Source organism: Vulpes vulpes, chromosome 6 (genome assembly GCF_048418805.1).
Source record: "Vulpes vulpes isolate BD-2025 chromosome 6, VulVul3, whole genome shotgun sequence".
NCBI classification, from domain to species: Eukaryota; Metazoa; Chordata; class Mammalia; order Carnivora; family Canidae; genus Vulpes; species Vulpes vulpes.
In genome coordinates this window covers 95,604,079-95,845,037 of record NC_132785.1, presented here as the reverse complement: position 1 = coordinate 95,845,037, position 240,959 = coordinate 95,604,079, and the positions used below count along the sequence as shown (strand labels likewise).

Genomic DNA, 240,959 nt, shown 5'->3' with positions numbered 1-240,959 from the left:
AATGAAAGGGGAAAGAGAGAACAGTGCCAATAAGGTACTAAAAGAAATTACAGTGTTGTTTATTTGTTTGTTTATTTGAAGCCATACAACTAGTCAGTGATAGAACTAGGCCACAGTCTATCCAGACTTGGGAGCCCTGTATTCTCTTCTCTGCCCTCTGTTACTCCCACAAATGTCAGTGGATAGGGAAACTAAGGATGGGAACTTGGGGTACTATTATCTTCAGCAGCAGCAACATCATCACCTTTATTACCATAACCATCATAACCAGCACCACCATCGTCTTCCTCTCCACCACCAACACCATCTATAATTTTGATTTCCTATTTTATATCAGGCAACTTTCCTGGGTGCTAAGGCTACTTGGAGGTAGAAATCACAGAACCTACTTTAAGAGGGCTTACCGTCTAACTGGGGACCTTGTGCTTTGTAGCATTGGCCCTAATCAAGGACTCTACCTGCAGAGAAGAAAAGGTGTAGCATTTTCAGAGATGGTTCTCAAGGGAGACAGATTTAGAAGTGAAAGATAGGTCAAAGCCAGCAGCCAATTTGGTCCCTTTGTAAATACTTAGAGATAGAAATTAATGCCTTGAATAAAAGATGGAGAAAGAATGACTCTCAAAAATGTTTTAAGAATTTATTTGTTTACTTTTTGACAGAGAGGGAGAGAGTATAAGTGGGGGGGGGCAACAGAGGGAGAGGGAGAAGCAGGCTCCCCACTGAGCAGGGAGCCCAATGTCGGGGGGGGGGGGGGGGGGGGGAGGGGGTGGTGGCTCCATCCCAGGACCCTGGGATCATGACCTGAACCAAAGTCAGACGTTTAACTGACTGAGCCACCCAAGATGCCCCATGACTCTCAAATTTAAGACTTAGACTTTTCCTCATGCTGACAAAGTGCACAATTACAGTGATTTTGTTCGAAAAGGAGAAGCTATATTAGGATGCATTAAATATTGCATAATACATCAAGGCCAGAATGTAATCCTTCCTGTCATATTCGGCTCCCAGTTTGAATGTTTCATTTGAATGACAATAACAGCAACAAGTCACACTCAGCCTAATACATACATTACCCTATCTGATCCTCAAAGCAACTCTTTAAGAAGGTGCTGTATTATCACTAGCCCCATTTTACAGATGAGAAAACTGAGGCACAGAGGTGCAATGTGATTTGCCTAAGGTTACACAGGAAGTGTGTGCCAGACATAAGATTTGTACCTCGCACCAATAAAAAATAAATTTATTTAAAAAAAAAAAGGGAAAAAAAGATTTGTACCTCGCAGACTGGCACCAGAAGTCCTGCCTTAACAACTGCACTGTGCTGTCTGTCTCTCTAATTTGCAAAAGAAAGTGGAAAACCTGGAAAAGAGCCAGAGAAGATAAAGACAATTATCAAAGGGATGGGGAAATAGATATAATAAAATGTAAAGGAAAGGATTTGATTTAGAGAACACTTGTATAAGAAATGTGATTTTAAATTATATGAAGAAATTCTGAGCAGTTATTTTCTGATATAATCCCAGCCCTGAATGACCCAATCATCTGTCTTCTCCATTCTTGTTCCGGAGTAGTTGAGCACAACTGGAGCAAAGTCATAGATCAGATCAATTAGTACCCTCTGCACCTAGAATCCATGGCCTCTTTCAGCCCCTCTACCCTCCCAGTAATTTGAAACTTTTTGCTCATCAGCTCACTCTTTTTGCTCACTTTAGTGACCTTTCAAACTTTCTCTGCTCAAACCATAACTGACCCCCCCAAAGATGATCTTTGCTCCTACTTCACCAGGAAAGTAGACACCATCATATTTTAGCCATAAAGCATTATAAACGACATTGCATTTATACCAGTCCTCAGCTCTGTCTTTCCAATAGTAAAGAAACGGGTGCTTTCTCCAGCCTCAGGAATCTCATGCTAGCCTCTCCTCAGTATCCTTCGTCTGGTACCCTTAGTCTTTCCCACCGAACCAATTCCTTCCCATGAGCCCATAAGCTCTCACTTAAAAGGAAAAACCCCCAAAGCCTCTCTTCTTCTTCCTTCCCTTTTCTCTCCCTCAGCTCGCTGTCTTCAGCTGAACTTGTCAAAAAAAAAAATTGCCTATACTTTATAGCTGATCTAAATCCTAGTCTATGATTTTAATGGTGCAATAAAGTTGTCATTTTTATGCAATTCAATTTTTTCCTAATTCTCTCTTCTGCTGCATAGCAAATAACTTAAGATGGTGGCACCTAGGTGCTAGAGGCTTATTTAGCACCAAGCATTGATAACCATCAATCCTCAGTGGTCATCCGTCTGCCCTGGCATCCGCCAATCAGTCTCCAGCCACATCCAAAGTTTGCTACATGATTATCCCCCACTAAGTCCAGGAGGCTCCAGCTCTAACTGTAGACCACTTTAGAGCTCTTCTTTGAACATGAAAAAATTATTACTCCATCTTGGCATCATGGAGGGCTGTGCCACATCCACAGTGCTATCTCTGGATCTTTTTTTTTTTAATCATTTTTAAATATTTTTGATTATTTGGTACTTTTTGGTGCTGTTGGGTCAATAAATCAAAGTGATACACGAAGTATACATTGGGAGTTCCATTTGTGGAATGGCAGTGAGGATCTCTGTGGACCCACACCAGTGAAACAAGTATAATTGGTCAAAATTATTTAAAAAGCAACCATTTGAAGTCCCTGGAAATTGTCGTAACAGCAGACAGCAAATGAAAAAACATTTATTCAAGAAAACCTACTGTAATTCAATAAGAAGACCAAGAGCCAGTGGCATCTGAATTATAAACCCACTCGCTCTCCTTGCTCCCAGCCCAGTGTGACAGAAACTCCACTTCAGGCCAGTACAACCAAGGACATGGGGCTCCCTCTTTCCCAGCTCCCCGTTGAGGACTGGTATCTCCCTGGGAGGAACAGGCCATGAGAACTTCTCATTTTTCAGCTACATGTTGCAGAGGCTCAATTCCAGGTGAGTGTAGCCAAGAGGTTATAAATTCTCTTCTTCCACTCAACCTCCACTCCTAGGACAGATGCTTGGTCTCAGGGAAAGCATGCTGGGGATACCGGGGTACTTTTGTCCTCAACTCAGCTCATTTGTAGGATGGAGATTCCATGCTGGGACAGACAAGAAGACCAGAGGCTCCTGCCCACATGCAGTACCTTGCTCCTAAAGCACGGTGTCACTCCAAAAACTGTAGGCCACTGTCCCTGCCCCCAGCCTCAGAGCTCTGGCTCAGATAATTTGGCCAGGGGTATAGACAGGACTTTAAACAGAGTGCTAAAGCTCTCCCCAAAGCAACTAAATTTATGTGAAACAGAGTATGGGGAAGTGTAAGTCTAAGGGCATTCCCGATACAATGGAGTTTTGGTGGCCTATATATATATATATATATATATATATATATATATATATAGAGGCTATTAGCTGCATCAGTGAGAGAAATGAGCTAAAACATTCTCCAGCTGGTTTACCAGAGAGAACCAGGGAAAGAAAGAGCTAAGAAAAGCCTTGAATTACAGTTGAGTTTTAAAAGTTCTTTGTTTTAGATAACAGTCTTTTATCTTTTGCAAGTATTTTTCCCCCAGTCTATGGCTTATCTTCTCATTATCTTGGCCTTTTCAGCATAAACAAACAAACCAACCAACAAACAAACAAAAAAAACATGAAATTTGACAATTAAGACCCTGACAAAAAGACAGAGTCATTCTTATCAATTAGAGTCTTCTCCTCCCCTAAGGGGAACTTTGGAAATTTGTGGGAGCATTTTTGGTGTCACAATGTAACTGGCACTTAGTGAGTGGTGTCTAGGAATGCTAGATGTCTGGCAAATAACATAATACTGTCCAGTGAAGAACCGTCCCTTCATTCCAGACAGATTTCAAATGTCCCACCAGATGCTGAAACAGCTGAAAATCTATGAATCATTATTTAATTCCATACATTTAATCTGTTCTGCATAGAAACACAATATTTTAACTGTGGTTTTAACAGACACCGAAAAGTTCCCTGAAGTGCAACTGTTTTGTAAATAGGAAATTTATTATATTTGTTCTTTTTTTTTTTATTTATGATAGTCACACACAGAGAGAGAGGCAGAGACACAGGTAGAGGGAGAAGCAGGCTCCATGCACTGGGAGCCCGACGTGGGATTCGATCCCGGGTCTCCAGGATCGCGCCCTGGGCCAAAGGCAGGCGCCAAACCACTGCGCCACCCAGGGATCCCTATTATATTTGTTCTATTTAAGTTTTTATGAAGCAATAGTCACCATTTTATTTTTTTTAAGATTTTATTTATTTATTCATGAGAGACACAGAGAGAGAGGAAGAGACATAGGCAGAGGGAGAAGGCTCCATGCAGGGAGCCCGATGTGGGATTTGATCCCAGGACTTCAGGATCACGCCCTGGCATTAAACCGCTGAGCCACACAGGGCTCCCAACAGTCACCATTTTAGAAAGCTATATCACAACTTGCCACACTTCTCCAGGTCATGGATTGTGAAGAAAACACTAGGATCTGTCTGCATCTGTAGCTCTTGCAAACACTGTGATTCTACATTGAGGTATAAACATCCAACTACTTCACTTTGTGTATTTTGCAGTAAAAAAAAGAACTACTGGTGACAATAACAGATGGATGCTAGACATTTGGCCAAGAAAAAAATCTGCCTAATATGATCTCAAGGGTCCCAGTACATGGGCCAGCATAGAGGAAACAATTGTCCCCTTGTTCTCTCTCAAGAAACCTAAAAGTGTCACTGAAAATATTTTTAACTCTGCCTTACTTGTGGCTGCAGGAACTAGAGACAAACTAAAGGAGAGATGCCAGAGTTCACCCCTCTCTGGTGGTCGTTAACCCCTGCCCATTTCTGGATGTCAAGGGCCTAAGCCAAGTATCTTAGTTTCTTGACAGCACAATGACACACGCTCCCATTGTGAAGCTGGCAGGGGTTCTTAAACAGCTTTTCACCTGTGATTACAAAGCCTGAAATACTCTTAATTCCCCACAAGGAGGCTCCATTATCAAGTATAACAGTTTTCAAAGGGGTGGGAGAGGTGAGGGGAATACAACCATTTCTCACGGTGTTTTAAACTCCCATAATCTTTAAATGCATTAACATTCTTACAGATTACAGTTCAGCTCTCATTCTCGTATAAAAAAGTCGTGTATCATCTTAGTGCTATGCAAAGCTAGGGAAAATGCATCACGTATTAAGTCCACAACTTAAGCTGAGTATACAGAGCAAGACAAAGGGGGAGAAGATGGAGATTGGTAATTATAGGAACAAAAATTTAAAAGAAATTTCCTTACCCTCAGTTATTACTTTGACCCAATAGTTGTCGCATAGGTCAAATTTTGGCTTTACAAGCCAAATAAGAAAAACTATGGCTAACATTATTTCCCTTAAGAAAGCAAACCATTCATTATTACCAGTTCAGCAGCTCTTTTCTTACTAACACATATGGCCATGGCATTGTTTTAATATCACTCTTTAAAATTAAAGTAGTGAATACTTCTTATTGGATGATGTAATATCTTAAAATATTGGTAGCAACATTTCTAAATGGCCGTAAGTTTGACTAAATACATAATAAATAATTTTGCAATTAAGATTTTTTTCAATGTACGGCATTAAAACTAGATGTAGCACTGTATGATGTTAAACTTTTCCTTTGCCTCCTTAAGTTTTCTGAAAAAAACTTAGAACATGATTAGTGCTATACACGTTTAATTAACTTTGTGTTTACATCATTTGTAACATATGATGTGTGAATAAAATATGTAAGAGCAACTGATAAATAAAGCAAACTTCCTTACACGGAAAATGGAAGTAGGTTTGTAATTTAGAAGTTTTCTAAGATTTTATTCTTCTTTAGAGAGTAGAATTGGGAGTCTGAGAGGAAGGAGGAAATAAGAGGAAATGCAAGGAGGGTAATCTTAACTGGGAGCTCATAAAAAGAATGATTTATATGCATTAGCATGTCTTCCTTGTCCTCATCAGCCCCTTTGCTGCCAGATGGGTCTCTATTTTTTGAGTCAATTGAATTTAAGCATCACTATTATGCTTGAAATATAAGAGTGAAATTGGCTTTCCGTGATAACTTTTTAAGGATCACTGGGTGCCCACGCAACCAGCTTCTCAATGTCTGGTCACTCTTCTTAAAGGTCATGACCACATCTAGCTGACCCTAGTAATAGAGTAGACCTACTGGCTTTCCTCAGGTCAGCCTGAGCCAAGTGGTCAGGAGCTCACTGAGACTCACAGATGCCCCCTGTGCACGCGGAGGAGCCTGGTTTCCTTGGGGATGCTCAGGCTTCTTATTAACGCCCCTTCCTTCCCTCTGCCAGCATATAGTGGTAAAAACCTGCAACTTCTATTCCCCTACATGGCTGGGGAGCCTCTCCTATCTTCCCCATAGAAGGGACAGGAAATTGCATTAAAGCTCGCCCTGATTGCTCTTAACTTGTATACGGACCCACCTTTTTAGAGGAAAGAAAAGAGTCTCCTGGTTTTGTCTTTGGAAATGGGATGTTAGTCTTATATATAGTCTTACATTAAGGCTCACACTAGATAGACTGTCCCACAAAGACCGTCTCTGGGAAGTGGGAATGGTCGGGTTCTTTTAGAAATTGGACACAAGGTAAAGGCTGGATGGGAATGTTTTTTCAGTAGTGGATTTCTTGTCTTAATTATGTGAGGCACACACACATCCCTTTTAAATGCTAATTAAAATTCCGTAAATTCAGGGTTCACAGAATTTGGTAAAAATGCAAAAACAGTGGAGGAGGAATCAATATAATCATATGTAAATTATTTTCTACTGAACATTCCCTAATGACTGTCTCCTAGATTTCTTCCTGTGACCTACTTTGAAGGGAGAAGAAGGGAGGGGAGGGGAAGAAATCCCTTGGTAGTGAGAGGAAAGGTAGAGAAGGGGACTAAGGAGGAGGGGGAGGGGTAAAGAATATTTTAAAAGGTAAAAAGAGGGGAAGAGAGAAGTTGGCTGCAATTATGTGGTGTCAGATGAGCAATAAAAACTTCCTGCATTTGTTAGTTTGACATATATTTATTGAGCATCTGCAATGTGCCAGGCTCTCACACCCTAATGGAAAGCAGGGAAATAGTTATGTTGTCTTGTAGAGCATAGAGACTAAGGGAAGCAAAATTTATTAAATAAATACATTTATTAAAGAAAGTAAATTAGATTGCTGACAGATTCTTAGCTCATTCTATTTTTATACTATTCCTCTCATCCTCTGTGTGTCCATAAACCCAAATGAATAGAAGTGAACTACTCGACTATTAAAATATCATGTTGGTTCAAAAAAAATCCTCCAATTTATTTTTTTTATTTTATTTATTTATTTATTTTTTCTTGAGAGACTTAGAGAGAGAGAGAAAGGCAGAGACACAGGCAGAGGGAGAAGCAGGCTCCCCACAAGGAGCTTGATGCGGGACTCGATCCAGGGACTCCAGGATCACACCCTGAGCAGAAGGCAGCCACTCAACTGCTGAGCCACCCAGGTGTCCCAACATCCTCCAATTTAACCTTATTTTTCCTTTTGCTTTCTTAATTGGGGTAATGTTTTTTTTTTATTACTGCATGTCTACATATTTTAAAGGAGCTGATAAAATATAGTTGTTCATTCCCATATTGTCTACTTTCTTAGCCTATTTGCAAAATTTTCCTGAGAAATGTGAGGAGGAAAAAAAGTCAGAGTCAGTAGTGGATTTTTAAAAAAATAATAATTGGGATAGAGGCAGGACAAATATAATTTGAAATTAAATGCAGAATGTTGGATTTAACATGAAGTGGATAACCTGACAGCCTATCAAAAAAAAAAAAAAATCAAACACTCTTGTGTACCCAAGCATTTAAGTTGATAGCAGAGGTGAACTTGAGGTCAATGCTGTCAAATAAGTTCTAAATAGATTCCAGACTGGCTCTTTGTCTTTGCTGCCAAAAAGACTAATCAACTTTAAGTATGTACATTTTACCTTTGAATGACCAAACTGCAGGTGTGATAGACAAAATATTTAAAAATCACTATATCCTTGACACAGACGATGTCCATATACCTGTACTTTTTAGATGCATCTTGTCTGAATAAATATCCACCTTGATTGTGGGGAAACTGTTAGATAGTTAACATGTGATGACATTTCCCCCCTGGTCTATTAAAAATTAGAAAGAGTTAATATAGCCAACTTCATCCTTAAACAGCATGGCTAACACAGGAAAGAGGGAGAGTACATTCCTCCTGAACAGATAGATTCGCCAGCGTTTTTTTTTTTTTTAAGATTTATTTACTTATTAGAGTAAGAGGGAGAGAGAGAGAGAGAGAAAGAGAGAGAGAGAGAGAGAGAGAGAGAGAGAGAATGGATCTCAAGCAGACTTCACAATGAGCACGGAACCTGATGCCAAGCTCGATCCCATGGGCCCCAAGATCATGCCCTGAGCTGCAACCAAGGGTTAGTTGCTCAATTGACTGAGCCACCCAAGTGCCCCAGATTCTCCACTTTTGGACAACTTCAGAAAGTTTCTACAATAACATGCTGGCATTCTGGTTGTCGACACTACATTAAAAACATATAGAGGGTGCAACTGGAAAATAGATGTTTGTTTAGTATACATTGAAATATCAATAACCTTACTGTGAGACACACAGAGGAAGAAGTCAGAGGCTGGAAACTCTAAATGCCCCTGGTGGGAGAACCTAGCTATGCTTTTGGACTGCATTGCAAACAACCACAAGTTCTGCAGGACGGAGCACTGCTATTAAGGACTGGGAAGGAAAGAATAGGTTTGGCTCATGTGATTCACTGGGCAATTTTTAGTATTCTCTTGCCTAATTTGACAGTAAAAGAACAAGTGCACAACTTGACCTTGGTGAGGGCAGAGTGAGCAGGAGTTTGGATCACATAGTAATAAGGATCTGGGTCACCTAAGCAGGTAAGCCAGTGAGGCTAGCAGAAGTTCTAGCCAAGGATGAGGAAAATTTAGGTTGGGTAAACAGGGAAGGGAAATGTTGAATGTTAGTTGCAGCCCTGAGATCAACTGCCATAGTGAGGATCACACTTCATCTCCTTAACTTTTCCTTTGAAAAGAAACCAACCAGAATCCTGAAGAAGCTGTACTCAGATGGAATGAATGGCTTCTACAGAACAAGTGAATCCAAGCAATGCAAGGGTTGAACTGTGGTATTTTGTCTGAATACCCCTTTCAGGAGCATGGAACTCATTTTCCCCAGCGTGCAGAAGTATTACCTGTTGATGGCTCATAGCTAATCCCTCCCCAAGAATTGCCCTCGGGGGAGAGAATTGCTTCACTTGAGGTAATTGCCATTCCCCAGGGGCAGCCCAGACCTGGTGACTGATCAGTGTGGGAGCACAAAAATCCAGTCCTCTACCCTAATTTGGGAAAACTCCAGAAAACTACCCTGGCTCCTGAGCTTCTATGGGATCTGCTGAAGCCTTTCTTGCAATTACATCATAGTTCAACTTCTCCTGCCAATCCTGCTTCCTTAACTCCTCACAATTTTTATTCCTGAGACCACTTTATGGTAAACTTCCTGAATGCAAATTTCTGCTACTGTATCTTTTTCCTGGGAAACACGATGTAAGAGAGGTATTTTAAACATATGTAGAAAAGTATATGTTTGTGGTGCATTTTGTCAAAAGTATGCTGGAAATATGCTGTGTTTGAGTTTAGGTTAACTAATTTAGCAAACCTCAGTAAAACAAATAGAAAGATTTAGCAACAGGATAATATTTGGTTATTCTAAATCACTGGGCAGGCATTCCAAACATGCTTATTTTAAAGGCTATGCTTTATTTTTAAGTAATTAATATATATTCAGCCAAATCAAACAAACTGCTTTAGTTCTTTTCATAGCATCTGAGGTTAATTAAATAAACATCAATGATGCTATGCTTGTACTTTTTCACATTTTTAATTTATCAAAAAAAATTTCATCTAAGCTTTGTAGTCATGACACATATTTTTAAGCCTAAAGTTTATTAATTTTCAACCTCATGCTTTCAGTAGTTTGATTTACTCTAATATGACAAATTTTAGAATTTATTAAAAATCATTTTGTTGAAATTTCATTTTTCTAAATGGGAGATGCTACATTCGAAGTCTTGAAAAGTTCATCTCAAAACTACATTGATGTCAGTGAGGCCTGAGAGATAGAAAATGATAAAGTAAACTTGCAAAAGCCATTCAGAATCTTTGCTTTTTACAACAGCTTAATTGAGATATCGTTCACATTCATATGATTCACCCTTAAAAAATGTAATTCAGCCGGTTTTAGTATATTTACAGACTTGTACAACAATTATCACATCTGACTTTAGAATTTTTCATCACCCGAAAAAGAATCCCCATACTCTCCAGCAGTTGTCTTTCATTCCTGGCTCCTCCCAGCCCTTGGCAACCACTAATCTACTTCTGTCTCTATGGATTGGGTTATTGGGGACATTCCCTATAAATGGAATTATACGATATACATTATTTGTGTGACGGGCTGCTTTCATGCATATTAATGAAACTTGTTTTCAAAGTTCATCCATGTTGTAGGATGTATCAGCATTTCATTCTTTTTATTGCTTTATTCTTTTATTGCTGAATAATATTCCATTGTATAGATATACTATATTTATTCATCAGTTAATGAATGGGTTGTTGTTTTTTAGCTACTATGCATAATGGATGCTGCTATGAACATACATAGCTGTTATGTATAAGTTTTATGTGGACATGTTTTCATTTCTCATGAGTACCTACCTCATAGTGAAATGTCAGGTTAAATGGTAAGTCTATGTTTAATATTTTTAGAAACTGCCAAACTTCTCCAAAGTTGGCTGCACCATTTTGCATTTCCATCAGCTGTATATGAGGGTTCTCTACATTCTCATCAATGTTTGTTATGGATTATTGGTTTGTTTGTTTTTAATATTAGCCTCTCTAGGGATGCCTGGGTGGCTCAGCAGTTGAGCATCTGCCTTTGGCTCAGGGCGTGATCCCGGGGTCCTGGGATCGAGTCCCACATCGGGCTTCCTGCATGGAGCCTGCTTCTTCCTCTGCCCAAGTTTCTGTCTCTCTTTATGTCTTTCATGAGTAAATAAATAAAATCTTAAAAAATACATATTAGCCTAATAGGTAAAAAGTGGCATTGATGGTGGTTTTGATTTGCATCTCCTTAATGACTTGAAACTGTCCTGTGAATAATAGTGAATAAAAAAATGGATATTTAATTTGGGATAAAGGAAGATTTAGGCAGGAGGAGGTGATAGTTATCTTTAAGTCTTAGAATCGAGAGACAGAATTTTGTCATTTACAGATGAATAAAGAGCTGATGTTAAACAGAGGCAGAATTTAGCTCTATGTAAATGAAATGTCTAATGAATAGGTTGAAGAGGGAGAGAGAGGGTTCCTTTCCCTACAAATGTCTAAGTAGATGCTTAGAAGGATTCCATATGGGCTACCCTTGGTATGGTATGGTTTGTAAACCAGTGTGGCAAATTTACAAAGTATACTGTGATTAATTTTTAAGCCATACATATATAAGCTTGGCAAGGACATTTTTCCTAAGCAAGGCGTTCACATATTACTAAGTCCTCTGTGGCAAACAGACTCTCAGTTGGAGCCTGCAGGGTGTGGAGTATATTGGGACAACAGCACTTTTCAGAAGCTCCTATATTAGGTGAATGCCTACTCCATCTGGATTAATCAGGCTAGAAGCCACCAGAAAAACATTTTGCTGACTCCTGGATTAGAGTCTTTTTTCTAAATGCTCTCAAATCACTGTTTAGCAATGTCCTAAAGAATTTTTCTAGGGCATGAGATTGTGTTCTGAGATTCACCGTTTTTTGAAAAACAGAATCTTCACTGTTTTAACATATCTACTAGAAAGAGAATAATATAATTCCACATATATATATGAATGATATGTATGTATACTTTTATAGATGTGTATGTATATATGCATACACATACATGCACGCACATATATATGTCAGTAATTACCCATTGAATGAATGAGTAAATGATGGTGATTTAATGGTAAAGGGAGTGAGGCTAGAGAATGTAAAGCTGCCTCCAAAATATGACACAGGGGAAGAATAGACAAATGTGTGGACAGTTCTAAATAATTTTACTGTAATTTATATGACTCCTGGTTTTCCAAATGGAAAAATAAAAAAGGGAGATTATTGAGATCAACTCTCACTGAGGCCAAGAAAAATGATAGAAACACCGAATACAATTTTTAAAATAATTCCTAATATGGGTTTGTTTACTAGCAGAGTTTGAAAAAGTTTATTATTAGAGATGATCCAATGTTTTGCTGTGGGAATTGACAGAGGTTTTGTTTTGTAAGTTTTTGAGTATAAAGTCTACATGCAGTTTATAAAAAGTAAATATTGCCTACAAATTAATATTTCAATAAAATTAAATAGAGAATAAGCTCTTGCTTTTTCTATTTTCTCCTCTCTCTCTTTTTAAAAGATTTATTATTTATAACTAATCTTTCTACCCAATGAGGGGCCCAATCTCACCACCCTGAGATCATGACTTGAGTAGAAATCAAGAGTCAAACACTAACCAACTGAACCTCCCAGGTTCCCCCACGTTGTCCTTCTATAGCTACATCCATTTCCCTTCCACATTCTTAACCTCTGCTAACTACAAATCTGTTCTCCATTTCCATAATTCTGTCATTTTAAGAATGTTATATGAATAGAATCATACAGTATGTAACCTTTTGAGATTGCCTTCTTCCACACAGCGTAATTTTCTGGAGACTGATCTATGTTGGTGCATATATGAATAATTGGTTCCTTTTTATTGATGAATAGTTTTATGCAGTAGGGATGTACACAGTTTGGTTAACCATGCATCTGTTAGAGACATCTAGATTGTTTCTATTTGGGGGCTGTTACAAATAGAGCTCATATGAACATTTGTGTGCAGACTTTGTGTGAACATAAGTTGCCATTTTCTCTGGGATAAATGCCAGGAGTGCAATTGTTGGGTTGTATAGTAGTTGTATATTCAGTTTTTTGGGTTTTTTTTTTTTTTTTTAAGAAACTGCCAAGTTACTTCCCAGAGTAGCTGTACCATTTCATATTCCCAGGAAGAAGGCATGAGTGATCTGGTTTCTTTTTACCCTTGCCAGCATGTGGTATTGTCACTCTTTTTATTTTAGTGATTCTGAAAGTGTACACTGATACCTCATTGTGGTATTAATTTGAATTTCCCTAATGGCTTAATAATGGTGAATATCTTCCCATATGCTCATTTGCTTATTTCAACTGCAATCTCCTGAGTGCCCCTGGTGTCACTGTGAGGTGGACAGGACAGCAAAGAGAGCCAGGCTGTGGCTGTAACCTCTGTTTTTAAACCTATTTCACATATTAGGCTTTTAAGCAAGATTTCATTTTATTTTTCAAGATTTATTTTAGAGACACAGAGAGAGTGAGCACAAGCAGCAAAGGGAAAGGGAGAGGGAGAAACAGACTCCCTGCTAAGCAGGGAGACTGACTTGCAGCTTGATTCTAGGCCCCTGGGATCATGACCTGGGCCAGAGGCAGACGCTTAACTGACTGAGCCACCCAGGAGCCCCACAAGATTTCATTTTCAAAAGTGTTCTTTTGCTTAAGAATATATGAAGTCAACTTCATATATTTGATGGGTAATTTTATATGGAAATGACTTGACTATCCAAGATCCTAGATATAGGATATAGATATAAAGTCAGAATTAGAAATAAAGAACTCAGCTATATCTGTATAAAAATGTATTGAAAAGCCAGCATGTGTTTTTTAACTTTGTTACTTCTTTACAATGAATGAATGCAAGCTGACTCTAATTTTTAAAAATGAAAATTATCTCCTACTAATTCAAAAATGGCTAATACAACTCTCAACTGCAGACTGGACCACAGTTTCCTTTCATATATGACCAGCATTTCAATTATGCTTCTACACATCAGGCAGGAGGAGCTCTGGTGTGGAAGAAAGAATAAGAAGCAGAAAGAAATAAAGGCTCTCATCATTTGGTTGCAATACCTAAAGTATAAATATAATATACTTGTAACATCTAACAGTGATGTTGAACATGTGCAAAATACTTACATACAGTCTGATTTTGTGATTCTATAGATTAATTATTAGAAAATAAGCTGTTCCCAGGGAGCAGGAGTCCCCCTCATCTTGTATTCCTCTGGAGGAAAGTTCTCCTGGAGACACTAGTCTTTTAGCCTTTTCTTCCCATACTCAGACTCTCTTGCTTTTTCATTAAGGAGAGACTTTTTGAGTGAAATCAAAAAAGTATCAGGAAAAAAAAAAGATTAAAAAAAAAGATATCTCTACTACACTTTTCCTAGTAATTTCCACAGCCCAAGGGTGGCAGTGTCAGAGTCAACGTCCCGGGAGGGGAGACACAAGAGGGCATTCTGTAGCCAGGCTGATGCAAACTTGCCAGTAACTCCAGCTTGCCTCAGTGAGGCCATCTGAGGTGACAGCCTGCAGCAGGACATGAGCCAGCATAAGCCGCATCCTCCCGGGGGATTGAAAGACAGAGGTCACTCCATCCCAGCTCCCAGGGAGCAGCATGACCTCCCCACCCACTGCGTGAGCCAACTGGGGCTCTATCCACTGCTGCCTATCCACGTGTATGCAAACAGCTCTCCAGAGGAACACATACTGGCCACAGTGGAAACATTTTTCTCCCATATTATCATCCATCTCAATTCTTCTGCTGGGAAATCTGTGAAAAGTCAAGGATAGATCTGGTGAAAAGAAAATCAAAACAAAACAGAATCATGTGTCTTTGTTCTGCACATGAACCTCCCCAAATACAGTGATCCCCACGGCTGCATTTGAGGGCTTCAAACATGGTGGTCAGAAGGCTCTCTGGAGAAGTTCCATGCTATTGGCTTGTGTGTGGTTTTCTTTCTCTCTGTGTGTGGTAGAAGGAATTAGTTGGGGGGTAATCTCTTTTAGAATAATATATTTTATGTTCCCATTGGACCTTGGGTTTGCAAACACAAGTGAATGTTTAGGAAAAGTGTTTGCATCAAGGTAGAGCAGAGGCCTGCTGGCTGACTGGACCCCAGGGAAGAACTTGTGCTGCCTTAATTCATGCTTCATTGGATTCCCCTTCCCAGGCCAGTCTGGACCCCAGCAAAGCTGGAAGGCAGAAACAGGGTGCCGGCCAATTCCATCGTTCCCATGAAAAAGTTAATGTCATTCCCACCAAACTCTAACACCAGCCAGAGGATCCGGGGCTAGCAAAGCGTTCACTCTTTTTCCTAGAGGAAGTAGAAGGCCCTAGTGCAAAAGAAAATGTGAGACTTGAGCCCATCCCCAAATAATTATGGAATCAAGGCAATTATAGTATCCATCTGGTGCTGGCTGTTCCAAAATAAATGTGGCTATGAGTTTTAGCAGAAGAGCAGTGTTGTTCTGAAGCAGCATACTCTCAATTTGTGTCCTGGTTTCAAAATAATCTACATGGACCAATAGCCGGAGAAACGAGAGAAACATCTTGAAAAGAATGATTAAAATTTTGGATTGGGGGCATCTGGGTGGCTCAGTGGTTGAGCCTCTGCCTTTGGCTCAGGTCATGATCCTGGGGTCCTAGAATCAAGTCCTATGTCAGGCTCCTGGTGGGAAGCCTGCTTCTCCTGCTGACTATGTCTCTGCCTCTCTCTCTCTCTGTGTCTCTCATGAATAAATAAATAAAATCTTTTTTAAAAATGTGGGGAATCCCTGGGTGGCGCAGCGGTTTGGCGCCTGCCTTTGGCCCAGGGCGCGATCCTGGAGACCCGGGATCGAATCCCACGTCGGGCTCCTGGTGCATGGAGCCTGCTTCTCCCTCTGCCTGTGTCTCTGCCTCTCTCTCTCTCTCTCTCTCTCTCTCTCTCTCTCTCTGTGACTATCATAAATAAATAAAAAATTTTTTTAAATGTGGATTGGGCATTTACAAATATTATCTCATTTAGTCTTCAGAATGACCTATTAGGAAAGTACTATTATGAGTCCCAATTTACATACTTGGAAACTGAGAGGTGGTAAGGTTAAATAACTTTCCCAAAGTCACACAGCAAGATGAAGTGCTAGGAATTGAACATAGGGTTTGGCTCCAGTGCTTTCGTGCTAAACGGCTCAGCAATACCGCCAAGAACTCCCAAAAGGGTTATGGGAGGTCATGGGAGAGACACTAATGGATGGGCTAGGTGTGGGGGCTGACAAGGGGGGAATTCTCATAAGAGTCAAAGCTTATGCTCAGTCCTGAAGGACAGGAAGGAGTCGGAAGGGGGAAGAAGAGTCCAGAGGTGGGAAATGGAAAGATCAACCCAGAATGGGACATGGGAGGTATGAATGTGTCGAGGTAAGAGAGAATATTGCAAGGTGGAGGAAAACTAAGTGGGGCAGTGTGCTCAGATCACTGAATTTTGGTTGAACTGACCCGGGGAGTGGAGGGTGGAAGCAGAAATAGGAATTAAGACTGGAGGGCTTTGGAAGGCATGCTGAAAAGAATTTAATTTTGATGGCAACACTAATTAAGAGATGATGCCTTAACTAGTCTTACTCCAGTAAGAAATGATGAAGGTATAGACTAAGAGAGTGGAAGGAAGGAATGGACCGGAGAGATGTTAAGGGAAGGGGGAGGACTGGTGACTAACTCGGTGTGGAAAGTAAAGGGCAGGGTGTCCACAGTGCAGTAGCAGTTAAATATTGCACATATACATAACAGCAGCGTCCATTCAGCTGGAGAAGGCAGGGTGAAGAAGGGGACAGGCCTGGGAAGAAGAAGGAGAATCAGAGCAATTTAGAGAATATTGAATTTGAAGTCATTATGGGGTATCCAAGTAAATGCTCCAACAGGGTGTTGGTTGAATGCGTCTGGGGCACGAGGGAGAGGCTTAGGCGAGGGAAACAGCTTTTTGAATCTTCCTGTAGTTTTTGAGGCTATGGGATTGTGCTGATTTCTATTGCTCTATTCAAATTTGCTCTCTGTGATCATGCTCAGATGCTGGAGCTGGGATTTGGAAAAGCACATTTCTGCTTTGCCTATTACCTCCTTCTTCATCTCTGACAACAGAGCGAGGCTCAGAACTGCAGGAGGGAGGGAATCTGAGTGCCTTGACCTCATTTCCTCACTCTAGCACCTGTTCATTTCAGGATCCAGTATACAGCTTGTCTAACGCTTGCAGAACCATCTTCTTATCCCCACTGAGAGATGCTCCAATGTCCAGTAACCGCCCAACCTTGGTGTGCTCCCCCCTGGTCTGGCTCCCACCCCATAGGAACTTTCTCTTAGTTTTAACAAATTCAACCTCTTCCTTTGTTCCTTCAGCACTAGAGGTGGAGGTGCTTCTTGTGGGTGTTGTATTTTAGGATTATCTTTTGACCCTTTCAGTTATCTAGTTAACGACTCTATGCCTAGTTAATTCATTTTTCTTTTAAATTTTATTTATTTATTAATAAGAGACACAGAGAGAGAGAGAGAGAGAGAGAGAGAGAGAGAGAGGCAGACACAGGCAGAGGGAGAAGCAGGCTCCATGCAGGAAGCCCTAGGTGGGACTTGATCCCGGGCCTCCAGGATCAGGCCCTGGGCTGAAGGTGGCACTAAACCACTGAGCCACCCTAGTTAATTCTTTATACTGATTTCTCATGGTTAAAATAACTGGCATGGTTCCATCTGTTGTAGGGTGAGTATGGATACCCAAGGAAAGTATAAAGAGTCACGAAGAAGAGGGCTTTGGAGCCACCTACATTTAAACCACCCCCTGGACCAGGGAGGTGCTGAGGAATCCAGAAGAGTCTGTGTCTGCTAAGGAAAAGACTCAACTAAGAGAGAGAGAAGTTCAGACCAAGACTATAGTAATGGAGCAAGATTCCCAAGAAAGTTGTTCCTTGAAAGGAAAGGAAAGGAATGAAGGTGGAAGGTGGGTGAGGAGTAGATAAGTTTTTGAGTCAGGAGGTGCTGAGAAGACAGGATGTGGGGAATATATGGGGTCTGAGAGAGCAGGAGAAGGAGGTTTGCAATGGTCTCTGAAGAGGATGAAAGAGAAGGCTGGCCAAGGGCATCCTGTGGGACAGACCTGAGGGGGAGGGGAGGGGTCACTTAGGGAACTAGAATTTGAAGAGGCTCCAATCCACAGACTGGATGTGTTCTTTGTTTTATAGTATTAGGGCATAGCAGCACTTTGTAAGGCATGTCAAGGTCAGACAGTGGAATTAATCCAAGGAGGAAGTTTGCCTAGAGCTCCTAGGGGATGTGGATATTAAACCCCTTGAGAGGATTTACTATGGAGGATCTTGGGCCTGAGCTGGTAAGAATAGAAGTGAAGCTCAGGCGGGGCTGATGTACCTTAACACACAACTGTGTGAGCTCATGTATGCGGTGCTCTGTTTAACTCTCTGTAACTAAAGCCATAAAAGGAAACATTTTCAAATGTGCTCTGGCCAGAGAGAAGAAAATCCCCCATGGGGACTGGACACTAGTTTTCATCTTAATGAAAGAAACATGGTGGTACCTCCTTAGGCCCAAACTCATTTACAAATTACCTTTGTCAAATGGCTTATGAATCTGTAGATTTTAATTTTTTATTTCAGGCAAGGAACTGTTTTTTGAGAAGTGTGATAAAGGGCTTAGAAAACTTTAGAACACCTCAGATATGAAGATCAGGAATACTGTTAATGAGGTGAGTCTGCTTTGAATGCCACTTTTTTTTTTTTTTAACTACTTCACCTTTTCTTAGGACTGAGATCAAGTCTGATAAGCACTTTAACTTAGGCAAATAATGATGGCAATAAAATATTATGCCACTGCAAAATACACTAAGTGCCCAGGCTTCTGAACCTTTCTTTCTTTTTTTCTTTTTTTTTTTTCTTGTAAATGCATTTGTATGGCAGTAGTTTTCCCGTAGGATAGACCATAATTTTAAAAACTTGTATTTACTGCAGCCCTATAAATTACTGTTTCCCCCTTAATGTTGGCAAGTAGTGATTTATTTTAGTAAAATTGCAGACCTCACTAGGCATGCTTTACTGTGTATGTACTTCCCTGGGGCAAGTGAGACTTTTTTAGCATATTGTTTGGGGGAAGTATAAAAGGTATTAAATTCCTAATTTAATTTACACATGAATTCTTAGTTTGCTCTGATCTGTCATATATTTTGTACAAAATGCCTCTGATATTTGCAGTATCTGTAAGAAACTAAAATATACAACTATCAGTAATTCCTCCATGTTTAGAATAGAGCTTTATTGCTGCTAAGCATTTTCAAATTTATCTTTTTCATTTCTGCAATCCTGATTATCAAAGGCATTTATAAAATAGGGCATATCTAAGACTCATTTTTCCATTGATGAGATTTATTGTAAGCCTTGTCTCATCACAGATCTATGTAAGAAAGGCACAGGAAATAAAATTAAACTGAACTAGGTATAGATTTAATTCAATTAAAGAGGCTTTTGAGAATAAAATGTATTCAGAAAAATAGACCAGTGAATGTAGCATAAAATGGTAAAATCCTAAATGATTTCAGGGGAAACAATTCAATGCCATAAATTGCAGCTACTCCATCACCTTTAGAACCTGAGTATTGCTGCATCCATCCAGGACTGTAATGAACTTTGTAGGGTTCTTCAACACGCCTGACAGTAGTTATCCAGTAGAGGGGACCCTGGGGGGCTCAGTGTTTGAGCGTCTGCCTTTGGGCCAGGGCATGATCCCAGGGTCCTGGGATCGAGTCTGACATTAGGCTCCCCACAGGGAGCCTGCTTCCCTGCTTATTCCTCTGCCTATGTCTCTGCCTTTCTCTGTGTCTCTCGTGAATAAATAAAATCTTTTTTTTTTTTTAAGAAGTTATCTAGTAGAAAAAATACTTGAGCTAGACGAACAGAAGTTCAACTTCCAGCTTGACCACATACTAGATTTTGACCTCAGTCAAACTTTAACTTATCTTCATCAGTTTCCTCGTTTGAAAATTAGAGATAGAGTAATTACCTCTCAAGGTCCTTGTGAGAAAGCATTGTGATTACAGGTGTTGAGTGCTTGACCTCCTGTCATGAGTGTCCCTGACTTCCTCCAGCCTCAGAGTCAGACCTCCCAAATGCACATCTGGGGAGACAGCAAGTAAGATTTCACTACAACCTAAATGACAGATGCCACCAATAAGCCATCATCCTTGGACTGATGAACTTTAAAAGGTGGGACTGTTTATACTTTGAAGACTTGATGCAAAATGTGTGATGGTGTTTATTCTAGAAACTGTCTCCATCAAAGAAAGGGACAGTGGATGGAACCACTGAATCGTATACCAATGCCTTGCCATAAAAGCCAGCAAGCATCATTGCTTAATTTGGAAACATGGCTAAAAGAGAAGACTCAAGAAGCAGTTAGAATGATCAACACAGTTATTTGAAGGATACAGAAGCAATTTTTTTTGTTAAAAAAGAAAAAAGCTTAGCTTAAGAAATCCTTTGCTATCACATCTGATCCAAGGACTAGCAGTGTGATTATTTCATTTGACACCAGAACTATCAAAAAAAAAAAAAAATCAGTTATACCATTGTTTCAGGAAAGGACTCCCATGACTTTCTCCACAGCAGCTATTCATTCCTCCACTTCTCATCAATTTGAGTCTTTGCAGTACTTGACAGTTTGTGAAGGACTTTCCTGTTGGTAGCCTCTTTAGGCATGCAGGACTGGTTTCATCTCTCTCTCCTCAGTTCTGGTTTCTCTTCTTTTTTTTATGGCAATCTTGGCTCTCCTGTGAAGATCTGTGTCACCCGCCTCCTCACTTCCATCAATAGTTCTTGGCAGGTAGCTCCAGCAGCTCTGACTTGGACTTCTCCTCCATGCTCTAGTCCCCATTCTACTCATCTGCTAGACACCTTCGTACTAGTGTCTCAGAGGTACCTTCAACTCCTCAGAGCTTTCCTCTGAACTCATTCTTCCTGATTAATGGCATTATTATTTACTCAGGAACACAGGTTCAAACATACTGGCTTCTCTTTTACCTCCAAAATATAAGCAGTTGCTATTTTCTGTATAGGCCTCCTTATAAAGCCTTTCTAATGAACTCATTCGAATTTCTATGACTCCTGCCTTATCTCGGGTCCTCATTACCTTTTCCTAGGACTACAGCAACAGCAATCTAAAGATAGCCCCAAAAGATAGCCCAATCTTATCCCATTCTACATGTTCCTCCCCAAGCCCATGTCCAATGATGGTGTTTCCTTACTGCAAATTCTTTGCAATTTCTTTTTGCTTAGGGATTTAAGTTCTAAGTTCTCATCCCACACCAAAGCTCACTGCATTATGGATCCAACCCACTTTCTGCTTCTTTGTACTTACTTATATTCCAACCAAAGCACTCAAAACCAACGTTTCATTGAACACTTTATTTTAGGCACTGTGATGAACATTTAAAATATATTGTGTTGTTTAATCCTTAAAACATATAATGGTAGGGGTGCCTGGGTGGCTCAGTCAGTTAGGCATCTGACTCTTGACTTCAGCTCAGGTCTTGATTTCAGGGTTGTGAGTTCAAGCTCTGCACTGAGCATGGAGCCTACTTAAAAAAAATCGTGGTGTCTGGGTAACTCAAGTGGTTAAGCGCCTAACACTTGATTTTGGCCCAGGTCATGATATCAGAGTGGTAAGATTGAGCTCCACATTAGGCTCCACCCTTAGCGGGGAGTCTGCTTGAGATTCTTTCTCTTTATCTCCCTCAGCCCCTTCCCCCCATTCTCTATCTTTCTAAAATAAATAAGTAAATAAATAAATCTTAAATAAATATATATGTATATATAAACATATATATATGTATACACACACATATATAATGCTATTATTTTGCCCATTTTGCAAATGAAGAAACCAAGTCTTGGGAGATTCAAGTAAATAGTCCAAAGCATTATGGTCAGTAGTGAGCAGTGAGAACATTTAAATCTGAACTCCCCAAATATACCTTGTATTTTTTTGCTTATTTGCTTCTATTCATGCATTTTCCTTCATGTGAATTTCTGCAGTGTCTTCTACACATAACATTTGTGTATCAAAAACTTAACTCATCCTACAACAGATGTCAAATGCCACGTCTTCCTTGAGGCCTCTCCTGATGTTCCAGCTGGTGATACTTTGTCCCTGCAAAGCCAGCAAGTAATACATACCTGGCATCAGTGATTGGTGAGCTTGTCTCTGGTGCTGTGGGCTTTATGAAGACAGTGGACACGTCTTGGTTATATTTTTACCCCCCTGCACTAAACACAAATCCTGGCACATTCCAGGTATTTAGTGTTGGAATGAATTGTCCCACAAAGACAGAAAAGATGCAACACTGGTGTTGGGAAAATAATGGAAAAACATCCCTAAATTATAGTCCCTGTGTCTTCTCTGGAAACCATTGTGTTCTATATAGTAACTAAGTAATTAAATGTGATGCAAAGGAGGAGAAGGTGTCTTACTGAAAGCTTGACTTTGACATTAAACATCTGGTTTGTGTGGTTTGTATGGCTGAATAACATAGATGCTTTCTTAATCAGTAGACATGGTTACTGACCAGCTGATTTGTCTTCTTTAAGTCAGAGCTGAGTTATTACCCAGCTCTTGTTTCGGCCAGAGAATTATGTAGTGATGTTGGCAACAAAATGGAGTCCTTCTATGTCAACAAGAACAACATTAACCGATATCTTCCCTCATGTTCATCAGTGATGAAATCTGGAGGTGTCCTCAAATAACATTGAAAAGCAGTCAAATTGATATGATCCTGCAATTCCACTTCATGTGAAATATATGAAAAAATATACCCACACAAAAACTTGTGCATTATCCATAGCAGCCAAAAACTGGAAACAACCCAATGTTCATCAACTTAGGAGTGGAAAAACAAAAGTGGTATGTCCATATAATTGAGTATTCAGCAATAAACTTAGTAATAAAAAGGAATGAAATACTGACACATTCTCCAACATGGACAAACCATGAAAACATGGTAAGTAAAGAAGCCAGATACAAAAGGCCATGTGTTATAAAATTCCATTTATATGAAATGTCCAGCATAGGCAAATTTATAGACACAGAAAGTAGTGGTGTCTGGGGCTGGAGGGAAGGAGTGATGAGAAATGAGGAGTGACTGCCAATGGGCACGGGGTTTCTTTCTGGAGTGATAAATATGTTTTAACGTTGATTGTGGTGATGACCGCACAATTTGGTGAATATACCGAAAGCCATTGAACATACTCTTCAAGCAAGTGAATTGTATGGTATGTGAATTATATCTCAATAAAGCTGTTATTTTAAGAAGTAGTCTAAATGATATCAAGGATTATTATGGGATGAGGAGATAGGTTAGTCAGTGGCTACGTAAGCTGCTAAAAATTCTGTTTGAAAGAAGAAATTCAACCTTTGAATAGACGCCTACCAAGCTTTTCTCTTTCTCGAAACAGATTACGAGGAAAAAGAAGAGATAAAAAAGGAAAAGGTATTTGGCTCAGCCCCCTAGTACAGCCCCCTAGTACATTTTACTTTCATCAAAGATTATGCTTTGGCTTAGCTCAGTCAGGAAATACTTTTTCGATAATTTTTTTTTTTACTCTTGTATATCTTAAAAAGGTAAAAATGAATAGTTTATCATTTGGATAATGGGGAATTTTTTATTTTTGGCTTTGATACTAATTTTGAAAGGCCCTTCACATAAATGAGCATGTTTAGCCAGCTGGATATATGTGTTTTAACACAAGCAGTTTGAAACTTATCTAAGAGCATTTAACAATGGGCTGTCCAGAGAGACACCATAAAATGAGCAGCTGTAGTGTTGATGACTATTACGCACTCCCAGCCAGCTGGGCCCGGACAGAACCTGGACCACAGGAACCCCAGAAGTGAATAACATGGGAAACAGTCTATAAATAGGAAGACTATCAGTTATTTGCCAAAACACACAGACTCTGGTATGACCACACAGAAAGGAGTAGGAACGCCATGGGGATCTCTGACAAGCTGAGTGATCCTTGGACACAAGGACAGCAATAAAGACATTATGTTCTCCTGAGCAGACTGAGCAGATGGTAGGGGCGAGCTTAAAGGTTCTCTCCGATGTGGGTTACTTTTCAGCTCGCCCAAAGGGGAAAGTGGGGCCCGGGAACACTGATTGCTGGACAGGGAGATGTGAGACTTTGCCTTTTTGCTGGGCTCCCCGTGTGCTTAGAAGCCAACGCACAGGAGCGGGGTTGGCTGGTTCTGGTTGGCCGGGGCGTCCACTCGCTCCGGGGGTGCCCAGAGAGTCTGAGGAGCCTGGACAACCCTGGTGACCAAGGCGTGCTGAGCAGCGCGGTGTTGTCCTGGTCCGCCGTCCCGGTGACTTTCTTCTGACAACCCTACCCTTGAGCCCCACCGGGTCCTCATCATTTCCAAACATATTTCATTGATCCTGCTGTGCTTTGGTGCCTATTATTCCTTTTAGGCAGAATTTCCCTCCTGTCTGGAAACCTGTCACTCATCCTTTCAATTTTACCTTTTCTGTGAAGCTTTTCTGAGAAGCTGCCCCCCCCCCCCCCAGCTGCCTCAGGCAAAACTAGTCATTTCCAGCTCCAGCCTCCTAAAGCATCTCGGTGACAGCCTGGAAACCGTGCACGGCCCCCCCCTCCCCACACACACACAGTCCCTCAGGTGTAAGGATTACATCGTGTATTTTTACATCGCTCTCGCTTAGTGTAGCTGGCGTATGTAAACAGTAAGTGTTGGTTGGATTCCACTAGATTGAGATTCTGACGTGTTGCCTGGCAATATGGAGATGAGTAAGCCAACTGCCTGGTCCCGAAGAAGCAACAAGTGTGTGTGTGTGTGTGTGTGAGGGAGAGAGAGATTAATACTAAGTAAGAAACTTTTTAAAAAAAAGATTGTATTTATTTACTCATGAGACACACAGAAGAGAGAGGCAGAGACACAGGCCGAGGGAGAAGCAGGCTCCATGCAGGAAGCCCGTCGTGGGACTCGATCCTGGCACCCCGGGATGAAGACCTGAGCCAAAGGCAGACGCTCGACCACTGAGACGCACAGGCATCCCTAAAAACTATAAAGCAGACCAATGAAAGCCAAAGGACCAATGGTCTCTGATGGACGTATTCCAGGCACCAAAGGGAGAAAAATTCGTTGAAATCATATTCTAGTGAGTGTATTAGTTTGCTCTGCTGCCATAACAAAGTACTTATTGAGTGTCTTAAACAGAATTTTCTCATGATTCTGGAGGCTAGAAATTTGCAATCCGGGTGTTTCTTCTGAGGTTTCTCTTCTTGGCTCCTTGTAGATGGCCACCTTCTCCATCCATCTTCACACGATCTTTCCTGTGTGTATCTGTGTTCTAATCTCTTCTTACAGGGACATCAGTCATGTTGGTTTAATATCCACCCTGGTGACCTCATTTAACCTTAATTTAACATCTTTAAAGACTCTATCTCCAAATACAGTCACTTTCTGAGATACTAGGGGTTAGACCTTCAACATCTGAATTTTGAGGAGATGCTGTTCAGCGCCTAACAGTGTGTAACTACCGACTTTGCCTGAGGTTCAGGCTTGTCTTATACACCAGTTCTGCGAACTTTTTAAATCCTCTTTGAACTGATCTCCAAACCTAAGCAATGTTGACAGAGCCCCTTTAAGCACACATTTTGATGGTAATTGAAACCGGCACATGTGTAGCGTGGATGCTAATGCAGATTGTCCTGCACGGGCTAGGGACACGTAGCCTGGGGGCCCTTTCATAGGATGTCCAAAGGTCCATGGTCCCTGACTCTACACCCTGCAGCCTACTTTCACAGGCTCCTTTTATATGGCAAATGAATGTGCCATTGGAAGTCTCTGCCAGCATTTGCTGGGGTGGCTCTCTGGTTAGTGCTCATCTAACACCAAACCAGGTTAGGTGAGGCTTGTGCGTGAGGCTCAGGAGGAAAAAAGACCAGCTAAGGCTTACAAACAAGAGCTGTGTACAGCTAAAGAAATCCGGCCCCAGTGCTGGCTTGAAAGCTCAGCTGATTACACAGTACATCGTCCAAGGAGTCCTGCTTTCCCGCGCAGGTGTCCATTTCAAAATAGTACAAAAGAGTCGCTACAACATTGTGAGACTGTTCCAGGAGGATTCCTCTTGGAAAGAGCAGTACTGGAGTAATTTCCTGAGATAATATAAGTTTAGGCTTATAGGGCTGGCACTCCAGAGATGTTCTTCTCCTTCAGTTTAATATTTCTTCAAGTGAGGTCCCAGGCTACCTCTGTTGGACTCACAAGGGTTTGTTTTTAAGATTTTATTTATTTATTTGAGATAGAGCAAGAGGGCAGGAGAAAGCACAAGCCAGAGGGAGGTGGAGGGAGGGCAGAGGGAGAAGCAGACTCTGCTGAGTGGGGAGCCCAAGGGCTCCATCCCAGGACCCTGGGATCATGACCTGAGCTGAAGGCAGATGCTTAACTGACCGAGCCACCCAGGCGTCCCTCACATAGGTTTCTTTAATCAAAATGTAACTTCCTGTGTGCTACCTCATGCTAACTGAGTCAGGATCTTTGGGTGGACCTAGGAATCTGTGTTTTAATATTGCCTCGTGTAATTTTTATCCAAATTGACACGTGCAAGCCACTGTTTAGTAACCCTGCCTGGAAATGTAGGAGGGGCACTGCCAGGTGTGTGCTTCTGCCTCGGCTGTGACTTCATGATCCACTCAGCCTTCCCATGGGCGTGGTTCGCTGAGGCTGACACACAGGTGTTGTGCCCAAGATTGCGAATCCAAGAAACCATCGAGGAGCCGACACCGATGCAAGCGCAGGAGGGTTTATTTGCAAGCTCGAGCTTGGGTCCAAGCGTACCCCCCGCAGCAGAGCAGGGGCTTGGACCCCGAGGCTAAGAGGCGCAGCAGTTTTATAGGGGCCCGTGGCCAATGGGATTGTAACACACACAGAAAGTTGCACAGTCATGTCGGTCCGCACACAGGTGGCCAACTGAATTACAGTTTACCCTGTAGTGACCGTTTGAACTGGCCTCTCGCTCTGGTCGGAATTGGGGCGCAGGTGTGGTGGGCACAAGGCGGGGTTTACATTCTGATGAGCCGGTGTCGGGGAAGGGTGTACCCAGCGGCTCCACTAGGGTGGGGGAGCGAGCGCCTTAAGAATAAGCAGGTCAGGGATCCCTGGGTGGCGCAACGGTTTGGCGCCTGCCTTTGGCCCAGGGCGCGATCCCGGAGACCCGGGATCGAATCCCACATAGGGCTCCCGGTGCATGGAGCCTGCTTCTCCCTCTGCCTGTGTCTCTGCCTCTCTCTCTCTCACTGTGTGCCTATCATAAATAAATAAAAATTTAAAAAAATTAAAGAAAAAGCAGGTCATGTGGGGGTCACAGAGGAGATGGGGGTGTAGCACAAAATGTAGTCCTGCTTGTCCAGGGGTAGGGGATTTTTGTTAAATTCTTTGAGTCCCACACAGGCAGTCACCAACTCCAGGTACCAGCATCCAACTCCTGATTCATCCATTCATCCTCTCCAGGTGTCTGCCCACAGCTCTCATTTACTCTCTTCCCTGTCCTTGTGTTCTTTGGAGTCACAGCTTGGATCACCCCTAACTAAAAACGAGAAAAAAAAGGCACCTGAAAGTTTTCTAATCCTGATAGTACTCTGATCAACATTGAGTAGTATCAAGATCACATCTCGCTGCTGATTGTGTAAACTGGTACGATCCTTTCCAGAGGGCATTTTGGCAATCTGTAGCCAGAAAACCACGAATTCCATTTCCAGAAATGAACCCCAAGAGAAAATTAGAGATTCTGGCAAACGCTTATACTGAAGAATATTCATCAGAGTTTATAATACTTGTTTATAATACTGATAAATGTTTAACAGATAGGGAACTTGTCAGATTCATAGAAGTAAAAAGGTAGTTATTGAAAGTTCTGCTGTCACAAAATACCTTCATGTTAAAAAGTACTTTTATTATTTTTTCAAAAGATGAAAATCTCTCTATAGAATAATTCCAATTTTCTCCCCACACATTTCTATCTGCAGAGAACTATATCTCGTACTTAAAAATGATCATCTTTATAGGTCAGGAGCTTCCACGGGCAGAGAAAAGAGCAGGAACCCTGAGGACAACATAACCTAAATCTTCAGCAAATTCCCGTTAATTTATTGCCTTCATCTTCACTCCACCTGGGATCAGACAGCTTGAGTGGATAGAAATTTGGCTTCACGGTGGAGGTAGAAGTCAGAAATTAGAAACTGAAACACTTATGACAGCGGCTCTCAAACCTCAGCATGTAAATGGATCATCTGAGGAGCTGGCTCAAATGCAGATTCCTTGATCCCACTTCTAGACATTTCTATGATGTAAGAGATGGAGCCTGATAACTTCATTTTAATAATCCCCTGATGTAGTTTTGTTGCAGGGGACCAGAGAGTAGTAACATCTGGGCGGCAGTGGGGAGGGGTAATACAAACTGGAGAGAACCCTAGTGGATACCGAAGCAGAGGGCAACCGGGAAGCTAGGGAGAAGGACAAAGAAGGAGGTGTCAAACTTTAACATTGTTCCTTTCTTTTCCATATAAGCCAGGACTATTTACTATCACACCAGGACTACTGAATCATCTGAAAGTCCTTTGTAAGCTAAACTTGAGAACATGGCTATCATTTTAAACATGACTTAAACATCTCCATGTTTAACATTTAACATGGAACATTTAAACATGATTCCACTGGAGTGGAAAATATGTTTCAAGTTTTAGTTTTAGGAAACTAAAACACGTGTCCAGTACAGTCCTTTGAGGTCCCCTCCAACTGCAGGATTCTACGACTACTGTTATTATTACCGTTGCCACTTGCTCTCAGCAGAATCCAGTTTGTTCCTATACAGGCAACTATCTGTCACAGCCTCCACACCATGAGGTTCCTGGCTAGGACTTGGAAAACCACCCCAACCCTGATGTAACAATTTAGAGGTCCTTCAATTTTTCACACTGACTTAGGCTCACTTATCAAAATAGGAAGAAAAAAGATAAAGCTAAGTTTGAGGAAGGAAGACAGATGGCCATGAATAAATAGAAGATTACACCCCATCTCAAGTCAAAAAACCTACAAATCAGATTTGAGCCTCTATGTATTTTACAAAGAACTTTGGATTCTTACCATTTTGGGAGAGGGATAGCATGAGGAATAGGGGTATAGCTTAAACCTTCTGGTTCAGCTTCCTTAGAGTTAGTTTTGAATTTGGAACGGTCCTTTAAAATTCTCTACATTTCAAATCCACCAACTCTAAAGAATAAATGGTTGAACAAATCTCTTTTGACAAGCACGAAGTAGGAAATAATGAAGAGTGCCAATGCTGAGTATGCACATAAATTGCCGTCGTGCATTGACAATTTGATGATGATAATACATTGTTTAAAAGGAAGTTCAGATGTGAGTTGGAACCATGTCTGAAAAAGTTGTCAACAGGAGGTGAGTTGGGGTGGCAGTTGTTTCCATGTCCGTGTGGATCAGGTACAAATAGTGGTGAGATTAAAGAGGCTCCAAAAAAAGAAATAGGCTCCTAAAGGGCCCCCCTCCGCTCACATTTTAATTCATTTGCAAAATAAATGAACATAAAAGTCAAAATCAAAGGCCCCAAGAGGTGAGCTAGATGGTTAGTTTGAGCTCCTGAGGACTGAGGGTGTTTGGACTAGCTTTATGATGTTTCTGATCTATTGAATAATAAAACCCTTGGTTCAAACAGAGTCCTTTGCTGAAGCAGACATGGAGGCCTGGTGCCTTGCTCGGCTGGGCCCTCAGTCTCTTGACTACAACACAGGATCCTTCAACTCCAAGCAACAGAGTCTGACTTTGGCCAGTTACCAGATTGCTGGGAAAACTAACGAACTAAGTCTCAGGAAAGACTGGAATCAGGGAAGCTCCTGAGTTGTGGGGAGCCTGAACTAAAGGGCAGTCTCTTCAGGGATTGTTCCTGGAACCAGAGTTGGTATTCCTCAGCTCTGAATGCCTTTCTTGGGTCACAGGTCCATCCCTTGCTCGAGAAGGGTGGGAGAGGATGGCTAGCAGAAGAAGGGGGGAGCTGATCATAGGAAACTAAAACATGTGTCCAGTGCAGTCCTTTGTGGTCCCCTCCAACCGCAGGGTTCTATGATTACTGTTATTATTATTGTTGCCACTTGCTCTCAGCACAAGCAAAAATTTGTATAACTATCTTCATGGTGGGCTTATTGCGGTGATCATTTTGCAATGCATACAAACATTGGATCACTATGCTATATACCTGAAGCTAATATAATGTTGCATGTCAAATATATCTTAGTAAATAATGAAAAAAAGAAAATTTTTTTAAAAATTAAAAATCTGTACTAAGATACTGATTACAGTGGACAAAATTTGGCCACTCTTTGCCCCTGCCACAGAAGAAAAGACAATTCCCACTTGCAACAGCAAACCGAAATGGCCCCCAGCGAGCTAGCCACAGGCTCTGTTCGAATTTCAAATTTTAATTTCAGGAAATAGCAGCACCAATACAGAAGTAAAAACAAAATTGGGGGGGGGGGATAATAGCAATGTATTTTGTGATTACTTGTTTACTGAATCCATGTTGAGGGCTCAGATTTTTTTGGTCAGATTATGTGTGAATTTATGTAACTCTGGGTAAATTTCTTAATCTTCTGAAGCCTCAGTTTCCTGATATGTATAATGGGAGTCATTGGGCTTTTATTGGTTGTTTCATGGGAAATGCTTTTTACAGTGCCTTGCCATAATAAATGGTAGTTATTGCTTTTATCCTAAAAGGGAGTCTATCTCAAATATTAATCATGAATACTTACAGTCATATTTTAATGAGTTCACTTTCATAAATTCATTGAAGCTTAGAGACAGAATGAACAGATAGATTCTCGGATTCTTAACAACCAAGCCCAGGGGACTAACGGAGTGAATGGTGGTAATTCACTGAAGCCGCAGATTTGTGTTCCATGAACACGAAGACAGATCAGAGGGATGGTGCCCCGGTACATAGCTGGTATTTATATTTGACAGCAGTTGGGCAACACCGTAGAAAGAATAATACAAATGCTCACTTCAAAGATTCACCCCGATTCTTCCTGAAACAGTTTCCTGCCTAGTGACTTCCTCATAATAGCATGGATTCCCTGTTTCTGTAGGATTGTGATGTAATCAAAGTCGGTACATCCTCTGTCCTTTGGCAAACTGGAGCAATTGCTCTGACTCTTTGCTTCATCATTGCGATGACTCAAGCACAGATGAGTTTCAGGCCAACAGTGTGGACTGGGAATTATGAAACACATGCTTCCGGAAGCAACTCCCTGAAGGATTTTAAAACAAAGAGGAACTGAAGTCTGGGGAGAGAATTCCACTCACTTAGTTCATCAGAAGCACCTTATTAGGAACGGGGAAAGGAACTGCTTCTAATGCAGATTTACAAATTATCCTGGTGTGACCAGAGTTATGTCTGAAAGGGAAAGATTCCATTGACAGAACCCACTTCCTTCCTCTGGAGATGGGGAGCTGCACATGCCTGTGTTCAAAAACTCAATGCCAATTCTCCAGAATACCCCCATCTTCTTATTTTTAAAACTGATGAATCCAAAGCATTTGTTTATCTTTTTATGGGTCACTATCCTGTGTGCTCTCAGAAGAAAAGGGTGATTCTAGACTCTACCTAGGGAGACACCTAAACACATGAAATATTAAGACTGAGCAGAAAGCAGGATGAAATGCACACTCATTTTTGTGGCTCACAGGCCTGGTGGGTCTGGACAGCTTTGTGAACTCTGCTGCCCACTTGCCAAAACCCCTTGCTCAGCTGGAGGAGATTTCAATCAGCAAGCTTATCTCTGCTTAACGAAGCCATATCCAAATTTGTCACCAGGTCATGTTTGAAGGAACAGGCAATTTGTTGAAGTCATTTCGGATGCAGGAAATCCTGTGTTTACTACCTAGGAAATACTACATAAAGATCTGGATTTTTTTCCCCCTTGTAATGCTCTTTCCAATTGAAATTTGCAACAGAGCCAGTGCTGATAAGAAGAATATTGGTCAGGAAATGACAATATGGTGATAGCCAATGGTACACAATAGGCCTTACCTCTTTGTTCCCAGCCTGATTCTCAAAATTGCTGGATAGAATCACTTCCTTCAGGGAGTCCCCGTTCCTTCACAGGTCCATGTCTCTTAAGTGCTGAGGCCTTTAGAGAGGCAGTGCAATCTCCCTGTAAATGTCAAAAAGGATGTAGGAGGGTAATGCCTGGAAAATTCTGGACTCATCCGTAAAGATGCTGGGGGATCATGTATAAGTGGGACAGGAAGCTTCTTTAGGTCTTGGTTAATCTAACTAAATCAACTATATGAGCATGAAGTAGGCCCCCTTTGAAGTCACCGGCTTAAACAATAATATCTATACATGACTAAAGAGCTCCCTCCAGTCAAAGGATCAGGGGACTACAAACAAGATTTGATGGACATTACACAACATGCTGAAGCTATGAAGTAATATATTTAAAGAAAAAAGGCGTCAATAGAAGAGCACCTAGAAGAAGGGTAAGCAGACAAAGAGTGTCATTAGAATGTATCCAACACCGTCCAAGAGTTACCAGTTTTGGAGTATTCTTGTCCTGTTGGCCAGGCTAGAATGTGCAAGATTCATCCTTCAATTCAACTTAGCTGTGAGATATTATTATCTGAAATTACAAGTTAACTGGGTGCCCTGTATTTTATCTGGGCAACCCTATTATAAATAGATCTTTGATGTAGTTTTGGTTAACTCTGATCCAATATTTTTGGGAAGATTTTCCTCTCAAATGATTATGATATTTTCTTTGCTAAAACCTTTATTGTTAAATTCTATTCTTTTTGTATGTGTGTGGCTCATGTTGGAGAATGTAACCATAGATGCATGCGTTCCAACCAGGGACAATTTTACTCCCCAGGGTTATAGCTGACAAGGTCTGGAGACATTTTTGGTTGTCATAACATGGGGAGGTGTGTTAATGGGTAGAGGACAGGAATGCTGTTTAACATCCTACAATGCACAGGACAGCCCTCAAAGAATTTTATCTTAGCATAGAATGTAACAGCTACTGTTGAGAAACACTACTGTAAACATTTGGGAAAAAGCTATGTATCATTTTAACCATATTTTTGTTTAAAGTATATCTATTGATCAACTTCATCAGTTGCATTATTCACATCATCTCTCTTTGGATATTTGATTTATCAAAGAAAAAGAGTGATATATTAAAGCGACTCATTCAATTTAACAGACATTTATTGAGATCTCCCAGTACGTTAGATCTTGTTCCTGGTGCTGCAAATCTTCAGCGAACACAGCAAACTTCTCTGACTTTATGGAACTTCTATTCTAATTGGTAAGGTAGGATTAGGTGACATAATAAATGATACACAAAATACATAAGTATTATGAAAAAAATTGAGCAGAGAATAGAGATAGTGCTGGGAAGCATGTGGGTTGTAGTTGTAACATGAGTGGCAAGGAAGTCATTACTGAGAAGGTTATGTTGGAAGAAAGGTGGGGAGGAGATGACAGAGAAAGCAATGTGACATCTAAGGGAAGAGTGGTTTAGGCAAAAGAAACAGAAATGCAATGGCTCTGCTGTAGGTTGCTGCTTGGACGACCAAGGAAGAAGAGGAAGCCAGTGTGGCTGGAGCAAAGGGAGGAAGAGGGAAAGTAGTGAGGATGAGGTCAGAGGGGTAGAGGTGCTGGCAAGTGTTCAGATCATTTAGGGTGTAGGAGGCCATTGTGAGAACTGTCGCACTGACTTCTAAGTGAGATAGAAAGCCTCTGGAGAGTTGAAGTAGAGTGATATGATTTTACATACATTTTGAAAGCATCACTGTCTCTTGTGTTGAAAATAGACTTTGGAAGGCAGGGAGGTGGGGAAAAGGCTGAAGCCAAGAGACCAGTTAGGAGACAGACCGTTGCCATACTTCAGAAGAGAGAGGATGGTGCTGTGTCTGGGATGGTAACAGTGGAGATGGTGAGAACTGATTGATTTCATCAGGCACATGTATGCACGACTGGTGATGCAGAATGGTACAGTCCCTATGAGGGGAATTTAGCAATCTCGAACAAAAAGAGCTGTGTGTCTATTCTTTAACCCAGCAATTCTACTTCTAGGATTTTATTTTCTTTATTTTTTAAAGATTTTATTTATTTATTCATGAGAGACACAGGGAGAGAGAGAAATGGGGTGGGGTGGGGTGGAGGGAGAGAGGCAGAGAGGCAGAGACATAGGCAGAGGGAGAAGCAGGCTCCATGCAGGGAGCCCGACGTGGGGGACTCCAGGATCAGGCCCTGGGCCGAAGGCAGATGCTAAACCACTGAGCCACCCAGGCATCCCCTCCACTTCTAGGATTTTAGACAAGAAACATACCCTCAATAATAACAAATAAAATGCACAAGGTTATTCGCTACAATGTCACATGTAATTGGAAAATATTGGATGTTGGTTGAATAACCAATGTTACCTGCACATGATGGAGTAAAAAAAGAGTGAGGTTGAAGATCTGTATGAATTGACACAGGGTCATTTCCAGCAGGTATTAAGTGTAAAAGACTCACTGTGAAAAAAACACATGTAGCATGCTGTCTTTTGCGCAAAAAAGGAAAAATAAGCAAACACACATGTATGTGTTTATCATTTCAAAAGAAACAAAGGAAGGATGAACCAGAAAATACTAAAGTTGGATTCCTACAAGGAACTGTGGGGATAGGGAGTGAGCAAAAGGATACAGGAGAGAGTGACACTTCTCGGCTTTCAAATTACGTTAGGAACCTATATGTTCAAGAATTAATAAAAATTAAATCAGTAAGAATGAGGAGACAAAAACCTAAGTAACCCTGAAAGAAAATGGACACAAATGAATCAGAGTGCATGTCAAATGATTACTATAACCATACCAAAGGGAGAGGAAAAAAGAACCAGTCCGTGTAATTTATGAACAGTTTTTGGTTATACAACCTCAGTCTGGAACAGACTAGGATGTGGGGAGGGGAAGCAGAAGAGGGAAGTAGTACAACTTTTGCACTCTCTGGTAGGTTAGTTTTTGTAGTGTGATGTTAGAAGCAATTTTGAAACAAACACTGCATGTCTCTGGATGGGAGTCTCTGGTACCACCTATGCTGCATTCCAGTCGAGAATGTAGAACCTCAACATAACAAAAAGAAACAACAGATCGACACAATACAAGGAAAATAATAGTTTAAAAAAGGTGGGGGGGAGGGAGCTTGTATTCCTTGTCTTGTGGTGCCCTTTCATCTTCAAAGCCAGCAGTCATGTTACTCCAACCTCTGTCTCTGGTCTTCCTGCCTCCCTCTTATAAGGATGCTTGTGATTATACTGAGCCTGCCCTGGATGATCCAGGATAATCTATCTCAAAATCCTTACCTAATCACACCTGCCAAGTTCTCTTTGCCCTGTAAAGGAACCTATGCACAGGCTGTGGGTATTAGGATATAGACAGTCTGCCTCCCAGAGGACTCCTGTTTAAAAATGTCAATATCCTAGCACACAAAGACCAGAGAGTAAGAGGCTGGAGAGATAGGGCAACGAAAACCCCATCTGATCTTGGACTAGATCCTCTTCCAGAGGGGAGAAATGCTATAAAGGATATTCGTTATCGTATCAACTGACAAAAGTGGGACTTGGGTGGTTAATTAGATGGAAGTATCAACATAGATTCATGAAGCTGGTAAATGTACTGAGGTTCTGTAAGAGCATATCCCTACTCTTCAGAAAGGCATACTGGAATAGTTGGGAATTAAGGGCCATGATTTAAGCCACTTGCTCTCAAATGGCTCAGAAAACATTATGCGTACACCAACACCCAAAGAAAGAACAAGAGAAATGAGGAAACAAACGGGGCAAAACATTAACAAGAAGTGTATCTGAAACAAGGGCACAACGTATTCCTTGCACTATTTGAATTTTTGCATTTTTTTTCTAAGTTTGAAATTATTTCCAAGTAAAAAGCTTTAAAAACAAAATCATCTATCCAACCTGTCACTTAGTCCCAAACTTTTGAGTTGACACGTTTGAATGTCTGTAAGGATGGGTGAACTCAGTATCTTAGGCAGTAGCTTGTCCACTGGCTGGTCAGTTCACTACAAAATGAATTCTTAGGGTCGCCTGGTGGCTCAGTCAGTTAAGCACCCGAGTCTTGATCACAGGTCAAATCTTGATCTCAGGGTTGTGGGTTCAAGCCCCGCACTGGGCTCCACGTTGGGCGTGAAGTCTACTTAAACAAACAAACATGAACTGAATCTGTTGGTGACTTTCCCCCATTGGCTGTAGCCCTGCCGTTTGGTGAAAAACAGACTAGGTCTTCTCCCTCTTCAAATCGGAGGCCAGCTCTCCTATCTCCTCAGTAATGTGTTTTGCAGGCTTAGAGTTTCTTGTCAGTGGATACTTCTGAGTCAGTTTTTAAACCTCCTCACTGGGATGCATTTTCTTTTGTCAGAGTTGCTCTTAAAAATGCAGCGTCTGTGAGAACACAGCACTCCAGCTGGGCCCATCCACTTAGTTTGATTTGTTTCTTCCTCCTCTTCCAACCACACTCATCCTAGGTTACCACAACCTCTGCAGGGAAAAGCCACGCTCATGATATACATTGATTTTATGACTAAATCAATGTACATGAGTGGTTTTGGTGAAGCCCCAGTGGAGCTCTGAGGATCAGTGTTACCACAGTTACCTGGTAAAACAAAAGGAAACCCTCAAGTGAGCGTCTTTGCTGCTGCCACGGAATCCACTCTAAAGCAGTCGCCTTTGCACTTTTCCCTTCCCAACAGGGCAGAGGCTGGGCTTCTTGGCTGTGGCTGGTAAACTGTGCAATTGGGAGAGTTTAATTTTAATTAGCGAATTGGCTGCAGTGAATCCCTAGCACCCAGGGTCTCGAAGCCTCAGAGGTAGGACTAATGGACATGCTGCAGTGGAGGTTTTGGAATCTTCCCAAAAAGGTAGCTAGGAGACTCACGTGGGGTTACAGCTGGCATCTGATGGCAAAGGACAAACTCTGGGACTGAGTTCCTAGGTTCTGGTGTTGCTCAGAAATCAGTGCAAGAGAACTTGGGAGTAGTCTTTGCGGGGAACACTCTAACGATTATAGGTAGTTTCAGGATTGATGAGGCAGGCTCACCTTCGCCACATTCTTGGTGGGGTGGGAGTCCGCAAGGAGGGTCACTTTTGCCACATTCTTCTGAGAGGTCAATGCTAATTGCCCTCCAAGCATCATTTCCCCAGATCATGTGAGAGAATCTTTCCTAAGAGCATTAATCCTTTAGCAGGGACCCCACTCCTAGCAGTGCCTCTAGCAGATGTTAGAAGTCCAAGCTTTTAGAGTGAACTCACCAGCCATAAAAATGTCAGGTCACTAAGCAGCTGTTGCTTTTCAGGGTCAAATATCTCACATTCAAGGCAGTAGGAAAGCTCTGTTTTCTGCAAAAGGCATTTTAGGAGAATTCTTAATAATGAAGCCTTTATTATGGTGGAGGTTTAAGGGGAGAGAGACAGGGAGGAAAAAAGGACAGGTTCTTCTTGGGAGCCTTCTGATGACAGTCACCTTGCAGAAACCATCTTAAACTGGAAATCCTAAAGGCTTATAATCTGAACTGCCTAAGCATGATCAGTTTACTAGTGATTTTCTGACCACCCCCATCTCCACTCCCCTGCTTCAAAAGTAAAGAGTTAAGGACTATAGGATGAATATTGTCCTTTGCATTCGAGTCATTTATAGAATGGATGGCAAGATCCTTTCCATCTGAAAGTCAATCAGGGGGTTTTGGAGACAGGGCTGAAGTCTAAAAGGCTAGTGGACTGAATGGAGGTCCAAAGAAGTCTAAGAGGCTACAGTGTTGGGCTTTGTACACGGGATGATACACACGGATGTAGATGAAGTCAAAGGGCAGGGTAAGTCATCAAAGGGAGTTTAGCTAAGGACGGGGTATGTAAAAGGGAGTAGGGCAATGTGACCTGATTTGGTAGGCAAGTGTCATGGTCATCCATACATGGGCTTTTCTCTTTTTAAGCAGCTGGTAGAGACACTTTCTTCCCTCCCCTGTGCCTGTCTTCCTGAATCGTTGCTCAGCACCACAATCACCTCCTCTCTGAGCACCTCTTCCCATTCCAGGAGAGTCAGGGTGGTTCTCAAATCTGATGGGACTCAGGAAAGTTCCTCTACACTGGAAGTGGAGTTAGGGGAATGGGGTGAGGACTCTAACAAGAGATGCTCACCGTCTCACGGGGGACTGCAGATTCCTTTGCCATAGTCATGTCCCCAATGACCGTAATGGGTATAAATGAAATGGGAGAAGGTACCAAAGATCAATACAGAACTGTTTCTTCTTCCTTCCAGTAAGAGAATCTGTACGCACAGAAGCATAAAAAACAAATACTTTATGTAAATGACATGAGAAACTTATACTTGGGAACCTCTCTTTTTCCCATGGCAGGAGGTGAGGGGTGGGAAACATATCAAGGTTTGATAAAAATAAGGATCTCCTTTGTCAAAAACCCCTAGTGTGCAATCCTGTGTTCATGTTGTTTGACACCATGGAAACATCGTTGATTGCAGTAGACAAAAGCATGTCAGGGAAAAGACCAAAGGTTAGATCTGAGGTTTTCCCCCCAAGACCAGTGAAAAATAATTCTGATTGGTCTTTGCTATGGAAAATATGAAAATCCTTATAAACAGGAAACTGCTTCCTCTAAGGGTTCCAAACTTTCTCCTGGATAAAGAAGTGTAGATTTTTTAAGCCATCTCTTAATTGCAGACTCACCAGGTTTTTAGATTTCAGTAGAGTTCATATTAATAGGGGCACAGAGATATAGAGGCAAACCAATATATACACCAGTTTGAGAAAATGGGCACGTAGCCCAACATAGGGATGGTCTATAAATGACTCGAATGCAAAAAAGCCTTAGAACCCTGACTTTAGTTACAGATAGTCTAATGGTTCTTTAAGTTAGTGTTTTTGAAACTGAATGGTATCCAGCAGCGATTAAACCTTGGGAGTTTTTTTTTTTTTTAAGATTTTTATTTATCCATTCATGAGAGACACACAGAGGCAGAGACACAGGCAGAGGGAGAAGCAGGCTCCATGCAAGGAGCCCGATGTGGGACTCGATCCCGGAACCCCAGGATCACCCTCCCCCTGAGCCGAAGGCAAATGCTCAACCAGTGAGTCACCCAGGCGTCCCAACCTTGGGAGATCTTATTTTAGATTTACTACTTGGTAGGAAACAGCTGATGTTATTTAAAAAAAAAAAAAAGTCAGAAAACTCTTTCTGAACTTGATCTTTTGAATAACTGTGTCTAAACTGGTTTAATAAAGATTATCCTTTTGCCTCACATAAACCCATGTTACAGAAAAGGCACAAAGTCCTGGAGGGTTCAAATAGCTTCATCCCTTTAACAGAAGCACATGTTCCCTCAGCAATGATCTTTTAGGGGAAATGGAAGACATAAAGGGAAATATAATGATCTGAAAGTTTCATATTTTTTTTCTACTTCTGTCAATACTCTGTGAGCAACTGAGGGTCTCGGTGGTCTTTGTACCTAGGTCCACACTCATGTACAAATTGGTAATTGTATGTTCAGTTTATGGGATGGGATAAGAAAGTTCTCTAACACACAGAAGGTTCTCTCTCATCTCAATGCCCAGTGTAAGACAAAAGTAGTAGTCTTTAGATGCCAAGCAGCTCCCACTGACTAGATGAAATAAAAGGTGACTGGCAATTTTAAGACCAACAGGAGTCCATTCCAAAGATCAGAAGTGTTTAGGTCCTCTATTAACCCTGAGGACAATTTGTTTTCAGCTTGACTTCAAATTGGGTTGAAGATAGCCAGGCAGCCAGAGCACTATAGGGCCAAGAGAAAGCCCCAATTTAATACACATTCCTTGTTCTGTACAGGTGACACTTCTCATGCTGACCTACATCATACATTAATTTTTAAAAGGGAAATGCTTTAAAATGAAAGACTTTGATTCTAGAGACATTCTTTTCTATACCACCAGTTGAATAATTTTACCAGTAGCGCTACTGAGAAACTGTGTAACTCTCTGGAGTCATACAAAGAGGTTATAGAAATGTTAGAAAAAGAGGTCGCATATATAGTAATCTGTGAACATACTGAACGCTACCATAGAAAACTCTATCCTTCTAGGTCCAGTATGTACAAGCTAAAAAATATGCATTTTTGACTTAGTAAGCAATTTGCAATATCTAAATAGTGCAAAGTACAAAAAAGTTTGATAATGTTGTTTTAATAACTCATAGAAAGCATATACACCCAATGAATTCATCTCTTTATTGCATATTGCTTTTTTAAAAAAAGATGTACAATCTCATAACACATACAACTTTTTTTTCTTGGTACTATAACAACAGTCTTGCACCTAAAGACTAAGTGGTTCCAACTACTAAGCTAGTAAGATACAAGACATATAATTAAGTTTACAAATTATAATGCTTTCTTTTTGGCATTAATTTAAAAAAACAAACAAAAAACTTTAAAATACACACCCAAGAGAGAAAAGTGGCTACTTACACCAGCACCAATCTAAAAAGTAGATTTTTTTTTTTTCAACAATGGCACATGGAATTACCTGCACAAAGCTTTTGGGGAAAAGAAACCAAAAATGGAAATGGTAAAGGCCTACCAGGATGGCCGTATCAAAATGAGAAGGATTACAAGGGCAAGAGGGACATGCTACACGAACTTGCTCCTTTATGTGACACTCCACCCACTTGTCCATTCCTTAAACTGTAAAACAAAGCCATTTTCAAAATACAGTTCCAAAACTGAGCCAGACCAAATTTCTCCTGCTATAAATAGAAAAAAAGATAGAGGCACTTTTGTTAAGGAATAGACACATCCATCAGCATCTCCCATTCCTCATCTCCAAGCCTTTTTGAGCAAAGTCTTTGCACCTTTAACTGGGTGTATTGGCAGACCTTGGTAACTAGGGGCTGGGGGCACAATCTCTGCTGGGAGTTTATGACCGTTTTATTTGCTAGAGTCATTTACTTCCATAAAATGGGTAGAAAGTCTCTAAGTTTGCAATGATGGGGGGGAAAATGTAAAACCACTGCTCTTGACAACTCTTAGAGCACTATTTCACAGCTTTAACATAGTGCAGAGACCTTGCCATCTGCACTAAGCATTACAGTTTATACAAATCATTTTTAAATAGCATGATTCCTGTACAGCGCATATCGGTATTCTATTCACCCCTTTATCCCCATTAGAACATAAGCTCTGTGGGGGTAGGGACTTTGTCTTGCTTATCACTGTAGCCCTACTAAGCCTGGCACATAGTAGGTGTTTAATAAATATTTGTTAATTGACTGAAAAACTCAATTTAGTGAGTAAATAATGTTCTAGTGCAACAGGACAAACTACTCTCTCCACAGGAAACCCAACCACAACAGGATTGATAGGAAAAAAAAAAAAAAAAGAGAGAGAGAGAATCTTAGCCCCCCTCCCCCACTACAAATAAATAAAGCAAAGCTAAAAAAAAAAAAGTAACAGTCCTCTTTATATATAATTTAAGGATATTAAGAGTTGGTAGGTTAATGGTAAGCATCTATATTTTATTTTCTAATGTTCATTGTTTTTATTCATTTCTCCCTGAGAGCTTTATCTTTTGGACTGAAATTTTACAGGTAGCTTTACTGACACACAATTTAAAATGACAACATATAAACAACAAATCACTTCAAACATACTTAGAGATAAATAGATCTTGGCATCTCTGTTGGTGTTGTTGACATTTCATGCATTCACTAAGTGTCCTTTAGTCCAGACCTATGCTGACAGAAAATGCAGCTTGTCTTACAAAACAGAAAGCGGGGGGGGGGGAAGGCACCCCATAAAGAAATTTAAATAATTTTTATCCTTTCAGAGAATTCCTCCTTTTAGGTCTTAGTGGGAAATTTTATTTTTAAAATTTATATATCTATATTGTTAGAACATTCTGAATCTTGTTCTTTAACAAGAGCATGAATTGCATTTAGATAAATAGTGTTCTTTTTTCAAAAGCAATGTAAAGAAATCTTCAAGAGTGCTTGGCAGAGAACTCGATGAAATTAGAGAAAAAAAAATTGATGCCCAAGTTCTAAATATATAAAAAAAAAGTCTGACTGACATTCTACGTAATTCAGATTGTGTGCAAGATGTTCTCAATAAACATTTATAGACTGTACCCCTACACCAACGTCAGAAATTCTAAGCTGGTCCTATCAATTACTGATGCAATACACCAGCATCGCATTGTCAACTATCAAAAACCATTTTAAATATATATTTTTCCAACACCAGTTTCACCAATGAAAATAATTTTAAATTATATCAAGCTTGGAAACCATAAAATATTTCTCAAGCCTTTTTTTTTTTTTTTGCTTTTGTTTTTCTTTTTTAGTGTAGGGAATGTCTCTGTCATCTCTTTCAGGAGATAGTATTGTGCTTCTGAACAGCCGTGGTGTTCAGGGGAAGAAAGTGAGCCATATCCAATACAAATGCATACACAAAAGGTTTCTGAGCACATACATTAACATAGATTTTTTTTTTTAACCATACATTTAGGTCTCTAGACAACACTCAGACTCCTATATACATTTTTTTAATATATATGTACACATACATTTACATACACACATTCGCGCACTCACTCACAGATGGAGGAAGAAATTGCCACTGTTTGGATTGCAAGGCAGTGTAATGAAAAGTTCTAGTCACTTCAAAGGGCTGCTAATGAGCTTTCTAAAAAAGTATCCAAGGAAAGTTAGAAATTAAGTTTTGTGACAGGTCTCTCTCGGCTGCTGTCCGTCATCTGGTTGGTAATACGCTTGCGGTTCCGTTTCAGTTTAGAAAGGTCTTTGTCAAACACTTCCCCTGAGCGTAGAGCTGAAACCAGGTCATCGAACTCTCCGCCTTCTTCACTATTCTCTTTTGCTTTCCTCATTTTACGTTCCCTTTCACGTTGTTCCTTGAGCTGCAAATAGAAAGCAACCTCTTAGAGAAGTGCCAAAGTGTTGTTTTGTTTTCAGGGGAGATGAAGTCCATGAGATATGACAATACTTCAGTCATAACTATCCACGTGCACCCATGCCCGCTAATCCCCTCAGATGTTACAAGAGAGAGGGAACTGGGACTTGAGGTCTCATTGTAGAAGAAATGAATAATGAAGAAAGATGGCCACTACTTTGTGATTAGACACTCACCATCTAGAATCTAGGTAAACCTCATGATACTCTAGTTAAAATAAGAGCAATTGAAGCCATTCATATTGTTATAATGGAACCAGAAAGTTATCACTTAGCAGTCCCCAGATACTGGTTTCTTTGATGGTACAGAGAAACCAAAGCAAATGCTCGTCGGGCCATGTTCCTCTTATCAAAGGCTTAGCTTGTATCTCCTGTGGCTACTTGGAGCCTGCTACACATGAATTAATATAATTAAAAGGCAAATTATACAGGTACATTATAGAAGATTTAGATAATTCATATAAACAGAAGGGTGAAGACCATCTCTAATTCTACTGTTAAGAGATAACCACTGTAAACCTGTCAGGGTATAGCCCAGCACTATCATTTTCCTTATTAACACTTACCTTATTTAAAAAAAGGGTTTCACATATAAATAATTTTGTAAGCTTTCTTCCACTAATAAATATTCTTTGAAAATGTGACTTTTAAGGACTGCATAAATATCCCATTATGTAGCTATTATCATCATTTAAAGCTAACAACTGGTCAGTAAACATTTAGGTTGTTTCCATGTTGAGGTATTGCAAAGACTGCTATTCCCTTTGTGTAAATTTTTGATTATTTCTTTAGAATAATTTCTAAGAAATGAAACCTCATATCAGAGGATATAGATGTATTTTTTCAGGCTTTGGATCTATATTGCCAGATTACGCTTATACCGATCTACACTCCCAGCAGCATTCTAGAGAGTAGATGCCCTTCTCCCTGCTGGCACACTGGAGTGCTGTCTACAAACCAAGGAGCTGCAGCGTTGGACTTTCTAGGAGGTGGAAATGGCCAATTTCACCATTTTCTTACCTGAGCTTCCATGCGAGCACGCCGTTCTTCCTCCTCCTTCTTCTTTCTCATATTTTCATTCTCTTGTTTGGCTTCTGACACAGCTTGAAGAAACTGATCAAAAATGCCAAAGAACTCATCCGGCTGGATTTTGCCAGCCTCTTCTCCAAAGTGTTTCACCGCTTTAGTAAACTGGAAAAAAGTAGGTTTTAAGAAGTTCAGGATTTCAAGAGAATTCAGTGATCAAATAGAAATCTCTCTAGAAGTACTAAAGCTCAAATAGAGTCAGATATAACTTGCTGGATTTTAGTGAGCCTGTATTTATCTTTGGCTGCTTAACAGGCCTGTCAATCATTTCTAAGGTAAAAAATTTAATACTCCTCGACTTTTGAAACCATTTATTCTTTTCCACCTCAATTCAGCTTAACACCAATGATTACCTGCTCTGACTTTTTATTAACTAAACAGTAGTAAAAACAAGAAAGCAAAATATCATAGGGCAGAGCACTCAAGACATAAAACTAATAGCAAACTCGGCAGGGGTAGGGAAACTTGTACTTTTAACTTTTCTTTGAAGTAGTTTAATATCATTTATTAGTGCCATATGGTTAATATCAAAAGCAAATGGGATCCAGTGCTTCTTAGCTGCTTTTCCTAATCCTAAGTAATGCCAGTATTGTGATATTTCCTGGGCCTCAGTTAGAAAACAGTCACGGACTAAGGAATCATTAATGCAACCCAAAATTTATGACTGAGAATATGATTTTATTCCAGATCCTTTGTTAGAGAGAACTCCTTTCAAAACAGCTAAAATGTAAAATATTAAGGGATAATTTAAAAAAATTAATACAAATATATGTATATAGTAACAAAATAGTATTTCCAGTCTCCAGTTTTTTTCCCCTTTGGACCAATGAATGTGCCATTTAATATTTTAATTATTTAAAATGAAGTATAATTAACATACTATGTTCTATTAGTTTCAGGCATACAACATAATGATTCAACAACTCTATTCAGTACTCGGTGCTCACCAGGAAAAGTGCAGTCTCCATCAGTCACTAAATGTTATTACAATATTCTTGACTATATTCCTTATGCTGTATTATTCTAGTTTTAGTTCTCTTGGTAGTTATCTTCATTGCTCAAGATTGCATACTTTTAAGGGGTCTTAGCGGTATCATGACTATCCAAATAATGTTCAATACCAGCCATAGTGTTTGTTAGAATTTTTTTTACTCTTTAAGAATCTAATGCTATTACTTCCAAGCTACTAAGGAAGGTGCTTCCAGCTTCAGAGTCAAATAAATTCTCATTCCTATGCCTAATCAACTATTTAACATTTTCCAGATCTTTTATTTTCTTATTTAAACTATGAAGTGTTTATGCAGTGCCCCCAACCCAAGACTTTCCAATTGCTTTTATTTTTCTTGCATTACTTGCCTTTATTATATTTTTTCTCATATTTCAGTAATACGAACTCCCTATAGGAAATGTTTTCAGTGTTTATTTTTTCCCCTAGTTTTACTGAAATTTAATTGACATATAGCACTGTATATAATTAAGGTATGCAGCATACTCTCTTGACTTCAATATATCATGAAATGATTACCACAAGAAGTTTAGTTAATATCCATCACCTCATACAGATACATACAAAAGGGTCTACTCTCCTAATAACTTTCTTTTTTTTTTTTTAAATAAAATCTTTTTTTTTTTTATTTTTTATTTATGATAGTCACAGAGAGAGAGAGAGAGAGAGAAAGGCAGAGACATAGGCAGAGGGAGAAGCAGGTTCCATGCACCGGGAGCCCGATGTGGGATTCGATCCCGGGTCTCCAGGATCGCACCCTGGGCCAAAGGCAGGCGCCAAACCGCTGCGCCACCCAGGGATCCCCCTAATAACTTTCAAACACAGTATGCAGCAGTGTTAACTACAATCATCACATTGTATATTACAACCCCTATACTTACCTATCATATAACTGTAAGTATGTACCTTTTGATCACCTTCCCCCAATTCTCCCTCAATATTTATTAGGAAATAAAACAATTACTAAGTCATAAATGTGTATGACATATTGTTATTTCATATCTTTAAGTTTATAAGAAAAGTGTTCTTTTGCCATTTCCTTCTTCACTGAGTTGTTCTCAATATTTTACTTATTTGGAAATATTCTATTAGAAATCAGAGTTCTTTAGGGAGAATACATTTTTCACATGCCACACACAAAGATCTAGCTCGCCTTCATGGCTTTATAAGCTAATTTCTAAAAGTTCTGGTATGAACAAAATGGCATTAGATGTCCTACAACTGAGTTTCTAAACATTCAAGTTCATGCACTTCAAGTCATCATGAATGATCTTTTTATCTAGGAATTCCAGTGATGATGAAGTCATGTATATTTTAGTCTTAGAAATATGAAGAAAACTAGTTCCAGACTAAAGTTCCCACACTAAAATCTTAAAAAAATAGTAGGTGGTGCATAATCATGTGTTTTTACATAAAAAATTAACTGTACAGTTGATTCTTATAAAAATGTTTGAGCCCTCAGGAAGTAGATTCTATATTGCCTGGTTTGGTTGGGGGAGGGGAGTGCTTTCCTTTACAGATCTGTATCATCCAGAGTAGGAGGGATGCATAAGACATGAGTGGGGTCTCTCACAGCAGAGGTTGGGGACATCAATCACGGGATAGCAGAAACTGGACTTTTAACAGCAGTCATCTGAACATGTATCATCTTTCCATTTATTTAATAATGTTGGAGGTGGGGTTTACTGTTGAGACTAGCTAATGTATCCTAATACCATCTTCTTCTGAACTTTCAGCAGTTATGTATGTACACTATAAATAATCATCTATATCTATTACTAAACAGAGGACTACTGGGAAATGACATCCATCACTAAGCTTCAAAGATCAAGTTAAAGCAAAAGACTACTGTGGCAACTGAGAGATGAGCAGTGTGGAAGAACTCGACAGGACGCATGGAGTAGAGGCTTAAGATCACTTGTTAACAATGAGAAGGAGGAGGGTGAGAGAAAAATGAGAGAATGTGTACATGTCTATGTATATAGATGTGTAGTTTTGGAAGAGGAAATAGCGAAAGGGGGAGGAGTTAAGGTCCTAGTTATTAGCCAATGAAAACATTTCCTTTAGAGAAAAACAAAATTTTGAAATAGAAAAAAGTCATAAAAGGTACTGTATTATTAAAACATATGCTTCTTGTTATGAGGCTGTGAATTAAACTGTATCTCCTTTAATAAGTTCTGCTGGAGATTTTAAGAGGGAATATCGTGCCCTAAGTCTCTATCTCAGGAGAGCATATAACATACAGGTAACTGAGACATGTGACCTTGGTCATATCTCATCTCACATTCTGTCCTGCCTCTGGTTTTCATGATCTACTCTTTTCTGGTTCCCAGAGATAAATACTTTAATCCAGTATCAATCAAGAGAAAATCAGAAAATATTTACTGGTTTTACACCATTTAGATACTCTGAGGTCTTGCTAACCTAAAGGCAACACAGGCCAGTTAGACAAAAAGAATGTGCTTCAATTGATCACAGTCCTAGTTATGAAAATGTAGAGTATCTGCAAGTATTAGCCCTGTTAAATAACAGTAAGTATGCATCAGCAAACTTACCAGGTCTTTAGCTTCTGCTAGGAGGTCTTCAACATCAGAGAAACTGAAGCTGGCTACTGTAATGAACTGGCTGACAACAGACACAAACTTATCTCCGGGCTGTGGGGGCTGAGACTTCTGATATTCCAGCTCCTTAAACACAGGAAGTAGATAGTGTGAAGGCAGGTTTCAAACGCTGATACATCATGTCTACTTTTCCATATTCCTCAAATTTAATAAGAATGGCAAGTACATCAAACCTACTCTGAACACTTTGCGATACCCTAGGTCCCACAGACCTTCTATCTACCACGAAAGAGCCATGCCCCTGTGCGTGCGCACCCATATTTGCAAACAGCAATTTAGTCAATCATCTGAGTACTTCATCAATGTGATTTCTTATACTGGCTTCAGGACGTAAGTAGATTAGCATTTGTAGAAAGTAAATAGAAGTTAAATAAGGAGAGCAAATTGGGTTCAAAAGACATGTGACTAAAAGCAAGACAAGTCAATTGTCGGTATTCTGTGCTCAGAATTCTGGTTCCTTGCTTTTTCTTTCTTTCCCTCTGGCCAAGTCTTCTGACTTTCTACATGAGGACATCTGGGTCAGTGGAATTTCAACAGTGTTTGGCACCATAATCATCTACCATTTTTCTTCCTGTCTATACCATTTTGTTTTTGTGAACAGGTTACCTACCTGTAAGAGTATTAGTCAGTGTCTTATTAAATTATCTGTATACTTCATTACCAGGGTGATGAACACACAAATTATTCAAATCTAATCTTAGTAATTAATTTCAACCATTGCCAGATGCACTTTCCTAATCCTACCCTTTGTGTGTGAGGGATTATTATCTTCATTGTATAGACACATAAATTGACGCTTAGAGGGATGAAATTCTTAGCTCAAAGTCAAGTAGCTGATATGTGATAGAGCTAGATTTTGAACTCAGGTCTGTCTGACTCCACAGTCTCAGCAATAACCGTGCTGGGCACCAACTGACTCAATCTAGATCTATTTTCTTCTGTAACTGTTTTGGCGGAGGTACTATGAGTAGGAGTAGAGAAGTCACAGGCTATGGGTTCTGATTCAGTTCTACCACTGATTTGGTTCTTATCCATGACAAGTGGCTTGGGCCTCAGTTTCTTCACTTGTAAAAAGCAGGCAATATCCACATCACCATGAGAATCAATGAAATAACAGATTGGAAAGTTATAAAATATGGAACTTGCTCTGATTGGAATAAATTGCCCCAATTCTACTACTTTGGCCTTGAAAGTGAGCATGTATGGATGTGAGGTATAGAGATATACAAGCAATTTTAAAGTATTTCATTAGTGTATAATTTCCTTTCAGACTGAATTTAGAAATCCATCTTTGATATCTTCAAACAATATAATCAATTCGTGTAAAGCATAATTAGGATACATGAATATTTAGACAGGCCAACGTCTACCTCTCAATATTTCCTTCTAGTGCTACAACTTAACATGTATGCTGCCAGGGGGAGGAGGAGGTTTCTGTAGCCCCTTTCCTATGAAAAGTGTTTTACAGTGTACATGACAAGTGCTGAAGTGATTTCAGCAAAACTACTTTTAACAAACCCAAAACTTCCTCCAAACTTCCTTTCCACCAGGGCCCCTCCCCATGCCTTGCTCTGAACTAGCTTAGATGCAAAGGTCAGAGCATCCATTATTAGGCTTTAGGACTGTCATAACTGTCATACTAGTCTCGAGAAAACCTTCCACTGGGAGGAAATGGGACCAAGTGAAGGCTATAAGATGAACCTCATCCCAAACTGCCCTTAACCAGTTTGGCTTCTGAAACCTGAGAAGGACCACCCTACTTGCTCACCAATGTTTAGGCCCATTGGGGTTGGTGGAACAAGATTTCATTCAGTTCATTTCCTTTACTTTTGAAAGATTATTCCCCACCCCCAAAAAGGGGGGAAAAAGCCTTACATGCTCCCTAATTTGTTAAAAACAAACAGAAAATGGTCAGACATGGTGACTTTAACTTTTGTTAATTATGTCTTTAATGAAGTCAACCGCTCTCTATGGTACAGTTGTAAAACTGTAATTTTTGTAATATTAATAGTAATATTAAAAAAAGAAAAGAAGGAGGGTCCTCATGTTATTATTACCGATAAATAATTTGAAAGGTACTTAAGAGAGGGGCACCCTTCCAAGCTGCCTGCAGAGCAGTCTCCTTTGTCAATGGCAGACTGGAGTGAGGACCACTCTCCTGAACAGGTTTCTCATCCTGACCTGCCTCCTCGCCCAAGGCAGCACTGCATGGTACCCATGTGGCACTCCACTGCCACAGTCATGTTTAAGCACATTGACTCCTCTGCCTCCAGCAGTGTGGCCTGCTTTCCTTCCACGGAGACCTAGCACATGGTGTTCTGCATACCAGGGACAACTTTTGCTCCTATGTACTTAAGTTCACTCCACCCTCCTAAGCCACAGCTCAAAGTTCATTTCGGTGAGAAGAGAAGCTTCCTCTAATAAATGCCCATCATTCCATAAGATTTGGACTAACCTAAATCCACTCTTCTTCCTTAAGGCACTTTTGTAATCACTGTGCTTATCTGGATGTGGCCAGGCTGAGTAAATGTGAACATTTGCTGGACCGGCTGCTCTTGGCTATTGCAATACCTGGAGGGCAAGGATTCTGAATCGTCATGACCTCTTGCCTTGAGAATGGACTGTGTATCCAAGGGTTTGTTCAATAAATACTCCCTAAAGGACCAACTCTGAGACAACAGAGGTATTCCACTGCTCTATTAAGAAAGAACATTACTTATTACTTATTAATAGAACATGGACACCGAGCAGATCCTTGAAGATTATCTTGCCCAAACCACTTTAATGAGTCCTACCTTACAGGTAGGAAATTGGTACAACCCTAGGTCTAGCTTCCCAGTTCCTGCTCCTGGGATACCCCCATGACATTGGCAGCTGAGTCACCGGAGGGACACAACCTGCCTTTATTTCTTTATTGCTGTTGTTTTCCTACTTATTTATTTTTTTAATCAATAAATGTTTTTCTCTGCGCATATTACCTTGTTGGACATCATCAGCCCCCTGAGGTAGTGAAGAGACTGGGAATTAGAAGAAATGCATACTCACCATCTCTACTGCTTTTAGGCCACTTCTCAAGGTATTTATTTCTTTGTCCAGCTCAGTCATGCTGTTGTAAACAGCAATATTTTAGTAAGCAACATGTGACTTACATGTATTAGATAGATGATGGTTTACATATCTCATGCTTGGAAGTCCCACTCTAGTTTATTTTAAATGCTTAAAATTCCCTTTATTGCTCAGATCTCACAGAATAACAAATTTTTAAACTTATGGAATTTAGATATGGAATTATGGCTTTTGTTTCCCACAAATAGCAGGTATATTTTATTAAAAATAAAATTAAAATAGAATACAAATGTCTCCCATCTCTACAAAAATACTTCATGTTTCAACCTAACACAAATCTCACTTAAGCAAATTATTATATGTGGAAATAAGCTTTTTGCCATTATGTGGCTCCCTTCGAACAAGTAAAAAAACTGTCTTATCCACAATCATGCTCATATTGTACTCTTTGTAATCAGTACATTTGCTTTTCTTCTTTTGTTTTTAAGATTTATTTATTTACTTATTTATTCGTGATAGACAGAGAGAGAGAGAGAGAGAGGCGGAGACACAGGCAGAGGGAGAAGCAGGCTCCACGCTGGGAACCCGACGCAGGACTCAATTCCAGGACTCCAGGATCGCGCCCTGGGCCAAAGGCAGGTGCTAAACTGCTGAGCCACCCAGGGATCCCCAGTACATTGCTTTTCACCAAAGCTCTGGTCATGTGAACATTACAAGGTGATGGCTTAGATTTCTTTTTTTTTAATAATTTTTTTTTTTAAGATTTTATTTATTTATTTGAGAGAGCATAAGAGAGAGAGAGCAGAGGGAGTGGGAGAAGCAGGATCCCGTCCAAGCAGGGAGCCCAATGCAGGGCTTGATCTCAGGACCCTGGGATTATGACCTGAGCTGAAGACTGAAGCAACCTGGGCACCCCTAAAAGGATGCCTAAAAATACCTAAAAGGATTATTTTTAAGTAATCTGTATACCCAACGTGAGGCTCAAACTCAACTCAATCAAGAGTGGCATGTTCTACTGACAGAGCCAGCCAGGTACCCTGGTAATGGCTTAAATTTCAATCATTAATGATATTTCTTAAAGTTGTACAAACTAGATTTCATGGTCTCTCCTTTTTTTTTTTTTTTTTGGTATAGAAAAATTTTCCTGGGTTTCTCCCATAAAACTTTCTATTTGATGGCTTTTAAACATCAGAGATTATAACCTGATTCTCTCAGATAATTCAGATGAATTTGCTTTAAATTCACCAATATTTTACTTACTTTAACCTTTTAATTTCATGTCTCGCATTTCTACCAAATTCTACAAAATGAGGGAAAACATTAGCCTGCTTATCATACTTTCCAAATTCACTGTAAAAAGATGCAGTTTTAAATACACACACACACACACACACACACACACACACACACATATTTTATTTTTAAAGGGCCAAGAGAAGGAGGGAAGACCAAAAAGAAAAACTGCCTGCTCTTCAGTCTCTGAAAAGTGGTGTGAAGTCTGTGGCAAAAGTTTGGCAACTTTCCATTTTATTTTTAGTTTCTTCATTTGCATAAAGACTGCTTTCCATGAAAAGGCTGCCTTGGTTTCTGAGAGTGTGTGCACATGTGAAAATTACTGGCAACATCCTGACACTTAAGTTCTATTTGCTTAGCTATGTATCCTCATTAACTATGGGTGCTCCTACCTGTATTTATTAATAGAACTACCTTTTCAAAGTACTAGTGAAACCACATTCCTTTCTTATACTCTTAACAATTCAGAAAATTAGGTTTTCTGAAAGTTAAAAAATACATGCAGGAGTAGTCCAAAGGAGCTAGGAAACATATATATTCAAAACCATGTAACGTATTTCAGTGACTTGGATGGGGTTCAAACTTTACTTCACATGCTATTCAGGGGAAAGCCAACAGAAGGGCCCTCTTCATGCAATGCCAGCTAACTACTTCAATGACTAAAGTACAGTCCAAGTGATTTTTAAAAAACGAAAACAATTCCCTATAAGTACTTACTTTACTTTTGCTGCTTGAGGAATGTCCCGCAGTTCTTCATTGAGATTGAGGACCTTGGGGTATTTATTTTCCACAATAGTTATGAGATAGTGCAAAAGTGTAATGTTCCTACAATTAAAAAAGGAAAAAGTATTAAACATGGTTAATATCTATATATGATTTGCATGTCCAAGCAGCTGAACCTGCAAGAACGCTATATTCTTGCATTCGTTTCAAAGTTTGGAGACCCCTTTAAGGCAGGGATTCTCAAGAGAAGGGAATAAGGGGAGAGCCTACATGAGATTTACATAACTATATGACGAAAGGAAGCATATACTTTCAAAAGGGAAGACTTACTACTGTGGCTCATAACAAGCATCCTTCAAAATCTGGATGATGGAAATGCACTGGAACCACAGTCAGTGGGAACATACCTAACAAAGACAAGGTGTATCCTGAGTTTCACACCAAGAAGGATGCAGTGAGGGGGGGACAGGGACTGAGGGATGTTTAGTTTGCTGCATAGGACAGCTATTTTTCAAATTTAAAAGTACACAGCAGCAACTCACTAATAAGAATTTATTGATCATTCTCATTTAAGTTTTTTCAACTCTATGAGGACTACTCCACCACTGCAACTATTTATTTTGCTAGCTTTTGTCCCCTCTGACTCATATGTTTTGCTGGTGTAGCAAAGGGTGGTCAGAGTTAGAAGGCGCCCTGGTTTAGGGCTGGGCCTGGGAGTGGACCAGGACTGTGCCATCAAGGCTAGGACATCCTTGAAGCCAAAAATCCATTTCCTAATTTTAGCAACACTTCAGCTCCTAACTATATAACCCAGCTCCGTCTTTGGTGGTGACAGGACTGAACCCTGACTGACCTGGGTTGAAAAAGTGGATGTCTGATAACACTCTCTGTTAGGCCAAGCTGTGGTGGTCTGGTCCTGTTGTCCCTGACTCCATGCACATTACAGTCCCCTGGACCCCATATGCCTGGGCCAACCTGAGATTTATTTCATTGGAATGAGGTGGGGCCAGGCTTGGGTATTTTTAAATCCCCCCCACAGTAACTCTAAGAGCCAGGATCAAGAACCACTAGTCTAATGAAAGTTACCATAATCAAGAGGACAGAAATGTATTTTTTAAAAACATATTCATCATTTTAAGGCAGTTACTTTGCTAATTTATGAGGCTAAGTCACAAGAGCCCTAAGCACCTCCAACTAAAGGGAAGCAGAGTTGTCGATTTCCTTTCCCATAATAATGAAATGGTTTTCATTTCTGGTTACCCCTACACCTTCATAAAAGTCAATGTAATCCCATTCCTCTGAGTCAACTGACCCACATGTGAAAAAACTTTTATTTTTCTTGCTTTAAGAAATAATTAGAAAACAATAGCTCAGCAAAGTAAAGCAGTAGCTAGTGATTCTGGCCATTTACTTTGCAGATATTGAGCTGTTACCCTTCTATTTCAGTTTTGCTGTTCACAGAACCTAAGTGTTGGCCCATGTGCTTGCTGCGTGAGGGAGCAAAATCCTGGCTACCATTACAAGAAAGAACAGAGCCATTTCTCTTCACTTGTTTCACAGAGATGCTTTGTTATTAAGAGAAACTTAATTTAATTAACTACATATACTTTTCATAGTGTAGAAAGATTTCGTACTAGATCAAACATTCACATTTGTTAGCTATACAAATAACACCTCATTTGACTGAATAGAAATTCTTGAAGAATGAAAAACCACACAACAGCCATACATCTGCTTATTCACTGGTATTACTGGAAACAAGCCTTTAAAGCAGAGTGAATGTACCCTTCATTGCTGACTGTTCCATCCTTATGCGGTCTTATCAGATTCAACTGAACATTCACTGAATAACTACTTATCACAAGGCAGTCTGCTGGGCACTATGGGTTTATAAACCCCTGGTACTATATTCCTAGGGACCAAATAGTCACAGGAAGAAGAGGAAAGAGATCAGAAATGTTTTTAATTTATTATTTTGAAAAAGCTCGCATATTAAATTCTATAGTAACTTCAGTAAGCAGATAATCACAAAGGAAGTGCCAGGTTATCAGTAATGATGGTGCAGAGGGTATCAAGGGACAGAGAGAGATGAACAAAAGAAGGGGCTAACAGAGAGGGAGGGAAGGCACTAACTGGTAGTGAAGGTGTTCTTCCTCTCCAACTTGCAAGTTCTCTCAAGTTGAAGAGAACACACTTCCTTAAAAAGGTGACTGCTCGTTATATGCAGGTAAGATGTTGCAGTTACCTACTACACCTTCCAAATAAGATCCATTTGTTGTTGAGTAGAGCTGAGGACAATAGAACAGGTATCATATACCTGCGAGGCCAAATACCTTGCCTTTGATCTTAGGCAAGCTAAATGAGCCACTTGACACTGCCTCAGTTTCTTTATCTGACAACAGGTGATATAGCACTCAGACTATGTACTCCACACAACCAAATATGAAACTGCTCTGGAAGGATCAAGTGCTTACATTAAAAATAAGGTGGTGACAGCACAGCTGTCCTTTGTTAATCTATCTCTACATGATGCAAAAAGAAAAAAAAAAAAAAAGCTTTAGCTCTACAACACATTGCTTCTTATAGGATGGATTCAGGGTTGCCATAATGCTATGTATCACTAATTATATAGAAAATATGGAGTAAAAAGCTTTGCTAGTGGCAATAATTATGGTGAACAGTCCATATTTCTAAAAAGAATTTGGATGCAGAGAAGTTCATCTTAGAAACAACTGTGCAAGTTGCTTTGAAGTCAGTAGGAACCTTAGAGAAACAGCTCACAGGGAAACTAGTGTTACTATGCCTAATGATCCTACCTGTTAATGACACCAGAGCATTTTCACCTCTTGGTGTTTCTAACAAGAATCCAATCACTTAAATATACTTTCTATGAAGCATTTTGAGGAGTCTTGAAAGGAGCAGCTTAACAGTAACAAGCCAAAGTATATTAATACCTCATAATTTTTTTTATAGCTGTTAGCTTCAATGTATAAAGGAAGGAAGACATACCCTAAAACTCCAACAAGCTTCACATTTTATCATCAACTGTCAGTTTTTTTCTTTTCCCTGGAACACAGTTCTCTGTGGAGGGGCCATGACTCAGGTCACGAGGAGACCAGTAGCACACAGGTCACATTGTGTTTCTTGATCTGGGCACCAGTTTAAACAGAGGTCCAACTTGTGAAAATTCATCCAGCTGTACATTTATGATTGGTGGACTTACCTTTAGTGTATTACACCATAATAAAAAGTTTATCCGGGATCCCTGGGTGGCGCAGCGGTTTAGCGCCTGCCTTTGGCCCAGGGCGCGATCCTGGAGACCCGGGATCGAATCCCACATCAGGCTCCCTATATGGAGCCTGCTTCTCCCTCTGCCTATGTCTCTGCCTCTCTCTCTCTCTCTGTGTGACTATCATGAAAAAATAAATAAAATTAAAAAAAAAAAAAAAAAGTTTATCCAAGAAAACCTGAAAACTTAGACAATAATATCCCTGGGGACTGAAAATGGATGAAGGATAATTGGCCTAATGGGTTATTTAGGAGATTAGGAGAAAATAAAGAAGTCAATGCTGGAGAAAGAATAAGCCTGAGCAAGAGACAAGCAAACCAGAGGCTGCAGTATTGGGGAGGCCCAGGAGGCCCACAGGGGCCCTGACCTAAGTAAGCTCCTGGATCCTCCAAGTGTTAGAAGGTACCATACTTACTTGTCAATACTAGATTTTGTGTCAGCAATCTTGTTTAGGCTGGATATCTTGAATCCATATGCATTTCCTCTTTGGCCTTTATTCATGTAATTTCCAAATGCCAAAACCACCTCTAGCAACTGCTTCAGCGCGCTGCTCTTAAATACCTCTTCTGAGCCAGAACGAATTGCTTCAAAAAAAAGCACACATAAACACAACTACTACAACCAAGACTTCTCAGTGATACCCATCCTTAATCCACACACCTGAGAGCAGATACTGAAGATGTAAGACCGGGTTATTAGACTAGCAGGGAGCACTTACAAAACACCCAAACCAGAAGCACAGAGCCAAGAGACAGGGAGAACCAGCTGATGTTGTTCAACAGACCCACAGACAGTTGCACAACCCTATCCTTTCTTAGTCCTGTTCCTGGGTGACTCATTAACTATAAGCAGTTAGGAATACAGAAAAAGTGATTGCATTTCCCACATTCCTATGCACACACTTTCTTGCCTGGTATGAGTCAGATCAACAGGATTGCTAATCAATTCTATGGACAGAAACACCAGCCCAAAGTGTTTCGTGTTAGAGCTTACAGGTGTCATCAGGGATTGGAGCTTGAGCAGGGTCCTGAGCCCAGCCTGCATTCTGTGGCTGTGCTCTTTAGCTTCCTATATTACAAACACTTACAAATTTAACAGCCTTAAATCTTCCCTTAGAAATATCTAGTAAAGCATCATTGTGATAAAGCTAGTTACAGATTTAACGCTAGCAGCAGTCAAATATATTTCTCACCAACACCCAGGATGTGAAAAGCCCACTTCTACAGAGGAGCCCAGGAGATGTGCTGTGAGGTCCAAAACCCAGGCTAGGCCAGAGGGCCAAGTATGGACCTAAGTACTTACTCATCGGAATTCCAAAGGATTTTAAGGAAAAAAATCACCCAAGGGATCCTGTTTACTATCTGCACTTGTATTGTACTTGCATATGGGCACTTATGATGAACATCATTATCAGTCTGGAGGCTTGACTTTACCTTCTACTTTCGGTTTCACTTCTGCCACACGCTCTGCAAACTTCTTTTTGAAGTACAGTGATTGTAGTCTTTGTTGATAATGATTAATTCTGTAAGAGCAAGCATGGACTGATGAACATTTATGTACTTAATATGTCTATGTTCACTCAACGGGTATGGAGGTGGAGGTACCTTAGAGCATATCCCCCAACACACACACACACACACACACACACACACACACACACACACACACACACACACACATCCTCTCCTGGACAGGAGCACAGGAAATGAGGCCACTTTGCTTGGAGAGCCCATTTCCCTCCAACCAACAGGCGTTATTCGGGCAATGGCAGCAGGGTCCTTAGCTCTAATCAGACTGGGCAAAAGAAAATGAGAGTTGCCTCTTTCCCTTCCTCAGAGTCCCAGGAGCTCCTGTGGACAGAGGATAAAAAGGAATGAAAATATAAAAGCCTCCCCATTTTGCAGCAAATAAGGAGCTGTTTCCTACATGTCTCCTATGCTTCTTAACTTTCCACAAAGTTTATTTGTCAAAGCTATAGGGTAAAACTTGTCTCCAGCATTCTCTCCTCATAGCATTCTCTTCCCACTCATGTCTCCAAACCATCCTCTTTCTTTACCATTAGCTCCCTATCTGCTCCCCTCAGGGATGGCAGGCTTCTGCCTTCCAAGATAGCAACTAGTGACTAAGAGATAGGAGGGTGCAAACTGGTCTCTGGTCACCACTAAGAGAAGTTGCTGCTGCTGAGAGGGTGAGGGCCGGTATTCTTGCCAAGGCCTTCTGAAATCAAATCACTGCCTTACCTGTTCTCTAGTGGAAACTTCAGTCCAGTAGCCCCATATAATCAGACAGACCTGGGTTTGCAGCCCAGGTTCTCCTCTTGTTAGGTGACCTTCAACAGGTAACTAAACTCCTCCATTAGATGGGAGAGAATACCTCCCTACCCAAAGTCCTCCTGGAAGGGCTGATAGGAGGATCAAGGAGGATCTTTGATGCATGCATGGATCAAGACAATTACAAATGGCAGCTACTGTGGGTGGTCATCTATTTATCCACACACAGGCTTGCTGAGCACACCTATCAAAATTCCAAAACCATCCTTCGTCCTATAGTAGTATATAAAATGGCAAGATGAGATGGAATAACAGAAATAAGTCCAAATGTGGCAGAAATGTAGAATGACAGATAAGTAAGTTCACCTTGGCTATACTCATAGGCCTTTGGAACTCAGGGAAAGAGCTCTGCCTGGGTTTGAATGAGAGTCTCAGGGCCATTGGTCCTTATCTAATGCAGAATCAATTTTCCAGGCCTGGGATGGCAAGTAGACTCCGCTTACATGCCAAACAAAATTATGAAGCAGTGGCTGCCTCTGGGTTTTCTGGAGAAGGGTTGAGAATGCTTGCCAAGCTCTGTGGGAAGTATGCCATGATTGATTAGAGATGTCTGCATGTGTCATGATTTGACATCCAGATCCTAGCTGTTCATTTATGTGGGCTCCAGGTCAACACTGCTGAGTCTGTCCAGTCTTTGAGATGCTGAGGTATAGGGAGAAGTGAGATACAATCCCAAAGCAGTCAAAGTGGTGGGGAGAATGACACTGACTGGAGCCAGGAAAAGTTATGACTTGTTTAGGTCCAGAACTAGAGGTAATTATGAAGAAATACTAAACCTGGCTCACCCACGGGCAAGAACTCACATAAACAAAACAAATTCCACACAGCTCAGACTTATGAAGATTTTGTAATTTAAAAAGGCTTCAAGTTAAGCCCGGTTATTGGCCCAAATAATTCAACGAGAATTGAAAGTTTAACTTCCTTAGAAAGGTAAGGGGCATGTTCACATTTTATGCATTTTCAAACTCACCGGCTCATTTCGAAAAGGAATCTATCCGCCTTGGCCATCCGATCCAGTTCATGTTTATGTTCCTCTAACAGGTCAATATCACTTTTTTCGGGAACAAATTTCAAGAGCTAAAATGTACATGCAGGTATTAAAACTGAGGTTTATAACTAGATTCTTGCAGTAATTTTTCATTCTTTCAGTTAATTTGCCCCAAGATGAGACGGTAACTTTTATTTACTTTATAAGTTCTGCATACAGGTCATTGTTAAGATACAGTACAAAATTTAAATCTTTCCAGTTAGGTGGTCAAAAAGTACCAACTCCCAGTTATTAGATAAATTAAGTTCTAGGGATGGTATGAGGACTATAGCTAACATTGCTATATAATGTATAGGATAAGGATAGTTGTTAAGAAGGTCACTTCTAAGTATTGTCATCACATGGAAGAATTTTTTCTTCTCCTCCTTTTTATTGAATCTATAGGACATGATGGATGCTACCAACTACACTTACTGCAGTAGTTATTTCATATTTGTAAGTTAAATTACTATGCTGCACACTTTAAATTTATAGTGATGTATGCTAATATTTCAATAAAGTTGAAAATTTTTTTTTACTTTTTTAAAAAATATTTTTAATCTTTTTTACTTTTAAGTAGTTAAATTGGTGTTAAGATGCATTCCTGGCACCGCTCTATTCTATACTGTCTCTCAAATCAGATTGTAGAAGCTCTTTACCAGGATCCATTTTGCATAGACCATTAGAGGGACTTTGGAGATTCAACACTCTCATTAGAAGATGATACAACTGAGGTCCAGAGAGACAAAGCCAGTCACCCAGGATTACAAAAAAACTTTACGTAATTGTCAGAAATAGAACTTAGGTCTCTGACTCCTAGTTCAATGCTTTTTTCTATTACATCATGCTGGAATGAATTCTATGTGTATTTTCCATTCAACTTGTTTATTTCTCTGGCTTATCTAATTCCATTTCATTTTTTTGCTCCACGTAGAGATGGATGAGAAGAACACAGTAGGATTTGAAGTTTTGGATTCCATATTTTATTTTGGTGGAATAAATGAGCATGCAATGTAGGAGAAATAACAATAATAAAGTTGAAAAGTACTCTGTGTCTGATTTCCTTTAAAGTTACACATGTGTGTATACATCCACAGTCTTGTCCATGTGTACTATTTTCCAGATCGAGTGCCCTTGGATATATACATTTTTTTAATGACATTGACCCTCTGGACCCCAAGATTCTCCCCATAACTTGAAGCTGGCATTTGGATGGTTCATTTAGTAGGCTTCCAAAATTTGTTGGATTTAAGGAAGGGACCTCAGAAAAGGCAGTCAGTCTGGGTGCCCACCAGCAGGGAAAGAGAATTAGAACTATAGGTGAATGGTATGTGATCAGAAATATATTCCAAGCAGAGTGCATATTATGTGCCAGGGTCTGGGATGCACAGCACAGCATCTGTGCAAGTAGAACAGCTGTAATGGCAGTGGGGAAGTGCAGCAGTGGTCAAAGTCAGGGAGCAGTAAGAACCTTATCAGAAATTCAGTCTTTATTTTTAAGGGTTCTGGGATATGACTTAAAACTTTAAGTAGGGGAATGAATTTACATTTTTAAAAAGACCACCATGCTCACAGAATGGAGAAATAATTAGAAAGGATCAAAAGTATTAAGGGGCTGTAATTAGACTGTTGGTACAGTAATCCAGGGGAGAGGATGGTGGCCTGGATTGGGTAGTGGGTAGATTCGAGAGCTATTTAGGGGGATTGAATGGAACTGGCCTGACTTATTGATGGGACGCATCACAGTAGAGAGTCAAAAGGATGAGGTCCAGGCTTTCTGGTTTAGGCAACAATGTATACAGAATATAACAGGAAACCCAGAAAGAAATGGCTGGGGGAGAATGGGTGGGGAGAAAGTGAGTTTAGTGCTTGAAATACTGGCAAGAGAGCCAAGTAGTGATTCCTAGTAGGCAGGTAGACAAATGGGTCTGACATCCTAGAGATCTGTTTGGAACAGAAAGCATTGACAGTGGTTGTAACATGCAAGGATGTAAGTGAGGTAACTAGGGGAACCATCAAGAGAAAGCAGGGCTGAAGGGAAGCCAGTGTTTTGTTTTGTTTTGTTTGGAAGCCAGTGTTTGAGGTATGAGGACAAGAGGAAGAATCTTCAGAGGAGACAATGAAATGCCAAAGAAACACATTTCACCATGGAACATGGCCTGTGGTATCACATACCAGCAGCAAATCAAGGAAGATAAAGTCTGCAAAGTGTCCCCTAGCTTTGGCAACAAGGAAGTGGTGAGTCCTTGGTGAAAACAGCTTTAGGGAGGTGAGGAAGAGTTAACAGGAGGTGAGTGTGGACAAGCTTTCAAGAACTTTGCTTGTATCACAAGAGAGAGCACAGTAGCTAGATGGGCATGTGTGTATTAAAAGGTGTTTTGTGAAAGGCTGAGACTTGAACAAGTTAAGAGTCAAGAGGGAAAGGTGTAAGATCTAGGAAAGGGGGACAAGGTCCTCTGATGTGGCCAGGTCTCTGAGCAGAAGGAACGCCTGGGCCAGAGCAGAGGCCAGAGAGACACCTTATTTCTAATGGGATGTAATGGATGTGGATGCCGGCAGGATCAGTGGTCTGGTGGCCTGATAGATTCTAGACATTTATGTTCCTGTGTTCAAGTGGTGCCAGTGGACAGGACAAGTATCTTCTTCCTCTTCCTCAGTGCAGGGAAGAAGGTAGTAAGGCAAGGGAGAAGGGAGACAGAGAAAAAGACTGTTTTTTTTCCCCTTAGTTTGGACTTTTATCTCCTGGGCAAGGAAATTCAGTTCCAGTCTCAGGGATTCCCCCTTCCCCCACAACACACACTGGTTTGTGTGTGCTAAGCCCATAGGCCCCTGTTCACCAGAGCACAATCACTTGCTCTCTTTTGTGAACGCTGCAAGAAGCACATGCTAAAGGTTCAGTCCTTCCCAAAGCAGAGGCAAGTGACAGACTATGTAAGGATAGCTTTAAGAGAGAAATGAAGAATTAGACCAACACCTGGGAATGAGGGGAAAGGTATGCATTCCGAGAAACAGCAGTGTATCAATCTTGCCTGAGTTCTGAGCTAAACACAGGAGAGGAGGGAATGAATGTGGCTCACATGCAAATCATAACTAGGAGTAAAGAGATGCTGGCTTCAAAGTTTGTCTGGGAGAAATGCTGTGTGAAGAAGAGGAAGCAGAGGAAGAATAGCAGAATAAGATAGGAAAAGGAAGAGTACGGTAATGACCAGAGAGTAAGACACAGAATTATCAGGGTAGACCAGGTCAAAAGTATCCCACTTGGCCAGATTCTTCTTCAGTAGATTGATTTTCTTACTTGTATTTATTTGAAGTAAATTCTATTTGCACTGCAAGCCCTTTTGGCAAGATTTTGAAATCCCTTCCCTCAAGGAGGAATTTTGCTGGATGCAATTTCACAGTAAACAGATCTTGTGGAATTTTAAACATATGACCTTGTCAATAGGGGCTGAAGGCCTAAGGACCAAAGTAGCTTTCCACATAGTTCTTCCCTTTGTGTGAGCAGCTTGTGATGTGGGCAACCAAAGTGCAGAGTCACCTGGGGGCCAGAGAGGGGGCAGCGGGGAACTGGGCTGCAATTTTGGGCAGAGACCCTTGTTGGGACTGGTATGCAGACGGAGAGGGAAGAGTGTGCAGAGTAAAATGCTCTAAACAGTTAATTCCTGATTTAGGAATTATGTATAAACTATTTGTACACAAAGTATCCTAATAGAATATACAGTCATTAACTATTAATAACTAGGTCAAACTTCAGAAAGGATAGCATAACAGCTTGGTCCATTGCTAGGTGTGAGGGCTTCCCCAGGATGATTCCAGCTGCATGTTTTAGGTGGGGCAGGTGCACTGGGGTATGATGATCCTGCACACACTGCTCCATCCTGCTCTATGTCTGAGGCCTTTTAGGACATTGGTGAGAACACTATAGAAAATGCATAAGCAGATAGGCACTCCCCCTGGAGCAGCCATGCCATCCAAGATAACTGTCAACACCACAAAATAGCCTTTTCCTCTGCTTCTGGGAGCTGAGCACACCTACTAATGAGACCTCAAGTTCAGTCTGGCTCAGGATCATGGGTGTCCACAGTTAACCATAAGTGGACCTGGCACTAACAAAGGTGGACCTGTAGACAAAAAAACACTCAAAATAGGATTTTGTACCAAGGACAATGAGACAAGCAGAACAGTCTCAGAGTGTGGAGACGTTATCCACATAGCACAGAAAAATTTAGGGCCAGACCAAGAGACAGGTAATAACCCCTGAAACATCTGCTAGTTCAACAACACTGTCATTTGGGGGACAAATGAACAAATCTGCTGAGAAATACCTAACAGAGTTGGAGCGGCGACACAGACTGTGTTATAGGAATACTGCACGAAGACAGGCGAAGTCACTATATTCAGCTTGCCTGGCCATGGTTAATATGAATAATTTCGATGCAGATGACAGAGCTAGGGGTTTAACAGTAACTTCTGTGGTGTCGGAATGGTGAATCAAGGCCAAGACACAAACTGTATTAAGAATTCAGTAATGAATCAGTTTACATAGTAGTCTGTGATCTCGTAAGCTAGTGAGGTTCTCCATATTCCTGTCAAACAGACTTCCCTAAAGCTAGTAGATTTGTATGGAGGCATAACAGGTTTTTTTGTTTTGTTTTGTTTTGTTTTTTGGAGGCATAATAGCTTAACTGCAGCATGAGGGACGGAATCTGGCTTTGTGGGTCCCAGGCATTTGACAAACTTGTGACCTTCCTTCTCATCCAACATTTTGAGGAGCAATGAGAGAATAAACTCTCTTAAGAGTGCCACATTCAACCTTGGTTCAGAGATGAGAAAATTATCCACCAGCAACAAGATTTTCTCAATATCCCACTCCCTGCTGAAAGCCAGTTGTCATTTATGCTCTGAGATATGTCTGGCAGCTCACCTGTTCCAACATGTCCTTGGGCAGATCCTCCTGCTCGTCCATTGTTAGAATTGCCCGTTTGATTTCATCATTGGACAGTTTCAACCTGGATAAAGAATATTTTATTCTGTTGTTAACATTATTGGGTGAGTATTAAATTTTAACACAAGATAATGCATTCTGCTACTCCAGCTGATTTTCAAGAACTGTTTTTTTCAAAATTTTTTAGTGAAAGCTTATTTCCTGACAATATTGCACCTAAAAATAGTATTTTGAAAGTGCTTTAACATTCTTTCAGGACTTTGTAATGTTCTGCTGACACAGGGAAGAAAGCTGTTATATCTTATTGTTTAGTTTCCTTAAGTAAGGGATTGGGGGATGAGAAATAGAGAAAACACCTATACATACTATTTTCTTTAATATGGTGTCCATGAATTGTAGATGAAAGGGAAAAATTAAATTCTTTTTTTAAGATTTATGTATTTGAGAGAAAAAGAGCATGCGCACATGCGTGCATGTACATGCAAGGGGAGGCACAGAGGCAAAAGGAGAGAATCTCAAGCAGGCTCCATGCCCAACACAGAGCCCAAACTCACAACCCTGAGATCATGACCTGAGCTGAAATCAAGAGTTGGATGCTTAGCCTACTGAGCTACCCAGGCGCCCTGAAAAACTTGATTATTTTTCAGGAATGTTTAAATTTTACTTTCAGAGTAAAAAATGGATTTTTAAAAGCTTGAAATCTGTTATTATTAAAAAGTTGAATAGTTAGTACACAGAATAAAATGCATAAGGCACTTCATGGTTGAGGAATTTTCACATATATGGATAGAGGTTTAAAATAACTGTGATGGTCTTTTTTTTTTTTTTTTTTTTTAATGGAGGGAGAAACTGAGGCTTAGGATGACCAAGTGATTTCCTCAAGATCAAACATATGGAAAGTGGCAATATCTTAACACAAACCTGAAACTCTTGATTCTTAATTCCAAATTCCTTTTACAAATCTGCTTATCTACTTACTGTCTTATAGGAAGAATTTAATCACAAATCTGTTTTCTGTTTACCATAACTTTATATGATTTACTAATTTAATTAAGGATTTATGTCTTGATTATGTCAGGACAACAAAGTTTGCGTGGACTATAAAGAAGAGTCATGAAATTAAAACATACTTGTAAAAATGTGTTTTTATTAGACACAAACAATAGTCTTAATGCGGGGGGGAGGGTGGGGATCTTAATCAGATCATTAGCTAGAACAGAGTCACTCTTTTGTTCTATTTGTAAGCATCAGATCCAGACTTACTTAGAAAAAAATCTTATTTCCTTATTAAACTTCCACTATCGTAGCATATTAACATTATTTGGTCTGTTCTAGTCTATGATCTTCCAAAAAATCACATTTAGGCATAGACATAAAAATATAAACACACAAACACAGAGCAAGACGTACAGCCTTCACAGGTAACATTTGAAGGCAGGGGCTTTGGCATCAGGTGGGGCCCCTGTCCTGTGTGATGGTGCTGGACCAATGTAACCTTGGATAAAGTCTTTAAGCCTTCATTTTTCTCATCTGCAGAGTGATACAATGCATGTGAAGCATTTAGCACAGATAAGGCTCACTAAACTATATGTATTACTCTACCACAGATTTTTCTACCCCAGGGACAAGAAGCAGCAGTACTCATGTAACCTAAACAGTCACACACAGCTACGTGATTGTTACATAGTGCTTAGGAGGTTTACCAGGAACACTTCCCAAAGCACTCTCACATTCATTATTTCACCAGAGTTTCCTCTCTGTACACAACATCCATCAAGACTGAGAGTATTAAACACAAATTAGAAGACAGGATTCTTATTTTAAAGGTGGTTATAATGTTTGGGAGAATCAAATGACAAGCAGAAACACTGGCTCTGTCACAGATAAATGAGGGCAGCAGGAGTATAGAGGTGGACGCAAAAGCCACAGAAGGAGGAAAGAACCCTGGACAACACGCACCCCACTCTGGACAGCTTTGGCTTGCCCTCGTCTCTAGATTTCAACATTATCTCAGTAAAACCACCCATTTTGCTATTTACACTGCAAGTTGTTTCACGTGCCAATAAGTAGGAAAGGGAAGGAACAAATTTGTGAATCATATACTAGTAGCATTCTCTTTTATCTCATGTTTTCAAATCCAAATATAGCATCCAGGCAATATGTGAAATTGCCTTTTTTTTTAGAGAGGGAAAAAGAAGGAGAATGTGTGTGTGCTTGTGCACAAGCAGGGAAGGTGCAGAGGGAGAGGGAGAGTGAGAATCTTAAGGAGGCTCCGTGTTGATCTCATGACCCTGAGATCAAGAGTTAGACGCTTAACTGACTGAGCCATCCAGGTACCCCCAAATTGCCCATGTTCTAAAATGAGACCCATTCTATCACTTAGTCTGAGGTGTGGTACCATCCTAATTCCCAGGAGCTGGAGAGACTTCTTCAGGTTGTTTTGGTCATTCTTGGGACAATCATTACCCCACACACATTTTCACCAGAACATCAGGATGGAAAACCCCCAGATTTAACTGGAACAATTTGGCCAAGTTGGCATGGGTAAAACATCTGATAGGGTAAACACTGTATCCTGGCATCACTGTACGGCTCTGGGTAGCTCTCAATTCCAGGACACTAAAGGCTTTGAGTCAGTTAAGAACAGACACCACAGTCCAGCCATACAAGGCCAAGGAACAGGAACATTAAGGAAGGTTGAAACTGCCACTAATGAAAACCAACTGGCTGTGGAAACCTCTATAGTCATCCTGAGAAAAGCTCCACTGGTAAGAAAAAAATAAATTAGTTCTCTGTCCTTTTCACACTGAGCTAAAGAAACTACTTTATGGTGTAGTTCTGCTGGGTCCTTCTGTTTTGCATTTAAAAGAAAAGGAGTTGAAAATCAGAGTGAGAACAATACTTGAAGTATCAGATTTGCATTTCATTAGCTCCCCATATGGAGTGCAGAACTTCTTGCTTTTGAAATTGTATATATTTATGCTTCTCAACCCCCAGAGGCTGTCTGGACTAAACACTAGCTCTAATTCATAACAATTTTGGTTTCTCTTTATGTGTCCCACAAAGAGACTCGAGACTTTAATGGATAGTACTTAAGAAAATCTACCTGTCAACATACTGCCTTGCACGTGGCCTGTTGGAGCAGACAAAGAAACTGTACCCTTGGGGAAAGAAGAGAAGGGTACTCCACCCCCTGGGACGGTTCTATAGGTTGCCGAGTTCTTAGTATCATCTGTCATCCACAGAATGAGTCGCTAATCTCTGTAATTTAAGGACCCTACCAATTCTAATGTTTTAATTGCTTTTAAGGCTTGGCAGTGTTCTGGTATGCTGGAGGGTGGCAACTTTAGAGACATCCACTTTAACTTTCTTTAAAAGGCAGGCAACAAACCAGCCATTTTAAACCAGTATTTAAGTCTACCTTGCTCCACTCAAGTATTTCAAAAATTTGCCAAGAGAACTGAAACATCCAGGCATAATTAAAATAAGTTAAGGATGGATGGCTAGATCAGCCTTAGCTCTGCTTCAGTGGATTTAAGCCAAATCCCCCTACTTTAAAGTAGCTTTTTGTGGTTTACTACACCCTGGCTGCCATGTTAAGTGAGCATCTGGAAAAAAAGAATGGCACAACACTTCATAAAAGTATATTTTAGGTGGGTTCATTTTGCAATATAAACCAGCTTCCAAATTTCTTTCTTTTTGGGGGGGAAGGGAGAGGTCTGTTTTAGGGAATAAAGCAGAGTAAATTTTAAATTGCTGCATGTCGCCTATATACACACCCAGTAAGTTGTCGCTCAATCTGCCTAGGGCCTGAGGTGGAGGTTCTTAGTTTAAGGAACATCACGTCCATTCTACTCTCATCTCCAGTCTGTGTAAGGCAGGGTCCTCTCATGGCCTGGAGCTTCTGCTTCAAACTCACACCTTCCAGGCAGTCTGCTTCTGGGAGATGCAAGTGATCCTGGCCACTAAGGCTGCGAGTTCCATGTATAGGGCCTACACTTTCCTCCCCTGCTTAGCTTATGGGATAGGAAGGACCTGCCTTCCGACTCCTTTCTCTGCTCAGGGCAGGACTGTGGCAGGTGCCCTGACCAAAGGGTCCACTAACTCCTTCAGTGTGGGGATAAGGAAGAGCTTTTAAGGATAACCAAACACTGCAGACATATGGGTTCATTAAAATATCCCCCGTGAAATACGCCACAGGCTTATACTGTGGTGGAATCTGGTGAGAACACCGTGTTGCTGGGAATTAAATCCCTAGTTAGCACGGTAAGAAACAGAGAGGGTTGGGTAGCCAGTCTTGGGGAATGAAATAAGTAAAAAAGAAAAAAGACGGTAAGTGTGGAAAGGAAGGAAATCTTGACATCTACTTGGAAATATTCCTATTCATTGTCCCCGTGCACAAAACCAGTGTCTGGGTCTTACTGAGGGTTGTGTCTCTCTCAATTCTGTCTCTGGTCAGGTTGTACCTGGGCATAAGGAAGAGCCTCCTATCTAATGGCTGCCCTCCCCGCCAGCTCTCAACCCGTTCTCCAACTTGTCCTGCAAACCCTAGAGAGCAGACTTAAAACCTTATTAAAACAAACAACTTGCACTAATTCTTGATCTCATGGGCACAAACACAGGCCACTAACTGAACAACGACTGCATGCAGGTACCCTGTGGCTGCTTCACACACACTGGGTCTAACTTCCACACTGAGAGAGCCCACTGCAAGGCCAGTCCTCTCCTTATCTCCATTTTACAGATGAGGAGGGTATGGCTTCGCCCCGGCTGACCACTGACCAATGTAAGGCACCAGGCATGGATCCCAGGCTGTTTTGCCCAGCCTCATTCATTACGATTGATAATTGCTACAATTGCAGGGCTCTCCTTATTAGCTGTGTGCCAACCTCTCGGGCACCTTGGCTTCTGTGCGCCTCCTCAGAACTCCTCCCATCCCCCTGCCACATAACTGTAATTGCTCTTTGAGGCCCTCTTTCTCTGGGGAGCCCCGCTGGTGTCCTCACTTGGCTGACTCCTGGCTCCTTCAGGTGGGATCAGTCTAGGCCTGAGCTGTTCACAAGCCACCTCGCCTAGGTCGTTTCTCTTCTTCAGTTAGCCACGAGTTTTCAAAGGCGGCAGTGCTACCTCAAGTCATGGTCCGTTCTGTGGCACCCCATATAGTGCCAGGCAGATAAATGCTCCAAAGTCGTAACTCTAAGAAAAAAGCATCACACACACTTTCATAGATTTCTTCCTTCCTTATAGCCCCTAGCTCCTCTCATGTGTGGTAATACACTGCCAACGAGGAGGGGAGAATGAAAGCAAGGTGAACTGCTGACTGGTTAAACAACTAAATACAACGCAAATTAACACTAAATTTGCTTCATTTCTGTTACCTTTACCAGATAGCACAATATAGATCAGTCCTGTGCTTTCCTGACAAGAGTAAAACTATTGATCATGGAGCAGAAAAGCATGTGGGGCTGAATCCTCTGTGGGAAAGAAGGTTTTGGAACCTCATCCATAAGGTCTAATTATCATAAGGTCAACTGGGAATCAAAATTACCTTGTTATGTACAATGCGCTTTTTAATTATGCTCGTTATAATGACACTCATCCATTAAATTGGATTTTAATAGATAATTTAATAGGCATAGGGCAATTTCTTAAAATTATCTTCTGTAGAGTTTAGATTCACTCAAGTTCTAAGTAACTTTAGGCTCTGACACTTTTGAGGTAACAAGAAAATTGTGTGCCACAAACATGAAATAATTCCTTCAATAATGGCATCGGAAATTTGCCAGAAAGACCTCTAACCTCATCTATAACCAGTGTTAGTGTTATTATCCTCATTGACATCTCATGATGAGAATAATCTGTCTATGAGGAACTAGGTCACAGATTTTAATCCTTTGAGCACTTAAGTACTATAGAAATTCACAGTGATAGCTTCCTTTGTCAAGTTGTCTAAAAGTGTTCCTCTAGATTGCAAAAGCACAAAATACAGGCAGAAATTCTAGGATCTAGGGGGGAAAAAACTTCCCCAAATTTTCATTTACTGTCACTATTAAGAATGTGACTTGTTGGGGTATCTGGGTGGCTCAGCTGGTTAAGTCTGCTTTCAGCTCAGTTTATGATCTGAAACTGGGAGGGAGCCCCACATTGGGCTCCCTGCTAGGTGGGGAGTCTACTTTTCCCTCTGCCATTCCCCCTGCTTATACTTTCTCTCTGTCAAATAAAGTCTTGAAAAAAAATGTGGCTTGTAAAAAGAAACTATAATAAAATGAATTATACATAGTATAGAAGAAAAGTAAGTAGTCCTTCAGATTATTTCATTGGTATCTTCCTGAGCATGTGTTCAGGAAGAAAAAGTGGGGCTAAGTACAGGGCCTGGCAATTTACACAGCTTCCAGCCAAAGGCAGAAATGAAATGCTAACAGGATGGTTCATGTTACCTTACTAGTTGTATTAAAATTCAGGGATCTCACTCAGCTTCAATTTCTCTTTGACTAAAAGGAACATTTGCTCTCTGAAGTAATATATATCTGACTAATAATCAAGTTCCATGCTGTAAACCAAGCAGCAGTCCTTTGTGTTAAAAGAAACTCACTGTAAGACCATCTAAAAAATAAAGACTGCTGGGACACTCGGGTAAGTGTCCGATTTCAGCTCAGATTCTGATCTCAGGGTCTTGAGATCGAGCCCCACACTGGGCTTGGTGCTCAGTGCAGAGTGTGCTTGAGATTCTCTCCCTCCTCCTCTGCCTCTGCCCCTCCCCTGGCTTGTACTCTCTAAATAAATAAAAAATAAAGAATGCCACTTTTACTCTTTACTTTCACTGAAAGCGAAGCTACCTTATACCAACTTTAATACATATACAACATTCTTTCTAGAATGGGATCAATGGGATTTCTACTTAATGCTCCCAAATTCTGGATCTTCATTTACCTCATAAGCATTAGGTATCTTTGCCTGACATAAAAGTCCGTTTTTGAGAAAAGAAGAAATTAGATACAGAAAAGCTACTTGAAATGCCCAGGATGACCTGACACAGTGCCTGAAGCTACAAGCAGATTCCACCCTCCCCAATTTCCTTTTTCCTTTCAAGTCTCAAGGCTGTGATGGTTCACTAATTATGAGAAAGATTTCTGAGCAGGGCTGAAATGGATAAATTAGCATTTCACTAAGGTTTGAGATTTACATATCTTTTTAGTCATAAAAATGTTCAAAAAGAGCATGAAATCATAAACCCGACACATAAAAAGGTGATTTAGAAAAGCAAAATAAAACAAAGAGCTTTCATTGTTGCTGCTGATTCTGTGACAGTGCTACTCAACAGTCAAAATATCTCTAAAGCCAGGAAATATGAATAAAGGTAAAGTCCAGTTTACAGGCTCTCTGGAAAAATAAACAAAACAAAACATTGATTTGGGATGTTCTGCTCTTTAACTTTAGGAGTCTGTAGAAGTTAAACTCCAAGAAAGCAAGCATCCAGCTCTGATACATTCCACCCAGGGAAAGTAGGGGCCATGAATTCTCCTCACCGTAGACAGAAGAGAGAATCCAAAGAACTGAATCTCAGCAGAGTCTGATGAAAAGAACAAGTATAAAACACGTGGTTTGGAGCCACAGGATAGAAAAGTTGGTCCTACCAGAAATATTTATTCAGCATCAACAATACCTCGATAGAAGGATGTTGCAATTCTGAGCTCTCCGACCATCAATCACCGAAAGCTCTTTGACTTTAAGTTTGGAACTCAGTGTGTCATCAATGGCATCTGCTTCTTTCTATAAAGAGCATGAAAGAAATCCATCAAAGTCAAATAGGGACATTCCGACTTCAGACACACACTCTTCCTTTATGTTTTTTGTTTACGTGTGTGCGCGCGCGTGCACACACACACACACACACACACACAGGCGAAGCTGAGATGACAAGGGAGGGAGGACAGGGAGGTGGTGGAATTGAAACGAAGGGCTAAAATCTAGTTGACAAAGGGAAATAGTAAGAAAAGCTGACCACCCACATTTGAAAAAGCATTTTTGGAAGAACAAAGCGCATCTAAGTTGAAGATGCTAAGTGTGCATAAATTATCAGTGAGTGGTGCTCTCCTTTTGTCCCCCAAATCCCTATGGACAGCAGACAGAAGAACTGTCACTATGAATCAAGCTCGGCCGAGGCTTGCCATTGCCAGTCTGGCCATTTGCAGGGCCCATTCACTCCAGAACCATTTGCATCCTGAGCACTCAAAAAGCTGAACAATAAATCCTCCCAAACATCCTCATGTGCAACAGGAAGCTCCCAAGTCCAGATGGTACCTTTCATTACCCTGGAGTCTGATGGATAACAGACAGGGCAGTTCAAGGCATTAGTTCAATTACTTGAATTAACAACAAAACACTATTTGCATACTCTGCTGCTGTACAAAAAGCTATAAGCAATGATGACCAGTCATAATTTATGGTGGAAGAGGCATAAAACAGTGATATATAAAATACTATTTGAGTAAACTGGGCATCAAGGTGAAAATACAAACTTGATAAATAGCAAGTTTAATTTTATTAAAGGTCAGAATCAATTTTAAAAATGGATCATGGAATTTTTAAAATATAAGAAAACCAAAGAGCTCTGGAACTGTGTAACAGCTTAGGAAAACAAAGACAATATGGAGTTTTTAGTAAGAGACATCATGTGATCAAACTTCACCTATCTCCTGTCATGCTGAGATTTCAGGCAGACCTCTAAATGTCAGCTAAGAGTTGAAACCCAACTCGGAGTTACCTAAGCACTACATTACACTATCTGAAAAAAAAAAATGGATCAGCAAGACATTTTGAGCTTGACAGTGAGCCAAGAAGTTATATTAAGCAAGGTTTAGGTAGTTGCTCACTTACCTGCTTGGAGTTACTGTTCACAAAGAAATCCTACAGCCATGGCAGAGGCATGGAAAAGGCAAATCAGACACATGCAGTTCAGAAATCACAGCAATAAGTGGGAGAAAGTCAAAGTAGTCAAGGAAATCAGTGACACAGGGTAAGAGAGGATTTATGTCCCAAGGATCAGCAATGAGAGTTGATGAAGATGGGAGAGGCTGGCTGAAGATACAAGAGCACAGAACTAAGCTTTCTGGGGAGAGAGAGATGACATGTGCTGTACACAATTTTCAATGGGGACAAATCAAATTCAGAGAAGAAAGGATTTAGAACACCCCACGAAAGACCCAAGTTGGGAACAGAAAAAATTCTCTTTGAAAGAGAAATGGGCTCCATTTATTCAACATGACAATTTTCACTTGAAGCAGAAAAATATCAATCAATTCCAACATCTTGAGGAAACTACTCCTACAGTCATGTTCTACCAGCAAAACGTGCTTTTGGGGAAGGAGGGAGAGGTTGAAATAAATTCCTGTCTTCTTGTGACATAAGGAAGGATTAAGAAAATACAAAAGACAAGTTCAACAATGTAGGTTGGTAATATTAACTCTCAGTATCCCTTGAGAGTCCAAACAATGCATGGCAGCACTATGGATAGGTATGAGGAGAAAGATAGAACATGCAATTAAGAGACAATAAGTGATCATGTTGTGTGCAGCCCCTTGGTGGCCCTGTCCCAACTGCCTCATAGCTGTTCAAGCATGTAAGGTCAGCAGCCTCTTCCTAAAATACTCCGAATAAGACTTGGAGTGAAGAAGAGAAAGAAGAAGAAGTAATTGGCATGTTAAGAGAAAGTTACAGTTTTCTTTACATATTTTTGTCATGCTGGAATGAGTAAAGCTTTGGTGTGCAAAATACACCCCAGCTTTCAGGCCAACTGCTTGTACAACCAGCAGTGGCTCAGCAGATTCCTTAAGGCCTCATTGGCCCTGGCAGCACTGCCAAAGCCAATTTTACACAGATGAGCTGTTTCACATCATTCTTCCAGTGAGAAACAAAACGTGTCCCTCTTTTGCTCTACCCATACAAGGAGGGATAGCTTTTCTAGAATGGCATTTCAAAATAAACTGATAACCACAGGAAATCTTTCTTCTTCTCTAATGCCAGTTTTCTTTCATCCTGGTTGTAATAACCACATTTTCTATTCTGAAACTCCTTAGGACACTTCCCTATAAATGCACTCTCTCCTTTAAAGGGCAGAAAAGGCTAAGATGATGTGAATTCCAGGAGGTCATCCTATCCTACTTTTCTCTCTTAAAAAGTTGCTAGTTGAATTTAGATCCAGCTCTTACTATCCGGCCTTCAAAGAAGAAACTTCTATGAAGTTCTCTAGCAACTTATTCTCCATAAGTTCCCACTGTCAGAAAATTAAGACTTCTGACCTTTACTATAGTGGACTATGGAATTAGGCAACTACCATTTATTAGATATGAGGCTTGGAGCTCAGTCTTACTATCTGCACAATGGAATCAACAACTGGATTATTATTATGACAATTAAACAAGATGATTCATGTAAAGCATTTTGTACAGTATCTGACACATATTTATGAGCTCAATACTTGGAAGCTATCATACAATATAATTATCTTTAAAACTGATGATCAAGTCCATTTTTCCTCCTTTTACTATCTTTTTCAGGGAGTTGAAGAAGAGCTGCTCAAGATCTCCCATTTGTTACCAGCAGCAGCAATGAGTCTAACAGTTAATAGCTAAGCAATGTATATTATCTTTCCAGAGGTGAGGATGAGGAATGCTATGGGAGAGTATGGTTGTTAGCCTTGTGATTTCCTTTAAGGGTCCTTTAACCAACACATTTTAAATAAAATCACAAAGCTTATTTAGATGGGGCATGTTAAAAACGATGATGCTCCCAGGCCTCTTTCAAATAAGTTATCATTCTTTTTGAAAATTTAAATTATTCACTAATTGGTTTGGACCAAACACCACAGGATCAGCTATATTTGGCTCCACCTAACAGTATGTCTGATTTTTCCAGGGGATTTTTGGTATAGAGCTTTGGTAAGGGGATCCCTGGGTGGCTCAAGGGCTTAGCGCCTGCCTTTGGCCCACAATGTGATCCTGGAGTCCCGGGATCAAGTCCCACATCGGACTCCCTGCATGGAGCCTGCTTCTCCCTCTGCCTATCTCTCTCCTCTCTCTCTCTCTCTGTGCGTCTCTCATGAATAAATAAAATCTCTCTCTCTCTCTAAAAAAAAAAAAAAAAAAAAAAAGAGCTTTGGTAAATAGAAAGTTGGGACTTGTATTTTTTAGGAGTCAATGATGATAGATTCTTAGAGATAAGGTTCTGCAATGACATGATGATTCAACATTTCACAGAAAATAATAATCCTTACCTGAACAGTTTTTAATCTTTATGAGGTTGAGGTCCCTTTGTAAATCTGATAAAAGCTAGGGATCCCTCTCCAAAAAAATGCATACTATTCTTACAGATACATACTGTTTATACAAAATCCTGCTTTTAATTAACTCTTAGCAATTACAGAATCTCTATCTCATACTTTGGTTTAAGAAAAACCTTCATTCATAATTTTCTCTTCTTTCTTCATGTGCCATAGCTAATGGCCAAGATTATTGAAATAAATATCCTAATTCATAATTTTTCAATGTGAAATCTAGATCAACAAAATAATGAAAATGTAAAAAAGAATAAGAAAGAAAAAATATTTGACCATTTATAAAGAAAAAATAATCAGAAGATAGCATTGAAGAGTTCCAAATGAGAGTCTAAGGATGTCTTGTTTATTACATATTAGCAGGAGAGGTCAGATTCCGGAGCCTGGGATAACAGTTATCCTTTGTTTCCTAAATCAGAGCAGAGAGGTTTTCAAATGTTATACTATATGCAGATAATAGGGACCTGTAAAGAAGGAGTGTCCTCAGACAAAGAACTGGGGGAAGGAATGGTGATACAACTGTTAATTTATTGGTACAAAGATATGACTCCCTCTAGGTAAAAGTAAAATTCATTTTCCTCTATCCAACTGCATGGGTAAGGAGAATGAATTTATAAAATCTCAACATGAAAATTTCCCACAAAACCAAAATGAATATTGTTTAGCTCTATCTGAAATACTACTACTACTATGCAATGCACATTATGCATTAAAACAAGTCTTTTGTGGTTGACCTGGAAATCACGCATAATATAGTTTCAACAAGAAAAAGACGTTCTGAGATTCAAGAAATTGACTTTCAAATGAACTTCTGGAGTGTAAGCAGGGGAATAACTGCACACTATTAAATTCCATTTCATGTGGCACATAAGCTTACATAATCAGCCCTGGAAACCTTTGATATCTACACCAAAAAAAAAAAAAATTCCTGAATAGAAATGGCCTTATTCTTAAAACTGTAGTATAGAAAATCCTTACAAAGCCTGACCTTCATAATGAACAAGACCATAACTCCTAAGAACAAAGTGAAACTGCGAATTTATGCCACTTGGTAACCTGTCTGTGCACCTGTTCAGACACTGAATATATACTAAGCCATATTTCTATTATTGATGAGATACGAATACCACCTCATAGAACTGGTATGAGGATTAAATTAAAAAATACAAGAGTGCCTTGAGAACTAAATTTTGGGGACACCTGGGTGGCTCAGGGGTTTAGCGCCTGCCTTCAGCCCAGGGCGTGATCCTGGAGTCCTGGAATCGAGTCCCATGTCTGGCTCCCTGCATGGAGCCTGCTTCTCCCTCTGCCTGTGTCTTCTCCCTCTGCCTGTGTCTCTGCCTCTCTCTCTCTCTCTTTCTCTGTGTCTCTCAAGAACAAATAAATAAAATCTTAAAAAGAGAAAAATTTTGGGGATGAGGATTGGGAGTGTGTATTTTGCACTCAGCACCAAAAATATAATGGTTACTTAATATTATCATTTTTAGTCTATATCATGGTTATTTGCAGATTGTCCTCTTTGCTTTTATACTGTAAATTGCATGTAAGCCTGTGTAACAGCTTAATACATTTGCAACCTCTAAAGTATTTCATAATCAAGGTGGACATTATAAATACATTTTGATTTTAATGATGAAATATTTCTCAGATCAACTGGGCATATTTTGTGTATGTGTACATATTTACATAAAATCTCTCCTGAATATCACTAATCAGTGTTCACCCTAAATTTTACTAATCTCATACCTGAGATTTTGCTCAACGTCTGACTCAGTGTAGTGTTCTTGTTACAGGCAGGTAATGGTATTCATGCGTCCTTTTGCCTCTCTGAGAAACTAACTTGTTCAAACAACTGGCTTAAGTTCAGCCAGTTTGACCAAGGTTTTATAACTGGAGGGAAGAAAGAGGAGATAACCATAGGGAAAAAAAAATAGGTTCTCAGTATTCATTTGGGAGTGGAAAAGAGAGCAGTTCAAGTGTGGTGATAATTAGGTAGTGCATTGCCAAGACTGAAATGAAAATGCACGGTCTTAGACGTTGCCATTAGATATGAGACTAGGCAGCATTCAATGACAGGCACTCCATTTTCTCTACTTTGTCCTACATATTCCTACTAGAATGTCTGCATCTTTATATTTTTTTTGCCTCTCAACATTCAATAAACTCAATAAGATGGCTCATATTACCTTCATTTGGGAAATATATCTATGGTTTAAAAACCTCATCTCAAATTCTTGCACCAAGAGGGGAAACATACTTCAATTAAGCTGAGCCAAGTGTGTTGAAATTCTTTTCCAGGAAGTGCTATTGAAAATGTCACAAATGATTCTACTGACCAGTCTACTTAGCGTTAAGTACAACTGAAACGTTCTGGTCTATCCTGCCTGGAATGACTACTGATTACTTAAACAGTGACTGGTTGCTAGGAGACAATTACCCAATTGCTAGGCTTTCCCTAACTGTCTCCTAGAGCTCTTGAGAACTGTCCACATACTTGTCCCAGAGCATTTTGGCAGCATCCTTCTGCACCTTCTGCTGAAGGCCAGTTAATTATGAGTCTTGTAAACTTGGGTCTTTTAACCACCTGCCTTCATAATAAATGTAGCCTACATGCTCAGACTTGAAAAGCATCATTTGGAATAACTGCTGTTTTCTCTTTCTTCAATATACTTTTCTGAGTTCCCAAACCTTCACCTTAGGTAACCAGAATGGACCAGTATTAGTGACCAAAATCGAAGTGGGAAATCAACTGATGTGTCATGAGGTCAGAAGATTATTTGCATCTACCAGGATATTTGCTAACATATCCTATGACTTCATGTCAAGACCCAGAGAACACCTTCCTGGGTCAGCAGAGAGAGAAGATCCATCGCAGCCAAGCAGGAAGTGTTTGAACCCAGCATCTGCCATATGAGACACCTAAAATATACCCTTTGTTTGTCCTTTGAAAGATAAAGTGTCTTGCTTTCTCCTGGGTGTGTCTTATCCTTTTTTTTCTTTGTTTTCCTTTATTTTGTATGTACAACACTGCTTCATACTTATGAGATGGGGGAGGTTCCAGCTGAGGGTCCCTGTTTTAGTGTCATGCTACCACAACAGACAACCACCTGCATTTTTGTACTTTACTAACATAGCGTAAAATGCACTGCAGAGAAGCTCTCCCTCATTCAGCGAAAATATTCTGGCTAAAAGACATACACTACCTTTTCTTTTCAATTTCGGATACATCGAAGGCTTTGAAAGAAAAACCCATCAGTTTTTGTTTCTCCCCAGACTCAGCCCATGTTCTCCTTGGTGCTTGCTCATTCAGTTCTAAGACATGATGGGAACCAGACCCAGTCTAAGCAGACTAAGAAGTGCAGCTTGTCTGAGGATGCTCTCTCTGGGCATGAGGATTCAGGCAGGTGTTAAAGACCTCTCAGTGAAGCCCAAGAAAAGCACCTGTGCAGATGCTTGGCATCCACGCATTCCTACTAAAATGTGCTGTGTTCTCAGCAGCATCTCTTCAGTCATCCTGAAGGATCTTCTTGCTCACACTCCAGGACATAATGTTGCTCTTTCCCAGGTGTCTGACTGACTGAGATCCTACCTCACCTTTTCTTGTTTTTCTGATATCCTTTGTACCCAGCCACCTTGCTGTGACCCTCTTCTGGTCCACTGTTAGAAGGATCTACTAAGATGGCCTCTTAAAGGAGTAAGAGGTACCACTCAGATGTGACCAGGGCTTACAGCATAATACTCACTACCTGGCCACATCAACATGAGTTGATTGAGTATCACTAGAGCAAGCATTGAGTATCACTAGAATTCTCACTAGTATCACAAACATTTTGTTCATATTTCAGAAGCTTCTCTGGTCCTATGTCTATTAGTTGCATCCCCAACTTACTCAGCCTTCCCAATCCCACTTCTGAGCCTATTGTGTTCATGACATACAGTAAAAACTCCTCTCTAAGGTTCCAGCTAGTTGACAAATTATAGTTATTTACAAATTTCTGTGCTTCTAAAGGTTCCATCTATTTCAAAAAGCAGTCTACTTCTGATAATAACCACTAGATTTATATAATATATATACAAGTACATATATACATATACATACATATATATATGTGTGTGTGTGCGCGCGCGCACGCGTGTGTGTATAGACAATCTAAAATGGCTTGAGAAACAAACCCTATGAGGAAACAACAGAAGTTAAGTGCCTCTCCAACTAATATTTTCTTCTGGTGACCCCTCTGGACTAAGCATAAGTGATAATAATATACAGAACCCCTTTCACTAATGGCAACAAGGTCTCAAACACACATCAGGGTATGTGGCTTAATACGTTCACACACATAACTGATGGGCATCTAGACACATATGTAAACACATACACAACACGCTGTTTTGCAGGAATATACCAGGGTAGACACAGATAGCCTAGAACTAAGATGCCGATCACATCATGGTGTGGCAGATAGCCCAGGGACTGTGCACAGGACATGATTTTTTTAATTTTTTTTTTTTTTTTAGCATCCTGGAGAGTACATATGGTTACCTGCTGTCTTTGGTAGGCAGAGAAAGTTCTTTCCAGGTCTTCAAGATCTAGAATTTTGAAGACCTTTGAATCATCAATTTCGGTCCATACTGTTCCTTCCAGTTTATTCTGCAAATATCAAGTTAATAAGTGCTAGAGTTTATAGTTATACATAAAAAGAACAGACGTGGTTATTTTTTTCAGAAGTGCTGCTCTCCCCAATTTTTCATTCTACCAGATGCTCAAAGTGGGCTGGCTTCAAACAACATGTCATTTATTTCAGCTTTGTCAAGTAAATATCTGAGCTAGTGAGAACCCAAGTCCATACTAGAAAATGAAATCATTTAACAGCCAGGGCTGTTTCCCTTTTCAGTGACAACATAGTGAGCTGCTAATGCTATCCATTAGAGGGAAAATTAGAACAAATGGCTTACCTCAGGCAGCTTGGACCAATTGAAGGATTTCAGGGCATTTGTGGGCTGAGGAATGTTTTTCTTCTTGAGTGCCAGACCCAGTGGAGCACCAGGAGGTGGCATGATCCCCCCTAATGGAGGAGGCCCCGGGGGAGGAGGAGGGCCACCTGGAGGAAGGGGAGGGGGCGGAGGAGGAAGCATTCCACCTGGCAGGGGTGGAGGTGGTGGGGGCGGAAGGAGGGACCCTGGTACAGAGGAAGGAAAGGGCCCCCCTGGGGCTCCAGGTGAGGGTCCACCTGGGACAGAAGCACAGACAGCTCTCTGAAAAGGTAAAAATAGGACAAGAGAAGGTCAGTGGAAGAAGTAAATTCACTGGATGATTCTGAGAGTCTGCAACTCTGCCTAAAATGTATGCTGCAGAGAAATCGACATTTCTGAGAAGATGGGTATAAAGGGGCAGTAAATCAATGGACTTTAGGGCCTTCATGAACTACTGAGTCAGTCCTTTGTATTTGGAAGCTCAGTGCTTGTTTGTAAAGCATTTATTCACATATCTCTTATTTCTTGTAACATCGTGGTTTGGTTTTCACAAGATCAGTTTTCATTTCAAGAAATCAATGTAATTCCCTTTGCTCCGATTAGAGGATCTGTACTAAAAATGCACACTCCCACATCGCCTCTGCTGCCTAACGTACATGACAGCAAAGGGAGCGAGTCTTATAACCACTGTGATAAATCACAAAGACTTATATCCCCAGGCAGAAGCTGTCTGCCTAAGGTGAGGGGCTCTAGGGTAAGTGAGGCCTCGGCAGCTGCCCAGAAATAGAAGACCCAGCCCGTGGCCCCAGCCCTCACCCTGCTGAGCTCGTGGAGCTGTGCTGTGAGATCCGCCACCTGCTGCTTGACTTGCTTATGCTCACTGGTCTCCTTTTCAAGTTTCTCTTTCATTTTATTTAAGGTCTGCATCATCTCTTCCTTCTCTTGGGTCTTGGCATCACATTCACGCTCTTTCTTTTCCAATTTCTGTTGTAACTCATTGTGCTCTACACAAGAAAACAATGGGACATGAAAATAGGGGACTCTTCAAAGCTGAAGTGCTTTCTCTAAACAGAAAATTGGCTGAGGATGATTGTGAGGCTCTTTATTAGGTAAATATTATTTCTCTGTTCCATCAAAGGGAAAGACTTGTGGGCTCAGGGGTGTTTGTGCTCGGAGGGGTCCTTAGATGAACAGCATTATTAGCTACATTTTGTAAAATACCGAAAAAGAGATCCTAAAGTCACAGTTCCAAAGATGCACACAGTGTGAGCACCTATTTGTGGAAGAAAATGGTGCCTATTTGGTACTTAGCTCAGGATCCTGTCATAAAAATGCCCCTTTAACCACTCTAGGGAAAACAAATATTAAAAGGGCCTCTTTTCACAAATTAGAAATGAGAACTAGAGAGGCCATTGTTTATTAGCTAGGTTTCTGGCTCGTGTCCAAAGAGCACAGGACTGAAAGGGAGGATCTTGCTCTGTGAGGAAATGCTGATGCCAGATCGCGTCTGTCCCAACATGGAGTCCTTTCTCCCATTCTACTCTCAGAAGGCTACTTGGGACTTGAACTATCTCATGCTTCTGGCAAATAACTCTTAAAACTTGTGAAAGCAAATGTTATCATCTCAGCATTAAAAACCTTAAGGGCAGAGCATAAGAATCACTATAATCTGGGGAGAAAATATTAGCTCTCAGCTGTAATTTTACTGACTTCCCAATCCTGCTCTAATGGAACAAGGCATCCAATTTAGCCTAATGCTTATTTACACTGCCAATATGCCTACTGACTCCAGCCCTCACAGGAGTGAGAGAGGCTTTGGGAAAGAGGACTAATGAATTTTAGGCTGCAGATTTTTATTTCAAATACTTGGCCCCAATTCCTACTCTTTTTATATAGTAAACCCACTAGAGATATAATCCACTGGGGCAGAGCTACACAGAATTATTAGTCTCTATTTCTGAATCTGATAACACATTTAGATTCTTGTTTTCTCCGTCTTTTACTTTCTCTCTTCTGAGTCCCCCCAAATCAGCTTACAGAAAAAAGTTCAAGCCATTAAAAGCCTTGAAGTTAAGATAACCATCAATACACTTCTGCTTTGCAAATGTGTCCCCAACTTCTTCAGAGATTTGTCTATAAAGTACCTTACTGCACCCCATTTTCCTTCTTTTATCTCCACTTCACTTCTCTTCCACAATTGTTAAGACTTGCCTCTTATGGTCATGAAGCTTTGACAAATCCAGCTGTGCCTCAGAACCACCTGAGAGATTTTAATATCTTGGGAGTCTGTTCTATGGGGGATGCAGGGGGCGGGGGGATGGGTTGGAGAACAGGGCTTAGGAATTTGTTTTCAGATGCTCCTTAGAAAATTCTGATGTAATACCAGGTCTGGGAAGCTGCTGTCAAAGGATTCTCTCCACAAAGGACATCCATTTATCTCTACCTTTCAGGGTCCAAAGAACTTCCTATCTCCTCATAGCCTTCACCCTCTAGTTCATCAACATGTGCCCTCTATAATAATACAGCCTTGCTACTTGAAGCTTTCAGAAAAGAATTTTTTTATAGATAATTAATTAATTATCTATAACACCCCCTCCTTTATACTCCCCCTGTGACCTCACTTTAAACAATCCTGTTTGGCCCTACTGACCTTGGCTATTGTCTCTTGTACCACCTCAGCCACCCGAATCCTACCATAGTCCCTATCATTTACTAGGCAACTGGTATGTGACAGGCACTGTGTTAGAGTCTTTATATTTGTTCTGTCATTTAATCTTTGCAATAACCTTGTGAGTTAGACGTGATCTTCATCTTAGGAGAAGAGTGGAGAAGAGAATGTGACTGCCTACGCATACACAAAGAGCCCAGCATAGTACCTAATGCATACAAGTATTTGACAAGCATCCACTGAACAAATGACTGAAGGACTCTGAAGCTTCTGTCCTGTGTACTCTACTCCACTTGCACATGTTAATCCTCATGCTCTAGACTATACTCCTTAAGTATCACCCGATCATTTTCTCTTTGTTATCATCTCTTCACCCCAAACTTTATAGTATTTCTCTTCTTTCTATAGCAGCTTCTGGAATCTATTAATAAAAATGTATGTGGCAACCTCACCAATGTGAGAACAATCTGAATTCACGTGAGGGACTTGTAAGTATACTTCATGTTTGGCAGTTTCCCTATCAGTGGCCTGGCTTTTCTGCTCAATGGAAAAGGACAAATACGACAAGGGAAAAGGAAATGCTCTGGCATCTCTTGGACCCTCTTTTCAACAAACTGACTATCGGGGTGAGTGCTATTGTGTTTCACTGGCTGTGGCTAAATAACTTGGACAAGGAAAAGGAAGTCAGTTAACCAGCAGAGAGAAAGAGCAGAGGCCAGGAATAGGACTGTTTTCACAAAAGGACCAACTTTAAGTTACTGTTATTTTGAAGGAAACATATCCACTCTCTGAGAGGCTGGCACAGTGATGGGCACAAATGACCCTCCTGTCATCTGATGCTGAGTCTTAATACCAAAGACATGTTCAAATACTCACCAAGAGCTGGTGTATGAATGCATCTATCTACAACAGTGAGTGATTTTCTAGATGATTTTTCTTTTTATAAGTGGTGCCAAATTAAGGTCACGTGGAGCATGGGGCTGCTGAATCAACTGGCCTGAGTTTTTCTTTTAAAATTCTGGTCATTCATGATGTTCTTTATTACATATCTTAAAACCTAGTGTGATTTAAAGAGCAGTTATGGGGTAGCGGGGAGGGCTGGAAGGAGTGGCAGTTAAGAAAATTTGAATTTATGAATACCAAAAAGCAAATGCTATAAGGTCTTCCAAAAAATTTACATAATTATAATAAAAGGATAAAATATTTGGCAGTCAGTATGACAACTAAAATAGCTTCATTTAAGAGAAAAGAGGGCAAAAATGCCTTTATGACATAGAAAAAACTAATGCACTAAAGTAAGAAGTATCAGCACAAATTTCTAAAATATGCAGAGCAGAGTTGCCCAATAACCAGTAACATGCCCCCTTGTCAGGGCCTCATTATTTACCTTTTCTCATCTTTTCTGCTTGTTCTTTCCACTGCTTAACTTCATTTTCATTAACCAACCTGTATAACAGTTAAAGGAGTATTCATTATAAAAAACATAAAAGGCCCATTGCCAAAATACACGCTCTCTAGGTACAAAAAATAGTCCAATGCGAAGAAAATCCTCAGCATGCTTGAAAACCATTTAAACTCAGAGGTCACTGAGATATATTACATATGTATATGGAGGAACTCATATTTGGCCTCTAGAACATTTCAGTTCTCTCAGGTGCTACTTTAAAGTAGGATACAATAAATGTCTTACATGGTGACTATTACCTCACAGACAGCGAAATAAGAAACTTACATCCGTACAACATTCTTTATGTTAAAGTTTTCCAAAGGTGTGGTGTCGGGGTCCTGTCCTTTGTCATTCTGAATAACTATTTGCTGTACGATTCTATCTAGTAGTAGCCAATACTGAACGGTGTTGCCACTTCTCTTGTCTAAAAAAGAAAAGAATTATAGAAAAACACTTCAAGTTGTTTCTAAACTAGGTTGAGTATTTTTCAATAGCAGTCATCCACCAGAGCCACAGACCCAGAGATGTTTACAACATTTGCACTAGCACTTCTCATAGCCTCTGGAATTCTGACATGCAATGATCATTTATGTGACTGAGAGGCACTTTCTACCCCTTTCGAAATGTGTTGCAAGGCATATATTTATTTTTAAAATCAAAGTAGGTGATAATTCATTTCTTTTTTGGAATGTCACAATACCCCCTGAGCTGTGTGGAAACACTTTGGACTGTCATAAAACCAAGGTCTGGAATCCCTGGTGTGCACCCAACCTAATCAGCACTATTCAGAAGACACAGCCCTTTGGATGATGTCCAAACATTCAAAAGCACACATGTAAGTCACAAACACACTCACAAGGCATTTGGAGGCAGTGGTGCAGGATGGACATGAAGTGAGGGTAAGCTTCACTATGGGTCAGCCTCTTCCTGGTCAGCTCAAACATCTGAGTCGCACTTTTTGTGTCTATGTGAACCTATTCCATATGAAAAAGAAATCTAAGTCAAACACCCAATATCCTCAATACCTGCAATGCAAAGCAAATCCAAGGCAAATAGAGCTAATCCTGCCACTTAGGTAGCAAAACAGAACTTTGATTTTGCTCTTTGGTTATACCCAGTCCATGTCAACTTAACATATGTTACACCAGGGAAATTCCATGAGTTGATGAGTTAAATCACAGTTAATTGTGAGCATACATACCAGTTCAAATCTTTTGGCAAATTCTAGCTCATCTTCATTTCGGAGCATTTCAAAAAAATCTAAATGCCTGAAATCCAATAAAAGAGAAGCTATTAAAAAAGTAGGACATACTCTAAACACAAGCACTTAGGAATCAGGACGTTAATACTAAGGCTTTTCCTAAATATTCAGAGATTTCTCTAAAAGAAATAAGACAAAATTTGAATGCCTTTGCTTAACTATGTTCTAAGGAAAAAGACATACTCTGACTGAAATAACAATAAGAGACAAACTTAAAAGCCTAGGATTCCTAGTACATAGTAGACAATTAATAAAGGTCTATCAAACTCAAAACCATCAAGTCCAGATTCTGCTCACAGACTCCATTTATGGAAAAACCTACCCAAATATCTACACTTGCCTGACTGATGAATTAAGACCACAAAATAAATATTCACGCCATTAACCTATTCATTTAAATATTTATTGAGCCCCTTCTATGTATTTTAGACACTAGGGATGATAAGTTCTATGAAGACAAATACATCAGGGTAAAGGCAAAAGAGAATGAGGGGAGGTGAGGTGAGTTGTGTATACACACTGGCTGGAAAAGGTCTGACAGGTATAAGGGAATAAGAAATTTGGACATCTGTAGGAAGATCTTTGAGTGCTGAGAAAAACGGCAAATGCAAAGGCCCTGGGGCAAGAGTATTTTAACATGTTCATACAATACTAAGGAGAAGAGCATGTTAGAGTATATGAATGAGGGAGAAGAATGGTAGAAGGAAAGATCTGAGAGCTAGTGAGATATCTTAGAAGTAGTAAAATGATTGCAAACAAGTGCAAATGAATAAGAGAGTGAAAATTCACATTCATAGAATGCCTATCAAAGGTGCCAAGTGATGCTGTGTTTTATAGTCAATCTTTCTAACCACTCATAAAAGATAGTTGTCATCATTATTATTATCACTACATCACTATTTCTCAAAAACAAAACAAAACAAAACAAAAGTTAAGATTCAGAAAAATTGAGTAACTCGACCAGAATTCATAGCAGGTTAAGATGCAGGACAAGGATGTGGATTCAGTATGATGCCAGAACCCACATTAAGTGCTCTGTACAATATGCTGCTTCTTTCACTGAGAAAGTCTTACATAAAAGCACCACTAGTTGAACTAGTATTCAGGGGCCAGTACCTTATGTTACAGAAAGTTCACAGGCACACACACATGGAAAAAGCATGAACTACCTCAGATGATAACAGTTTGACTTACCTATCTAATGTTGAATTTTCATGTTCCCTTAGTTTATCTATTACAGGTTGAATTCCTAACATCAGAAATTCATAGCGAAGATGAAGTCTAAAGTCCAAACTTTCCTGAAAGTGAGAGGGTAATAAAATACATATTTGTGCTTTTTGGACTACACCGAAATCTTTTTAAAAAAGATTATTCTTTAATACTACATGTTTTCAACAGCAGTACAGAAGGTCCTTACCACTCCCGCGCCTTGGCTTAGCACTGCATTGATGAAGGACATGATGGCAGTCTTGAGACTCACTTCATCTCGATACCGCCCTGTGCTTTTATCCAAGTCATTAATTAATGTCTACCAAGGATACAAATATAAAAACAAAGGATTGAATCATTAGCAATCTTAAAGTCATTTTATTAATTTTTATAACTCAGAAGTAAATTTTAAAAATTTTGTGTTTAGTCAGGATTACATGGATCCAAAGAAAGCCATCTTTTATTTTTCTTAAAATTAGTTCAAAAAACTCTACTTTCAAAATTCCTACCATTACATATGTTCATTTATACATGTATACAAATAACAAAAGACTGTGCTTTGTTGACTTGGCTTACTTTTTATATCTGAGTATAAATATGGTGACATAATCTCACTGTTTATATTGATAGTAAATTAAGAATGGTAACCTGTAAAATTTTCAGGGAATGCTACATTTAGTGGATTTGAAAGATATGTGCTATGTAATGTTTAGGAAGCAGAACCACATTTTCAAAATTCAGTAAATCTAAAATCCCAGATTGATAAACTATTGAAAACATATTCTAAAACCCAAGAGGAAGAAACTTGAAAAGTAATCACCACAGAGAGAAATCTTAAGTTATGTTCCCCCTTCAGGAAAACACCTGTTGGAAGGGGTGAATGACAAAGTGGCAAGGGAGCATGCCCACCTGAAAGCGGGTTCTTTCGCTGGCATACTTCTGGTAGTGCAGCATGGCCTGCAGAACCTTCTTGTGGCCCCCGGGAACCAGGCACACGGCGCCCAAGATTTCCAGCACGGCCACCTTTGTTTTAATGTTCTCTGTGCTCAGACTCTGAGCAATCACATTAATACTCTCAGAGTGAGCCAGGACATGAGCCCGACCTTGAGAGTTGTTCATTAGTGCCTTTATACATCCAATGAGAGAGGTATGTATTCGAGACTCTGAGGTCTCGTAGTCCATGGTCTTTAGAAAGTTGAGAATACATGACAGGCCATCCAAGTCGATGAATCTGGTTACAAACCTGGCAGGAGAAGAACATTAAAATGTATCAGACTTAGGTACCTTTGGAATTTTCTAATAGCCCTTGGAAAAGTTTTGCAATGGCAGGAGAAAGGAAGAGGTATGTAGTTCTTGTAGTACCAAAGAGCTACATTGATGAAGTCTTCTTAATTCCTGACCTCTTCCTCAGCACAAACCCAACGGTTAGGTCTACCAGAAATGTGAAATAATCTCTATTTGAAATAAACAGATCTCAACTGATACAAAGAACCAATGAATGATTATACAGCCACAGTAAATCAGGAACCAGAACACACTCAGAATATGTGTCTTAAGTTAAAGTCATCTGCTGATCCAGGGGCACCTGGGTGGCTCAGTCAGTTAAGCATCTGCCTTCAGTTCAGGTCATCATCTCTGGGTCCTGGTATCCAACTCTATGTCAGGCTCTCTGCTCAGTGGGGAGTCTGCTTCTCCTTCTCCCTCTGCCTCTCCCAACGACTTCCCTCCTGCTCATGCTCTCTCTCAAAAAATAAATAAAATCTTTAAATTAAAAAAAAAAAGGTTATCTGCTGATCCTGTGTCATTTTAACACCAGCCTCTAATCTCCTTTACGTTAACTGTTGACCCATATCAATGCAAGTCAAAGAGCATCCTAAAGCTCCAGGATATTTGTCTGTCAAACAAATGATAATCTATATTGCTAACATTTTGTAGCAAAACTCTTCTTTTGTATGATATGCTACTGGAATCCCTATATATAAAACAAATAAAGGGTACTGGCTGGATTAGTCCATAGAGAACATGACTCTTGATTTTAAGCCTCATGATGAGCCTGAAGCGTACTTAAAAAACTAAATAATAAACTGCTAAAACAAAACAAAAGCAAGCCTTTGTTACTGCACGTTAATTGATATCTAGGACACTTTATTTACTGTGAAGCTGACCAATGAGAATAATTCACAATGCACATATATATGTGAAGCTCTGAAAATTTCAGAAGTAACAGAACTTGTTTATATGACTATTCCAGAAATTTCCAAACCTACTTAGTCTTAGATACCTATCAACATCTGAGAATGCAAAACAACACAAATAGGGAAATACTGATGTAGTTAGGATTGGCTACAAAACCTGTCATACAACTGCATAGAAATTTTGATAAATCAATAGATTTTTCTTAGTTAGCATCTTATAGTCAAACAAAGAAAAGGAAATCTTTATTTTCCAGCCATTTCATGTAGTCACAGGACCCAGATATAGCCCCACTGGTGAAAACAGTTGGCTTCATTCATAGCTCCTATGTTAATGAAATATACCTATAAGCACCCCAACATCCCACCAAACCTTAAAGACTAATCAATGGGAAATGAAGGTGTAGGAGACACATGGTGGAGGCTGACTGCCCCCCCCTTTGAAGTAACAGTTTTATTGAGATATAATTCACATGCCATGAAACTCATACTTTCAAATGTACATTTCAGTGATATCCACAGAGCTGGGCAACCACGGACAGCATCTGATTTCAGAACACTCTAAAACATCCCAAAAGACTATTTCCCTCCTCTCCCCAACCATAAGCAACCACTAATCTTTCTGTCTGTACAGAGTGGCCTTCTCTGGATATTTCATATAAATGGAATCATGCCATATGTTGTCTTTCTTTAAACATTAAAATCTGGCTTCTTTCACTTTGCGTAAGTATTTTTCAGGCTCTTCCATGTTGCAGCATTTATCAACAGTCTATTCCTTTTTAGGGCTGAATAATAATTCATTGTATGGATATATCACATTCTGTTGATCCCTTCATCAGCTGACAGAATTTGGGTTGTTTCTACTTTTCAGCCATTATGGACACTGTTAACATGAACATTCCTGTTACCTTGGCTATATAGCAATGAGTAGAATTGTCAGGTGATATGCCAACACTATGTTCAACATTCTAAGGAACTGTCCAACTGTTTCCTGAAGTGGCTGCACCACTTTACATTATTTCCAGCAATGTATGAGGGTTGCAATTTCTCTACATCAGCACCAAAACTTTCTAGTCTGTTTTTTTTTTTTAATTTTAGCTATCTTAACAGCTGTGTGCATATCTTTTAATTGAAGAAAATCAATTTACTGAATGTTCAATGATTAAAGTATTCCATCCATGGTTCAATTGAATGCTTTTAATCTAAGACTTCCTATTGCAGAAAAAAAGAAGAAAGTAGGGTAAGAGAGAAGGGAGAAAGAAAGGACAGAAGAAGAAGAAGAAAAAAAAGACAAGTAGTATGTTACCCAAGAAAGAATTACCTCATTGGTTTTGTCCTTAGTGCTGTCTTCAAACTCTCTATAGTTTTACTTCTCTCTTCTTCCTCTTCCTTCTCTAAAGCCAGGAGAGATTTTCTCTATGCAAAGAAAACTGAAGTTACCTCTTCAAATTCTATGATTCAATTAGGGTATAAGCAAGACAAGTCCACAGATTACATGCTATTATTACTTTTAATATATAAAAAAAAACAATAAATCTATGACTAGGATTACTATAAAACCAAAATACAGAGCAAAAGTACTAAGAATTCCAGATTTGTAATCTCTACTAAAAGTTCTTTCAAATTTTAGATAAAGTTTTAAGAAATGTTTAGAAATCTTCAGTAGAGATTAACTTGTCCAACTATAGTTCTGGTGAAAATATTACTATCTATATTAGATAGAAAGAGGATTGGCTCTGCAGTTAAATACAGTATTCTGGCAACTAAAGCTAATAACATTAAGAACACTACCAAATCCAGGCGGTTTGTGTCATCCTCAAGCCGAAAAGTAGAATCTTTTACACTTTTTGTTCCATCAATTACTTAAGAGGAAGAATCAAATCAGACATGATACGAAGAAGGACAATTCCTTCAGAGTAAACACTTTTAGAAATGATTCAACATCATTTGGAAATTTGGCTACAGGTGTGTGTGAGGGAGGGAGTGGGGTGCTTACACCCTCCCCACCCAGGGATCTGTTGAGCAGCACTTCCCAAACTTTAATATGGACACGAATAAGCTGGGGATCTTGTTAAAATAAGAGTTCTGATTTGGTAGGTCCTGAGTAAAGCCCAAGATGCTGCATTTCTAGTTTCCATGCAGCCCTGATGCTGCAGGTCTATAGACCTCAATTTGAAGAACAAGGCTCTAAGGAAGTAGATCTCAGTTGACAGTACAGTCCTGGATGCTAGTAAAGTTTATATTTGTGAAAAGATCTTTCCCATTCCTTTGAGCCCAAGATCACCTAGTTGGATTAAAAGGATCCTTAAGTCTTAATGGCCTCAGGTGCCTCCACCCATGGAACCACTGGTCTCTTGCCTTCATCTTATTCTGAATGTGTGCTTTTCTAATTTCAGCCTTCTTACCTGTTAACAATTCTGTAAAAATGCATGGCTGGGAAACAGACTAGGGCATTGAGAGGGAAAAAAAGTTTGGCTCTTATCTATGTGTCTCAATGACCCAATCTCTCACTTCCTTTCAGGGCCACAAGTCATCAAAGGGTGATTTTATCTAATTTTTTCAAGTTAATAGTACCAGTATTAACTAACTAAATGTTAACTAAAACCTAAATTTGACTTCACAATTAGGAGGGTTAAAGCTCCAAAGAAATATATCAGTATCATTTAAGGCAACAGAAATAAAAATCAGTGAAGTCTCGTTTTTCAAATGTGTTACTGTTTCTGCTGACATTGTCCTCTTGCTGGTGATGAGCCTGGACAGCTGTGATGAGAGGATGGTAGGGGAAGAAGCTGTGTGCAGAAATAGCCAATAAATTTCTTCACGGCTCTGTGAGACCTATTGCCTGGAAAATTCAGCACGAATTCAGCCAAGTATGTTTAATCTCCTATGGCACAGCTGAACTCGTTTAGACTCTGAAGCAATCACTTTGAATCTGCAGCTCAGAATCACGATGATTACAAACATCATTGCCTATTTCTAAGCTTAATCACACAAAACTATACCCAAATTAAAGACACACATTTCTTATTATGGCTAATACTGAAGATATAGATATTTATTCTTTTAACACTGTTGGAGGGGGGAGTGTAGTGCGGTGCCGTGGAACATCTGAATAAAGACAGACTATATTATGTCTCTCCCTAGTAGAACTGGGAGATTTATGAAAAGTCAAGAAAATTAAATTAGTATTTCCTTTCCCAGTGTGAGGACCATTACCTTCCTTTCAAAATAGAGGCAACACACTCTTTTCTGTATGTGATACACTTAGATTTGAATCTAAGATTGTGTTCCTTAAACTTAGAAAAAAAATGAGGATAAGCAGACGAACATGATAATTCTAATGTGACTTTTCAAAATAAGTTATATGGAGTCTAAAGCTTTCAAGCTTCACATTTAGGAAGAACACCTGATTTGTAGCTTTTCGTAGAAAAAAGGAGACATGCCTACCTTTCTAGATAGATGCTAGGCCAAATATGTAGTGTGTACCTTGCCATATACAGGACAGGTTTGTGGTGGCCTCCGTGGGGTCTCTAGGCACTTACTAAATCCCTGTTCACCTGAGAAGCGGACAAAGGATAAAGTGCCTCTTGGTAGAGGATCTTCTGATAAAACCTACTAAGGTGTATGTACACTGGAACATGCAGGTCCAAGAGAGATACACAAACTACACATAGAAATCATTCCTGTCTGGGAGTCTGGAGCTAAGCTTCTGTTTGAAACATTCCCTGGTGTGAAATCAGTAAGCCAGGCTGCTAAACACACTGCACTTTACCTCACATCTGTCCTCCCAAGAGTGCACGCAGAAGCCACATACAAAGGAAGCCCAGGTCCTTCTTGAACCTGTTGGGCTGTACTTTTATTATACTGTTTTTCACTCTTTAAAAGCCAACAGATCACTCAGGGGTACTTTAAAGAACAAAGCATTCTTGTTAAGAAGCTGATGTAAAGGAACTGAACTTGTTCGGTGTTTCATAGACCAGTAAGTGCTGCAGTTCTCGACCCGGACTGTTCATCGACCCTGGACACATTAAAGAAAACAGATGCCTGCCCCACCTCAGACAAGTTGGGGGGGGTGGGGGATTACCCGGCCTCTTTTACTCACCAAAGGGTTTTAAAAACTGAGTGAGAGGCAAATTAGAAAGGAATCTTTGAGCTCGGACTGATAGGTTTAAATTCCAGTTCTACTGTTCCTAATTAGATGACCTTGGGCAAGGTAACCTTCTTCCAAGTCCCAGACTCCTTATCTATAAATAGCACTTATAGCACAGGGGGCTTGTAAGGATTTAAAACAACATGTAAAGTGCCTGTTAGACTGCCTGTCACATGGTGCACACTCAAAAGCAGTAGTAGCTAGTGATGCTGAAGACAATAGATGATAACAATGTGGATAAATCCCCTTCAACAAATCCCTAAGCTAAAGAGCTCAAGTTGAGCTGCTGAGCCATGAAAGGATTTGGAGACACTGTATAAGTCTTTCCAGTCCCCAGGGACAATGTCTCAGGATCTCTGCTGTGTGTCATTGGGAATTCTCCAATACAGTTAGCAGAGAGATCAGCCTGACTCTAGGAGGAGGAGGTGGCAGCAACACATTTGGTGAGAAAAGCAGAAAATTCAGCATAGGGTTTTTGGTCTCATCAGACTTCCTTGTTCTTTACATATGCAGGAGTTCTGAGGTCTCATTAACTCAGGATTTGTTACTGCTTTTTACCTTTAACCCTAGAAAGAGGCCAGCTCTGTCCTTAAAGGAACATTACAAAGCTTTGTTAGGTGTTAAACACATAAAAAATAGCAAAGTGACTGACAATTTAATTGCCTTGAGATACTCTTGGAAAGGATTTCGGACTTGGAAGCAAATATAATTAAAATGTAGATGACTCATGACTGCAGCACAGGGTTGTCCAAGGAGCTGGTCGAAGGAGAAAGGAGGCTCTTAAAGAAATGCCTCCTACTGGCACATCATAGACCTTCTAGTGCAGGAAATGGCCAGGTTGACTCTACACAAGGCATGGATTAAGTCACTAAATGACAAATTAACTTAATTGCCCCCCTCAAATTTGAAGAAAAGAAAATGCCAGAGTATTTAGTACTTCTCCCTTTATAGAAGTGAATTCATTAACGAAGAAGCAACTTCCCTTGTTACATCAAACAATGCTGGCTTAATTAGAAAGAAAGCCAGCCTGCCCCACAGCTCTTTTATCCCCCTAACAGCCAGGAACAAGAATTTAGAAACTAACCTTCACAAGCAGGAAATGTAAATGGCTCTAAATTATTACTGCTTGAGCTATGCATAGAAGATCCCTGATGGTCATCACAAGCCCCACACTTTGCTAACATATTCATACAAATGCTGAGATCACCCTTTTCTCATCTTTGCCATTGTGTAGGATGCCTTGTACTAGGAGGCTTTGGATACTCTTTTCTGCTGTCCTTTTAGACTAGAAATCCTCAGGGCAAAAGCTTATGCAGTTTCTTCTATAATTTATACAGCCCCATTCACATTTACTAGGCTGTTTATTATTCATTGTGCAACAGCAGACGAAGCATCTTCAAATAAAAGGCTAGAAAAGAGGAAGTTACTAAAAGTCAAGGTCTCTGAAAGTTTAGTAAAAGTGTGGTTCACATATTCTAATCAGTTAACTTTGCAGCAGCAGCAGCAAAATATTAGACATTTTTTTAAATGTTTGCCTTATGTGTTAAGCAGCTAATTTGAAAAGACTCTGGGAAGGGAAGAAAAGGAAGAGGTAGAAAGAGATAGAGAAAAGTATTTATTATGGAAGCTATCATCTTGCTTGGATATGATAAACTCAAAGTTGAATCTAACAGAGTGATCTTAAAATCATGAGTGTACCCACAGAGGCAGACTGTTCACCATAGGCAGTTGTCAATTTTTATTGACATGAACAGGATTTGAGTTACGAAGGCTCAAAGGTTGAGGACTTGTTTTCTGCTGTATATTTTAGCTGGGATCAATAGGTGCCCTTCAAGGTGCTCAAAATGCTGACATTACACAGACATATATGTGATCAGAATGCATATTTTAGACACTGAGATGCATTTTAGGCAATTACTTAACCAAAGGTTTCCCAAGGGCGTCTCAGAGTAATTATGCCCTTTATTCACCACTTACTCCATAAACTCCTTTTGTTATTTATAGGAGTAAAATAATCCAGGAACTAAGTCAGTCCTAGGTGAAAAAGAGCTGGAGGAGAACAGTGAAGGAATAGTTTCATTGTATTATTTTAAAATGGTATTAACTTGTAGAATAGTACTGCCATAACAATGCTCCAAATGACTGGTAAGAGCAATTGCAAGTTAAGCTGAACATAAGCCAGATTTAAGATTACATTTCCTCTTACAACATTAAACTCACTTATATTTTAGTGTGTGCTGATTTTATGTAAAACATACTGGAAAAAATCATTTTGCCAAGTACCACTCCTACCCTCCTTCCCTCCCTCCCTGCCCCCCAACACTGAGTGTTTGGAAGAGAGTTTGGAAGATAATGACATTTGATAGTTCTTACTCAAGTGAATTTATTGTGCAATTGTGTGCGAAACTTGCATTTTAAACTGTATGCCACTGAACAGAAAGTATACCTACCGCAGCCATGGAATTGAGCTGATCGATGTAGAATTCGGGCCAACTTGTTGCTCCCTTGTTTTCCTCCTGGTCCTAAATAAAAAGCAAAAAAAGTAATATACATCAGATATATACACACAAAGACCACAAGCACATCTGACTTTCAGAGCATCTAGATGATGGCCTATATAAGCTTTTAGGAGACAAGGAGATAGAAGATATTTGTCTTCATATGTTGGTTTTAATCATCAGACTGTCCTTTGGCCTAGGGACAAGACAGTACTAGAGAGTTAGGTATGACAAAGGGGACATTTTCTGAACCATGGATCAAAGGGAATTTATTTTATCATTTTTTTAATTTATATTTTTCAAAAATTGAAGAACAATGGACATAAAATATTGTATTAGTTTCAGATATACAACATGGTGATGAGACATTCATATGATATAAAATGGCAACCACAATAAATCTAGTTACACCGTTCACCATAAAAATTGTCACAGTAGGGGCGCCTAGGTAGCTCAGGTGGTTAAGTGTCTGACTCTTAATTTTAGCTCAGGTTATGAGATAAAGCCGCTGGGTGTGGAGCTTAAGATTCTCTCCTTCTCCCTTTCCCTCCACCCCTCCACCCCTCCACCCCCATTCTCTCTCTTTCTTTCAAAAAATATTTTTACAGTATTATTGATTATAAAGAGGAATTTTTTTTAAAGATTTATTTATTCATGATAGACATAGAGAGAGAGAGAGGCAGAGACACAGGCAGAGGAAGAAGCAGGCTCCATGCAGGGAGCCTGACGTGGGACTTGATCCTGGAACTCCAGGATCACACCCTGGGCCAAAGGCAGGCGCCAAACCACTGAGCCACCCAGGGATCCCCATAAAGAGGAATTTAAATGGGAATCTAGCCACAGCATAGTATGGTATTGTTTTCCTTCAGGGGCACAATAATATTGGAAAGGACACAATGTTTGTTGTGAGGACAAAGGATCTCTAGGTCCTGTGTCACAGTGAGGACAGTGTTGCTCAACCTATACGTCTGGATAAAATCCACAAAGGAAGGAAAATTGTCTCAAGAAATGACCACAGGGTTTGGCCAGTTGTTGGACATTTTTAGTTAGTTTATTCCAACTCCAGAAGACAATAAAAATTTTGAAGGGTTTCATTTGATGTAACTAAAACTAGGTACTGCTTCAGATGAAAAGGTAGAATAAAAAGCTTGACCTTGGATGGAAAATAGTAGAATGAACACACATTACCCACAGGCCCAGCCGTCATGCTGTGACAGCTTGTGAGTCTGAGAAAACGTAAGGTGTCTGAGCTGACGAGAACTGAAACCCAAAGAATTCAGGAACCCTTTCCTAAATCACTCTAGCCAGTCTTTTGTCTTAGCAGAACAGGATGACTTGAAGCCAGCACCATGGCCCTCTGGGCTTCTGTGCACAGAAGCCCCCCACCTGAAGCCTCATTCACCCCAAAATCAGGGGGCTGTAGCTTCTGCTCCATGCAAACACCGAGTCCATCAGAAGGTGGCATGGTAGCTGGAGCTTTCCATACGTGTTTGCAAACTTATGTGGCTATAAGTCATTTGTGTGATGCAACAGACTGGAAGAGCACAATTTCAGTCTTCTAGCTTCACATTCAGAGAGCTCCTCAGTACAACTGATATCCCCTGTCCCCTTGGACTGGGCCAGGTACCGGTAGCTGCTAGGAGACAGTGAAGTAGTTACTACCTATTTACTATTTTCAGAATCCCAATCTTTGGGATAGCACTTTCAAGGTGGGGCTTTTAATTTCAGTCCTATACTTTACCTCAAAAACACTTTTTCTAAGCAAATCTTTCTAGACAGGTCTACTGTGGTGAGTGAGATAAAAGAAATGTAATTTCAAAACTATTTGTTAAGTAGTCACATAAAAGCAGGGAGTAACAAATGCTTCCGGTGCCTTAAAAGCCGGCAGTAACAGATACCTGAACTTGAGCAGTTGCACGAATTGCATCTGGAGACTGAAAGAGCCAGATGATGTGGACAAAAGGCTATAGCAGCAGCTTTGAAGCTGGACCGCATTACACTTGCATGGCTTTAAAAAGCTTAGGAAATCTGATGAGTTTTTAGAACAGTCCTTGATTATTATTTAACATGTTAATAAAATAGCTACAATTGCAGCATAAGTGCTGAACCCTTCTCTCCCCCTAAAATGGAGTATTAATGTTAGCAAAACCCCATGTTAGCAACGTATTCAGCAAGCCAAAACCCACAGTGATAGTCAATGGTATTTGAACCTATAAAATGAAATATAAGGTGCCAGATCATTCTAGTCCCTCAAACCAGGGCAAATTTCCAAAATTACAACAAAGTCCTGTCCTGTGTCTGGGGTCCCCTGAGAGACTATCTATTGTAAGCTTAATAGTCATGGTTAACAGAACAGGAGATAATTTTAGAAGCTGAAGATTAGTATATAGAGAAAAATCTTAACACTTTGGAAATGTTTTAGTAATATAAACATATTAAGAGTAGACCTAGATACTGTAGTCAAAATAGGGAAAAGAAGGCTTCATTTTTATTTCACATGCCTCAGTGCTGAGAAAATCAAATGAGCTAACATACGTAAAAGCTTCTCATAAAAGTACTGTTATCACTATATTCCTGGGGGTGATCCTCAGAGTTCTTCATTTTGGCCATGTGTCTCCAGTTTCCTCTGTGCAATCTTGGTCCTTCTAAACAGATGTGTGCTCCAGTAGCCAAGTGAAACACATCTGTGAATCAACTCTCTGCTCCTACTTTGTGTGGCTGCTAGAGTCTGTAGTCATGTAGAGCCATAGGCCAGAAACAGATGAATGCAATTGTTTGGGGTGGGGATGGAGGGCTCCCCTAAAGAGCACTGAATACTGAGACATGCTGAGGGGAAGACTCTCTCCTAAGAAGTCCATGAAAGAAACTGCTGATGAAAGTCAACATGTCTGATATTCCTGAAAAGCAAACGGGTCCTATGTGTTGCCAGCCTCTAATATGTGTTATTCTTTGAGCCATGTGCCTCTCTTCTTTTCTTTCTGTTTTATTTGTTATAGAGAAAAAGTGGGAAAAGTTAAACAAGATTGTATAAGATTGCATTAGTTGTAATGGAAGAAACAGCAATATTCAACATATACATAGCTTACTTGTGTCAAACACTGTTCTAAGCACTGTGCTCTTCATGTAATCTATCCGATGAGGTAGCTGCTGTTATTTCACTCATTTTAGTGATGAGGAAACAGAGGCAAAGAGAAGACTGGTGAGTCTTCTCTCCAGAAGAACTGGAGAGTTCTTCTCTCCAGAAGAACTTCGGCTGGTGAGCCGAAGTTCATCCCGTTAGAAATTCAGAGGCAGTGGGAAAGAATCCAGGCAACCTCTTTCCTAAGATTAGACCTCAGATTAATCACAAGCAATTGGCACAGTGAGTGCAAAGCTGGCCTTTCACTCTTAGTCACCTTACTGTATAAGAAACTCAAACATAGTGGCCAAAAATGAGTTTGCTTTTTCCTAAACCTTTATTGCTATTTTTGCTATATTCAACATTTCTGAATATTATTCTAATTCTGAATATTATTCTAAGATCTGATGTCTTACTTGGATTACCTCTGATCCTTCTTCTCTAGACTTTCTCTCTAGGAACTCTTCTGACCCTCTACCAATGACTTATCTATCTATATGTGTGCATACAGATAGCATTTATGAAGCTTTTCCCTAACCTGTTCTCCTGTTCTGTTATATACCAGTCTAATAGCCATCTTCACATGTCTTTTTCAAGAGTGTTTGAAGACGAGCTGATAGCACCAAGTAGTTCTGGACACTGGAATTGCAAACAAATCTCTCCCTAAGCTATACACATCTAACTCTACTTTTGACTACTGCCTTGATCAATTCCATTAGAACTTTTTTCTAATAACCAAGACTATTGGTTTCTTTTAAGAAGTTGTTTTGCCTTCTTTTAAAACAGATTGTGGGTTAAGTGTTACCCACTTTATGGGTATAACATCTAGAGAAAGTTTTGCCCTATGAGAATACAAATTCTAGCAATCACATTAAACCCCTTTCCATTCCACCTCCAGAATGGTCAATTCATATTAAAATCTAGTTTTGATTACTTTTAAAAGTATTATAAACATTTATATTTATATGCCTATCTTTAGGTCTATTAAATAATTAGCACTGAATTGATATAAACATTTTATGTCATTAAATTTTCTGATGATTACTGTTTTTAGATAATATTTGCAAACACCATTTATTTTCAGGTTGATAGGATGGTGGAAATACGACCAGATTGGCCATCTGAAGATGAGATATCAGAATTTACTTTTTGGTTTACTCAATCGGCATTCCTTGGTAAGTCTGAGAATCTCTGGGCCTCATTTTTCTCTCAAATTGAGAGGCTAAAACCAGACTATTTTTTAAAGTCCCTAGAAGCTCTAAGATTCTATAGAACTCTAATGGTGAGTGAGGTGTCATGGAAAACCAGTATGTACTGCCTTTAGTTTAAGGGCCCAATTTCTAAAACTAATGTTGTTGTTTTTTTTAATTTATGTTGTTCAGTGACTCAATTACAAAACACTTAACTTTCAACAGCTACTTCTTTTACGAGGTAATTGGAGAAGGAAAAAACCCAACATTAATTTTACTATTTCTCTAATCCACTCATCATATTTCCTTGGTAGGTTGATGGTCGTGAATAAGAGAATATTGGTGGACAAAACTTCCTGCTGGATGGAGGCTGTGACACCTCACTTTACTTTCAACTTGCACTAACTAGTTTTAAACTCTTTTTCTTGTTATCTACTTTGCTCCCATTATCTCAAATTCTGAACAAACAAAACAAAACAAAAAACCTTTTGCTAGACAAGGAATCTGGTATAGTACAACGGACCTTCAAGAACATTCACTTTAAAAAAAAAAAATCAGCCTTTAATTAACTCATTTAGAAGATAAAGAAATACATAGTTTTTCTAACTTGGCCTCATTTTCAACTGGCACATTTTTCATTCCAAGTTTCAGGTCAGTAGCTAGTAAAAAAAATTCCAAGAGATCCTCCCTGATTTGCTTTAAATGCACAAGGGTGCATTTATTTTTCTCAACATCACTTTGCTCATAAGAATAAATTTTGCACTGGGGATCCCTGGGTGGCTCAGCAGTTTGGCGCCTGCCTTCGGCCGAGGGTGTGATCCTGGAGTCCCGGGATCCAGTCCCACGTCTGGCTTCCTGGATGGAGCCTGCTTCTCCTCTGGGTCTCTGACTCTGTCTCTCTCTGTGTTTCTCATGAATAAATAAATAAAATCTTAAAAAAAAAAAAAAGGAATAAATTTTTCACTAATTTGTTTGTACTCTTTCTCAGGTAAACATTCACAGCTATGTCCCAGACTTTTGTCTCTCACTTCATGATCATCGCTCTCTACCAATCCAAGCTGGCTGTGTTCCCCTTCTATCACCATCAGCAGACACATACTTCAATCTTCAGCCATTCACTATTTATGGTGACTTACAGGCAGGCAAGTTAAGTAACCTCTCTGTGTGACTCAGTTTTAGTTTCCTTATCTGTAAAATGGATGCCTACTTTACAGGGTCATTGTGAGGATTTAATAGGTTATTACAAGTAAAGAAAGCACTGAGAACAGTACACACAGAACATGCTTGATAAATGTTAGCTAGGATGATAACGATGCTATTCCAGAATCTCCAGCTATGGCCATTCTAAGGTCTTGTTATGCTAGGACTATAAAAATTTGGATGTGCATTTGGTGGTAATTGTTCAAATATAAAACACAAACACAGCCTTTGACCCCTCTTTAAGATTACTTTCAGAAAGTTAGCCCAAAATTATATGTTTACACTTTTTTCACTGCAGTGCTGTTTGAATCAGCAAATAACAAAGTGAACAAATATATGGCAAGGGAGATGGTTGTATAAATTACTTTGTAGCAGTTATACAGAATTAAATAGAATCATATAATCAAATTTAAAATGACCAAATATAGTACAGGGCAGGGACAGGGCAAAGAGTAATGCCTCTGAATATCATTTCTCATCTGTAGGGAAAAAATGTACACTTAACATACAAACATTTCTGGAAATAAACACAAGAAAATTGAACTATGTCTCTGGGTATCTCTTTTACTTATTAATTTCGTATAATTCAAACTTTCATTTTGCCAAAAATACGCACTATTTTCACAGTTAAAACAGAAATTCTAAAGGACTGTATATTCTGTTAGGACAAGTGCTTTACTTTTTCAAATGTTCCGTGTAACATGAAATGCATCAAGTCAACAAGGTCCTGCAATATTTGGGATGTCTCTGTTTTCTACGCCAGGGGGACCCTTCTGCTCCCTAAAGCAAAAATTTTAAAACACTTTGCTGTTGTCCTCTCAATGGATTTTCTATTTCTATTACACACTACAATCCTATTATCAAATGTTTACGTAAAGAAATTTTATGATTTATACTAACATTTATGTACCAAAAGGATGCTAAAATTTTCAAAATTTCCACTTACATATTTGTGACAAACAATTTCTTAGTAACAGCTAAAATCCTTCAGTAAGATGCAAAGCATAGTTTAAAAACTAACTCTTTAAGAGTAACTTCTTTTGAAATTACCACAGGGCAAATTTTTAATAGGATCATTTCCCAAGTAATAATATGTAAGAACTGGTAGTTTTTCTTCAGTTTCAGATGCTGTTGGTAAGACCTAAAATTGGCTGTACAAAGGTCAATTAATTGCAAAGGACATGTTCTGTGGTTGTTCACTAGACCACAAATCACAGGCTGAAGCAATATGCACTTGGCCAACTAAAGCCATAAATCTCCATGTTCACTGTTAAAAACCTATGAGGTTCTTAGATACTACTTATGAAAGACACATTCTTTCACTGCCTAGATTGGCTAAAAGTCCTCTAACGATGTATATAAGAGTACCATCAACTCAAAAACAGTAGAGAGCTATCAAGGTTTAACTAAATGAACTTCAACAGCGAAAAGATACTGTTTCAGTATAATAAAAAGTAAAATTCATTCTGATCATTTTTATTATAGGGCAAAGGCAACTAAATACTAATAAAAACCTGTTCCATTTATGAAGAAAATGTTATTAGAAAACATGTTAACTGTGATCACATATAGGATCAAGAAACCCTATCTCTTGTTAATTGTCAAAATAGTTACCTGTTGCATTAAATTGTCATTGCTATTTTGGTTTTCAAGGACATAGCCCCATATACTAATGAATGCAACAGACATGAAATAAATTTACTCTGTACCTAGAATTTTTACAGAATACTGAGGACAAAGGGGCAGACAGGCCAAAATATTTTATTCTATTAGTTTCAATTCCCTGATGTGTGTATCACCTAATAAACTCAAGTGAATGATAGGCCAAGGAACAGGTCCAAGGAACAGGGAAGGGAAGAGCAGGTAAGATGGAAGATGGGAAAATATCTTGTGGAAGGCCTTGCTAATAACTTCTGCCAACTTGCCCTTCTGGCCCAATAATAGGCTAATCAGCATCTTCTCAAAAGACAGTCATGGTGAAGTGGGTAGAATAGCCTGACAGACCAGGGGTCAGCAAACTTCTTCTGCCAAGGACCAGATAACAAATACCCTAGGCTTTGTGGACCACATAGTCCATTGCAATAACCCAACTCTGTCATCGTACAGTGTGAAAGTGGCTACAGCTAACACTTAAATGAAGGAACACTGCCATGTTTCAATAACATTTTATTTGCAAAAAATATTTACGTGGCTAGATTTGGTCCATGGGCCACAGTTTGTCATTCCCAGTGCTAGAAAGAGCTTGGCTCTCAAGAAGGTGGGAATGCATCAAAGCTCGAAGTTGGTCATCAATTATTTTCCAGGTTGTCTCCTCCCCTTGAAGCCACTCCCATCGCCAGTAAACCCCAGCCGTAAGTTAGGATCAGCTCACAAAGTATATAGAATTTGCCTAGTAACTTGCATTGTTTTCTAGAGAAGAAGCAGGACTTACCATGCCTGAGAAATCCAGCATCTTCCTAAATTCACTATTCCTTGAAGATAGTTTAATCCTACTTTGTAAAATAGCACAGGCATTCATGGATGGCTCTATTGGTTAAGTGTCTGACCCTTGCAGATCAGGTGATGATCTCAGCATCCTGAGATCAAGCCCCATGTCAGGCTTTGCACTTTAGCAAGGAGTCTGCTTGGCAGTGTTTCTCTCTCTCTCTCTCTCTCTCTCTCTCTCTCTCTCTCTCTTTTTCTCTTTCTCAGATACATACATACATACATACAATCTTTAAAATAGCATAGCATAGTTTGGTCTTTTAAATCCTAATTTTTGCCTCCAAATCTTTGTCCTGCTGTTCTTTCACTGGGAAGAGGAGCCACAGCAGATACACAGACCTGGATTCCTGAGACTGTTGTTTTGCTCATTCCTTCCAACAGCCTTCCCTCACAGTAGGCTAAAACTATACCCTACATTTGAAGCTTGCCAAAGGGAGGTGGTTGGTTTCAAAAAATAATTCCTATGTTGTCACATTTCAAGACAGTCATGTGGTCCCTGGGACTGCCAATCTGGTTACATTGTTTGGGCACTGCCACAATTACATATCAAGTGGATCTGCTGTCCAAATCTGGTTGGGCCCACACAAAAAATGATTACAGAACAGCAGCTTCTGCATCTGCCAGGAAACCCAACACCTCCTCCTAAGCCTCAGACTGTCAGTTAGTTTCCGGAAAGACTGGAAGTGAGGGTTTGCAGTGACAAAGGCTTTCATATTTAGCATTTAGAACCATGTCAGAGAAGTAAATCTCCTTCTCCATTTTTCTTGGTGCTGCAGTACATCTGTATGTTTTTAAGGAAAGCCATCACATAATTACATAGCAATGTCTTTGACCCAAGAGACACCCTAGTCCAAGTTTCCCCTCACAGGGGTCCCTCATATAAGGTCACCAGCAGGTGGTTGATCCTATGTTCCCTGAGAGAAGGTTTTGAGGAGTCCACAAATGTTTGGAACCAGAACCCTCATTGACTGTTAGAAAATTTACCTTAGACTGAACTGACAGATGTCTCCTTGTAACTTCAAGCACTTGCTGGCTTTAGTTTTGCCCTTGGGAGCTGCATGGAATAAGTCTAATTTCTCCTATGAATAATAACCCTGTAGATATTTAAACAATTTGAATAAAGCTATTATGTCCTCCCAAAGTCTTCTCTTTACCAAGCCAAAAATTCTCTACTGGATATAGCATAAGTTTATCTTCCTCAATTCATAAATAAATCTCAAATTTTCCATAAGCTTATCACACCCTCATGTCTACTTTTTGCAAAAATAACTCCAACAAATATATCTAAATTCCTCTGAAAGGGATATGCTCACATGTCAGTGATCATAATTCTAGACAGTCTCTACTAAGAGTGCATCTGGAAGATTTCTGACCAAAATAGCAACCCAAGAAAAAAAGAGAACAAGTTCTTGCTTTCTTGATGGTTCACAACAAATAACATTTATGATTTAGAATAAAAGAGACATTTCTCACAAAGCACTAAAATATTGTAGTTCATGTTTTATTAAGTACATATATTGTAACAACACTGGCCACAAACTCAACAATAAAATAGATCTTATTATTGTAAGAGTGAGGATGCTTTATCTCTAAAACACAAATACAAGTTTACAGAATTAAAAAAGTGTGAGTAGGACCTAAGCTCCCTAGCTGCCAAGAAACTTTGTGGGAAGTTTAAGCTGCATTTAGATTATTGCTTGTCAAGTCTTTGGATTCCACTTATATTGCCCCTGCTTCTTCCCTGTATATCATCCTTTCAAACATCACAGGAATTTCTTTCTTGTATGTGTGTGAACACCTCTTCTGACCCCCGAGCCGTGTCTGTCCAGATATAAAAAAGCTCACTAGAATTGATATACAATGCACATTTTCCCAGAGAATCTCCTGCTTTCCTACCATATACTCCAGTCTAAAATATTATTCAAGATCTCTGATCATTTAGAGTAAGTGAGCCCTTTCTCTATCAATTCTCGAAGTTTACAACTCTATACTGATAGAGGATAACTTTTAAAAGGTAAAGTCGTGGCATGAACTGATTTTGCTGAACTCATTAATAAACAAGAGAACTCCTAAGATGTTACAACAGGTTCAAAAAGAATCTACGGGCAAAGGCATATATAATTATGTATTTGTAAACAGATACAAAAATGGTCAGCAGGACTAATCAATTGTACTGCTACTAGTTTATTTAAAAAACAATTTTCAGATTTCTTAAATAAATCAAAGATGGTAAAAAGTTAAGATCACTCTGAGGAGTACTACAGACAACTTTTGGTACATCCCCCCCTCCCCCATTTCAATGTAACTACAGTTTAGCAGAGTAACAGATGCATGACTAGTACTTTCTGGTTGAAGAGGACACAATCTATAAAAGTGTAATGTGGAAGCCATGCTATATGACTAACACTCTGCTCCAGGCTCTTCACACCTAAACTACCCAGATGCTCAGGCTTGCCCAAAGCTCTTGCTCAAGAACACCTACTCTATCCTGACTACTTCACCTCAATCTGTTGGTTTCCATTATATTGCCTTGGCTGTGTGGCAAGCTAAGGTTTCTCAGTGGTTTCTATTTGTGTATCACTGAGTTTCTGACTTGAAACCACGGAGACCACTCTACCCTGTCCTCCTGATACCGCAGTTACACCCAGTCTTCTATCCTCCCCAGAAATTTGTTGGGGGAATAGTTAGGGGATATTTCTAAGAATTCTTGCACAGCTCATTTGAGGGGAAGAAAGAAAAAAAAAAAAAGCTGTGAGCTCAAGTGAGTTTAGATCTGGTCCTCATCCCTCCCATTCCCCAACCAGGAAAAAAAAAAAAAAAAAAAGCTATAATACTCGACCACTGTTCCCTAATAGTTTGGTCTGGATCCCAACACCATTTAGGAGTAACACATAGCCTAAATTGAGAGCAGTAGGAATACTGTACTGTTGTTGAATGCAGGACTTCTCAAGGGCTGGATAGGAGCAGAATCCCTCTGCTCATCATGCCCAAAACTGCAGTGCTGAACTGAATCTAAAGAGTCATTTGCTTTCTTTCTCGTTCATTTACTCACCCAATAAATATTGACTGAGTTTTATAATGGCCTGCATATTGTATTGGGTGTTAGAACACAGAAATAAAAGAACAAAGCTTTTGCTTTCCTTGTTAGTGATCCATGAATACAGGCCACATGAGACTGATGAGAATATGCTTCCAAATGTTAGCATTAAGAGTTTCTTACACTATCACAAACTTCTGACCATAGGTTTTCAGTTATTACAAATATAGTTACAAAGAACTGTACCCATTTGTAGATTTTACCCCCTTTTCTCATCATGATAAAAAGAAACAGCCAAGTATTATTAACTCTTCTGCATTTTTACTAATCTCCAGTTTTTATCAATTACCTTTTAACTTCAAAATAAAAATCAAATGTAAGCACTCCTGGGAAAAATGCTTGGAGACATTTTTTGACAGCACAAAATGTTAGATTAATATTTTTTCTATGTCACAAACTTTATTTACACTAGCAAAAATGATCAAATATTTCTGAATGAGCTGAAATGAAACACTCCAAATTAAAAATTAGGCTTGTGCTATTTTTCCACCATCTATCATTTTTGTTCTCCCCCAAATCACAAACCCCAGAAAACAAGAGTGCCACTTGAAAAAGATCTAGTCCTTCTATGAGGATGGCAGCTATGGAACAAGGAAGGAGAAGAGTAACAATATGACTTCAAGAGTAAAGAGACCAATGGCATTTCTGAAACGGCTCTGGGGTTCAGTCTGTTCCAACACCCTGTTCTTTCCTGAAAAAGCCTTGGCTGACTTTCCAGAACCAAAATCTTAAAAGTCATATGCTACAGGATCCTGGGGGAAAATGCATTTCATGTGCTGATGTATCTAAGAAAATAACCACAATCCTTACCTAGAACTAAAAGCAGAGACTTTACAGGCCACTTCCTAAACTATGAGGTATTTATTTTATTTATTTTAACAAGTCATATCTTTGGCAAAGCACTTCATAGCATGGAATATGACTAGACCCTAAAAATCTTAATCAGTATAACTTCAACATCTGAAGCCAATTTTAGATGACAATTCCCCCTCATTTTCATGGCAAAGAAAAAGAAACATTCTCCAATTATTATTTTCAGAAATGATACAAACCCACATTCCCCTGTTGCCTATGACACAAAGGTATACAATGACATAAAACAAATTACTTCTACATAACTTGTTAAGAGTCAAGTCTTGGACCACATGTCACCATGGAGAGCTACAGACCCAGGTACAATTCAGTCCAGCTGGTTGGTAAATTAACATGTTTGGACACACATCACTAAACCCGTATGCAGTGTGGAAATCCAATCAGTGGTGTCAATGGCCTTTGTTGCCTCACATCTTGCTACCAGATTTGTTGCTACCAGACCAGCCTTTCAGAATGTCGTAAAGCAGGTTTTGATGTTCTGTAACCTGCTCTTGGGAAAACAATCAAAGTGTGTTTATGATTTGCAATATAATGCTTAACACAAGGCTATAAAGAGAGGGTTTTGGAAAACAGTAATTAAACTAAGCAGAGAATCAAGGGAAATAGTAATCCTGTAAAGGCATATTTCATCCAGAGAGGAATTCACAGGATGACTGTGAAAAATGCTAAGACAGGATTAATCGTCCCCAAGAAGGGAAGTCATAACCACGTTTCTGATTTTAAGTTATCATTTACTCTACGGCATACTACTGAATTAATGACAGCATTGTTGGGAGAAGAAATAAAAAAGAAAAGCATCAGTTAGAAGATGTCACCATCTAAGAAATGCCTAAATGTGAGGACGCGGGGAAGTACACCTAGAAACTGAGGAAACAACGTGCCCTTACTTACATAGGACAGATAAAAGGATACTATCTTAAGACTGCTTAAGGCAAATGTTGTTCCCATACTGCATTGAAGAACAAGAGAATTTAAGACACTGTAATTTAAAGTTGGTATTCTTTGGTAGACTTTCTACTGTAACCCATTTCTAACTCCACAAATTACTAGGTTCCTGGAGTATAAGGAATTTGGAGAACCCCAAATTAGAAGTATTAGCACATTCTAAGTTAAACTGGAAGCTCAAAGTTTCTTCAACCACTTCACAAGGGAGTGAAGCTCCGAGATGCACCAAGTAGAATATAGATTCAAAAGTATTAGGTGTAGTAGTGCTATTAGTGAAAAGAATAAAATAAGCACTTGTATAGGAAAAACTCAGAGAAAGGGTCTTTTGTACTTCTTTGATCCCTCTCCTAAAGTGGATACTTCCTTCCATTGATGTCTTTCATAGACCTATCTCCAGGAGACAATGAAATCAGGCAGGCCTTGTGTATTTGTTCTACGAAACAAGGTGCCATAGCACTTAGAGAAGACCAGGGAGACACCCAGGGGGAAGGGGAAAGCATGGAATAGGATACTTATGTTCAACTATAACCTAGGAGCAAGAGGAGCCCTCAAGGGCAAGGATGGCAAAATTTGCTACATACGCCACATTCTCCCATCATGTGTCATGGTAGACCTTGCTAATTAATTACCGCACTAGTCTTATTGAATCCATTCATAACCTCTGAATGTTTCTCAAAGTGCTCCAGGCTTCAACCCCCAACTGTTCAGAGTTGGTAATCAAGATCAACCTTTTTGCCAACTGCTTGAGGTTATTCACAGTGCACTCAGTCAACCAGGGAAGGAAGCCACAGTCCTAAGGAATACTCAAACAAAGGACATGCATTGATCTGGAGTGTCTCCTGTGCCAGATGTCCCTCAGGGACCTACTGAGCTGGCAATAATGAGAATGGGCAGCTAGTTCTGGATTCTCAGATGTGAGATATAGTAATACCTCTTTCCATCAGAGATACAGCTGCCACTGAGACACTCAATGTGTATTTCTATACCTGTAGATTGCAGATTTTTTTTTTTTTTTTTTTTTTTTTTTTAGATTGCAGAATTTTGGAAGTGAAATAGAGCTGTGCCTATGTGCTTCAGAACACACAGGCAAGGGGCCCAAAGGGCCTCATGCCACATTTAGAGCCCCTGCACCACAATAGTACTGTTGACAAGTATTCTATAACCAAGACTGAGAGCTCCAAGGTAGTCGTGCACTCCTAACTCTGCAAATAACACATGATGGAATCTGTTCTGTACCGGAGCTTTCAAAAGGCATCTGCTTAAGAATTAAGATTTGGGAAGCTAGCTGCTCTATGGCAATTGAGAAGCACTGCCCTCCCAAGGAATCCATTCAAACCCAAAACTACAAGTCTTTTCCAGCAACTGGAGCTAAAATAGGAGGAGTGAAAAATAAATAAATAAATAAATAAATAAATAAATAAATAAATAAATAAAATAAAATAAAATAAAATAAAATAAAATAAAATAAAATAAAATAAAATAAAATAGGAGGAGTGTTCTCTCCTTAGCATAGCACCAAAGTAGGCATGAATGACAAGCACAGAATGAAATCTGGGGGAGTTGCTTGTCTAGCCCTCATTCCAGAGGGAAGATTAGGTCTCCCCAGGATACACTACATCCACTCTCCCCATTACTCCACATTCACTGATGTGTCCAACCAAGATAGCCTACTTCCCTCCAGCTCTATATTGCTACTTTTATTGTTGTTTGAATGATTATAAGTAAGTGCAATTACAGGATCATTCTCTCCCACCCTCTTTCAACTTGGTGTTCCCTATTCATAGGGAAAGCAAGGCCTTCGATAATGGGGTTATTACTCACTGCAGAAATGCACGTGTGAGGAAGCACACATGAGAGATGGTATATCCACAAAGCAGATACATAACTGTTTTTACAATGCTATCAAAAACCAAACGGAGTATTTATGAACTTAAGAGTTAACAACTTCCAAATCCAGGAAATGACTTGTACCCAGAAACTAGTTCAGAATTTAGGCAAGGAGGACAGACACACAGTAATCATAAACTCAATTCCTTAACATCCAAAGGAATTGAGGAGTATGAGAGTATAAGAAAGGAGAGAGGCTTTCATGATTTTTATAGATGCTCGAGATAAAGGTACTCTGATTAGAGGAAGAGAGAAACCAATTGTGGCATGTCTAGCCATAGCCAGTCAGCTTGCTTGTGCAGATGTGCTGGTTCTGCACCTGTACATTAGTTGCCCATCAGGGAAGTGGCCTGTGCCTCAGAGGGACTTCCTGTGTTGGGTGATGGCATAGATCAGTCAAGAGGTTGCTAAAGATGGAAACAATTTGTCGGAGTCTGGGACTGAGGGTGTAAAAAGGCATAGAGGAGAGGAAGAGTGAACCACACACAGAGCAGCTTCCTTTGTAGTCAAGCCAAATAAACATAATGCTGAGTGAATTGTCCACTTTTATATACTGCTAACATTTTGGCTTTTTTGGGTATTTGAATGGAATGCTTTTCCTTTTCCAAACCTTGGGGTTTTCTTCTTTAAATGAGCACTTTCTATTCCAGTAATTTTTACTTCAGTTTGATTTACTAAGACACACTGGAGAAAACTGAAGAACTTATTCGAATGACAGCTTCTTGTATCTGAAACATTCAAACTTAAGTAAAGTGATTGATCAGGGGAACAAAATACCAGTTCCCTCCCCTCAGAGGATATTAATCCTTCAGATGGTTGGCAACTAATTTGCTGCAGTATAAATTGCTACAACAACTTTGAGAGCAATTAAAGGTGAAAATGTTCATAGCAAACAACTCCGTAATTACATGACTTGGTGTTTATCCCTGAAAAATTCTTGAACACATGCACAAGGTTGTTCATTGCCATATTTTTTTAAATAATGAAAAACTGCAAATAAGCATTATCCAAAAGGGTATATAATAATTAAACTGTGGTATGGTCATAAAATGGAACATTATATTGCAGTTAAAATGAAGAAAGACTATATATTGTTTATGAATATATACATGCAGAATAAGGTTATAAATGCATGGGCAAGGAAAAGAAAACATAAAAGCCTCCAGAATAGGTCACCTTTGGGCTTCCACTGTTATTTATAATGTTTTATTTCTTTTTTTAAAACCCATAGTAATTATGATAAAATGTTAGCATTTGGTCAACATGGATGTTTGTTATATTTTGACAGCTTTAAAATTTCACAACAAAAATAAAATCACCAACCAGGAAATGGTAGTTTATCCTATGAGTGGAGGGGAAAGTTATCAGAAATTTTTTAGTTTTCTTCTTTAAAATTTTAGAGAACACCAATTTATCAGAACCCAGAATGTCTGCTCTGGGAATTAGGTTTAAGATTTCCATACCTGTACTAAAATATTCTTTATCTCCTCAACACTGAAGTTTTGTTAGCTTAATTTTGGATATCACACAGCTAGAATGCACTACTGAATTATAATGCTGCAACTCTGAACAAGTTTTGTTGCTCAACAGGGCACCAGTAATTCCAGCTTACTTCAACCTAATAAATTACTTATTTGTAAAGTTGACTTGTTTAGTGGAACCTCTTGGTGGTGTATCCTATGACGGATTTTTTTTCCTCATTGCATAAAGTAGCAGGAGCAATGTTCTCATCTAAAAATATTTTCAGTTCTTGTACTTTAAAAACTGAAGATATTTTTCAACCACTTGCCTCTTCTAGGCAGCAAAGACAGGATTTTCATTTTATTTAAAAACTGACTTGACCACACACATACTCATTTTCCAGAGTTCAGCCCATGTTCACAACTGCTTCCAGCCAAGCACAATGATGGGAGCAATTCCAGGGACTATACCTGGTCAGCAGGGACAGAAGCACTTGTGATGGGCATGTGAATGAGAAGAAGTGGAGCAGAGACTTTCTCAGGGTCTCAGTCTTTCTAAATGTAAATTAAGGGTGCTCCTGATACCAGATTAAGGGCTCCACTTAGGAGTTTAGGGACTACATGTTGATCACCACTGCTCAAGAACTTCTGACATAAAGGGGGCCTCCTTTTACCAATTTCTGGTGCTAAAAGCAAAGATTTGCTTGGTTTCTTCCCTTATCTACACTGTATACTTCTAACTTACTATTTCTGCCTCCAAAAGTTTCTGTGGTTACTAAGGCAGAGGGCTTTTGAAATCCTCACTACTGTTCTAAGAAAACTAGGTATCATTATTTAAGAATACGGAGATGAATTCCAGACTTGCATGAGTGTGAACAAGCAGAAAATGAGTTCACGCTACTATTTTGATCATAGTCGCCATCGCTGAAATTGACAGTGGCAACAGCTGTCACGACCATGCCTGAAGTGCTCTGATAACTCTGAAATCATATTATCTCAGTTTTCACAACTACCCTATGATGTTGATCTCATTTAAGAGAGGAAGAGAGAGATATCAGAGAGGTTCGGAAATATGCTAGGATACCTAGTAAACGGTGTCCTCCTTCTTCTGGTCACCCTTCGAATGGCCTTTCACCATGCAAAGTATTTTCTCATAGCTATTACTATTATAATCCAGTTTAGAACAATTATGGGGGCAAACATAATTCAGGGAGCTTGCAGGCAGACCTATTGGCTGAAAAGGCTTTTGGAGATAACCCACCCCAAGACAAGTCCTTTTACTTGCAACATCTCAAGACTGAAAAACAGAGGCCTGTACAGAACCAGAATGTAAAACCCCAATGGAAGCCTACAGAACTTGTCCACGATATTTTAGATTTGTTCACTTCTCTGAACACCAATGAAGATAGATATGTTTTGGTTCATCCTATAGGCAAGTCTACTTTCTTCATTAATGAAGCTGGGTGCCTACTGTCTATCAATATAAAACTATGAGCTCAGCACCATTCTGCACACTTCAGACAGGGGTTGTAGTAGGCACAGCTAAAATGACAGAACTGGTTATCATTGGGAGGGGGAAAAAATGCCCCAAATGGATGTCACTGAACAAAGGAATTATAGGAATTGAAGGCACATAAATATTCATGAACCGATCACCCTTTATTGGAATACGGCATTGGTTTAAAGCTGCCAGAAGCAGGGAACCTTGAATTTTTTACTTCAAATCTTAAACTGGGTGTTCATTTTGATAGCATTGGCTTTTGCAATAAAAAGAAAAGAAAGAGGGGCAGCCCGGGTGGTTCAGCGGTTTAGTGCTGCTTTGGGGACCCAGGATCGAATCCCACATCAGGCTCCCTGCATGGAGCCTGCTTCTCTCTCTGCCTGTGTCTCTGAGCCTCTCTCTTTCTGTGTGTGTCTCTCATGAATAAATAAAATCTTTTAAAAAATAAAAATAAAAGAAAGAAAGGAAATGGGTCACTAGCTTTGAGATCACATTACTAGGGGGGAAAGGGGAATAAGAGAAACATGGCTTCAGGGGGGTTCTTGGCAGAAAACTGTGGAAATCTCACTGGGGCCAAGATCCTCATGTTTTCACAGTTATTGCCTAAATAGATATATGGTACTGAAAAATTTTGGGTGGTTTACAGATTCACCTTTGTTTTAATGTCACCAGGGAAGAGTGAAAAAATAGAGAGGGGGGGAAAGGGGGGCAGGGTTGCCTTGACAACACAAACAGTGGTTACATTTTAAATAATATTTATTTTTCCTCCTAATTTCAGTATAAGTACGTGGTGGCTTTGTAATGTTCGAGTTGGCTAGGCTTGTAGGTTTCTGGATAGAGTGAGCCATAAGAGAGATTCTCACAGGAAATGTGAAGGGCAGAAACACAGCAGCAGCCATTTTATACCTCACACATGTTGTCCTTTATCTGCTGGCTCACCTTGTTGGTGTGGAACAGCAGGCGGGTCCACAACTGCTCCACCTTCCCCTGGATCCTCCTTCAGCTTCTCCTGAGCCAGGTGTGTGTGTGCAGAGCTCCATGACTAATGGCTCAGGTTTCTGCATGACACCCACATCAGAGTCAGAAAGTGAGAGAACTGACATGTGCTTCAGTCTGTCTTGTGGACTCCAGCCTATCCTTGCTCTCTCCCAGTTTATATCTACCTTCCTTCCCAACTGCCTGCTCCAAGGACATGAAGCTCCAGCAACAGAAATAAAGACAATAGCCTTATGGAGAGTGCTCAAACAGCTTCCATGATTATGTCAGGGTGAACATCTTTGCTCTGTGTGTCTCTATCAGTAGTCCTGATTCTCTGAAACCTAACTGATACAAATACATTATATGCACGTTTTTAAAAAGACCAATTTTATTTTTATAGCTGGGGGAAAATATTCCAAATTGAGGGGGAGAATGTACTGTAGGAAATTTGGGAAATATCTAGAAGGAAAAAATTTTAAGTAAATCACCCACAATCCCAACTGTCTGCCTTCCTCTACCTATTTTCTTTTGCAAACTTTTGATTGTACTGATTATAGTTTTATGCCTTTTTTTAACCTTATCATTACATTCTCAGCAGTTTCCCATGCCATTAAAATTTCTTTGAAAACATGACTTTTCAATGGCTACAAGATAGTCTGTTAGGATTGTGTATTATAATATAACCATCCTCTTTTAAGTTGGGTACAATCATGGGCTTTCAGGAACAACATTGCAAAGAATTGCCTCACCCACAGTTCTTGGCCTGCATTTCTCATCAATTCCATGAGATCAACTCCTAAAAGAGGAATGTTTCAGGCTCTGAATACATATTATCAAATGGTTTTGATCACCATCTTCAGGTCAATCAACATTTTATACTTAGGCCAATGTTCAAAATACTTATCAATCAGCATGGCATAGACATCAATGAATCAAAATCAATTATGTAATGTGGGAACAGGGACTTAGGGTCCCCTGTTCTGTCATGCCAGGAGTGAACGCTTAAATCGTGGGGGAACCTGGTAGACCCCTGGGGGAACAGTCAGAGTGTCATGGAGATTTTTACCAGGATGGCTTGAGGCAACCCTTTACCAACTGGAAGTTGGCAATATTTTGACATTTCCATAGTTTCACTGGGGTAATTACACCCAGTGAACATCAGTCTATGTTGGAGTTTCTTTTTCTTTTTTCTTTCTTTCTTTCTTTCTTTCTTTCTTTCTTTCTTTCTTTCTTTCTTTTTTTTTTTTTTTTAACTATGTAGGAGTTTCTGCCTTTCTCTTCTCCAGGCTGAATAAACTTCAGTTATTTCACTCTGCCTTGCCCTCATGTTTTGTTTTTTGTTTTTTTTTCAAAAGTTTAAGCCTCTTTACAAATTTCCTAACAAGTCCTACAAATTGTGTTTAGTGAAGATCAGATGAAGCCAACAGTCTACAGTTGACCTTTTCAGTTTCGGAAAAGGGACAAAGAACAAAGTATAAATCAAGAAGGAAAGTGTACAGTGCATGTGAACATAGTTCAACTGCTGCAAAAAGAGCCAGCAACTAGACTACATCAGGCCTCTCACTGGTGTAACTGTTAGATAGGGCTAAATGGTGAAGGAACTGTCTGAGTCACACATAGCTACCCCCAAAGATTGGTGGCTCCTTCCTCTGTGCATCAGAGTCTGTTTGCTTACCCTATTGTGGAGCTTATGACAAGACTTGGCAATTACTTGATCTTATCTGCTTCTCCTACCAGGATCATCCACTCCAGGAAATTTGATTTACTGGTTTAATCATACTCAGAATTTAGCCAGGAGTCTGCCCTAAAGGAATATACTTTAGTTGAAGTGCAAACCATCCTGCCCTTCATCAACTGCATGACTTCCTGCGTGAGGCCCCAGGTACTCTAGGCTAGTTGTTTCTTAATGGTTTGGTAAGGAGTTACATACAAATCCTCCTCTTTCAGAGTCAAGGAATATGCAGATAAGGCAGAGTCTCAGAGCTTACAGAGCCACTGCGCTCCAGCTACTGTGCTTCCCTCATCTATTCTTTAGAGAAGTAGAGAGCAAAAGACAGCCCAATCTGATTTCTGATCACTTCTACTTGTACCACTGTCTTCAACCCCTTAGCACTTAGGAGTACAAATGCCAACTGAAATCCATTATCAGGTGAAAACTCAATGGCAGGAAACCAACCCAACTACTTGTTGAAAGGTCTAGAAATATAATTACTGAAATCTAGTTGCTGCCCTTCTATTGACTTCCTCTCTGAAATCTTGATAGCTAACAAAGTGAATACTTGAAAACCCAAAGCTCACTTTACTGTATGTTTAAACAATTATAGTAAAGAAAGGATACCTAGCTTCTCTTCCTTCTCAGGTCTTCCAGGTCTAGTGCCCAACCACTGCTTCGCATTAGGATACTGGGAACAACTAGAGGATAAACGTATCATCTCACCTCCTTGTTCTACAGCTTGTTTCTTTGACAATTGTTTAGAAAGCTGATGGTTCCTTTTGTCTTAATTCTACCACTTTAGCATATGTTCCTTTAAATGCAGGAGGGTCTCAGCTCTCAAGGAACTGAAAGAACTGTATCCTGATGACTGTACACAATAGAATTTTAATCTTTGTGTGTGTGTGGTGAAAGGAGAATTGCTTTTTGTGGAGAAGAGTGGGGAAGTGGTCCAATTAGGATATGCAAAGCAAATGAAGGGAGTGAATGAAAAGTATCAACTGAATTTTCAGCCACTTTTCCTAGATGTCTTCAGAATGTACCTAGCACCAGATCAGCACGTTGCACAAATCACAACTCCACTGCAGCCAGATTAGGTAAGATTCTTAAAGGATTTAATTAAACTACAGTCAAACACATACTCAGCAGCAAGAGTAAAAATTCACCTTCTCCACAGATGACCTGAAAAGATGCAGAAATGCAATATGAAGAATCCAAAGCCATTTACTTAAAACTTGGCTTTTGAGATCAGAAACAAAAGGAAAGAAAATGGTGCACTCATCAAATTCTGATCTTTGCCTCAAATACCTGATGACACTACAGCTAATAGTGCATAAACACCATTCATCTACTCTTTAAACTTGGAAGCTCAAGGACGGGGAGCAAGTATTTTTTGGATATGTATAAGGGATGGGAGAGTGACAAACTAGTGCAATTGCTCCTGTGAAGAACTACAATTAAAGATTTCTGCCAGTGCTGATAAGATCGCTGTCGCCATGATACAGTGTACACACCATTTTATTCTCTCTCCAAAGCCCTCTCTTACTTTTCCCAGGGTTTAAAAATCATGTTAACAATAAGCAAATACAGCATGGCCAGATGCCTTTCGTGGTCAGATGGTTCATTGTTTAAAAAGTTTCAGTTTAAAATCCAAAAGATTGTTAACAGATGCAGTTTCTGGCTAGAGACTGGGAAAAACCTCACTTAAACAAAAGAGTATGTTGTGATTGGAACGAAAAAGGGAATTACCTTTAAAGATAAGAACCACAAACATTTCCTATTTGAAAATACCTCCAGCTCCACCAACAGGACCTTTCTGTGGTCCTTTCACGAAAGTTTAAAAAATTTGACAGTGAATTGCTACATGACAAACCATGACTGACCAACCAGTCCAGTTGTTTTTTATAGATTTGTTTGGACTTTCAACAAGGCTGCAACATCCATCTCTTACTCTCCCCCGGATTACTCAATTAGGCAAACCTCCAATTAATTTCTTTCCAATTCTTTTAGCCCCAGAAATACTTTTGCTGCTCTCATTTTGGCTCTGGAAATGGGTTTTCAGCTCGAGATGTAGATAGAGGCAAGTGTGAGAAACAAGCACAGAGCTTGATAAGCAGACAGCTGCTGCCGGGACTCAAGTCACCATTGGGTGGAAAACAGCCGCTTGGCAGAGGAAGGCCTGGCCCCATCAACAGTTCCCAGTCTCATTTGCCTCCACAACTGCTGTGCACTTTTATACACAAAGTCTGCTTTTCACCAACTCATGTGTCTGTTTCTGTTGGCTTTCATGAGCCCTTACTCTATGGCTTCACTATGTGTGAGAATGTCTGTAATGCCTTGGGTTCTAATCTTGAGAGATAGAAAAACCTAAGAAGCCATGAGTGTGTAACTTTCCCTTGGCCTGAGAAAGGGATGTGGTTTGGCTTGCTGATGACAAGCCTGATTTGAAAAGGCTACCTAAGATATAGTCCAAGGAAAACAATGTGTTCTTAGGCATAAAGATGGCCACCATGTGCTCCATTTTGAGAATGGGCAACCTTCCCTTCATGCACTTCATTGCATGAAGTGAGGTAAACATCATGCCCTTTTCACACTTAGGTTTTTGTTCTCTTATGCATTGTATTATTTCCCTATTACAGTACCCCAAAAGGTCAGTTTCCGACCAAACACATAGCAGACTTTTAACATTTTGAGAAGCTCTGATCAAGAAAATCCTTAATTTAGCAACATTATCATCCATTTTAAAGTGAAGCAGATCTATGACCCATGGGAATCCCTAGAGTTAAAATGGCTTTCCCACTCAGCCACGATTTGGCTGTCACATAAGGAGTCCAGGCTGAGGAACAAAGCTAGCGGGAAAACTGCATTTCCAAAGATCTGTGCAGTCTGGCCAGGTAATAGTAGGAAGGGCCCATCCGTCAAGAAATGGGATTCTGAGGCCAGTGGCCACATCCATATCTATCCTCCAACAAAAAGGCAACCTCACTGTGTGCACATGAGACAGGGTTTGTTAGGGGATTTGATAGGCCTGGAAACTGAAAAATGAGCAGCAGCTGCAAGTCCAAGGTCATTACTATCCTCCAGGGTTTGCCTTTTCTAATCTAAGGGACAGTAGTTTCCATGATTAACTTTCAATTGCTGTCAAGGGTGTAATAAAATCTGGGAAAGAAGAAAACTTTCCCCTCAGTAAGCTGCTCCCATTTTCCTGCCCTTTCCTTTCCTCCAGTGTATCGATTCTCAATCCTCACTTCATATTGTTTCCTAATTTTGAGAAAAAACTCAGCATTTGGATGAGCCAAAATAGGCAATGTCCTACGTACACACAGGCACTTGAAGATTTTTCCTGTTCAGTTCCAGGGGCTAAGTCTTTAAGATGGCCTCGTGAAAAGGTCCCTTGTTTTCAAAGAATATACAATATCATCACTTTCAGAACTGAACACTTCTTATTTTTAATTTACAATTCTTTCCCAGTGTGTAATATCTGTTTCCTGAGCCATGACAATCAGTTCAACAAAAGAGACACATGTACAAAAGGGAAAGAGGACATAGTCATTCACAAACACATTTTCCTGGTTACTATAGATTAGAAATCCTTAAGACTACAACTTGGTCTGACCTGGTAGCAACTCAGAAATCATAAGAGAAGTTACAGCTGGACACATCTCTCAGCAAAGGCCCCCAGAACCAAACCCCACACATAGTTTCATCAATTGTAACTGCTCAGGGGGAAAACTAATCGTGCTTTACATTTTTCTGACAGTTCAACATAACACTAATGACAACTTAGTCATTCACTCATCATACACTTATTTCAATGTGTCTGATGCTGGAGTTACAAAGATGAGTTAAGGCATGATGCCTCACCCACAGAGGCACAAAGTGTGGCTAGAGAGGGACATGTGGAGGCTCACTACTACAGAGATGTTCCTGCAAAGTATGGCACGGCAACCATACAAGGCAGCAAAGAGGCAGTGGTGCTGAGACAGTCACGTGGGCAACTGGCCTCAAAATGCATGCTAGTCACATAAAAAAAGATTTCTCCGATCGAAACTGTGTCTTGGAAAGAAATTGGATTGCTACAGTTTATTCTTATTTCCTTGGAGGCAAGAGTGTCTACTGCTTTAGAGAGAGGTAACATTTCCCTGGGGTGCATAGCCTGCCCTTCCTGCTTATCCCATCTTGATTCAAGTTTCTATTGGAACAGAAGAAAAAATGGCAAAAGATGGCCAAGAACTTGATTAGTTTCACAGTTTTAAAGATGGCAGAGGGAACTTTATTGCAGGAGATACAGTCCATGGGGTAATGCCTAGCACCATGAGTGCTGACATCCATTCTCCCTTCTCCAAAGGTAAGAGAACCAGAATAAAGACTGCTTTCCTTGCAGGTGAGGCCATGTAGCTAACAGTGAGATGTGAGGAGAGTTCAGGTGGACAACTCCCAGGACATGGCCCTACCAGGGGAGGTGGAGAAGTCTGTGCCTTCTTCCCCTTTCCTTAGTTTGGAATATGAAATGGCCAGAGAGATCCTTGGACCATGAAGACAAAGCCACGCCTTCAAGGCGCTGAAATAGAAAGGTGCTAGCAGGTGGGAAAGGAGTACTGGGACCTAGAATACTACTCAATCTACCAAGATAACAACTTTTATGTAAAGGATAGAGGGAGAACTTTGATTTTTGCGTACGCCACTATTATTTTGGGTCTTAGCTGCATAGGATTAGAAATAATGGTTACAGGTGTGGGGGATATGGTGTTGGCACGGTGCCATGTGTAGCTACCAGGCCACAATCTGGTTTGTATGTTACAAAGAGTGGTCTGAATTTCGGTAGTGAAATGGGAGCAAAGGGCATGAAAAATGATAATTTTCCAGTTTAACCATAAACATAATGAATTTCTTACCTTTTTCTTGCTACAGTATATTTGCCATTTTTTCTCAGCTGGAAGTGCAAACATGGCTTCCCTGTGTTTGTCTGTCAGGTCAAGTTCATCCTGAGAAGAAAAATAGTAATTAGTATTTCATAGATTCAATGCCATTCCTATAGGAGAGGTTATCAGCACCAATTAGGGAAAAGGGGATAAAAAAAAGCGCCAACATACATTTCAGTGAACTTGGAAAAGATTGAGAAGGTAAGGTGTATGTTGCCACCACTAAGAAAGCATATATCCCTGGCATGGGGCTGAGCATGGCAATAAGAACAAGGCTCGCCCCACACTTATTGAAGGATGTGGTAAAGTGGGCTGAGCACAGACAGAAGGCCCTGAGCCAGTGTGTGCTTCTGTAAAGGGCCCAGGGAACATTAAAGACCATCAGAGCTCCAGTGCTTGGAAGGCTTACTCATACTACAGGGGCAGGATTGTGGGAGGAGGCTCCACAAACACTGAGTATCAGGCTGGACCTGAAGAACATGGACACGACGAGAGGAGGACAGCAACAGAAAGGCAGAGATTGCGAGAACAGACTAGGTGTGTTTGGGGGACGGTGACCGGCTTAGCTGAGGTACTGGAATTTATGCAAAGAGAATCATCACTTAAAAGGTTTGGGAGGTGGAGAGTGACCAGTTTGTGAAAAGTCTTAAATGTTAGAATAAAGGAGCTATTCTCTCGACCAAGGAGAGCAAATGAAGGTTATGAGCAAGCACATGGCATCTTCATTGCTGCAAACCCTACTAAGATTTATTCACCACTTTATGGGCCAAGCATTGTGTAGGCATTGTCTTGGTTCCCACAACAAACCTGAGTTCCACTCATTATTACATTCTTGTGTAGTAACAATGCCTGTTGTAATATAGCTGGGGGAAGTTGAAGTGGGAGTTTGGGTAAGTAGCTTGCTCCAGACCACACACCTGGTAAAGATGGGGCTGGTTTTCAGCCTGCAGCTGTCAAACTCCAGAACCCAGACTCAGCCTCTCAGATCAGTGTCTGGGAACATTAATTTTACAGTGGAGTGCAGCTTAGATTGGACACTAAGGGAAGGCAATCTACAAACACCCATAACTAATGAATAACAACAAGAGGATAATGAATATAAAGTGCTTAGAGAAAAGTTCTTGGCATTTTATAACTCAATCATCCCTGGTCTGTGTTACTGGTATTGAGCATCTGGTACATTTCTATTACTATAGGGAAAGTTATCTAGTTGAGGGTGCAGACGGTTGGGTGTAAGATAATAAAAAGATGCTGTAAAATAAGGCCCAATGAGGTTGAGATCCTTGGGGAGCATAAACATGTCCCCCCTCTGAATGCTTTGGTATATACATGTAATTCTACCACTTAGACACGGGCTTCACATTTCATACTCCTACCTCCATTTATCAAGTCCTGTTATTTCTTTCTTGAAAAGTGTCACGATTTTTCCTTTTTCCTTTTTTTTTTTTTTTTTTTTTTTATTCCCAGTGAAACCACCCAAACTTTAAGCTCTCATAACCACTCCATGGTTCCTGGCAATAGCCTCCCCACTGTTCCTCCTTGCCTTTCCCATCCTTCCTATGGTACACTCAGAATTCATTAAAGCAGTGGGGATCCTCAGTTTGCCTTTGAGACTGTTGATTTAAAACTCCAACTCAGGGGCTCCTGGGTGGCTCAGTGGATGAGCCTTTGTTTCAGGTCATGACCCTGGATCCTGGGATCGAGTCCCACATTGGGCTCCCTGTGAGGAGCCTGCTTCTCCCTCTGCCTCTGCCTCTGTCTCTCTTTGTATGTCTCTCATGAATAAAAAAAATAAAATCTTTAAAATAAATAAAATCCCAACTTACTTTGCCAGGCTTGCTTCTGGTTATCCCTTCTGCTCTATTCTGTTAACACCTGTACCTCCCTCCAAGGCCCAGCCACTCAGGGCCTGATAAGGTGCAAGCTTCCTAGGGAAGTTCTTCATCTCATTAAGCCTCTACTTCCTCATCTCCCGGATGGACATATCATTTATTTTGCAAGGCTATTGTGAAGATTAGCAATGGACTAAGTATGGGGTAATGCTTGGCATAGGGCGGGTAGCTGGGTGGCCGCACTATTGTTATTTCTCTCGTCATTTAGACTTAAATCAGGTGATCTTTTAAGAGCAAGGTAAACAGTTAGGTCAATAAAATACACACTCACACACCCACACACTATTACACTCTTACCACAAGAAACTAGTTAAGAATTTTAACAATGAACAATCAGGGAAGGAATGTAAAATATTTACAGAAAATTCTATTATGAGGGAACATGCTAAAAATATTAAGATTTTTGGCATGCAACTATTATATATGTGAATTGATTATTTTTCTTTCTTCCCTTTTTAATTTCCTATAAATCATACTTGCTCTCACCTATTGATGAATGAGGAAAATAATGTGACATCAATCACTTCCCAACAATTAGGGGGGTTTTTTTGTGGGGGGTGGTAGTTAGGTCAGTTATTCAAACACCTCAATAATATGGTGCTTAGTTTGGGAGAAAAGTTTGTGATTTGCAAGAGAAAACAGCATTACTCACGTTGCATCTTTTACTACACTACAGCAGTATGCTTTTGCTGAGCAGAGGTATAAAGAAACAGGTGAATCCTAAAACCTAGATATTCATAGCAAAGATTATTAATGTTATGATGTTTTACTGTTAGAGGTAGAAAAATGCTTCCACAGTTGAACTAGGACTTAGAAGCAGATGGTTTTATGCAATAAAAGAATTTCCATAAAGTAAAAATTAAAAATTTCTATAGGGTCGTTGGATATAATTTTGTTTTTGTTTTTTTTTTTTAATTTTTATTTATTTATGATAGTCACACAGAGAGAGAGAGAGAGGCAGAGACACAGGCAGAGGGAGAAGCAGGCTCCATGCACCGGGAGCCCGATGTGGGATTCGATCCCGGGTCTCCAGGATCGCGCCCTGGGCCAAAGGCAGGCGCTAAACCGCTGCGCCACCCAGGGATCCCTAATTTTGAATTACAGTAAGAAAACAGAGTAGGGGGTCCTGGGTGGCTCAGTCAGTTAAGCATTGGACTCTTGATTTTGGCTCAGGTCATGCATGATCTCAGGGCCTTGAGATCCAGCTCCACATTGGGCTCCACACTCAGCATGGAGCCTGCTTAAGATCCTCCCCCTCTCCCCTTGCAGCACCCCATTCCCCCAGCACATGTTCTTTCTTTCTCTCTCCCCACCATCCCTATCATATAAATAAAATAAATAAAATAAATAAATCTCTTTAAAATAATAAAAAAATGTAAAGAAAAAGAAAATGGGGAAAAAATAAAAGAATATTGGTAATAGTTAACAAGTATTGAGCACTTCCTGTGTGCTCAGCAGTACTATTTTATATGAATTAATTTATTTTCATAATAATCCGATAAAATGAGTGTTGTTATCCCATCTTCCAGGAAACTGAATCATAGAAAGATGAAGTACCTTGATCAAGGTAATAAAGCTAGTAAATGGTGGAGGAGAACTTGAGTCTAGGCTGTTTACGGAGCCCACATCCTTAACCACTATGCTGTCCATTCTATTGATCATTCAACAGGTAGGCAGAATCACAGCACAGATGCAAATATGAAACTGTATCCATCCGCCGCATTCACAGCCTACAGAGTGTCTATTAGCAGAAAGAAGAGGATATTGTTGTCAGGCATTCCTGAGTTCCAGGTCTGGCTTTCACAGGTTATGCAAACTTGCACAAGTGACTTAAACCTCTGGACTTCAATTTCTTCACCTGAAAAATCTGATAGAATTCTCTCGAGGATTCATTCAGGCAACCAAAATTTTTTTGGAGTGTTTATTAAATGCCAGGCATTGTGCTAGGTGCAAGGGACAAAAAAGTATCACAGAGCTCATATTCTTGAGCAAGAAGAAAGGAAATCAAATAATCACATGAACCAAGATACGATCACACAGGAAGCTGAGCTCTGACAGTCCATCTGTTGTGGAGAAAGGTAGGGCAGTGAAGGTTGTCCCAAGGAAGTGAAGCGAAAGCTGAGAAATGAATGGGAACTAAATAGGTAAAAAGCAGCACAGTGAACAGTAGCTTTGAAGGATACTATGACCTTTGATCTTTCTCATAAGAGCAACCTGAGGTCACTGGCAGATTCTAAGTAAGAATGACATAGATTAAATTAGATAATGGCTGGGAATGCCTCGGCACAAGGCCCAGAGTGTAATAGACACCCCCCCCCTCCATTCCAAAAGTATCTCTGCTCTGACTCATTTCATTTTAATAATATGGCTGAATCAAGCATGCAAGACTCTAAGAGACTATCACAGCTTTAGCGATCAATCAGCACTTACTCGCTGTCCTACCCATTCCAGGACCATGGCCAGACATTATAAAGAATACAAAGATGAATAACAGACCTTGATTTTATGGAATTTAAGAATTTAGTTAGGAAGACAAAATGATAGCTTTAGTGATTCCTTTTCTTTTCAGGATAGGTCCAAAATTCCTTAGCAGGTAGGTAGAGGCACTTTGTGATATGCTTGCTAACTTGTTCCCTTTCCTCTTCTTCCGCCACCACCGCCACTACCACCACCACCACCAGCCACCTTTTGGCACTTCTAATCACAGTTACCTACTTCTGAAACTTTTGCACACACTGTTCCCCTTTTTTCAGAGAGCCCTTCCCACCGCACCTAAGGATCAGTCCTATTCATCAAAGCTTTTACAAGGTGTCACCTAGTCCCCTTCAGATAGCCTTTCCTGGAGTGAGCAGCTCCCCTATTCTCACCTCTCTTACAGCATTTATCACATTGCTACTGTCATGTTACTGGGATGTCTAACGCCTATCCTGGACTCATTCCCAGAGGGAAAAAACTAAATTTGTTCTATTATCTTTGCCATTAATTGACTAACTATTGTTCTGAAACAATACCTGACATAGCAGGAATGCCGCCCCCCCCCAAAAAAAAAGTAAGGGGAGGGAAGGTGGAGAAGCTGGGAGGAAGAAAAAGAGGGAGGAAGGGAGGGGATTATTGTAGGAACTAGTAATCATTAGTGTATTTGGAATATTAACACCCCTCCCCCTTTTCTGGTCAGTACAATGTACATACAGTGTAACATATGATCTTAAGAATACAATTTTCCGTTTGGCAAGGGTATACACTGAAGTGGTTGTAGCACTCTACATTTGAAGAAACTGACTGTATCATCTTATTCTCCATTAGCAATATATGGCAGTCCACGTTACTCCACCTATTCACTAAAAATTGGTGCTATGTCTTTTTAATTTTAACCATCTAGTTTAAGCAAAGAGTTATTTCAATGTAGTTTTAGTTTGCATTTCCCTGATAACTGATGCTGAATATAACCACTTCATGTGGTCACTCCCATGTGTTCTTTTGTGAACTATCCAAGCCCAATTTTATTGAGTTAAAAACATTACATATTTTGGAAACAGCTCCTTTGTCCTAGGTATATAGAGACTATTTCTCCTAGCCTACAGATTGCCTTTTTATTTTGTTAAGCTATTTTGATCACTGGGTGTTTTAATTTTAATAATGTCTAATTTGTTAATCTTTTCTTCTAGAGTTAGTGCTTTTTGTCTTCTCTGAGGGATCTTTGCAACTTGCAGGTTAAGAAGTATTGTACGGTTTCTCATGAACATTGTCTAGTTTTACTTTTAGCTCCTATGTTTGAACCTTACTGCATATCTCATAGACCTGACTCATGGGGTTCCTCTTTAAATATAAAATTGCTGGATGGCTTTTGCCTTCTCTCTTTACCACCTACTTGCACACTCATTCAGACACATTGCTGGACAAGGAGGGGAATAAAATCACAGTTGACAGAGGAAGAAAAAGAACGTAATACAAACTAACTTGAAAATCACCTTAATATATTAGGTTCTTCAAGTTCTGATATTACTTCAAAGTAATATTACAGATTACAGATATTTTTCTTTTTTTTTTATGTATGATAGTCACAGAGAGAGAGAGAGGCAGAGACACAGGCAGAGGGAGTAGCAGGCTCCATGCACCGGGAGCCCGACGTGGGATTCGATCCCGGGTCTCCAGGATCGCGCCCTGGGCCAAAGGCAGGCGCTAAACCGCTGCGCCACCCAGGGATCCCCAGATTTTTCATTTTGATACTTAATTCAAATATTGAAAAAGGCCACCATGGAAAACAAAACAGGATCACTATATGATTATTACATGAGATTTTTAGAAAAACTACATCTATGGGCAGAAAGCAGATCAATAGTTGTCTGGGGCTAGAGGCAGGCAGAGATGACTGCAAAAATGCACAAGGTGGTAGAAATGTTCTGGAGGAGGGCTGTGGCAACTGCTGCACAGTTGCACACATTTACTAAAACTCACTGAACTGTACACTTACAATAGGTGATTCTATAGCAAGTAAATTACATCTCAAAAAGCTGCTAAGGAAAAAGAATCAAGCTTGATTGTTGGAGCCCCAACGAAAACAAAAAATTCAGAGTAGAGATAACCTTGTGTACTCCATAAGGAAAGAAATTTCTGATTGAACATTAGATAAACCAAAAAGTTTAGAAGAGAAACTGACTTGAAAAAAAATGTAAAGAAAAGGAAAAATGTGGGCCCCTTTAAGATAAGTAGTTTGCTCTGGGAACTGTTAAAATTTCAGATACAACTTTTGTTTGAAACCAAAGATCACTTCTATGAAATACCCCTTCCTTGAAAATTAGATAGATTCTATTAATATGCATTCCACTTAGACTAAGAGATAGTATTTCCCCTAATTTAACATATCATATACTTTAATACCAAAGTAACATGATACATTAAATTAAATGATAAATCCTCAAGAACCTTTTCAGTGTTTTTGGTTTTGTTTTTCATTTTTCCCTACTGGTTGTGCTACAGAAGAGTACTGGCTCCTCTGTACCTCTGTGAATTAATAAGCAAGTTTTCCACAAAGGTTAACAAATGTAACGAGCTTAACCCCAGGAAGCATCCTGGATGCTCCTAGATCACCTTACTTTTTGTTTTGTTTTATAATCATGCTAAGTCAGATATTGTTTTGGAGACTGGCAATTAATGCCAAGACAAGCAAAACAAACTTAGTTCCTACTCCTATACCCTAGACTTGGGTGGCCCAGCTCCTTTCCCTGGCCACAGAATTTTCTTTCATATTATTCTTTGTTGGACAGAGTTTTAAGTTAATTAAAGGAAAATAATTTAGTCAGTAATAAAAGGAGAAACATTCGCACCAATTCCTCTCCCCTTAGAGCTCAAGCTTCTTGAAAACTAAAACCAGCAAACAAATCCTATAGGCTTTTCCTCTTAGAGAAGATATTATGTTTTTAATATCTTTATAAAATGTGTATTTGATACAGTATCTTGGAGAAAAGGAATAAATTATATAGTTTTTATTAAGAAGAAAGGATCTCTGAGGGAAGCCCAGCTGTGGGAACTAAAGTTCTAGGCTTCAATCTCTAACAAAGTATATTATTAAGACCTACTTCTAAAAGTTTCTGTACAAAGAAATCTCACCGGTCCTATACTCCATAGTAATCAGGCAGCGCTATATAGAAATCTACATAAATCATGAAACAATTGGCACAGTATAATAAATATAAGGAAATGGATTGATTTGCTAGATAAAGCAAGGGAAGGAATTTTGAAAAAAATATACAATAAAGGTCTTGAATAAGTTGAAAGAGCTCTTTTCAGAGATTTAGCTACATTGAAAGACAGAGTTATTTATAAAGCTTCTAAAACAGTATTGAAAGCATTTATTCTTTGAAAACCCACCAAATCAATAGATTTCAGTGAGCCAGCAAGTAAGTTTCCAGATAACAAGAAACCGCTAATAAAGGAATTCTGGATTTCTATTTCTAATGAGTTAAGCTAACTCTTTACATACATACTAATATAGATTCATGCAGAGGTAGAAGGATATGCAATTAATGCTGAGGGGAAGGGAGAATTTAAAAAATGAGAAGCTAAGATAGGTCCCAGGGGTCACCCTCCCAATTAACTTACTATTTTGTGTGTTTCATTTTTGCTTTTAGTGGTCCTTGACCAGGTAACCAGCCATCTGATTCAATGTACAGACCTCACAGAACTTCTAACCATATTATTACTCAGATAAAAGCTAACCTTCCTCCTTCAAATTACAAACTTCAGGTATTTGCCCACAGGATGGAGGCCCAATTCAGCCACTCTACCCCCACCCACCAAAGATTTCCCCACATGCCTGTAGGCAGCAATCCTTAGGTTCACCTCACTTATGCCCTATGTTAGCCTTTTCTGGATTTAACCTTCTGTCATTAACCCTTTCTTTCCATCCCATAATTCAACACTACTGACTGAAATAAGTCAGACGCTTAGAGGGACAAGTCACTAGGCCTTAAGTCATATGACATAGCGATAAGTACAATATCATGGGGGAAAAAGCCAAATTACACTTTTTACAAATGTAGACAGAAAATGTACTAGTAGACTGAGACATTTCATCGAATTTGCAAACATCTAGAGGCACCTGGGAGGCTCAGTCGGTTAGGCATCTGCCTTTGGCTCACCTGGGAAGAAGCCCTATGTCAGGCTCCCTGCTCAGCAGGGAGTCTGCTTCTCCCTCTCAGTCTGCCCCTGCTTGCACACTCACTCACTCTAAAATAAATAAAATCTTAAAAAAAAATGTATAAACATATATCACCACCAAACAAAAGGCCATCACATCCATAAGTCACAGGTTGCCACTTCAGCTCTTCAAATTTAACCACAGAGAAACAGTCTTTTACTTTCACAATAGTGATTTGAAATTTGAAGGTAAAATTCCATATTTATCCATTTAAATAGAAGTACATTCAGTGACTTATTACCTGTTCCTAACCAGTCGGGAAAATATAAATGGAAAACAACTGAGCGCTTTAAATCCCAAGATAGGTGTGTACACACAAGAGAACAAACCTTGAAGGTTTTCAGCCAGTAAGATTTCTGCCAACATTCTTAGTCATTACACGAAATACCACAATATGATTCACCACTACCTACACAGTAATGTTCTCTGTGTCTAATAAGCATGTTTTCATTTGATATATAAAAATAAGTGAGACCCCACAAGCAAAAACTGACTAATAGAAATAACTTTTAGTTTTTAACTACCGGTGGTTAAGTGTTTTATGCTATTTCCCTTCCTTTCATTAACAGTCGGCAACGCAAACTATAACCAGGTTTGCTAGACAAATTCTGCGGCTAAACCCATAGGCTTTTTATTTAGCTTCTTTGTGTTATTTCAACCAGAAACTCATTAGAGCAACTTTAACTTTTAATTAGTATACATCACCAGCAGTGTCTCAGAAATTTAAAATAAATAACTGTTCTAAATATATGTGAAACTCCTAATATTCATCCAGTCACCTAAATATCCAGTCTTAACATCTATGATTTGGTACAACTTCTGTTGACAAGGCTTAACTGAGAGAATTTCTAAGCAGTGTTTCCCTAATTGAATGAATGGAGGGATTTTGTCTCCTGGGAGAAAGAACCAATGTAAAGTGATGGGTGTAGAAAGGCACCCAAAGGCCTTGTGGGCAACTGTGAAAACAAGTTCCCCTTCCCTCAATGACACCTGTGCTGCTCTTGCCAGACCAGGCCCTTCCCACACCTGCTCAGCATTCTCTTGAGAGACTTTTTGGCAGCCCAGCTGACACTTAAGTTTTACCTGGGTCAAAAGATATTTTAGCACAATAGGTCTCTTCCCACATTGCCGCTATTTATTTTATCATGTCATATATAGTAGAGAGACTGTTAAGGACAGAAAATAATTCTCAAACATTATCAATCTTATCCTCTCAATCTGCCACCCCCAATGCCAGACACTTTGGTGCTCCCATATGAAGACTATGACTAAAGAGAATGGTAACAGGTAGATGGAGGTGGGGGGGCAGAATGGTATAGGGATCAGCCCAAATTCATCACTTCTACTTCAAGAATAATTCAGAATACATATGCAAGGGATCCCTGGGTGGCGCAGCGGTTTAGCGCCTGCCTTTGGCCCAGGGCGCGATTCTGGAGACCCGGGATCGAATCCCACGTCGGGCTCCCGGTGCATGGAGCCTGCTTCTCCCTCTGCCTGTGTCTCTGCCCCTCTCTCTCTTTCTCTCTCTCTCTCTCTCTCTCTCTGTGTGTGACTATCATAAATAAATAAAAATTAAAAAAAAAAAAGAATACATATGCAACTGCTGGAGGATTCAGCAGTCATTAATTCATGCACATATACATACAAACATGCATTCAAATAGTTACTGAGCATTTCACGTATTAACCTTTAGTAATTACTCATCCAAGCTACATACATTTACTGAGCACCCACTCTGGGCCACACCCTACTCTAACCCCTGGGGTTCCTGAGAATGAAAAAGCCCGAGTACAATGCCTGTGTGTCATTCTGCTCTCTGAAAATCCAAAGTGTCTATCCATAGGTAGATTTAACATAATGAGTGTTCATATGGGAATAAACTCAAACCATCTGATTGTTCAAAGGTGGTAAAAGACTTGATGATTTTTTCTTCTACATCTAAGAAATGCCCATCTTTCCTGAAAACAACCTGTACATACATTCTAAGTGAGCTTTTAGTCATTTGGTTTAGTTCTTAACTATTCCAATGTGTAATGAATAAACAGCAGTTGTAGGAGGTTTCCAGTGGATTCATTTAAAATTGGACAAGAGGGGAAAAATTGCTATATTTATTTATATTTTTAGGGATCTTACTTTCAAAAAAAATAGAGAGATATGGTTCTTCACGCATAAACCAAAAAATCATAACTACAAAATGTAACTGGTACTGAGCTCCTACAACACACATTAAGAAAAAGTCTGAAATTCCTGAGTAATTCTGGGTATTGTAGATGGGGGAGGGGAGGATTCCAAGTATAGCAGATCAAGATTATTGAGGACAGTTAGAACTGAAATACACCATCCACATATTGGGCATTTACCCCCCACAGGTCATGTGACATATGTTTTATGTGAGCAAATGATGTTTAGATGATTCCCAACGCATCAATATATATTCTCATGTGCAGTTATTTATACAAACTACCAGATTGTTCTAGCCATTACTGAAACATATTTCCAAAATTACACTTGAAAGCTTACTAAACCACATGACTTATGGAGATGAAATTATTTTCCCAGTCTTTTAAAACCTGAATTGATTTATATGGGGACATGTAGAGAGCTGGCAAGTCAGTACAGTATGTTGACTTTGTGTGATCTGCACATGGTAGCCTGAGGATTAAATAATCAGATTTTAAATTGTTGTCAAAAGCTAGCTAAGTAGGTATATACTGCTCAGTCTCTTTAGAATTTGTAGTAATGAAAATCATCAAGGCCAAGGAGATTCATAACCATTTTCTAACATCATTAATTCTGAGATGGTTTTGCAGCTATTTATATTAAATTTATATTAAAATTTAAAAGTTTTCATGTTTCTCTCTACACTCCCTCCTCCCATTTCAGTTTCTGTAATCTAAATTAGAAGCACCCAGAAATAAATGTATTGATTTATAACAAAGTATCTAACATGGAGTCAAGAATCTATACTTAACAGCCTATAGAAAAGGACATTTGGAATGATCTTGGCAAGATAAAATATAAATTTGGTACTAGAAGGAATAAAATGGTTTTGTGGTTTTACCTTAAGCTTTATTGGACTTGTTTAGTAAATCAGAAGACAGGTTGACCATCTTACGGTCTTTAAGCAGACAGGGCCTCCAACCAGTATAGAGAAATGTAGACTGTTCGTGGGATGAAGATATACTGCCAACCCACTTTGATTCTTAGAAGTAATGTAATGTTCTGTCCAGAAGTACAACAGATATACGCAAGCAAAACCACCTATATTAACACCACTTTGTATCACAAATCATCAGTTGTTCTGAGGGCCAGAATAATTTGTTTATAAAGTTCTGGGTTTGGGATCATCTTTAAATTGACCGTATACTGGCAGCAGTTTTTATCTTCTACATAGGAATGTTAGCACCGAACACATTTAAGCCCATATCTACATTCCCACTTCCCTCTGTGATGTATTGCATATTTTCACACTGTTCTGAACATTTTTCTATAAATTCATCAAGTTGATATATCCAAAAATGCCACAGTCAGAAGACGTACTCAATCTTTTTTTCATTATCAACTAATCATCATGTCCATTAGCTAAACAGAATTTTCTCTTTGATCTTTATAGGTTTGTCGAATGAAAAGAATTTTAACCTCATGGAAACAGTAATCTTTTTTTTTTTAAGATTCTACTTATTTATTCATGAGAGACACAGAGAGAGGCAAAGACATAGGCAGAGGGAGAAGCAGGTTCTCTGTGAGCCTGAGGAGGGACTCAATTCCAGGACCCCAGAATACAACCTGAGCCAAAAGGCAGATGTTCAACCACTGAGCCACCCAGGTGCCCCAAAACAGAACAATCTTAATATCAATTATTTCATTGGGTTCTGATTTTTGGCTTGCAGACAACTGAACACTTTGAGACTATTCCAAACATTTCTTTAAAGCCTTTATAGTCTGATTTCCTCTGCTTAACTACTGAGCAATCCTTTAGACTCTAAGGAACAATATATTAAAACTCTTGACTCCTTACAACCAGTTTTTTTTCCCTTCAATCAGGTTAAAATGAAATGGTCTTGCTACTCAATTTTTGCATCTTTTTTTGGAGACAGGGAACTGAATAGCTCCTGTAAGAAACTATTCTTAGTCCTGGCCTTAGTGTGAAAGCCGAGTTTTAAAAACAAAGAGATAAAAAGTGCTGAAACTTGTCATCAATTCTAGTGATAATGGAAGAATTTTTATTTAAAAGACCTTAAGATAGTCCTAGTAATAAAAGAACTTATGTTGGCAGCCTGAGAAGATGGGTAACAATTCACACAGCTAGGAAAAGAACAAAACTTGTACACTGGCAAATTCATAAGACAAATTTGGACTCCTGTAGCGCCTTTCATACCAAAGTGACTTCAGAATATATTGAAAAATGAAAAGATTACTGATGTAGATTCCCAAATGAACTCACTTGGCACAGCTTACCTTGACCGTGAATTCATCTGACTCTGTTACATCAACTACAGTCTCTCATTCCTGCTATCTTCGTTTCTCCAATTTTATGCTGGTTACTAATGTCCTCAGTAATTAGTAAAAATAAAACTCACTTATCATAAGTAATTATAGTTTGAATATATAAATCTTCCCATCAACCTATCCATCATTACCACCTTCCCTGTTAAGATTTAATTTTCACTGACAATCTTCAATAGTATAAATGGTAGCTTTGTGATTGTTAATGAATTTTTTAAATAAGTTTCTTTAAAATAGTTTACATTGCCTGGAAGGTACAGCATTCTATATTATCCTAAAACATTAGATCCACTGGCCAAATAAATGAAGATAAAGCAGTGGATTCAAAAGAAAACAGATTAACCAGAAAAGTGTAAAATGTAATTGGTCATATTTCAGATTTAGGAAAACTTGCGTCCATGATGTATATTTCCAATTAGCCATAAATTCATATCCATATTAGAAATGAAAGCTTTTCTCTATTACATCTATTAAATAAATTGATTCCAAATACACACAACAAATGTGTGTTCTAGAGGAGTGGAGATTTAGTGCTAAGCACATCAAAACCACAACCAGGTTACAAACCTGGTTTCTGACCTAAAATCTCAGCTGGGTGAAGCAGCTGGACATATTGCATGTTTTACAAGGCAAGGGAGCTGAGGGAACCCATTAGGAGATACCAATTGTAATATCACTGTTGCTGTGGAATATTCTGTAGGGAATCCTTAGCCTTCCAATTTCTGGTGTATGCAGGAGTCTGTGCACTGGTTGGAAGAACAGAAGGGGGTGCTCCTCATAATCTTCTCTTTCCTTTTCATTTCAAAATTAAAGTACCCTGAGGAAGTATATGCTGTAGCAAGAAAGTATCTCACCTCATCAATTGGACTCAAGTGAAAACATACTCAGAATCTATTCGAGAAGACATGACACCTTTTGCTAAACTTATCAACACCTCACAGAGTCTGCAAAGAGCAATGTCTATGTTTGTATAGGTAATCAATGAATATTCCACTGTACTTTCGAATATTTGGTTCGCTGAGAAAACCTATAAGGAAGGACACCTTCCTTTCATTCAAATAAGATTCTAAGATGTATAACTAAATCAATAATACACCATCCCCATCCCCTTTTCTCAAAGCCCCAGTCCTCTCAGCCTATTTCATGTTCCATCTATATTGAGCTTTCTGTTCCTTGAGCCTTCCATGCTTTCTCTCAACTCCCAGCCTTCTACACATCCTGCTCTCACAGCCTATAACACTCCTCTCTCCTCTTTGCCTGGATATCCCTATTTGATTTATACTTCCTACATTAAATGAAACTTGCTCCACCAAGCCTTCCAACACCCTTCCATACTAGGTTAAGAATCTGTGGGGTTTGGAAGTAGGTGTCAGCAAATGGCAAGCTTGGGATTAATGGACAGTTAAGCTAAGGACCCAAGCAAAAATGGAAATCAAAATACCTACTTTTTTACACATGGAAGTGGAGTCGGAGAACCCAACTTTCACCTGCAGACAAGTGGCCTTGCTGAGTTTCAATGCTGAATTAGACACTTACCCACCAGCTGGAAGACTGCGGAACTCCCCAAGGGGGCTCACTCCCAGGAAATTTATAGCACCAAGGGTCACAAAATGTGTTTCCAGAAAGCAAGTGGATTTGTAGAGAAATCGAGAAAGAAAGGACTAAGCTATGCAATTCCCAAGAGGAGCTGGAAGAGAAGCTAGGAGTTACTGGGCAAGAGAGCTAAGGTTATACACATGGAACCTGTGAGTGGGACTCCCTCCCTCGTGAAAAAGGAGGACTGAACATTCTTCTTCAATAATATATACTACTGGAGGAGCTCTCATAATCCTCAGGCACACTGGATAAGATTACGTATTTAATTGCCTGTTTCCCCCACTAGGCCTTCAGCACCACAGATTAATGAAGAACCATGACTGCTTTGCTTACCAGTTACTTCAGCGCATAGAGCAGGTACTTATCACACACATACACCCAAAAAATACTGACCAATTAATGACACATTCTTCTGTTCACCCCAAAGGAAATCTTCTAACATTGAGATGAAAAAGTTACTTGAATAAGGAGAACTTATAGAGTTATAATGCCTAGGAGTCTTCAAATAGGTTGGCAAAAATAATCTAAGAACTTTAAAAGGCTGTAGAAAGACCATAGCTAAATCTTATTTGATGCGAATAGTGTTGAGTCTCAGATTGGTTATGCTTAGAATTTGTGGCTAAAGCAAAAGACAAAGCAGAAAAAATGGGGCAAAAAAGTGGGAGAAGTAATACAGAAAAAAAAAAAAGGATTCATGCTTGAAAGACATAAAATACATAGTTAGCAGAGATTACACAAACCCTTAACTGAATATTTTTTAAAGTATATCAAATCAGTTAAAAATTGTTAGCATAGAGACTATTTCTATTTGACAAGTCACAAAAATAGTTTAAAAATTTCCAAATTACATATCCTCAGTTCTCCAGGAGCTACTGAACAGCTTTAAAATCAGCAGGTTAATCTGTAAGAGGTAATAACAACGTTGGCAAAGATGGGGTCAAACTGGAACAGTCAGTTTGGAAAACAGTCTGGCAATTCCTCAAAAGGTAAACATTATGTTACCATAGGGCCCAGAAATTTCACTCTTAGGTCTATACCCTGAGAACTGAAAATATATTTTCATACAAAAACTTATATATGAATATAGTTTACAGCATTATTCATAATAGCTGAAGACTGGCAAAAACCCAAACATCCATCAATGATGAATGGATAAACAAAATATGGTATGTTCCTACATGAAGTATTATCCAACCGTGAAAGGAAATGAAGTACTGACATACAACATGGATAAACTCAAAAGATTATGCTGAGTGAAAGAAGCCAGTCACAAAGGGCCACGTATAATATGATTCCATTTCTATGAAATGCCCAGAATAGGCAAATTCACAGAAACAGAAGTAGATTAGAGGTAGCCAGGGGATGGTTGAATTGGGGAGAAATGAGACTTAACAGTTAATAGGTAAGGGAGTCATGAAACCATTCTAAAATTTATTGTGATTATTACTGCACAACTTGTGAATATACTAAAAGCCACTGAGTTATATACTGTAAATAGGTGAATTATATAGTCTGTAAATTAGAACTCAATAAAGCTGTTTTTGAAAGAAAAGACAAGCAGGGTTTTGGACTGGGATCTCCAGGAACCAATACATCCTGAAACTGGAAGGAGTCTGATTCCACTGCCTGTGGGCAGGTGCTCCTCGCTAACCACCTTCTTTACAGATCCTCACAGCTGACCTCCCATTCAGGTTTGCTTTATTTATGAGATGATAAGGCTGCAGTAAGCAATTCTGCAAGCAACCTACTGAGTACCACTCTTAAAGTGGGAGGCCATTGTGTCATCAGAAAAGGCAAAGGAAACCAGCTTACAACAACCGGCTATGATAAGATGCTTTCCGACAGATAGAGGTAAAATGCCCTGCAAGTTAGGACTCACTCTGGCTCACTCACAGTAAGCAGATTATCTTTCAAGAAAAGGAAAAACCTGGGATATCTGCTTAGGGTGTTGTGCTCAGGAAATACCTGAATTACTTTCCATTCCTCTCATTGCATTAGGATGTAGGGTATAAAGCATTTAATAGGCACTAGGCTTTTTAAAGAAGTCATCTTCTTTACAGCAACCCTATCGGAGTGATGGTATTATCCCCATTTTATAGGCAAGGCAATAAACTTAAATTCCAACCTGTGGTGAAGGAAGTCACCACAGGTTGCAGAGTGATCTGAAGCCACAGGCCATGCCTCTTCATCTGACTCTCCTCTTCCCCACGTGGCCTCCCTTTCCTGTGCATAGGCAGAGGCAGAACTTCTTCTGTGAACACTCAAGAGAACCCAGAACAGAAATTTCTAGTGGCTTTGAACCCACCTCTCTTACCCCAGGACACCCCTGGCCATTGGATGGATTTGTGGTCTAAGTCCCCGAAGTCAGAAATAGACAGAAATCCATCCGTCACTCACCAGGACAGATACAAACCTCAACATAATTTGTTTTCCAATGGTTTCAGCTTAAAGTCCTGGTTTGGCATTGGCTTTTTAACAACTAACAGCTGTAGGCAATTTTCACACAGAATAAAGACATCAATAAGGCAGAGAATGGAATTTTCTCCCTTATGAATACAGAACAATGAGCCGTCTTCAAGATGAACATGGAGCTGCCACCACACAGGCTCTCTGGCTTAGGTCTCATTTTGAGAGTCTGATAGAATACAATTAAAAAGACAGTGGAAAAAAATAAAAAAAGCCAGTGAATATGGATGCTTTGAGTGTACTAGGCTCTGCCCACCAGCTCCACTACCACCAAGAAGTCCTTCATCTATCAACAACATCTATCTCCTTAGGTTGACTTTTGGTTTTAATATACTTTAAGTGGGAAATAAAACCAAGCCTGTGAATACATCATTTTTGCCCTTCTTGATAGCCATCATGGTAGATGATTCAGTGCCTGTCCCTGGAAGAGGGCTATGTGTCCTCCCTCCTCCTCCCCATCCCCACCTCCCATGACCTCAGGATTGGCCATGCAATTTGTGGTGCCAGCCTCTACAGAAGGATGATCTATCCTTACCCTATGAACTCAGGAGTGGCCTTGTAACTTTTATTGGCCAAAGAAATGGGGGCAGAAGTGACATTTCTAAGCATGAGGTTAGAGCCTGCTAGCAGTTCACCATGTCTCTACTCCCTCTTCCCTCAGGCCTGGGTCTTGGATGAAAGATGGTGAGGAATAGAACCACAGTAGCCCCACAGTGGACACGCAGCACTAGCAAGTGATAAACTACAGCAGTTTGTAACCACTAAGGCTTTGCTATCACGGAATGAACTAGGTTAAGATGCCTGAGACAGCCATTTACACTGATCCCCTCACTTCTTGTCTCACCTTCAATTGTTCCTCACAGCTTACCTCCTCCAGAAAGTCTTCCCTGACCACCTCCTCATCACTACGTCCTACACTCCACAACACATCTACCCACAATCACTGCAGAGGTAGGTTGTGCTTCTTCCTTTAGTGGTGTTATAAACCTGTATGGGTCTCCTTTTGCTACTGAAACTATCAGCTATTAAGGAGCAGGTTCTAGTTTTCCATGTTGAGCCTCCTGATTAACACCTAGAACAGAGTCCCTGCATGCAGGGGCAGGAGAGGAAAGAGATTCTTTAAACATTGACAGTATCCATCAACATCATAAAATACAAATATGCTGCCAAGAGCCCAACCAATTCTAGTTGGTAATAGGCCCATTAATCAACTCAGGAGACCAGAACTCAAATATCAGCTCCATAGTATTCTCTCATGGGCTTATGTCACACAATAAGCTTATGAGTACATTTTGGCCTAGAAGAGCTGAGTGACCCACTCCGTTCAGATATTAGCCCTGGAGGGCAGTAACAAAGCCTTCGTTACTTTGTTGACTCAAGAGTCATGCAAAATGATTGCACTCTCTAATATCTGTTGAATGATATAAATGGTCTGATTAGAACTAACTCCATTAAAAAATGACAATGGTGATAAAGGGAGGATGGAGTACTCATATTACATTTATTGAGCACCTAACAAGGGCCAGGCATTGGGCCATTCCCACTATTTATTATTCATAGATATTACATCAAACCAGGAAGAGGCATTATTTTTTTTTCTCACTTTCCAGAAAACAGGCTTATTTGCTTTTTCCATACTTACACAGATAATAAAGTCAGAACAGTAATTTGAACCAAGATCTTCCTAATCCCCATGCCAGTACCCCTTAAAGTATGCCATAATATCCCCTAAAACAGAATGGAAAGAAACACTACCTCAGAAGTGTTTCAGGCAGAAAGTACACAGGGAAAGGCTAAGCTACAGAGAGCATTTACATCTTTTGATGAATGGATCCTATACCAGATATATCTTTTTTTTTTTATTATTGGAGTTCAATTTACCAACATATAGCATAACACCCAGTGCTCATCCCATCAAGTGCCCCCCTCAGTGCCCGTCATCCAGTCACCCCAGATATATCTCTCACTTCAGTATAGTGCATTCTAAAATATGATAGGATCTACAAAAAGTTTCCCACAACAGTTATTACTGCAATCCTGTCATTAGGCTAAATAATTATACTGTACTTAAATAATAATGTCTTTCATCAAAGGACCCAGGACAGGAGGAGGAGTATGACTAATTTTTAAAAAGACATGAATACTATACACTGAGAATAGGGGTGGAGAAAGCATTAGGGAATTGTGGAAGGTGTGAAGCAGATGACGGAATTATTTATGCACACAATATAGACTCCGACTGGGATGGAGAGGAATAGAGCAACTTAGGATGTAGTTCTGCCACATATTTGAAGACCTAAAGCTCTAAATCCCTATACTTTAAAGCAAAGCCCTTTGATGTAGTAATGCTGCCCTCTTCTTTCTCTTCCTTCAGAGAGCACCTCTCAGTGCTCACAGTTGGGGTGCCAACATAAAGGGGTCATTTCACTGAAGAAGGGCAAGCCCATGGCTAACCAAACCAAATCAAGCACATCCTCTCCTCTTCCTGCTGGCTCCCACACACCTCAGGAAGGAAGGTGGGGACTCACCACGAGTTCACTGAACATGAGGTCCAGCTCCTCCACAGGGGGCATGGGTAATGCTGGCTCCATGGTCTGAAGAGCAAAGTTGCTATCGTTTCGCAGCCGATAGGTGATTTCTGGGTGATCATTATTTCGGAAACAGCAAAAGATGAATGAAATCCCCCGTCCACCTCTCTTCCTTGGGGCCATGGCTGAATTCTGTTCTATTTCTTGAAGTAACTAAACTCTGTAAAAAAGAGGACATGATACAGTTAAAGGTGAAAAAATGGATAAAACTTTTGTTTTAAGTCAGACCAATTCAAGAAAGAGACCTCTGTATTGGAAGCAGTTAATATACCCCTGTAGGGCACAAACAGGACAACTCTAAGAGGATTTGGAGCCCATTTGGGCAAAGAGCACATCCTTCTATTCACTTGTTGAATGTTTCCTGTGACCAACTGCTGAGCAAACAGTATATCCCTACCTCTCCATGCCACAGTGTATGTCCCAATCACATTGGTCATTCTTTGCCTAGCACATGCTCTTTCTTGCCAACCCATCTTGTTCTTTAACTCCCCTGCAAGAATGACCATCTTTTCCGTACTCGCTAGGAATCTAGGATCTCTTACCCTTTAAAGTTTGATAACAATTGCTTCTTTTTAACCTTCCCAAAATAGAATTAATGATATGTATGCTAAGGCATATCTATCCATTCCAGTTCATATCACATCCTAAGTTTCTTAAGAGAAATACCCTCCTGTTAGACCATGATTAACTCCAAGTCAAGGGAAGGAACTGTACATCAAGCAACTTGTTGGCACTCATGTCCTGCACAGTGCCAAGAAAGAAGGAGGCATTCAGTTACTGTTTATTATGTTGAATAATTTAAATTCATAACAAAGGAAGAGTGACTTCACATGAGCTAGAAGAGTCAGAGATTTTCCAACAAAAAGATCAAATGAGTTCACCAATAGGGAGATGGTTATATTTCACATAATAGAACACTGCACTCATTTTTAAAAAAGGCATCTGTATATATAGATATGGAAACATGTTCAAGATGCTGTATGATATATATATTCTACAAGATTACATGTTTAAAAGAATGTATATATGTACTTATGAATATATGTAAGAAAGAGCTAATAGCAGTAGCCTCTAAAACAAAAATAGGGGATTGGAGAACTATTCCTTTTCATTTTACACCCTTTTGAATTTGAATTTTCACCACAAAAATATATTTTTAATGATTATTTGGTTTTTTAAAAACTACAGTTATATGTATTGCCTTGGGAAAATTCCCAAGTTACACTGTCAGATGAAAAAAACAAAGAACGATGTGTACAACATGATGCCATATGGCTTTTTATTTTTTAACTTTTTAATTTTTATTTATTTATTTGAGATGGAGACAAAACAGAAGCAGTGGGGAGAGGGAGAAGCAGACTCCCTGCTCAGCAGGGAGCCCAACATGGGGCTCCATCCCAGGACCCTGAGATCATGACCTGAGCCAAAGGCAGATGCTTAACCAACTGAGCCATCCAGGTGCCCTAATATGACTTTTTAAAAACAATCTCATGCAATGATACAAACTCTGGTCAAAGTTTTCACAAATAATTATGATTTACAAATGCTTCTAGAGTCAAGATCTCTACTCACTCAAGGGATAATGGTCTCTGGAAGCTGGCAACTAGAAGTCTTTGGGATGGGAAAGGGAAGGAAATGTAAAGAGCAAAGTGTCCCTCATGTAGCCCTACTTGATGATCCAACTGGCTCTGGAATAAAGACTTAGCTAAGACATCCAATATCCCAATGTGTTGAAGCATGCATCTCCTGGCCGAAAGTGTACTTGTGCAAGGTCATAGGAGACAATATGCAGTACCTGGGGTTCCTTTGGTAAATGTGTGTTAACACCTATTTTATACCAGGCACTATAAGCACCTAAAGATACATAAATGAAATGGGTCACTAGGAGCTTATAATCTGGTGGGAGAGAACAGTGTACCAAAGAAGTATAACAAAGGTAATATGGCATATCATACCAGTAAGTGCTATGTAATCAAGCAGAAAGTACACAGGGAAGAATCTAGAAATGGTCCCTGACAGATGAGTGGAGCTTTGATAGACTATGGAAAGCAGAGCATTTTGGCAGAGGGAACAGTGTAAGCAAAGGCACAAGATGGGAAGAGGCATGGAGTATATAGGGAGTGAGTGGTGTTGTGACACAGGTTGTGCTATCTAACACCATCTTTCCACTGCAAAGCCCGGGGCTCTCATCTTCCCCATCAAAACCCACCAAAGTCTCCCTGATACCAATCTAATTGGCTTTCAGTGCTCCATCAAATCCAATCCAACTCAACTTCTGACTTTTCTATTTCCTTAAAAGTATCTTCCACTTTAGCCAACAGACCATTTCCTATGTCCCATAAACATCCTGCACTCCTCTTATCTTCCATCCAAGTGGTCTGCTCACTCCTTCTGCCTTTATCTTTGTCAGTATGCTCTCCATCCTGACAGTACCAATTCGGACAACCCTCAGTATGGTGAGCCCAGCCCATCCACTGCTGGTGATAAGAGAAATTTGGTTCAACATTTCTGAAGGGCTATTTTTCAAAGCCTTGAAATAGTCATACTGTTGACCTACTATTTCTAATTCTAGAAATATATCCCAATGAAATATTCAGAGATACTATCAAAGATGTTGTCACAAAAATTTTCAAAGTGTTAGCTATAGTAACAAATAAAAAAGGGCAAAAATGAGTGGTAGTAATAGAGGACTATGCGGAAAGGGTAATCATGGTACAACTAAATGACAGACCATCAAGTAGTCATCTGTAAAAGAATATTTAATGACATGTTATTTTTTATGATATGTAAAATAAAAAATAGGCATACAATGTCCCATTTATGTAAAATATACATCTAGGTGTAGAAAAAAAGGACCAGAGAACTGCACCAAAATGTGAGCCAACAGTTAGCTTGTATCAAATGAATGGCTTACTTTTTTAAAAAATGAAAAACTTTTCTGAACTTCCCAAGTTGTTGTCACAATGAAGACATACTACTTTTACAATAAGATGGATTAAAAAAAAAAAACACTCTGATTGTTTATATGACAGATGGAAGGAGGGAAATGTGTATGCAAAAATGTTCTTTTCAAAAATATCCAAGTTATGATGATCCATACTCCAGCTTTTCAAACTATCTGAGGTGAAGGACTAGTTGCTTTCCTTCCAATCTGTTAGAAACATTTTTTGTCAACTATAAGGCAAATAGCTCAGCAAATAGCTACAACATTTTCTCTCAGTGCACAATTCTTGTATTCTTTGTTAACCAGCAAGGGTAGGCAGCAATAGCACTGAGGTACACCAGAGGATGGGAGTTAAGACTTACTAGCTCATCAAAATAGAACTGTTAATGTTTGTCTCCAATGTACATTCTCAGGGCAGGAACCATATCCCCCTTGGCAGGCAGGCCAGAGTTCTGCACAGCTTGTCACTCAACTGTCAGTAAAATGAAGAGAGACTGCTCAGGAACTATTGTCAAGGTCCACGTGACTAAGTGCCTCTGTATGGGGGGAAGGAGGTAGTGTTTAGGTTGTTAGAAGATGCATGGGATGGGGAAGGGCCAGAGAAATTAGGTAAGAGCCAGCCCAAGGAGGGTCATATGGTCCATGCTCAACTTTCAAGTTCATTTCCAGGCAGTCTTGCTAACCTACCTAGTTGAATGTGGTCTAGGCCCTCTTAGCTTTTGTAAACCCTCTCAGGCATAACCAACAGTTCAAGTAATTTGTAGTGTGGGTCTTACTTTCTCTATTGATTCAACTCCATGAGAAAAAGCACCCACAACCTGTGTCAGCACCTCATACACATAAGAGTAGGACCAAAGTATGTGGGAAACAAACAGAGAGAAACTTTACTTTGCACTTTATAGGTTGTTTCACTTAAACCCAAGTTATATTACATTCTGGCCATACTGAGGTGGGGTGCATAGGAAACACTGAGATCAGTCTCCTCTTATCTCTCATCTGAATGACTACAACAGTTCTTCAATTCTTCTCCTTGGCCCATGATTCCCCAGTCTAGAGGTTGACAAACCTTTTCTGTAAAGGGCCAGATAGTAAATATTTTAGGGTTTGCAGGCCCTTAAGCCTCTGTCACAACTAGTTAACCCTGCCATTTTATTATGAAAGCAGCCACAAGACACCTCTAAAACATGGGCATGCCTGTGTGCCGATAAAACTTTATTGTGGATAGTGAAATCTGAATTTCATATAACTTTCTCAGGTCACAAAATATTTTTTAAAAAATTTTTATTACTTAAAAATGTGAAACATTCTTAGCTCATGGGTCATACAAAAATAGGTGGTGTGCCCATGAAAGCCCATGGGTTGAAAGTCACCAACAGCTGCTCTACTCCATTACATTCACCATTTAATTCATTAAGTCAAAAGTCTGTTGAGTAGTCAGGTGCCTGACTGGCTCAGTCATAGAGTATGAGAATCTTGATCTCAGGGCCATAAATTCAAGCACCATGTTGGGTGTTAGAGATTACTATAAATAAATAAATAAATAAACAAACAAACAAACAATTAAAAAAAAAGGCTTGTTCAATACTGATTATGTGTTATTTTTTAAGGAAAGGGGGCCGAAAATGAGATGATGTAGCCTTCAAAGAGTTTTGGAAAAGTTATTTGTTTTGGAAAAGGTATGAAAGAAAAAGAAAAACAAGCAAACTAAACTGTAACTATTAATTTTAGTTAGCATTACAGGGAATGCAAAAAATGAAAGAAAATAGTGCCGGGGGAGGGGGGGGTGTGGAGACAGTGACTTTTAATACTGTGATCACAGACAGCCTCTCCAGAGAGGGCATTTAAGCTGAGGCCTAATGGGTAAATGGAACTAGTCCTGCAAAGTACTGGGGGAAGAGGATTCCAGGCAGAAGGAGTATGAGCAGAAGTTCAGAGCAGGTGGGGAACTTGGCACATCTGAGTCAGAGAAAGAAGACCACTGTGGCTGGGGCATAGCAAATAATGAAGGTGTTAAGAGAGAAGCATCTAGGAAGGGGAGGGGTCCAGACCCCAAGGCCTTGTCCACTGGAGTGAGCAGTCTGGGACTTATTCTCGGCACATAATAAATCTGATTGTGTCACTCAGCTCTGCAGTGTCTTCTGGACACAGTCCAGCTTCCGGCATAGACTATAAGACCCTCCACGGCCTAGCCCTTGCCTACCTTATTTTCTACCCTCGTCTCCTGGCACCATGAACACTTCCCCCCGACCCCACTCCTGGCAGCATGTGCACATAGTATCCAACACTGACAGGAATCACACTTCTGAGCCCATACATTCACAGTTCCCTCGGCCTAGGAGGCTCTTTTTCTTCTGTACCTATCTTCCACTCACCATTCAAGACCCACTCAAATATTACTATCCTAATGGGCCTTTAGTTTCCCAGAGATGGTCAACATTTCTTTTTCAAGCACCATATACATGGTTGAGTGTTTTTGGGTTGTCTGGATTTTTTTTTTTTAATTCACGTGTTTTCCCCACTAGACTATGAGACAGAGACTAAGTTTCATTCACTCTCTGGCACATGGTATATTCTCAATAAATGTTTGTTAAATGCAAAAACAAATACCTAAGTGAACAGATGGTCTTGTCTCTGAACTTTAGGGTTGTGTGACTGGGTGTTCTTCCCACAGTTGCCAGCAGATCTGTTTTTCACAAATGCCAAGACATTTAAAGTCAATCACATCACCAAGTGCTCCTTAGCCACTTCTCAAGCTTTCAGATGCTGACAGTAGCTTCACAAACAGACTTCATCCTGCAGCTTCCCTCAGGCGAGGAGCTTCTTTCTAGCTGAACTAGCTGGTGCTTGGTTTTTCCACCCACCCTCAAAAAAGTAAGCTCCATGGGAAAGAGACCTGCTGATAGAATCTTTTCCCCATTCCTTACATTCAATAAACACTTTACCCCAAGAAAGTATTTACTTCCTCAGCTATCATAGCTGAACTTCAATAAGCCAGACACAGCATTAGGTGCTAGAGACACAGACAAAGAAAATTCAGATTCAGAGTGATCACAGCCTAGTTGAGAAATTTAGGGAGCAGCTAAGTTGCTAACTCTATCCAAAAAGAGGGAATGCAGTTACTGAAACCTGGGGCCTATGCTTCCACATCTTGGCCCCTTTTTAATCAGATCAGCCTGAGGGAAAGAACTAATTCCACCATGACAGCTGGGCCCTCAACCAGAACACATCTTCTAATCTCAGCTGCTGGCACCATTGCAGAGGGGAAGAAGTCACCTCTGGGACATCCAAAATGCAATCCATCTATAACATTACAGATGACTATTGCTATGCCATGCACAAGGAAGCAATTAAAAAGCTACTTAAGATTCTGGAGCAGGTGCATTTTGCTTAGCAAAGAATAAGAAATTTAATCCATCTGTGGCCTAGCTTGAAGTCAGAGTCATTTGTACTGCTCTTTAACAAAACAAACAAGACTTGCAATGTGCTAACAGTCAAAAAATGAGGGCCAAATTTTCGGGAATATAGATGATGATGATGATAACGATGATATAAAACATTGGAGAACTTACAGTCTCCAAGAAAACCTTCCTTAACAGTTTTCTTTGATAATGCCAACACATATGTGATATGTAAGGTTTGTTTTCCACCAAGCAACACAATATTGGTACCTAATGTATGGGGTAAACTTGAAAGTCACGTTGACAGAAAAAGACGCATACATCTTTCTAATTGCTTTATCAGGGACTTTTGCTACACATTGATAATGATGGCTGTCCACACTAAGGGATACTCTCATTGGCTAAGTCACCAAGGTTCTCCTCCAACCAAAGTGGTTACAGGGAAATAACTTAGATCCTGAAGAAGGGAGAAAGGAGAGACTGGGAGTTCCTGCCAGTCACCACCTTGGTCAGACAGTTGAGAGCTTCTGTATGCACCGGCCACATGTGGTAGGGGGACCATAGACACCATAATCCACTTCTATTTTTTTAATCAAGACAGTATTTCACATTTAATTCTCCAATTTTAATTGCAATATTAAAATACTGTCATCATTTCTTCATTGTAAATGATCTCTGGAATTTCTCAAACAATGTCACAGACATGAAAGGAAGGAAAAGCAAAAACAAACAAACAAACAAAAAAAAAAAAGTATGCCCTAAGATTAACTTTAAAGAGAATGGTTGGGGAATCCTCTGCTTTAATTGCCATACCTCTTGTTTTCAGAGCTGCAATTTGCCCCACATTTTGCAATTTTCCAAAAGGCCCTGACATGTACTTTTGTTTTCAACATGATAACATTAACCCAAATTCTCTTATCAAGAAGAATGTGAAAAGAAAAAAACCGCTTTGCTTCTTTCCTTGGCCATCTCTCTCCCCTCTCACATTCCTCATGTCTGGTTTCATTTCCCAAGCACACCAGATGCCAAATACTATTTGGAGCTTTAAAAAAAATCATGGGATACAGTCTAAAGGTTGTAGAAGTGTTTGAAAGGGGATGTGTTTTCCTTGCAAGTTTCAATATCTTCTCCACCAGGAAACGGAAAGGGCGTTTCTCAGTGTGTCCAGTGGAGGGCCAGCCCTTTTCACACACTTGGTCCCAGAAGGATGTTCTAACAGAACACTTCTGGAAGTGGCTTTTGGAAATACACCCTGCAGTCAATCCCCTCAGCCACTGGCTTTCCTGAGGAAAGAGGAAGACAATACAAGTATCCCACCACTGATGAGAACACCAAAACCCAAACATTCAAAAAAGCCACTGGTACGCTGAAAGCACTCTCTGCTCCACTGCCTTAACCAGGATAGTGAATGCAAAGCACTCTCCCTCCTCTATGTCCACTCCACGTTGGTGTAGGCAGGGGATGTGCACAAAGTAGAAGCCAGAACTTGTCCCATTCCTTCCCCATTTCCTCCCCAGATAAGGGATGAAGGAACCCAAGTGAAGTCCATGCACACCCTCAAGCCAGACCAAGCCTCAACCAGCACATAATTAAGTCTTCCTTACAAGCCCAAGTCAGACTCCTGCCAGAAAACATCCCCCCTCTTCATGTAAAGAGCAAAGGAGAGATGGACCTCCAGGTTTCACCCTAAAAAGCTGGCAATGACTGTTCTGTCGTGACTCAATACTTTAACCATGAGTTGAGGACATAAATCCCTAAAGCCAATACAACCCGGTTCATGAGTTAGCAAGCTTGTGTTGTTCACGTGACAGAAACCAGTCTGGAAGCCAGGACATCTCGTCTTGATCCTCTGGGAGAAGGGCCAAACCAAAAGTGTCATTGGAGCTCCCCACCAAAGAAAGCACAGCCTTGCCAGACAGCCTGTGCCCTTGGGCCTGCCAACCTGTTGGCTAGTCTGTGAGTTAGGTCAATAAACAAATTTACACGAAGCTGAAAAGAAATGCAAACTGTTTTCCACCTTTAGGTTTCTATCTTCAGTGCCTCTAAAGGATCCACTCATATTGTACAAAGACAAATTTAAAGGAAGGATTATACAAACATAGGAAGCTACAACTCAGTGGCCAGTTGTTTCACATCAAAGCTCTCACTCTTCCAAGAAGCCAAGTTTTGCTCTTTCACAGACAGGTAAAACAAGCAACTTTCCTGAATCACCTAGCAGTTCTTTCAGGAAGAACAGGAGGAGACATCACAGTCACCAGAGGAGAGTACTTATATATTGCAAGGCACCAACAACTGCCTGTACCATATGCGCTCTGGACCTCTGCTGACCCCATGGAAGTGGCCCCTGAAGTCAGAGTCTTCACTTCTATAGGCAAACGTCGTGTCTCTTAAAAAACGCCTCCCTGCCACCATGAGCACACTTCACGTACGTCAGGTTTCAGACCTTACCAAACAAATAGCTAAGGCTTTGGTGCTATCTACACAAAAAATCTAAGTGATGTTATAAACTCTTGCCTAAAAACAAGTAGATTATAACTCATTTGTTGGAATCTTCTCACAAGTGAAATAATTCTGGCAAATTCTAAGAAAGAAGAGGTTCAATAGGTATACACTTAGTTTTAACAACCATGTTTTCCAGATCTTCAAGTAAAGCTGAATATGAATTAGAGAAAATAAACCAGAGTTACTCTGGGCCCAGGACTCACAATGCCACCCTCATAGTAATATTAAGTTCCTCTCCCCACAAGGACCCTTGGAAAAGTGAGCACTGTTATGAACCCTCACAGCCCCCAAACCAGATGCTATCAATCTTATTCCCTCTCAAATACCGTAACTACGTTTTATCATCAAGGTATCTCATTGCCAAGTAGATATAATTTTTACTTGTACACAGGCCTTTACAGAGAATAATAATGTCCACTGGCATCCTAGGGAAACTACAGTTCTCTGAACTAAAAATAAAGAAATAAAAGCTTGCCTAGAGGGCTTTATATGTTCATGTTTACTGTAAAAAAACTTAAAACTCACTAATTACCCTCCTCTGTTCATGTTCTTCTGACTACTTTTATGCCAAGATTAATATAATTGCAACAAGAGAAAATGAAACACCATGTAGAACAAAAGTTCTTAGTTAAACTTAGCCTCATTCTCTGGTAACTATTAAGAAACCCCCATCTTTCTCATGGAAAATGTCTGTGCTTTTCAGTTAGGGAAAAACTAATGAACAGACAACATGACACAGGCAGCCGTGGAAACCTGACCCGGGTTCAAATAGCAGCTCACCCACTTCTTTCCTGGAGGAACTGTAGGAAAGACTTCAACATCCAAAAGTCCTCTATAAATGTCTGATGGATTTTGAGTGGACATTACAAAGGGAAGTGAGAACTACATTAAAAAGTTGGGAGGAGGGATCCCTGGGTGGCGCAGTGGTTTGGTGCCTGCCTTTGGCCCAGGGCGCGACCCTGGAGACCCGGGATCGAATCCCACATCAGGCTCCCGGTGCATGGAGCCTGCTTCTCCCTCCGCCTGTGTCTCTGCCTCTCTCTCTCTCTCTCTCTCTGTGACTATCATAAATAAATAAAAGAAATTTTAAAAAAAAAAAAAAAAAGTTGGGAGGAGGATTTATATTTGTTAACTACTGTTTGGTGGCAATGTGTTAACCAGATTCCTTTCTCAGACATTCCTGTGTGTATCAGCAGAACAAATTCCTGGAATGAGGCTGGTTTCATCTCTACAGGGCAGTTGTCATCACTAAATCAAGGACTCTGCAGGTTAGTCAGCTTATCTGCAAATTGTGGGAAATTCTCAGAGAGTTTTAGGGGCAACGTGAGAAAAGGCACTCAAAAAAGTCTTTGCTTTCCTGTAATATTTTGAGGCATTCGACAGATTAAGGATTTCAATCCAACCACTTACACAAGAATACCACATAGCACACCTAACTTAGTCACTGCAACAACGATGACCCTGGCAATACTGACCTGATTCTCCTTCACATTTTATGCAGGCACTAACCTCACCTACTTATTATTCTATTTTGTACATCTGAAGGCATCTTTCTATTTAGGGGAGTCATTGTGAATTGGTCACCACATTAGACACCCTACTGTAAAGCACCCAAGGGCCACAAGCTTTCACACTTTTGCTTCAGAAACGTCATTCTGAACATTCTTGGACACAGCCACCATCTGCCATTACAAATGTAAAAAAATGTTTATAGAAAGCTAAGGCCATGGTGATTCCTGGGTTTAAAATTAGTGTGGTGAGTTGTTTACTAGGATCCTGAGTCTCTCTACTTCTGCTACTCAGAGGCATTCATTTTGGGCTTGGGCTGTTACTGAGTCCTGCACATGACAGACAAGGAGAAGCCACCAAGAAACAGTTAAGGACAGGTGCTGGAGTCATATTATGAAAACTGCAACTCCCTTAGAAAGTACCATCCTACCCTTCATAAAAATCCTACTTACAAATTTTACGTAATAAATCTTTTTTGTTTGTTTTTTGTTTTTTTTTCTTTTTTTCTTTTTTTTTTTTTTCATAATAAATCTTCAAGAGAGGAGAGAGGCTCATGAAAAGATGATGGTAAAAGCTTCAATTGGATGCAAGTTCAGGTATAGAAATAAGGCAGTAAAGAGGCATTCTGGCCCTCACCTGTTTGAGATTTTGTATGGCTCTCGTAGGTACTGCTCTTCCATGCAAGCTGTCCCAACCCTTCTCGAAAGACGCACATACCCTCTAATGATGGAAGTGAAGGCATTACTTTGTTATGTCGGCCTGTAAAACCAACTTCCAAAACACACAGCACTAAAAAGACCAAGAGAAGTAACGCTTTGACATGGGATTTCCCCAATCTCTCTTCATGTTGGGAACCTTCAAAGACACTTAGTTAGATATACAACCCTCTGAAATCTTAGATATACAACCCTCTGAAATCAGAACAAACTTTTTCATAATGGAGGCTGGGATGGGGGAACTCAGTTCCACAATGGGCAATCTAATAAGCTGTGGATAGGAAAATCAATTGTATCACCTCAATGAAATGAAAAATAGCAATATCTATTGTTGTTTTTGATGTACTGACCCTCTGATCCACATCTAAGAATTCCTGGATTCCATATACAGGAATTAACCTACAGATATACTCACACACAAGCACAGAGATATACTAACAAGGATATTCACTACAACACTGTATCAGAAAACCCATTCATCATTTGTAATAGAGAATCATCTAAGTGACCCTTCAACAAGTGAATGTTTTATTAAATGTTGGTATGCCTGCAGTATAAAAACACTGCTTCTTGGGGTGCCTGGGTGGCTCAATGGGATAAGCGTCCAACTCTTACATTACTTGAAACCCATGCCCAAAAATGCATACAGCTTCATTGTCAATATTATGTTGATTTGCAGATCCACCAAAATGGCCCATTTCAAAGCTATTCTACATTGAAAGAAAGAGAGAGCAAGCATGAGCTGGAGGAAGGGGACAGAGAGAAGCAGATTCCCTGCTGAGCAGGTAGCCAGACACAGGGCTTGATCCCAAGACCCCAAGATCATGACCTGAGCCAAAGTTTTATGCTTAACTGACTGAGACACACGTACCCCTAGGGTCCTCTTTATCAATCATTAAAACGTCACTACAGTGCTTATAGAACCAAATGAAAACATGGTGATTATGTGAATTCATAAGAGGCAAGAGACGGTCTTTCCTAGACCAAGATTTTATCAAGGAATTTTATGAAATTGAGGTCTGAGTGCTGACAATAGTCCTACAAGATAAGACTCCAATTATTTCCTGGCTACACCTTCCAAAGTTTATGTAACTGAAATCTGACTCCTTCAAATATCAATAAATATTCATTACAAACAGCTGGAAAGGAAATCTATGATTCTGAGAACTGCAAAATGATTACCAGTATACTGGTATCAGTCCCTGTGAAACAAAGTTACCATTACTTTGGAAGCAATGAATTTGAAGCATACACTGGAAAAGGGAAAAGTAAAATGGATTTTTCCGAGATCATCACAAGATAATAGAAAATAAGTACACACAGCTCACAGGAAAATGACAATCAGGTCTGAACAAATGGTCCAGCATCAGTCAATGTGGTATGCCTATCAAACTTTGGGAAAATATCAAAGATGGAAGGAACTCGATTTGATACCTATTGAATTAATAAGCTCCTTTGGCAAGTGAGTTCCAAGTCACTTCCAGAAATTCCATACGACCTCGGAAGAACGAGACAATGGTGCCATTTCTGAAAGTTAAGTCATACAGAGATAGAGTCTTAAGGAAGTATAAAGTCAAGTCATATGTTCTCAGAAAAAGTGCTTTCCTTTTAACAGGAACTTCAAAACTGTCTAACTTGTACATGATAAATGCAATGCATAGACCTTGAGGATAAAGATGGGATGGGGAAAGTTGTGAGAGCTAGCAGGTGTTGCCACAGCCAAAAGAACACATATGCTGAGTGAGTGAACTAGTGAACATATATCATCTCTTTTCATAAACAAAGCTAACAATCCACCAAAATAGAAATAACCAGCAGCTACAATAAACACTGTATTCTCATTTGTGATGTCTCTCCATGTGACAAACATCCTTGGGAAGCTATTCACATAGCTGAACAAACAATTCTGAAACTGTATGAGCCAAACAAATGGCGAAGAAAGATCTTTACTGAATTTTAATTACTACACAAGGATTACTACACTCTTGATTCAAACCAGGCCAAAAAAAAAAAAAAAAAAGGCTGTTCCACAGTCATCAAGGGGGACGTGTGAAGGAAGCTGATACTAGCCAGTGTGCCTACTCCACCCTACTCTGTAATTTTCTATATAATTAGGTGAGAATAGTAATTGCTCTATTGCATAACTCAAAAAGACTAGACACAGAAGAGACCGTCTCTCTAGCAAAATTTGTTCTAAATGCCATAACAAGAAAAGCTGTTTTAAATAGTTACTTTGGAGGTACCTGGGTGGCTCCGTTGGTTAAGGGTCTGCCTTCTACTCAGGTCATGATCCCAGAGTCCTGGGATCAAGCCCATGTTGGTCTCCTTGCTTAGCAGGAAGCCTGCTTCTCCCACTGCCCCTCTCCCTCCTCATGCTCTCTCTCTTTCAATAAATAAATAAAACCTTTAAAAAAATTGTTACTTTGCTTCATGTACAAAACGTGGAGTAGCTGGACTGAGGATAATATGTGGACTTCATATTCTGAAAAATATTAAACAGCCAAGAGTGATCAAGTGGCTAAAGTCATCAAGAAGGTTTCGATATAAGACTGGTTTAATGATGTAGGGTATCTCTGTATAATGAAATACTATACAGCCATTAAAAAGAATGGGATGGGTGCCTGGGTGGCTCAGCTGACTGAGGGACCAACTCTTGATTTCAGCTCAGGTCATGATCTCAGGGTTGTGAGATTGAGCCCTGCATCAGGCTCGGTGCTCAGCAGGGAATCTGCTTGAGATTCTCTTACTCCCTCTCCTTCTCCCTCTGCCCCTCCCTCCACTCATGCACAAGCTCGCACTCTCTCTCTCTCAAAAATCTTTAAAAACAACAACAACAACAACAAAATCCACAGGACACCTTTTCTATCATTAAGAGAACTAAAGTATATTAAATTAGAAGTCCAAGTTGTGGAATCAACATGGTATATCATAAATGTAAAAAGAATATACTTATGTAAACATGCAAAGAAATTGCCTAGCCTGTGATAAAATAATAGCTACAAAAACCCATTAAGTTGCTCCTCCTAGAGAAGAGAACAGACATTGGAAAAGGAAGGAAACTTGTTTCATCTTAGTTTCTTCTAATTTAAAAAAAAAAAAAAAAACATGGGCTTGGATTACTTTTTTTTTTTTTTTTTTTGCCTTGATTATCAAGCTGTTTCCAAAAGTTTACAAAGTAATAAGTCCTTATAAAAATTAAGTGACTTTCTGGGGAGTCTGGATGTCTCAGTTAGTAGAGCATACAACTCGATCTCAGTGTCGTTGGGGTTAGTTTACTTAATTAAAAAAAAATTTTTTTAATGACTTTCATTTATCAGCCCTCTTCAATATGCCAGCCACTTTTAATGTGCTTTACATCCATTTGGTATCTCAATTAATAAAAGAGATAAGCAGTGAATCCTTAAGTGTCTCCCCGAGAACACAGTCCACTGTCAATGAATTTCTACACTCTGACCTAAGTTGCTTTAACTTCTGCACTTTTCCACTTCACCACACCCACCTCTACAATTGTTAGTTCTCAAAATGAAAACAATCTGTTCAACTGTAAAACCCCAATAATGAACAATGACTTTTTTTCCTTTACACTTATAATTTATAAAAGGAGGTGGAGGGAGAAAAGGAGAAGAAGCTACCAAACAATTTCCTAAAGACAATACTGCATATATCCATGCAATTCTAACTCATCACCATAGCAACAAATAAAGAGCTGCTCATTTTCACCAAAATAGTACAGTTCAGAATCCCCTTAAATCCATGGGATTCTTTGCTACAGAAGTAAATATTGCTATTCTTTATCTTCAGGTAATCCACTCTCTAGGTGGCAGCCTCAGGAGCATTACATAAAAGACCAGAAGTGTCTAATGATAGAATTTTTTGTTAGGTATTTATTAGGAAGTTTGATCTAGAAGGAATGAATTTGCTTGAAAATCTTAAAGTCCTGCTCCCTAAAGCCCAAATCCTAAAGCTACTGAAATAATAGTACAGTGTATCCTCTTACATTCATAGCTTCTGATCCAATCTTAAATAAGCAAGCAAACACAGTCATGGGGAGTATAAATTAAAAGGGACCCCAAATGGAAGCATAACAGCTGATCACAAAAGATGAGGGTAAATACTGGTAACTTGTTTTTTAAAGGACATGAAAATTAATGTCAAAATAAGAGATTGTATAACACTAGAAGAGGCCTCAAAGTAGCATCAAAAAAGTTAGGCTATGCATTTTAAGTGAACATTCAATCTACATGAAGATGATGATAAAATTGCTTAATTTTTATTTATTCATGATTTCTACATATATACCACCACCTTTCTGCTGTGTCCCATGTCTCCTTTTTTTCCCCTCCCCAAATCATCATTTACCTTACATACACCACTTTCCATTCCACGAAAATAAACATCCAGGACAATCCATCTTAGGTAGGTCTCCCTCCTATTCATCAGCTGTGGCAAATGTTCTCACTAACCTGGCTATTGGCTCCTCTGTGGTAACTCCTCTTATAAACAGCACCACCTCACTGGGTAGTGGCACGTAAAGGTAAAAGCCAGTCTCTTTGTGGAAAAACAAGCTAGTTAACAACTGTACTTGCTCAGACTGGAAAAGCAACCAGGACAGAGATGCTCAGAGATTTGTAGGTTGTAATCAACCTACAAATACACACACACACATGTGCACACACATGCATATACCCATGCAGGTGTCAAACTGGTTTTTCCTCATAGATACAATTTACAGGCAGTCAAGAATCACTCCCCTCCCCACATATATACACACAAATCCCAAGTTCATAATTCTGTGTGATAATTTACACATTTTATTCATTCATTCATTCATTCATTCATTCATGGACCTAGTGTGTGCCCACTCTCCTGTTTAGTTTTGGGATACAAGGATGAACGAAACAGATGTGGATCTTGCCCTAGCACAACTAGTTCACAGGCACAGGAGCCCATGGCTTCTTAAGCCATTTCAAGGTTCCAGACTCTGGCTCTGTGAGCAGACAGTGAATAAAAGGAGTAGTCAATTTCTGCCTCATCTTTGATGGGGAAGAGTAGATTCTACTTGCTTCAAATAATAATTCAGTTTGCCAGTAACTTCCATGTTCCCTTGAATATAGCTTAGGAGAGGAAGTAAAATGAAGTAAAGGGCCCTTAACAAACAAGGGACAGGGGATCCCTGGGTGGCTTAGTGGTTTGGCGCCTGCCTTTGGCCCAGGGCGTGATCCTGGAGTCCTGGGATCAAGTCCCACATTGGGCTCCCTGCATGAAGCCTGCTTCTCCCTCCTCCTGTGTCTCTGCCTCTCTCTCTCTCTCTCTCTCTCTGTCTATCATAAATAAATAAATAAATCTTTAAAAACAAACAAACAAACAAGGGACATATAGTACCCTGCTAAGGTTTAGAACCTCAAACAAGACACCAGCCTTCCATTTCCATCCATGAAGGATTAACTGCTACAAAAATTGCCCTCCCCCTATAAATAACCAGAAAAGTAGACAAAATACATGAAACAACTGTACTAATTACTAGACAAAGACAATGCAGGACAATGATCCCTGAGGGAAGGAAATTACAAGTGAAATGAGCTCTACTATCACTCCAACTTACTAGGCAGTAGTGCAGGAAGAGGAAACCCCAGTCAAGCCAAGCCAAGCTCAGAGGCCTTGCTAAGCTGAGGAGTCAGAGATAAAAGTTCAGGGAGAATGAGGCAGCAACTCTGGAAATCTATAAAGAGGTCCTCTCAAATCGTGGGCAAGTACTGCTCTGCACAAGGACCTAAGGTTCGCACAGGGCTGAGAATAACTGGCATTCCCACCAACTGAGTAGAAAGAGCTGGTTTACATAAAACATCAGGAAGTGTCCCAAAAGGGTCCTAGACACAGGCTGCTCTAGAAAGGGCTTAAAAGGGCAGCCCGGGTGGCTCAGTGGTTTAGTGCTGCCTTCAGTCCAGGGCCTGATCCTGGAGACCCAGGATCGAGTCCCACGTCGGGCTCCCTGGATGGAGCCTGCTTCTCCCTCTGCCTGTGTCTCTGCCCCTCTCTCTCTGTGTCTCTCATGAATAAATAAATAAAATCTTTAAAAAAAAAATAGAAAGGGCTTAAAAGCAGCCTCAAAAGTGTCTCACTGATCACAAATAACTCGACTGTGTGCCAGAACCAAGGCCAACACTCTTTCAAGGGAGTCCTTTAGGCAGAAAGAAATTGATACCAGATAGAAATTTGGATCTATATAAAGCAATGAAGAATGCTGGAAATGACCAACCTGTGAGTAAATATAAAACCAGATGCTGCCACTGACCTTCAGGATGTGCTTCTGTAGAAATCTAGTGAAGACCATAACAAGGTCAGAAGGTAAAGATCAAAGTAGGTTTTAGCTCTACCACTAACTATCCCTCTAACTTCAGTCTCTTAAGAGCCCTCTGGGCCACTATTTCCTCCAAGTAATGCCCTGCCTTGAAATGTCACTACACTACATAGTGACTAGTAAGGTGCTCTGTAAATTCTAAGGACTGAGCAAATTCTTACCAAGTGCCTTGTATGCATATTTCTAGGCCCTCTATGTCTGGAACTCAGTTTTCCTTATCCATAAAATGAAAGTAATAATAGTACTCTGCACATGTGGTTGTTGTTTAGATTAAATAAGTAAATATATGTAAAGTAAAAAGAATAATGCCTTGCCAGAGTAAGTTCTTATAGACATGATTATTATTACTATTTCTTCCATTACAACTACTATCATTATTGGGGCTGCTAATTAATGAAACTATAGGGCATATGATGATGAAAAAGACCAATTTGGTCCTTGTCCTCAGAGTCTACATTTTGAGTTCCCCCATAAGGAAGACAATGCTTTGAGGATAATTTGTCAAAATTTTGCCTGAGAAAAATATGGGATAGCTGGAAAAAATAACTAGTGTGAAGGGATCCCTAGACCTTAATTTCAGCTCTGTTCCTCAAGTAGCCCTGGGACCCTAATTACTAAGCCTGTTGGAGATTCAGTTTATCCTGAGAGAGGTTAAGTAAGAATCTTCAAAGATCCCTTCCAGTTCTAACATCTGATGAAGTGAACCAGAGGACCCATTTTAGAAGCATATCATTCCTGCCTTTATCTCAGCAATTTAATCCGCATAGCACCAAATCCCTGTATAGGAAACAATTAATCTTGAGGAAGGGAAATCTGTGATTTAAGAAACCCATAAGAAATAAGCTCTAGATCCAGGATCACTATAAAAGTCTATACATAATTCCCAAAACAAGAACCAAGGTCACCTGATTTCTCTCTCTAAAAATGGGACAGAGTGCAATAGCCCTCTTGTTTCCACCTATCGCTGGTAAACCACCGTTTTGATTTTGAGAAGCTAATATAATTAGAATAAGCTGGGAGGCTCTTCCTTTTGGCGACGTTTGAATTGGCTCCAATCAAACAGAATTCTCTCTCCTGTCTACAATTCTACAATTAAGGAGAAAAAATGGTAGTAAACTATTGAAGTTCTTTATGCCTAAGAAAAAAGAACTTTGTAAACAGCCAGCTTCTTTGACTGGTTGTTTATACCAGTATGAACCACAATTGATAATCTATCAATTATAAACACAAAAGCTTCCACAAAATTAACTGGTTCAAATCTTACAAAATAGTTAATTTTAGCAAAGTCTCAAAAAATTGTATCTTCTTTTTTGATAAACACCATTCAAGATAGAGTTTCCACTGGAGGAAATAGGAAGTGGTAGAACCCTAAGAGAATGAATCTATAGCTAATTTTCCAAAAATAATTGTGAAAGCAACTTTTCTAAAGTTTTCCCAACATGTTAAAGAAGATGAGCCAAATATTTTGCAGAATCTTATAAAGAGCCTCTATTAACTTTATTGGAGAGAACATGTCACACAACATGAACTTGGGGAAAAATATTTTTCTGTACATACATATAAAATGCTGTGTATCATTTCAGGCAATTCCCAGATTCCCTGTAGTTTACCATGGGCCTCAGCCCAAAAACTTTAAAGTAACACACAACCAAAATGCACCAAAGGAGTCCTTAAACCATACTGGCACAAGCATGTGCACACAAAGTAAAATGTGAGAGTATGCTATTATCTGTCTTGGGACCTGTGACTGCTATCTCTAATGGACACATTTCTTACCAATCTGTCTACTCACATCCTATGGGAACTACCTCACTCTTCCTCCATGTGTGATTCTAGAAAGGTGGTCAACCTCTCTATCAATAGAGGTGGGCACATGGCAATGGCTTGGCCAATCAAGGCACTCTGTCCCCTGGGCAGTGACTGATCGAGAGATGGGCACCCAAAGTAAAGAAAACCAGAGGCTTTTGTGTGCATCGATGCTGTAGATGAGAGGGTTGCTTTCTTTTTCTTGGAATCATGAGATACAAGGATCATAAATACCTGGAATTTACAACAGTTGCCTTTTCCACCATGCGTTGGAAACTGCCCAAAAATGAAGCCAGCATAGACAAAAGCAGAACTGAGAAATGGGACAAGAGGAATGAGGAGATGAGGTTTTAATGACATTGTTTAACTACTAGATCCAACTAAGCCTCAAGTCAGATATCCCTGCAACTTCCCAAAGCATATTTCAATGAATTTTTCTTCCCTTAGGCCAATTTAAGTGGGTTTTGTCCAACAATGCAAAACAAACAAATAAATAAACAAAAAACCCTGATTCATGCTCCATTTGACTAAATGAGATGGAAACTATTACTTGAGTGTCTCTCAAGTATCAGAGACCACGTGGAACACCAATATGCATCATTTTAGCTAATTTTTATTATCATGCTAGAAAGCAGATGTCAAATTTTACAATAAAGAAAGCTACCAAGAAAATCCATAGAACTAGGAGGTGTCTGCAAGGATTTAAACCCTGGCTGTCTCATTCCAAAGCCCATTCTCTTCCTACCAACTAACTACCCCCTGGAACCACAAACCTGTGTCTTTCAAGCTCCAGCATTATTTTCTAAGAATCAACCTAATAATCAAGCTGACAATCAAGCTATAATTCCAAACATAAATGTCTCATTTCAGAGGAGGCTCTAAAGACTTTGCTGCTCACAAATCAATATGAATAATGTAACACCTCTTTTCTCAAACGATTTCTATTTTTGGAAACAAATTTTGCCAGACTAACTTTCCAGGAATTTTAAATAAGCCTATGGGGGACTTATTCTTTGAGGTTTGGAAATAATAAGTTTTAGTGTGTATGGTGCTGAAAAGACAAAGTTAGAATATAGAATGTAAACATCATCAGCACGCCTAAGCAGGAAGCATTCAGAAATAACCACTCCACCTCGCTTTTTCAAAGACAGGCCACAATCCAAAATTTTAGTCATTCATCTCTAACTTTGTCCCCAGCAGTTGAGTTTGTGATAGATAGACTGTGTAGCAAGGAAAGGAATCTAACAAGGGTTGGGGGAAGAGGGGGGCACAAACAAGGCACAATTTAAGGAAAGTATCAAGAACCTAAAAATTCTACCATTAGGCCTTGCAAAAGAACGTATCACAGGTAAAGGTGTTAAAAGTTGGGGGAGGCAAGAAAGAAGGGAGATTGCATAGCAATAAAGAAATTATGTATATTTAACTGGGCATTACTATCCTTTTTTGCAGGACTTGGGTGTAACCAGTGGAACTGAGGCCCCTATTTGAGTAATAGACAACTGTCCTAATTATAAATTGGATTATTTATTTTATATAACCACAAGAAAAATGTAAATGTTAAAACCATAGGGTGTCACCCTATTTCATAACATGTAATAGTATATTCCCTAGTAAGGTAATTTAGTTTTCTAAGTACTTGTGTATGCATGGTGCCATTTGATTTTCCCAACAACCTTCAGAGGAAGAGAAGCACACGCAACCAGATACTGTTTTCACCTCTACTTTACACAAGATAAACTACTATTGAGCACTAAAGTGACCTCCACAAGGTCAAAGCACTCCTAAACAGCAGAGTAGGGACTTGAAGTTAGCTCATTCTTCTTCCAATATTCTGAACTGCCAGCCTGACTATCCTAGATTTATCTAACAAAGAGTAGCCTTGGGCTCTTCTGTTGAAAGCCTCTGATGAAAGAAACATTAAAATTAGATTTCAAAAAAAAAATAGATTTCAAATAGTTTATTATTATGTGTCATCAATACATGTAATGTTTTAGAGGGTAATACATTGTACTTCCAGGAGGTGTCTATAGTGGCAAAAATCATACAAATGTAGATAGTGCAGTGTTATATTGGGTCAACTACAGCTTTAGCGACTCTTCCATTCATCTAAACATTAATTAAGCGGCTATTTGTCAGGGGTTGTATATGAAGGATTAAGGAATATAAAATTGAACAAGCCATACTCTGTGCCTTTCAGAAATCAAACAGATAAGAGAGGCTGACTTGTAGATGCACTATGAGAACACAGAGGAAAGAGAAACTATTTCCAAAACTATCTCTACCAAGTGAGAAACTAGAGAAATCACACTTAGTTCCAGTCATTAAGGAACTTAAAATCTAACAGAGAAGAAACTCATGAACACAGCAAAATACAGAGCAATAGATACAAATGCACAAAAGAGGTATTAAGTACTCAGAGGACATAAAGGGCACTTCTAATTAGGATGACCTCAGAAATTTTTTGAAAAAGATGAAATATGAATAAGCCTTTAGAAAAGTGTTATATCTTAGTGGAGTCTAAGGAAAAGACTACAAAAGCCAGTTGCCTGCTCCCTGTAAAGACACATCCTGAGAAACTTCAGGTTCCATGTGGGTCTATGACAACCATCTAGCTGAGGACAATGGTGCTTTTGGACTCCCTGGAGTTTCCTCTTATTCATGAGGTCATAAAGACAACTCAACAAACAAACCAACCTGATGAGAAACATCCAAGACAGTCATCACTCATCTTTCTAGGACCTGAGCCATCATGTTAAGAAAATAAATCACTGGTGCCTACGCTATATCTCTCTAAATAGCCTTTGGACCAACTGATGGAAAGACTGCAATGTAAAGAACAAATATCTTACTCTTTAAGATTGTCAATTATATCCTCACAAAATATCCATACCAGAACATATAGTTCTGAAGGAGAAACAAGTTATGAATATATCACCTAAAAGCATGCTAATACCATGAAAAGGATACATGGGCTTCACTAATTTTCCTATTTCCAGCAAAACTGGAGCTCATACATTTGCTCAACTAAAAATCATTACAAAGTATAAGAGACTTGAGAGATCATCTTCATTTTATAGATACCCAAGCTATGGGAAATTAAATGACTTCCTCAAGCTTATACACTAATTTGAAGACACAGAAATTTAAATAAGACTAAGGAGTGATTTTAAACGGATTCTTAATAACTGAGAAGTCTGACCTAGCAAATTAACCTCAAAATCCCACGTTTTTTTTTTTTTTTTTTACAATTTAAAACAATTGATTGGTAAGTAAAAAACTACAACAAAAATCCTATACAAATGTTTTCCAGTTATTATTAACATGCTGTTTTAAGCACTATTTGGATTTCTATCAAGATTCTGTTAGTAGAATAAGTCAACATTCACTGCATTTTCTTTAACTCAGTCACAAAAGAAAAGTAGAAACCCAGTTCCAGAAGCAAACTATGCAGCTCTCATCTGTGAATCTGTAATCCTTCAAATAACATAAAGAGTTAGTTCAGAATGACTTCTTGTCAACCAGCTGGTTGCTGCTCTGGGCAGTAGGGTGGGAAGAAGGGGAAAAGATCCAGGACCAAGAGTTTCCTTAGGTATTAGAAAGTTCAGGCATGTGGGGGTAGTGTCTTACTAGAGACAACAGCCTGTATTGATCCTCATACAAAAACATTTTATAAATTCAAGTTTTCACAAGTATGCCCATTGATGTGATAAGTTAACTTGTGGTAAGTTATCCTTGACTTATTCTTCTTTCAGAAGAAAAGTACATAAAGAGCTCCACAATTTCAGATCATTCCATTTCCTAAATTTGCTGCAGTAGGGCTAAACTTAACCATCTATTAGCCTAAGGTGACCAGGAGTGGTCAAAATAAACATTTTTAATTTTCAATTCTCTTAAGTAATTCTCCTGGTATTTCCACTGCAACGCTAGGTCAGTACTCATTTTTTCTGTTACAACACTGTTAAATATGTATTTCACCCTCTGTGGGATATCTCTTTTGGAATGTTGTTGTCATGCTACAATAAGTTTTACTATATGTTCTCTTCTAGAAGAACAAGAACAGATGTGCTTTTTTTTTTTTTTTTTTAAATTCATGAGAGATACACAGAGAGAGAGGCAGAGACACAGGCAGAGGGAGAAGCAGGCTCCATGCAAGGAACCCAATGTGGGACTCGATCCTGGGACTCCAGGATCACGCCCTGGGCCAAAGGCAGGTGCCAAACCACTGAGCCACCCAGGGATCCCCAAGAACAGATGTTCATATTCTCCTAGTTGTAAACCAAATGAATCTACAGACTCTCCAATTAAGACAGCTAGTCTTTAAACCTCACTCTTTCACACATATTCCAGAATGTATAGGTTAAAATGGATGGACTCTACATATAAGGTGGGCAAACTACAGCCTAAAACCCAAATACAGCACCCCACCCCACACCAATAGTTTTTATAAATAAAGTTTTACTGGATCATAACCAAACCTAGGTTTACAGACTGCCTATACCTGCTTTCTGAATAGTTGCCACAGAGATATTTTGGCCCCCCAAACCTAAAACATTTACTGTGTAGCACCTCATAGAAAAGTCTGCTGACCTCTGGTCCATAGTAAGTACACAAAATAAGAGTTGGGGTTTTTTTCAAAAACATTTTTACTTATATTAAAAATAAATTCATTCATTCATTTAATAAGCATATATCAATTAATCTTTGGAAACTGTTCTAGGATCTAGAGACCCATTAATGTACTGGAAAAATGAGGCCCCTGTCTTCAAGAAGGTCATATCCTAGTGAGGGGAGACGGACAAACATGACTATTTTAATTCCACATATATAAAATAGGATATTTGGAGAGAGTAGTCAAGGATTCTGAAGGTGTAATTCTTCAGGAGATGCAAAGTCATGAGGATGACAGCTCAGGAGATGCCACTGGAATTGACATTTGAATGATGAGATGCCAGACATACAAAAATCTAAAGATCGTTTCAGGCAGAGGGAATAGCAAAGGCTCAAGGGGAAGAAATGCTAGGCCTGTTCAAGAAACAAAGGGGCAACTAATGTACCTGAAGCACTGGACAAGAGAAAGCAGCATAAGGTAATAAGGCCAAGAGGTAATAAGGGCCAGACCATGTGTGATGAATAATAAGCAAAATCATGATTCTAGTAAATGTCTGTCTTCAGCTCCTTAGCTATTAAAAAACACTACTAGATTTAAAACAAACAAAAACAAAAAACAAAAAAAACAACTAATCATAGCATAAGAATTGCTTTGGCAACTTCTTTTTGCCACAACTTCTTCCTTTTGATCTGCTGAAAATTACTTGAAGCTCAAATGCCTAATAGATCAAGAATGAACACTTTGTTACAGACAGTTTCTGCTAAGGAAGTAATTACCCCCCTCTCCCTGCATACCCTGCCTCCCAAAAAAGACTGACTGCTCTTCTCATTGGAAAGACATAAAGTGACCATTTCAAATGGGATTTTTTTTAAGAAAGAGAATTTCCCGTTATTAAGCATAATTAAGCCTATTTTCCTAAGTCTCCCAGGCTATTCATTCAATGAAATGAGGTCTGTCTCCTCATCACCTCTGAGTACCATCTGTGTGCATGTCCCATCAGAAACCTTTCAAAGCAGTTGGCTAATTTACACAAAATGTAATATTCCTTGAAAGCCTGGAAAGATACGGCTTGGTTTGCCCTCTCCAAAGTAAATGGAGGACTATTTCACTGCAGAGATTTCAACATGTTGCCGAATAACCACCAAAGCAATCTCCTCTGTTAATGCCCTTTCTTCCTCAATTTTTTTGGGGGGATTTATGAATCTGAAAAGACAACTTTCCATTTTTAGATAAAAAAATAAAAGAAGTCAAGGGCATTCAGAAGAAAGGCCAAGACAGAGGTGCTCTGATAAAACCATGACTCTCAGTGAACAACTAAATGCAGGGAGAATGAGTGGTTATGAGATGTTCTGGAGGTATGACAACCAACTAGCCTCCACTAAGACATGACAAGGCACAGATCTGCAGAACAAGGCCCGCTCATCAGCAAACACTGTGTGATGACAGGTATGATATGGATGTTTAGAAGCACACTTGAACTACTACAGAAGAGCAGTGTTGAAAAATATACTGAAGGATGAAACTTCAAGCACAGCAAAGCCAGAGAAAAGGTAGCACACAACATCCCAAGAGAGTAAGTTTCCTCCCCTGTAAAGCAGGCATAAAATAGTAGTAACTTTCAGGCTGGTGGACACTATACTAGGTGCTCAATAAATGATACTTATCAAATGCACCAATTACTTCACATGCTTTACCTCACTGAATCCTCATTAAACCCAGAAGAGGGTCCTATTTTGCCATACTTACAATTGATTAGAAACAAATGCCCAAAGGAGTTATATAATTTGCCCAAAAATATTCAGATAGTAAATGGCAACACCTAGATCAAAAGCTGGCCAGTTCCAAAGTCTATATGCACAGAAGATGTATACTGGTCATCCACCAACATGCTTTCTTAGACCTACTCAGTGTTGGCTAATACTATGGTAGCAGCTAATGTTTGTTAAGCACATACTATTTGCCAGACACTGAGTTCTTCTAATGGACTATCTCATCAAGTCCTATGGTGTGGTTTTTATTATTGGCACTGTTTTACAGCGAGGCTCTGAGATTCAAAGATTAAATATATTACCCAAGGTCACATAGCTGATAAATGGTGCAACTGAGATTTGAACTCTGGCTGTCTGGTTCCAGAGCCAAACTCTTAACCACTAGACCAAACAGTCTCCTTAAAAAATAATGTTTTAAAATGTAGTGTTATTAATTGCCAAATAGTTAGACATCCTATTAACACAGAACTTTCATTCCCGAGCAACGACAATCTAATACACAATTTGCCATGGTCCCAGTACTGCCTACTCTTTCTCCAACACCAAGGCTAGGAGTCAGCTGCCATTTTTTCATCATTATTGTTTTTGTTTTTTTTTTTTTCTCTCTCTCTCTCATGGAAGAATTAGGAGGAAGGTAAAATAATTCCCGGGCTTGCATTTCCAACAAAAGTGGGAAATAGAAGACAGTGAGCCACATGTCCAAAGAAAAATAGGAGAAAAATGGAAATGAATATTCTTGCACTTTAATAAGCAAAATGAATGACTGCTTTCCTTCCCATGCTCAGTTACATTACCTACCTGCTAGAAACATTTGAATTTGATCTGTCTTAACCTCTACATCATTATATGCAGCAAAAGACATGCTGACAGCAAGCATACAGCTGTTCAAGAGAGAAAACTTTTAATTCTGTCAACAGGATGATGGAAGGAGTCCCACATGCCATAGAATAATACTTCTTAAATTCAGATGACTCGGAAGTTCTCTGGTCAATTTAATATTTATTTTGTTTTTTAAGTGTATATTTGCCTGGATAGAAAGAAATCCATGCCCAGGAGGAGGCTCCATGTTACCCCGTGGAACACTACTACCTCCCTGGGTATTTGAAAAAAAAAAGTCCCGGGCACCTGGGTGGCTTAGTCAGTTAAGCATCTGCCTTCAGCTCAGGTCATATGAGTCCCAAGTCTAGCTTCTCCCTCTGCCCCTGCTCATGCTCTTGCTCTCTCTCAGTCTCTCTCTCTCTCTCTCTCAAGTAAATAAAAATTAAAAAAAAGAAAAGAAAAAAGTCCTCTCAATCTCCATGTCACCACCACCCTGCTTGCTGAGCTGCAATGTTTGCTTCCAGTTACACTAGTCGCCAAACTACCCCATCAGACTTCCAGCTGACAAAGGTTACCTAAGTCTAGTTCCACTATGGCCCCATTGGGGACCTATTTGTAAGGAAGTGGAAAGAGGCCCACCCAGATACCTGCTCTTCCACAGAGAAATAATGGATTTGTCATGTGGTTTGCCTCATCTACATCTCAGCTGAAATTCCATTTGCAAAGGAAAGAGAATTAATGATCAGACTTAAAGTTCTAAATCCACTAAGGTTTATTATGCCAGTAAACTGATAGCACTAAATTTACCCCATTGCTGTTCCATTATCTCACACATTCTACTATTAAAATGGGTAGGGGAGAAACTTAGTGAACTATTTATAGGAAGGAAAATAAATGGCCACCATGATGAAAACCACCATCCAGAGACATGGCTTTGCTGAAGGGTCTCTGAGAATTTTCTAAAAACAGCAGCTGACCGAAAAGGTGCAGTTAAGCCTCCTTCCTTTGAATTTCAACCAAGAAGTTTAATCTAGCAGGTTTTATACAAACTTACTTACTCTTACCAAGTTTCTAGAACCTATCACTAATACTATTGACACCTGTTACAAAGTAAAAAAGTGAAATCTTTCTATTTACTTCAAATTGAGAGCAGGATGAATATATAAAAAGCCAGGATAAGTCTTAAGTAAATGTGGGTCTTCCTTTTAATCTTATTTGTATGTTTTTTATTCTTGGTTTTAATTTCCTTTAAGAGCTATGTAAAGTGAATTTCGAAAAATCAAACTCACAAATATCAGATCTATAACTCATCAAAAATCAAAAGCTAAATGATACATTGGTATCAGGAAAATTTCCTCCAAATGTAATGGAAAACAAACTACAAAAAGCACCCTCAAAAAAAAAAAAAAAAAAAAAAAAAAAAAAAAGCACCCTCTGCTCAATGAACACCAAGAGTGTCATTAGTTAGCATGCTAAATCAGTAACCACTGCTGACAGGTCAGGTTGGGCAAAATGGCATAAATTAAAGAAACATCCTGTGAGGAATTTTTCAAATCAGCCCAATAAATGCTTCTTAGTTTCAATACTTACTGCTCATCACAGATATATTCATAATCTAATCTTAATATTAAAAAAATCTTATTAGATGACTTCTCTAACATTTTCTAAATGTAATATAACTTTAAAAAAAATCAATGAAAAAATTAAGGTGTTTTAGAATTCAGAGGAGAAAAACAGAGAGTATTCATTCCACCAATAGACTGCCACTTGTAATGAGGAGAAATAAATTGCTTAAAATCAGAGGTAAGTCTGAAACAAAGTCACCTTTTGATCTACAACACTTAGGGGAAGGGCAGAGGGAAAAGGCAGGCAAGGAAAATGGGATTTATTCTGATTACAAAATGACGTGTACGGAGTATGCTGGCCTCCAGGTGGTTCTTGAGTAAAGACAATAGTAAGGAAAAACCATCAAGCACAGTACACATAAATATGACCCTGGCCCTAGGGAGAAAAAAATCTGAGTAAAGCAGCCCAAATATAGGAGCACAATCTAAAAATAACTCCTCTGCTTCTACAGAGGTATTTTCCTGTTAGTATTCATTTGAAATGTGTGGGAAGACAAAACAGTTTGCATTAAGTGAATTTCCAGATATTATCAAGTGATGCTCTAAACCATATTCCACTAATAGTAAAAAAATCTCTTTCCTTTAGTTTTTTCTGTGGGGGCAGGCAAACACAAAGGAAAATAATGGGCAAGAATGCAATTTCTAAATTCTATGAGAAGCTGATACCATCTCTAGGCAAAACATCTTAGTATCTAACTTATATTATGGGAAACATTAGATCCTTGAAACTGTGTCCATGAGAACCACTGTAACTATTTTTTTTTCATAAAGAAAGATGAATAGAATATGACAGAATGTTGACACTGTGGTTACATTTTGCTATCATGCCACAAGTTTAAAAGATTTCAGTATCACTGCCTAGGGTGGTGCCCCTCTCAAAAAAATTTTTTTTAAAAAGTGGTGTAAAAAAAACCCCAAAACTTATAGGTTGACATATGTAATTACAGTACTTCTTCAAAAAATATGTAAGGGGTATCTACTATTAATCAGATTCTATGCTCCATGCTACCTCCAGCTGAGGTCAATCTTTTCCCCAATGGCAGGTAGAAAAAGACAGCCTTATTTCTTTTTTCCACATTTAAAAATTATAGAACTACAATGGTAGTACAAAAATGAAAGAAATGGAATATCAAAGGATCCCATTTCACTATATAAAAGCAGAGATAAGGCGTAAGAGTGTGTCCTTTCGGTCATGTGGGAACAACAGTCCTATCTCGACTATTTCAGTAGCAAAGATAGAGCTTGGTGGTAATGACTGGGTATAAGAAGTCACCAAGTCCCACTGTGGCAGCCTCCCTTTGGAGCAATGAGTACAGCCCATTTAATAGTCCTCGGTGTGCATATGGGAGCCCAGGAGCAATGGTAGGACAGAAAACAAGACCCCATCCCTGCTCTCAAGAAGAGTCCAGTTTTAATGGAAGAACTTAGAGTGTGAACAATTTTCCCTAATCACACTCAGGAGCACCAGATCTGGTCTGAGATGCCTGGAAATCTACAAAGTATGTGTTTATAAATAACCTGTCCCAAAAATCCACGCCCACATATGAATCGTCCCATTTTTTTTTTTTGCATACTTTATGCAGCATAGGATGAACACTTAGAGGGATGTTCAAAGTTGTGACAAATTAAACTTGCAAATCACATCTCTGATACCTGGCCATCCCAAACAGGTCCTTCAGGACCTTCACACAAATGTAGATCTCACAATCTCACAGCCAGTTGTCTCAGCTAAACAATGTAAGAAAACCAGGTGACCTACATAGGTGATCTATAATGGAGAGCCAGAGAATTCCCCCTCTTTCGGTGAAAGCACATTTTCTGGAGTGTGGGACAGAAGGAAAGAAATGAAAGGTACACCATACCTTTCCTGCTCATATGTAAACCCATTTCTGTATGGTGGTTCACTTTCTAAAGTACCACTGTATTTGCAATAGTCTGTATAAAGAATTAGAAGCTAAAATTAGAACATAAGAGTATTATTTTAAAGGTATACCATATATTAATTAAACTATGGAGAAATGAATAGTTTGACTCAAGAGCAGTTAGTTGTTTCACTGGAAATTCTACAGAAACTATGCTGACTGAACACCTTTATTAAAATACAAAAGTGAGAAAAGAATCTGTCAGAAAGATGACTGAAGACCACGACTTTGTGTAATTCTAGGGTACCATTCACACTGTACTTTCCATTAGTGGAGCTAGGTAGCATCATCCAATGCAGACACATGGTGCCCCTTAAAATGATATAGGGATGCTATTGTTACTGAGTACCATGGGCCATTCCTAGATTCCAGGGAAAGGCCCCTTGTATTGTATTTTCAGGACAATTGCCTCCCAATCTAATGATGATCCTTCCTTCTTTAATCTTTCTCAGCTTCTATTTTTCTTGTTAGTAAAAGGAGAGTTGAACCCATAGTGGCAGATACATGGACAAAAAACATGTTAAGTTGCCACCCAATTTCAGAGAACCGAGAATCCTGCTGAAATATAATGTTGTTTTTGCCTGTCTAGCATACAGATTTTATAGGGAATCACTTACCTCTATCCTTGCATTCTTGAGGTCACACTCCCTACTCTTCCAACCCTACCAAAAGTGTGCCAATGCTGAACACAGACCTAGGATAGGCAAAGTAGACTTTCTCCTCAGAATTCTAAATCTTTAGAGGTACTGGTGCTCTCCAGCTTTCTTATAGGTACAAGGGTATCTCACATTCCTCAGGCAACTTTTTTCCTTTTTTGGTTTAAGTTTACTTTCTCTTGCTTACAATCAAAATAATTCTGATGCACCAGCTAAAAGAAAAAAAAAAAAAAACAAAGAAGTAGTGCCTTCGGTGCTACTTGGTGGCTTCTATATGATCTCTCAGGGGTACAAACCAAGTCAGCTCAGAACAACACACCAAGGAAGTAGGCATTAGTTCAATACTGTTCTACCAAGTTGAGTGTTCACAGGGACAGTCTACCAAATGGACTCCACTGAAAAATGTTCCAAGCTCCATTCTCAAACTATTGGAAAATAATTAGAAGTACCATGTTGATCACACAAACGCAAAAATATCACCAAGCAACTAAAATACATTTTGGGCATACGTTCCATTGGGTTCCTTGCAGTTGTTTTTAGTTGCCCTGATGCCATAAGGCTTGGGTTTCTTAACACATTCATGAATAAGAGGGTTCAGTGAGTGTAAATATCAATCCATGGACATACACAGGCAATTTACTACTCTTTTCAGTAGTGCGATCTTACATTTTATAGTACTGTGCAAAATGATTCCATGTACTATTTCTTCACTGGTCTTCACAAGTCCCCTCTAAGTAGGCAGGGAAGCCAGGCATCATAATACTCCTTTTATAAAAGAAGTAGTTAATAAAACCTTGCCCAGAATCACAGAGCAAATAGTGGCAAAGCTGGCCCAATGATGGGCTCAAATCAAGACTTCTGCCCACCAAATACAGCACTCTACTGCACACCCTGAAAATCCAGAGTCCTAAAGCCACACTGTATTTAGTCCCAGGGGTTCTCACTGGTAATGGAAGAAATGGTGCTAAAGAAATCTATGGAGTAAAATGCAGAGGGGAAGCAATGGCAAAGAAAGAGCCCAAATTCTACATTGTGTTAGAGAAAAAAAACAGTTTCACTACTTCACAGTACTGCTTCACTAACCGCATTCAATTTTTGGCTTCATCATGAAAGCTATTAATTATCATTAATAGATTCATAGTAAGTATTGTTGGAAATAATGAGTATGCCTAATAAAGAAGCCATGTAATAAGACAGATCATTGTTCAAAACTAAGCAAACATCTTTAATATAAATGTTCAATTTTAGCACCTTAAATGATAATGAAAAAAAAACATACACTGAGCAAGTTTGCTCTAATTAATCAGCCAATTATAGGTTAAGTACTATACATTAAATACTCATAGATTAAGTATAGGTAGTAAATATATCGTCCTTGCCTTTCAGGAGCTTAAAATTTAATTAAGTTCCATGATGTCCAGAAAATAGAGCCATTAATTCTCTGACTTCAATGGATCTTTTCCCTAGATCATTCTATCTTCTGCCAGAAGCTTCTGGTAGAACAAAATCACAGAAGGAGAGACCTTAAAATGTGGATCAAATGCTTAAGATCAAGAACTAAATCCAAGACAATACTTTTCAATGTGGCTTAGTGATGAGTAATATTGATGCCATTCTGGAAAAATATGTGTTTTCAAAAAACAGATAGTTACATCCATAACAGGAATCACTCTGGGGTCCAAACACAATCTACGGCTAGCACTCAGCCAAGGTAAATGTATGCATATGGAGCAAGATGTTAGACCAGAGTTAGAAATGAATAAAAGCACAGCTAGATGTAGTAGTTCAGTCCCTGAGGCAAAGGAGCAGGCACCTAAAGAATACTAGAAAAGCAGGACTCTGAGAACAAGAAGCCAGAGTAAGCACTCAATGAATCAGAACACATGACAGCCAAGTTCATGTTCAAACCAAATATTATGTGTTTATATGTTCACGAACATATGAAAGACATCGACACTAATTTTTTACTAGATCTAAGATCTAGTTTTGAAGAGCAAAAATTCGAATTTTCTAGACTTTATCCCAGGTTTTACTTTTGGAGGAAAGAGTATTCTATCATAGTTTAACATATACATTTACCATGGACTTAAAAATAAAAAAAAGGTGCTACCAACTTAAGCAGGCATGAAACATAATCAAAGAATAAAGAAAATGAGTGATTCTTCATGAAAGAGAGATTAAGTGCTGAGTAAGAATAAAAAGTGTTCTTGCTTGTCTCAGAAGACAGCAGAGAATAAGAACCATGACACTCATACCACAGTATGGCAATGGTTTCCCCAGGCGGTTATCCCAATAACTGGCTAATTGCTATAGGGTTTTTTCCAGCCCTCAAGAAAATATTACTTACAGAAAAGAAAAAAAAATTCATACAACCTCACTTACAAGGTAGGCTACTGATGGTGTTGGAGAGGGGGTGGGTGGGTGCTCGTGATAGAGGGTGTTAAATTCCTCTTCAGTATCACACCCTCAGCCTAAAAGGAATTTAGATACCATCTTGATGTACACACCAGCACTACCAAACGCCCACACTAGAAAGAACACAGTTATATATTCTTAAGCCACTGGGAACTATTCAAGGTAATGAAGCTAAAGAAAGAATGCTTACATTGGCTAGAAAAGGTCTTTCAGTTAATTGCCACTCCTCTGTCCATTTACCAGAACCCTCCTAGAGAGCTAACACGTTGTGTGCCTATTTTCTATGGCTTATATGTAGTCTCAATCCCTGGATATCGGATACACAAAAGCATTAACAACTTAATAGTCTCTTGTGGTAGGGCGAGGGAGTGGAAGTCTTGTGCCCAATTCTTCTGTTCATAAGCTTACAACTTGTGAATATAAATTTCAAGGTAGATAAACATAGTTAACAAATATCCAGTATTAAAAATATCTCCAAAGTACTAAAAGTCAATAGACATAAATTTAAACCAAAATGAAACCTAACCCCCAAAAGACAAAGCCTGCCTAAGATGAAACTCATACATTCATATGTGTGTCATTAGGAAACAGGCCAATAATGAGAATTATTCCTTGGTAAAATTTTATTTTTTTTAAAGATCCGGGTCCCCAGGATCACACCCCAGGCTGAAGGTGGCGCTAAACCGCCAGACCACCAGGGCTGCCCCCTTGGTAAAATTTTAATTTATCCTCATCTCATTCCTGGACATAGAATTAGGGGTGTCAGGGTTTTTTCTTTAAGATGTTATTTAAATTAATTAATTAGGGATGTCTGGGTGGCTCAGCAGTTGGGAGTCTGCCTTCAGCTAAGGATGTGATCCCAGGATTTGGGGTTGAGTCCCACATCGGGCTCCCCGCAGGGAGCCTGCTTCTCCCTCTGCCTGTGTCTCTGCCTCTCTCTCTGGGTCTCTCATGAATAAATAAATAAAATATATTTTAAGTAAATAATTAATTAAATATGTTATTTTAAAGTAATTTCTACACCCAATATAGAGCTCAAACTTACAACCTGGAGATCAAGGGTCCCATGCTCTATAGACTGAGTCAGCCAGATGCCCCTAGAAGTATCAGTTCTAATGGAAGGAATGGTAGATAGTCACTTATTTATAATGTTTCAGAATGTCTAACATGAGCAAGTCTGATTCCTGGACATTCACAGGCCTTTGGAAACCAAACCACAGCAAGGAAACACTGCCCAGAAACAAGTGAAGCATGAATGACACATCCTGTTACTCCTCTCATTTTAGGCTAGGAATAGGCAGCAGCTATTTGCATTTGCCAGCACCTGAATTGACCTAAGCAAAGATTTTTCTTTGCTGTGATTAATGTCTTGCTTGGACCTTGTGGGATAGAGAAAAGTCTATAGTCAGCCAATTTCTTTGATGATGGACATGCTCCATCTCTGCAATGTCCAGTAGAGTAGCCACCAGCCACATGTGGCTAATGAAGGTCTGAAATGTGGCTAGTATGAATAACGAGCTCAATTTTTAACTTAATTTTAACTAATTATAATTTTAATAGCCCCAGATGGCTAGTTGCTACCATTCTAGACAGCATAGGACATGTTTTATTTAGAAGAATCAAATCTCAGACTTCTCACAACTTCAATTACAAACCACACTGATATAATTAGAAGCCCATTAAAGGTTAAACTATCACAGATGAAAGGACAATTCTCCTTTATCAAATAATACTGGACTTATATTGGATAAACTGTAATGTAGAGAAATCCACTCACAGTACTCAAGTGGAAGGTAGCTATATGAAGTGTTACAGTGACTGGTGTCTTAGAAATCAGTCGCAGGCACTCAAAGGAAGCTAGACCTCAGACCTGGCAGGTCGGACAGGCTAACTCTTTGAGTTCACCGTGGCCAGTAACAAAAAAGGCACATATACAGATTAGGAAGAACTAATTTCTACCCCCACCCACATGAGAACCAGCCTTTTCCAGACAGTTCTCTTTCTCCCAAAATCAGGTCACACACAATGCCAGATGAACAAAGATCTGTTTAAAAATTTTTTAAACTTGCAGGAAACTCCTATTTGGGGGGAGTATGGGAAGGTATTATGAACTCTCAATCCAGTCAAAGCATGCCTGGACCATAATAAGTCAAAAGATAGATATACATATACATATATGTATATATACACACACACATATATTTAGAGTTCTTTATAGTTCCAATTGAAGTAATTAAGCCAAACACAAAGGTTATTAGAGAAATTACATAAAGGCATAGCTAACAGAAAACACATCAAATGTTACTCTAATCTTAAAGTATACCAAAACTTCATGGTGAAAGGAAATTGACCCTTGAAATACTTGTACTTAAAATCTTTTTTTTGGGGGGGGGGTGCTAATCTATGAAATATAAAATGCATAGACAATCTGCATGGGTGTAATAGGCAGCTGCCCAAAAATCACCACCCCAGCCCCCAAACACACACATGCACACCACTAACCTCATTTTAATGAAAGCAAGATATTGACATGACAGAGATAACACAAGATCTTGAATGCATGTGCCTGAGATGGGCAGTTTTTAATGGAGAGCAGATAGGAACAGGAGGTCCTGTCCTGATTTGAGTAGGTCATGTCAGGGAGGTATTCTGACAAATCAGAGGAGGTAGGACTTGACAGTGTTTGCTCAGAGGAACAGACCAGCTAAAACAGGGCTAGAGAGGACCTAGGGACCAATACTCACCCTTTTCAGACCCTCCCTGCATCACAAGGAGAGTGACAGAGGCTCACACTGGATATATGAAGGAAAATCTATAGAGGGAATCTACACTTGCAAACATCATTCATAAAGTTCTATCTGCAAGAATAAAAATGAGGGAATGTGAGAAAGGCAGTCATCAGAGGCCTTCTCTGCTACAGTAATCTGACTGCTTACTGACAATACAGAACCCAAAGTAACCAATAGTGGCCAGAAGATGATGGGAGTTACATCTAGGTACTAGAACTAAGAAATGACATTTCATTTCTCCATTTTTTGTTGTTCCCTTCCCTACATACTCCCCAAGTCCTACACAGAGCAAAGGATCTGGGATCTTGTCTTTGGCTCTTATACTGGGCCATTTCCAGGATCCCTGAACTTGCCTGTTCATGGCCACGGTGGATTATGAAAGGTCTTCTCATCCTGAGCTCAGACATGGCAAATGCAACCACCGCCTGGTGCAAGCCTGTAACAAGCCTGAGAGGCTGCAGCCTGCAGAAAGCATGGTCCTGCCAGCGGCCCCAAGCCAGCTGACCAGCATCCAGTCACCGTTTCTTTTCCAAACACTGACTGAACAAACCTTGATTCAGCTCTTATGTTACGCTCTGGTGGAGAACAGCACAGAGGAAGCACCAAGAGAATGATTTGAGAGAAACTATTCTGGGCATAAACCAAGTACATGTTCCCGTGGAATTGTTAATAACTCAGGGGTCTTTTATGTTTGTTTGAACCCTCCATGTCTAGCTGAGGAAAAGACATATTTCTTTTTTCTCCTCAGGGAAAATAAAAGCAGGAAAGTAAAATTCCTGGTAATGTCATATGCAGTCAAACAGGAAGGTTTGTAGGCTCAGGGCTGAAAGGTTTCCAGAACTACACTGAGCCAATCCGAAAATAATTTATTTGATTTTCATTTGTTTCATTTCCTCCAAAATTATCATTCAGCTCCCTGTTCCCATATCCACCAAGACGAGGGGAAGCATTCCATAAACACAACAAAAATACAGTATTTAAGAAACACCTGAGATGTAAGAAACTGGAACCCTCATTCACTGCTGGTAGAAATATAAAATAGTACAGCCACTATGGAAAACAATTTGGCAGTTCCTCAAAATGTTAAACACAGTCTCCATATGACCCAGCAATTCTATACTTAGGTATTTACCCAAGAAAACTGAAAACATATGCTCATGCAAAAACTTGTTCACAAATAGTAATGGCAGCATTATTATTAATAACCAAAGAATGGAAGTAACCAAAATGTCCAGAAATAAACAAGATGTGGTATATCCATAAAATGAATATTTGACAATAAAAAAGAAGTGTTATACTGATACATGCTCTGACACAGATGAACTTTTAAAAACATTACTCTAAATGAAAGAAGTCAGTCACAGAAGGGCACATTTTGTAGGACTCCACTTATATTAAATGTCCAGAATAGGCTAAGCCATAGAGACAGAAAACGGATTAATGATTGCCTGGGATGGAGATAGGGATGGGGGTGGGGATGGGAGTAGGAGGAGGATGACTGCAGTCACAGAAGGCTGCCAATGCCTATGAAGTTCCTTTCTGGAGAGTCGAAAATGCTCTAGGATTAGGGGCACCTGGCTGGCTCAGGCAGGAGAGCATGCAACTCTTAACTTCAGGGTGAGTTCAAGTCCCATGTTGGTTAAGAGATTACTTAAATAAATACAAAACTTTTTAAAAAAATTTTTAAAAGAAAGAAAATGCTCAAGGATGAGACAGTGGTGAGGGTTATACAACTCTGAATAAGCCAATGAACTGAGAAAAAAAGCAAATTTTACTCTAAAATACATGCCTTATATACATGAAATATGTCTCAATATAGGAAAGAAGGAAGGGAAGAAGCAAGGATGGGAAGCAAGAAACAAAGGCAAAGGAAGCCAGACTTGAAATGTCTTACCTTAAAAAAATAAAAAATAAAAAATAAATAAATAAATAAATAAAAAATAAAAAGAAATGTCTTACCTGGAAGGATAATTATTCTTCTCAGGGTGTTGTTGTGTTTTGTTTTGTTTTTAAGTCATCTTGACATAACCACAGACTTTAAGAAATTGCAAAAAAAAAAAAAAAAAAAAAAAAAAAAGGGATCCCTGGGTGGTGCAGCGCTTTGGTGCCTGCCTTTGACCCAGGGCGCGATCCTGGAGACCCGGGATCAAATCCCACGTCGGGCTACTGGTGCATGGAGCCTGCTTCTCCCTCTGCCTATGTCTCTGCCTCTCTCTCTCTGTATGTGTGACTATCATAAATAAATAAAAAATTTAAAAAAAAAAGAAATTGCAAAAAAACACAAAACAAAATCCAAAAAAGGTAAAGAAAAATTCCCTGCTTCTGCCATCGGTAATATCTTACACAACTATGATACATTATCAATATTGGGAAATTGATATTGACATATTGCAGTTAACTAGACTACAGATCTTAATCAGATTTCTAGAAATGCCTTTTACTTAGTACTATTATTATTATTATTTTTTATAGACAGGGTACAGGTGCTGGGGGGGGGGAGGGCGAGTGGAGCAGAGAGAACAGAGGGAGAGAGAGAATCTTAAACAGGCTCCATGCCCACCATAAGCCCCAGGCCTGGATCCCACAACCCTGAGATCAGACCCAGCCAAAATCAAGAGTCTCACGATTAATCAACCAAGCCACCTAGGCACCCCTCTAGGGATGCCTTTTAAAAACAGCTTCTGGGGAATAATCCTTTCAGTTATACTCCTACTCTTTCTAAGTCACTCTGGTTGGATTACAGCAAACTAATCAATGATTCCAGGGACAAAGAGATGAGTGGTGCACATTTTATAGTGAAATATTCTCAGTACTAGAAGTCCATATATACTTGAAGGCCCTTCAAACTTCAAACTTGTGTGACTCGCCAAGCTTTCATGCTGGAAGGGAACGCGGTGAGTCTTTCTTAAGGGGCACTCAGAGTGAAGTGCTGAAGTAACTAAAGCTCTCTTAGAGTCTTTCCTTAGTGGACAAAGAACTTGCAATTTGCCATCCTAATTCATTCTGAAAGAAAATAGACTGTTGGAGAACTGACAGACAAGAGGAAAAGACAGCAGATAGTTATTTTAATTGCCATGTGGAAAACAGCAAGAAGAAATTCCTGCTTGAATGAAGTCTTCCACTAAGTTCCCCAAACTTCCCTTACAACTTTTACAATTTAGGAGCAAAAATCACTCCTTAATTATCTAATAATCAGTCTTCCGATGTAACATTCTCTTATGTTCCTCTTCTTTCTTCCTTTTGATTTCCTAACTTTTCGTTCCACTGCTTCGGTAAAAAGTGAGCCAGGTCAGAGAAAAGTCCTTTCCCGTTCTCATCATGCAGTCTGTTAAAACATATGGGAAAGGAAGAAGTTGAAACTATTGGCTGAAGTGAGGCATTTGGTTTTGTCACAGTGAAAAGTGTCTCCACGAGACAGGTGAGGACCTTCCCAAGAGGGTGAGGAACCAAGTGGCCTGTCAGGGGTCAAGGGAACAGTCAGCACCATCTCAGCCCTGCCCACCACAAAGATGGGCAATGAGAAGCACTGAACACTCCACACCCAGGTATAGAGCAACAACACACAGCACCTCCACCACCTGTCACCAGACTCTCATTCCAGTTATCCTGGATCACCTACAGCTTCAAACGGCCAAGAGCAACAAGGAAAGCAACTCCTAGAAATCACAGCAGCCTTCAAAGGGACGGATATTTGGCTTTGTGCTAATGCTCCAGCCAGAATAGCGTAACCTGGGCCAAGTATGTTAAGTATCATATTTGGCTGGTATCTGGATGGCCATGTTGATTTGATAATGGCAACAGAAGACCACTGCAGAGAAACAAGCCCTGAAATGAGGTTGTCCTTTGACAGATGGCAAAATCTAGGGAAGATACTGAAGACTCTGCTTGGACAGTGCTTAAAATCAGGACGAGGTAAAGCATACCACAAACACAGCAAGGATGGAACACAGCATTGGGAGAAAAGAGAAGGGAAGCAGTCTGCTTGCTACCCATGTCCTCACTCTTTACTCTTTTAAAATAATGTTTAAAAAAAAAAAAAAAAGCTTAACCATCCTTCCACCCACCCCAAATAGAAGCCCACACCCAGACAAACATTTACAAATATGTATACCACATAACCTTTTATTCAAGGGTGGAAACAGATTTGGGTCCCTCCCCTGGTATTACAACATAAACAATTTTTCTTTCCGTATAAGTATGTGCTCTACTCCCAGCTGGCAGTGGTGTCAGCTTACATCCTCCACTGCTCCTATGAATAGCAGTTGGGGAAGGGGAATGAAGAGTGGCCTCCAAGAAGACAATTGGGGTCCTCACCCAGGCTCCAGTGTTAATAGGGTAACTCCAAAACACTTGGTGTAAAATGGGAAGGTGAGATTATGGGTGTTTTTCAATTTTTTTTTAAGCTGTGAAACCCTTTACCCAAATGAAATCTTGTGGAGAACCCCAATATAAAGAAGAGTTTGAAGCAAATAGGCTGGTTAGAGCTGGAAGGGGTGTGGAGAAAGGAGAACTCTCCCCAAGGCACCTCTCAGAATTGGGACTCCACAGTACATAGTATGAAAACCACTGATGAGATAGATCTCTTAAAAACAAAAACTCAATCCTACTTTAAAAATTTTAACTGAGGGGCCTCTGGGTGGCTCAGTCAGTTAAGCATCTGCCTTTGGCTCAGGTCATGATCCCAGGTCATGATCCTCTCGGATCCAATCCCCTCTTAGGGGGTCCCTGCTAGGCAGGGAGCCTGCTTCTCCTTCCTCTGCCCCTCCCCACTGACTGTGCTCCCCCTCTCTAATGAATAAAATCTTTTAAAAAATTAAAATTAAACTGAAGCCAAGGGAAAAAGACAAAGTGGTAGAGAGTAACAGTTTCAAATGCCTGACTCTTGGAGGATGGTGATGGAGTGGAGGATGCACAAAGGTAATAATTCATAAGCATGTAAATGTCTCATGCCGATACACATGCTCATTTTCCCAAGTGAATCTAAATGTTGGGATTAACGAAACAAATTCATTTAAAGTGTTGCTAAATTCATGGTCATGTGGGAACCCAGAATTTTTTTTTAATTAAAAAGGAATCATCATATTGGGAACCTATACTAAAGAGAAAGCCGTAACATTCCACTTGAATCCATTCCACTTGAATCCAGAATCTCAAAAAAAACCTTCAATGACCTTCTTTTATATTAAAGATTCTACTATCTACAATGTCAAACTATTTAATTTCCTTGTCTTTTAGCTGTGGCTATTAGAATATTGCTTCAAGGGGAACCTGGGTGGCTCAGTGGTTGAGCATCTGGCTTTGGCTCAGGTCGTGATCCCAGGGTCCTGGGATGGAGTCCCATAGACTCCCGCAGGGAGCCTGCTTCTCCCTCTGCCTGTGTCTCTGCCTCTCTCTGTGTCTCTCATGAATTTAAAAACAAAAACAAAACAAAAGAATATTGCTTCAAGGACTCTGAGGCCATGTCCAGGCTGAGTAGGAAAGAAATATCATGTTGGACAACCATTAGATAAACACTGTCTGCCATGGCTGCACAGGAAACAGGAAGTGGAGGGAAGGACATGTGTATGTGACAACCAAACTGTGTCAGATAGGCATCTAAGAGGTTAGTGGACACCTGAGCTCTCTGATTCCATCATTACACTAAATTTATTACTAGGCAAATCACTTATTCCAGATTTCAATTCTTAGCTCGAAAGAGGAGTCATCCTGACTTCTGATGCAGAACTCTCAGGGTCAGAAGACAGTGAATGCTACACTCCTTTAAAAACCACCGGAGACAACAAAACTGTCACAGAACTGGTAAGCTATTCAAGCCTCTCCATTTTACATCTGAAGAAATTGAAGCCCAAGAGATTGCTGGCCAAAGTCACACAAGGAGGTAACAGGCTAAAGATTTTTGCATTCCCCCACTGAAGAGTTTTCTACAACATGAGCAATCATAATGTGTGGTTTGAAATCTTGACTTAAATACTTATATTAAAAAATACATACATACATACATACTTATATTAGTTCTCCTAATACAGTATAAGGACTTTCTATTCGATACTATAAAAAAAAAAATTCTCATTTCAAAAAAGTTCATGCCTCACAACTAGATAATTGTACTAAATAAACTATAGTATTGTTGCCATAATATGAACTTACACTTTGTCCTTTTTAAGCCAAGGTAATTAAAAGGTTTCTTGAAGAGGAACCTGGCTGGCTCAGTCAGTACAGCATGCAATTCTTAATCTCAGGATTGTGAGTTCAAGCCCCATATTGGGTGTAGAGGCTATGTTAAAGAATAAGATCTTTGGGATCCCTGGGTGGCGCAGCGGTTTGGCGCCTGCCTTTGGCCCAGGGCGCGATCCTGGAGACCCGGAATCGAATCCCACGTCAGGCTCCCAGTGCATGGAGCCTGCTTCTCCCTCTGCCTGTGTCTCTGCCTCTCTCTCTCTCTCTCTCTCTCTGTGTGACTATCATAAATAAATAAATAAATAAATAAATAAAAAATTAAAAAAAAAAAAAAAAAGAATAAGATCTTTAGGGCAGCCTGGGTGGCTTAGCAGTTTAGTGTCACCTTCGGCCCAGGGCGTAATCCTGGAGACCCGGGATGGAGTACCCCCGTCGGGCAATCCTGGAGACCCGGGATGGAGTCCCCCATCGGGCTCCCTGCATGGAGCCTGCTCCTCCCTCTGCCTCTCTCTCTCTCTCTGTGTGACTATCATAAATTAAAATAATAATAATAATAGTAATAAAATAAAATTAAAATGTTTCCTCACTAGGAGATAAATTATACATTTGAGAATCACAGTAAACACAAACCAAATAATGGTTGCCAATCTCAGTAGAAAACTAATGATGCAAAAAAAAAAAAATTAATGATGCTATATCTTACAAACTGTCAAAGCTTGACATACTCAAGACCAACCCCTTTAAATAATGAAACCTACATAAAGTTACAAAATGTGACTCCATCAGTCATAAGTTCTACCTAAAGCTTTTATAGTAAGAGTTATAAGGGACTGGCTACATCAAAAAATGACAGAGCACCACTGTATTTCTAAAATCAATTTTTTGGCAAATTCATAAAATAGTACGGAACTCTTCACCATTAACAAGAAAATATGTTTGAATATTTTTATTTTTTTAAGATTTTTTTAAATTTATTTATTCATGAGAGACAGAGAGAGAGAGAGAGAGAGAGAGAGAGGGGCAGAGACACAGGCAGAGGGAGAAGCAGGCTCCATGCAGGGAGCCTGACATGGGACTCGATCCTGGGTCTCTAGGATCAGGCCCTGGGGCGAAGGCAGCGCTAAACCACCGAGCCACCAGGCTGCCCTGTTTGAATACTTTTAATTCAGAACTTTATCAGCCACAGAATAAAAGACTTTATAATCTTTATCATTTCCTACCAGGTTTTACCATTGCAAATCAAGAAAGCATTATAGAAAATTAAGATAAAATATTTCATGGTCCATTTTGCATTGGAGATGTCTTGTCCACAGAACGTGAATACAGTGTCTGATTCTCTACTTACAAAGGTATTTGGTACTCTTGGAAATTCTGGCCCATCAGTCAATTTTACAATGAATCAAACCACTTGTGATACAAATGGTGCCTAGGAAATAAGGAAACAGGTGGAGAGAAAGAGCCACTCTTGTTGTTTGAATCATTGTTTCAGAGAGAACTGTGAAAGAAGCCTTCTCCTCAGGATCTTGGCCTCTTACTCCAGAGAATCCTCTCAAAAGCCTCTACATCACTGGGTCAGATCATGTCTTTCAAACAAATGCACAGGACTAACCTGCCAATACTTGCTTTACTAGAACGCTCGGTGGGATATGTTCTGTGTTTTGTTATTTCTTAAAGGAAGACAGCCATGGTGCTTCAAAATAGAGTCCCAGGGGAAAAAAACAAAACAAAACAAAACGTGAACAGAGCCATGATAACACTAAGTTGTCCTCTCTAAAGTATGCTGGTAAACACTGCATTATATCCTATTACTGGGTTACCATAATCTAAAATTAGTTTTAAAACATGAAACTCTCTCTTTGCTTGGGAGAGGATTATTTTCTGTTTAAATTAGAACAAACCTAGAGCACTTAAGGTAGGAGAAAATCCATTTCCCCTATAATATGGCCTTATGACACACTGACATGAAGACAATCTGTGATAAATACAGCATTTTTGTAATGTTGAGTGCTGTATAGGCAAAATGCTTTAAATATTTTAGGTAAGCTTTCAAATATCTGTTTTACAATACCATTTATAAACAAAAAGTACTTGGTATAACATTTCTTTTATCATATAAACCACTCTAATATAAACTTCAACCTCCCTCCTCATAATATTTGGATTATTTCATTGTTCTACCTCCTATTCTTCTAAACATGTTCAGTCCAATGGAAAAACTACATATCATCTCCCTGCCCTCTCAGTCTTTAAAAGTGCCTTCTACGTAGCAGTGTCTCACTGTCAGCAGAAAAAGCACAGATAGTAAGAAACAACTGAGGCAAACTCCAGGAAATGCAAATTGACCATAAAACGACAGGAGGGGGGGGTGCAAAAACAAAAGACAAAAACAACAGGAGATGACCTAAGGTCTCCCTTCACATGAGGAAAGGGCTTGTTAAGATAACTAATTATGCAAATCTGCAGCCAGAGACCCTTAATCACAGAGAAATATTTTAGGTCATTTTAAATGTACTTGAAGCTCTCATATGTTTCCTTCTAATGGGTTCCATGATTGTTTATTGCATTAATGAAAAGTTCTGGTAGCTTCATATTTGCATTGCTAATTAATTTTGTATGATCCATTTAAATCATTGAGATAAATGGGCAAGCAAGCAGGCCATTTGAGAAAGAAAAAATACAAATAGCCTGGAGAAAAAAAGTTCTATTGAACAAATTTCTAAAATGCAAATTAAAATATAATGTGATAGCATTTGCCAGTTGTTCAGGCACAGATGATTGTAAGATAATAATACTCAGCATAAACATGAGTGAAATGAAAGATGCTTTAATACACTGATTCAGTGTCAACTTGCAAAACCTTTCTTGAGGACAATTTGGCAGTATTTACAAAAAACTTTAAAATTATATACTTTTTGACCCATTTATTTCATATCTAAGAATGTATCCTAAAAAAACCTGAAACATGAGAAAGATGTTCAAATGGTTTTTAATGGAAAAACATTGGGAAGACAGAGCGCCTGGTGGCTCAGTTGTTAAGCGTCTGCCTCGGGCTTTGGTCATGATCCTAGGGTGCTGGGATCCGGCCCCACCTGGGGCTCTCTGCTCAGCAGAGTCTGCTTCTCCCTCTCCCTCTGCTGCTCCTCCTGCTTGTGCTCTCTCGCTCTCTGTCAAATAAATTTTAAAAATCTTTTTAAAAAATGGGAAAATGATTACACTATACAGCACAAAAAAGGAAATAAATGCTGCTACAAAGTTTATGGAGTTGTAATAAACCTCATACTCATTAAGGTGGCTACCATTAAAAAAAAAAAAAAAAACCACAAAAACTCCAAGATGTTGATGAGAATGTAAAACGGAACAAATGCTATAAAAAAAAAAATAGTATGGCAGCTTCTCAAAATATTTAAAAAAGAACTACCATATTCCAGGCTCTGGGTATATCCCAAAAAATTAAAAGCTTAGTCTCAAAGACATATTTGCATACTCATGTTCACAGGAGCACTATTCACAATAGCCAAGAGATGGAAGCAACCCAAATGTCCATCAATGATTGAATGAATAAACAAAATGTGGTATATACAAATGAATGAAATACTATGCAGCTTTTAAAAGAAAAAGGAAAAAAATAAAAATAAAAAAAAATAAATAAATAAAAGAAAAAGGAAATCTTATCACATGCTACAATGAGGATCTTATTATGCTAAGTAAAAGCCAGCCACAAAAGAACAAATACTGTATGATTCCACTTACATAAAATATCTAACAGAGTTACATTAATAGAATGGTGGTTATCAGTGGCTGGGGTGGTGGAGATGGGGAGGCAAAAGGGAGTTGTTTAAGCGGTAGTGTTTTACTTCTGCAAGATAAAAGGTTCTAGATATCTGTATCACAACAATGTAAATATACTTTATACTATGGCACTATATATTTAATAAGAGTTATGAGGATGATAAATTCTATGATGTAATTTTTACCACAATAAGAGTTTTAGTTCAACTATACTTCAATTTTTAAGAAAATTTTAGTAATATAAAATATACTTATGACCACATTTAGTGGGGGAAAGGAAGCAAAAAAGTACAGATAATATACAATCAAAAAAAATATTTAAATTTCATAAAGATGTATTCCCATAATGTTAACATTATTTGCCTCCTCAGTAAGATTTCTCTTTACACTTCCTATTTTTTCATTTTTTCATTTTTTCATATAATAACCTGTATTAATTTTATAATCAAAAAATAAAATAAGTTTTGGACTTATAGTTTCAAAACAGCCTTGATTATGCCCCAGGCTGGGGAGGATGACATTTGTCAAGGAGGGACTACCGTTGAGAAAAAAAAACAAGATTCAGAAAGAGACAAAACAGATTACTGGGTATCTTTTCAGTAGAATGCTATTTGTGGTCTAGCAGGTCCTCCAGGGATTATCTTTGACCCTTTTTTTTTTTTTCTTTTAAATAGACCAGTGGTTCTCAAAATGTGGTTTGGGGATGCCTAGAGAGCCTCAGGTCTTGTCAGGGTGTTTATGAGTTCAAAACTATTTTTTTCTAATAAAATATCAAGATGTTATTTGCCATTTCTCATTCTCTCAACAAGTACACAGTGGGATTTTCCAAAACATTCAATACCCATGATGAAGTCATCACTCAGATGACAACATAAAATAGAATTCATTATTTGTTTAATGAAAGAATAGTTTTATAGTTTCTCAATTCTGATTCTAATCTAACTAATACATTACACAAACAAATTTCTTTGGGGTCTTCAATACTTAATAGGATCAAAACATACTGAAACAAAAAAGTTTGAGAACCCACTGGGCCAGACTATTTCATAGCTCTGTAGAGATAGGAAATTAACTCGTAAAAAACATACAGCAATGTAATGGCCCTTTATCTATAGCAAAGCAACAGATTTTGCCTGGTAGAGATACAACTAATTTACATACATGTAGAAAAGAAAACATTAATTTTTATAGTCCTTTAGGATATTAACTAGTTTTGTATCTACTATAAATTTATTTCAGTATTTCTGACTGTGGATCAATGGATGTACATTTACCTTTTTTTTCAAATTATCTTTTCAACTGGTCCTAACTTCTTTTCTAACTTGATTTTACTGATATTTGTAGAACATTCCATTCCACACCAGAATATTTTCAAGTATACATTCACCAACTAGGGATCCCTGGATGGCGCAGCGGTTTGGCGCCTGCCTTTGGCCCAGGGCGTGATACTGGAGACCCAGGATCGAATCCCACATCAGGCTCCCGGTGCATGGAGCCTGCTTCTCCCTCTGCCTGTGTCTTTGCCTCTCTCTCTCTCTGTGACTATCATAAATTTAAAAAAAAAAAAAAAATTACATTCACCAACTACATTATATTTTGAGCCATTAAATAAGGTTATTTTGTTTGTTTTTGTTTTGGCTACAAAAATTTTAAATTAAAAATGAATTTTTAAAGTTTAAATTCAGGGGCAGCCCCGGTGGTGCAGCGGGTTAGCGCTGCCTGCAGCCCAGGGTGTATCCTGGAGACGGGGGATCAAGTCCCACATCGGTCTCCCTGCATGGAACCTGCTTCTCCCTCTGCCTGTGTCTCTGCCTCTCTCTCTCTCTCTCTCTCTCTCTCTCTCTGTTACTCATGAATAAATAAATAAAATATTTAAAAAACAAAAAAATAATAATAAAGTTTAAATTCAATTAATTAACATATAATATATTATTAGTTTCAGAGCTCAGTGATTCATCAGTCTTATGAACTGGTCCTAACATCTTACTGGTTCCTTCACTAATAAGTTAAATAAAATTGTTGATGTATTTATAATTTTGAGAATCTTATTTTTTAACTCTTTGAAAATTATTCTTTAGCATCAACTATCCAGAAACAGATCAGTTTCTGCATGCAGGCCTTAACACTAATAAAAACAGAGAATTTAATAATTAATAACCTTCTAAAATAGAAAGCACCAGGCCCTGATGAGTTCATTGATTAATTCTACAAAATATTTAAGAGAAAAATTATGCCAATTCTCTATAATCTCTTTCAGAGAATGTAAGTAGAGGGAATATTTCCTAACTCATTCTATTAAGCCAGCCAAAACCAGACAAATACATTACATGAAAACCAGACAAATACATTACATGAAAAAATAGGGCAGTATCTTATGAACACAGATATAAACCTCAAAAAAAATTAGCAAATTGAATCCAACAACATATAAGATGAATTATACACTACAGTCAAGTGGGATTTATCCCAGGTAAGCAAATCACATGATCACATAGATGCAAAAAACTATTTGACAAAATCCAACACCCACTCATGATAAGGAAAAAAACTAGTCATAAAAAAGAATCCCTCCTCAATTTGATAGACTATCTACAAAAAAACATAAAAACAAAAACAAAAACCAAACACACACACACACACACACACAAAACCCAGTCCCAGTTGCAGGATACATGGTTAATAATACAAGCCAACTGCTTTCTGATATAACCAACAATGAAAGAGTGAAAAGTCACAATGAACAATACCATTGACATTAAGCATCCCACAAAATTAGTTAGATATAAGTCTAATAAAATATGTACAAGATCTATATGAAGAAAATACAAAACTCTAATGAATGAAATCAAAGAAGAACAAAATAAATGGAGTGATATTTCATATGTATGGATAAGAAGACTCAACATTGTCAAGATATCAGTTCTTCCCAACTTACCACACCAATTTTTTGATAGTTTACATACTGTCTACAGCTATTTTTCCTACAATAATGGGAGAATTGAGTAGTTGATAGGAACAACATGGCCTACAAAGTTGAGAATATTATCTGTCTCTTTATAGAAAAAGTTCTGTATCCCCTTTTCTAAGTAACTATGCTCTAATTAAATGGTTTCTCATCTCAACCCAATGCTATTTTTTCCTCCAAAACAAAATTTAAATTAGATAACATCTTTTTTCCATAGCAGTCATATATAATTGTTCTCCTAAAATAATATTGTTACCTTTTTTTAAAATAGAATTTTTCAATAGTAAGAATTTTAAATATACATCACGGTCTTTGAGGACAAAGGAGAGGTAGGTCATTTGAGAACCTACAGGTAAGAAATAATTAGCAAAGCCCTATTACAAAAAAAGCAATTCTTTTATGATATTTCACAATTTTAAAATCTAGCTATTTTCTAAAACTCAAAAATGAAATACCTTTCTTCCTAAGAATTTTTCTTTTCCCTTGTGGAGCTAAAACCCAGTTTAACAAAAAACTAGGCCAAAAAAACTAAACAAATCTAAATATCACTTAATGAATCTATATGTTGTATATTTCCTATAAGAATTTAACCTGTACTAATTCATGTACTGTAAGTATACAACAGATAGACTGCTCTCAGTAATAAGAGTCTGAAAAGCCTAACATACTTGCTCCACTCCCAAATACTTCTCTAAATATCTATACAAACATAAATCTATACATTCCTTTCACCAAATAAGTTTTTCAACTGCTACTAACCAGACAGGTCCACAGCATCAATTATTTTCATCTTAACTAATTTACAGGAAATAGAGCAAACAGAGATGTTGTACCAGGAGATCTAGACTGTGGGAAATTCTATAGGACAAATAACCCAGTTCTTTTCACAAGTATGTTGCAAAGAAAAATGCTGCACAGGATTTAGAGAGGCTTAGAGATATTAAACGTAAACAAATAAAAACCTGCAATGTATGAACCTTGTTGGAATCTTGAGTTAAACTTTTTAAAAACTGTAAATTTGAAAACTGATGAGATGTTTGGTAATATTTTAAAAATAAATTATTTTAGGAATGATAATAGTATTTTAGTTACATTTTTAAAGAGAGTGCTGATATTTTTGGACATAAATACTAAAATATTTACAGATGAAATTCTAAGATGTCTGCAATTTGCTTTAAAATAATCTGAGTTGGGGCATCCAAGTGACTTAATCAGCTGAGTGTCCAACTCTTGATTTCACCTTAGATCATGATCTCAAAGTCATGAGATTGACCACCACATATGGTTCCACACTGGGCCTGAAGCCTATTTGAAATATTCTTTCTTTCTCTCTCCAAAATAAATAAATCTTTAAAAAAAAAAAATCCTAGAGTTGATGTAAAATAGTTGAAGGTAAAAATGAAAGATTCACCATGAATTGAGCATTGATGAAGCTATGAATATATGTAAAATTCTCATATTAGCTATATTAGTCATTCTACATGGGTATATTTGTATAGGAAACTTTCAATAAATAACTTTTAAAAAATATCTTCATTTTCACTCTACTTTGAACAAGAATTAACTAGGAATGGAAAGCCACAAATCTGAGAGGGAGGAATTTTAGGAAGACAGAGGGGGTCCAAAAGCATATTTGTCAGGTGTCATTTTTTCCTAGATTTTTGGATGTTCATCTTAGTAATCACCAAGAGTATACTGGCCTAATCCCTGCTATCTGGCATGATAGGCAGAACCTTAAATGACACTCCCCACTAGCCTTTGAGAGTGGACCTGAAGAATATGATGAGACAGACATCATTCTGTGTGGTTAAAGGGAGATTTGTCCTGGGTGGGTCTGGCCTAATCAGGTGAGGCCTTAAACTTAGCCTTTTTTCTCTGGCTGATGGCAAAAAAGGAAATCACAGAGATGTGCTCCAGCTAGCGTGGAAGAAAGGAAACATCTATGTGTGAGCTGCCAATGTGGGCGGCCTCTAGGAGCAAAAAGTAGTCCCTGGTCAACAGCTAGCAATTGTCAGTCCCATAGTCACAAAGAAATAAATTCATTCTGCCAACAACTATGAAGCATGGAAGAATCCCTGAGCCCCAAATGAGAACTGCAGCCTTAGTGGACCCATGAATGTTAGCCTGCTGAGACCCTAGGCAGAAAATCTAGCCACATGCCCAAACTTCTGACATGGTGGGGTTTTAAACCACTACATTTCTGGAAATAGCAGAATAAAATTAATATGCCTAGATAAGCATCTTAACCCAAAGAATATACCACAGTACCTCAAAGCCCACCTTCTGCACATGACTTTATGATCCCATTGGCACCAAGTGAGTACCTAAACATTCAGCAATTTAACTTTTAATGCAGTATTGCTCAAAGGATCATGCATCCAAATTTGAGAAACCTTGAGCTACATAATCCCTCATAAATGAAATATTCCTTATCCAACACACACAGTTAGCTTTACAGGCAAGATTACATACTTGAGTGCTTTTTACAGTGTGAAGACTTCCACAGCTGAAATATACTGCAAAATAATATGGAACAAGTTTAAAGCAAATTGTGACTAAGCCAAATGGATCACCAAAACCTTTAGCTTTTCATCACAGTAGGTATAAAACAGTACAAAGCTATCTACCCTTTCATGCATGCCCTAGCTCATGATCAGGAGGCATGAAAAAATATGAGTCAGAGTCCATTTCTTTAGAACAAAGTTTCCAATGTCTCACGTGGTCCATAAATATTAAGAAATTATCACAACTATCCTTTGTCCATTTTATATATGTTATTTAGAGGAAAAAAATTGAAATGCACATGAAGAAAAGAAATGACAAAGTATGTCATAGGTATTATCCCTAAGGTCTAAAATTCTGTTTCTAAGGTTGCACTTAGTAGGATTCTTTTTAGCTTTTTTTAAATTAACATCTTTATTGAGATACAAATTCATACACCGTATAATTCTTCCTTTTAAAATGTACAGTATAGTGGTTTTTAGTATATTTACAAACTGTTAACTGTCACCATGATTTTTAGAACATTTTCATCAACCCTAAAAAGAAACCCTGTATTCTGTCTTTTTAACTGTCATTCCTTCTTTAATACCACATAATTTTTCTCTGGTACCAGAAAACACTGGTCACCTGAAACACAAAATCAGCACTTGAGGAAAAACTGAGGGTAGAAGATTTAATCTACAGGCATCACAAATACTGGGAAAACTGTGATTGGGGATTGTGGAGTATTGCTTCCTATAACTGATGCTATGAACATTCCTCTGAAAACACGGACATGATCCAAATACACAAAACATGAAACTACTTGCCAGTGAAAGCAAAAAATCTTTCACTGGAGAGATTCTTCTCCTATTGCACAATGTAATTTGCTTATTTCAGAAGTCGAAGATGGAGGGTGATTTGAACTTTAAGTAAAACAAGTATTCTGTATCCCAAAGGAACAAATCTGGAATTTAAAATAGCATTCTTACATGTTCACACCCAATATTAAAACATATTTTACAAGCCAAATGAATGAATCAATGAATGAATGAATGGATATTTTAAGGTGTTGCTTCTATGGCTATGAGATGGTTCATAAAATGCCCAGTATATTTCCCCCTGAAACTTAGTTATTTCCTTGCCTCTGCTATGCTTGATAGAAATCTGGATCTGAAATTCTAAGTAGAATCCAAGTAAAAGGAGCCATTTTATTCTACTTCCCACCTCTGGTAGTTATAACTCTGGACTTTGTAGTTGGAGCTGCATGGTGGCATATGGCATAGGCTAAGGAATGACTTGCAACAAACAAATCTACCCCATGTTAGTGAAGCCAGAAGAATCTCAAGAGAAACTCACTGAGTGAAACATAGCTGTGAAATATCTACATACTTTCTAGGATATGGATTTTTCTAGAACAGAAGCTAGTAAGAACATTTACTACTACTAAAACTACTCTTCCACCCACTTTATCTCAAAGGCACTCCTGGTGTTGACCTCCTGGTGCTGACCATTCCGTTTCCTTTCCCTTTGAATAACAGGTGAATGTGCAAATTGAATCTCCTAGGGTATCATCTTGAAAAGGAGAAGAGAAGATCTCAAATTTTTCAGATCTTTTGCTCATCCACTTGTTTTCAGTCCTGGCTAAATATCAGAATTACCTGGGGAGCTTGAAGAACCCTGGAGATAGAGCCCAAACTTGGACACTTGACTAAATCAGAATCCTGACACAACCCCCGCAGAGGATGTTCTGACTCCCCTCCAGGGCAGAGAACCAATACACAACCTTAAGTAAGAGGCATGGACCCCTTCAGAAGTCCCACTTAAATCTCTGAGAAGGGACTTTGGCTTCTGTTTTAACTGAAACTGTGTACTTCCCTAAGCTTTATTTTTGCACTAGTTGCTCAAGAACTGAGTTTGGGTTGGTTAATCAGAACTTCATCACATTCCCCTTACGTACACTGAAGATCTTACCAGTGTTTTTCTCAGAGCCAAGTTTGAGTGTTGACAAAGCCCAAGTTTTAAACTCAAGTTATAAAGACATTCTTGTTTGAGGGAGAGGGGGGAAAAAAATGAAACATCACTCAATCTTTTTCAGAGCTCTTCCCACATTGCTAATGTGAGATAAGCTGTCATTTTAAAAGGCTGAAAATCCCCTCCCCTTTTCTAAGCATTCTGGCCTTTAACAATAGTGACAGAGCCAACCTCTTCTTTCCCCAAAGCCTTATATTCCTTATCCACAGATAACATTACTGACCTACCAACACAGGCCATGGGCTTCAAAGTTGTTTATCTGCTAACTCTGGTGGGTTTGTCCTGACCCAGCATCAGTGTCTCAAGAGAGTCCCCTGTGGTGACCAAGAATATGTTCTTAAAATGTGGCTGGCCTCCCAGGCAGTGGTCATGGAAGAATGGAGAAATGACCTCATAGGGTCTAATCCACTGACCTTTGTTTTGTTCTCACCAACTGCCCAAATAAATAAAAACAGCAAGGTAGCTCGGTTCCCCAGATGAATTCCAATTTATCCCAAAATATCCAAACCTTATCCAATGTTTAAAGTTCTCAGGCCATCCAAAATCTGTCAACTGGCTCTCAACCAAGGCCAATTTTGCCCCCCCCCCTCCCCACCCAGGGACATTTGGCAATGTCTGGAGATGGTTTTGGTTGTTAAAAGGGTGGTAAGGTTGCTACTGGTATTGAATGGGTAGAGGCCAAGGATGCTGCTAAATATCCTACCATACAAAGTACAGCCCCCTACACCAAAGAATTATTCTGTCCAAAATGCCAATAACGCTGAAGTGGAGGAACCCTGGATTAGGTCATTTGCCAGCCCACTGGTTTGAAGAGACTCTCATTACAATTTTAATTTTGGGGGATCCCTGGGTGGCTCAGCGGTTTAGCGCCTGCCTTTGGCCCAAGGTGCAATCCTGGATTCTCGGGATCGAGTCCCACGTCGGGCTCCCAGCATGGAGTCTGCTTCTCCCTCCTCCTGTGTCTCTGCCTCCCTCTCTCTCTCTCTCTCTCTGTCTATCATAAATAAATAAATAAATCTTAAAAAAAAACAATTTTAATTTCGTTTAAAATAGGGATAGCAAACTCAAATGCCTTCAAGGTCCAAGGAGATAAAGAAATATCACGTAAACAAAGTGGCTCTGTATGAGGCACTAGACTGTAGTGTACCAAATCAGAATGAAATGCTCACTAAAATCATTCCATTTTTTAAAACAACATTGTATTAGCCAAACAAAACATGACAGTTGGCTACATCCATTCTGTGTACCACTGGTAGTCAAACTCTGGTATAAAGAGTTTATCAATATAAGTAGAATTGGAGGATCACCCAAGACACTGCCTAACCTCATCCCTTATATCCTATGGAACTTTCAGATGCCCTAGGAGTGGAGAACATAACTAGAAGCTGTTCAGGTAAGAACAGACAAGCGATCAGATTTTAAGGGTTTAGATTCAGCATCTCAGTTTTATAGTGCTAAGAGCAGGAACCAACGTTGGAAACTCTGAAGGTGAAAAAATTGAGTTGTCCTCTCATTCTCATTCTCACCCTAGCTCCATTCTAGGGACACCCAGTGGTATTACACAATGGCATACAAGTGCAGTCATTATTGTAGGACAGCATTCTCATAAAATTTTAGAAAATTCGTATCGTTTCACAGATGAAGAAACAGAGGCCCAAGAGTTTTAAGTGAATTGCTAAGATTACCCACATCTGAACCTAAAATGAACTGGTGACTCTTTTTTCTCTATGCAATTACATCAGAGTGACCAAAAGGTGAAAAAACTTCATTTCAAGGTGCCAAACATTCATGACTAAACTCTCTACCAAAATAAACAAGTCATACATAAACGTTAAACTTAAACCTACTGATCTTTTTCCATCAGAAACCTCTTCTTCCATCAGAAAAACATGAACATGGTTGCCCCAAGTCTCTGTTTTAAGATCTCTTTTCCACATAACAGAAGAATTAAAAACAGATTAGGTATATCCAGCCCTCCTTGCAGATCAGGCTGTCGAGAAGACAGCCAAGTCAGCAAATGGAGCACAAGAAGAAGGAAGCCCGGATCAGATCTGAATATCCCCGTGTGTATGCATGCTTTCTGCTGAAGGAATTCCTGGCCTGAGGAGACAGTGTAAACAAATGCAATCCAGAGGGAAACAAATGATAAGATAAGTGAGACCCAGTCACCCCCTCTGTCCTCCTCTCCACCTACTTCCCCCAATTTATTTCACCAGAAAAACAATCTGAGCTTGAGAGGATTAAAATGAAAGCAGCCCCCTCTCTGCTCCACACAGCTACCTATTCTTAATTAGGAAGTTAAGGGGGAAGACATACTCATTTGTGACGTCAGTGATTGTGGCTCCCCTCACATGAAACCTGTCAGACTGGGACAATCTTCTTTGCCCACAGGGAGGTTATGAGTGCAGAACTGACAAGGGGCCCTTTAGACTCAAAGAACAATTCCAAGAGTATAGTAAGACAGACAAAGTATGTTAGAAAGGTAGCTTCAATCACAGCCTGAAAAGAAACTAGGTCAAACTAAAAATAGTATATATATTCTTTAAAATTTTAAACCAATCCCTTAGCAGAAAATGTCATACGCAAGGCAGTTTCTTGCCACAGTTCCTGGAACTTCTGTTGTTGGAACTGTCATCTACACAGACTGTCAAGCTCTAAATGGGTCGTGGAGGTTTTCTAGTCCAATCCAATCTCCATTCTTGATTTTTAAAATGCGAAAATAACAGGCCTTTCATTTAATGTTCTGAGAACATGATGCAGTCTCAGACACTGCCTTCAATTCCAGCCCAATTCATTCCATACTGTCTCTGACTTTTGCTCAAATTACCGAGTGCTGAGTAATTGCAGGGAGGAGGGGCACCTCTCATTGCAAACAAGATTGCTACATACAGAATGGGAAATAAATGGAAATGTTTTCGTTTGCCACCATTATCCTAAATCAAATAACCACTGATATGGGGTTCATTTAAAAAAATAAGTCCTATGTCACTTACCTGAGATAAAACCATATGACATTTCTTATATTCACAATTTCACCAACTTTCGAGAGTAGGAGATGCAGCAAGGGCTTTCAAATGATTTGTCTGCTACATTTCCTTTTTTATAATATTTTTGGTAATAAATTCTCAGTTTTTAGAAGGGCCCTTACTCTAATCTCCTTGTCCCAGAAAAGAAGATGTGGTATATATACATATACATATAATGGAATATTACTCAGTCATCAAAAAGAATGAAATCTTGCTATTTGCGACAACATGGATGGAACCAGAAGATACTATGCCAAGCAAAATAAGTCAAAGAAACAATATCATATGATATCACTTACATGTCAAATTTAAGAAACAAAACAGATGAACATAAGGGAAGGAAAGGAAAAACAAAATAAAAACAGAGAGGCACCTGGATGGCCTGTCTACCTTTGGCTCAGGTCATGATCATGGGTCCCAGAATGGAGTCCCACATTGGGCTCCCCACAGGAAACCTGCTTCTCCCTCTGCCTATGTCTCTGCCTCTATGTCTCTCATGAATAAATCAATAAAATCTTTAAAAAACAAAACAGGCAAACCATGGGAGACTCTTACCTATAGATAATCAACTGAGAGTTGCTGAGGGGAAGAGGGTGGGAAGATGTGGTAACTGGGTGATGAGCATTAAAGAGGTCACTTGTTGGGATGAGCACTGGCTATTATACGTAATGATGAATCACTAAATTCTACTCCTGAAACAAATACTACACTATAATGATGAATCACTAAATTCTACTCCTGAAACAAATACTACACTATGTTAACAACCTGAATTTAAATTAAAAAAAAAAAAAAAAAGAATAACTACAGTTTCTAACTTAACTCATCTCTAGACATTTCACTGCTTGGTTTTACCAAATCTCTGTGAAACAAATAAAATTTAGATACATTTGAACAATCTAACTGACCTGGTGAATGGTTTTGACCACCATCCCTCACTCTTCTAGGATGCAAATCTGTGAAAGTTTTATGGAAGAATAGCAAAGCCAAGAAACGGCACCGAAATATTCACTAATGACTTGTCACAGCTCCAAAAACCAGAAAAGACCAAGGCTTTGGCAAAGTTTTAGGAAGCTGCTCTTAGTTCTGATCCACTCTTCATAGGACACCTGTCAGGACACATAGTTCCTTCGCGAATTGCTGGCAAAGCCTGGCCTCTAACTTATGGGGTCTGAAAAAAAACAGATCCCCATCAGTTCATATTATAATATGAAATATTTTGCCCATTGTGGTTATGGCCATGCATTAATATATCCACAGTGTACGGTCTAGTCTCCTCTGTTGCCAAGAGCATGATGAATTTTTTTAAAGCGGGGAGGGACACCTGGCTGACTTAGTAGAACATGCAACTTTTTTTTAAGATTATCTATTCAAGAGAGTGAGAAAGAAAGCGAGCGCAAATTGGGGGTGCAGAGAGAGAGAGAATCTGACACAGAGCTCAATGCAGTACGATCTCAGGCCCCTGAGATCATGACTTGAGTCAAAATCAAGAGCCCCACACTTGACTAAGCCATTCAGGGTCCCCTGAACATGGGACTCTTAATCTCAGGGCCATGAGTTCAAGTGCCTCCTTAAGAATGGAGCCTCCCTAAACACACACAAAACCAACCAACAAACAAAAAACCACCACACACGCATTAATTCAAATTTAAAAAACATCTTTTTTTCCTAAAGTTGACTAAAATTTCAGGTAGAGTCTGTGGCTCCAAAAGAAGGCAAACCGTACAGCCTTGACCCAATTTGTACATCACCAACAAAGTGAGCTTAGCTAAAAAAGCAAGAATATAGGAACTCATTTAGAAAGCAAAAGAGGGCATCTTTATTGCCCAGACAATGCCCAAAGCTCGGATCTGGGCTGTCTACTCTTGGAAGCCTGAATTCAGAAAGCCCATCAGATGGGCAATGTTTGCCGATCACACAGATTCTTTTTTTTTTTTCCAGAAATGAAAAGTACAAAGACCAGTTTAATAGTTGACCCTAATTATGTACCTGGCAAAATACAAGGTACCTTCAATTCCAATTCCTGGTGCAATTTATAGAACAGAAGGAACTCAGGTTATTACTAAAGGTGACTGACATACTTAGGGAGTGTTAACAAGATGAATAAAAGAAAAAGCTCCTGGAGTCAATGTGCGTTGGATAAATGAATATTGGCCAGATAATTCCTCACGGCCATTAAGCCTTTTGTTTTCGTTTTCTTTTCCTAGCAATATTTTGTAAGGGCATAGTTGTCCTATTATTTCCCTAAATGACACAGTTTGAGTTTGACTCAATTGTCTTCATTAAATATTGTCAAAGTGGCACAATACCCAGTTTTAAGCCAAAAGGAAAAGATCTATTGTAAGTCAGGAAATTGTACCAAAGACATTGGAAACTGAACCTGCTTTTCCTCGCTTTCCACATTTAATTCACAATAGTGGCTATAGTTTAGAAGAACTGAAATTGTATATTTGACACTAAATTTGCTTCACTGTAAAGATAAGTAAAGTCTCCCTTCTGAGGTGGGAAATAAAAAAGCTTATTTTAATATCTAAGGATTAGCCAATATTAGATTACATGTTTGACTACTACTCAAGTCTTCATTATTTCCCTTTCAAAAGAGCTTTCACGATTTATGTTAAAAGACAACGGGGAGGCGGGGAAGCTCAGAAGTTATGGGAGTCTTAACTCAGAAGTCAGGCTTCTGAGGCTCCGTTCTGGGTGAGAAGGGTTTTTTTTTTTCAGATAAGAGATTCAACCTATTGAAAAGTTATCTCAGTTAACAAATACAGTGAATGCTGGACAGGCTCCAAATGGATTTAGAGATGGTATATAAGAGCATTTCTCTTTTCGAATAATTTGCCTATCACAGACATAGTAAAGAAGAGTGAATTCAAAAGTTTTATCATCCAAAGACCCAAATGTTACATTTTTAATCTCATGAAACATTTGCTGCTCCAGGGAGTCAGACTTTAAGAAACCATTAACTGAAGGATTTTTACTCTCAACAGGCCCAGCTCTTATTGACACAGCACTGTTTCAGAATTAAGAGATACAAAGAAAGTTGTGATTCCCCCTAACTCGTTGGAAAGAAAAAACTATAACACCTAGGTAAACCAGAGGCAAAGCAATAGTATGGGGTGTAAATAACCAGGCTGCCTGGGTCCCTAATCTACTCTGCCAGTGTCCAGTTGTATGACCTAGGCAAGTTCCTTAACTTACTCATGCCTCAGTTTCTTCATTTGTAAAATGATGATGATAGTACGTATCTCACAGAGCTGCTGAGAGGAGTAAATGGTATTTAAGCCCATGTAAAGTATCAGGAAGGGCCTAGCACAAGGTAAGCACCTTATATACCTTAATTAACTATTAGCATCATGTTAGCTATGGTAAGTTCTATGGTCAGGTTAAGGGCTCTAAGAGAAAGGAGCAGAAGAGATCAATAAAAGCTGAAGCAGGGAAGGCTTCCTGGAATCTGTGGCACTCAAAATGGATCTGAGGGCATGAGGAGAATTTAGACACTCAGAGGAGCACACATTCCAAATAAGAGTAGCCATTACTACAGAAAGTCACAAAAGGGGTAAACACCAGGAGTGCTTTGGGACACCTGGGTAGCTCAGAGGTTGAGCATCTGCCTTTGGCTCAGGTGGTGATCCTGGGATCCAGTCCCACAATCAGGCTCCCCACAGGAAGCCTGCTTCTTCTCTCTCTGCCTATGTCTCTGCTTTTCTCTGTGTCTCTCATGAATAAATAAAATCTTTAAAAACAAACAAACAAATAAGAGTGCTTTAAACCTCAAGAAGGAAAATAAAGCTCACCAAAGCTGAGTATGGATTTGGTAACCTCAGATTAATTGCAGGAACAGGAGGATATAGGGAACGGGAGATGCAAGGAGAGGCCTCCATATACTTGATGCAGTCCTCCTGGACTAATTAGCATTTAACTAATTTTTGGCCTGTGTACTATGAATGCAAACTCACTTTGAAATACTCAGTTCTCTCCTCCTGGAACAGTGGAAAGGATGCCAGAAAATGAAAAGGTAAACTTTCTTTTTTCCTGCAAAAATAGCCTGCTAGAGTGGAATACAGGTAATCAAAATCAACTTGCATCTCATCTACAACTGTCCCTCTTTCAGTGGGGGTACTAAGTGGTGGCTTGGAGGAACCAGAGGGGCAGGGAGACACTTCAGATCCATCCTTCAATTCTAATTTCTATCAGCTGCTCTCAGACACTCTAGATACAATCTACAGAAACAGTACACTTGCTAAGCGAGTGTAACCTCAAAAGAGGTATCCCCCACCCCAGCCTGCCCCACCAACCAGATGCTACCCCCAAGCCACATAGAGAAACTGCCCTCCTTACTGATTTCTTAAATAGTACCTGTGAAATCAGTTGCCTCTAAACTGAGCTCTGGGGAAACCACTAAGGACAGATTCTGTGAGTGTTTAGGATACATATTCACTTGGAAGATTTCCTCCTTTACCAAGTTAGAAATTGTAATGCCAAAATCACTAACAGCAGTCCACATCTCTTATTCAAAGAAGAAAAATCACAAAACAGAATAGAAGAATTTTCATTTTGACCATGCCCTCTAGAGTTTGAACGAGTTTGCTAACCTAAATTGGCAAAGTTGCTTTGTTTCCTTCAATAGAAGGATAGACGTAAAACTCAGAAACACCAGGAGCATGACATGAAGCCAGGGAGGGCCCCACAGAAGTTACAAGCTCTGTGATTATTTCCTGAACCAAACACCTAAGGCTTACAGTGGTACCAAGCTTTGTTGGAAGAGCTTGTTTCCCCTGATCCAACAGCTGTAACTTTTTAAGTGATTTCACAGAAGACCTCAAGATTCTCAAGCCAAAGCCACTCTTTATAACATCCCCAAAATATTTACACAATGAAACACTTTCAATCTTAACCATGTTTTGTTTGTAAACACCTTATTTGTTCTGAAGACCACAGTACCAACACTAAAAGCAGCCTTTTAAACAAAGTAGCTCAAATAAAACCACACACAGACACACAGGCATTCTTAACACCCAGAGCCTATCCACAGAGCAAGAAAGCCAGGATTCAAATTCTTTGGCACCTACTCACTAAGCTCCTGTAAGCACCACCCAAGGACATGACCCACTGCACCCTCGCTACTATCACGCCTCCTCACTAATTTATACTTCTGAAAACCTACAAAATCTGACTGTTGGATGATAAACAAAATGTTACAAATATTGGACAAATGTTCCCTACCCCATTCTTCTCTCACAGTAGCCAGCATGGGACAACTGATCCTGTTTATGGGGAAACTACCATCCACCCACCCCCACCCTCAGTCCCAGGAAAGAGCCATTTTCCAGCTCCTCTACCCAAATGGTGCCTCGGTTGCCAGAAGTGGCCTGGCAAAACCTATAATTATCTTTGCCTTGATGTCTGTCTGTCCGTCTGTCTGCCTCTCTCTCTCTCTATTTTGTTGTATACCTCCTGGGAAAGTTATCTGGGTCAAGGATAGTACAAGAGAAATCTAGAAATATAGAAATATCTGCTTTGGTGTAATAACTGTATGAAGAGCTATAACAAGAACTTTAAGGAAAAAAAAAAAGTCTGTGAGTGTATGTATTCCAAAAGCAAATAATTACAAAATACATCCATTTCAAACACATGGGAGGCCTTTTATACTTCAAGTTATGCGCTACATGGGAGTTTTCATTTATGCTGAGATGAAGCTACTTCACAGAAAGCTACAGGAATATTACAATTGATGCCAGAACTATCAATGGAAAGGATGAAATCTTGAATCTCCAATCATGCTTCTACTACTAACTCAACAAATACTTAATAAATACCTACCAATGGTCAAACACTAACTGCTAGAGAGATAGAGAAGGACAAGACAAGGACTCTGCCCTCAAAGACCTTAGGGGAGTGGGAAAAAAAGCCACACATTAGAACTGCTGTCAGAATTACAGGGACACAGGAAATAAAACAAGTAACAATGATAAGTTCTAGGACAAAACTAAAAACTGAGTGACAATTTCTGACTCTGTTTCCTCCTGAAGATGTAACCACCTACTCAAAACAAGATGATGAATGTCAACCACCTGGCACTCAGCATCCCCAAGCATTTACCTGCACATAAATGCACATGCATACACACACTCACAGATAAAGCCTTTTCCCCCTTTATCTGCAGTATCTGTGATAATCCACCTTGGTATGTAATAAAAGCAGAAAGGAAGCAAAGTATTTGTGTAATTCCATTACACTTAGTGCAATTAAATTACAAATAATCACATTCAACAAGAATCTGTAAAAAGGCAAAACCTAAGCAATTAATTCCAAGCTAAAAGGATAACTAGAAGTCCAGATACAGGGATAATACTAGTAATATTAGAAATATTATTACAAATAGTAACGTGACTGCCTTGCCCCGTTTGAAGGACTGCCATGAAGAGCCAGGTTCCTTTGCCAGTCAAGTCATACAAGTAAGGCTCAGAAATATTAACTCAAAGCCACAGTGTCAGAAGCTGAATTTAACTCATCTTCAGATTATTTTGAGAAAAGACAATGACCAGGTCCCTTTGTAGAGTCGCCAAGATTTTATACCTAGGATCAACTTTGGGAAACCCTATCTATCCCTCCCCCACATTAGTACTGCCCAAGGTCCCCTGAGGTACAGGGTTAACCCCAGGGTGGGGCAGCCAGCAATGGCACAGGCAGAGCAAGATTCAGGCCTCCTAGATCTCTGCCCAGTCTGCCTCATTTTCAAGGACCTGCATCCTTTAGGCAGGCGGCAGGCTTTTAGATTTTATGAGAACCACAAGGGATGATACTGACTTCCAGAATTCAATTTCAGTCATTAGTTGTCCCTATAAATTTCCAGAGAGCTGCACCCAGAGCAAATTGAGGCCCATCACTGGTGGCCTGACTCTCTTCATGCAAAACAGAGGACACGCCCTCCTTGAGAAAGCTGCCTCTAACCCAGTCAGGTACATTATTAGGAAAAGTATGCATCTAGCCTGTAAGGCAAAAGAGGTCATTCCATTGTAGTTTTCAGAGCTTGCCTCAAGAAACAGGCTCCGAACTCTGACTTCTACAGAGGGGAGAGTCCAGGTACGGGCACACAGAATGGGGTAAGGGGTTTTGAGCTGCGTCCAAGCTACTTGGAAGAGAGCGGCGAGAGGCCTGGACTGTGAAATGCGTGAAGAAGGGAGAGCAGCTGGGCCCGGAACGAGCATTTGAACACACCCACTGGCCACGCCCTCCCAGCTGCCCGCAGAGCCACATCGAATTGAAACAGCAGTGGGAGCAGTTAAGATTCCGACGGCAGGAGTCGCCATGGCAACGGGATTCATCTTGCAGACAAACTCCGCTTCAATTCACTCGGTCCTTCCCCAGTCCAGTCGCAGGCAACTACCAACTCAAGGAGACCAAAAACGGTCACGGGTAGCATTTGCTCTTGACGCTCTCTGGCGGGTGGAGATGGGGGACGGGGGACCGAGGCGGAGGAAATAAAGCGTAGGTATCTATTCCTGGGCCCACTAAAATGTTTTAGAAGGGGGCCGGGGGCGGGGGAGCAGAACACCCCAACGCCAGGCTGAGAACAACTTAAGAGCCATTCGCAGGGTTTGATGAATGAATATGATGAAAAGAATGAGGGTGCTAGGGAAAGGAAATCCAGAGGACTCTATTTATGTAGAGCTCTCGGGCCTCGTGCGCGTCTCAAGTAGGAGGGCAAGCCCATTCCAAGCAGTTGGATTTTCGACACCAGCTGGTTCCTATTGCCCAGCCCTCCTGCCCCACAGCGAGCCTCATCACTGGATTATTCGACACCCCGCACCGCCTCACCGCCTCCCAGCCCAGGGTTTGGGGCAGATGCTCCCCCCTCGCTCAGGTGCTCTTTGTGGCGGGCGCGATCGGAGCCGGGGGAGCCGCGATGCGCCCTTCCCCGGGCGGAGAGGCGGGAGCGCCCCGCGACGCCACGAACCCGATCCGCAGGCGGCGCAGCCTCCGCTCCCCGCCGGCCGCCAACACCCCCCGGCTCCTTCCGCAGCGCGAGGAGTTCCCTCCTCTCCAGGGAGACCTTTGGCTTCCAACTTTTTGGGAATTAGTCACCCCGTCCCTTGCGAATAAACCTTGGAGTGAGGCTGCAGCGATGTTTGGGGGTCTGCTCGGACGCGGGCCGGCGGGTAAACGAGTCCCTCCTTCCCTGTCGCCACCTCCGAGTCCACCGCGCCTGCCTCGGAGCCTCCCCGGCGCGCAGCTCCCGACCGCCGCAGGGCCCGCAGCCCCCGGCCGAGGCCGCGCCCCCCCGGCGCCCCAACGCCGCGGCAGGGCGGCGAGTGGTACCCTGCCTGCCCTCTCGGCATCCCAGCGACTCAGAAAGAAAGGAGGGAGGGACCCCTGCCTCCGGGGGCGCCTTCCTCCGGGCTCGCCTAGCTTTTCGCCGCGCTTGCAGCCATTTTCCCAAACCCAGCTTGGCAGCTGGGAGCTGTCTAGGTCCCGTTCCCACCCAGACCCAACCTGAAGGACGGGTTTAATATTTACCTACTGGCCCTGGGGCTCCGGAGAGGCAGCGGGAGGGCGCGCCGCGAACCCAGCGCTCGGCCGGAGGAAGCGCGCCCACCCCCGCGCCACCGCGCGGTGCTGCTTAATGAATGAGTGCGGCGGGCGAGGCGGCACGTCCCCCTTACCTGAGCAGCCCCTGCATGCTGGAAAGGCGGCTCTGCGCTCCGGGTACAATGGGATCCGGTTAAACAGTTTCCTTCACAGCCGCCCGTAGGTTACCAACTCGCAGGTGACATCACCCTCTCCTCGCCTGATAGGATACAATGTGGCGCCCACTGCGCATGGACTCCCCAGCTGGGCCCGCATCCCCCTGGGAGTTGTAGTCTCGCTCTCGCAAGCACAGCCTGGGCGGCTACGCTAAATGGGGCTGGCAGAACTACACTTCCCGACGTATCCCTCGGCCGCTTCGTCCCCACCCCCTGGTCCCGCCCCCACCGGGACCCGCCCCCCCTCCCCGCCCTCCAGCCTTGCAGCGCTAGCGGTGGTCGTTCGCGAAGCCGACCTGCGGACAGCGCCTGCGAGGGCGGGTAGGGGGAGGGCACCCAGCGGTCGTGCCCTTTGACTTGACCTCCACTCCGCCCGCTGCCGGCTCGGAGGGCCGCCAGGGGTCCGGCGCTGGTGCGCACGGGCCGGGCAGCTCTGACCAACCCGGCTCTTGGCCCCTGCTGGAAAGAGAAGATGAAGCCTTTCACCGCCTTCCCTGCGCGTAGAAACTAATTAATAGGACGCACTGGTTTCTGGGTTAAAAGCGGTCCCGGAATTCCCCCGCGTCCCCGACGATGAGGCGGTGCCGGCCCCGAAGACGGGAAATCGCCGTGTGCCCCACTTAAGTACAATTCACCTTTCCGTCCTCTCTCCTTCCCCCATTTAACGGAGTCCGGTGACCAACCGGAACGCAGGGACCAGCTTAGCTGGCTGAGCTGACGGGATAACGGAGGCTGTCACTGATAAAAATGCGGTGTGATCGACAGTCGCTGCAGCCCTCGGCCGGGGAGCCTGCTGCGGCGGCAGAGATAGTCCTATCGCGCAGCCAGGCTTTTGTTCTTCCCTGCAGCTGACTTCCCGCTCCGACGTCCTTGTTAAAGTTTTAATAGACAACACATATGTACACACGGGCTTTTAGATCCGCAACACCCTCCCCTCATTGCCCATACCTTTCTCTACAATATTTTTTTTTAATGACCTAAGCCAAACAACATCGTGCTGTTCATGAATGCCAAGATCTTAATACAGGCAAAGGTTTAGTTAAAGGTAAGCGAAAGGTGTTGTAGCAGAGTTCTGACCTTTCAGGAAGATCTTATTTCGCATTCAATATGCGAAATTTTTCCGTGACCTTTTTCATTATTCAATGAATGTCAAGTATTATCAAAAATTAACACCGAGAGCAAATCTCCAGGTGTCTTTTTAAGTGAATAGAAGAAATCAATTCATCTAGTTAATCCAGTTGTAAAGGTAAATTATAATGGCACTTGATGTGTCTCAATCACAAATAAGGATCAGCTCAAATCCTTATTTCCACTAGCAAAATCTCTAGAAGACTGTAAATCTTGTGGGGAAAAAAAAAATTCACGATAAGGATTTCAAACAACTCCACCTAATTATTGGTGGAAAGCTCATCACTCTTATTTTCTCATTTCATTATGCAACACTAACTTGGGTTCAAGAGAAAAATATTCATGGAAGTGGTTGAGGATCTCAGGGGAGAGAGAGGGATGCTTTGTTTTGCTGAGAGAGGAGTTTTAGTGCTGAATTCTGAGTTTCTCTTAACAAGCCTATTTCTTACAGACGAGACACATTTTTCTCTACTGAAGGAAGATAACTTTGAATGTTCTGAGCTATTCTGTCCATTTCAAATATTGTGTTAAATGGAACCCAGACAATGCAAATGTTCCCTTGGCCATCAGATCAAGAGTATAATCAGTGATATTCTAGTTAATGGGTAGGCTCAATGTGTTACAGCTCATTGTGGAAAAATATTCAGAAAGAAACTTGACCTGAAATGATTCTAAAGGCTCTCCAGTTTTATAACTGTGTAAAGCTTTTAGATGGAAACATAATCAGTGAGCCTGAAATTTATCGAGTCCATAAATTGGATGTGGAGACTCTCTGTAAGGCAGGGCTTATCCTTATAGATAAAAGTATATTATTGAGGTATACTCTGAGGAGTAACTTTATAGGACAAATCACTTTACACCAATTTCTCTTGGGTCTTCAGCAATGAAGGAGAAGGTGGAGCCTGCCTGCAGAAAAAAAAAAATTCCATTTTCTATAGCAGTTAATATAGGGATGTGCCATGTTACACAGCTCCTTTCTAAGTATAAAGGACGTCATATACAGTAGACTCAAAGCACAGAAATGTGTGAATGCACACGTGTGAGCTGTCCTTCCTATTCAATAGAAATAAATATAGGTCACAAATACAGAAAGTAAGGTATTATATTTGGAAGCATTTTTCTGTAAGTGGTGACGGATTTGAACTGATCCCTGCATGCTGTTTCATTGGTAACCAGGGGAAACAAAGATGGCTCTTCAGCATCAGAAATGCAGTCTGTGGATGTGGGACCAGAGGAGGATTAACAACTTCTATCTAGACAGAAGGGAACTACTGTCTCTACCTCTCTATGAGATGCTTGCACATACATTCACATACTCTCATTGTATGTGTTTGTATTTAATTCTAAGTGACTAAGTAGTCTCCTGAGACATCAAACACACCCACTCTGTCTAGCTTAATTTATATGCTCAAAGGGTTTCTTTGCTTTTTTTTTTCTTTTCTTTTTAAATGATTGCTGTTGTTCTAGAATGATCTTATGAAAGACCCTGTCTTGCCCCCATGATCATTGCCTATTAATTAGGAAGCTGTGGGACTATGGAGAATAGATTTAATTGACCATCTACAGGTGGAGGAGGGGGAAGATAGTGCCTTGGGGTATTTTGCTGATCTTTCGAAATAACCTCTCTCAGTTCTGGTTACAAGGTTTTACTCTACACTTTGGGTTTTAGATAAGGGAGGAAATGGGAGATATAAACAGAGAAAAAATTTTAAGTTTGTAGCTTTGCATGTGTTTTCACACAATAGCTTGGTGTTTGCAACAATTGAAGTTATGTGCTGAGCCCGGGTTTGGGATCATGCCATTTCACCACTTTTGAGCGACATGACTTTGCTTATTCTGTGTTGCTTATTCTCCTCTGCGCCTCGATTTCCTTATTCTTAAAATGGAGTAAACAGTTAAACCTACTTCACAAGATTTTTGAGCACTAAATTAGATGAGACATATAAAAACACTTCTGACATTGAAAATTCAGATACTAGTTCTTGTTATCATTTGCAGTTTTCCCCTGAAGATTATCTCAAACCACCGCCCTTAATTATGAAATTATAAAGAGCTACTTACATTTTTAAAAATGTGTTAACAAGAAACTATTAGAAATTATATAGCGAGCACATATTATATCACTAATTTGTAAGTAAACAAAATGTACTTTGAAGAACAAAACATGAGAAATCCACATTGAACAGTGCTAGTCCTTGGCTTGTTTTCAGATCCATGCCTTGTCCTTCCTCACTACCCCAAGCTGTCCTCACTATCACAGATCATCTTCCCCAGGCTCCTGAGCAGAGAGAGGCACTGCTGAGAGATTAGAAGCAATAGAAAGCATGAGGCCAGGGTACTTCTCCACTTCCACAGAGTAACATTGGATGATGTTTCTGGCAAGGGCAGCAGCATTTCCCATGTTTCCCATGTTTCCCATCAAGGTTGGACCTTCTTCCACTTCACCCCAGCCTCTGTTAATGCCACTTTCTCCCCTTGTCCTTCCAGCGTAGGGGTAGAGGTAGCTTCCTGCTGTTGCTAATCTCTTATTGCACATTTGGCTTCTCAGACTTTCTAACACCCCATGACCAATTCCCTGTACTGTATTATATCTATTTTAAATACTTCGAATGTTTTTTGTTTTTCTGGTGGGACCCGTAACTGATATACTTGTGTCTTAGTTCTAGTTCTTTTAGGAGCAGGCAACAGAAACTTTTCTGTGGCCAATTTATGGAAAATAAAGTAATAGGATTAAGTGACAGGATTAAGTAACCAAGGTTCCACCTACAAGCAGGAACTGACCAGCTCAGAGAACTGAAACACTGGTAGTTTTTGGAACTTCTCTTCAGAGGGCTGCTTTAACAGCCCTCAGTCTCCACATCTCTTTGTTCCAAGTCACAAATTCCTGAGACAAGCTGATAGCCCTATCTCAGGGTGACTATCCCTGAGTTAATTATCTACAGCAGTGGTTCCCAAAGTGTGGGGCCCCAGATCCAAAACATCAGTATCACCTGAGAACTTGTTACAAATGCAAATGCCGGGGCCCTATCCACAGATCCACTGGCAAAGAAACTGTAGAGATGGATCCCACAAACTGTGTTGTTAGAAGTCCTCCAGCTGATTCAGACCTGCATGAAGGTTTTGGAACCACTCCTCTAGAGAGACGATGATCTTGTCATCTTAGATGTGGTCACTCAGGACCTATTCCTGTGTGTCTGGGAGTCTTCCCAGAGAGGGAAAGGTGTTATGAATTTTGCAGCCACCTCAAGAGGTACTAGTAAAGCTGGCAAGTCTGGTCAAGGTCTTAATGGTAAAATTTGGTTCTTCCTGAGGGAGAGGACTTTGTAGTATTCTGAGCTAACTAGTCAATTTAGTCACAGCAAAGTCACTTGGAAAAGATTCATTTCATTGTGTTTACTTAAGAACACAGAAAAGCTGAAAAACCAGCATTGGGACAGTACAAGGGAGATGCAATCTTACAGAAATCTAAGAACAGGAACAATAATAAAATCAGACCACTGTAAGAAGGGACATGAAAACAGCTCCAGCCACTCAAAACTCTTCAGACCAGTCTCATCTCAACAGCTCCTGGGAATTTAGAAACAGAAACTCTCCTTTGAGAGGCACCTGGTTGACTCAGTTACTAGAGCAGGTGACTCTTGATCTCAGTGTCATGAGTTCTAGCCCCACGTTGGGTATAGAGATTACTTTAAAAAAAATTAAAACTTTAATAAAAAAAAGAAGAAACTCTCCTTTGACTATCTTAGCTAGGATCCCTACACTAGCTTATTCATAACTGGCTTATGCTTGGCCCATCTATGAGATCTTTACTATTCAATTCTGTAGCCCCTGGCCCCATGTATCTATTTAAACTTGAATTAATTAAAATTAACTAAAATGTAACTATCACTTCCCAGTCACAACTGCCACCTTTCAAATAATGAGGCTACATGAGGCTAGTGAGGATCTCAGATACAGAGCATTCCTGTCATTTGAGAAAGTTCTGTTGGCCGGTGATGCTCTGTCACCTTATGAATTTTCAGATCCTGTCATGCCGAAACCCATCTTGTTTTTTTCCACATCTTTTTCAGGTCATATTCCAGAGAAAGAGAGAATGAAAGAGGAAAAAAGAGAAAAAAAATCTGATTGTTCCACTTCACCATTTTATGCCAAATCGTGCCATAAATCATTGACTAGCATGGAAAAGGCAGATAACCCAACAACTACAAAAAATGGCCAAAAGTCTTAAATAGGCAATACGCATACACGCACACAAATCCCATATCCAAATGGTCAATGAGCATGTGCGCATGTGTCAAATTGAGCACATGAAAAGATGCTCAGACCAATTAGTCATCTGGGAAATGCAAATAAAGACCACAGTGGGATACTACTACACACCTATCAGACTGGTTAAAATTAAAAGGACTAACTATATTAATTATTGACAACAAATCATACACTGCCAATGAAAGTATCAATTTGAATAACTGCTTTAGAAAACTCTTTATTAGTATCTGCTGAATGTGAACATACACAATTCACTCCAGAAATATACCCAAAAGAACTGTGTATATGTTTTCACCAAAAGACACATATTTGAATGTTAGTGGCCATGCTGTTCTTATAGCCCAGGGTGGCCACGCCATATTTGGGATCTACTAAAAATATTGTTGGTTTGTCTAAAATTCCAATTTAACTGGGAATTCTGTATTTTTACTTGCTGAATATGGTAATGCCCCAAACTAGAAACAACACGGTTGTTTATGCAAAGTAGAATGGATATGTAGATTGTGGCATAGGCATATCATTAATACTATATAGCAGAAGTTGGCAAACTTTTTCTGTAATGGACTAGATAGTAAGGTCTTATGGGCCATGTGATCTCTGTTTTAACTACTCAACTCTGCCATTGTAGTATGAAAGCAGCCAAGATGTAAAGAAATGGGCATGGCTGTGTTCTAATAAAACTTTATTTACAAAACCATCAGCTGGCCCATGAGCCCTAATTTGACAATTCCTGCTATCCAGCAATGAGAATGAATGAATGATGTCTACTTGTAAAAATATGGATGAATCTCCACAAAAATAACATTAAGTAAAAGAGTATATGTATTTACATAAAACTAAAAAATAGGGAAAACTAATAATGGTATTAGAAGATAGAAGAGTAGTTACCTTTAGGGGATAGTTACAGGAGGGAGCATGAAGGAAATCTCTAGGTTACTAATGTTGCTCAAATTTTTTATCTGGGAGCTGGTTACATGGGTATTTGACTTTGAAAATTCATCATGCTATACATTTATGATTTGTATGCTTTTATGTATGTGCATTATGTGAAAACAAAAGTTACATAAATTCAAAAGTAGGCCAAATTATCTCAAGATCATTCCTATAAGAATTTTTTTATGAATTCTTATACCCAAGGGTTTTTTCTAATTATAACAGGAATTCATGTTTTTTTGTAGAGAATTTAGAAAATACTGCTACTTAAGACAATAAAATCACCCATGAGTCTACAAAGCAAAGAAAAGTAGTAACATTTCTTCCCCTGCCCTCCCCTTTCAAACATGGGATCATTTTATTTCATAGTTGGCTTATTTTATTTGAAATATATTTTGGGAATTTTCTATGTCAGTACATATTTTTTAATCTGCATTTTAATGGCTACACGGTATTTTATTATGTCAAGATAACTCTTTTATTTAATGAATCGTCTATTGTGCAATAAGTCCCTTTCCATTTTTTGGCATTTTTTTCAATTTTTTTGTATTAATAATAACTCTGATATACCTCCTACCTCAATTTTTGTGTCCACCCATGAATATGTCTTTGGAACTAGATAGTACAGGAGGACATAAAGGCTTTTCATGCTTTTGATCTATATTGCCAAATTTCCCAGATACTTGTTTATATTTGTAGGTGTTAAAGGTTGATGTTTCCTATTAGCCCACATAGGTCTTGTATTTGCTGAGAAGACTGAATCATGTCCTGAAAGGAACTTAAATTGGTAGAGATGAATTCTAATAATGCCAGTGGGGTAGTTGAAGGTACTGTCAGATAGGAATAAATGTCTGAGGAAAGAGGAAGTACCTTCTATTGTCCATAGTCATCTGGCCCTCTAGGATATCCTAGGTATATTCATCTGCTAGGGATGCATAACAAAGTACCATGGACTGGGTGGCTTCAATAACAGTTCTGGAGGCTAGAAGTCCAAAATCAAGGTGTGGTCAGGGTTGGTTCCTTCTAAGGGCTATGAGGGAAGGTCTATTCCAGACCTCTCTCCTTGGCTTGCAGTTGGTCATTCGTCCCATACCCTATGTCTCTTCACTTAGTCTTTCCTTCATGTATGTCTGTCTCTGTGTCCAAATTCCCCTTTTTTATAAAAACACCAGTCATACTGGATCAGGGCCCACCTTAATGACCTCTCTTTAGCTTGATTATCTCTGTAAAGACCCTATTTCTCAATAAGGTCACACCCTACAGTACTGGGGGTTAGAATTTCAGCATAAGACTTTGGGAGTGTGGTGGGGGTTGGGGAGTGGGGCAAAATTCAACCCAGAATACAGGGGAACCCAAACAAGAGAAAGTTGGCTATGTTGATCTCAGCACCAGGGTTACACACTAGCATGTTATAGTCACAAAAATTTAAAGCAGTTTGATTTGGAAAAGCATTTGATTAGGAAATGAAGATAGGACCAAAAAAACTGAAGATTGCAACCTGAAATTTATCAAGAATAACAAACAGAAAATGCCAAGTACTTCCAGTATCATGTGGCAGTCTTAATGCTGACCGGTTCTGGTTTTGAAGGCTGAAGTCTTGCCTCCAGGTACACAGTCCTGTCACTCTGGATCAGGAATTCTCATGTGAAGACTCTACTGACCTTCTATTGGTAGAAATTCCCTGGCCATGCATTTTAGATAAACCATCCCAAGTTAGCTCTCAAAATATCCCCTACAGAGTGTGTCACATAATTTTCATTTTCTTTTTCTCTTTAAACATTAAATCTCTGCATGGGCTCTTTAACCCAAAAATGGTCAGTCTACATGTGGCAAAACCTTATCTACATGTAAGAGATGGGCTGGGTGTTCTGTGGAGGGAGAAAATTCTATTTACTTTTTCTGTAACTTTCCTTGTTGGGAATTATCCTGGCAGATATAATCTCCTTTGTAGCTGAAATATGACAGCATGCAGGATTTATGTAAGAGCCTTGTTTCACAGCAGGTTATGCTAGCACTTAGACACTGGATTTGGAGATTAGGGGAGACTTTAGTCCTGTATTACATGAGAACCTTGTGATGTGGAATTTCTCATGGAAAGCCACACTTCAATACAATATGTCATGGCATATTATCTTTGTGAGAGTGTTTTCTCTTCACCAAACTGTGATTGTAACCTTTTCTCTTGGGTTGTCTATGCCCTCTCCCTGTGTCTCAAGCTCTTAAAATAATATTTTGGGTTGTCAGAAGACTAACCACCCAGCTAAAGTAGAAAAAGAGATATTGAAAGGAGATATTGAAATGCTTTATTCTGGCTTTGCATTCCTGCAAGTGGCAGGTTTTCTTCTCTGGGATTTATGTTATTGTTTTAGGAAATTATACTCATTTAAATCTAAATGTAGTTAAAGCAAGTAAAATATAACCCCATTACTTTTCACGCACGTGTAACAGTGCTTCTGAATAACAGGGTCATCCCCCTCTTGACTTAAGTATGAAAGTGAACTATGCTGGAAGCTATACCACCTCTGGCTACAAGCCCACTAGAATTTGCAAGTTGAGTAGCTTTGAGTAAGGTCAACATCAGGATGGGAGCCTCCAAAGAAAACTCAGATGTCTCAGAAGAAAATATGATTTTAAATATGTTTGATTGTATCCCTAAAACTCTAGTGGCAGATCCCTACAGCCATCACCTTAGGAAGTTTTTTCATGTTACATATTCCTACTTAAAATGTATAGGTGAACAGTCTCCTGCTCAATGTATGTCTACATCAGTGGTGCACTAAAGCCCCATGGCACTGCCTCACAAAAACCCATTGTTAGATTTCAGGGATTTTGTGAGCCAGTTGGTTTTGTTTTGTTTTATTTTGTTTTCTTAAGAGAGAGAGAACACAGAATGGGCTGGGGAGAAAGAGAGAATCTCAAGCAGAATCTAAGTATGGAGTCCAAACCTGGGACTGGATCTCATGACCTGAGCTGAAATCAAGAGTCTGATGCTTACTGGACTGAGCCATCCAGGTGCCCCTGTGAGCCAGTTGCTAAACACAGTTAATATTAAAGACTAAATCATATAAACTTATAGTTAAATAAATTATATTTAAAACAAAGGTAAATACTCAAAATTCATCACATATTAATTGTTACTACATTTTACTATTATCTCTGATCTTGAGATTCCACCTGAATCTGAATGATGCAAATCCTATGTCATGGTATACCACTGCATATCTCTACCCAATTGCACTCTGGTCAATCCAGTCAGTGACATCACACTGGTAGCTAGAAAGCAGTCATGGTGGGAATAGTTACATCATAGAAATCGGCTTCCCCTGCAGATCCAGTTGTTAGCCATTTACTGGCACCCTCCATCCCCTGTATTTCTAACAAGATAACACCCCTCCTCAGAATGCTATGCAATGCTCTGTATTTTTCTTCTGTGGCTTCAATTAGCTTTGAGTTCCAGAAATAAAGTACATATGTCATTTTACTCAAATTGGGCAGAAGTGTGGCAGAGAAAAGACCAGTTCCTTACTGGGTGCAGGGAACTGAGCATTTTACCTCCAACAGGAAAGAGAAACATGGTGATAGGTTTAGCAGAGGGGAGTGGTTTTGAACCAGGAAAAGATGTCAGCTTGACTTTGTGGATTTCATCAGAGGGAATGCAGAGAGAATTCTAGAAGAACCGCACTAGTACTGAGGCTATAGCAGCTCAGAACAGGCCCCCATTAAAAATGTTTTTACCAGCCTACAGAATAATGATAAAAATTATCTTAAAAAGATAATGTGGTTCTTTATGAAATGAATTTTTTCATTAAAAAAGACTTTTATTAAGGGATCATAGATTAATCATCTCAAGAGTATAAAGATGACTTTATTAAAAGCATAAGGCTAGGAAAAAAAAAATAGAAGCTTGAGGCTAGGGACGCCTGGGTGGCTCAGTGGTTGAGTGTCTGCATTCCACTCAGGGCATGATCCCTGAGTCCCAGGATCAAGTCCGGCATCAGGTTCCCCACAGGGAGCCAGCCTGCTTCTCCCTCAACCTGTGTCTCTGCCTCACTCTCTGTATCTCTCACAAATAAATAAATAAAATCTTAAAAAAAAAAAAAAAGAAGCATGAGGCTATTATCCAAACTATATATATCTTAAGAATTATTTTGTCCCAAAAGTCCATTTGTGCCCATTTCACCTGCTTGTGATAGAGAATACTTGTTTTTTTCTTTAAAAAAAAATAGTTTTAAATGGTGATCGTGTTCCCAAGCTAGACCAAAAAAGCAAACACACCACAGAATACAGTTAGTCACAGCATTAATTTTAGTAGCCTAAAGTCTGAATGGTGGGGCAAGGAGACAGTCTTTGCGGGAATAAAGAGGGTGGAAGAGAGGAAAAAGCATTCCTTTTCCTTCTCCCGAGCCAGTGGATGTTGCCTTAGGAAAATCTGAACCAGGTGAAGCATGTCCTCATCCATTTCGTCACCTCGCTTTGCACCTTGCTCTCTCCATAGTAGCTGGTGTCCCTTCTCACCAGATTTGCATTTCCTCGTGGCACTCAGTGTTCTCTACCACAGTACCTTCCAAGGTCTGTCTGTATTCTAAAAGTGCTCCAAGTTCCACGGATTGCTTGCACTCTCCTCCCGTCAGTCAAAACCCCTCCATCCATTCTTCCAACACAGCTGGTCTCAGGTGTCATTGAACAAATTCACACAAATGTATGAATGGCTGATAGCTCCTAATTTTCTAGAATCATTTTATTTTTTTATTTTTTATTTTTAGAATCATTTTAAGTTTTAGAAATGAATCTTGCCAACACAGGTTATCTCTAGTTGGCACTAGGTTGCGACATTTAAGACAAACAATACGAAAACCAAGGCAGAGTAAGAGTTGGTGGAGTATTAGAACAGGAGGGGATGGGCAGGTCCCACAGAAACACTGCAAGTGGGTTGCTTAATCCTTTAAAACATGTTTGTGATTTTCACAAACTCCTCCCTTTGACCCACAGATTTTCCTGAACTGACCAAAGTCGGATTTTAGTTAATCCTTGTTTTGGTAATTGCCCACTGGTACAAGCAGCCGCAGAATAACAAATGTTTTAAGATTAAACATTATAATCCTCTACATTTTTTCAGATTCATGTTTGAAAAGCTTCTTGTTTCCCATGAGGGGTTTTTAATGGGAACTGTGGAGCTTTTAGCTCTAGAAGGGAGATGGTGCAAGGCAAAGTGTGTGAGCAAATGTGTGTGCATGTGTGTGTGTGCCTGTGCACACACATGTGTGCTGGAGCAGACATATATACACTTGTACAAGCTATTTATCATTTCGTGAGAAGAGCTCAATATGTAATTAAACACACAAACTGCTGCAACAGACTCTGGCTTTGCCCAGCTTAGGAGACATATCTTAATCAGCTCTAAAATCTAAACTCATGTCTAAAATTCCTTCTACCCAGCTATTCCCTTCTCAGACCAAAGTCTTCCTGCTGTGGTTACTGAATGCATACTTTATGTACAATTCTAATCTCATTGCTTCTTTTTTTCCCTGGTTAAACGTATACTTACTTACTCCCCCATGCTTTGCACCAAGCAGGTGTTTTCTGGTTCATGAATTAACTTTTGATCTTTTGTTCAGAGTTAACTAAAACTCTTTCAGCCTTTACTCCATCAGCCTTTACTCATTAGCAATAAATGCTCATCAATTTGCTATAGTTCATCTATAAACCTGAACACTAATGAACCACCACAAATGTTGATGAACATCCATCAGGTGTGAACAATAGAAGAGAGTTTGCCCAGATGGGTCATTGTGGGCCAAATTGGTATCTTGCATTCACAGTGGGTGAAGAGAGACACAAAACACAGAAAGACAACATGGCCTCTAACTTTGAGGAACTGAGAGATCAAAAAAGTGAAAGTAAGAGTGCATCTCTCATTTCACCACAAGGAACATCACTGAAGAAAAGGAAAGAAATCTCAGCAATTTGAGAGAGTTTCAGTAAAAGACGTTTTTAAAATGGAAGTTGTGCTTCTGTTTGGGCTAGGTTGAAAAGCAATAGAGTACCCACCTCCCACTTACATTTTGCTAGGCAGCATCTGCTCACTTTTTCGTTCTCAGGCACTGCTGTCTGGTAGAAATACAAGTCACATATATAATTTAAAGTGTTCTAGTAGACACATTTTTAAAAAGTACAGAGAAACAGGTGAAAGTAATTGTAACAATATATTTAACCACGTATCTTTTCAACATGTAATTAAATAAAAATTAAGTAATTAACATTCTTTTTTTTTACAGTCTTCGAAATCCGTGTATTTTACACTTATAGCACATCCCAATTCATACTGGCCACACTGCAAGTGCTCGATAGCCACCTGTGGCCAGTGGTCACTTAGCAAACAGTGTAGTTCCAGAACATTCCACCCTGGAGAGTGTTCCATGTGTATTAAAACCCAAATTTATTGAAGAGGAGACATTTTGCTTTCCTGTTCTGTCTCTACATCTTACAGAAGAAATTGGTTGGAGCAGGAAAGAGATAGGGCAAATCATTTTTAGGGCTTTCTAAGGAATATTAAGCAAGGCTGGTTACCATCCTGAGGTACTTAGGGACTGAAGAGGGTCCTTTGTCAAAAGCAGACTTTCTTTGTGTTGCATCAGAAGAATTCCTCGCATTCTAGGAAGTTTGATTGATGTCCTTGCATGCTCATCACCTATGTGATAGGCCTGGCCCTCTGTGCTTTGGATTGAGAGGAATTCCCTGACTCATACTATCTTTCTTATCTGGGACTACCTAAAGATAATTCATTCTGAAAGCATTTCCTTCTGTGTCTGGTCATCTGTAAAATGCCAAGGCTCTGCCGCTCAGGGAGCGTGACTGGTAACAATAGCTTCTTCCTCTTTGGTGTTGGAACTCTTCAAAGCAAGCTCAAAGACACTTCTGTGTGTTATCCTCACCTCAATTGTTAGAACTGGAACTTAAATGAAGAATCCAGGTTTCTGAAAAATCCTAATGATTCGGTATTAGTCTCTGGCAAAGGTTTTTGAATTTGAGAGCACATAGGAAATCTTCCGGAGTGTTTATTTCTGCTGATGCCAGGGCCTCTTGTGCCACATGTCAGGCCTTTTACGGAGCTTCCTTCTCAAGAAGCACTCCAGGTAAATCTGAGTCAGGTGTCTTGGCTCTCTACAGTGTAGAAATACTGTTAGATACTGGAATCCAGGTTCCTATACATGGAACGAATTGCTATGTCCTCAGCTGTCTCACATTAGGGGGTAATGCAATAAATCACTTGCATTTTCTTTTCAAGATTTTATTTATCTATTTGAGAGAGAGAGAGATAAAGACAGAGCAGGGGGAGCAGCAGAGGGAGAGGGAGAAGCAGGCTTTCCACTGAACAGGGAACACAATGTGGGGCTCCATCCCAAGACCCTGGGATCATGACCTGAGCCGAAGGCAGATGTTTTACCAACTGAACCACCCAGATGCCCTAATCACTTGCATTTTCATTTGAAATTATGTTTCAAATCCTTTTTGCCCATCAGAGGGTTTCCTTTGGCAGCATGAAATTCTGAGTGTCTTTTTGGGAAAAGGAGCTGCTGGATGGTTGTGTGTGTGTGTGTGTGTGTGTGTACATGTGTTTAAGATAACAAAAGGGATGAATAAAAGACAAATAAAAACCATATATTACCTAGGGCAATACTAGATATGCCAATGATTTATCTTTCTTCCCTATACCTGCTAGATTCTTTTTCTTTTGTCAGCTTTATTTTTTAATTAATAAAGGCCCTCTTCAGATAAGTGAGAAAATACAGATAAAGTATAAGACACTTAGCCATAGATCCATCTTTCAGAAATGCTCATTTCTTTTTCACAAAATAGATTCCTAACATTAATTCTGTTTGCACCTGCCTTTCTTAAAACTTTAATCTTATACTTCTTGTAAGCTTAAAAATGTCTACATATTATTGTTATTTTTAACAATAGTTTCTTCTACCAAAGGAAAAGGTATACCATACCTTCCTTCTACAGTATACCATTATTTTATCAACTGTCTACGTTGGAACTTTTAAATTGTCTTTTTTTAAAAATGGATTTTATGTTTTTAGGGCAGTTTTAGGTTCACAGCAAAACTGACAGGAAGGTACAGAGATATCCCATAAACCCCCTGTCCCTACACATGCACAGCCTCCTCATTATCCACATCCTTCACCAGAGTGGTACATTTGTTACAATTGGGGAACCTACACTCACATATCATTATCACCCAAAGTCCCTAGACATTAGGATTCACACTTGGTGTTATACATGCTATGCCTTTGAACACATGTAAAATGACATATATCTGTTATTATAATACCATACAGCTTGGTTTCACTGCCCTAAAAATTCTCTGCACTTCTCCTATTCATCCCTCCTTTCCCCAACCCCTAGCAGCCAGTCATATACTATATAGCCTTTCAGATTTTTTCTTTCCTTTTTCCTTTTCTTCCTTCCTTCCATCTTTCTTCTTTCTTCTTCTCCTCCTCCCTTCCTCCTCCTCTTTCCCCCTCCTTCCTCTTCTCCTTCAACAAAGCAATGGTAAAGATTCTTTATATACATCTCTTTGGGAGAAGAGTTTGAATCTTTAATAAGTAAAAACATAGAAAGCAGAAACAAATACTCATTTCCCACTACCCAAAATTAACTGCTATTAATGTTGCAACACATTATTTCCCAACTTTTCCATGTATATAAGTATTTTTAAAGTATGTTAACATTCTTTCTTCTTTTAAAAAAGAGATGAGACTGTTCCAAGTAAAATGAAAACTCCCTTTGGTGACTGTCTACTCATTTGGTCCTCTCCTTTCTCTGCAGAGGAAATAACTATGATGAGTTTGGTGCATATTATAATCCATTTTTATACATACATAATATATGTATCAAAAAACATTTAGTAAAGCCTTATGTTTTTTACACCAACAGTATTGTTCTGCGTATATAATTCTGTGGTTTGCCTTTTCATTCAGCAATGTTTTGATAATCTGTTCCTACGTAGTTTTACAGAAATCTAAATTCATACCTTCATATTATGACTTTACTATCTCCCATGTGTCTGTTCTTTATGTATGGAAATTTAGGCTGTTCTTTTTTGGTGAGGTTCTATTATAAATAGTATATGAACATGTACTTATTTCTCTCTTCATAGATGTGTATCTTTTTCTCTGGTTAGGCACCAAAAGGTAGAGTCATTGGGTCAGAGTAAGCATAGTATTTTTTTTAATAGAGAGTGTCAAATTTGTCTTCCAAAGTGAATATACCTAGTTAGCTTCCTATCAGCAATACATATCCATATTTTCAGAACCTTGACAACAGTTGACATTGGAAAAAATGTTTTGTTTTTTTTTTTTGGAAAAAATGTTAAGCTTTGACAGTGCAGTGCTGTGGATGAAATATAGTTTATTGTTTTCACTTCTTAGATTAGTTGTGAGGTTAATCATCTTTTTAATGTTCATTAGCTAACCATACACTTATGGACAATTAACCAATTATATTCTCAGGAAAAATTCCTATCTGATCAAAGACTGTATTTTAAGGCTTTCAAAACATATTTTGAAATTTCCATCTAAAAATTTTGTAACTCTTTATATTCTTATCAAAACCATGATAAAATATTCATTTTCCACACTCTCACAAAACTCTGGATTACTCAATCTTTGCCAATCAAATAAGCAAAAAGTGTGCCTATGTTAATTTTTCATTTCTTTGATTATTGGCAACATTAATTTTTCTAAAATTCATATTCACATTTTAAAAACTCACATTCTTATTCATATTTCTTCTTTTTTAGACTAGACTATGGCTTACAATAGCTGAACTTATACTGGGATATTCTTTTCCTTATTAACCCACTGTCATATAATTTACAAATTCTTCTCAGCTTGACATCTCTTTCATCTTTGTTTATGGTAATTTAGTGATATACCCATATTTTAAAATTTTTAAGTGTTTAAATGTTAACATATTTCCATTTTATTTTCTGCGTTCTCTTTTATTTTATTATCTTATTAAATATATGGAACATTTGATGAATTTGCATGTCATCCTTGTGCAAGGGCCATGCTAATCTTCTCTGTATTGTTCCAAATCTAGTATATATGCTGCTGAAGTGAGCACTACCTTCTCTTTTAAATAACTTTTGTTTCTTATCTCAAAATGCATGCGCATTATGAAAAGTTGTTAAAATACAAATAAAAGAAGAAAGTAGCGGTACCTGGGTGGCTCAGTGGTTGAGCATCTACCTTTGCCTCAGGGCATGATCCCAGAGTCCCAGGATCGAGTCCCACATCGGGCTCCCTGCATGGAGCCTGCTTCTCCCTCTGCCTGTGTCTCTGCCTCTCTCTCTCTGTGTCTTTCATGAATAAATAAATAAAACTTAAAAAAAAGAAGAAGAAGTAAAACCCATGTAATTTTACCACCTGGAGATAAGAATTACTAATATTTTGAAGTGTATCCCTCCAGACTATTTCTATGCAAATATACTACACATACATATTTTCCAGTAATTCTGCTAGCATGTGACTTGGGAGTAATGTTCTAAGCCAGTGGTTCTCCAACTTTAGCACACACCAGAATCACCTGAAAATACTTGTAAAAATACATCTTGCTGGGTCCCACTCCCATAATTTAGTGAGAGGACCCAAGAATGTGCTTTTCTGACAAGTTCCCAGGTGATGCAGATGCTTGCTGGTCTGGGTACCACACTTTGAGAACCAGTTTTAGGTTCACCCTGTCTAAACTCTCACATTGCAGTCACTTCCCTACTTAAACCCTTTTTATGGTTTCCTCCTGTCTGCAGGACAAAGTCCAGACTGCTTGGCAAGGCACACAAGTCTTTTATGATCTGGCCCTGGGCTGCTTACTCTCCAGACTCACTCTTCACACTTGGCCCCACTCTCTGCCCCAGGAGGCTGACCTGTGTAGGCTATATCAACAGGTTCTGTCCTCTGCCTTGTGGCTCAGCTGACAGTAGTCTAGAGGGTGGGAAAGACAGCAATCCCAGTATTCCATCCCCAGCCCCATCTTTGGGCTTCTTTCCCAGAAGGTTTGGCAGTGGCTACATTCCTCTACCTAACGTCCAAATCAATCTGATTCTCTCCTCTAGTTATGGCTCTTACCACGTTCCAGTCATTTCCCCCTCCATTGGGCCCTTAGGCTTAGAAACCGTAACAACTTCCTGCTGTTTTTGGTGTGAGGAGAGCTTCATCATCCTTTTTGGATTCTTTTACCTCTGTCCACACCTCTGTGGTCAATCTCTTCATCACATTCTCTTGAATTACCCCTTTTTGGTCACTCCTTCTCTTTCCTACTGAGACTGGCTGATCTAGGTCCTCCTTTCCATTCTATTTTTTTTAAAGATGTATTTATTTATTTGAGAGAGAGAGAGTACGAGCTTGAGGGGCAGAGAGAGAGGGAGAGAGAATCTAAAGCAGACTCCTCAGTGTGGAGCCAGTCACAGGCTCAAACTCATGATCCTGAGATCATGACCTGAGCCAAAACCAAGAGTCAGAGGCTTAATTACTGACTGAGTCACCCAGGCACAACCCCTCCTTTCCATTCTTATTTCCCACAAATCTTTTTCTAGGCATGACTTGGTCACACATATCCCAAATACAGTTGACCCTTGCACAGTTAGGGTTTGGGGCGCTGACCCCTGAGTTATTGAAAATCTATATATAACTTTTGACTCCTCTAAAACTTAGCTATTAATAGCCTACTGAAACCTTACAGATAACAGGTGATAAACACCTTTTATTTATATCTATTATATACTTTATTCTTACAGTAAAGGCAGATAAAAGAAAATGTTATTAAGAACATCATAAGGAAGAGAATGTACATTTACAGTTCTGTACTGTACTCATTGGAAAAATCCAGGAAAAAGTGGTATTCAAACCACCAGTTCAAACCAGTGTTGTTCAAGGGTCAACTGTACCACGTAGTTCACAATCCCTTACTTTTCTCTTTGGCTAAAAAGTCCTTTTACTTTATGTAGAAAACTACTCCTCAGCCTTTAATCTATAGGCCAAATGTCACTGTTTTCATAAAGATTTCCCTTCTCTTCAAATTTACTCCACGTTTCTGGGACTTTCTCATATACAGATTTATTGAGATATAATTCACAAACCATCACCATAATATGATTTCTGAACATTTCATCATCCCTAAAAGAAACCTTGTCTCTATGAATGGTCACTCTCTCACTCCTTACAGCCCCTTGGCAAATCATTCACATACTTTTTTCTCTATGGTTTTGCCTATTCTGGATATTTCACATAAACAAAATCATACACTATGCTTTTATAGCTTTTTTCACTTAGTATAATATTTTTAAGATTTATTCATGTTGCAGCATGCATCAGTATGTTATTCCTTTTTATGGCCAAATAATATTCCACTATATGGACACACAACATTTTGTTTATCCATTCACCAGTTATAGACATGTGGGTCGTTTCCACTTTTTGGCTATTATGAACAATGCTGGTATGAACATTAATTTACACGTGTTTGTGTGAATATGTTTTCAGTTCTCTTGGGTATACACCTAGGAGTGGAATATCTGGGTCCTATAGTAACTCTATGTTCAACATTTTAAGGAACTACCAAAGTGTTTTTCAAAGTGCCTATACCATTTTACATTCTCACTAGCAGTGTATGAAGGTTCCAATTTTTCTACATTCTTCTCAACAGTTGTTATTGTCTGTCTTTTTAATTATACCATCCTAATTTGCATGATGAAGTGTCTCATTTTGATTTTGATTTGCATTTCTCTAATGATTAGGGGGTTGAACATCTTTTTATATGCTTATTAGCTATTTGCATGTCTTCTTAGGAAAAAATGTCTATTCAGGAATCTTTTACACATTCTGGATACTAGTCTCTTGTCATATATTTGATTTGTAAATATTTGCTTCTATTCTATGTGTTGTCCTTTCATTTTCTTGGTGGTGTCCTTTGAAGCAGAAAAGTTTTTAATAATTTTGATGAAGATCAACTTATTTTTAATTTGGTTGCTTGTGCTTGGGGTATTATATCTAGGAAACCATTGCTTAACCCAGGTAATGGAGGCTTATTCTAATGTTTTCTTCTGAGTTTTATAGTTTACTCTTACATTTAGATCTTTGATACATTCTTAGTTAATTTTTGCATATCATGTGTGAGAGAGGCCCAACTTTTTTTTTAACATGTAAATATATTCAGTTGTCCCAGTACCATTTATTGAAAAAACTTCTTTTTCCCATTCAGTCAACTTGGAACCCTTCTTAAAAATCATTTGAACTTAAACATGAGGGCTTTGGGGACTTTTTATATACAACTTTACTTAAAACATTAACTTAACTTAATAGAATGTAAGCTTTTTGAGTCTAGGAATTGACCATGTCTGCTGATGTAGGTACAGCATAATGCCCAACATACAACAGTACTCAATATGCACTTCACTATTTAAATACATCTTAATGTTTTCTTCTGCTAAAATGCAAATTATATCTGGAAAAGGACACTATTAATTCCTCACCATAGAATAGTTCATCATATTAAGAGATAACAGGAATTCTAGGGAAGGAAGCACAGGACAAGTGGGTTATGGTAGGAGTTAGGGGAAGGGAAATTTTCAGCCTCAGTCTTGCTTGGTTAAGGGAGTATGTTGGGCAATTGGAAACATACTTCCTGGTGTTGCTTCCTTGAAAGGAGCTGTGCGGAACCAGAAAAAAGTAGAAATTAGAATGTAAAAAGAAGTTGCTGAAGCAGAATTCATTTAATTAATTAACAATTTTGTCAAAAAAAAAAAAAACCACAATTTTGTCAAGGGCCAGTCCACTTTCTGGGAAGCCAAAAGTCAAAAAAGTTATCAGAAAAGCTCTGGATATTCAGTTAAGATGAGCTGGTGGGTGATTGTGATATAGCACTTGGATTACCTATTTAGTCAATGTGACAATAAAGCATTTAAAAATAAACATTGAAACTAACACATTTAAAAAGAACCATAGCTCTATTGTAAGTGAGGAATCATTGAGGGGGCATTTAGCTAATAAAGGACACAATAAAATCAATGCGGGGCACAGAACATTTTTCTAGGACACAGAATTTTTGCTTTCCAGGTAGATTACACATAAAGTAGAGAATAATAACCCTTCATGTTGTAGGCAAAGGAATTAATCAGTAAACAAACAAAAAACCAAATTTAAAAAGCTCAAGCCTCAGCAAATATTACTAAAATTTTTAAGATACTTCATAGCTTCTTTTCACACTTGGGTATTAAAAACTAAGGCAAATAAAATTCACTTTGAGTTTTGTCCTTCAAATTTATTTTGGCTTTCCTTTTCTCACTGCAAAGTGTAGGGTACTTTGAATTCTCTTCTCATTCAATTATAATATCTGGCTGGTTCTCTCATTATTAGAAAAAAATACTTTTCACATGTATATTTTATATTTGTATGAGAGTCATTATTTTATCCTTGTGTAAAAATTATTCTTTAACAGATGACACAGAGAGTCCTACTACCTTTTGCCACATGATTTTGTGACCAAGAACTCATAGGATGGGAGACAGCAATTTTCCTCTCTAGACTGAGAAATAGAAATAAAATCTTTTACTTTTCCTCAGCACTCCTTAATACTTGGGGGGTCATCAGTTCTCTCATAGTTCTTTGGGGTAGAAGTAATTCTAGGGGCACCTGGGTGGCTCAGTGGTTGAGCATCTGCCTTTGGCTCAGGTCATTGTCCCAAGGTCCTGGAATCATGCCCTGCATCAGGGTCCCCGCAAGGAGGCTGCTTCTCCCTCTGCCTATGTCTTTGTCTGTGTCCCTCATGAATAAATAAAATCTTTTAAAAAATAATTCTAGTGTGTAGACTTTTATGAAGAAAAAATCTATAATATAGAGACAGGCTTCAGTTTTGTCCATCTTAAAAGTCAGATTACTTTATTTCCTTAGCTTTTCTTCTATATCTCAACTACCTTGATGTTGTTTTAAAGATTTTTATTTCTAAAAGCTTTTTGTCTGTTTGTTCTTCAATTTTTATAGCATTCTGTTGTTGTTTCACGGGTATGATATCTTCCCTAATTTCAATGAAGTTATTAATAAGGCTTTCTTTAGAAGGGTTGTTCTTACATTATTTTTATTTCCTCAAAGTACTGTCTTTAGATTATTTATTTATTTATTTTAGTTTGCAGTTCAATCATTCATTTTCATGTTAGGAGTTTTCCTCATAGAGTGGCAATCTCTGGCTGTTCATGTTTAAGAGTGGGCAACTGAAAAGTGCCTTGAAAGCTCTAGGTGTGTTGTGGTTATTAGGTACTACTTCCCTCCCTACACTCTTCTTTCTAACCCACTCTCCCCTACAACAACTGATAAAATGTTGAGCAAATGGGGGCACCTGGGTGGCTCAGTTGGTTGAGTGACTCTTGGTTTCAGCTCAGGTCATGATCTCAGGGTCCTGGGTTTGTTTGTTTGTTTTTTTTTTTTTAATTTTTTTAAATTTTTATTTATTTATGATAGTCACAGAGAGAGAGAGAGAGAGAGAGAGGCAGAGACACAGGCGGAGGGAGAAGCAGGCTCCATGCACCGGGAGCCCGACGTGGGATTCGATACCCGGTCTCCAGGATCACGCCCTGGGCCAAAGGCAGGCGCCAAACCGCTGCGCCACCCAGGGATCCCAGGGTCCTGGGTTTGATCTTCCTCTGCTCCTTCCCTGGCTCGTGCTCTCTCTCTCTCTCTCACACACACAAATAAAAAGTAAATAAATAAAACCTTTTTAAAAAAAATACTGAGCAAATAAATGTATCTGTAAGCAAAAAAATAGCCTTCAAATTACCCTGCAGGTCTCAAGAAATGGAAGGGGAGTGGAACTGAAAAGGGAAAGGGAAGGCCTCACACCTGGCACTGTGATAAGTAAGCACTTTGTGTACTTTGTTACAACAATCCATTGGTTTATGGACAAGAAGTTGAGATTCAGAGAGATTAAGTGATTTGCCATAGATTACACATGGATGATCTGGAATCAAGTCTCTCTGGTACCTCTAAACCTGTGCTCTGGGATGGCTCTGGGGGATCAAGACAGGTAGGGTGTTGGCTTTGGCGGGACTTTTGGTACCCTGATGGAATGCTCCCCTCCTCAGCCACTTGAGTACCTAAGCCTGTCTTTAGTGCATTTATACACTTTTTTTTTGTTAAGTTTTTATTCAAATTCCAGTTAGTTGATAGAGTGTGATATTAGATCAAGGTGTATAATATAGTGATTCAACACTTCCATAGATCACCCTGTGCTCATCACAACAGATGCACTCCTTAATCCCCATCATCTATTTCATCCATCCCTCCACCCACCTTCCCTCTGGTCACCCATCAGTTTGTTCTCTCTAGTTAAGAGTCTGTTTCTTGGTTTGCCTCCCTGCCTCTTCTTGTTTCCCTTTGCTCATTTGTTTTGTTTCTTAAATTCCACATATTAGTGAAATCATATATTATTTGACTTCTTTCACAGCATAATACAGTCTAGCTCCATCCACATCATTGTAAATGACAAGATTTCATTCCTTTTTATGTTGAGTAATATTCCATTGTGTGTATACACACACACACACACACACACACACTGTATATATACATCTTCTTCTTTTAAGATTTTTATTTATTTATTCATGAGAGACACAGAGAGAAAGGCAGAGACATAGGCAGAGGGAGAAGCAGGCTCCATGCAGGGAGCCTGATGTGGGACTCCATCCTGGGACTCCAGGATCACACCCTGAGCGAAAGGCAGACACTCAACTGCTGAGCCACCTAGGCATCCCCACACCACATCTTTTTTATCCACTCATCAGTCAATGGACACTTAGGCTGTTTCCATAATTTGGCTATTGTAGATAATGCTGCTACAAATATTGGGGTGCTTGTATCCCTTCAAATTGGTATTTTTGTATTCATTGGGTAAACACCTAGTAGTGCAATTGCTGGGTCATAGGATAATTCTATTTTTGACTTTCTGAGGAAACCCCATACTATTTTCCAGAGTGGCTGCACCAGCTTGCATTCCCACCAGCAGTGTATGAGGGTTCCCCTTTCTCTGCATCCTTGCCAACATCTGTCATTTCCTGACTTGTTAATTTTAGCCATTCTGACGGGTATGATATGATATTCATTGTAGTTTTGATTAGTATTTTCCTGATGATCAGTGATGTGGAGCATTTTTTCATGTATCTGTTAGCCATCTGTATGTCTTCTTTGCAAAAATGCCTATTTATGTCTTCTGCTAGTTTTCTAATTGTATTATTCATTTTTGAGTTTGATAAGTTCTTTATAGATTTTGGGTTTTATTCTTTTAAATATTTTATTTATTTATTTGACAGAGAGAGAAAGCATAAGCAGGGGGAAGGACAAAGGGAGAAGCAGGCTTCCCGCTGAGTGGGAGCCTGATATGGGGCTTGATCCCAGAACCCTGAGATCATGACCTGAGCTGAAGGCAGACTCTTAACTGACTGAGCCACCCAGGTGCCCCTCTTTATATATTTTGGTTACTAGCCCTTTATCAGCTATGTCATTTGCAAATATCTTCTCCCATTCCACAAGTTGTCTTTTAGTTTTGTTGATTGTTTCCTTTGTGTGCAGAAGTTTTTATTTTGATGTAATCCCAATAGTTTATTTTTGGTTTTGTTTCCCTTGCCTCAGGAGACAGATCTAGAAAGGAATTGCTATGGCTGATGTCAAAGAGATTACTACCTGTGCTCTCCTCTAGGATTTTTATGGTTTCCTGTCTCACATTTAGGTCTTTAATCCATTTTGAATTTATTTTCGTGTATGGTGAAAGAAAGTGGAAGTCCTAACCTCAGCAATCAGACAACAAAAAGGAATAAAAAGCATCCAAACCAGCATGGAAGAACTCAAACTTTCACTACTTGCAGATGATATTCTATACAGAAAATCCAAAAGACTCCACCAAAAAATTGCTAGAACTGATACACAAATTCAGTGAAGTAGTAGATACAAAATCAACATACAGAAATCTGTCGCATTTCTATACACCAATAATGAAGCAGCAGAAAGAGAAATTAAGAAAGTAATCTCATTTACAATTGCACCCCAAACAATAAGAAATCTAGGAATAAACCTAACCAAAGAGGTAAAAGACCTATACTCTGAAAACGATAAAACACTAATGAAAGAAATTGGAGAAGACACAAAGAAATGGGAAGACATTCCATACTTATAGATTGGAAGAACAAGAAGTGTTAAAACATGTATACTACCCAAAGCAATCTGCACATTCAGTGCAATCCCTAACAAAATACCAATAGCATTTTTCACAGAACTAGAACAAACAATCCTCTAACATTTCTACAGAAGCACAAAAAACCCTGACTAGCCAAAGCAACCTTGAAAAAGAACAGCAAAGCTGGAGGTATTACAATTCTGGACTTCAGGTTATATTACAAAACTGTAGTGATCAAAATAGTATGGTACTGGCACAAAAATACAGACACACATAGATCAATAGAACAGAATAGAAAACCCAGAAATGAACCCACAGCTATATGATCAATTAATCTTCGACAAAGCCGGAGAGAATATCCAATGGGAAAAAGACCATCTCTTCAACAAATGGTATTGAGAAAACTGGACAGAAACATGCAGAAGAGGGCACCAGGGTGGCTCAGTGGTTGAGCATCTGCCTTTGGCTTGGGTCATGATCCTGGGGTCCTGGGATCGAATCCCACGTTGGGCTCCCCGTGGGTAGCCTGCTTCTCCCTCTGCCTGTGTCTCTGCCTCTGTGTCTCTCATAAATAAATAAATAAAATCTTAAAAAAAAAACATGCAGGAAAATGAAACTGGACCACTTTCTTACACCATACTTTTATTGAGAAGGTTGCTGTGCTTTTGGACTGAGGCTTTCAAAAAGCCAGGCAAGCAGCCTTATTAAGGCACTTGTAACTGAAACATGAGATTTGGTTCCCTGGGTCCCTCGTAGTGAATGTCTGGACTGCTCAGGGCATAATGCCTTATAAATGTCAACATTGTATTTATCAGCATGACTCTTAGCTGTAACAATCAATAAGACGTATCCTTCTTTTGCTAATGGCTGCAATAAATGGCATCTGTCCCTTTGCATTAGGAAATCACATTATACTTGTCTGCCAACTGACTGAAATGAAAAAGCATTTCTAACAGCTGTACTTCTTTCAGTGCTGCTGCTTTTTCTTTTAGGCTCAGCACTAAAAAGGCAGATAAGATAAACAGGATGGGACTCCTGGTTCCCTTGCCTTGCTTCTTCCTTACATGGGCCCTGACCATGGAACTAAATGAATAAATAAATGAGCTTTCCAAGCCTGTCATATGCAGCACTTCAAACAAACAGGAAAGTTCTAGAACTCTTTTCCACAAGCCATCTCTTCACTTAGCAGGGTCAGAGAACTCACCCTCCAGATGCAATTGAGTCTGGGGGCCTTGAGGAAATGGGGCATTTGTGTTGTAGGCTATACTTTTTTTTAATTTGTTATCCCCAGGTTATTGGATGTAGGTCCAACCTGATTTGGTAGGTCCAAGGCCCGATTACACAATTATCATCTTCATTAACAAAGAATATCACATATTTTTCCCATATCTGATTAATGGATTGTTACCTTACATATATTACAACTTTCTCTATGTTGCTCAAGCCATTCATAATTTAGCCTTTCCCTCAGGCATGAGTCAGGGGTTGACTTTTGCACTTCTTTAGAGTATTCTTTTGGCAGAGTAAGTCATAAAAGCTCATGTGTATTCATTCCCTTTTCAGTTTGTGAATCTGATCCATCATAAAGCATTCTGACTACATGAAGAAAGAGCTTTGTAAAAAGAAGTATTATTAATGTAATACTTCCCCAGGCACATTTGCCAACCAAAATATTAGGCTCCCTTTAAAGAAATGCTTAGGAGTTACTAGTTTAATTGCTCAGTTAAGGGCTTATGTGGGTGAAACTATTCTTCCAACCAAGGCTAATGTCCTTGCAATGTAATGTCATATAGAGCCTCCCAAAAGGGATACTTTGAGGTCTGCAATTTCCCCTGTTTGGGAGGTACCCTAACTTTTCGTAATTACTGGCATGCCAGAAAGGTGTCCTTTTAGCATACTAGTCCAGTCTTGGATACAGTTTGTCGGCCATCTCTTTATGCTGAAAATGTAAATACCCAAATGGAAGGTTTTCTATTTACCACTTTCCCATTTAAACACATCGTCCATATCTGCTACAAAAATAGAGGATATAAACCAAAATGCACATTTAAATCCAAATAAGAATTATAGGCCCAATTTGTTTTCCAGAAAAGCTTTGAGTATTAGTTCTAGCTTAGCTTACCTCTCCCACTCTGCTCCCTTCCTCTTTCTTTGCTTTGAATTCGACACTTGAAAAATCATCTGTCTTTTTTTGGTCTAGAATTGGAACCAACCCCTTCCCCCAACTCCCGTTCTCAAGCAAGGTTACCGTGAGTTTGTGGCTGGGCAATGCAGAGCTGATTGCATCCACGCTCCTGGAGGGGGCTGGACAGGCACTGCTCGCAACAATACAACAGCTGTCACAGACAAGCCTCTTTCTTTTCCAGCAGAACACGAAGGGGGCTGAGTCTCACTAACCACACTGGGCATCTGTATTGTTGTTTCCTCTGAAAGGGCAGGTGGTCCTAATGCAGCCTGTCTCTGGCCTACTCTTTCCCCCTTCGCCTGCACATCCCCAGGCGGTAAGTTAGTCACTCGAGGCTTTGGACATGAAATATGATGCAAGAGCAGGCAGGGAAATCTTAGACATGGAACAAAGCCATCTGAGAGCCATTGCATCAGCCTAGGACTTTGATTTTTGTGTTTGTGTCTTAAATGCTAGTTACTATAGCTACCTTGAGCAAGAGATACAAAGGTGATAATGGAACCCGGCAGTGGCTTTTCAGGATTGTATATCACATTTTCTTTTTTGAGTTTTTTTTGCACTGAATGTTAAGTCAAGAGTACCTACTTTAATTAATGGTTAAATTGGAATTGAAAAGGAAACATATATAATTAGCCACTTGATGTTGGTTATCGGGACCTCAGAATTCCGGTATCCCAGTTTTCTGCCAAAGGTAGAAGTGTGTGAGTTATAGAGCTAGCCAGAAAGACGATCTCAGAAATCCACTTTAAGACTTACCAACATTGTTATTTATTCTGATTTACATACTCAAGGTCAGATTTATCCCACTAAGTTTAATTTGAAGAAACAATTGGTAGCAATCTCCCTGCTCTCCGCTCTTCCTAAATAATTAGATTAGCATTTTTCCGTTTCATTAGACATTGCAAATATTCAAGCCAATGAATCGTGGAGTCTCACGTAAAAGTTATAAAGACTCTTCATAAAAGCTGAAAACCAACCTACTATACAATTGTGTGGAATTTCTCTGTTTTGTAATCTCTTTTCTCTTTATTGGCCTGCATATTGTCTAAACAGCCGTTAAAAACTCTTTAACTTCCCTTTCCTTGAATTAGCCAGTTCTATTGTCAGAGGCCATGCTAATGGGGAAATTTCGCTGTAGTGAAGCCTGCACTGCAAAACCAAACAATATAGAGACTTATAAAAGAGCTCCTCAAACTTAACAGAGAAGCAAAAAGCAAAACAGCTTCTCTGCCCCTGATGGAAATGATTACCAATTCATGATTACCCACAGAGAAGCCTCTCTCCATGATGCATGGAAAAGTTTCCAGAGCATAATCTAATAATAGCAAAAATAAATAGAAATACTAAATAAATACTCCAACAAGCCCATAGCTCACATCACAAATGGAAACCCAGAGCTCTGACAGTGTGTGGGTTTTTCCTGTGACCCAGAGTGAGCAAGAGTTAAGCACCCAATCTCAGTGATATCATATCAAGGTGTGGGGTGTCATTGTGCTTTTCCATGTGGAAAAAGTGATGTACAGAAAATGGATATGGCTTGCCCAGGGTTACCTCACGCAGAGGCGAGTTTGTGATGGACACAAGCATCCTGATGCTCAGCGGAGGCTTGCTCTTCTGTTACACTGCCTCTTCTAGCACATAAATTCTCTTTTCACCATGAAACCTTATTACGCTTTCCTTCCATCTCACTGAACCTAATCTGGTGGCCAGAAAATTATTATTTTAACAATAGCTGTAAAAAAGTATGCCAGCAGTGGGGCTCCTGACTGGCTTGGTCGGTGGAGCATGTGACTGTTTTTATTTTGGACTTTTAAGTTCAAGCCCCATGTTGGGCACAGAGATTAGTTAAAAAATAAAATCTTAAAAAAAATGTATGCCAGTCATATATGTTCATTATAGAAAGACTGAAACTGTACTAAAAAAAAAAAGAAAGAAAGAAAGAAAGAAAGAAAGAAAGAAAGAAAGAAAGAAAGAAAGAAAATAGGGACGCCTGGGTGGCTTAGCGGTTGATCATCTGCCTTTGGCTCAGGGCCTCATCTTGGGATCTGGGATCGAGTCCCACATCGGCGGGGAGCCTGCTTCTCCCTCTGCCTATGCCTCTGCCTCTCTCTCTGTGTGTCTCTCATGAATAAATAAAATAAAATCTTAAAAAAAAAAAAGGAAAAGAAAAATCAACTGTAGTTCTCTCATTTGCATTTCAGTGCATGCCCTTTAAGAAATTTTTCCTTGGAATTTTCATCACATACAAATAATACACAAATGTGTAATTTTATTTTTTACCAAAATGGGATTGTGTAATACATAATTTTATTATTTTGCACATTTAGTTTACCAATATGCAAATGTGTTAATAAATATACTTCTATAACTTCATTTTTAATGGCTAAATAATATTCTATTGTACTGAATTCTATAATTCTTAACTAGTTTTTTATGAATTATTATTTTATGAGGTAGAAACAGAAATGCTGGGGTGAAAGTTTTTATAATTAATGTTTGCATACATCCTTAATAACAAATAATTATTCATTGATTAGTATCAGTCTAATGATGGTTTTAAGCCTAGCACCTTATAAACCATGTGCACCAGAAAAGTACGTTTCTTCTGAAGAGGATCCAAATCCTGCCTCCCTCGGGTACCATGTACACAGTTATCTGTTGAAAGCGACCTCGAGGGGATCCCTGGGTGGCTAGGAGGTTTGGCACCTGCCTTTGGTCAAGGGTATGATCCTGGGGTCCCAGGAATCAAGTCCCACATTGGGCTCCCTGTGTGGAACCTGCTTGCTCTGCTTCTCTCTCTCTTTCATGAGTGAATAAATAAAATCTTAAAAAAAGAAGAAGAAGAAAGTGACCTTGAACTTTGCAGCCATTTCTGTTTTGGCAATACAGGCAGGCAGGATTTTCGTATCACGGAGACAGGAGAGATGAAGAGTTGAAAGGCCTGGTGAAACAAGGAGATCCTTACTGGAGGAGTTCAGTTCCATCCCATACGCAAATTCTGAACGGGAATGTTCTCTAAATGCCAAAGTGATCAAAAACACTCCCCTTGCAAAGGGGCAAATTGTGGGGAATAAACTGTGAAGGTCAGATTATCTTCTGAGAAGCCACACGGAGAAAGAAACTTCCTGATGACGGAATCCCATCCACGAGCAGATCTACCCTGAAATACGAACCGTGGAACCGTCGTGGGATATCATGCATCCTTCTAGGAACTGCAAATCTCCTTGATCTTTCTGCCTGCAGTGTTTTGGAGATGTTTACAGTAAAACTGTAACCTAAGACTTTCCTTTCAGGAAAAGAATAACTGGTAATCCGATCCTAGAAAGCTTTCTGCACCAGGCTTTTTAAAGAGTAAGCAAGTGGAAGGGTTTCTCTCCTCCCATGCCCTTGGAAAAAAAGGGGAAGGGAAGTCACAGGTGCCCAGCGGCTTCCCCAAGCTGGGGGCTGTGGCAGGTACTCTACATGCATCATCTCCCTGCTTCCCAGCTACCTCCTAAGTGACCTGTTTTTGTTTGCTTGTTTGTTTTTAATTTTATTTATTCACGAGAGACACAGAGAAAGAGAGAGGCAGAGACACAGGCAGAGGGAGAAGCAGGCTCCCTGCAGGGAGCCTGACATAGGACTCGATCCTGGAACTCCAGGATCACGCCCTGGGCCGAAGGCAGATGCTCAACCACTGAGCCACCCGGGTGTCCCTAAGTGACTCATTTTTATTACATTTTATTTAGGGGAGAAACTGAGATTCAGGGGTACTAAAACATTTATCTCCAACCATAGAGTTAAGTAGTTGCAAAGACTAGGTTTGAACACAGTGCTACCAACTGCATATCACATGTTTTTTTCTACCACCCTCATGTGTTTAAACAATATTCCCCACATCTTATCCCATCTTAGTAGTTCCTCTTTGCTTCAGGCTTCAGGCATTTGGGTGTTGTGAGTTGGGATTCCCCTTCCACATGGTGGCAGCCCTCAGAATACAGACATGAGGTGACCTCTAGTTTGCCTAAAACTTACCTCCCTCAGGTGACTCTGAATTCTGAGGGCCTCACAAACCTACGTGCTTTGTAAGTGGCACTCATGTAGGAGCCTTTAAACTGGGTGCTATTGACTTGGTAGGGATACAAAGCCCTCATTTCAGCTTTCTTTCTTTTTCTTCTTTTTTTTTTTTAACTTAAAGATTTCATCTATTTATTTGAGAGAGAGAATGAGTGAGTGAGAGGGAGAGAGAGAGAGAGAAACAGAGCATGAGCAGGAGGAGGGGCAGAGGGACAAGGAGAAGCAGACTCCTTGCTGTGTAGGGAGCCCATTGCGGGGCTCAATTCCAGGACCCCGGGATGATGAGCTGAGCCCAAGGCAGATGCTTTACTGACTGAGCCACCCAGGCGCCCCTCATTTCAGCTTTCTATTCATAGAAGGCTTGGAGCCAGTCACATGTTGAAGAAAACATTTATGAAACTCTGATGGGAAGGACTACAGAATGATAGTTAAATATTATTTCAACATCACTAGAATCCAGTAATCCAATCCACTAAGGATAACTTTAATAATAATAATAATTAAAAGCAATAATAGCACTTAGCCTTTATTAAGCTCTCACAAGTTCCAGTTATTGTCTAAGCATTTTATACATATTCTGACCTCAAATGGTATCTCATAATTCGGTTCTGGCTCTAACCACCCAAAGTGAGCACAGATGCCCCCAAGGGCCAGATCCTCCACAAGCCTGCCCTCACTGCAGAGGTCAGCCACACTTTAAGGGTCCCCAGGCCACCTGTAATGCTCACTGACTGGCTACAAACTTGGGGGTTCCCACAACCCTTGCAGGTTTGATAATTCACTAAAACAATGCACAGAATTCAGAAAAACGCTATGCTTATCATTAAAGTTTTATAAAGGACACAAATCAGGACCAGTCAAATGAAGAGACACATGAAATGAGGAATGGGAGGGTCCCAAACACAGAACTTCTTTGTCTTCTCTTTGTAGAATTGAAGTGTGTCACTCTCTGGGCATCAGTTGTGTTCCTCAACCAGGAAGCTCCACTAAGCTTTGGTGTTCAGAGTTTTTATTGAGATTTCATAGCATATTAAATCATTGGCCACATGAATGAACTCAATCTCCAGCCCACCCCTTGCCCTCCAGAAAAGTCAGGAGTTTTGGCTGATACCACATGGCCCAAAGCCCCAACCCTCTAATTACATGGTTGGTCTTTTGGGTAACAGTCCCTATCTTGACCCATCTCCATCTTGATAGCAGGCACTCAGGGGCTACCCAAGAGGTTCATAAATAACAAAGACATTTGGGAAATTCCAAGGGTTTTAGAAGTTGTTTGCCAGGAATCCAGGACAAAGACCAGAAAAAATTCTTTATTATCCAACAGTACACATCATTTAGTTTGGCCCTTATAACATTCTACGAGGTAAGAATTATCTGTATTTACAGGTAAGAAAATTAATGTTTAGAAGAGCTATACATCTAGTCAATGAGAGCCAAGATTCAAACTCAAGTCTCCCTGGCCTCAATGTCTACCCTTGATCTATCTTAATCACTGAGTAATATTGCCTTCTATGTAAACCCCTAATTACTCTTAAGAATACTTGTGTATGAGAGTGTGTGTACATACAACGCAGGCACACATATTTTGAAGCTTGTCATTTAACTACTATGGAAATGTTCTAATTGAACTCCAGTAAGTATGCCCTTTGAGCAAGAAATGCTCTTGAGTTTTAAATTTTTCCAGACATCTTTGCATCTAGCTGTGTGTATACATGATGTATGTAATTTCTGGGGCATGCTTTTGAAAAAGAGGTTGGTTGTCCTCTACTTTCTCATTTCTTGCTTTTGATAGCTGGCACATGATCTAGTACTCATGAGCCACCATCGATCAGGAGGATGAGAGCAACTCCTTAACAGGAAGCAAGGCAACAAAATCAAAGCGACCTGCCTCCCTGTCTGACCTTGAACCAGAGCCACCTACTTGCCCTGGAATGCTCAACTGCCTCTGGCCAATACTGTGTGAAAGAAATTAACCTCTGATTTACTTAAAGCACTGTAGTGTTGGGTTATAATATCTGGATCTGTATTCTAACCATCACAACTACAATAGAAAGGTTTTTCTCCAGGCTTCTAGTATTGCATCATGACAGGAAGAGCGTCACCAGTTAGCATGCCTTCATATGTTACTTGTATACAGCATTACATCAGGCTCTATCCCTACTTGTGGTCTCCTGAGGGCTTTCGGGGTGGATTCACCTTGATCTACCCTCCTTTTGTCAGCTTGAAATGCTTATGTATTGAATCAGTTGTCCACATGATGAAGCCCACAGTTCCTTATGTGCAAATGCATTCTGCTTTAATATAATAGTCACATTTTTCTTCTATTATGAATCACTGTTGATAAATCTCACAACAGAGAGGGGGAAATGCCATAAACTTTCCTTCCTACAGCAATTCAGACTTGCACTCAAAATGCTGCTTGGCAAAACGTGATTTGTGCAGCTATTGCTCTGTGTCATGGCACTGTCCCCAAGCTGAGCGTGTTCCAATGCTAAGCTCAGCCAGTTTTGGTGGATTTTGGTCTTGGAGATTAAAGTTTGGCTGGAACCAGTATCCTGGGCCTTTGTTTAAATTTCTTCTCAGATACATTTAAAAATAGAACTTAACCCAATGTGTCTTACTAGAAAAGAAGAAGACTAGTTCACAATTTTTAAACTCAGAAAATCTGCAACTACTAAAAACCCCACTACCTTGGCCTTTTAAAACTCAACCTAATGTTTGTCTCAGTGAATTCTTTGATAGCTTCTCCTTAAAAACAAATACTAACAACATTCTATAGGGCTGTTTCTAAATTGTGTTCAGTGAAAAACTGACACACATTTTCGAAGCTGGCCACTGTTTTCCAAAATACTCTTAGGGAAGTAGTTTAATTTATGTATAACTGAAACTTAGAGAAGGGTGTGTTTATTTACATAGTTTGGGATTCCCAAATTACTTAACAGTAGTTAAAACCAGAAAAAATGATTCTGTGTAAAGAGAAGACACAATGAAGGAAAATAAAAGCTTTCTTCATATCTTCTTTCTGGGTTTCTGTAGGAACACTTCATGAGAGCAGATGAAAAAGTAACTCTCTCTGAGGTCAACATATAAGATAACAAAATATAGTCGTATTTATATTTGAAGGGCTGAGACTAAACAGTCAGAGAAAAGTGTATTGGAATGGATACAGTATATAGGAAGATGAGGAGGCATCCTTTCAAAGATGCAGTGCCCAATTGTTCCCCCTATTTATCTGTCATGGAAAAGGAAGGCCATGAAGAAGACAGCCATGCTGAGGGCCCCTGAGAATCCTATTTCATTATCTTTCTTTCCTCATTTAATCTAGCATATTTTTTTAATAATATAACATTACTATGAGCTACTTGAATCAGCTAAGTTTTCTTAATTCCTAGCTAAGGAAAATACTTTGAAATAGAATGAAGAAAATGAGAATGCAGAATTTTATCTCTTTCATTTTATAGGGTACTGGTAGGAGTGATGGAGAGTAAAACCTATGTGACATTTTAAAAGAGGCTTTGCACAAGAAAAGACAACTTGGGGGTACTCAGCAGAGAGTGTTGTGAAGATGAAAGATCCAAGGTCAAAAAGGAGACAAGGAGGCAGCAAAGTTCCCTCCTATTCCTTCTCACTCAAGTAAAATTTGCTAGGTCTCTGGTGGTGTCAGAGATTTAACAATCTCTGGCTTTGCCTGTTACCATAAAACTCTTTCACCCTAGCATCAACTATTTGAAGAACATGCATGTAAAAATACAGGAAAAATATCAAGAAAAGAGTTTACATT

At 39.5% G+C, this 240,959-nt stretch overlaps 1 protein-coding gene and 1 non-coding gene across 5 annotated transcripts; both read right to left on the bottom strand.

Annotated features, from left to right (window-relative positions):
- Nucleotides 1-40,349: 40,349 nt before the first annotated feature.
- On the bottom strand, nt 40,350-206,538 carry DAAM1 (dishevelled associated activator of morphogenesis 1). 4 transcript variants are annotated; one of them, XM_026000599.2, is made up of 26 exons: nt 206,308-206,538; nt 141,273-141,492; nt 121,561-121,650; nt 96,174-96,245; nt 90,895-90,989; nt 88,291-88,624; nt 87,590-87,700; nt 87,367-87,470; nt 86,113-86,179; nt 85,768-85,885; nt 85,197-85,335; nt 84,852-84,910; nt 81,613-81,800; nt 80,779-81,078; nt 80,366-80,473; nt 73,371-73,400; nt 72,157-72,263; nt 64,473-64,557; nt 59,495-59,601; nt 57,628-57,716; nt 56,610-56,778; nt 52,900-53,007; nt 50,869-50,929; nt 47,758-47,889; nt 44,131-44,301; nt 40,350-43,058 (listed from the first exon to the last, which is right to left on the bottom strand). In XM_026000599.2, exons 2-26 carry the CDS (start codon nt 141,453-141,455, stop codon nt 42,849-42,851), a joined length of 3,237 nt encoding a protein of 1,078 aa, XP_025856384.1. In that variant the 5' UTR covers nt 141,456-141,492; nt 206,308-206,538; the 3' UTR covers nt 40,350-42,848. The 4 variants fall into 4 exon arrangements, with proteins under 4 accessions (XP_025856384.1, XP_025856385.1, XP_025856386.1 ...); XM_026000600.2 differs by having other exon boundaries at nt 206,162-206,449; XM_026000601.2 differs by lacking the exon at nt 73,371-73,400.
- A 16,204-nt stretch (nt 206,539-222,742) lies between these two features.
- LOC112913010 (U6 spliceosomal RNA) lies at nt 222,743-222,849 on the bottom strand. Its single transcript, XR_003233620.1, has one exon. It is a non-coding gene; the product is annotated as a U6 spliceosomal RNA (small nuclear RNA).
- Between the last annotated feature and the right edge of the window lie 18,110 nt (nt 222,850-240,959).

Excerpts from the sequence above, each read along its gene's own strand:
- DAAM1 (XM_026000599.2), bottom strand. The coding sequence starts at position 141,455 with ATGGCCCCAAGGAAGAGAGGTGGACGGGGGATTTCATTCATCTTTTGC. Across the intron at positions 121,651-141,272 it reads TCATGTTCAGTGAACTCGTG|GATGAACTTGACCTGACAGA; the intron begins GTGAGTCCCCAC and ends TTTTCTTCTCAG. Across the intron at positions 90,990-96,173 it reads AGCTCAATTCCATGGCTGCG|AGAAAATCTCTCCTGGCTTT; the intron begins GTAGGTATACTT and ends TTCTTTGCATAG.